Source organism: Vanacampus margaritifer, chromosome 4, assembly GCF_051991255.1.
Source record: "Vanacampus margaritifer isolate UIUO_Vmar chromosome 4, RoL_Vmar_1.0, whole genome shotgun sequence".
Lineage (NCBI taxonomy): Eukaryota > Metazoa > Chordata > Actinopteri > Syngnathiformes > Syngnathidae > Vanacampus > Vanacampus margaritifer.
This window is the reverse complement of record NC_135435.1, coordinates 23,971,884-24,241,654: the sequence shown is the minus strand read 5'-3', so window position 1 is coordinate 24,241,654 and position 269,771 is coordinate 23,971,884. Positions and strand designations below refer to the sequence as shown.

Here is a 269,771-nt window from a genome sequence, read left to right as displayed (position 1 = left end):
AAAGTCCAGAGTGCCACTTCTGACCCCTGCACGGGGCCATCTAGTGGATGAATATTGCACTTACATGAGCCAGAGTGGTGGTGACAAGATGGCTGGCAAATCAATCCGAACAAAACCATCTTCTCAGCAAAGCATCAGATGGTAAAATTGTGTTTTTTTTTGTTAATCTATTTCATATCATGTTGCAAAATTCCTAGGAGTATGTTTTATATATATATTTTGATAAATTAGCAACTCTGAACTAGTTCAAAAAACAAGGGTTAAAATTGAAAAAGCATATATTTTGGTGTTCAGTGAATTTATAGCAGTCATTTAATTTAGAATTCATAATTTTCCAAAGAAGAAAAGGGTTCTTGGGTTCTCCAGGGTTAAGTTGTATACGGGTCCCGTCCCCCCCCGCCTCCCCTTCGATATTGCATGTGTCGCGAACATGGAGCGTGTATCAGTGGCCCACCTCAAACTGTCACTAAAGGGCATGTCCTCAGGTGGAAGACGACTAGTGTGTGATAACACGGCTTTGCTCTAAAATACTTTTCTCACAGCGCCATGAATAAGTGAAACGTTGATGAAAAGCGCCTTTTTTTTTGCTTTTAAGATGCATATTAAAACACGTGCAGAGCGCCTCTCGGCACTAAATGATGGAAGAAACACACTGAACCGTCCTGGCTGTGCAAACAAGTATGTCTAAATGTGTCCTGATCCATTTACGGTCAGCATTCTGATCGTGACCCTCCAAAACAATCAGCAGTGGACACTAGTAAGTTGCATTCGATTGTATTTTCTTAATGTCGGCATTCTAGTTTGTATTTTCTAAAGAAAAAAAACAGCAGACTTTATTGTTTTAGTTTCTGAACACTTTTAAATTTTTTCACTTTTACATTAAAATAATTTAACCCTGGAGAACCCAAGAACCCTTTTCTTCTTTGGAAAATTATGAATTATACATTAAATGACTGCTATAAGTTCACTGAACACCAAAATATATGTTTTTTTTTTCAATTTTAACCCTTTATTCCCTAATTTAGGATTAGGGCGAAATTTGACCCTTTTGGGATTTAGGGGTATCGTTTCGAAAAAATCTGAATAACAAAAACTGTCAGTAAACTATTTAGAATTTAAGAAAATAATCAAACAAATACACAGCTACATTGAACAATATATATTTTTTGTTTTATTTGTTGCATTTTAGAACTGGATTTTGAACGTACAAACACACTTTGGCCAATGGAAACAAGAACACAGGGACAAAATCACTGCTGGGAAAAAAAAATGTATTTGTTTTTTTAGTAGCAGAATTTCTAGGGGCCAAATTTGACCCCGTGGCTTCTCCAGGGTTAATATATGTTCTTAAAAAAGCTAACCGATTAATCCTCCTCGTCAGTAGTTGGCGCTATACTGCGGCAGTTTGACACATCAGCGAATCATCCGTATCAGAAAGAAAGGTACAATTAGCTTTCCGTAATGGAAATACTTTCAGATTTAGCGATTTGATGATGTATCCACTGTGAATATCGAAAAGTATTTGTATCTCAATATCCAGTCCTCCCTCGTTGGTTTCACTTGAGTTCAATCTGCCTGAATAAACCTCACATGATCTTTTTATTTCCTGTAATCGTCACCATTGCCGGGAAGACGAAGAAGAATAAAAGTCTCTTTTGGCCTGGACATTGATACATTTTTCACTCCAGCGCTGAGAGGATTAAATCAATTATGCTGATTTGCTATTTACTCCCCACCACGCCAGCTTGTAATTAGCTTATTGCTTTTGATCTGATGTAATGCAATGAAATGCCTGGAAGCTGTTCTGGGAGAAAATCCCCCCCCCCCCCCAAACCCGCCTCCTCTTGGCCTTGGCGAGAGGGGGTAGGCATTGTCCGAACCGTTGACTCAGTTGAGCGGCCGCAGACAGAGGCGGCCATTGGCCGGAGAGACCACCCGGCGAAAAGGCCTTTAGATACATGTGTAATTAGAACGCTCAGCACACCTGATACCTGCAGCCAGATCATTGCGGGCGGGGTCGTTTGTGGTAGACATGGTGGCCCACCCACATCAATCACTCACTCTGTTTGGACAAGAAACAGAATCGCTTAATTGTTCTGCCTTGCCAATCGTCTGCATCGTAAAGCTAAGCCTAAAAGAACAATGGTGAGGGTCTGGCTTCAAAGTACTCCAAATACGCAGCCCCCCCACCCCCCCAAAAATACTCTAATAATTTACTTGCATATTTAATAAATAAATAAAAATCTCAATTGAAATAAACTGAAATGTACGGCGTATTGGGGCTATGAAAAAAAAAAATCAGAGGGACGGTAATATTCTGAGAAAAATACTCGAGTGCCAAATTTGCTAGAGAAAAAACTCAGAAACGACAAATACTCGTAGCGTAGCTATAGTCTAATATGAGGATTCGTTGGTGGTTAATGGGACACTGTAAATATTTATAAAATGAAAAGGCAGGATGGATACGGATTTATTCTTAATTTAAACTTTACGCGTCATACACGGTAGCTAGGGCGACAACACTTCCTGATCCCTGATCAGCTGACTAACACTAACCAATCAGAAGCTAGGATACATAAGGTAAATGCAAGTGAATGACGGGGAGTAGCAGATTTGACACATCAACTTAGCTACTTGTACAAAAAAATACCTAAATGTGTAAATAATAATTCTGGAAACATAAATATACGCGTAAATATATATTTTAATATATATATATATATATATATATTATATTTATTAACTTAAATGCTTGATCGTCAGGATGCGGACCTTCATAAAGCGACGTGTCCCGACCAAGGTTATTTTAGTTAACTAAAACTAACGAAAAAACTAAAACAAAAATTCAACAAGCAAATTGTTTTTTTATAAAATAAAATAACGAAAATGCTTTTTAAAAACAAAAACTAACTGAAACTACATTTTATCTTTACTAAAACTAACTATAATTATAGTAAAAATGTAATGCATGAGCCTTTGGGGATGATTTATTTTGATATTAACCAGAATGAGGACATTTGAAAGTGTGTCCCACACTTTATAAAGTCGCAAATTTATCATTTTTTTCTCGCAAATTTTTCACTTTATAAAGTCGCAAATTTCTGAGTTTTTTTTCTTGCAAATTTGCCACTTTATAAAGTAGCAAATTTGCAAGATTTTTCCCCACCCTCTAAAAAAATATATATATTTATACGTGGCCCTAATAAACCGCCGTAGAAATGCCGTCAGTCTGTTGTGAATTTTGCCCTTCAGGTCTTTGTGAGAAAACAGAAAGTTGTGCAACAAGTACTGAAACATTGAACAGTTGGATGTGCAAAATCCCAAAATTAGTGAGTTGTGTACTGTATCACGTCGTCGAAACTGTCTTTCACTACCGTGATGATTTTATAATTCCAGTAGCACTTCATTAAAAATGTTAAAAGTTAATTGCATGTTTATGATTATTTAAGGTTATTTTCACCTGGAACAACAACAAACACTACTGTATATAAGTAATGGGCAGTCAAATAGTGAGTACATTTTTGGGGACACCCTGTTTTTGGCTGGGCTTGAAGGCACGGCACGGCACGTGTTGCCTGACAGTTTTAAGGACAGGGAATGCTTTCAAGTGAATTCCGTCAACCTTCTGGCGAACAGACAGACGGGAGCCTGAAACAAGAATGATTTGGGCCCTCGGTCCAATGCGGCAGTTTCAAGTGCTGCCCGTCTTTTCCCTCAAAGGGGGAAACAGATCCAACATGACTTCCATTCAAGATCCAACCCCCTCACCCCCACCGTCATCCTGATGTTACGTCCCAAACGGGTGAATCAGACACTTCTGTTTATGAAGGAGGTCAACGTGCCACATATGGCCGCCGCGTTCGAGTACACAGCTGCGGCGGGCTAAAAAGGCACTGCGGCTGTCTGTATGCGCGGGAATAAAATAAACGCAAGGGACATTTGTAGAGAGGGAAAAAATGTGAAGATACAGAGCGGGGCGGTTGTTTGACTTGGCGCTGAAGCGACGCCGGGATAAGTGCATGTCACGGGGCGTCTGGCTGGGGAACGAGCGCGCTGGTAAGCCGTCGGAAACGAGTGGTGAAACGAAACACGTGCAACGACAGCCACAGGCGCTCCACCAAGCCATCCATGTGGTGTTGAGTTCTTCAGAGGGAGGCACAAGCATGGCTACTTAGAAGTGCAGAAAATGTGAATGCAGTGAACACTAGCAGACTTGAGGTTCGGCATTGGCGTTAAAAAAATAATAATAATAAATCCTCCTGCATTTATTATTATTCAGTTACTGGTTTGTCCCATAACATGTTTAAAAATGATTTTTGTTTTTCAAAGTAAAAGAAAATGTTTTATTTTGATTTAACACAATATTAGGGCAATAAGAATTGTGCTGCAAGAAGTCTGCCTAGCAACAAAACTGCGTGATGTGACCACAAAAAAATAAAAAAAATAAATACGGGCTTTGGTGGATAAAATCTGTGATCATGCATCATTAAAGACAATATAATTTATGATTATCCCTATTACTACATGTGGTAAGGCTCCACTCTTTATCAGTAGGTTCTGCTGTTTTGGTTAGCAACAGTGCTCTAATGCGCTCAGTAGTTAAGTAGTGATCAATGTGTGTGACTACTGGCGTCTATGAACTGAAACAGTTAATTTCCTGACAGGGACTAAATACTTCTTTTTTTTTTGGCCTTTGCAACCTTTAGTTAAAGTAAATTAAGTTGTAACGTTTTATGTTAGTATACATCACAGTGCCGACTCTCCCTGTCCTTTATCTACTTTGTTTCCAAGTTTAACCCATTGCCAGGGAAACCGGTGGTATCATACTGAAAGCTGTTTCTAATATTTAAAGCTACATGGAAAAGGACCACATTTAAAAAAAAAAAAAATTGTATGGGTTCATAAAGCATGTGCAGTGTCACATAACTGTAAGACCCACTTGACTTGTGGCGTCATCATGTAGTGAGTAAGGGAGGTCGGAGGGTCCAACAGCTATCAAGCCAAGTGTTGAGTTCCTGTTTGCAACCACGACTCCATGCTGTAAATCGCGGTTGCTGTACATGGTTCAAAAAACATTTACTTCCCTTCCAATTAGTCATGTTGGCCTGAGAGCTGAAGATGCACTTGTACCGGGGGTCACAGGAACCAGAGTTCACGGCCGAAGGGTCTCGTGTCGACGTGGAAAATTTTCGATTTGCCGTTTAATGACAGCATGTCTTCCAGAATTTTTTTTGGGGGGGGCGCGATCGTCAGGCGCCGAACATCCGTGACAAAATCTTGGCGGGATGTTAGTCCGGTGCATGACCTCCATTACGCTGTGCTCTGTTATTTTATTAAAAAAAAAAAAAAAAATCTGAATTCATCAGCCAGAAAGCATGAAACTAAAGGATGTGACAAGTGACACCACAAAGTGTGAGAAAAAGTTCAATAGGGCACAAGCGGGGTTTATGGGTATACGGGCTTCATTGGTAAAATCATGTTTTTGGAATTACATTTAACAACGCTTGCCTTATATTATAACTTTTTTTTTTGTTGTCAGAAAAGTCGGAACAAAAGAAATATGTGGCATAGCCTTCCTGCAAACATTCAACACAATTGTTGATTATTGTGGAGGGCCCATGTCACATAGGTATGCTGATTAAAGATTAAAGATCACACTTGTTTGCAACAGTAGGTGCTGCTGTTTAGGTTAGCAACATGATACTAATCGGCTAAATTATGATCTTTTAAATTTTAGTGAATCAACAATCAACCCAAGCTGAAATAATTGCAGGTACCACCATTTTATTTCCTGATGTTTTGTTAAATGTTTCATTTTTATTTCATAATTTTAATTTGTATATTGTAGTCATCTTTAGTCATTGCTCTATGTTTATGTTTATCTGCTGTGTTTCCAATTTTTCAGCCTGTTGCTGAGGAAACTGCCTACTCTTTTACTAAGGTATCAAAATCCAATGGGAACTCTGCCGAGTAACAAAAGTGCGTGACATGACTGAGACCATTTCTATATCTACCTTTATCACCAATTTTTTTTTATAGTACAGTTTTCCCCACATATTGGTAATATGTACACTCTAAAAACAGTTGGGTCAAAAACACGGCTGGAATGGCACAAAAAAATCGGCCCTGGCATTTTGACTTATGCCCACCGGCCCAGCCTGACTCTTGACCATACCTGTCTAACACATTGTTCTGCCACTGATATTTTGACTGATGTTGCTTCAGTTTGCTGTCTATATTCAAAATGGACTACTCCCTCTAAATTGTGGGCCAGTCTCTAGGGGTAAAATGGAGGAAAATAATAACTAAAAAAGCACTGTATCGGCCTCCAAAAACACCGGCCCGCCGGGCATCTGCCCTGAATGCCAGATGGCCAGTCCAGCCCTGGTCAAAAGTAACCCAATTATGGGTCAAAAATGGACCGATCCACTTTGGGTCAATTTAACCCAACGTTCTGGGTTTTATACACAATGACCCAATTTTTTGACCCAAGTAAAGGATCTGACCAATATTTATAAGTTGTTTTACATTAAAAGACCCATTTCTTGACTCAGAGTTGGGTCAAATTGACCCAAGTAGAGGATCGGTCCATTTTTGACCCATCGTTGAGTTATTTTTGACCCAACAGTTTTTAGAGTGTAGGCTAGTCACAAATTTTGTTTTTTCAATATTTTTTTTTTGCAAAATGTATTTTCTATTGACAATATCAAGCACAAAACAGTGAATAGGAGAGTTCTTCATCAGATAACAAGTATAGGGCCTCCGCAAAAATGAACTAATTTTACTGCAGTCGGTTCTTTTCGTTTCGTATACAAACCAGCTGTAGCATCTTCCACTGTAATGGCCAGTAGTGCCGCTATACTCTGCTGAGCCATGAAAAACCTCCCTTGTTATTTTTTCTTGCCCATTGTCGGCTCGTTTGCTGGCAAAGCTTTTGAGGGAGGAGAAGGGTAACCGAAAAAGTTTTGGGGTCGCTCATAAAAACATGTGTAATGAGAAAACATGTGGTGTGTAAGTATTGGAAGTCGTCAAGAGCAGAAAATAATAATTAAAGTGCAGGAGGAAAAGGGGGTGGGGGTTTGAGGATAAAAAGCCAAGCTGTCTTTTCGCGGGCTGGGAGACCACTGTCATCATGTCTCAGGAATTAGGCAAACACATGCTGGTCTGCTGCTGTTGAAACCGAGGCGCCTCGCTCCGGCTGCGGTTTTGGGAACATGAAAGGCTCTTGTGGGACGAGCGAGGGAGAACTGGCCCTCGTTCCGGGGCCTCGTTGCCAGGGGAAGCTGGCAGCGCCTTCCCATTGTGGGGACGGGGAACAGGAATCTGCTTCCATATTTCCAAGGGAGGACCGCAGCTCCAAACAGACCGGAGCAACAGGCTGCTGAGCAAACGCTTCTGAATATCGGCCACACCTTACCCCCTCGCTTCTACCTGACACCCCCCCCCCCCCCTCCCAAAACACCAGGAGAGACAGTCCACGGCTTAACTTGGAGCCACTGTTGTGGCTTAAGAGATTGGCAGCTCACTCCATTATTTGGTCAACAAAGCTAAATATGATATCTCTATTTTGGAGGATGCACAGAGGTCAAGAACCCCTGCACAAGCTGCAGACTCCTCTGGCCTCGAGCCCCACTGTCCTTTTTCCAGCCGCACACACACTCACACACACACACACACACACACGACCAAACCAGACCTCCAGAGTGCTCCAGACATTCTTGGTGTGTCTTTAGACAGGCAGGGATTAGGTTTGTCATGTCTGTTCGACAGGGCACATGTCATTATGGTCGACTGTTTACAAGCGACTTCTGCCAGGACATGATGGCAAAGCTCGCTAGTGACGAAAAACTCAGGGGGAAAAATTGCAAGGGAAGTAGCAGCACTTGTTTCAGAGTTGCAATGAAATGTAGAAGTTTACAATTTAGGGGAAATGGCAAGCTTTCTGTTGGCAACACTTACTAAACTTTTTTTTTTGTGTGTTTTAATATCCACTCTTTGGGCTCGGCGGGTTTGATGCCAAGTACAAATCTGGTATTGCCAATACTTTTTAGCAAGAAAGATGGACATACCACCAAATAGTGATTTTTCCTTGTCTTTGTATATCATTTTTATTTTCTCTTTCCGAAACAAAATTTACCAATATGTGGAAATCTCCCACCACAAATTGAATTTTTTTTTTTGTTGATTTAGGTCTGACAGCTGTTCTTAACAATTTTTGGGAGAATCCAAAACTGAAATCAGTTTTTTTCTATCACGTCAAGATTCTGAGCTATAAGATCTGTTTTATTTGTATTTTTTAAAGAAAAAAGTTAATTAAATATGCATAATAAAAACGAATAGTTACAAGCTTCGAAAACAAAACCAAAAAAATTACTATGCTTGTTATTTTGTTTGCCGATAGGACTCCACAAACCATTTTGCCACATAGCTATGGATGAGTCCAATCGTAATCAGCTTTTCTTACTACAGTCTTTCTACAGCTAATCATTGGAATTTTGCTCATCTGCAGGGTAAGCTGTTGGAGAAAAAAAAATCTGCATTTTTATTCTATTTTAAAATCAACAAATTGTCAATGTAATTACTTGGTAGGTTTCCACTAAACATGTTTTCAGTCAAATAAAATTAGTTGACTCCCTAACTTACTTCCCAACAGACAATCAACATTAAAATAAAAATAGGGAAATGTTTTGGCTAAGCACATTACAACTTGTCAACAACAATAACCTTTGTGTAAACTGATAAACTATTAAAATTAATTAACTTTAGACTCAATAGTGTCTAAAGTGAAAGTTGTAAAATATGTCAGGAGCACTATTTGGCATTTCCCCCCCAAAAAAACAATTGAGAAATACAGTGCTGAACAAATTTGTTAGACAAGCACCAAATGTTTTCACGTGTCTGCAAAACAAACATAAAATACACCAAATTATATTTTTTAAATGTTCAATTTTCATTTTATTTTTTCCCAAGAATTTTAACAATATATTGCATTCCAAAAAATCACTTTATTATTTCTTTGGTTGAGATGTAAAACTCAAATTATTTTCTGACGGCAACCTTCCTATTCAAAATGTAAAACCCACTCGGATGCTATTTGACTCACTAACCTGCCCCACAGCGACTCAGTAATCATCTACTTAACTATACTGAAAATAAAAATAAAATAAAATGATACATAATAAAATAACTTACTACTGTAGTACTGCATAAGTAAAAACATCCTAATGCAATCCAAGAGGCATCACCATCATGCCCGGCCTGTTAGGGGCAGCATAGACTGCAGGATAAAAATATGACACGTCCATACGTATACACACACATATTCTATATATGCATGCGTACATGGAAGGTGACCATCTCACCCATCCTGGCATCCAACAACAATTGCATCCGGTACATTTGGCCGGCATGTGTCGCGCAGAAGGCAGAGCAAGCCGCTTTGTGTGTGCAAATCCTCCAGAGAGAAATGTTTGCTTCTGGTTAAAGGCAGCCGTGTCCCACATTTGCATGCACTTAAATGACAACGTAGCCGGCCAAACTGTTGTTTTCGTTTGCCGACAGCGCGTCGACTTTCCAGTGTTTTTTTGTCATTAACGACAGCGCGCGTGTCACACAGAGGCCCGATGGCCTGTTTGTTATTCATTAAAGCTGAGTTTACACTTATACATGCATTGTCACGTCCATGTAAAGACATTTAAGAGATAAGACACATGGAAATCCCCTCAAAAATGCACACGCAGGCATTTTAGTGTACCGGATATTATTAACACTTGTATGTGAGAGGAATGTACTGGTAGTGTTAAATGACTTACAACTAACATATGTGGCAGATGCAAAAGTCACCAAAAAGTCAAGTAAGCAATGTGGTCGCTGCTCTTGACAGTTTTCCATTATAATCCACAAAGTAAAAAAAAAAAACACACAAAAAAAAAAACCTCTCATGATAAAGGGACAGAGATCATGCGCAATTTTTTTTTTTTGGGGGGGGGGGGTGGAAACATGTACTTTGTTTGTAGTTGTAGAAATAATCCAGTTTCCCACAGTTTCACTATATTCTCCAATTAGGGCTCACCTGCTTTTTGAAGCTGAGCTGTTATTGGTTGTTATCTACCTGCTCTGGGCAACTGATATGTCATCTTCAGTCAACAGCAAGTGGCAAAATGGCCGCCCCATGGATAAAACCGAGTGGATTTTGCTCCTTAAAGTAACACTAAGGAATTTTTCAACCTTAACAAAATATTTTCATAATTCTTCTGATGAAACATTGACTTAAAACTAGTTGAATGGTACCTTTGCCATGGCCTGAGGGGTTCTGTATCATTTTTACTGGTACTAAGCAAGTTTGAGGAGGATGGTAGGAACACTGCCACACAAAAAACTACAAATTTGCTGACGGCTTTTTGGCATACATCACTTCCACTCTTTCCCTATTCGTTAGTGGTGAGTATGTTGACGCACGATTACTGCTTTCCTGGCAAAAGCTGCGAAACAACTGAACAGTTTTGCCTGAGGAGACAAAAAGAAAAAAGGGAAGCAACTCGGATAAAAGGACAGTCAAGGATCAACATTGGCCCAATTTTCACTGGTGCTGCGCTTGTCCTAATGGGAAATGTGGTCTTCCTTCAGGCATAACATTACCACTTTTGTCCATATGGCGTCGCCATAATCAACATAAACTGAAAGTTCCTTAGTGTTGCTTTAACTCATATTAAACAAACGCAGTATTAATCAGAATGCCATGTTTAGACTATAATGGAGGCCCGTACAACATGATATTGTAAAGATTTTTTTAGGGTTGACTTCCCATTTAGATTTTTTATTTTTTTTTTTAAATCTGCAGCAAAATCTGTTCTTGTTTTTGACTTGGCCCAGCTCACAATAAAGTTACATGCAATTTTCTAAGTATTTTTTCCCCGGAATCAAAAACAAACAGATGAAAACATAACCTCCTTGGCAGTGAAGCTCTGATGATCACAATTGCGTATCTTCACTGTCACTGCACTACATTTCCACAGTGCAAATTCAGCGAGACACAATAGAGCGAAGGCACGTCTGCCGCTCGTTTTCCCGAGAGTTTTACTCCTTGGCAGCTGCCGTTTCAGAACTCCTACAAAAAGATAAAAACCCCTGCTAAAATGCTCCATTGAAAGCCCAGAAATGAATCTGTCATGCGTTGATTTTGAAGGTCTTGCACGGGGAGATAGTAGCGGCGCCCGCGTGTGTGTGCGGGGGAGCGTCGATGATTGGCATTATCAATCACTCCGGTGTGTGCGTGTGATCTGCGACGCTGTGGATGAAGCAACCTGACAAGGTGCCAAGCCTCCATTGATGTGTGTGTGTGTGCGTCAAACACCCCAGGTGACTCCGTGGTGGCGCGGCGCCGCGTGACATGCGGGAGTGTGTGTCTGCGCGCGCGTGTATTTAATGCCTCTGTTCATGATGAAGCAGCGAATTATGAAGACAGGGTGTGTCATCTCATTCTCTGCAGCTTTCATCACCGCCATGTTGAGAGAAAAGCTCACTGGAGGCCTTCAGCCTCAATTCCAGCCCGGAACGTCGCCGTCGCGCCGAGATCCACCACAATGGCCTACTTCGAGTTCTCCATCAAAACACGCACACACGCGCGCGCGGCTGTCTTGAAGTACTAATGTGTGCTCGTTCGCTGTACAAATCTAATATGATGTACTGCAAATTGAATTATAGCGTTACTGTAATTGTGGTTGGCCAACAAAGATTTGGGGAAAGTTGTGTAACAGTCGGGCATGGTCGTGGAAAATTACAACAGCTTCCCTATTCTTTTTTGAATTAGTCACCTTTCTGTTGAAGACAAATGCAGTGGACATATTTTCAAGCTTTTAACTCATTCACTCCCAGACATTTGCACTGAAGCAACCCCCTTCGCTCCCGGCTTATTTTGCAAGTATTTTGTAGCCATATGCTAAACCTACCAGGAAGTCCACCATTGTCATTTTATTGTGAGAATTGCGCACAATTTTTGGCCTTTTAACTCATTCACTCCCAGACATTTTCACTGAAGCAACCCCCTTCGCTCCCGGCGGTTTCACTGGATTTTAACAGATTTTGCAAGGCCAACAGAATATTGCGTTATATTGCTATAAAAACATACCAAGAGAAAGATTAGAGTCTCTTCTTTCATCAGGAAAAACAAGCATATTTGTATCTGTTTACCTTTTTGCAGCAATTAGCATTAGAATATAGCTAAGTTTCATCATTATTCACAAATCTGTTGAAAACACTGGTAAAAAGAGCTTGTTGCAACATGGCCCTGGCTGATCTCTTATACTCTGCTGCCACCTGCTAGCCATTTATTTTTTATTTTTTTTATAGTAACTACCATTGCTTTAAGCGACCTCTTCAGGTCAGAAGCTTCTATCAAAGCCTCCTGTATCTAGCATAAAAAAAAAACATAAAAAACGTATAAATATGTTTTTTGAAAGTGCAGGACAAAATATATATTAAAAAAAAAACGTATGTATACGTTTTTGGGTTTGAATGAGTTAAGTACACTTTACACCATCAGAATTTATTTTAAAAAACACGTATGTATACGTTTTTGGGTTTGAATGAGTTAAGTACGCTTTACACCATCAGAATTTTTGGGCCAATCAGCGATCAACTAGTTACCACAAAAAAAAAAGATAACCGACTTGATCAGAAGATGCCGCAATATATCATAAAAACTTTTGTAAGTGCCGTACTCTATAGTCGACAGCCACCATTCGCGGCGGATAGCGATTGGCGAGAGCTTATCGAAATGGTTCGGTAAACGGGGTTATTGATGTTAATGATGCATTTTGCTGCTTTTCTATATTTTGTTTGGGTCCCGAATCCATCCTATAACAAAATAAAGCAAAGTCGCTGAGATATTGAATTCCTGTGCTAAAAATGCTCCACCGCTTGTCGACACACACTGCTGGCTTTGTTCTGGCATGTGGCCGTCATACTGTATCTGTGTGCTCAGCCCACCATCCATTACAAGGCAATTACGGCCCTGCCTTTAAAATAATTACGCTTGCCGCGCTTTGATTCCACTCTTGGAATAATAAAACACTTCCAACCGCAATATCGCCGCTATAGCGACAATTAAAGTTAAAAGTTGTTGCACAATAAGAGGCCACATGCTTTGGATTGTGCTCTCCCTTCACACACACACACACACACACACACACAAACTCAGCATGCGATGCGAGTTTATTTATTAGGAATTAAAAAGGAGAAGTCACTTATCTGGTTCAGATGGAGGGCCCCTGACACACACATACACACACATTCACACACAGACACACACACATCTGCGGACCAGCTGAGTCGGGAGCGGTCGTGCTGTCAGGCAATGCATTGCATCGGGATACTTGTTCTTTTTTTTTTTTTTTTTTGTAAAAAAAAGACAAACAAGCAACGAGCTCAGGGATGCGGTCCAGAACATTTTGTGTTGAAATGGATGCCTGACTTAGTCTGGTATGCACATGTTTTTAAAAAGTTTTTTTATTATAAAATGAATTTATCATGTCCTCTGCCTTTTATTAATCGTCCTTAAGCCTTCACCACGACATCGTTTGCAAGATGGCTTCAAACAACGGCATCGTTACTTGATTCTTGTGTGGGGTATCGGTAAACACCCGATTGTTCTTAGTGCTTCACCAGTAATACATTTACCTACTTGTGTTTTTTATTTTTTTTTATGTAAGAGCCATCCCTAGCTATTTGCAGACTCATATATATATATATATATATATATATATATATATATATATATATATATATATATATATATATATATATATATATATATTTATATATATATATATATATATATATATTTATATATATATATATATTTATATATATATATATATATATATATATATATATATATATATATATATATATATATATATATATATTTATATATATATATATATATATATATTTATATATATATATATATTTATATATATATATATATATATATATATATTTATATATATATTTATATATATTTATATATATATATATATATATTTATATATATATATATATATATATTTCTATATATATATATATATTTATATATATATATATGTATATATTTATATATATATATATATATTTATATATATATATATATATATATTTATATATATATATATGTATATATATATATATATATATTTATATATATATATATATATATATTTATATATATATATATATATATATTTATATATATATATATATATATTTATATATATATATATATATTTATATATATATATATATATATATTTATATATATATATATATATTTATATATATATATATATATATATTTATATATATATATATATATATATATATATATATATATATATATATATATATATATATATATTTATATATATATATATATATATATATTTATATATATACATATATATTTATATATATATATATATATTTATATATATATAAAATTCAAACTCAAAAGAAGCAAACTGTCAAATTGATTTGTACCTGGTGCTCATCTCATAAAATAAATATCTAAAAAATATTCAATATGTGTTATGATACATGGGTTGCGAACCAAGGATACAACAATTTTAACTTAAAGGAAAACTGGTTTTGTAAAGTGTGATTAATCCAAAAGTCATATACAAACACACAAGAACCGTTTAGCATGTAGTTCAGTTTAAGCTAAGTTAAGTATTGGTATCTGCTCTTTGTCTTTTCATTTTTGTGTGTTTGGTTATTTTCCCTTTTCCATAAACGGCTCTTTTTTTTCTTCACTTGAACGTACATTTTAGTTGAGTACATGTTAACACAAGTGTAACCACTATATTTACAGAATCCATCAAATATATATTTTTTTCAAATCGGCTCATAGTTTGTCGTCCGTCTGTAGCGCAGGCGTCGCGCGGTACCCGTAGCACATCGGAACAAATCGAATTCCCGGCAAATGGGAGCAAGGGCCCCCATTCGCATCAAAGCGTCCAGTAACCAGAAGCTGCTGTGAGGCTTGCCGGCCAAAGCAAACAGACATGCAAACACATGTGGCGACGCATCCACAAGATTTCCTCCCCCCCCCTTTTGCTAAATGAAAGAAACTCCGCGGTGACAGTTGACTCATGGGTAAAATAGTTTGCCATCTTTAAGCAAAAAAAAACAAACCCAGCTTGGAGTAAAGGATGTGCTTGCATGATTAAAACAAACAAAAATAAAAAACACATGATTTCAACACAGTGGCCTTTGTCGTTTGTACAATTTAGTCATTTATGACAAAACATTTATAGTTGTTAACAGCTCAGCCTTAGTTGTGTGGCCTTCTACTATCATGCCGTTTTGAAAAAAAAAAAAAAAAGAATGAGCTCAGTATTGTTCATTCAATAATTCTACCGATTTGACATGTAATCATCATTGCTCTTTTTTTTCTTTTTCTTTTTTTTAATGTGGGTGAGTATGTGCGTTGGATTTTAACCGCTTGGTCTCGGCTATTTTTGCAAATACTTTGTCCGTTTATCGCTCAAGAGGAACTAGAGGGACATTGACATGTATAAGAATGAAAGTCAAATTCACCAGATGTACCGTATGCCAAACATGCATTTCTACCTTCAGAGTGAGTCAGGAAAATGGACGATGGGGGGGGGGGGGGGGGGGGGGGACGGGGGGGCATTGAACCAACCTGCGTTGATTAGAAGCGAAGTGGGCCAATTATTTGCGTATAAGTATATAATTCTCTTTCTTTTCTTTGGTCCTTCCTCGGGTCTCCTGACGGCCTCACGACTCTGGCTGGAAGTGTTCGGTTTAGGTGAACGGTATGGGATTTTTTAAATAGGTTTTAGGTGAACTAATGAATACACACACACGCACGCACGCACACACACACACACACATACACATACCAAAAAAAAATAAAAATAAAAAATAAATAATTAACTCTTTGACTGCCAAAAACGTTAAATAACGTTTCGTAAAATCCTATGGAGGAGTGCCAAAGACGTTAAAAGACGTTTGTTTCAAAACAGAGGTGAAACTAACCATTTTCTATTGTTGATTACTGAAAAACGGAATAAGGTAGAAACAAACTTTTTTTTTCTGATGAAAGATCTTTCATTTGGTAGTATGTGTGTTTCCATAGTCCAAACACATAATTTTCTATGGACCTTGAAAGATCAGTCAAAATGCTTAAAATCGGCTGGCACCCACGGCATCCCTTTTCTGAAAACGTCTGGCAGTCAAAGAGATAAAGGAGAGCAATGATGATGTCATGTCAAATCGGTAAAATTACCGAATGAACAATACTGAGCTCTCCAGGAAAAAAAAAAAAAAAAAGGAACCGAAGTGGGCCTCAGCGAGAAGACTCACAAAACTTGTTCTGTATATGACATGTTCATTTATATCTTTCAGCCTGCGTTCAACATACTTGTCACCATCGGCACACTCCCTCATGTCAACTCATTTGCAGAGTGGCTGGATAAATAAACACGTTTCAGCCTGGGTTTTTTTTTTTTTTTTTTTTTTTTTGCCGTTGCAGAGTACAGTTTGGATGGATTCTTGGTCGCGCGCCAAAGTCGACTTTGCGTTAACATTCATCAGCGTGAGTGTCCCCTGAACGGAATCATGCGAGCGGTCACACGGTTAGGCCCGCGAACACTGAGTCAGCAGGGAAACATGCACATTAAAAAGCAGAAAATCCCCAATAAAAAGCCCTCTAATGTGAAACAGTCCCCCATCAAAGCAAAACCTTCGCAAATATTTGCTGAACTTGTACATTTTGCTATTAATGCCGCTTGAGACATCGCTCGGTTTGATTGTTTGATTTGCAAAGCTTGCAGTAACCGTTTAGGGAAGGATGGGGGCGCTAAGCTAACACTTGAACAGTCTTTTGCCCAAAAATGTCAAGGAAACAACATAGCAAGGTTCAGTGGCATGATTAAGTCTGAGTCTAGTTTTCTCCAGGAGAAAAAAAAAAAAGAGTCTAAGAAGTATATTTAAGTATGCTTGAAGTATACAGCACTAAAAATTAGGAGAGTATACGTCCAGTTTACTTTTTTTGTACTTTTTGGAAGTATACCCCACCAAGTAAATGTTAAGTGTACTTGTAAGTATACTAAAACATAAACTAAGAGTTTACCTACTGTAGTATGTACTTAGAATATACTATATTGGTGAAGGACTCTGGTTGGTGGCCTGGCGGGTGATGTCTGGTCGGTGCTGGATTTCACTTTCCTTTCTTTTCTTTGGTCCTTCCTCGGGTCTCCTGACGGCCTCACGACTCTGGCTGGAAGTGTTCGGTTTAGGTGAACGGTATGGGATTTTTTAATAGGTTTTAGGTGAACTAATGAATACACACACACTCGCACGCACACACACACATACTCACCCACATGCAAAAAAAAAAAAAAAAGAGAGAGAGCAATGATGATGACATGTCAAATCGGTAAAATTACCGAATGAACAATACTGAGCTCTCCAGGGAAAAAAAAGAATATACTCTCTAAAGAACCAAAATTATCGGTTACATTTATTTATAAAGCCCTAAAGATCATGCGTCTGGATAGCCTAGAGGTTAAAGGTCAATACCTTTTTAGTACCAGTGTTCGCTGGTTCGATACATCGATCCCTGTCAATTCATCACTGGGCTTTTTGCTGTAAACTAAACTGTGGACAACAGTGTACAACAAAGTATACTTTCAAGTATACTTAAGTATACTTGAAGTATGAAGTATACTTGAAAGTATGCTTAAGTATACTTCTTAAACCCCGTTTTTGGCTTTTTGTTGGTTCTGACCAAGCCATTTCAAATTAAAATACTGCCCACGGGTTAATATAATTTATAATATACTTAAGTATACTTTTAAGTGTACTGTACTAAAATGTTCAAATTTTCAAGGAGTTAACTTTTAGTACAAAAATAAGCACACTCGAAAAATAAACTTAGGTATACTTAAGTATACTCTATATTATGTACTTAAAGTATACAACTTTTTGGTAAGGATGGCAATATGTGACCTCGCAAATGTGGCGTGAGCTTCTAGCTAGCTAAAATATTATTTTAGGAAGTTTTAGTGACATCTTATGTTTCTTACCGTTATATTATGTTGCTGGTGGAAGATAAAAAAATAATAATAATCTTACACAATCACTATGGAACACACACTATTGAAAAAGACTTAAGCCATGATAGCTAGTTAGCCCACCTAGCTAGTACAATGCAAGCTAGGTTGTAAAAACGTTTCTCTTTGGTTTTCTTCTAACTAACCTTTAGATAACCAAATACTGTACTGATGTTCTTTTAACGTTTCGGTGTTAGTAGGGAAGGAACTAACGATGCTCATGACTCCAAAAACAGTTAAAGTTGGCCCTTGTAGGTCATGTACAGATGCCGTTAACATTAGTTGAGGCCTTATAAATTTGCAACTAGTGTGTTCACTAGAGCTGGACCTTTTCTGGGTGATTTCTACAAAATGATATCCAGCCACGTTTTTTTGAAATTCAATTTGAACTTTTCCAGTATTGTATCCAGCATACATGTGATTATTCAGAAAAGTGTAAAATGGCTGTCTGAGCCGTTCTCAATAACTCCCGATGGTCTTCAAAGCAACTGCACACGATCCCGTCTGGCTTTATAGCGTTTCCTAGCCTGACGTTTTGTGAGAGATTTAAACAAGAGGTTCTTTTGTGTGTCAAAAACCTCAAGTTTTTCAAGACGAGTGCTCAAGGATCCTGGTATTCAAATCACGGCGAGAGCAAAGCGCTTCCTGATCCCGCCGTCTGGAAGCCATCCCGGGGAAGGAGGTGTACCACATCTGAGAATACGGCCGCACGTTCTTTGTGTTCGCTAACCAAAATGCTCCTTCCTGATCATTGACTGCATCTCCGCCGACACGCATTGAAACATTGTACGCACGCTCTGAATGCTTTTAAAAGGCCCTTCCGCGCACTTTGAGCCTCGGACGTGCGGTTGTGACGGTTTTAAACAATATTGCAGCTTAGCGCGGGAAGCTTTTCACGGCGGTTTTGAGTCACAGCGTGTTATATAAACTAGGCAGCAGGTGCTACTCAGTTGTGGCACTTTGGAAGCTTGAGAAAAGCAAAGTGATGAGGGAGCTTGTGAGGTAAATGGACTTTAGTTCAGACACTTCCTGTTAAACCACTTTTAGGTGGAATACGCAAAGACAAATGCATTATTCCTCCTATTTCAAGCTGTTACAACATGATAAAATATGCAGATTAGCTTAAAAAATTTTTTTTTTTTACTTCTGTTTTTTTGGGGAATTACATACTCCATCATACACAGGAGGTTACAGGAAGGCGGCCATCTTGGATAATTGATTAGGTACGGCCAGGATTCTCACCTCCATGCCTCCTTGGGGCGGCGGCGGCCATCTTGGACAAATGATTAGGTATGCACCGGGATTCTCAAAAGGGGGGCGGCCATCTCGGGCAATTGATTAGGTACACCCGGATTCTTGTCCCGATGGCTCCCGAGGGCGGCGACCATCTTGGACAATTGATTAGGTACACCCTGTGATTCTTCACTCTTTACTCCATTCCCTCCTTGATTCTTGACACCTTACCCATTACCTCTTTCCTTCTTTAACTACTTCTACATTTTCAACAGATTTAAACCATTCCAACTTCAGTATGTTCAGCTCTTTCCAGGCCCGCCCACATAACATGCAATAGATCAAACAAAGGTGGAAAAAAAAGGATTAGTTGACATATGTCAACTAATCCTTTATATATATATATATATATATATATATATATATATATATATATATATATATATATATATATATATAATGTCAACTAATCTTTTTTATATATATATTATATTTTTATATATTTTATAATATATATATATATATATATATATATATATATATATATATATATATATATATATATATATATATATATATGTGTGTGTGTGTCAACTAATCTTTTTTTTCCACCTTTGTTTGATCTATTGCATGTAATGTGGGCGGGCCTGGTGGCAATCAAACAAGCTACACCTGCAAGAAAACTTCGCCACCTAACTACTTTTTTTTTTTGTTCTTCATCTCTGTTTCAAGGCCAACTTTTATGAGCTGAAACCAAGAGGCCACCGGGCGTGAGGTGCACAGGTACCCGTGTAGGTACAAAGCGACCAAACGTGGGCGTGCTTCAAAGGCACCAGACAAAGATTGTAGAGAGGACATACTATGAGACAAGGGGGGGGGGGGGGGGACAAAGAAAACTCTCCTGGATAAAGGCGTAATTGTTTAGCAGGGTCCAGCACATTAGCTCCAAAATACAATACAGGTTTTGATATATACGACGTGGCTGCCTTTGATGTTAATGGAAACCAGCGGGCAACAATCTGCTTCATGGCTCTGACAAATAACAGTTTCCTTAAGGCGCAGCAAAAGAAGAAGCATGGTGAAGGTTAGCATAAAAATGTACATACTTGCCCCATGTGTTCATTCACTTTGGATCAACGTTAAAACATGCCAAGTGTAGTAATGGTGCCATTTGATAACATGAATGTGCATGAAAATAGACAAAATGATAGATAGATAGATAGATAGATAGATAGATAGATAGATATACATCTAGCTAGCTAGCTAGCGATATAGATACTGTAGATAGATAGATAGATAGATAGATAGATAGATAGATAGATAGATATACATCTAGCTAGCTAGCTAGCGATATAGATACTGTAGATAGATAGATAGATAGATAGATAGACATCTAGCTAGCTAGCCATCTAGCTAGCTAGCGATATAGATAGATAGATATATAGATAGATAGATAGATAGATAGACATCTAGCTAGCTAGACATCTAGCTAGCTAGCGATATAGATAGATAGATAGATAGATAGATAGATAGATAGACATCTAGCTAGCTAGCCATCTAGCTAGCTAGCGATATAGATAGCTAGATAGATAGATAGATAGGGACTAAGCCTTGTCGCAAAATGTGAAAGAAAAAAATAGTCGACTATCATCCAGACGGACAATCAAACATGAATAACTTTTCTTAATAACATGCAATGTGATTACTAGTGATGGGCATGACAGTTCTTTTAAGTGAACTGAATCTTTAGAATCAGTTCATCAAAAAGAACCATTCAAAATATTTGTTCATCGAATCGTTCGTCTCTTAAAGTTAGTTAGTTATAATTAGTTTTCAGGGTGGTTCTGTTATTTTTTTTAATTTTTTTTAAAAAGCTTAGTTTTAGTTAGTTTCAGTATTAGTTTTCGTAAAAAAAAAGGAAAAAAAAAAGGTTATTACTAGTGCACAATATTTAATAAAAAACATGGTAAAACAAAAAAAAGTAACGCCATTTCTTACTTAGCGTTGCATTTCGGCTGAGTTAAACGAAAAAGCAGGCGAGCAGGCAAATTTGTCGCCTAGGAGCGACGTCGTCTGAAAGTGCTTTTCTATTGGCTGCTGCTAGATGACATCACTTCTGTGTGACACACTTTCAAACGTCTTTGTTCCGGTTAATATCGAAATGAATATACTTAAAAATCACATTTAAAATCATCCCAAAGGTTCATGTATTAAATTAATTACCAAAGACTAAAACAAAGGACATTTTTGCTATAATTATAGTTAGTTTTATTTTTTTATTTTTTATTTTATTTTAATATGTAGTTTCTGTATATTCATTTTTATTTTATTTTGTTAATGAAGTTGTTCTTTGAATTATAGTTTTAGTTTTTTTTGTTAACTAAAATAGCCTTGGTCTGTGCTGTGGGAATTTAGCCAATTTCGCTTAATTGATCCAAACATTATTTAGCATTTATATGCAAATAAGTATCTTTGTTCATCCATGTATGAATAATTAAATGTTCTTTGACTAGATGACAGAACTAAACGCACACAAGAAAAAAAAAAGGAATATATTACTGAATTTAAGCAAAGTTATCTGCCAGTAGACAAGGAAAGTTAAATTTTTTAAAATCTCATTAACAATTTATTTCCTAATTAAGATTTATAGCCTATAGGGGAAAAATGTGTGAAGCATGTGAAATATTCTTACATAAAAACTGCTAAATGATAAGAAGAAATATTTTAGCAGACGGTCACTAAATCATGCATGGAATCCTCGTCAGTGGGTCATCCGGCAATGATGAAATGCACAATAACACAAAACATACATCCTGTCGTGAGCGCTAAATGCATTGGCCAGACATTCAAAGACGTTTTGTATGCTCGCCACACATGTGAGCGTGATCAGAGCTGACTTTTGCCGTACAGTGAACCCCCGCAGGTGGAACTGGAGCGCAGCCTCATGTGCCGATTCAAACGGACAGGCCTCGTTAAAGGAGGTAATCGGCTCGTAAGGACGTCCTAATCACTCACAGAGCCTCTGATCGGGTAAAAAAACGACACCGCCAAATGTCTCCATGGGCCCGTTGATTGACAGCGAGAACATGTGAATGATAGTTTGACATGTCCGCTCGAGGGAACGTACTTAAGAAGGATGCTTTATGGATGGAGCGAAGCGGTATGCAGTTAACAGGTTTCAGACATGAGAAGAACACAAAGAACATTGCAGTTAAGCTTGCGTGTTTAACCCCGAACAAATTATGACAAAGAGATGAAAATAGCATTTGGGAAAAATTATTCTTTTTTCCTCATGGTTCAAGAACAATAACAGCCCACTAGCGTGTACATATGTGCCACTAATGCACTACCAGATGTTGGTTAGCTTAGCTTAGCCATGCATCATTGAAAGCACTAGACTTGCCCATGGCTTCCAATAAAAAACAGTCGGCAATTTCCATTTCCAAAGCTGATGCTTTTTCTTTTTATTTTTATGGCGTTGTGCCATTTAAATATACAGTAGAGCAGTGATCACAAACTCAGGTCTTCGAGGGGCCCTTCCTGCATGTTTTAAATGTTTCCCTCCTCCAACACACCTGATTCAAATGATCAGCTCCTCAGCGAGCCTGATAACGATCCTGGTCATTTGACTCAGGTGTGTTGGGAGAGGGAAACGTGCAGGATAGGGGTCCTCGAGGACCAGAGTAGTGACCCCTTGCAGTAGAGTAGGCTATGTCCAGCTCATGTGGCACCAAATGCGCGTTAGCTTAGCACAACACGCTAGCCTTACATATTTAAAGTGAACAGACTAACCTAGCTAAATGTCTCAAACTTTTGAGCCATAAAAACAGTAGCTGGTCTCCATATATATAGCCTATATAGCCTATCATGCTAAAAACGCTTGTTAGCTCAGTTTAGCACAACATGCTAGCCTAGGGTTATTTAATTGTATAAGCTTGGCTAGCTTTAGTTAATGGTAATAAAAACAATTTTCAAAGGAAATCTTTTTTTTTTTTTTATGATACTCATAAGTCACCCAATTAAGTGAAAATGCATCTCAAACTGCTGTATATTTCGTGTTGTACACGAAATGGTATACCAGATCACACACATGCAGGGATAAATTCGGAGTAAAAGAAGCATATATGCTTGCTAGGGTGACAATATTTTGAGATCCAAAAAAGAGGACACATGGCCCGGACTCGAGATACTTATATGATACTAAAAGTCTACACAACGATGCCATAGATTATAACTATTTTAACGTATGCCTCATCTGTATGGGTATAAAACAAAAAACAAATCTCTTAAAGTTCTAAGATCTACATTATATGCTTATAAGCACTGCTGCACCATTTGAGATAGAATTTCAGATGGAAAGTAAGGACACGGCCTCGCTCAACAGCAAATCACGGAAGGCTACCTAGCAAGCTAGATAGATTAGCATTCTTCCACCAAACTCTTTTTTTCCCTTTTGCGCCACAGCAAACAGCAGAACTCGAATCCATATCCTCCGGCTCCAAAGCCCAAGTCCTTACAAATGAGCTGTACTTTCGCCAAACATCCCAACATGCCGATTAATAGGCTATGTCCCATGCACTGCTAGCTTTAGCTCAACAAGTTTACCCACGGACACAGTGTTATAATCCACCACACCACACTTTGTATTTAGATTTTTAAGATGATATTGTTAACTAATATGGGTTGGAAGTGTAGATATTGCTAATATAAAAACAAATTCATTATTATTTTTTATCATAGAACATGCTAACAATTATGTCTGCTAGCCCTTACAAGAAAACTACAAGCCTTTAATCTATGTTTTCATTAAGAAAACCTATTAGCGTGTTTCCCCCAAATGTCAAACGGAATCTACACTTTTACAAATGAGGCTAATGCATTTTTTTTAAGCAACCCACCCCAATTATGATCAAAGCAATTCCCTTGGACCAGGCTCAGAAATAAATCTGTCACTTGGGCCTCGTCTACACAAATTGAACACTTTATATACTTATACGCAAATAATTTGACATGGCCCACAGTGCATGCGAGACTTTTCAGCCCAAACCAGTGATCCACGTAGTTTAGTTTTTCAACACCAGAAGCAATGCCACAAATCAGCCTTAGTAAGGAGAAAGAAGTACAGATATCTGTTTTCAAATTTAGAGGGTAAAATAAAAATCATTGAAAATAAAAAAACTCAACAGACATCTAAAAAAAATATATATTTGAGGAAATCTACTCCCACTACTGAATTGCTTTCTAAAAGAGAAGAGGAAATGTTGGTTAAAAATAGAAATCAAAAGAACACTAAAGGCATGCCGGACATCTTTGAAAGCTTTTTGATTGTTTTACTAGACAGGTGAAAGAACCATGTGGATTGCATCAATGCCGAACCCCCTGCTCGCTTTGGTCAGCTCCATCCATAAAAGAAGAGCGATTACAAAGCGACCTAATGAAGACGCTGATCAAAGTAGGTTATGGTAATACGTAGCAGGTGGTTCAGATCCCCCCTTTCTCGCGCTCATGGATTTCACATGTGCTGCCGCAGGAACAATGCACAGGGCACGTTTCAGGGCTATTTAAAACATGTATGGAGTCAGCTGGATGACCCCTCAAAGGGTGCGTTCCAGAGAAGTCATACACTATATGCCAAAAAAGGCCTGATGTGGTGAAAGCAACAGCAATTGGATTGGAGATGCATGCACAATTTTAAATAAAGTTGGCAGGACTTGTGATTTCATACAGGATGTACCACTATGTCAGGTACATATATTGTTGAGATCCAATACTGGCTTTTACAAAGGATTATCAGGACCAGGCTGAAAGAAAAGGAAGTAAAAACAGGTAGAACTTTTTTTTTGTTGCTTTTGTGGAGCGGTTTTGCTAATCAATGACTTAATTTGAGAAACAATTTCTGAATTATAGGAGCACAAAGGTTTTGGTAAACAACTACAATAGAACCATATAACAAATGATTTATTATTATTATTATTATTATTATATTTTTTTAATATAATCAACAATTTTTATTTCTTAAATTTACATTGTGTATAGCATATAACTGTATTTTCTTGTCTGGAAACATTTTCAGTCGGGCAATTTAAAACATTTTACAAAATTTACAGTAATTTTGATAACATTTGTTGCGCAGATTTCAAAAGTCAAAATCAAAACTCAATACTGTTGTGAAAACAGACAACAGACATTACTGATATTATAAATATGTTATTTATATTTTATTTTATGAGAACAAAGTTTGAAAACAATGTTGTAATGTTACAAGGAAAACAAAAACTAAATGAATATCAAAAAACGTATTTCTTCATAGTTTTAAAGTCATTGCAATAAAATAATAGTAATGTAACAAGAATAAAAAGGCGATGTTACAGAATATCAATAATAGCACCACGAGACGAGTTATGTCATTATCAGTGAAAATAAAACATGACAATATTACAAATTATTGTTTTAAATTCATTGGCCTGCGTTTGTAATATTATAAATGATGATGCGATTAGTACTTTAAAATTTAAGACTATTATTTATTATATTTATAGATTACTTGTGTTAAATGTCAACTTTGTAATGACGTTGGCCGGCGTTTATTTTATTTGTTGATTTGTACCTGCGCTCTCACCGGTGTAGAGCAACATCTTGAACGTGCCGAAGCTACTTCCGCCTTGAGAGCCAGTGCATTCTGGGACGTGTAGTTCTCTATGTTACGCCCTAGCCTCTCTTTTGGCAAATCCTGCACAAAAGCCAGCGTGTCTGGGCAAACGTTACCGACTGCACGCAAACAAAAAATAACCAGACACGAGTCACGCGTGTGGCGTTTTAAGAAAACTGAGAATCGACGCAAACGTAAGTCCTGACGCACTACAAGAACCAGCGTAGCCCCGCACGCTAAATCGGGCAGCGTAAACACAACTCCAGGAACATGAAAAGATCGGGTGACAGTGAGGGGGAGAAGAGAAGAAAGGTACTGATAGCGTTTTATCTCCATCGCGTCTGGCACATTTCTCACGGCTGCGTGCTCGATGAATGTCTAACGCTCCGAATGTGACGCTACTGGCTGCTTTGTGGAGGCTAGCGAGCGGCGGGGGCCAGCGCATACCTCACCTTGCCTCCTTGCTTTATTGATTTTTTTTTTTGACTCTACTTTACGACCCCCACACTCCTCAAATACAACAACCACCATGACCAGCCAGCACAAAGAGCTGCGTCCAAACGTCTTTTTAGAATAACAAGCTGATAGCTAGCTAACTGACGCAGGCGTGCAACATCCTTCATCCTCCTCCTCCTCCTCCTCCTCATCCTTCTTTAATGGGGAAATATGACACAAGCCTCAGTCAGCTCAGCTGCAGGGGAACATTTTTATTAAAACCGTCTGTAGGGGACACAAATAACAAGTAAATATCCATGGAAACTGTTAGAATGACTAAACGTAAGTGCAAAGAACGAGCAAGGTGATTGGGGGGTTAAAAAGCAACAGATTGAGTTTCAACAAAAGGTGTACTTGGCACGGGCCCAGTAGTAAGTAGAGGGGGGGCCGGGGTGAGCAATGGCTTATTTGCATGAGACAGGATTGACAGATTTGCCATGCAACAAGTTGTATAACATAGATTTTTGTGAAGTAATGTCTAAAGTAAGATCTTTTTAAGTATTTGTGCTGCATAAATTGGTAAAGATAGCATACAGCAGTCTTTGTAGTTGATGATAGATTAAGTACGTGGCAATTATTGCTTTAGGTAAATCAGTTTATATAATTCTGTGGTAACATTTTTATCATTAATATGGTCATGTTTTATGTGTAAAGACTGCATAAATTTAAATACGATAAGACTATTCACTAGGGTTGTGCCCAAAAAAAAATCTATTCTCATAAGAATTGCGATTCTCATTTAGTACAAAACCGATTTTAAATGTCCCAAAATCGATTTTAATTAAATTAGTTTATACTGTCTTGTCTTTGTCTGAGTGTGCCTTTATTTGGAGCGCTGTTCATGTTGTACCCGGTTTGGCCACTGAGGGGCAGTGTGGTTCCATGCGGTCTAATACACTGTTGAATTGCAGCCACATTAGAGAGTAGAAGGAAAAAGTCACGATCAAGTTATTCCAATAAAAGGTAGTTTTTTTCCAGCGTGGAACCGTTCTTTTGAGTTATAAAAGTGTCGCGAGTAGCGCGCTAATTAGCATTAGCGAGTCAGACTGGAGTAGATCATTACAATTCCTTGCACATCTATAGATTGAAGCAAAAATCATTGTCAAACAAATCATTTTGAATCAAAAAGCGTTCTTAATCGAAAATCGATTCTGAATTGAATCGCAGACCCAAAAATCTGAATCAAATCGAATCGTGAGACGTTCAAAGATTCCCACCCCTACTGTTCACCCTACAAAGATGCCTGACTGAGACACAATGGAGAAGGCACAGGAAAGGTGTTTACACCTTATAGTTATGGATGTAGTGCTGAAAATAAATTTGATGCCGTTTAGGCAGCATCGGTGAGGCCTTCATCACAGTTGCAGCTTCCTGGTATGAATCTCGGGCATACTGTATTTTTACTGGAGTTTTCTACGGTACTTTGGCTTCCTACCACATTCCAAAAACATGCATGCCCTAAATTGACCTAAATTGTCCACGGGTATAAATGTGAGTGTGACTGTTTCTTTGTTTGTTTCCCTGTGATTTTCTGGCGACCAGTCCAGGGATGTACCTTGCCCAAAATCAGGATTAGGCGTGACGTGGTGATGTCACAGATTACAACCCATAAAATGCACAGAAACTTTCACACGGACGAGAAATCTATTTCCGAATTCAAGCGAGACAGACAGAGCAGCCCGCCCGCCAGGCGCCGCCAAACATAATATCATGCATATTGTGTTTTACAACAACACTAAACAATATTTACAATTTAATCTGTACCAACGGAAGAAATAGTGAAGCTTGCAAATTTTTGCATGTATGTGTGACTCTCGTCAGGTCCATTCACTGTCACCCTCCGGCGACCACCCCAAGCCAGCTGTCCGAATGAACTAGCCACCTGGTGGCAGCTAAAAAAAATTTTTTTTTATCACAAGCTTCACTATTTCATTCATTGTTACATATTAAATTATGAATATGATCACGACTAGGCAGTCACAAACAAACTCGCTGGCGTCACGTACCAACCCCACCAGGCACCGCCTCTTGATGTTCAATTGTGGTTACTTACCGTAGAACTGCAAAAGTAGACTGAAGTCAGCAAAAAATCTCTAGAAAAAGTTTGACTTCTGGGCCACCCTTGGACCTGAGTTGCTGTATCTTACCTTGCTTTGCTCACACTTGACCATATGCTTGATGACTGCTGCCCACATGTGCAGTTGATTCAATGACTAATAGTTGACTGTTTCACGTCTCTTAAGTACCAGCTGTGAGAGTGATTTTTTTTTTTTACAGTAATAAATGAATACGGCTGCTATGATAATAGCCCTTTAGGGCCGACTGACTGGTGTGTGTGTGTGTGTGTGTTTTACTGCACTAGCAACTTTGTGGTTTCACAAGATGAGACTTAAAAATAAAGAATGGCCATCAAGTCTATCTTGTCTCTTATCTCCTGACTCGACTGTTCGTCTTTGCCCACATGTGTTTGGATTGTGAAAACTATGTAGGACGCGCTTCCTCCTGTTTTCCCAAAAAAAAAAAAAAACCCAATGGTGGCCAGATGAGCCGTCTGGGTCAGATCCAGAACTGGTTCCAGCTGGCCCTCAGGCAGACCTTGTGGCTTCGCTTCCTGTCTCTTCTGCTCGAGTGCGTTCGCTATCGGCGGTTGTATAACGACACGGGGGCAGGATGATATTTAATAAGTTGGATATTGTGGTTGTCGTGTGTTTTCTCTCACTGTGAACTATGTGCGCTACCGTGGCCTCTGTTGTCATTGTGAGTTAGGGAACAAACACACAATCCTAGAAAATCCCACCAGACCAGACATCCTGTCTACATTTTTATCAGTTAGTTTGAAAACGCTTACAAGTCAAGGCTGCTGTATATTCAATATGTAGGTTGACATGTCCAATTTTTGAGACTCAGTTCTTGAGGAAATCCTTCAAAGGGATATTTCATGGAAAATTAACTTTAATTTCTTGTATAGAAAAAGTTGGGTCTGTGGCGTACTGTTGCCCATCAAGTTTGAAGTTAAACAAGCAAGTTATCTTTTGCCAGCTGCCTATTTCTGGAAATGTGTGCGTAACCCATTCTGAATGTTGCTGGATTGTGATGTAAGAGTGGGTCTAATTTATATAATGGATACTTATATTTTCTTGTCATGGTTAGTGATGACTTTAGAATAGCCAAAAGACTTTCCCTAGCGTTAGCCTTAGGTTAGCATTTTCCCGCGGTGCATGTTTCGCAGTTGTCTCACATCTTTTATTAACGTACGTCGGCATCTCAATATATTATTGAGAAAAATAAGAAATAAGCGGTTTGGAAAATGGATGGATTGGATAATTTAAAAAGCGAAAGGCATAGTTATATAACACACAGAGTAAAATAATTCAGTTTATTTTTGATAATTTATTGTTCATAGTAAGGCAAAAAACATCCCAAATACACCATCTCAAGAAATTAGAATTACCCAAGAAACAATTGAAATAATTTTTAATATAGAATTTTGTTAGGAATTGGCTATGTGTTGTGAAGTGAACTATAGAAAGTAACCTAATGACGCCTTTGCTTTTTTTTTTTTTTTTTTTTTTTTTTTTACATTATCAGTGCCTAGCTTATTTTATTAAACTTGTCATTTAATCATAGAAATTGCCACTACTTACACACTAGCAAATTGTTCATATACTGATTTAAAAGTGAGTGAATATTTAAAGCATTTCAGCATGTTTTATCATTATTGTCAACACAGGGATGAAGAGGTTTGACCTCCGTTCCTTAACCCGATGTTCTAATGTCGTTTTTTTTTTCATGCAAGTTGCCATTTGGGCCCTTGATGACAAGCGTAATGTGCGGCGTCCAAACAGGAAGTGTGTGCATGTGTATGCGTGTGTGAGCAGCAGGCTAAGTAATGATCGCACAGGGTCACCAGATGTTCCGAGGTCTGGTCCTCAGCCCGGCTCTCTGCTTAGATCAGCCTCATTGGTTTGCTCGGGTTTGCGGCAGCCTGTTTAGACTTCTTTTTTTTTTTTTTTTTTTTCACTTCCCGAACGCTCATTAAAATGGTTTGTGCTTCCCTCTGCAGTTCTGTTAAATTAACAACTAGCGAGGTAAAAGCTGATTACGTGGCCGCGCGTCCCGGACACGGTTAATCAATTCTCACCGCGCGCAAAACGCTAGCCGGTGAATTAGTGTAAAGCGAACGATTTACGGCGACTAATGCTGACGTCCTGTCATGTCGGACGTGGTGTTTTAGCAAGAGGTGGGGTGGTGGTGGGAGGTTTGATTTTGGCGCAATCAGCACTTTCTCTTTCTGTCCGCCATTTTTTCTCCTCCATCTTGCTCACTCTATTAATGGGCCTGTAATGGAGAAATAGTGTGGGATGGTGACATAAAACAGGGTAGCGCGTTAGCGCCCAACAGCGCGAGATTTACGCCCCGGCTTTTTGTGGAATGGCAAAAAGGGGAACACTTCGACATGGGGGGGCTTCATCAGACCCCCACCGGTTGAGCTGTGGAAAAGCCAGGCCTCCCGAAAAATACGGCTGTGCCAGATAATGATACCATTACACTAATGGAGCTGGCAAATGAAGGAGAACCTTGATGCCCTACTTTATTACCGGAGGGGGTCGTTTCCTCGCTGCATTCCTAATGGCCCTGAGCACACAGTATTGATCAGGCTATCATGCTGCTAATCCTCCACTGAATTACTTATTGCCGGCAAGGTGTCGATCCGCCACTCTGCCCCGCTCTGGCCTTGCCGCCGGGAGTCCAGCAGGGGACCCACTGGGCCATTTATCCAGTCTTGATTTAGGGCCAAACGGGGATGGTGTCTGGGAGGTCTTCGGCGGGCGATGGGCCGGTCAGTTCAATTACAACCCCCCAAAAAAAATAAAAAAGAAAGGCAAGCAAATGAAGCTAACAGCTTTCATTTAATTAAGGAGTAGGCAATGATGTGGTTCCTCCCCCTCTTTATGGCCCCGTTGGCTGCCGTGGAGCAGTGGAAGCTGTGAGGTTGGGTGTTGTTTTCGGTAATTGTGCTGTAAATAAGAACGAGGGTGGATGCTTTGCACCGGCTCTTCGGTCAGTGTTGATTACAAAGTGCTTTACATCTGTAATGCTACTTCCTGTGGCTGGAACAGAGGTATTTCTAGACTTACACTGTCTAGAAGATCAGTGGTGCATACATTTGGTCGGGTTCAACCTGGCATTTTTACAACCAGGCTTAAGCCAATAACCCTGCCAGCAAGGTGAATTCTCGCGGTAATTGGTCACAAATACTACGAGAAATACATCTTGTACCGCTCCCTTTGATACATTTGCAACCGACCTTTTTTTTTAGCTTGGACCAATCAGGCATTGTTTAGGGCGGGACGAAACCAAGAAGCGCCAAACATAACAGACGAATGGACCCTACAATTAATTCAGTCCTCGCAGAAATACTCACCGTTTTCTTGCTAAATGTTGAACAGGAAGAGGCGCTTCGTGCATTTTTATCAGATAAAGATGTTCGTGCTTTTTTTTTCTTCCTAAGACGAGACCGAAGACGACACTTTCATCAGTTGCCGTTATCGGTCAAAACAAACGTGCACAAGATGCCGCATCGTCCAATCAGCTCGAAGTATTGTACAGAATGTCCCTCCTTTTTACGGAATGGAGCTGCCGAGTGAAGTTCAAGATTGATAATGTAAAGAACTCCCTTGAGTCAATCACAATTATCACTCTAGCTTGTGAGTTGTGAGGTTACTAAGCCAGTCCAGTAAAGAAAAACATAACCATATAGTCACTGCTCGACTGGACCACATAAGTCTGGTATGGTCTGAGGGATTTCCATCCATCCATCCATCAATTTTGTCCGATGATATAAAAAAAAAAAAAAATGCCAGTGTGAATGCTAGCTGTTCACTTACAAGCAAATTGAGACACACCTCTTCAACTAGTCTTGGTGTGCACCAGTGTTAAAATTATAGTGGTTACACTTGACCGAAAGAACCACAATAGCAGAGAAGTGGCAACAGAGTTCGTTTTCTCCATCCAACCATGAATTTTTCTAACTTCACTCTCTAGACCAGAGGTTTTGTAGGTTTCTCACTTCCAACACAAGCTGATTCCAATCAACAGGATCGTTATCAGGCTTATGCAGAGCTTGCTGATGAGCTGATCATATATCAGCTGTGTTGGAGAAGGGCAACACGCAAAACCTGCAGGACTGCGGCCCTCAATGCCCACCTCTGCTCTAGACTGTGCCAACAAGGCAGACGACATTCTAGAATGTTCATCATGCGATAATGGAATTGGCTTCAACCAAACCGCCGCTTGTCCTGACCAGAGTTGTAGGGATCTGGATTCTATCCAGTTTACATTGGGGCAAATGGTACCCTGGACTGGTCGCCGGTGAAGGGTAGAGTTTGTTTTCACCAAACCTGACAAGTATGAACTCAGTCGCAATTAGGTCAGCGTCCATTCTGCTCAGGATGGAGGTGATCTGATGTACAGGGTGTCCATAAAGTCTCTTTACCATTTCAAAAATTTATTAAAAATGCAATTGATTAGATATTTTATTTAGATTTGTTCTATTGTATTCGGCGTTTATTAAAGTTTTTTTTTATCACACTGCATTTGTGTGTTTCAGGGATCCTGTTTGTCAAAGGTCGCCCCCTCCTTCCTTTATCTAACACTGTCCCTGTCTCCATAAATTTCTTGTGCCATGCACGAATTGACGGACGTGATGGTGGATTTCTTCCATACTTAGTTCTGTAGTTTTCGCTGAGTCTGCCTATCCGATTTTGTTTCAATAAACCATGAGACACATTGCGCCTTCTCTTGAGGGGTAGCCATTTTGTAGGGGTTCATTCAACATCACCTCTTTGACAAACAGGATCCCTGAAACACACAAATGCAGTGTGATAAAAAAAACTTTAATAAAGACTGAATACAATAGAACAAATCTGAATAAAATATCTAATCAATTGCATTTTTAATACATTTTTTAAATGGTAAAGAGACTTTATGGACACCCTGTATATCCCTGCTGATTACCAGTGAAAGGCAGCCACACCTAGGACTGGTCACCTGTCAATCATAGAGTTCATTTTAACCACACCACGCCTGGTAAGTGTGAATGAAGCCTTAGACTCTGTTTCAAGTCTGATTACATCAATGTTTTTTGGGGGGAAAATGGAAGATTGTGTGGGATTTATAATGGGAACAAGGCAGCGGATGGTGTAGCCCGAGTCCATCGTCATTACAAATGAAAAGGAGGGTCAGGTCAGAAGCCTGGGGTGTATGACCTGTCATATTCTTGGCTCCTTTACAAGGCCCCTGTGTGCATTAGGAACCATGGCATCCTCACATCAGCGGAGCCCTCCACGCACCTTTGGCCTCGGCTAATCAAAGGGTTTACCTTAAGGGGGGCATTTAGCCCCTGTTGGCTCGAGCCACTCCAGGAGCCATAAAGATGTATTTATATTTTTCCATCTGCAACAACCTGGAGTTATTGATCCAGATATTTAGTCATTTCTTTCAGCGTGAGCCATCAATATTGTGCAAACACCCGTCCACGCGAGGGTTGACCTCAGCCCCCCCTCATTCCCTAGCCCCCCAGCCTCTAATTTCTCCCTCACTCCCATTGGAGTTCAATGATATACTATTCTGAAAAGTAAAATCAATGAATGAATATGAAGTTTTGGTACGTAATATAGTGCAAGCCCGAGCCCTCGGGCCTTTCATTGATCTCCTCAGTGAGCGTTGATTAGTCTGCAGCTCATGTTTTCCTCAACGTGTTTTTACCTTGTCCTGCTCAGTTTGATCCTTTTTGCGACAGAGAAGTTAACAGATCGAGTTGATTAGTCAAGCCTGGCGAATTTAATTCCGCCGCCGCCACTAAAATCGGGACGACATTTTGTCGTTGGGTGTAAGGTCGTCATATCTTTTGTCGGGTCGTGCTAATCAGTCGTAAGTCAGCTTTTAGAGCGAGCGGTAATGGCGGCGGGGATCGTCGTGACATTTAGAAAAGACGTGAGATGATTCCCGGGAATAAAAGGAGCCACTAAGTTGCCGTTTATGAGGCGTGTGATGAGTCGCCAGCGATGACTTCCTGTTATCAACTATAAAGGGTCAGGAATAGCTTCTCGAGCTCAACGTGGCAAGCCATGCTTGTCGTTGCCTCGTTTCCTACCACCTTTTTTTTCTCTTCTCCTTTTAATGCAGCTTATCCATGTTGGATGCGTGACATTTCAAAGGTTTCCTGATGTCTACATTTGGTTTGCATCTGGAGAGATAATAATCAGCTTTTAAAGGCCCATCTGCATTGTCTTGTGAAGACGGTCTGCCACCCTCTCCCATATGTGCTTTTGAGGCTCTGTGATCAAACTCCACTCTTAAATAGAAAATCAGATACCCCGTGCAAGGGTTTTTGTTGTTTGGAGTGGTTTTGCCTTGGTGAGATGTCACAGTAAATCAAAGTGCCGTCTGCCAGCAATGATTCTGCATACCCGGTATGTAATCTCCAGGCAACATTTGATGACAGTACATTCACTTGATCAACTCTTGAGTTAAAAAAAAATAATTTTATTGGGATGGGAGAATTTCTCTGAATATGTTGAACTCCTGTTTTCAGTATTATGCAGAGAATTACAACCCAGAAGCCCCTGCTAGAACGAAAACTCCATTTTGCCTCATTTGCTTCAACACATTTATCAAAATTAACATAATTTTTAAGCAACGGAGTACAACATGTCATATCCAATATAGGAGGGCTTCAAAATGAATGCACCTGAGGTTGTGTGTAGGTAGTTACTCATGGAGAATTCTGGACTTGGGTTTGTAGGTGCCGAACAATGAGCTGTTTTTTGATAAATGTTGATTTCTTGCCTGAATTGGGGCAAACTATGTACTTGGTCGAAACCGTCATCATGTGCATTAATTCTTAGTGTACCTTTACCTCCCGCACGGGTTCCTCCCATAGCAGCAGCAGTCAGTCTGATTATCTAAACAGCCCTTGACAGATTTTGTGTCTGACAGCCCCTGCCGAGCACCTCCTAATGGTGTTGAGACATTAGCCACACATGTCAGAGTGTTGGCAAACAAGGCTGCGACGCGGCTCCGGCAAACTGGCCGACCAGATCAGCCGTCACATTCAATGAGATTTACGTCCAACGTGACCCGCCCGCGCCGGGGTTCATCTGTCATGCGCGTGTCCCATCACCTCAGACACACGGAATAATCAGTCCAATCAATAGATGGCGGTGGCTCATCGGGCCACTGCTGAATAAACATGGGAGTGACCCGCTCACCTCCTACAAAGAAGCAAGAGCCTCCGGGGGGTTCATTAGCTCGCCGAGGCTATGATCCGCCTCAGACGTTACTTTCCATTTCTGTTGATCTGCCAATCTGATGCCGGAGTTTTGACATACATAATTGTGAGCCGTGAGTTTGGACGGATCTTCCAATGCGTCATTGTCTGTCCGTGTTTACCAATGCGTTGGACTAAATCCCATTCCAAACCACATGTGCTAGCAAATAAATCCTCTTACTTTCAAAGTTATTTTCCTTTCTAATGACTCACCTTTCCAATAAAATACACGCTGCTACGGTGATGCCCAACATGTGGTTTCAATGGAAAACCTGAAACCTTGATTGCCAAACTCTGCAGGAGACCATGTTCACAAGGCTGTGTAAATAGGAACTGTTAATTTGTACATCATAACTGCTCGTCCATAAACGTGAGTGATGAAAGTGTGTTAAAATACCTGACGTTAGACTCGTCCCAGACCTAATTCTAGGCATGCTTCTTACTTTAAGGCCAAGAATTCGTTTTGCCAGTGCATTCACATTGTTTGCCAACTGCTGTTTAAAAACTTAAAGGGATTACATAACGGTATTCTTCCTTCCACAGTTAACTATAGGCATATAATGATTATATCGTACCTTTGGTTATGTAATTTTTTTATGAAATATTAAGTGCTTTGCTGGTTATTTTTCTAACGTGGAAGTAAAACGCCCGGTTCAGTAAAACCCCGCCTCTTCCGTGTGGTTTGCCGGCTGCAGCCTGCTGCCGGATCTGTGCGTTTGGACCCGCAAGCCATCCATTTTTCAATAAACATTTGAAACAAGACGTCTCCTTGCTGCAAGAAATCGTGGCGGAGGAGAGGGAAGAAGAGAGAGGAAAGAAGAAAAAAAACACACTAAACCTAAGCGGGTCGCGAATCGGGTACCTGCCGCTTAAAGGGCGATCACGCTAACCACTACACTTTTCGTTCTTTAGGTGCAACACCTACTTGACGAGTGTCAGACAGAACCTTTTCTGGGATTTTAGGACGGCCAATTGTCATTGCACTTTGGCATTGCAAATGTAAAGGATAATTGATTGATTTGAATTCATTTGGACAGAATGTTTACTTAAAAAGGCTACTTTTATCACTATCCCATGGAGGTCTCAGAGAAAGTGGGCGTGCGTTTATTCCGCAGGGGCAGTGCAGGGGTGTGTCCGCACCACAACTAATGACGTCAAACAGTGACAACAACTCGTTTTCTCAGGTTGGGAGGGTCTGGTGCTTGGAGAGCAGAATGACCTAGAATTTCTCATCGAAAGGGCAAATGGAAGAAAACACCACTTCGGTGATGTTTTCGGTGAGGAATTGGCATTTTAACATGACTAAAAGCTCCAAAAAGTTGATTTTCGCATTGCTGCCCCTTTAAAAACAGGCTAACATTAACCTAGCTACTTTGCTACATTAACTCAACATAGCTTAACTTTTTCATTAAGGCTTTGTTTGCCATTAACATTAACAGCAGCGAAATTATTTTTTAGTTGTTATTTTTTTTTTCTTTCCTGGCTCAAAATGAGGCAGAGGTGGTATCATCCTGACTATGATGGGTGACTACCGATACCAGGTATCGGTATCGGTGCCAATACTCGCGGCCGTGACCAATACCATTATCGGCCGCCCTCCTGCAGCCATTTTATGATCAGGGACTAGAAATTAAAAATTGTATGAACACAAAGTTGCCATTCTTTAATGCCGTTTTTTAACTACCATTAAAAATTCATCCACTAGTACATATTAAATTGTAAATATAGTTCAGTGTTGTTGTAAAGCACTATTATGTTTATTGTATATAATGCATTTTTATGATTTTGGCAATGGCTGGAGCGCGCTACCTCTGCCTCACAACCAGGAAATGGGCGTGTGCAACAGTTGCTCCATGATCTGTTTCTTCTTCGGTTCATTTAAGTTTAAAGAGAAAAAGAAAAAAGAAAGCTGTTTCTTCTCGGTTGTTGCTTCAGGTCTTTCCGGTGAACTTCTGTTGATATAGCGCCTCCATAATGGCGCAACACAATCAAAATGCGTTGCTGCTGAGTTCACTCAACACTGTTGGAGCGCTGTGTTGAGCGTGACTCAGGCTGGAGGTGGTGAGCAAACTAGGTGGCCGCCTCTGACTTTTGTACACAGGAAAAACCCTGACATAGGATAGACTGAGTTATATAGTGTTCAAATGTAACTTGAAATATGCCTGCATGCTGATCGTTCCCTATAGGAAACACAAGAGTATTTCCAAATCTCTGTATTTCCCCCAAAGTGGCCTGTGTTACTTTTAAATGTGACTTTCTCTTCAGCATTTGAGTAAAATCCTTTCCTCCTCCATTCATGTGGTTTCGTTGTACGTCTCAGTGATTCCTCATCTCGGCTTCCCTGCCGTGTGCTTTTTCCTCATCAGCCTAAGTTCTCCTTGCATATGCGCAGGGGCCAGTGACAACTTGACTGGCACGCTGTCAAAGAAAGGTGCTGCCTTTCCAGTGGCAGAGCATCGGATTGGCCCTTCTCTTTGAGCTTGTGTGTGAGAGAGAAACGGGGGGGAGGCGGTGGAGGGGAGTTGTCAGGACTTGACCGGCACGCTTTGCATGTTCTTCTTGAGACAGGTGCTCCTGGGCGAGCACTGGTGCATGACAGTTGCCTTTCATCGCTGTCTTCTCTACACTTAACCCTCTGACCAGCAACCCCCCCTTCCTTCTTCTTCATCCTCCTCCCTCCTCCTCCTCCTCTTTGCCTGACCTCCTTTCATGGCACTTCCCTTGGCCCGTCCTGAGTGATGGGCCGCTAAGGTTGGCTGGTGGGCGGCCGGGGGTGCTCTGTGTGTGGTTTGGTGCACCCGCCGCGGCGCCAACACTGTCATCCCGACCCCACATAGACACTAAACACCCACAACTTTTTTTTTTTTGCTCAACCGTCCGTAATTCCGTCCACCGGCGCTGTCAAGCACTTGATCAAACGTGCATAAACGATGAGTTACCCTCCCTCTTTCCTCCCCATCATAATGGAGGCAGATTTTTTTTTCTTCTTCTTGGGCTCTGTTTATTCAGATGAGGCTGACTTGAGAGGGGGGCAAGCGGGTCACATCCACTTGCCTGGTTCAAGCGCTCCTGAATTGAGGCTTGTCTCCAGCGGGACGCAGAGAGAAAAGAAACAAGGCGGGGTGAGGAGCGAGTATGTCAGGCCTATTTGTGTGTGTGTGTGGGTGCGTGTGCGCCATGGCAGGGGGCTGAGGTTGGGAAGTGTAGGGGTTCACTTGTCAACCCCAGTGTCATGCTCCCCTCAGCCCCGTTATGTAGAGGGCATCCTCTGTCATTTGTCGCAGGACTTTTTAAAGTGGATGCATTTTAGCACTTTGGTGGCCTTGACTGCTGAAACTAGTTGCTTATGTTAAGAAAATTGACTTTTTAATTGCTTGTATACAGTGGGTTGGGCCTCTGGAGTGCCTGCTCACTCATCATTTATGAAATTAAACAACAAAGTCATTTTTTTAATAGGCCTGTTTCTGAAAATGTGTCTGTGAGCAAGCAGTTCTGCACTTCTGCATCAGTGTAGCGTGACAGTGGGGCAAATTTACATAGTAACTGGTATGGATGTGCCAAAAAATTGATTCTCATTTAGTACGATTCAGAATCGATTTTAAATGTCCCAAAATCGATTAAATTAAATTAAATTAATTATTTCGTTTGTGTGCCTTTTTTTGGGAGCACTGTTCATGTTGTACGCACTTTGGCCACTTATAGGCAGTGTGTTCAACTTATAGGCAAGTTATAGCAACATGAGAGTAGAAGGAAAAAGTCACGATCAAGTTATGCCAATCAAAGTTGTTTTTTGAAGCATAGGAAGAGCATATGCCGGTGAGTAATGTTAAGATGCTGTATGCATTCCTGAAGCATTTTTAATTAGCGTTAGCGAGTCAATGGCACTTTCCTTTGTGCGTTAGCCTTGAGCTAGCTACGTTCGGGAAACGAAATAAAGTGCGTTTGCATTTAAGTGTGCACTCTGTGTAATTTTCTTCATTTTGTGTGTTTAGTATATTTTAATGTCTCCATTCGTCATTCTGTCTTGCAAACCAGACTGGAGTAGATTATGACAATTCTAAGAATTGAAGCAGAAATCATTGTCAATCAAATCATGTTGAATAAAAAAAAAAATCTATTCTGAATCGAATTGCAGACCCAAAAATCGAAATTGAATCGTGAGACAGTCAAAGATTCCCGCCCCTAGTAACTGGCCAAATGATGGCCAAGCGGTGCATATCATCACAAAACGTTTGATCAGGTGTCTGTCTTGACCTCGGCCGAACCCCGAAGACTGACTCACTGAACCCCTGGGGTTCGATTGAACCCAGGTAAAGAACCACCTTTATATACAAATATAATAATTTGTAGTTAATTATTCAAGGTTTTTCGCCGTTAATGGCCACAACCTTATGATTTGCAGATGATTACTGTGGCGTTATAGCCAAACATTTCACCATTGCAAACTGTACCATGAGCTGAAATGAACTTTCAGTTTTTGAGGGGGTAACCAACCAACACATTTTTTTTAAAAACTAATTTTCCTACAACGGATGGAAAGTTTCACATTTCCCATGTATTTTATCTGACACTAAGTGGGAGCTGCCTTCGTCGGCGTTTAATAGTTGTTATACTTGTTGTCGAGAGTGTCAGCGACGGCACACGCCAGGAGCTTAATCCAACAACAGCGCCGCACCGTTCCCGCCCGTTATCTTGCCGACGAGTGGACTGCTTCGTCGCAGTCTTTGTCACGTATAGGGGGGGCATTGTCGCATATGAGATGGACTCACGTAAACGTGGTGACAGGCTAGTGTCTCGGCTGAGTGACAGCGCGGCGGGATTGGGCTAATCTGAGCGAATGACTGTCCCCGTAACTGGTGCGGAGTAGTCAGCTTCGGTGGAGTTATCAGTGTTTGTAAGTCCTTCTGCTGCGCCGGGATGACAATAGGGATTAGTGCCAAGGTTCTTTAAACTGTTTTTTTTTCTTATTTTATATTTGGGAGGAGGGAAAGCCCCCCCTCTTCTTATCGTGGTCTCTGCAGGATGCTGCTGCTGCGAGTTTTTCCTTGACTGTCAATTAAAGAGGGGATCATTAACTTCAAGGGTATAAATGTTCTAACACTGGTATTACGTTGGGAAGCTAAGTCGTTGACAGATGTTCCAACTTTAATTCTCCGCTTGTTTTTTTTTGTCCTTTAATTAATTTATGTATCGCTTCTCTGGGCTTTTAAATATTCCTCTCCCCCTGCCTGCTCTTTTGTTAGCCTGTAATCTTGCTTGCCGCGCTCGTCACAAAGACGATTGGGCCTTGCCGGTGTTTCACATGTGGTTCAATCGGCTAATGTATTCATTAGCTGCAGAAAACCGAAAGGTAAACAGTAACTGTGTGTGGGGTACCCTAAAGGGAGGATGAAATAAAAGCGTGTTTGCCTCTTCTGGTTCTCCAACAGGAGGACCAGACTACTTAAGAGTGGCACTTGATGAAAACAAAACAGCTTGTATCTTTGTACAAGGTGTTTTGTTGTTGTTGTTGTTGTTTTTTTGTGTGGCGGTAAACAAAAGAAGTGCACTACTTTTGGGAGTTTGACGCACGACTGGGATGGCAGTTGCGTGCTGAGATGATTTATTTTTACTGTGACGCGAAGTGCGAGTGACTGCAAACAGTCGGTAGCGGGCAGCCTCCGCGCCGAAGAAGCAAACAAACCAGGCGAGGCTACGGGGAAGCGGAAGAGACCGCTAATGGGCAAACTCTTCATCCACCGACGTCACCCTCCCCGTTTTCTCCCGTGACAGCTCCTTTCCTTTGTTCTCAAGCCGCGGCGGCCCACTCTCTGCCGGGGGATCCGTGACAAGTTTTAGCGGGATGATCAAATGCGGCGGTGACACCTGATTAGGCTATAGCTCATGTTTACAGTCCCCCTCCCCACTTCTTCCTCGTCCTTATCCCTCCTTCTTAGACAACAAGGGAGACTTCACCTTGACTAATTAAATTTGCACCTGCAATGCCAGCTGTGACAGCCACTGGAGGGCTGCATGTATTTATGTCACTCTATACATACTTCCAGTGACGCTCATGGAGGCTGAGTGCGCACTGGTGTGGGTTTCTCCAATAGTTGTCTTTATTGTGCTTTGTGTTTGCCATGATTTGGGGCAAAAAAAAAAAAAAAAAAGATTAAGGGGGTGATAGTGGTGTTGGAAATGTGGAGCCACTCCAGGGGGCACTGTTGAGGGGCATTGTGGAAGAAAAATGGGAGCGCATGATATGATGACAATATTTCTTATATGCGTTACCCGATTTTTGTTGCTCACGGCCATTTGGGATAGGCTCGAACTCTCTTGCAACCCTAATGAGGGTAATTAACCCTACTTTGAAAAACTGACTTTGGGATTTGTTGTGACAGGGTTAGGGTGCATAATGTTCATGAATGCATAAACAGTTGAGGCGACAATAAATTGGGGACTTTGTGCGTGATCTTCAGGAAGGATTTCCATAAACTGAATGACAAACATCGTCCCAGCTATGAGGTCCTGCTGATAATTTTTTTTAATTAATAGAAGCAACATTGATTTTAACCTGCGTCTACGTGACTAAACTATAACAAATACAAAAACACCCCCAATACAATTAATTGAGTAATTTTCTTTGAAAACTGCTGTTTATCTATTTATTGACATAAGAGGCAATTTCTTCTGGTCCAGCGAATGTTCAGTTGCTGTCCATAAAATTTCATAATGTAACAAACCAATCATATGATCGTTTTATCTCATGAATAAAATATTTTACGACTTTGAGTGCACATTGTTACGTGTATGCCAATACCCATATATTTTTTCAAATGCCAATATTGGTCTGTTTAATCGGTAGACCAGTATTACACTGTACCGCTCAGTCTTCAGTTTATTAAAGCAATGCAATTTGGGATATGTTATTGCCAAACAGTCATCTCTTCTTGCTGACAATAACAAATGCGTAATTGAGTTTTATGGCTTGTGATGCCTTTGAACCCCGCAGTTAAAAAGAATACGTGTCTGCCTCTCGTTCCGTACCTGCCATTTGATCATTCATTAACATGTGCACAGACTCTGTTTACTGATATATGATCTAGCGCTCATGTGTGTGCATCTGTCTAAATCCTTGTTGCGAGTGTATAAAGGCCGGCCGCTGAAGTGAGTGGGACATCAGTCACCATCTAGCTGGAGACAGGGCTGGGTAATTTGTGGCTTCTTTCACCCATCTAGCCCTACCTCTCCCCACACCCTGCCGCCCCCATCCTCAAATTGACCGGGCCCAACTGCTGGTCATGCTGTATTACATGGGTTAGATGAAGTAATTATTTCTAGGCCACTGACTACAAGCAAGATTAATAGTTTTTGAAACGGCCATAATGGAGGGCTGACCCGTCGTAACATAAGCATTATTTCAAGCTCACCTCCACTCTCATCCTTCTCACCTCTGGGCACGACGGAGTGTGATTTATACCTGGACTAATGACCAGGGTGGGGGTCCAGTGGGCCCTACCCCACCCTAGCAGTTTTACAGACACTCCAAGAGGGCATTGATTTCGTGTGTCAGAAAGAACATGCCAATTCATTTGAATAATTTTGTTGATGGAAAACAGGCCAGTAACTGGAGCTCCCTTTGGTTAGAATTTCTGCAAATGGCGTTGTTGTAGAATGGTACAGTAATCACCACAAAGGGCCACTTTCTCATTGTCCACCAAACTGCTGTCTTCTGACCTGTGCGAAAGATACCAAAACCGAATGGGGGTGTTGAAGTCAACTCACAAATTTGCTGGCTTCAAAATTGAATGAGAAGTGGAATGACAACTGTGTGGGGATTGTGCAATGCCCCGGGATCAGGTTGTGAAGTTTATAAGGTCGCTCACCCCACCCCACAAGCTTAATGCTGCCGATTTGGATGTCTACGAAATTATCTACATCCTCGATTTCCAGTGTCTTTCTGGTCACAATCCAATCCTGGTGTTCTTAAGCTTTGCTGACCAGACAGAGACGATCCAAAGTTAACACTAGGTGGCACTTGGACATCATTCTATCACGTGACCCCCACCCCCCCCTCCCCATCCACACATTTTTTTCCCCACCCTCCGCTCCACTCTATCTCATAAGTACACCTCACATGTCAGCGTGTTTTATTTTTATTGGACGGAGAGCAGTGTGTAATGCATTCACCTCCGTTCCTGCCAGCTGTTAAATGCCCCAGAACATGGTCTGGCCAGGCTCCGCCCCGTTAACCCCTCTGATTGGCTGTAATAATTAGCAGAAGTGAACAGTAACTGAGGTGTTCGGCGAGGGACCGCAAGAGACTCGTTGATTTCGTACGTGACTGAAAACCCGGCGTGTCCGCAAGTCTGCCGGACCCGAGCGTTAATTTTAGGCTTTAATATTAACTCTTAACTTAAACGCATGCATGCAGCGCGCCACTAGCAATTACATTTTCAAATGGCTGGGTTTGTAAACCTCCAGCGTGTTAATCTGTCACCATTCAAGCTACTGGGAAAGAGTGAAAAGAGGATTAAGCCATTCAATTCCTGGTAGAATATTTCCCTTTGTTCGGAATGAGTGATGGAAAAATAAATAAAGAAACACAGTGGCTTTTCAAGCAAGACGAGCGGGCCGGCAGTCTGCTCCGACTTCGCCGTTCAGCTAATGCCATTATGGAAAACTTATCGCCTTCCAGATTCCAGGAAGACGGGGCTACGGCCGTGTAAACAGTCACAAATGATCCTAGTTGTTAATTCAATATTAATCTTAGGGCACATCATAATGCCAGTCTATCTGGGTCAAACGGATATATGAGATTCAATCAGACCTGTCCTAGATGTTCAGTCTGGCTGTGTTTTGAGGCACATGTTTTTTTCTTCCTAGTGGCTTAGGTGATTGTCAGCAGCTGCTTTATCTTGGTAATAATTCCACAATAATAATAATAAAAAAAAACAGCACGGGGCTCATAGTAATAAATAATTCAAGAGTTTGTCCTAGTTGTCCATGAGAAACAGGATATCAATGATAGCAGAGCAGCTTGTCACAGTTTGAAAGATAAGCAGCTCAAGTATGTTCTTAGGCAAATTAAAGGAGACCGGATCCATCTTTAATATATATTGTACGATCTTTGGATATATTTGCCTCCAAAATGTCTCCTTTATACATTTTGCATAAGGGTAATTCCTAACTTGAAGTCTTAGCATCTTTTGTCAGACAACTGGGAATAAAATCTGGTATTTAGCATAAGGTTACAATAGAGTGCATGCTAATTGTTACAGTTGTCAACCAATCCAGTGCAGTCTTAGCCCTGCATTTACTCTTGACATCCCACCTCTCTTGGCCGGATTGCACATTATCTTTATCCGAGATGAGGTACTTGACTGCGCAGTGTCACACAGAGATCTAATATGGAGCCAAAAGGACAGAGCGCCTGGAAATCATCGTCATTTGAAGAGGTTGCTTGTCACATGATGGGTTTGATCAGGCAGCGCTCCAGTACACAGAGCCGGGTCTTTGCACTGTAACAGTGGTACTGGATTAGAGACACAAGCCACTTCGGCTGTGATCAGTCACTCAGACCCGGAGACACATGGCGGAACTGAAATCCCCCTTGCATGCTTCATCCGCGTCGTGTTCTGGCTTCCTCGTTAAAACTACTGTATGGAAATAACAACACAGCCGCTGACAGTTGATTGTCGGAGACAGTAAACTGCTGGTCTTTGGTATTAAAAGATATCAGTCGTACAGTTACCAAAGCGCTGCTGTCTATACCGACCTTTTCAGATCCCCCAGCCCCCACCCCACCCCCCAAGTTTGTTCAGTGTGGAATGTTTTGGTACCCTAGCAAAAAATGTTTCGGAAATTTGCTAAGCTGTAGCTCCGAATCAGGCCTGAGATTTTGCCAGCTAGGCTAAGGAGCCAGCTGGGCTCCTAACATGGGAAATTACTTTTACCCACTCTACGCATCCATTCATCCATTGTATCATTAGGGTCAGTTGTGAGCTGAAACCTATGGGCATGTGGGAAGGGTACACCCTAGACTGGTTGTTAGCCAATTGCAAGGTACTTGTAGACAAGGAACCGTTCACATTTACACCTATGGACATTTTACTGTAGTGTTCAATTAACCTAAGAAGTCTTTGGACCCATGCAAGCACAGTAAGAATGCAATCTTCACATGTTGAGGCTGAACCCCAAACCTCAGATGAACTGTAAAACTGTGCTGCCCTCCAACTACCCTGGACAGTTTATTGTGCAAGATCACAAAATCAGCCTCTTGAGCCTCTAAACCCTCCCTCATTATTTTCCTCACCGCCCCATTGAGATGACCAAGCCTGGGCAGTTGAATGGACAGGGAAGGTGAGTTTTAGATCCGGCTTCAGTCCTCTGGCCTTTAGATCTGTCCTTGACACCGCCTGCGGGACATCCTGGAGGGCACCTGTCACCCTCCCTGCAAGGTCTACATCTTGCCGCAGCCAATTCAGCCCACCCCCCCTGGGCCTGGGCTCCACTTTGCACAACCATATTGATTTTTTTTGGGAGGCTGGCTAGAGCGGGAGGGAGGAATCAAGTGAGCTCTCTAAAGGACTGACATCTCCTTGACACCCCAAGGCGCGACAGCCGAGCCAGAACAACTCTGTGGCCCTGATTCCTCGTCCAAAACAGCTAATCACAATCTTTCAATCAACTCTCTTGTTTTTTGTCCTGATCTTCGCCTAACATCCACCCCACTTTTGGACCCTGCCTGAATACCAAGGGACTGTGTCTGTATTAGAAACGGCCATTCCACATGGACAACATCTGACCTCATGAAAGCATGCTGTAATTCGAAGGTGAAAACTAAAAAGCTTTTACTCCAATCGACATAATCCTAATGGAAACATTACGACCTGGCTGAAAAGTAACAGGGCAAAGCTGATAACAGGCATAGAGTTGTTGTTAGGGAACTCCTCGAAGCAGCAAGGTATGAGTTTGAATCTGATTTGACGAAATCTTCATATCTATGATACACATTTTTATCTGTCACAGACATTAGAGCATTTTACCAGGATGAGATTTAACATAATTGCTTTCCGATTTCTGTTGGCTTAAGAAAAACAAGATGGTTTTATTCTTCTGTTTTTAAATATTGCAGTGTCATGGGGACGTTTTTCTTCCAATATCAAGATTTTCATGCACAGAATATACCATGATATTGTTATTGTTGGCAAAAAGCCCAACATAATTCCCACCCAACTGAACAAAGCTATTCTGGTTCTGGTTTCTCACAGAGAACAGTATCACCAACATTGTACATTCATACTGTCTGATTTTTGTCGACTTAAATGTGCAAGAATATTGTTTATTCAAGTTGTCGGTTTTTGTCGTGAGTCACTCTGGTTCCCACCCCAAGTGTGTACTGTCTGTGTCAAGCATCTAGTCATCATGTTTTTGATATAGAGCATGCTCCTTCAATCTCCCCAAGAAAAATGAAAAGGTTATGTAAAGGGATACATCGTCACGTCTCTTAAATCGCCATCCGCTCTCTCCATATCTCCTCTCCGGATTTGACACTAGCTAAAGGTCACATGCAACATATTTCCCCGCTTTGAGGTGTAGATATGTGTGAAATAGATGTTGACACAGTAGACACAGTGAAAAAGCACCTAAATGGAGTAACCGTGGGCCCAATCTTCCCGCCTTTAACTCTTTGACTGCCAAAAACGTTAAATAACGTTTAGTAAAATCCTATGGAGGAGTGCCAAAGACGTTAAAGGACGTTTTTTACAAAACAGAGGTGAAACTAACCATTTTCTATTGTTGATTACTGAAAAACGGAAGAAGGTAGAAACAAACTTTTTTTTTTCTGATGAAAGATGAGAGTCCAATCTTTCATTTGGTAGTATGTGTGTTTCCATAGTCCAAACACATAATTTTCTGTGGACCTTGAAAGATCAGTCAAAATGCTTAAATCGGCTGGCACCCACGGCATCCCTTTTCTGAAAATGCTTGGCAGTCAAAGAGTTAAATACGTTTGAATGATCCTTTGCATGGCTGTCAGGTGTGGCGAGTTCAAAAAAACGTAAATAATAGTAATAATCAGTCATTTTGATTTAGATAATTTCAGTGGTGGACTATAAAAGAGCCTACAGCTGTACCACATACGTCCTTCAGAGCAGAGCATCATTTTTATCTACTGATGACAAAAAAACAAAAACATTTACATCATATTCACATCAGATGTTGATTACAAAAGAATATGTGCATACCGCAACGGATGCAGTTTGCCTGGTTGAACGCTTACCAACTAATCAGATGATGTTTTAGATTGAAATTTCTCAGGTAGTCTGAAAAGTTGCTAAATCGAGCAACAAAAGTGCTAAATTGGAATCATTGAGTCGTGGGCTGTGGCAGTCAGTGTTACCACTTTTTTTTTTTTTTTTTTGTGTGTGTGTGTGTGGGGGGGGGGGGGGGGGGGGCATGAGGTCAGATAAACATTATTCCCAGCCATCCTGACAGAACTGGATGTATTCTGGGAAAATCTGTAAATAGCAAACACAAGGCTAAGGGAGAATGTGAGGATGTTGGATGTTTATGGCACAGTAATGAGTGTTGGCTGTAGCATGGGTGACCTTTTTATACTGAGGTGGGTGTTACACTTACAGCAGTCTGTATGTGTGAGGTTCCATGTGCGGGAATCTAATTAATGACCGGCAGTGATCCTCCTCAGCTCCCGCTGGTCCGGTAATGTCTGCAGATTGGTGTTATAAACAGGGCGTGAAAGGTCTGCCCAGCATCGGCCTGGAATGACTGTCCCTTTTGTTCGGGGAGATGGATGGAAATGTTCTAATATTAATGATCACGGTCCCCCTGCCGATGTGCGGAATGATCAACGCGGTCGCCTTCCGCTAACAAGAATTAACAGTCAACGTCGGCCATTTGTCACCATAGACCTGTGCACCCACTGCTCATAACAGAATATAAAAATGGTTAACCACACTTCTTTCTTGATAAGAGACCATTGTTCAACTTTAAAAGTTACACGGTGGATGTGTGCTCAAGTGTTCAATCCCCAAACATTTATTTTCTGCATCCATTTATCAAAAATAAATGCTTTATAGGGGCGCGACAATGATTCAAGAAAATCAATAAAAATCAATAATCAGAGACAGTGTGGAGATACCACAACATTGATAGAAGACCAGAAGAAGAAAGTCATGAATGAACTGCATTAATATACAGCGGATCCTCCATATAACGGACCTGGAAACAACAGAGTCCAGATTTCATGGACAGACTCAATACGCCCCTTAGTAGTGGTTGTCAAAGTCTGTGATTTCCACAATTGGCTGCTGTTGTTTACTGGCGCGATGGCACAATCAACAGAGTTCTGCCACCTTTGCCACAGATGGACAGTAGACTAGAGCAGGCTCAAACATGTGCCTATGTGGTCGTCTTGTTAGAAGGGGCAAACGGTCCCAGAAAACGCCATGAAAAGCATGGTTATTAGCTTAGCATTGCCGAGCAGACTAATATGTGGAAAACAAAACAACGCAATTACATGCAGCATTTAAACATTCTTTTTCGAACTGTACAGATCCAGCCAAAGCAAAAAAAAAAAAAAAAAGGAAAGTTAAGCATTCTTAGGTCCACTGAAAAGCACCATGTAAACGTAGCTTCTTATTTTAGCAAATGCCATTTGTGTTTTTGAAGCATAACAATGAAGTCAGTTCACATTTGCTGCACCTTTTGTATACCAAAGATTTTTAAACATTTGAAAACTCCCACAGTAACATGCAGTATGGTGATTGAACTACCTTACTGAAAGCCAACTACTTCAGAACTACATTAAATGGACCTTGAGTCTTCCAAATATTGATGATGATGACTTTCAATCTCTTTGGGTTGAAGAATAAAAATAACAAATACAGGGATGTGATTTTTCCGCTAATTCGCGGAATTCCGCTTTTTTTATCCGAAAAAAAAAAAAATCACCAAAAAAATCCGATTTTTTTTTTTTTTTTTTTAGTAGTTCATTGTGTATGCACATGACTGACAGATAACATCTTCTGCTATAACAAAGACATTTGTGGTATGCTCTAATATGAGTTACTTTTCATTTGGTCATGATACAATTATTTGTTCATGAAATTTGAACTCTTCAACATTATTTATGTGTTAACTTAGTAATCACATTAGTTAGATATGATGATATTCTCAGTGATAGTTTTTAAAAGCAAAGGCAGTCCAATGTTTTTGAATGTGACTGATTTTGAGTTGACTAAAACTGCCATTTTATATGGGATAGTTCAATATACATTGAAAATTTATGCTGTTGTTTTGTCTATTTCTTTGTCATGTGAGTGCATTGAAAGTACTTAAAAACACGGAAAACCCATGAGCTCCGGGGGGACCCTAGCTGGGTGCCAGCGGCCCCCAGACCCCCGGCTAAATTTTCAGATAATTTCACTTTGGTCAAATCACATCCCTGCAAATAGAAAAACGAGAACAAAGTGTTTGCACACCCTTCAATTTCTTTTGACACTCACGCAAAGGTGAAAAAGCACTTTCAGAGCGACCTGGTAACATCCATCTGACCAGCCTCTCGTACTGGCAGTCTCATTCATATTCATAAGTTGTTCCTGGTGTGGGTTATACGGACAGTTAGTTACACATTACAGACGGGGTCAACGCCATCGCATTCCAATGAGTCATTTATCACTTTGCCAAGTTACCCATCACACTAAGCGCTAAACTACTTGCCAGGAATTTTATAGCCGAATGCAGCTCTGTTGCAAATAACATTGTTTACAATCTGTGATCTTTAAGTTCTTTAAATGTCTACTCCAGACCTACTACTGGTTTTACACTTCTTGCAAGGTCTTTGTACCACTGTGGTCTGCGTCTGCTTGTTGGTATTTGTGTGATAGCCCCCATGTTTATATGTTAAGCAGGTTCTAAAACATCGTAGGTCATGCCCTAGCTTCTAAACAGCAGACTAAATGGACACCCTTCATCACACATTTGCAGCTCTGCAAATGTTTAATCCCCCTCAAAATTCAACGTGCCACATTGTTAGGTATCCATTGTAGCAGTTGAGAGACTGACTAGGGGTGAGAGATGAACTAATGTCACATTTATTTGTAGTCTCAGGGTTATTGTGCTATTTTTTGGTCTTTGTCACATGGGTAATGTTTTTAAAAGTTACTGTTTGTAAAGTTACAAATCACTAAACTATAGTTGTGCTTATATGTCAAAGATGAACTGTAATCTTTAAAGTTGAACACAGTGTTTTCATGGAATCGGTTGGTTGTTGTCCGATTTGGTTGGATTGAGAATTTTTTTTTTGTTGCTTTAGTAGTTAGCATGTGTATGTGGATTATCTCTGGGTATCCCTGTTTTCATCCAAGATCCCAAAATTATACATATTCGGTAGATTGGACTCCGACTGTAGAGGTTCAACAGAACCTCCAATTTATCTCACCCATACTTGATTTCGAAGTTCGAATATAGAATCAAAGCTTCTGGAGACTTTTGTCACGCACACAGAAATGTGTGCAGATGGTAGCTGACCACTGACCTTCTCTGTTCTGAGTAGCTTCACACCGCCTGCCGACATTCTGCGATCCGGTGCCAAATGGACCCGGGAGGAAGCGGCTTTGATGCGAACGGTCAGCCCCTCTGATTCATTCTTCAGTTTTACAGCTCACTTGTCAAAACTGTTGATTCTCCGTCACTTTTGCACAAGATGAGTGCTTTCTGAAATGGGTGCCACACAAGCACCAATGGTGTGCTGTCCAAACACGGAGTTCCTTTACGCAGCTGTCTCTCACATCGCGTCACCTCTCGAGCTTTCTTTAGATGTGTTGATGGTCCACAATGACATCACCCCTTGGTTTCTGGATTTGTCTTCTGTTTTACTGAGAGGTATTTGGACAGCAAGGTGGAGCTGAAGCAGCGTAGAGCCAAATACTATAAGTCACAAACCCAACCTCATGCTATGATGAAAGGTTTATGCCAGGCAAATACTATTTTTTTCCAGTTGATATTGACATCCAATAGATAGTCGCCTCACAAGAAGTTCTGTAGTTAATGGTTGCTGACCCTTCTCCTGTGTTGGCTTCCCTCGACAGACTAAAATTATTTCATTTTGATTATTAAGAGTGTAAAGTGATGTTGGGGTCGACTTGACTGACTGATGATCTCTCGGGGGTGAGCGTGATCTAGTTTTGTACGTGACCTCTACTAGCCATTTCCGAAAATATGTCAAAGTGAGCTGATCTGAATTTTTGTTGGCTTGTGACTTGAGAGATTCTCCTTCCATGAATTGACAACCAGGCTGGGTGATGTCTGCACTTTGTGTGCCATGTGTAATTCAGCCGTGGTGAGGAAGTTCTGCCTTCACGAGTGAAAATGTCGTTATTATTAATATTTTCACTGTCTTTATGGGGGCCATCCTTTTTTCTTTAGATTTTGGGTTTCCACTTCCACAAGGAACAGCCACTCGCCTCTCTGTAACACCCCATCTCTGCCCAGAGTCGTCATGGTAATGGAAACGATATTCACTGTTGGCTCCACAGTAGGAGCAGCAGCGTGAGCGGTGGCTAATTTGGATGAAACAGGAACCCCCCCCAGCCTCCATTTCGTGAAGGCATTAATTAAGATTCATTGCTGGTCGATTTCAGTAAGGCTACCAAAAAAATTATAGCGTTATGAATTCTTAATCCTTGATGATATTCTGATGAAAATGTTTGTTGAATTACAAATGATGTGTAATTACAAATGATGTGATCTTGGGGGCGTTTCACTCTTGAGGTTCTACTATACTTTAAAGTTATTTGGCAGAGTATAAAGAAAACCCATCTCAATAAAGCAGGAGTAATGAACTAGTGTGTCAGTTTTACTTATGAAGTCATCCCAGGGCCTCGTTGTAACATGTATCTGCAGTTCATGATGTATTAGTTAGATTAAGGGAAGCCAGATGAGATTGACTTGTCCTCCTGCAGAAAGCACACAACATTCAGTGTGTTCAACCGTACCCGCGACTTAGACTCAAAAGGCTTTTTTATCCTTTAAAGAGGCCGAGCTATCTGGCTATTCTCAGCCGCCAATGCCAAAAACCGGACATTAATCTACCCTGAAAGCTTTGAAGAAAGTGTCCACTTATATGTCACAGATGGGGAAAATATATTAAATTAATATATAAACGGTACAAAATGCGATATCTCTTATGGGCTAGGATCAAAGCAAACCAATTGAGTCCTATTCTACCTAATATGTTTTTCTGTGATAAACAGTCCGGCTGAAGAGATAATCCCATCAAGCAAGCGAGAGATTAAAAAAGGAGGGAGAGAAAAAAAACATCTGATATATCACTCAGCGCAGAGACGGTTGGCATGGCTACCGTGAAGCATTATGATTGGATTGGTAATCTCGCTTCTTGGGTCCTTTTTTTGTGGGATTTTTTCCTTCCACAATCAGGTGCTTACACCAAAACGGCACAGACAGACATGCTAGTTCTTTGGTTAAAAAGTCCAGAGTCCATCCAGTGGCAAGTTCTTTCTTTTGCGTGGAATTTCTGAGCAGCTTGATGTATTTGACGCGTGCGTGACAGCCGCGCTTGTGTGCGATCGGGGTTGCGGTACTGCCTCGTCTGCTAGTCCTGACCGCACGTTACTTCTAAGTCGCAGAATGAAAGCACACTTTGGTGCCTCTGTACACATTTCACAGGCTGAAGCTGTATATGCATACAGTATATGTGTGCACACCAAAGCATACACATGCACCACTGGCTTACCGCCTTACCTTAATACCGTCAGCTTCTGTCACGAGGTGGAATTTGACACAGACGAATGTGTGTCAAGTTGTCAGTTGTCTTCCAGCCGGCCTTTGAACGTCCTTCGGCCATGAATAGTGCATGTTGTTTTGTTTTTCAAGAATCAAACTGTCTTCAAGTCTGCTTCATTTTTTTTCTTCCCCCGGCCTGCACACTCATGTGCATCCTTTAAGAAAACTGTCAGCATGCGTTGTGTTGTTCAGCCGTAAAGTAGAAGATTCAGCCCTCAAGGTGAATTCACCAAGCTGTTAAAAAAATCTCATGCCATTTTTACTGGTTGCTTTTTATTGTGATCCATTTGATTCCTTTCAAGGCAATAACCTCATCTTCACAAACGTTTGCAGAAAGTTTTAGTGACATTTTACAGTGAAATCTTCAAACATTATTTGGTTGTAATTGTAATGCTGGTCAGCCTTTGATTTGTTCCCAACAAGATCAATTATATTTGAAATAAATCAGTCTAAAATATTGTAATCACAGCTTCTTTAGAACATGTCTGTGACATTATTCCATTAAAATAACCCAAAGATCAAGAATTCTATAAATTTTTCCTACTGTCTTTAGAATTAGCTTTTGTTGACTGCGCGGTTCTGTCTCATGCTCATGCTACTATCTGGTCCCAGGTCTGTGTATGTAGCCTGGTCAAACTGCTCAGAGTTTGAAGTTGTTCCACTTTAGAGGTTCCGCTGTATTTCACTCTTACATGAGTACTTCAGGTCTTTGCCAATATTAGGTCAGAGGAAATTTGAAATATGAATGCCTATGAAAAATATACATGTTGGGTTTTCCTTAAACTATTTCCAAGGCTCAGAGATTGATGCATGGGTCTTTCATGTATGACCCTCAAAAGATGTTAAAAGCCAGATGAGCAGCTGCAGGTCATGAATGAGCTTTGAACCAAACTATGAACACATCATGTACAAACTTTGTCTACGTGTATATATAAATATATATATATGTACATTTTTCATCCCCGTCCCTGTTGGATTTATGGGTAAAGAGAGGAATGTGAACCATTGCAAGGTACTTTGATTCCCCGAATAGGTTAGTGTTTTTTGCGCCCCACTGGCAGACCTCACTAAATCATAAAAATTTCACGTAGATAAAAATGAATGGTGGCTCGTTTGTGTGTTACAATGATGGCCATTTTGAAATGTTTTTTTTATGTTTAATTCACTAATTTAGGAACCAGTGATTCTGTTTTTGATTCTCTATCTTGACGGGCTCAAAATATAGCCCAAACATGAGACTTCTTACTTTATATTAGAGTACTGCTATGTTGTTAGGTACCTACTTCAAATTGTCTTTTAAATGTATGGCCTTTTTGCTTTACAGAAGAGGAGGTTACTACAGGAGTTGGGAGACCAAAAGATCCCCTTTAGAGGACCTTCTGATCAGGGCTTTCAGCAACTGGTGAGTCGGCAACATTGCTTTTTATACTATAATGTAAGTGTCCCCATCAATGTGGGCCAGACAATCCACCCGCATTTCTAGGTTGAGGTCCTGCAGTATTTGCTTCACTCAGGCTAGTCAAAAGTTGTGGCAGAACAAAGCACTGGTTAATGATAGACGATCACAAGTTGTGACAAATGTTGGTAAGAGCGGAACTTCTATAAGCAGAGTACCGCCTGATGGTACACGTTGACTATGCTGTTTTATAATATACCTCTGATGCTACAATACTCTTTTTGAGGTAGTTTATTCTTCACAATCGCATTCAGGTAAAATGATTTTTTTGGTGGGCTGATCTATACTTCCTAGTCTGGAACGAGGTACTGTAGTTGTGGTACAGGACTAGATAATATGAACATTAAACTTATCTGATATCTTCTATTTGCCAGTGGGACGCCAGTTATTCCGGCCTGAGTCTGAGGAGAGCCTGCTCGTTGCCTGCGGAGCTCCACTGCAGAGTTCAGGCCGCTCTGCTCACACTGCGCAAGAAGGGCTGCCTCTTGAGGGATCTGGTCCGAGTCCGTGATCGGGACGTCTTCACTTCAGTGTCGCGGGCTCTGCTGGGTGAGCCGGGCCATACCTACCGCTACCTGGACACTAGGCTCTTTGCCATCCCCTGGCACAGCGAGGACGCTGAGGTTAAAGGGCAAAACTGTTGCGACCCAGGTCTGAGGGCAGCCTGCAAAGCCTTGTGGGAGCTCAACAGCTTCTTCTGCTTGGACGTGTTTCAGCTGAAAGAAGGAGACAAGCTAGCACAATGTGCAAAGGTGGTTCAGGAGATAGAGACCAAGGCAAGCGATGAGGCCGATGTGGAGTCCAAACACAGCGAGGACTCCAGGAACAGTGAAGGAGGGGACTCGGAGTCCAGGCAGAGCGAGGAGGTGGATACGGAGTCCAAGCACAGCGAGGAGTGGGACGTGGAATCCAAACACAGCGACGAGGAGGGAGAATCCATACAGGCCAAAGCGATCGATGAAGGAAAATGTCCCACCTTGGCACTCAAAACCACCGCTGTCCCGCCAACTGGAGGCCGAGGGGAGCTCCATGTGGCTCATCTCAAGCACAGCCTCTCAGATTACCACATTGAAGACAAGGGGGAGCCAGGGAGTTGTCCTGAGCCGAGCCCGCCGCGGGGATTCACTGGATCAGCTAAGTTCAATGTCACCTTACTCAACTACATGGACCCGGCAGCCATGAGCCAGCTCAAAGAGGAGCCCTATTACGGCATGGGAAAAATGGCTGTGGGGTGGCACCATGATGAGAACCTGATCAGTCACTCGCCAGTGGCTGTTTACAGCTACAGCTGCCACGACGACAAAGGTAAGTGTCACTGTGTTCTAATTAGACGGGACACTTTAATCTACATCCCATCACACCGGCTATGAGATCCATCACAACAATAACCCGTCAACTTATCTCCGTCGCTTTCAAGTGGATCAAATGCTGCTAACCTTACGTGTTGCGGCACCCGGCAGCATCTGTTAGACGCGGGCCTCTGCCGCAGCCACCATCAGATTCATCTGTGTGATAGTGTCAGGGCATTAGCGAATGTCATCAGCGGCTCGCTGCTGACAGCCTTATCGTCAGATCACAGACATCGGTATCCAAGTTCAATGGCGTAGCCTTAACAAACAGGCCTTATCACACACGCTGCATCTCATCTAAATCATTTCCCCGAGAAATGATCAATGCGCAATTATCTGATAGGGAATAATGAACCTTGCTTTGATAAATGTTTCTCAACTGTACTGGATGGATAAAACCGCATCTCCTAACCATGGGATGCGCCTTATCTGAGGAGCTGATAGTATTTGCTGATTGACTTGATTGAGCGCCTCGACGAGAGAAGTTTGCTTTCTAGAGCACACGCATAACAATTTATGGATGAGCAGGATGGTCATGGTGAATGGGTTGTCTTGTTTCCTGACAAAGAAGATATAATATAGTATAACACTTAAAATGGTCATGGTAGATTTATACACCGTTTTAAACCCTGGTGCAGGGGTTCCCGTGTTTACTGTAGCTCCATTCCTATGGTGTTGAAATTTGTACGCTAATCGGAGTGCGCCGAAGTCAGTCTCTATCCTACGCTAATGCAGAAGTAAAGTCCTTTTCTAACTAAAAAAAAACATTCTTGAAGTGTACTGGAAAATTGATACATAAAGTTAAAGAAAATTAAGCTTTATATGTTTGAAGTTGCTTGTTTTCTGTAAAAACTACTGTAAAAACTACTTAAAAAACCCATCACTTAAAAATCTGTGCTAGAGCAGCATCACACATGATGAACCGTGATATGTGTGCCTTCTTGTGCCACATGATGATGTATTCTTTTGCTAGTGTGCAAGCTAATTCATTGCACGCCATTCATAACCTCTTAATAAATCACTCTTAACAACTCACACCACAGGATTATTTGTCAGGATAATCTTTATCAAATACCAGGCCTTTGCTGAATTTGGTCGGAATCAGGCTCAAAGTTGACCAGATTATCTTTACGCAGTAATTGCGTCACAGTGTTTCAGGTTTGAGAGAAGAAAAAAACGCGTGTGGTTTGTGACAGATTTGAGTTCACATGGATTCCCTACCTAAAAGGATCCAAACCAAGAGTTGTAATGAACCAGGTACTGTATGTTATCAATGATATCAATAAAGATCCTATACATATTTGAGTCGGTCATCCAGCCAGTCTTCCCAAAAAAAAAAACTGCAATAATGTCCCTGTAAGAGGTTGTTACTAGACACTTGTACACATCTGGAAGGCAAACGAGTGCAATGGCTGATGATACAGGTGTGCGGGGTTGAGCAAGTCAAGTCGAACTCCAGTGAATCAGGTGCAACGTCAAACGCGGTCCGCAGCTGCTTTTCCTTCACTGGGGGTGTTGTAAGCAGGAACACCTGCTGGAGCGTTCCGCTTCGACCATTTGCCACGGGCCATTTCAATTGAAACCTTCAAAACATTGCGGCCTAACACCTCACCGCACTTTGCAGCTGTGTCTCTTCCAGACTGCAGAGACCAAAGTCTGACCAGAGCTTCATTCCGGCGGTTGACTCCCGAGTGTTCCCAGGACCAAGATGAAGAAATTAAACTCTTTTAAGCATAAGGCTTCTCCATGTTAAGACGGCTGGTCGCCTAAGGGAACCGTACTACAGCCGGAGATCCAAAGGAATCTTCCGTGGCAGTGTTTTAACCCACACAGAGGCGGATATTCCACCATTGCCAAAGCCTTAGGGAATTCTGTCATTACCCCGGCTCTCAGAGCACAATGGCGGGAAATTAAGTTACTATTTATCCGTGCTGAGCAAAAAGGAAAAGGCAGCTGCGGGGCAAAGAGGCCCGAAAAGACTTTAGTATCGATTTGTGCTGAAGGGTGTCGGCCAGCCAGGTTAAATCTTATTTTCTGAGCATGCTGTGGTAAGAACAGGGAGGAGAGGGAGAGAACAGTGCAGGTGCTTACAGTGAACGGAAACAGGAACATCATGGCCTCGCCGCCATCCAATAACACTCTTTGCACAACATCAAGATGAGGCTTTTATCTAACAGTGTCCTATTGCACGCCCTAATGATAGCATAACGATCTTGTGCAGACAGCCGGGATTAACCCACAACACATACTTTCGCTACTTTCTCCAAAGATGTGGATATTGTATTGTGCTAGAATTTCATAGGGATATTAGTTGTATGTTTTTAAGATTGCAGAAGTGGATGCATTTCGGATGGAGCACTTAACCCTGGAGAACCCCAAAACCCTTTTATTCTTTGGAAAATTATGAATTATACATTAAATGACTGCTATAAATTCACTGAACACCAAAATATACAGTATGTTTTTTCAATTTTAACCCTTTATTCCCTAATTTAGGATTAGGGCGAAATTTGACCCTTTTGGGATTTAGGGGTATCATTTCGAAAAGTCAGTAATCTATTTAGAATTTAAGAAAATAATCAATCAAATACACAGCTACATTGAACAATATAATTTTTTTGTTTTATTTGTTGCATTTTAGAACTGGATTTTGAATGTACAAACACACTTTGGCCAATGGAAACAAGAAACAGGGACAAAATCACTGCTGGGAAAAAAAAAGGTCTTTGTTATTTGAGTAGCAAAATTTATAGGGGCCAAATTTGACCCCGTGGGTGCTCCAGGGTTAAAAAGTGTTTGTAGTATATCTATTTGAAAGGAATCAGATTGAACAGTTGGCTTGTTAGATAAATACTTCCAACTATATGTGTATTTTAAAATATTTTTCTTATAGCATAAAATCATTGTTTAATAAAAACATGTACAGGAGGTCCCCAAGATGTGAACACAATGGGTTCTGAGAGGTCGCTTGCTCATTTTTTTTCCGTTTAGTTTTTACATATTCAATTTCATGTCTACAATATAATTGCCGTTTGAGGTCATTTAAAAAATACTGTAGTGTGGTGTCACAAAATACCTACTTTTAACTTCACCCAAAATGGGAAGTCAACCAAAGTCCACCACACAAAACCCCCCCCCCCCCTCAAGTATTATATATATATACAGAGGAAGGAGACGTTATTGTTGGTGATAGGCACAGTTGTCATCGGAGAGAGTCGATATTGGGTCGATATTGTAACACTGTTAAATGAATGAATGAATGAATGAATGAATACATATTTCTTACAGCATTTCTCATGTCATTTCCAGCTCCAAAAAACACATTTACCAAACAACGTGCTTTCACTCAAAATTTATAATTTTCGGCTTTGTTCTTTAAATTGTAACTGGTACTTTAAAAAAAAAAAAAACTTTAACAAACGACTTGAATTTTAACCCTCACATTATTAATTTGTTTTACTGCCTTTCCTGTTAAATGGTCATAGTATTTTTGATTTGCGTCACATTTACAACGGGTACTGTAACACAATAAAACACAGGCTGCGTAATTGTGTGTTTACATTTCAAGTGTGGTACTTTTCACTGCCTGAAATGCGAGCGTACTCGTGTGTCGTAATGTCGGACCGTGTTGTGTTTGACAGGTGAGAGCAGTGAAGGCAGCGGTGAGAAGGCGAGCTGGAGGATCGGGCTGAAGGTGGCCTGGGACATCCACACACCTGGCCTGATGCTGCCCCTCCAGTCTGGAGACTGCTATTATATGAGAGGTACTAAATCTCAACAACACACATGCATACTGTATACGCACCATGCAGCCACATTGGAAACCATTTTTTTTTTGTTTTTCAAACCTTCACTCCTTAATGACCCATACCAGAAGCCATGACCATGTAATTCACTTGCTTTTTGTTCTATTCTCGGCCATTTAAACTTCACTGCCGGTGAAAGTGATCTGATGGGTTGCGAATGTGTGCGGGAGCGATTGCAAACTTAAGTTCCATGAAATTGAGTGCATTAGCAGAGGTTAGGGAAACGCTATTTGCTGAAGCCAAACAGATGGACTGAAAGTTTCAGTGTGTAAATCAAAGTTTAAGGCTCAGGTCATACTGCTGTACTGGGTAGTAAACACATTCACACTGATTATTATGTCGTCAACAAAGCCAAGACTTTATTCTTTACTTTTTTACTTTGTTCTCATGAGAATTTAATAAGATTTTTTTTTTTAAAGCCTTACATTTTCTGTATTAAAATAAAACTTTGGCCTTCCATTTTGCGTGCACTTCTCATGCTTACATGGTTTTGTCTTGGTATTCTAGATTCCCCCAAAAAAACCTCTCTAAATTGTCCATAGCTGTGATTGATTAGTGACCATTCCAATGTGTACGCACCTATTGCCAAAAGTCAGCTGGGATACCTGAATGAGGACAAACTGACATTTTGACTGCTCACAATAAAATACATCAATGCGTCATCTAATTATTTTCCAAGGACCCTGCAATGATACAAGAGGACTGTGTTGTGTGGTATGTCATGCTTTTAAGACAAATAAACTTATTTCAAATAGAGGGCTCCTTTTCCATCAGGAAAATTAGCATGTAACTATAATTAACTAATTTATAGACAAGATGGTTAATACATGCACATTTGAGTTCCATTGCTAACCAAAATAACAGCACCCACCGAACTCAGACTTGTAAATTGATTATCATTGTTATAGCCCTTTTATTTCTTTAATATGTAACTCTTTGGCGTTTGGTGCTTAGTAGATGTATTAGACCACTTGTTACAATGAGACCATCTGGCATCATGCTTTAAATTTAAATTTGTCATTACAAATATTAGACATACTGTTGTATTATTACTTAGTTAATCATAAAAATATGTGTGCAATTACCAGTGGTGTTTATTTATAGCAACACCGGAATAAAGCTTACGTTGTGTGCTAGTCTAATACATTTTAAACTATACTGTAATTGTGGGAATGCTGAAGCACATATGTTATTCAGATTTTTATTCTCCTCACTTTTTTTTTGCCGTGTAAGAACACCCACATAATACTTCCGATTGCTTAAAAAATTCACGCCTCCCGGGGTATGAATATCGTCTGATTCCACATTACTTACAGTATTCGCACAAATTTAATGTTAAATATGAACATTTCCATATTCATTTTCAATGGGAAAGGCATTGAACTTTTTCTAAGTATCACTTTCCACGCATACTTCCATACATATAATTTATCATCATTCTCAGGTGTCTGATATTGCTCACTGGCACAGTTGGTAAAGTGCATTGTCCAGCAACCAGGAGGTCATAATTTTATAATTTATCTCTCAATTTACTTCATAAGCATTCTTAAATGCATTCAAATCTTAGCATTCAACTATTAGCATTCAGCTTTCAGCATTCCCACGCAATTTCTCCAAAAATTGCACTAACTCTAGTGTACCGGTAATGTAATAAAATAAAATAAAATAAATACGGTAATCAAATTTGTTTTTTTTTTACAAACAGGCCATGATAGATATTCTTTTGACAAGCAGGAAATTGAATTGATTTTAAATGAATCTGTGACTCCTTGAAGACGCCACATTTTCTTCACCTGAAAGTGCCGTAGCCTGTCCCTCATATTCGTCTTGACAGGGCTTGAAGCTGACCTCCTTTTAGCAGCAATGAGATTTACAATAGAACCGTCAGTTTCAGGCCGGGGCCCGATAATAGAGTGATGGGCCGTTGCGCAGAACGTTCTAATGGGACCCGACTGTCGCGGATCAGTGAGGGATTTATGCTTCGCTCAGTGAGCACGCCCTTGAGAGGCCCCAACTGCTGCACGCCGATAGTGGCTCGCGCCAGGGGGGCCTCGGCCGTCTGTTGCTTTGTCGGCCCACCTGAATTAAGTACTTGGCACGAGTTTCACACGCAAAGGTTGCCGGTGCTTTTTCATTCCTGACAGGACTTTTTCACTTTTCAGTGTAAGTAATATTGTATGTCACCCTATCAGAAGACAATATGCAATGTTTTTTTTCCTGATGTTAGATTGAAACAAGGCAGGGGATGAGAAGAAGTGATTAGCACATCTGGCTCATGGTTGATGGAAACCCCACTACAGTCAGGCTTGTGGTTTGAATCTTACTTCCAGCCTTCCTGTGTGGAGTTTGCGTGTTTTCCCTGTGCTTGCCTAGGTCGGACTTACTCCCATATTCATTGAAGACTCTTAATTGCCTGTAGGTTTGAATGTGATGAATTTAACCCTGGAGAACCCAAGAACCATTTTCTTCTTTGGAAAATTATGAATTATACATTAAATGACTGCTATAATTTCACTGAACACCAAAATATATGTTTTTTCAATTTTAACCCTTTTTTTTTAACTAGCTCAGAGTTGCTAATTTATCAAAATATATATATAAAACATACTCCTAGGCATTCTGCAACATGATATGAAATAGATTAACAAAAAAAAACACAATTTTACCATCTGATTGTTTGCTGAGAAGATGGTTTTGTTTGGATTGATTTCCAGCTCAACAAACAGCATGTTGCCAGCCATCTTGTCACCACCACTCTGGCTCATGTAAGTGCAATATTCATCCACTAGATGGCCCCATGCAGGGGTCAGAAGTGGCACTCCGGACCTTTGAAGTTACTTTTGTAAAAAAAAAAAAAAAGGTCTTTGTTATTTGAGTAGCAGAATTTATAGGGGCCAAATTTGACCCCGTGGGTTCTCCAGGGTCAAGATACAACGTGCCCTGGTTTTGACTGGCGACCACTTAAGAGTGTAACCCGCCTCTTGACCCTAGTCAGTGGGATCGGCTCCAGAACACTCATGCTATAGAAAATGGATGGATGGATGGATAGACGAATAGATGGTTTTGTTTGGATTGATTTCCAGCTCAACAAAACAGCATGTTGCCAGCCATCTTGTCACCACCACTCTGGCTCATGTATGTGTAATATTCATCCACTAGATGGCCCCATGCAGGGGTCAGAAGTGGCACTCTGGACCTTTGAAGTTACTTTTGTAAAAAAAAAAAAAAAAAGGTCTTTGTTATTTGAGTAGCAGAATTTATAGGGGCCAAATTTGACCCCGTGGGTTCTCCAGGGTTAAGATACAACGTGCCCTGGTTTTGACTGGCGACCACTCAAAAGTGTAACCCGCCTCTTGACCATAGTCAGTGGGATCGGCTCCAGAACACTCGTGCTATAGAAAATGGATGGATGGATGGATAGACATAAACTGATGGACACCGCGATACCTTTCCCACACCATTTGTCTACCGGTTGTCCCTTTTCGACTGCTAATGTCTGAGCCACTAGAGGCAAATTGAATCACCATCATCTCCACCCAAATGGAATTTGGGCAGTTAAAGAAGGAACAATGCAAGTCTTGACACCGGGCCTGTTCGATAATCAGATTCCCGGCTCCCAATGCACAGAGGAGCGGGGTGCGGGTGCAGACATGAGTTGACCCAATATATTTAAAAGCCTGCTTTCTGGAAAAAGGAGGACAAGTGGCAGCAGGCGCAGGGGTTGAAAGAAAGATAAATACTTATTACAGTTATTGAGTTTGCCTCAACTCCCCTCCTGATGCCGCAAACGCATCCGGCGTGCCAAGAAAAGAGCAGATTGATGGAGATAATTTGTTATTGGATATAAACAGTTTTAAAGACGCCGAGTAATTCCGCCCGGGGACCTAATCCGTCACAATCTCATCAGAGAAGGGGAGGGAAAAAATGGCGGCAAAGTTGTTTTCTTTGTCGCCGTCTTTTTCTCGCTTCCTCCGTTCCCACCAAACAATAATATCGTCCTCCCAAAGCGCTTGGCTGTTTGACTTTCAAATCGCAGGCATTAGACGGTGTACTCCCCGCTCCAGGCGGGTGTAAATACGCACATGTGCCGCCATCGACAGCACTGTCGCGGCTAAATTAATTATTGTCTATGAGGCAAATAACGGCAGCACAGAGGAACATCTATACTCACAAGAAACACATGGCGGGATAGGCGGGAAACAGCAGTAAGGCCTCTCCGTAAAGCTCCCGCGATATTGGACAAATGTTTGTCGGTATGGCGCTGCTGTTTTCGACAGATTGAGCGTGATCTGGCGTTGTTTGCTAATTAAGAGACCACACTATAGTGCTGCTTGCTCCGTGTGGACCCAACACAGTCTGTCGCACAATACCCAAATATTTGAGCCACATTGACGCTGGTATATTGTATATTTTGTTCTATGTGTTTTTTGTTTTATTTATTTTTTTACTTTTGGACCACACTCAAACTGACTTTTCCACTTTCCAAAACTATGTATGTAACTATATGCAACATTATCTCTCAACATCAAACCCCAAGTGAGTGTCAGTGATGGTGTTCCAACAGAGCAGAAAGAAAGTGAGTGTTGTTTGTTGTATGTATGCACTGCGATTGACTGGTGACCACTCCAGGGTGTGCTCTGCCACTTGCCAAAATCCTACCTGGAAAAAGTCCAGCAACCCTAATGAGGGTAAGCGGTTTAGGAAATGGATGGAAATATTGTTTTATGTTCTCTCTGTGTTACTACTCCATAGGTGTTAAATTAGCCATTGTTTAAAGGTCTATAATTACCGTATCTTAGCAGTAAGCTAGGGGACTTTATAGTATATGCATTTGTTGAACAATTTGTTGTGTAAATGTTTAATTCTCTCTTTGTTTTTGTGCAAATCTAACATAAACTAATTCCTAAAATATGTTTAACTCATTTGCTCCCAAAAATGTATAAATACGTTCTATTTTAAATATTACCATGGTCCCAAAGACATATTTATACGTTTTTTTATATGTTTATGTTTTTTTTTATATATGCTAGAGCAAACAGAAGGCTTTGATGCAGCCTCTGAAATGAAGAGAGACGCTTGAAGAATGGTAGTTATTACAAAAACGGCCAGCAGGTAGCAGAGTATAAGAGATCAACCAGGGCCATGTTGTAACACGCTCTTTTCTCCACTGTTTTAAACAGATTTGTGAATAATGATGAAACTTAGCTATATTCTAATAATAATTGCTGCAAAACGGAAACAGATAGAAATATGCTTTTTTTTCCTGATGATTCTTTTGGTAGGCTCCATGTGTTTATAGCAATAGAATTGAATATTATGTGGGCCTTGCAAAATCAGTCAAAATCCAGTAAAACCGCTGGGAGCGAAGGGGGTTGCTTCAGTGAAAATGGCTGGAAATGAATGAGTTAAGTATGTTTAACCTGTTTGAGCTATTATCTCAAACTGTTACCACAAGAAAACCGAAGTAACATAGATATAAGCAGTTTAAAATGCCACATGAAACCAAAGAAAAAGCAAATGTAGCTGATCCACAGGGTTCCACTGGATATCTATATTTGACGTTTTGAACCATCATTTTTTTTTTACTGAATTATTTAAAGCCACAACTTTCCTTGCACGTTTTTTTTTTTTTTATGTCTAACTTATTTTATCTGTTTGCCAGATAACCTGAACAGCACCCACCAGCACTGCGTCCTCGCCGGAGACGCCGCTCGCTTCAGTTCCACCCACAGAGTAGCTGAGGTGAGATTAAACCTCTTAAACCTATTTGTACAAACAATGGGCTTTAGCTACCATGATGACGGATGGCATAGTTTGGGCGTTGTGACTTGAGTAGCTACTTGTTCTCAAACAGCCCGCCCCCATAAGGACATATATTTTCACTTTTGAAGTCAGCACTTCTTCACCAGACCACATAATTAGCATGCTGTTAGCTAATGTTAATTTCTTCTTACAGTGCAGCTCCGCTTACACTTTAGCTTTGATGTAATAGCGCTTCACGGTAGTTGGGTAGCTGGATATTGCAGATCTTCAACCATTCTAATAATCAAATTGTGCGTGCTTTTAGGGTGGTATTTAGTTAACTAGCGCGAATCACAATCACAATGGGGCATTTTTTTAATATAAGAAAATAACAAAAAATGGGTTTATGATTGATGGTGTTGCTACCCAGGTTCATCATCTATTATGTGCATCACACTGTTTGTTACTTTTGCCCGCCCACCCCCGGCCCCCTCATCAGTGTTCCACTGGGACTCTGACCTACATCCAGTCACGGTGCCAGGAGGCCCTGTCCAACCTGCACACGGACCCCGAGACCAGCTCCCACAGCCTGAAGACCTTGAGGCCGGCCACCATGCAACACTGCGAGGAGATCCACAACGAGGTGCGTGTGTTTTGTAGTGACCCCAGCATCACTTCACAGCGGTGGAAGGAATGTCGTATTTTTATATGATTGAAAAGCCGCCAATGTCACCAGCGTCGCATTGTTTCACCACATGGAATCAAAGGAGGCTATTTGGTCCAGTGGAAATAAGGCTTTGTTTTTTTTTAAAGTCCAATTGAAAACAGAACACTTCAAAGTTGTCTAAATGAATAGCAAACATAAAATACATGTTTTACTCATAAAAAAAGATTAGAAAATAACTCACTAAAGCTTTCTGAGTGACGTATGTTGTTTGTTTGCACATCATTTTGAGTGTGTGTGTGTGTAAGGGGTGGGGTTTACAATGCCGTAACATAAAACTTAGCCCTGAACTGATTAGCGACACGACATTTACTTTAGTTAGGGTTGATTAATTTACTGTGCACTAAATGCGTAAAAAATTGGGAGCATCACATCACATGTAAATAAACATTGATTTATGTATTTATTCTTTTTTATTGTTTATATATGGGTACAGTGCTGTAAGCAATGCACGACACAATTTATGTTCTAACTACAATGATCACATTAATTCTCTGAAATGTCTACGTTGTGCTCATATGTTGGGTTTTTACCTTGTAGATTATTTCAAGTAATTCTGTGCATTTCTAATGTGTAAATTGTCATTTCTTATATTCTATAAGACGCGCTAGCTAAATTTGGGGAATACTTACACATATAAGCCGCACCTGACTGTAATCTGCAGGTGTTTTAATGTTATCGCACCGGGTTCCCGCTACGTTCTTTTCCATAATGAGGGCGCAAATTGTCTTGCTCTCGGTCTGTCTCTCTTACTGTAATTTGACTCACTTGGTTTGTTTTGCTCTGCCTGATTCTCTAGCGCTTCCTTTATAGTGTGCCCCTTTGTGATCTGATGGATAAGCCGCACCTTTATATTAGCCGCAGGGTTGAATACAAGTGAAAAAAGAAGCGGCTTATAGTCCAGAAATTACTGTAATTGAATTCTACATCTATATGTTGCTTGTTTGATTGGTTTGAAGGTTGACGCTGTGTTGGAGCAAGAATGTGTTGCTGTTCGACTTGTGGGTTATTTTGAGTCTTGCGAACGTTAAGTGACTTGGACTTTAGGTGTCAAGTGTGCCCAAACCTTGCACTACAGACTCCAACATGGCATCAAAGGAAGTGCTTAGCATAAACATGCATTTGATCCTGGTTTAACATGCCCTCACTTCCTTCTCCATTGTGGGACTGTGCCCGGAGGCCCTCTGCTAGCATGTTAAAGCTGCCGAAAAAGAACGTTCTTGCTCTCCTCCCTCCACTTAACTGCTTGTTTGCACTCTGGGAAACAACGCCTCAAAGTCCAGGTTGTTTTCATTTGCACCAGCCTGTGATGGATTGTATGGCAACAGCCTCCCCATATGTTATCTAAAGATGGAGTCTTACCCCGGCGCTCCTCGCTAACCCTTTTTCACTCCCAACAATGAAGGACTCCAGCTCAGGGTTTTGCGGGGTCAACAGAGACTCCTTTGCACTAGCTCGCCGCAGGCGAACAGTTAATATCGCACTTCACCTCTTCGCCCTCCCCTCCACACCCCTGAGCTCCCCAGGCCCGCACATCCTAGCCAACGTTAGCATCCTGGGAACCATACGGGACGGCATGACGGATGAGTCTGACGTAAGGTTGTTTAAAGGTTGCAGACAATATTAATTATTCAGTACAGCCAAACAATACGGCTGCATTTTGTGTGTGTTTTTTTTAATGGGAGCGCGTACGCTAGCTGAGCTAGCAACATCTGCTAGGTTGCTAGGATTAGCGAAAACGTGCTTCCACCAGGAGTACAACGCTGCAATAAATATCTCAAGTGAAGATGTTTCTTCTTAGCAGGCTGTTTTTTCCCCTTAAACATTTTAATAAGGTGTCATAACTTATTTAGTTTGTTTTGCTCGTCATGTGTAAATTTAGCTTAAAATAACATTTTTATTGGTGCAGGTAATACGCCAGTTTGAAGACATCAGTGGCAGTTTTTGAGGCTAGCTATGTGTACTTGTTTTAAGAATTTTTGTTAGGTGAAATTTTCCTGTTCTATTGGCTGTTATTTTCCTAATTTAAGTAAAAGATTCCCATTTTCAATACTTTTGAAGGCAGAATTACTCAGAAACAAACTGCTATTTTTAAAAGAGCAGTTGCATGTTAATGTATGTGTTGAGGTGATGGTGGGTTGGTGTTTGAGAGAGCTGGCTGGGGCCCCCTCTTGGCATTTGCAATGATCGATGTGGCCATTTGTTTGAAGTTGCCCACGAGAGCAGAACACCCACTTAAATGATGTATTGTTAGCGGTGTTATTTATGACGGTGGTCCACGTTTGGCGTGCGGCAGGCTGCATATTGCGCAGGTTGTGTTTGACATGGACGACCGCAGTGTGAACAAGCCTGAGACGTGCAGGCATCCTGACCTGAGCACCGCCCTGTGGGCCCTTTTAACAAAGGAAAGCGCTAACGGCAAAGCTAGCACCTGCTAACGAGGCGGCGGGAGTACATGGTGAGGTAGGATAGTGTCCAATGGGGGATAGAAATTATACATGTGATAAAACATGACCAACATTACAAAAAAAAAATTTTTTTATTTTGAAAACTCCATTTTAGAATTGTATTCATTTCTTTTATTAAACCTTTATGTATCCATGTAAGTAAATTGAGAGCAGATTTTTTTTCTTAACCCTAGGTTGAGTGTATACTTGGGAATTTGGATGTATGTACTTACTGTAACTGAGCTGGACATATTTTTTTTAATCAAGTTCTACAAAAATAGCGGCATTTTACTTCATAGTGTATGTGAAATTGACATATTTTAGTAGTGCATTATTCGAACAGTACACTTTGATACACAGTAAATTCTTTAGAGTAAATTTGACTCAATTTAGAGTAGATTTAACTTTATTTAGAGTAGACTCAGTTGTAGAGTAATCCAAGATTTACACTAGGAAGAGTAAAATAAATAAAAAAAATATTAAAATAATAAAATAAAAATAATAAAGGTCACTCAAGGGTTGAGGAACGAACTCATAACCTTACCAAGCTTGGGAGACACACTACCACCTGAGCTATGCCCCTCCTACTGTTTGCTTATCTCCAAGAGTCCAAATACATCGTTTTTGGTCTCTTGGAGACCTAAGCTGAAGGTCGTGAGTCTGTTCCTTCACCTTTGAGTCACCTCTCGCCCAAAATCAGCTGGGATATGTTCTAGCTGTGACCCTAATGAGCAGAAGGGTGATATAAAATATGTGAAAATTGTGTTTTTAGTCCACAAATGAAACAAGTGGTCATAAACATTCCAAATTGTATCTGTGTGTTTAAAAATAATATAAACAGCCCCTTGTAGTCAATTTTTTTGGTCGTTCTTCACTGATCTTGAAGGCGTGGTCCAACCTAGCATCATCACACAGTCGCCGTATGCATGTTTTACCTTTGAAATGCTAATCCCAGACACAAATGCCTTGTCCCATTTAAAGCTACTGTGGCACCTCCCAGGTGGGTGTGTGACAGAACGCCCTCAGGGACCCCCTTCGCTAATGATGTTGGTAAATATTGAAAGTGTGTGTGTGGGGGGGGTGGGGGGGGGGAGGCAAGCTTCTTCCCCCAACACACATGTTCATGGGGGAAGTGCGCACGTGACCTTCCAAGGTCTCTTTGCTCGGCTTTGAAACGCCTCACCTGAGGGGCATATGACATCTTGTTGTAATCTCTTAAAGTGTGTCTCCTGCTGTGTATGAGTGTCTCCTGTGCCAGATGTAGTCAGTGTGACACAGTTATTATTATTTAATTCATGTGTTCATCCTTTGTTTGCTGTATTGCACAAACAGAAGGGCAAACCAATGGTGTCATAATATTGGCTTGTTTTGAGGCTATTGCAAGGACCAATATGTAAACAAAATGATACACTAGGAAAGCACAATAAAGGGATCTGATAATTTTGTCTGTGATAAATTTTAATTGTTAGTAGTTAGATCTAGATTTTAAATGTAAGCCTTTAACATCTAACCTTTCTTTGCATATCTCGTATAATTTTTTTTAAATTTGTAAACCTAAACATCCCTGGTTTTAAGGTAAGGAACTCTTTTTGTGACGGACTGGCTACTATGGAAGACCAAAACTGTCAAAATAAAAAAATAAGTAAATGACTAAATAAATAAATTAATTAATAAAAGTGGAAAAAAAACAACAAATATAATTAAAAAAATAAATACAAAAAGTAAAAATAAATGTAAATAAAAACAAAATGTATATGTATCTCTAAATAAATAAATAAAAGTCAAAATACATACAAAAATAAAAAATGAGATTCAAAACATAAAAATAAATGTTGAAATAAATACAAAAATAAATAATATAATTAAATATCAATCAATAAATAAAAACCGCTTTGCTCACATTGATTTATTTCATGCTGCAGATGCTCTGTCAGGTCAAAATGTTATTTGAAGGCCTTTCAATAGTCGAGTGGGTCAGTGAACAAGGAAGTCTCGCCGGCTTGCATGGAGAGCTCCAGCAATGGATGACTATCTTGTCCACTGTCACCACAACTTGCGACTACGCCATACTTTTTATTAAAGACATTTGACAACTAGGGCGGAGCTAGTGGGGTACAAAGTCATCGTAACCCACCGTAAAGACTGCATGGATTGTCTTTTCATTCATGGAGGGAGCACTTCAATCCAAATACCATTCATTAGAGAGAGTCAGAGACATCACTTAAAATCCATTATTTTAGAGTTATATTGCTGGGCCTGAGATTGGACAATTTGAGGTCCTTAGCATAGCTATGCTGTTTAAGTACTATGCTACACATGAGCACAAGGTTGTGACGTGTGGCTTTTTTTTTTGTACCTGATCTGTGAGGTCATTCTGGGGGAAAGTAAACACAAGTTGGCAAAATGGGATCGATTCAACTCTCATCAGCTCCCACCTCAAGCTCCCCCCCCATCCCTCTGGAAATTGATCGGGTCCACTAAGGGAATACCGTAAAGGAAAAAAAATGTGCCTCATTAAATGGGAGGTGAAAAAAGGAGAGCTTTGTCTTTTTTGGCCACAGTGGGCAGCCAGGTGGCATAACGTGTGGCTGATGTGTAACTAGTGTGTTCATCACCTACAGAGATGACAGCAACTGCCTCGGGGGAGCCACTAGAGGAAAAAAACAACCCCAACAACTCTTTCTTTTGCACCCGTCCACCCTCGTAGCGCTCAGCTGGGCGCTCCAGTCCAAAATGCCACTACTCCACACAAAGTCCGCTGCGGCTCAAAGCGGTTTGTTTTCTCCAAGCGGAAGGACAGGCAGACAATCAGAAGACAGAAAAGGGAGGAAAGGATGTCCGATATTGGGCCTCAACGGCTTTGTTGTTTGTTTGAGCCGCGGTGATCGAAGGGGAGTGGATACGGGGGAGCATAAAGGATGACATTTCTTTGAAGGCTGGCTTGTATGGAGACACTGAGAGGTTTCGGAGTGATGCCGACACGGCCCGGTCCTTGCATGTCATCCCTGCTGGGATCAGAGCGATGATTCTGTGTTCTGCCTCCACACTAGATAATACATCACATGGTACAGAAAAAAACAACACTGGAACCTGTGGAATCTTTAAAATTGAGCGTCTGATTCTTATTTATTTAAAAAACTATTTTTATTACGGAAAGCAAAAAAAATGCCATAGCTATCTTAAATATTTATTAATTTTATAGGCACTGTCATCAGTAATATTTTGACATCTTCTGGAAGAAGATAAAGAGAAGAAAAAGAAAAAAAAAGGAAAAAGAAGAAGAAGAAAAAAAAAGAATATTTTGACATTTTGCATTGCCAAACAAACAAAAATAAGTTGACAGTTAAGTGAAAAACAAATCAAACCTCATCTTAATGCAGATCTGTTTTAGTCAGTAAGTGTTTTCTGGTCATATACTGTATATCTTTTTTTTTTCTCATTATGCTCATAACTCAAAACACTCGTACCTCATATTATGCTTCCCCATTGAAATCAAATTGAAATACCATGAATCCGTTTAAGCCTCACAAAACATACCAACAAACACTTAAAAGCTTTTAACTACTGCAACATCAATGCTAGCTTTATTATTCTGTCTATGGCGTTTCCTGTTATGTGTTAGCATTAAGCTAGTGGACTTTAAAGCAAATTTATGTGGTCTTAAATACACAATGCATAATTCTCTGTTTTATGTTTAGTTTGAAAGTCAACCTGACAACTTGGCAATAAAAAGTTAGGCAACTTTTTATTTTAAAGAATGGTTTGTTTATGGTATTGTGTTTATGTTAAGTTAGTGGACCTTCATAAATTATGTATTTTGGTTAAATACGCAACCTGTAATTCTCTGTATTTTATGTTTGACTTTCAAACGGAAATGGCAATAAAACAGCTTGAAGAAAGCATTTGCCTTCTTAATAAAGACTTTTTTACTATCTGCTAACTGTTGCTAGTACGCTGCCACCATTCTTTTGCTAACAAATCTTAGAGATTTGTTAGCAAAAGAATGGTGGCAGCTCTCAATTCAATTCGATCTCAATTCGAGTCACTCATAAGTTGAGGTATACCACCTTTTCTCCCTCTTTCTAGTAATACAACTTTTTAAATCACAAAATCACACAAAAAAAATTTTTTTTTCATTCTCTCGTTATTTTGCTTTTTTATTCACATGTAGTCCCAACACTCCTTCTTATTCACTGATTAGGAATTGTGTGATTGCATATGTACTGGTTAACAAAAATGAAAAGAAAATGTCATTTTGACAAACAATAAATACAAATATGGATTTTCCATTTTTTTCCGACATACACCTCATCTGCCCACCTTTCCTTGTTCCTACTCTTTGCAAACTAATGTTAAACAGGGTCTGTTTTACACGTGGGCAAAAGCTCCTTTAAAAGACTGTAAACAAAGTAGTTCTCACAAAGGGAACAATAGTGCCCGGAACCCATTTGAAATGTGTGCAACTCCACTTTTTTGTTGTACGCTTGTCAAAATGAAGTGCCGCTTGCTTTGTTTAGGCTGCCGATGATGCGTTGTAGGACGTTTTGGGGGAGGACGGCGTCGTCTTCGCTTTGGCGGCAATGGGGGGGGTTGGGTTCCGTTGACATCTGCGCTTACGCCCGCAACTTTTTAGGCAGGGATGCAAACAAAGGGCACAGGCAGCATCGACGCAAAGAACAAACACACGGAAACCTGCGCACAGTGAGAAACACCTGGCTATATGCCGCGTCCTTGCAAGGATTTAAATCAGCACTTCAAAAGAGCGGGAACCCCCCCCCCAAAAAAACAACAGTCCCAGTGGAGGAGACGGGAGCGGATCGGTAGACAAGGGAGGGGAAAGCGGGATAGTAGGAAGTGGGTGGAGCTTTCAGGTGTTCTAGTGGGTGAGACTTTGAGCATTGTGTTGCGTTCAGCTTGTTAAATCACTCTGTATTCTGAGCAGTTATAAAACAAATGGGGGCGGGGGGTGGTGGTGGGGGGGCTCTTTAGTTAGATATCGTACCAAAAGTTAAGCACTATTTTACGTTCACTTGGTCGGCATGTTAAGCTGAAAGCGCAGTAGTGTGGTGAGTTATTGTCGCAATATTAACTACGCATTTAAAAATAAATAAGTTCGGTTTTCACAAGAAACTTATGAACAATTTGCCACTTTTCACATTTACTTGACTTGACATTATGCTAGACCACTATTTTAATTATTTTCACAAAATCATTTTCTTATTTGACTGCCAAAAACGTTAAATAACGTTTAGTAAAATCTGTAAAAATGTTTGTTTCAAAACAGAGGTGAAACTAACCATTTTCTATTGTTGATTACTGAAAAACGGAATAAGGTAGAAACAAACTTTTTTTTCTGATGAAAGATGAGAGTCCAATCTTTCATTTGGTAGTATGTGTTTCCATAGTCCAAACACATAATTTTCTGTGGACCTTGAAAGATCAGTCAAAATGCTTAAAATCGGCTGGCACCCACGGCATCCCTTTTCTGAAAACGTCTGGCAGTCAAAGAGTTAAAAAAAAAAAAAGGTTTTCCACAATTTCAAGCGAAATGTTTAAAAAAATGTGTATGGACTATTTTACATTTTACTTGACTTTTTTTTTTTTTTATATAATATAGTAAAGTAGGTAGGTACTAGATAGGCACTAAGCCCCACCGTACAAAATAAATAAATACATTAGTGATTGTGAAATGTGGCAGATCAAGCGGCACTGAAATATTGCGGTATAAAAACTAACCTTTTTTTACTTTGTATAAAAAACATGTCTACACTTTTGGACCAGTTGTGACAAATCCTGTTAAATTCCGAGTCTCCTTTTGCTCGAGTAGCATGTTAAAAAAAATGACATTGTTTTGATAATATGTTTTCATCGTTCTTAACCTAACGTAAGTTAATGTCCAAAACCATGTCTTGCTGTATTTCGACACTTTCCCCAATTAATGATCTGTCATTTTTTTCAGTTTTCCAGAAAACATGAAAAAACAAAACAAATATAGATTATTTTAGGGGTAGAAGTGTTTAACTAAAGATGTCACCGATTTTAGCAGATGCTGACGGGAATTTTTTTTTATTTTTTTGTCAAAATATGATTTTTTTTGACATAATTGTAAGAGGGTGACACTTTTCAAATTGCTGTTTCTCAATTCCTATTTTCCACATGAAACAGCAATGGTTCACTTTAAAGACTGTTGGAACATGAAATCCTGTATTACATTATTTCACACAAAAGCATTTAAGTTGACTTTGGTAATTTACTGTCACAAAGTAAATCATGTGAGAGAACAGAAGAGAACGGCATAGCGGGCTCGCCCTTAAATTGCCATGATGGGATTAAAGTGTCATGATTTAATGGTTCATGGTTACACCAGGGATCAATTGTGTTTAATAACAGAAAACACAAAAAGGGGTGCTTATTACTTCTATATGCCATCAAGTCCATAAAACGTTGTGTTTGTGTGTGTGTGTGTGTGTTGGCAGGTGGAGTTTGAGTGGCTGCGACAGTACTGGTTTCAGGGCCAGCGATACACACGCTTCTGCAGCTGGTGGAGCAAACCCATGGAGGAGCTGGAGAAGGACTGGAAGCTTATGGAGACCATGGTGAGCCTTTCATCTAGTGTTTACCAACAAAACCTACACGGGTACACTTACACACTTTAATGAGAGCATTCACAAGCGCTGTATCAAACAACAACAGAAAGTTAATAATGTACTTAAGCAAGGGATGATCTATTTTTGGAATGTGGCAGTTTTAAAGCACAGCAATGGTTGGTCTTGGGACGAAATGAACTGCACAAACATTTGACATATGCAACTGTCAACACAAGTGTAAAATAACAGTTAATAGTAAGATGGAAAAAGAAACAATGTACCTACAGTGTCTGCATAACGCACAGTTAATTAGCGTTACACGTAAGAGTTTTACCAAATTTTTAATTGTGCCACAAAGTGTAAAAATACGTTTATGGCTGCTATAATCGTTAAGAAAATTTTGGCGGTTTGACCTCATGGTGATTTTAGAGATACATGTTTTCTCAAAATGTTAATTAAGAAAATGGAATTTTTTGTTTTTTGTTTTTTACAAATCTGAATTTCATACAATTCTGAGTTTATGAAAAGTCCAGATTTTTGCATATTTTAAAATGTTTGAAATAATGAATTGTACGTAATTTGGAAATTTAAAATTATACGATATCAGGCATTTTACTTGACAGATCCAACTAAATCATCAACATTGTCAAATACAGTATGTATCTTCAATTGTTAAATGTTTATAAAAAACAAACGTTTTTTTCATGTTGCACAAAAACAAGCAACAACTTTCCAAAACTGCTTTGAATATTGTAGATAAGTCATGCATCAAACTTTTTAATATAAATTATGACTTAAAATATAAAAGTTTTGTGCGATTTTTAGAGGCGTTTAGATGAGGTTTTTTTCTATGGGAATTTTATACTAGGAAATGCAAAAATGTTTAGAATTTTTAAAGTCACAATTGCATGACATCGATTCACGTCTCCCGAAAATGTATCTTTGAATTTGGTATATTCAGATTTGTACGAAATTTACACCATGAGCCTTCTCCTCAATTACTAAAAAGCTTGCAAACAAAATACAGAAAAGGAAAAAAAATAGTAAACATACACAGGTTAAAAAAATAAAGTATATATACAAAAGAAAAAGAAAATTGGAAAAAAAGCATGAGGATAAAGCAGTATACATGTCTACTACTACTCAAAAACTACACAGTGCCAAACGCTAACTGATTATTTTTTAAACGTAAGACGTCATCAACATAAAAAGCCATTTAGCATAAAACATCAACCACCTTATCCAACGTACAGTAAATACCCGTCTGCTTGTGACGCTAACACAAATATCATCACAAACGACGTGGCGCCCAATAAATGCCCATCGTCCGGGGAGCGGGGAGGGATGCGTGCGTTTGCGCGTGTGTTTATTGTGACATGACGGACGGGCGCCTTCTTAAAGACGTGTCATTTGTTTAATCGCAGCCTCGCAGACGCTTTTATTGCGGAGGGGACGCGGCTATTAGTCAGACACCACTGTAAAGGAATCACTTTGTAATGTCACACTCATAATTAAGTCTGTGCCACACACATTTACACACAAAAAACGCACAAAACACAACACTGCTTGGTCTCAAAGTGTTTGTGTGTATGTGTGTGTTTAACCGGCATGATGCTCAAAGCAGCAGGGGGCACTCTTGTATCACTGAAGCGTCCTCGCTCTCTCCTGCCGCTTTCTCTCTCTCTCTTTCTCTTTCTGCCTGTGTTTCCTTGAGTCTCTCGCCCACCGCCAGTGACTGGAGGAGCTCTCAGTCTGTGTCAGTGTGCAGAGCTGAGCAGTAATCACATCTAATGCTCAGGCGGGGATAAAGACTGAGAGCACCTCCACTCTCTCACTCTCTTTCCAGAGCTCTCTCGCCCTCTCACTGTCCAAGCACTGCTTGGCTGCGAGTGGGTGGGTGATTTTTTTTATTTTTTTTGCTAAACTCATCTGGAGCGCCACCTCTGGGGGCCCTAAGATGAAGTGAGTGATTTGGAGGCACATTTAGAGAAGGGCATCAAGTGAAATGTGAGGTCTCTCTCTCTCTCTCTCTCTCTCTCTTGCTCTCGCACCACATGTTGTAAGTGTCACCCGGCTCCTTTCCTAATGTTGTGGAGCAGCCAAGTAAGCCATAGCCTGGGCGAATATGTGTTTACATTTGGTGTTCTTCCATATGATCCTAAGACCGCGGTACGGAAAATTGGAATGAGTATGTTTTTATTAAAAGAAAATAAAAACAAAAAATCATGACATCTCTTTCTGTTTTTAATGAATTATAATATGACTAAGAAATACATACAAGGGTGTGTCCATATTTCAATATCTTTCTTGTACGAGTACATTGATGCAATAACATTAATTTAAAAATACTCAAAAAATTAAATAATAACATAAAGTAAATACAATAAAGTTAAAACCCCCCAAAACAAATTGTATATATTTGTAAACATTAATATCACTTGAAATATTACCACAAGGAGGATCAATTTAAAAAAATAATTCAAATTAAACATGTTAAAATATCATACCTTAATAAGAATAATACATTTTGTATATTTATAAACATTAATATCATTATGCTGTACATAAGAAATCAGCACATTTATGATCACTATTAAAAATAATTACATAAAAAAAATCTAATAGCACATATTAAATTAATACAAGTAATGTGTGTTTATCAACATTAATATAACTTGATACTAAATACAAATAAGCATACGCAGTTTGTGCGCTACAATTACTAAAAGTTCAGTTTAAAAAAGACTACTAATAAAAATGAAAACAAATAATAGGGAAAAATAACAAAAGTTATCAATGTTTGTAAACATAAGTAACAAGGATGTGTTTTTGGTCCACAGTGTTGAGCTGATATAGGAAATTTAAGATCAGTTTTTATGAATCTATAAATGCAGCAAGTATATAATGATACCCGTAAATATCATCTGAATATTTTTCTTAATAAACTAGAAATGGATAAATATCCCTCTTTGTATTGATAGATTTAAACACAATAAATAAAGCAATCTTCATAGACATACTGCTGGTTTGTTTATTCGTTTTACGTCTCCCTCTATTTTGTCCATTCATTGAGCCGATGCAAAAATAATATTGCATTTGCCCGGCGCGCAAACGTAATAATTCAGCCGTCGTGATGAAAGACAACATTTATTGCTCTGGCAAGCAATATTTACATCCTCGTGCATCGACCTCTTCCATACGCTGATGAAAAGCACTTCATGCATGTGACTTATAGATTTTCCTCCTTTTGGGGAGTGTGTGAGTAGGGGGGGGGGGGCTGTGGTGAGATCACAACACATTTCTCTTGAGTTATTTAAATCAAGATCACCCCCCCTCCTTCATCCCCTTCGGCATTACACACACACATGCACTCACATTCTTTTATTACATTTATTTGGAAGGCAACACTTGGCTGTAAAGCTGTTGAAATGACCTACACTCCATATGGTTTTCTATAAATAAAATACTTTTTTTTTTTTTAAACAATAACCGTGTGGCTGACCTTTCAGTGTTTAGTCCTCTGATGGTCATGCTAATTATGAAAACATGCGTTGATCAAACAAATATTTATCACAATGTTATATTAGGAGTATTTGGACGTCAAACAGTTCCCGTGGGGTGTGATACGTTGGAGGGGGCTGAGTCAAACGCTCTGGCGGGGCCCAGGCCGTAAACGGCACACGGGCCAGAGGTTCCAAGCACCGTCGTAAAACACCATTAAAACATATTTTCACATCTTTTTGTCATATTTAGCACACCAGGGTGCGTTTGTATAGCCGCGGTGGTGCGCTCGCGCCCAAGCTGGCCGCGTTTATGGAAAGTGCCTCTACCTGAGGCGGCTTCTAGCTTCTTGAATTGAAAATGCTCCCTTCTCCTGTTTGAACGACATTCGTGATAACCCCCCCCCCCCCCCCCCCCCAACTAAAAATAGACAAGAAAATGCAGACAAAAGCGTGGGCAAAATAAGGACCAGCCTTATACGGCCCGTCTAGCAGTTTCATTATTGATTAAAGACTATATCATACATTGTAAGATTTCAAAAGCTAATTGTGTTATTAAATTATTAAAGGGATACTTGACTCATTGAGCCATATTCAGCAGTAAAAAAGTTCATATTTTGTCCAGAATGAATTAACTTAATTATTTTTCATGTACAATTAATACCTTTAAAAACACACGTTTCCACTCGCTATTGACTGAAGATGACATCACCTGTGCTGAGGAAGTAGGTAACGACCAATCATCTGTTTTCTGGATTTGGTCAGCAAACTGAGCCATGATTGGTCATTGCCTGTTTCTTCCTCAGCACAGGTGATGTCATCTTCAGTTGACAGCAAGTGGCAAAATTTGTGTTTAAAGATATTAATTGTTCATGAGAAATAATGAATTTATTACATTAATTATAGACAAAATATACTCTTCTTACTGCTGAAAATGGCTCAATGAGTCAAGTATCCCTTTAAGTGTTATTAAATACTTGTGTCATTGGGCCAGCAAAACCCAGTCTAAATAGAAATTGGCATCAAAGAAGTTGAAATGCTACATCCCACCTGTTTTCTGAGTTTGGTCAAGTGACGTTCGCAAGCTGAGTTGCGACTAGTTGTTACCTGAGCCCTCAGCCACTGTAATGTCATTTTCTTTATTTTTGAGGGAGAGCGAACTGTGATGTCATTTTCAGTCAACGGCAAGTGGCAAAATGGCTGCCTCCCGAGATGGATAAAAAATGAGTGTATTTTTCTGCTTAATTCAGATTCCATAAACACAATATTAATTATGTTGCGGTGTTTACATTGAGCACGTATAGTCCATGTTTTGAAAATCTAATTGGAAGCCATTCATTTGTTTGGGTTAAATTTGGGATCACAGTTTGTGGAATAGTTCCGGTTTAAACTACAGTAATTTCTGGACTATAAGGCGCACCTGACTATAAGCCGCGCTAGCTAAATTTGGGGAATACTCGAGTTTGCTACACATATAAGCCGCACCGGTTTCCCGCTACTTTCTTTTCAATAATGAGGGCGCAAATGGTCTCGCTCTCGTTCTGTCCCTCCTACTGTATTTGGGCTCACTTGATTTGAGCCTGACGCTTTTGTGCTTTCTTTATAGTGCGCCCCCTTGTGATCTGATGGATAAGCCGCACCTTTGTATTAGCCGCAGGGTCGAATGCAAGTGGGAAAAGTAGTGGCTTGTAGTCTAGAAATTACTGTATTTATATAGGGAATTATGATAAATTTTAGGACAAGTGTGTCAATTACCCATGTTTTCACAATTATAGCGGGTTCAAATGTTAATCTATAACTATCGAACTAAACTATGTTTTATGTACAGTGCACATTAGAGCTTTTGCCATGTTTTACCTCCACTGCAACTGACCTGGCTCCTCTCTCTATTTATTTTTAAACTCAAATGTAGCTCTTGAGCATAAACCTGGGCTAGTGCATGGTAATGTGCATGTGTGTTTGAGAGAGTGATCTGGATGTAAAGGTTTTTTTTTCTTTCATTTTTCTTTTAATCGGAAAGGTTCTCCACTCCCCCGTGATTGGCGTTGACCTGTCTTACTGGTTCCCTCAGGAGTGTGCTATCATGGCCATCACACAATAGTGGCTTTTTCCTTTAACTAGCAACAATGAGTCACAATGCACAATAGGCAGAAAAAGACATTTTAAAAAACGGGTGTGCTGTTTTTTCAGCTCCCCATCCTCCTCTCTATTTTTTTCCTTCCTGTGTTGTGTGTATGTGCGCGCCATTGATGCTAATGTATGCAGTCGGTGTGACTTTAATTGATTTAGCAGTTCTCGCTCTGCACACTACAGCTTTTTTTCCCCCCCCTAATTTGTCTCTTTCCCCGACTTCAGTGGCGGCTCGTCTTGACTTCAAAAAGGCGGAGCCGGCTGCGGTGGCGAAATCTCTTCTTCCGCTCTCCCTTCTCGTTCTCCTCGCCTTGACAGCAGCCTTGTTAGAGCAAAATCTTTTCATATCAAGGAAAAATTAATATACTTTCATAATGATAAACGGGTTCCGCTCCAGTCGGAGTACGTTTGTATACATCAAGATGTAACAAACAGGAAATGGTATCGGGGGCCATGTCGGCTCACCCAGCCTGTCACTCCCCGTTTTCCATAAGATTGGTCACACCTATAAATAAATTTCTTCCCACCATTTTATTACCGTGTTGTGTGTCTGGATGTAAAGGAAACTAATCCACAAGGTCCGCCATTGACAGACAATCCCTAATCACAGAGGTCAAACACCTAAAAAGTCATATTATTTTACTTTTTGGGTAATTTGCAAATTAAAATTGTGTTCGGTGACCAACCTTGTATATTAAAACAAAATTCCCTGTTGAAATGAATTGAAATGCCATTAATGTGTTCCAGCACCAAAATCCATCAAAATATTATTATAGGAAATATCACACTGTGCTGTATAAAACATAAATCTTGAAGAAGGTAACTAAATAAACTGGTTTTCTAAAGTGTAATAATACTGAATGTTTGTGCCTTTAAAGCCCCTCTAATTAACTTTTCAACCTTCAATTCATATCTTCATAATTCTTCTGATGAAACATTGACTTACAGCTAGATTAATGAAACCTTTGTCATGGCCTGAGGGGGTCTGAATCATTTTTACTGGCACTAAACAACATTGAGGTGGATGGTGTGAACTCTGCCACACTCCACACACAAAAAAAAATTACAAACGTGCTGACTGCTTTACGGCATACGTCCCTTCCTCAAATAGTTACTGACGGAAGTCGAAGATTTTTGTCTGCGGTGACAATAATAATGATAAAAAAGCCTACCTGGATGTGGATAAAAGCACAGTACATGATTTCACTCGCTGGCGTGAGATCAAAGACGAGGGTGATTTCCAACCGACGCCGCCTTTGCGGGGACTCGGCTCTTTAGTAGGTAGCTTTCCATGCTCAAATCAAAAATAATTATGCTAATGTTAGCTATCGGAAAAATTGCGTGGTAGCAATAAATAGCCAACAGCGCCTTGGACGTCCGGATTTCACGATGGTCAGCGCTTGTCCTCATGGGAAATGTAGTTCTTTCAAGGGAAATTCAAGGGAAAACAATACCGCTTTTGTCTAGGTGCCGCCATAATCAATAAAAAACAAATGCTCATTTGTGTTGCTTTAAGGGGTGTGGCCTAGTGAGGTTTTCTTTTAACAGCTCTTGAGCAGTATATCTTGTAACCCAAAAAACTTGTAAGTTGGGATAGTCTTGGTACGCTGTAATGCTAATTTAAATAGCATGTATGGTTCGTACTCCTAGAATATTCAAGATTTAAACAATTTGGAAGCCAACTGGCGTTGTCCACTGTTCTAGCACCCAAATCCACCTCAATTGTTTTTGTCACATATTTATAGGGCAAAAAATCACATGCTAATTTAACTAGCATGTATGGTTCATACTCCGTCTTCATTGTGTGAGTAGTAATATAAACCACTTGGAAGTCAACTGCCGTTGTCCACTGTCTTAACTTCATGTGTTAGGGAGGCTGTAGCGAAACAGTAAGTGTGTGTTGTGGAGAGGCAGAGCAGGTGAAGTCGGGTGGAGGTGGGGGGGGTCAATGTAAATGTTATTGCACTGAGCTCATTTGATCAAAGTCCGGGAAAAGGTTAAGCGAATCCAATCTGGTTTTTGTACGGCAGAGTGGAGACACAAGCCCCAGGACGCAGAATGGATTATCATATTGGCGCTGCTCGAGTAGTGCCGGGGGGAGGGCGGGGGCAGCAGGGGGCGCTCGGACGGACAGTTTACCCCTGCCCGTAATGCGTTTAGACAGCAATTGGCCTTAATAACCTTTATTGACTCCAGCGGGTCAGTGCCAAGAATCTAATTATCAAAGTGTATCAATTTCATTGGAGTTTGGAGTTTGCCGGGCTCCAAATAATCATTTTAAGGTCGAGCCGGGGGCAATTAATCCCCTCTCCCATTTATTTGATGGCTTTGTAAAACATTATAAATGTTAAGCTTTCTGGTGTGCGGCCCGACATAAATAATTTCAGCAAGCAATCATTGTTTTTCTGTTATTGGAGAGCTCGGGAAAAAGGCATATGTTAGAAAACGTTGCATATGTTTACCGCCACTCACTTTCCTTTTTCTCTTTGCCCTCTTGTGTCGCCAGACAGATTTTTTTTTCTAATCTATTCAAAAGAAATGTAGTAAAAAATATGATGCAATAATCAAACAAATTATTAGAGCTGTCAAACGATTAATTTTTTTATTCAGATTAATCACATTATAGAATTTTGATTAATCACAATTAATCGCTTAGTAACAAATTGCTCTTTTATCTACATTTTTCCCCCCGCCAAATTTGAAGAGCACCGGTTATGTGTTAATTCTTTTGACTTTTAATGTTATGAGGACGCCTTCAACATCTTTTGATCCACTGCGCACGCTTAGCCTCCTCTTTTTCTAATCAGTTAATTACTTGCATAATTTAAAATGGAAAAAAAATATTTTGACATGAACAAATATTCTAAATGTGATACGCAAACATTCATTAATAGCTTTATTTTAATGCATGAAATTATGTTTATTGCTCAAACACAACCTGTGCTACCTTACTTTAGTGCGATTAATCTGCGTTAATTCATGATTAATGCAATACTTTTTTTGTGATTAATTATCAATTAACATTTAAACTTTGACAGCACTACCAATTATATACTTTTGTGCTATCTATTACATTTTGGGCGGCTTTTTGAATGATTTTCTGTATTCTCTATAGGCATGTTATATTGCACTTTATACTGTGTATCGACTTTTTGCACAGACACAGGATCATGACAACGACTTAAATATTTCCTTGTGTTGCCAGGCAGATGATTTTCCGCTATCCATTCACACGTATGCAGCCCATATGAAATTCCTGAAAACATTTAGTGAGCACATTGCTGGCGTCGGGCGGAATCCTCGTTTTCCCCAAATCATCATTTTTGAGGAGATCCCCAAAAAAACGAAAGGTTTGTTTAACCAGTAACATTGCATCGTCAAAGAGTGCAAAGACATTTTCAACACTTAATATTGGTTAAAAAAATCTAAAAATAACACCCATGTGTGGACTGACCAATAGTATAAAGGTGAGGAAAAATATTAAGCAATATCTTTTCTTTTATGGCTGTTGTGGGTTTTTAGATCATGTATCAATATTTTTTAATGATGGTATTTGTGTCACCAGGTAGATTTTGTTTCTATCCATTTACACACATGGAACAAAGGTTAGTTGCATGTGTATATGGCTCATTATGCCACCATTATCTGTCTGTTTATTTGAACATTTTTATGGTTGTGTACCAGCTTACAGCTTTTTATTCTATTCTTGTGAAAAAATAACATTCAACCTACCTTGTTGTATATGTAGTACATTTCTTTGTGTTTATTTCTATAGTCTTGCAATCAATAATTTTGCAGCCTTGTTTACCCACAGCCTTCCCGCATTGTCCCATTCAGACATCAAGAAATTACCCCAAGATTATTGTTATTATTCATTTAAATAGGAAAATACGCGGGCAGTGACGCATGTTACAGCAGCCGTTTGTGAATACGAATGAAAAACAGCCCGGGAAGGAGAGAAGGGGAGAAAAGTGTCGCGTCGTGAAGGTATTTGCCATTCCCTTTGAAGTTCCCATTCAACAGGGTAAGCTGAATTTTCAGCAGTTGCCTGATAGTGTTCTGCGTAAACGCTTAAACCCCTTTGGAGAATTTTCACGTGGCGGCTCCCGGTGAGTGTCTGTGTTACCTGGAGAAATGGGGGGGACGGTAGTTTTGTACCTTGGACGTGTGTGCTTGTTGCGAATGGCGCGTCACAATGCTGTTTGTCTTATGTACAATTTCAGTGAGCTCAAGTTTAACCCTGCCTCTATTTGATATACTGTCACATGCTATATACAGTACAGTACATTGAGATGAATGAAATGGAGAAATGGAAATCCCCAATACATTAATAATGCTGTGGGAAGAAAACGTGGCTAGTTTTGAAATCAGCAGGATACCGTCATGTATTTGCAGTCAGTATATTGTGCACGGAGGTGGAGTTGTTAGTTAACACGTGAGCATCTGTGTTCGAAGTGTCGTGGTTCTGATCTCTATCTACTTGTGAGGATCTTGCATGTTCTGCATGTGTTTCTGAAGGTTTTCTTTGCTTTCTCCAATATTCAAAAAAACATGTATTGGTTTAACCCTGAAGAACCCACGGGGTCAAATTTGGCCCCTATAAATTCTGCTACTCAAATAATAAAGACCTTTTTTTTTTTTGCAGCAGTGATTTTGTCCCTCTGTTCTTGTTTCCATTGGCCAAAGTGTGTTTGTACGTTCAAAATCCAGTTCTAAAATGCAACAAATAAAACAAAAAAATTATATTGTTCAATGAAGCTGTGTATTTGATTGATTATTTTCTTAAATTCTAAATATTATACTGACATTTTTTGTAATTCTGATTTTTCGAAATGATACCCCTAAATCCCAAAAGGGTCAAATTTCGCCCTAATCCTAAATTAGGGAATAAAGGGTTAAAACTGAAAAAACATATATTTTGGTGTTCAGTGAATTTATAGCAGTCATTTAATGTATAATTCATAATAAAGAAGAAAATGGTTCTTGGGTTCTCCAGGGTTAATTGAAGATGCCAGTCCTTGAAGATGTATGGTAGATAGTAATTTTACTGGGTTGAGAAAACAAAGGCTATAAGAATTAAAATTCCTTTTTTGGTGTTACAGCCCACTTGCATCGTGGCCACGTTAGACAAATGTAGTCAGGACTGTTCGGTTTTGACAGAGTACTATTTTAGGTAGCTTTTGCACATATTTCTGAAAAAAAAAAGATTGTTTTCATTCAGAATGTCTTATGGGTAGGTTTTTACAATTTTGTGGTGTAGTACGGTGCCCAAATAGTTAGCATGTCATCTTCACAGTGAGTTTAGGTGTCCAATTCTCGGCTTTGACCTTCCTGTGTGGAGTTTACATTTTGTCCCCGTACATTCATGGGATTTTATTTATTTTTTTATTCATGTGAAAGTGAGCTTCAATGGTTGCTTATCTACTGGCTTGACTGGCAACCAGTCCAGGGTGCATCCCAACTTTCACCCAAATTCAGGTCAGATAGACTCCAGCTCGAACATTTGTGATGCTAGCAAATGTCATGTTAGTGTTCGTTCAAGTTCGCAAAAGTTGGCCCTAGAGTTTTAATGGTCTTTCTTGTTGTATGTCCAAATTTTTTTTTGCAACAAGACCATTAATACGCCAGGCGAACATTTGCAAACCTTGAACGAACCCTGATTAACTCTGACGGGAGCACACATTCACTACCTTCACTAATGGTTGCAAATATTCATGCCCTCAGTGGGATATGGACTTAAATAAAGACGGTTTTGTCCTTAAAGTGAAGCTGTATAGCATTTCCCACGATTGTTTTGCAGCTGTGGAGGACTGTTGTGGGAATTTGGAGAACATTTGAGCGACATCATCAAGTTTGTGTCAGTCCTGTGGGCTCTGGATTGTGTCATAGCACGGAATCAACAAGGCTGTTCTACATCACTGTCATTCAGAAATTAGCTCATTTGAAAAGAAATATGATTAAGAAGAAAAGCACATTTGCGTCTTTGTACCTGTGTCTGTCTGATTCAATGTGGAGGACAGCTTATCCCCGCCGCGAGTGGGTGGTGGATGTTTATTGACAGCGGTTTGGATCATTTATTTTGTTTGTCTGTGTGACGGTGTATTTTTTTATTTTTTTTTAACTGTATCTCCAGGCTTTAAAAAGCGGCTTGTCACGTCTTCTTAGAAAACAAATGAGCACTTTACAGAGCCTGATCTGCCTTATCCGCTTAGCAGCTCGCTCAATCCCCCACATTTATTTATTTGCTTACTTATTTACCAACGTATTCATTTACTTACCTCTGTATGGATTTGATCTGATTTGCTTGCCCACCACCCGTTCATCCATCGTCCTACCCACAGCCACCCTCTCCTTCTCCTCATCCTTGGCCCTGATCTGCAAGATAAACCTTCAAGAGGAGGAGAGATAACATCCATTAAAGTGGTAAAGAGGAATTATGGGGCAGAGCAGATTAATCACCGCTTCGCTTTAATCGCATTCGACGGCATTGGCTGCAGGGGATCTGCTTATTCCTCCTGTGTCGTACCGACACGTGGGAAAAAAAGGAGGGTTTGTGTTAAAAAGTGCTTCAGTGGCTGAGAAAAGTTTGACATTGAAAGACAGCTAGCCAAAACAAATCATACCCAAAAATGAGACGGTGGTATTTTTTTTTTAATTTGAAATATTATAATTTTTTTATTCATGGGTTAGAATGTGTTCATCTTACGTCACAGATGCTGGTTAGTAATCCTTCAACGTGTGAAAGACCTCAAAAACATGGTAATAAAAACCACCAAGGAACGTCTTAAGAACAAAACAATGGACCATTTTAAAGAGTCCTGATCGAAACCTGATTCAACAGGAGCTGAAATAAACAGCCTGGGGAAGGTACATTGCCAAAATGCCTGTCAATAGTCGAATTGAGTTACAAAAATGTCTTGATTGCAGCAATTTCCTCAGAAGTTGATGCAACAAACTATTAAGGATCATTTCCATGTGTGTATTTCATACGGCTAGTTTTGCAAACACAATAAAAGGATGTTGAAGAGTGTTCTGGAATGTATCATTTTTAAACAGCCTATAAAGCTTCAACTGATTTGGGTTGATGGTTCAATATACAGTAGCTTTGTCATGATTAAGATGCCCTAGAACCCCCCCCCCCCCCCCCCCCCACACACACACACACACACAGAGCAACCACATGACTAAACGTAACAGACAATGGCGCACACCACAAAGGACCTCTTGAAACATAATTGGATTATGGAGTCATGCACTTCATAAAATGGCCTCTGCTTTAATCTGGCAAAAGGGGTTAGTGACACTAGCAGTTTTTACATCGAACGCTGTATGTTCAACATACTGTATACAGTGCATGATCCTAAAATAATTCAGTCCTGGAATACTCGGAGTTGATACAATCTGATTCCATCAAGGGGATTAAATGGGAAATCCGGGAAAATGCACTTTAGACTTGAGTTACGCCGTGTAACTAATTATCGTGAGGAATGGAGGATCTAATTAGATTTGACTTTAGTCTGAAAGGAAGAGAGAATCAATTTCAGGCTACTTTTCATGACATTTGCAATTGCTTATGACATGAGTTTAACGGACCTTTGAACAGTGCCTGCGAACGAGGTTACAATCGACATCGGAAGATGGGAAAACACTGCCGGTATTAAATGAGTCTAATATTACGCCAACCATGCAGCGTGTGTCTGCACTTAATTAGAAAGGGGTATTCAAGAGTTTCTCACTACACCTGATTCATTGTGCCTGTTGGATGTGATCGCCCCCCCCACCCAACGAGGCTGATGAGAGATGCTTAAGGGTGTTTATGAGACTGTTAGCCGGCAGTGGATGCCGCCCCGCAGCTCTCGCCCAAATAAAAGTCATTTATTACATCTAACATGACCCTCTCATTATGCACAAATAGGAATTAATGAGCGCTATATCGGGCGCTCCCGGTGGAGCCAAAGCAGGCCCCGCTTTAAGGACTAGCGTTAATTACACCGTCCTACATCTTGCCCATTTAACACCGCCCCGGCGGATCTCTCTATCTGCAAGGGGGATGCGCATGACGGTGGAAGCGGTTCTCGAGTTGGAGGCATGTTGAAAGTTTGTGTTTAAAACTGAAAGACGACGGATTTCTGGTCTGTGATTGTTCTCGCTTGGATGCGATACAGACATCTTGTAGCCAAATCAAACATCTGAGAAACAAGATCAATCGCAAATGAATAGCATTCCCTCTTTTTTCTTATTGGTTTAGCAATTCCGCAAGTTTAGGACATGTGTATGACTCTGACCTAACCACTGCAAAGTACAAAATGCTTGGCCTTGGTCCCAGTTAGCAAAAAGCTTTTTACTGGCAAGAGGGGGTGAGGTGCTGATCCCAATCTGCTATCGAGCAAGAATCTGGACAAGGCTTTTCATACACTAAAAGAGAGAAAGAACCCTTTAAAGGGAGCAGAAGGGGCTTGAGTGTTGTTGCAAAACATCTCTTCCCAACTCGGCCCGCATTGTCCTGCGTTCGACTCTCAAAAATGTCCCCCGTGATGGATGGCTGTTCCATGCTCGTGCAACCAATGAGGAGTGTGCAAGCGTATGTAGCCTCCTTCCTGACTCTGAAAAGAAGTAGGTGGTTTAGCCATTAGGGCCAACTGGATCCACACCCCCTTTTATTATAAGACTCCGGACAAAAAAGCCTTGCAAGAAATAGGCTGGTGAATTTTTATGTGATTTTTGTGGGCCCCCGGTGGGACGACGACCCGGCAACAGATTTGCCTTTTCTTCTCTTGTGCCCCCCCCCCCAAAAAAAAAAGGGAGTGCCACAAAAGGCTGGGAGTTCTGCTCCATTTGATCCCGTGGAAAGCATATGTCCATTCCAAGCGGCTTGTATTCTGGACGCAAGATGGACGGCCTTTCGGGCCATAGAAAGCCTCTCTGCCCACTTGACTGTGTTACAATGCCTTCAAACAAAATCACTTGTCAGGACTCTTCCCTTTTTGGGAGTGTCTCTAACTCCCCCACCCATCCAGCCCCTTTTCACTTCAAACATGTTACTCTGATGTTGCAGACACATTTTTCTAATGTTTTACACTCCATATAACCTGCTGTGTGTGGTGAAACCTATTTTTCCCCCTATGACATAATTGATGGGCCCACAACATTGCATGGGTGAGTTGAGCACAAAAAGCCTTATGTCACAAGGACAGCTCAACACACTACTGCATAAACACAAGTTAGCGGTGGCATGCGTTTTGATTTAGCATGAGTTTGTTTCCTTTATTAAACATCCAATGAATGAGTAAATACAATTTTAAATTACAAGAATTCCAATAACTTCTCGGCTCGGTCAAAATGACTGAAATGAAAATATGCTCTCTTACTGATAGACATTTTGCAACAATGATTGAGTAAAAGAAAGCAAATAAATAAAGATTAAAAAATGAATAAATATACTAATGGTTCAACTGTGGGAACTGGACCAAAAAAAAAAACTGAACACACCATCAACCAACATCTTCTGAATTTACTTCCTGTTAAGGAGACACAGTTTCATTAGAGTGGAGACTGACGACCGCAGGAATACCAGCCGTTGTCGCAAAAGTGTGACTGTAGCGTATAGGGGTGTTAGAAAAAAGGGATTCGGCAATATATCGCGATATTACAGTGCACAATTCTCGAATCGATTCGATATGCGGCCGAATCTATTTTTAAACATCAATCTTTTATGGGAATATTCAACAAAACGTCTTACTTAGGGTTAGGGTTCACACATTAAGCATGAAAGAATGTTATATTAATGGAACATTAAGCCTTAATATTTTATTTCAGTGCTGTTCAGACATGAAACAGACTGCAACCTGTTTGTTAAATGCAGTGGCTCACTTATAAGCCTGAATTTCCAGATAAATAAATCATTTTTCATACAAATCTTACAGTGTACATGTACAAGTTTACTGATGAGTATTTTCTAAATTTGAGTAAAAAAAATCGCAATAATCAATTTAAAGATTCGCATCGGGATTAATCGGTATCAAATCGAATCGTGACCTATGAATCGTGATACGAATCGAATCGCCAGGTGCTAGGCAATTCACACCCCTAGTAGCGTATAATGCTGCAGCATCCAGTGCTAAGGCATAGCAATAGGGTGAGCTAACGTTAGCATCTATGTCATTTGTAAGTGTTTAATTTCAAATGCAGAAAGCCGGCCACGGCAGCTAAGTGGAGACTTTTACAATACCCATAAGGTATCTGCTGGGTATTTTTGTAACCCAGCTGGCCCGGAACGAGAAGTAGTAGTAATAGTAATAGTTGTACGGTTTTCCCCTGGCCCCAATGAAATATAAAAACCTTCTAAAATCATGTGGCATCAAGCAAATGGTAAGACAATAAACAAATGTGCGCACACACAAACACACAAACTTCTGTAATGTCACAGAACAGTCAATGTGTTTTGCCATTTTTTCTTCCTGGGCTTAATATCATTTTGCCACCAGTGGAGAGTTTGCCCTCAGGAGCAAAGTAACTCAACAGTGGCGTGCCACAAACACACACAGATCACTCGTCCGGACAACCACGCGGCCTGACAGGATCACAGGTTGCCAGTTGTTTATGTTTGTGAGACGAAGCTTTTCCATTCCAAACCCCTCCCCGCCCGCCCCAAGCGAGGTACCTGATGCCTTTCTCCCCCGGCGGTCAAAGCAATATCGGTCTCTTGTATTAGACAGCACAGAGAAATTGAGACAGGGAAGAGGTTGCCAAACTGCCACTTGGCTCGACTCTGTAAAATCAGATATCATTGCAACTGAGCTTGTCAAATATATCAGTCGACAGTTTTCTACAATGTAGTTTAAACCTGAAGCTTTGGTGTTACGGTATTGGACCCAAACCATCCCATCATTGTAAGTAAAAGTCAAAGGGAGAATATGATCTGCTGGATGGTAAATGTTGAAAAGTTAGCAAAGAGTATAGACATACTGTAACTATATGTAAATGGCCCGTTGCTATTTGACGGCATATGCAGATTCTTGTTGGGGTTAAAATCCAGTTCCAAACGATTGGACTGCCTGGGTCCCATTTGGCCTCTGGTTCACCTGAGGGTATGTCCTGGGTTGAGGGGACTTGTGTAGTCCGCTTTTTGTTGGAGGGTGTGGAGGCTTGAGGACAGTTACTGCCATCGGGGGGGTAAACAGACAGAGGGAGGGGTGTGCGATTTTGGGCGACGCAGTAAGAAAGACAAATTAATGTCTGCTCCATGCTGACTGATACCAGGCTTGACCAACAAACAAACAGTGGTCTGGCTAAATGGCCTTAGGATCAGCCTGAGGGTAATCCTGAGGGGTCTCTCTCAACACCACGGTCCTTTAAACACACTGCATTTATTTAGGAAAACACTCATTTATTTATGGTATTAGGACCACACCCAAACTCAGAGAATCTTCCTCAAATTTCAAATGTTCTTTCGGACTTGTAGTAAATTTATGTTGGCGACGTCTATCATCAAGTTTGGGGCAAACATTATCGATCCAAATCTGTGGTATACCAATAATACAGCAGAATACATGTCAGTTTAGGCAGCAAGTGAGAAAAGACAACAAAATCGAATGTATTTGCCAAAAAGGCATGGATTGGCCCATACTAAAAAGAGTGACAAATTCAAAGTTCATTCATTGGTTTTACCGGTTATCAAACATTATTATTAGGCAAACTAGCCACAGAAACCTGAGTTGTGTTGTTGTTGTTTGTCTTATGGATAACAAAGTGTAGTGGTATTTTTGCGGGGGATAAAAAAATGTGAGAATTTTTTGGGCTTGTTTTTTTTAAAGGGTAAAATCCTATTTTGTTTTGACAATTTCCCCAAACATTTCGGCAACATTTGGCAGATTTTTTTGGGGGGGATAAATACTTAAAAAAAAAAAAAAGTTTTTCTAAAAATTCAGAGAAATGGCTGAAAAAAAGTATCCAAAAAGAAACAACTCCTGAGAAAATGTGTTAAGATCTTCAGAGAAAAGATAAAGTTGTTGAAAGATTTTGACAAACTTCTCAAATAATTCAAATATGAACACAGTCAAAAAATTCCCTTCCCACAAAAAATCTGTCAAATTAAGAATTAAACGTTTGTGTTGTTTGAGTTACAAGTACACTGTTTAATAGAAAGAAAAAGCTTTAGCAACTGTAATTCATTTTAATGAGTTTCATTAAGTTTATAACATTTTTCTCTTCATGACAACATATTAAAGAGAAAGTCAAGTCAATTTTTTTTATTTATTTTTTTTACTTATTTTCTAAACACTGCATTCTGATTAATACTGCCGAAGCCTAAGGGCTCAGGTAACGACCAATTATGGCTCACCTCTTTTATTGGTTTGGTCATGTGATTTTTCCAAGCTTAGCCCTTAGTCACTGTGACGTCATTTTCAGTTGACAGCAAGTGTCAAAATGGCCGCCCCCTGACATGGATAAAAACGGGTGGATTTTGCTGCTTAATTCATATTCCACGGACGCAATATTAATCCGAGTACCATGTTTAGACTAGTGGGGCCGCGTAGAACATATTTTTGCAAAACATTTTTTTTTTTTTTGACTTGGCTTGCCTTTAAATCCACTATGAATATGTGCTGCAGGGCCTTACTAGCAATGACTTTCCTAACCTGTCACTCATGCCTGGAGGACGTGTTTTGATCCCAAGTTACAGTCTCCATAGGCTGAGAGTCACCAGCAATGTTTTCATCCGGTCACTGTAATATTTGGTGTCTCCTCTAAGTCAAATGTAATCACTCAAGGAGACACTTTTTTTTTTTTTTTTTTTGACACCTGTCTGGGAAAAGATGTAAGCGCATTACGTCGTCTGCAAATCACACCGCTCTTCTTTGGAAACACACACAAAGACAATCAAACCTTTCTTCAGTGGGAATTAAGACAGACAGGTAGATTGTCACCAAAAAAAAGGTAAAGGAGAAGAAATAGTGCCCCCCCCCCCCCCCCTTGCATTGTGGGTGTTTTTTCTTAAAGATAGCTAAGAAGACTCGCGAGACGGGTGACTGTTAATGGGAAGAAATGAATGCACTTGACTGGAAGATATGACGGGAAAGAGAGTGCTCTTAACAAGGCGTCACAGTCAGTCAGAGTTACAGATCCATCACTTTCACAGGCGGCTCCAAGAAGGCCCCCCCGACGTATCTAAGGATATTCAAAGAGCCAGAAGAGTCTGTGAAGGATGGAAGAAGAAGTGAAGAAGGAGGGGTGGGTGGAAGAGAGGATTTGACTGTGGCTGACAGCGCCGCATTTAATTTGGATTGCCAGATCCTTTTTCATTTGACTCCCTCTCAACCGGCTTAAAAGCGGCGGAGGACTTTTGCAGGCGAAGGTTTGCCAGGATGCCTCCGATTAGCGCTGATGTGCCACGTCACACTTTTAAGCCAGCCTGTAATTCATGTTCAACAGGGGGATACTCGTACATTACACTGTGCTGTGCAAGGCCGTGATTAATTGACTCACGCTTTAATATTGGATGTAATTTGCCCGTCCTCTGATGTGAAACTGACTGAAATGCCAGACTTACTATGTGACGCCATCCTGCGGGTGTCACAGTACTCACTTGGGCCACACGTTGTGGATAGCTGGAACTGCTTCAAAACATTACAATTTAATTTCATGTACAGCGAATCACAAAAACAATCCAATCCGTAACGCTATTTGACTTCTTATTTACCATTTGTTTTCATTGTAAATAATACAAATCTAAGTCTGTATAAATCCTATAAATAAGAAATGATCCAAAATCGTCTCACCGTATTATACAGTACACGGATTCATAAAAATGTATACAAAACATTTCCAACATTTTATAGATGACACCTAGTGTTGTAAAAAAAAATGCGTACTTTCAATCCAACATATTTAATGTCTAATGTCACAAATGTATATAATATAAATATATACCTTGTTTAAAAAAAATAGCTTATGTGTACAAAAGTAGTGAAGCTAGCAGCAGCAACACTTTTTCATCCTATCCATGACGGGAACATGCAGCCCAATGTGCTGAGGCCAGCGTAATAAAGGTTGCCTGAAAATCAGAGGACTGCATTATACAAAATTACAGAGAAAACAAAACAGATTTTTAAGGGTGATTTTAATTTTAATTTTAAATACAATTATTTTTCATTGAAGTATTAGTTTTTATTAAGTGTCCTTAATTTTTAATTTGATTTTATTTTTGTTTTATTTAATTTCATTATGTTATTATCCGAATACAGTATTTGGAATAATTATCAAAATATGTGAATAACATACTCAGATTCTTTAAAAATAAAAATTATTTTATTTTATTTTATTTTTTTTATTTTTTTTTACGTTGAAAATTATGCATAAATTCGCAATAAATGTACAAGGGTCTCCTATTTGCGCTTCTTGCCTTTCAGACGATGCTGTTCTTGGCTAAAGTGGAGGAGGAGGAACAAGTTGGCGAGAGCAGGAGAGACATGGCAGAGACGCTCCTGTCTGCATTGATAGACAGACACCAGCAGAGACAGACATGGAGAGACAGGTAACACACACGGCATATGGACCGTGAATGCAACACAGTTAGTCTTGCAAAAAAAAAGAAAGAAGGAAAAAAGACCTCAAAAAAAAGGGAAAAAAAGTAAGTCATGTAAATTTCACTTTCGCATTTAACCCGCAACAGCACTTTTTGCTGAAATACAGCCCATTTAACTCTATACAAACTTTATTTTCTGTCTTGAAGAATTGTACTTAGATTTTTTTTTTTTTATCCATGAGGCCCAAAATCTTTACCATAACTCCCTCGCTGTAATACATACACGATGATCCTCGCTGCGACCCGTTTGATGTGTTTTATTTGTGCCCCCTGGTTCTGGCACCTATCACAGCTCACGCAGCGACACGCGTGTCCTGGATAAGTCCGTTCACTTCCTCCCCTCTAGATAAGAGTGCAGACAGGACCACACTGGTCATTGCTTCAGATAAAGAATGGCCACACTCGCGGAAAAAACACACACGCACTGATTGTTGTTTTAGCTGTTGCTTCTCATCACTCCGAGTCTTGTATAAACTAACGGCGTTCACATTTGATTTCCCTGCTTATTGTCTCGGTCAGACTTGACCTCTGTGTCAAACACATACACTCACATACCAAACACACACCTCAGATAGACACAGTCCAGAGCCCAAAGAGATTTAAAAAAAAAAAATCCTAGCTTCTGAAAAGTGACACACAACACCCTCGTCTTCCCACGATGGCCGTCTTGTTTTGGACGTGTCACCCCCAGTTGACCCTAAAAGTTGACCCAGTCCAGATGAGTCTTGTAAACAAGCTGTTTCCACACACCTTGCTTCACCACGTCGACGCCCACGACCCTGATGGCACATTCCAGGACGCAAGTGCTGAAAGCTAGAAACCATCCCAACGCCATCCGCTGACCCAACCCTCACCCATCGGCTGAAACATCAGCCCCGTTTCCCCCCCGCCACTAAACACGAAGCTCACCAACTTCTAAATGTAGATTGCAATTGAATAGAATTGGCTTTTTTTTGTCCAGCTTTGGAGAAATTCTAATTGAATGCTGAAGCATTTCCACATATGTTATTGTGATTTTTATTCTCCACTTTTTTTTTTGCCGTTAAACAACTCCCACATAATACTTCCGATTTACACCGTTCAAATTTCATCAAAAATTCACGCCTCCCGGGGTATACAGACGCTCCCCACCACGATCAATCGTAAGGTGAATTTGTTCGTAAGTTGCTTCAGTGCTATATTTTGTATTATAATTTATGTTTAAAGCCTATATAAGTATATTGAAGGTTTATATAAGTATGTTTAAGGCTTGTACAAGTAACCTGCATTGGTTTGTACTGAAAAAATTTTTAATAAAATGGAGAGAATACGTACTTACTTTTGGAAGATGTACTCGATGCTTAAGGAGATGATGGAGGAGGAGGAAGAGGAGGATTTTATATCATGAGAGATTCTTCGTCGTCGCTGGAATCGGCTTCAAAAGTTATTTCCTGCTTCATGGGGACCGGCGTTTTCTTCTTCCTCCTCCTCGCCACGTTGCTCAGCCTCCAATGAGCTCTCACAGCGCCAATCGTCGGTATTAGCGGCGGAAAGAAGCACTACGCGCAATACAAAATCTAACTTACAGCATTTCTTTCCGAACATTTTTCGACATACTGTACGCGCAGAAATGTTCGTATGTACCGTTGTTCGTAACTCGAATGTTCGTAAGTAGGGGAGCGTCTGTATATGATTTATTAATGATGTCTGATTTGACATCACTTACAATATTTGGACAATTTAACGTTTAATATAAACTTTTCCTCATTCATTTTCAACGGGACAGACATTGAAATTTTAAAGTCTTATTTTCCACGCCCACTTCCATACGTACAACTTATAATCATTAGCAACCTGTCTGACCAGGAGGTCACGGGTTTCAATCCCACCTTCAACTATACATTGCAAATATATCCATGGCCGTTACGCTAAGTGATATACATGTATACCAACTGACTATCGGATCAGGAAATGGTTTATAATTTCACTGAAATGATAAAAACGCATGTTAGCTTTCAACATCAGATGACACTTTTGAAAATCACGTTAGCTCAGTGGTTAAGAGCAATTGCTTTCCACCATGGAGTACCTGTTTTCAAACCTCGCTTGGACCACATTTTAGTACTTAAGTAATTATCAATTTATCTTTCAATTTACTTCACAAGGACATGCATTAAAAACGTAGCTATTAGGTAATAGCATTCAGCTTTTCAGCATTCTCACGTAATTTCTGCAGAAATTGCACTTTGTCTTGTACTATATTTAGTATTTGTATCCATATTTACAAACATACACCATGACTCATTGAAAACTATGGCCCAAGCACTACCTGCAGAGACATAATATCCACTTGGATCTTACCAGGTGATGTTGAATTATAAAAAAGCAGAACCTACAGAGGTAATCGCTTATTCACTCAACTGAGGTCTTCCAACTTCATTTGCATAATGTTGGCCAACATCACTTTATCCAGAGGTAGCAAGAACCGTACTCTACGTAGCATTATATTGCAGTTTTGCTATATCCAGTTTTCTTGAATGCATCATTTGATGCTGACATGCAATGTCATCACAGCCCCGGACAGGAAATGCTCCATCCTTGTCAGCGGGGGCAGACATACGTTTACTCTACCCGCAGTGAAAGAGTGATTAGATTAGTTTTCAAGGAGGCCAAGCGCCCCCCACACAATGTGTTTGAACTCCAGCTGCTCCCGATATCGTCTCTCCTCCTTTACACACGTTGAATACCCCCCCCCCCCCCCCCCACACACACACACACACACACCACCGCCACCACCTCCACTTGCCAAAAAGCCAGGGGTCATCCTTTCAAGTGGCTGTCAACAGATAGCATTTACACAAAACTAAACACATGGCTGGGCGCAATGTTAAGTGAGATGTACTGGTACCGATTAGAGATTACCAGGTTGATGGAATGCAAGCTTTACATGCTATTTTTTTCCCCTTTACATATAATTTCATCAAATCAAACATATACAGCACGTATACGCATTTGTGGATTCTCATGATGATTAATGTTGTTGATGATGATGATTATATTCGTAGTAAAGTTCCCAATGAAGTTCCTTACGCAACAAGTAGGCTTTTATCACTATAAATGCTTTGCTTCTGTCCTCGGTTTCCATTCAGCAGAAAATGCTGATTTTTGTTCGTTTAAAAAAAAAAAAAAGCATGATTGATGACTGTAGCTTGGGGCAGATAAACAAAAACAACCAGCACCGATTGATTGTGTTTCTCGCTGACTTTTGTTTCTTAAACAGCACTCTGTGCACTAAAATAAATGTGGGCCTGATCTGATCGCTGCCTCTCTAGGCTTCTTCTTTGTTTTTTTTTAGCAAAGTGCACCAATCAACAATTATATATTATGTGAATTTGTGGGTTAAAAATATTTAGATTTTTTTTTTTAACTCTTTGACTGCCAAAAACGTTAAATAACGTTTAGTAAAATCCTATGGAGGAGTGCCAAAGACGTTTGTTTCAAAACAGAGGTGAAACTAACCATTTTCTATTGTTGATTACTGAAAAACGGAATAAGGTAGAAACAAACTTTTTTTTCTGATGAAAGATGAGAGTCCAATCTTTCATTTGGTAGTATTTGTGTTTCCATAGTCCAAACACATAATTTTATGTGGACCTTGAAAGATCAGTCAAAATGCTTAAATCGACTGGCACCCACGGCATCCCTTTTCTGAAAACGTCTGGCAGTCAAAGAGTTAATAATAGTTAATTTCTAGATTTCATTTGTGTTTAGAATAGCATGGCAGGCTGCATCAGTTGTTGTCAGGGGTTGTATAAGACCCACTCTAGTGACTCAGTCCATTCATTCACTGCAAGCCAACACCATTTTTAAGTAAACTTATGAACATTGTCTGGTAATTGGGTTTTCCCCAAAGTGCCCAGTTAATTCCCGTGATGGATGCTGCCCTGCGTGTCCTGCTTCGGTGAATGCCCCCGTTGAGCTCACTCGGAAATAGATGTATTATCGTGTGTGTTATTTGTGACTAGAAATTGCAGAACAGGTGAATATATTGCACATGATTGTAGAGCAAGACGTAATCTCCAGGGAACAGGGATAGTTGGATCAGAAATGGCATATCCAAATGTCATTTGAAAAATTTGCATTCAAGATGCCAGGTGCTAAAAATCTCCACTTCTTGTCTATGCAGACAAAGATAAATAAGGACTTATTGTCTCAATGATAATGATAGGTCATATATCAGGAATTTGCCTTTTGCCTTTCTCGCTTTGTTGGCCGGCCATTTTGCTATTCCAGAAGCATTATTATCCGGCCAGTCGCAAGTGCTCTGTAAATTGGCAGATTGGAAGACAAGATGCCAAAAAGACGTCAACTGCGGATAAGTAAAGTCAACTTGTTGATTAGTCAACAAATCCGTTCAACAGACATAAAGATGCAGCAAGGTGGTTTAACAGATGAGCTTCCACTCGGAACAGGCCTCACAATGGTCAACCAAACGAGGTGAGAGCAGTTGCTCAGCATTGTAGCAATCCACAAGTTGTCTTAGGAAAGTGTTTTGAAGCTTCTCGCTGTTGCCGGACACAAATAGCCGAACATCTGGTTGTGTTGAGTGGCTAAATCAAATCTACTCTCGTTCGCCTTGTGTCTTAACAAAGTGTTGTGTTCTGTGAGTGTCCACCAATCTTTAATTGCTAGGATGTTGCCTTCATTGTTTTGGCTGGAACCTTCATGGTGAGGTCACCTCAAGCCAACCCTCCCAAAAAAAAAAAAAAAAACAACAGAGGTCGAGCATCACCACAAAAAACAAAGCAAAGTGCTTTGTCAAAGCAGGCGGACAAACACCGACGGGAACAGCTGCGAGTTTTGTACTGACCATGCACACTGCTGTAGGCTTTGTAAGGTCATTATACGATAATGAAAATCATTACAGAATTACATGGGGGTTTAGGACATGAGAGCAGCGGGGAAAAGGGGAGGGGAGGGGCCCACATTGGATTTGATAAATGGACTGTGAAGGTGCCCATCTGGCTCCTCTCTGTAGCTTTTTCTTCCTGCTCTTTTATCCACTCTCGTCCTTTACTAGCCCTATTTCACTGCCCGCCTCTGTTCTCTAGAGGGCCACTCTTTAAAAGAGAGCAGGCCTCCAGTGAAAGATTAACAGAGTGCAAACCCACCTCGCCTCCATGCTGGAGAAAAGAGTGTGTGGGCGAGTTGTGTGGAGGGCTGACAGGCGGAGGTGTTTATGAGCCAAGTGGCGTTTGCGCCTGACTTGGCAAACTTGGTCCTCCCATCCTTCAGCTATGAGAAAAGACAGCAGATGACCTTTGACGCTGGAAACAGTTGGACCCGGATATGTGAATAAAGATGTCGCAGTGGTCATTTTCGGCTCAGCGCTCAGTAATGACGCCTCTAAATCGCGACATCAATACTACATTGTTCTCTTTTCTTTGTCAAACAATGCTCATCTAAACCGAGTCGATCATTTGTGGAGTTATAAATGCGCCAAAAGTTACATTTAATGGAATTCTACAAGGTTGTGTCCACAATTGAACATCTGCCACCCCTTGTGTTGCCACTTAGTTTTGGTGTGTTTCATTTGCATTTTGAAAAACTATGAAGTAGCAAGGTATGGGATCTGACCTTGTAGCAAACCAATGCATATGGCGACTGTTTAAGGCCAGAATTTGCTTTGATTGTAAACGAGCAAGTTGAATGTCAGCAGTCCAAACAAACGTTTTTTTCTAGGCTTATGATTTTGTTGATAAGTTTTACAAAATAGAGCAGCAGAGTGGTATAGTGTCTGGCTCACTGTAAGATTTGGATTTGAATATCTGTTGGAACCGTGGGGGTTTCCTCTGGGCTCTAAGGCTTCCTGCCGCTTGCCATAAACACATTTCTTCTTAGGATAATTAAAAACTCTAAATTGACCTTGGGATTGGCCAAAGCGCACCCACAAGGAACAAGTGCTATAAAAAAAGGGATTTATGGATGCATTTTACTAAATAGGTAACTGGCAATTTTCCAGAAGATAGTGGCGACTGACTGTGTGATTTTTGTAACCTTAAAATTTGGTTAACCAAGACCCTTGTAGTAGTACTGTTTTGGGTGTCTATTAATTTCAGTTGCTGAGAATGAGTGAGGTCTTTAGTGAAAGACAAGGCGGCATCAGCTGATGTGGTCAAAGGAGGCGAAAAGAAGGTCCACATCTCTCCCAGCTGCTCTCATCACTCAGCTGTCCGGCTTGACCCTTGAGCTTCCATCAAGCTTTATGTTTCCTGCTATTGTCATCCCGTTGTCCTCACCTGGACAGGGCGCGATTCTATAAAAGGCCCGGTCTGTCATCAAAAGCAGGGGGTCACCAGGGGCCATCGAGGGGCCGGAGTGTCGACATTAAAGCTGTGCCCAGTCGGGGATGACCCTCGCTAGTGTCGTATCCCCCCTGAGGGGATGCTTAGAGACCCAGAGAGACGGGGTGGAGGGTGGGAAGAGAGACCTTTATTGGCTCACACTTCATTCCTGGAGTGCTGACATGTCTTTTGTGTCGTTCCTTTCAAACTCTGCCACAATTCCTACACAGGGGTAGGACAAAGACTTGGGAGACAATGGAAATGTCCTGTCCCTATTGGGATTTGCAGGACTTGTCAGTGTCGTGTCCACAATTAAGATGCACAGCCTTATTTAATGGGGCTCGTGTTTTCCCTTTAAACAGCTACAGTGTATTTGCTGTAAAGACACCAAGGATTCATTGTATTCAGTGCAACAAAACAAGTTCCTGCTTGACTTCCAAGTTGTTCTCGCTGAAAACTGTGCAAAGTATGTTTGTAGAATGTTCCAATCACAACCATTCCAATGACATTATAGTAAAGTAGAACTACTCATACTTTGAGGGCAGGAACATAATAGAGGGAACATGTGTTTTTATGTTAGTTTTTTTGCCAAGCAATAATGTCACCCTGTGATGGGCAGGTGACCGGTCCAGTGTGTACCCGACTTATCTCCCATTATGAGCCGGGATAGGCTCTAGCTCACCCGTGACCCGACTGAGGACAAGCACTACAGAAGATGGATAGATGATCCAGTGGCATTTTAAAGAAATTGCTGAGATTAATACATGTGTTTTACTCCCTGGAGTGATCACCAGACAACCACAGGGCAAGCATAGAAACAGACAAGCATTAACACTCACAGGCAATTGACAAATGCATAAAAGTACTAGTACACAACCTTACTAGTACACAACCTTCTGTCCATCCGCCCATCTATCCATCACCTCATCAAAGTCAGCTGAGTGAACCATTTCGTGGAAAGGTTATCATCTACCTATCTTCATCTTTTCTGCTACTATTTCTATCATCCTTGTTTACTTTTTTTTTTTTTTGGTAAAGTTAAGGGAAATTAAAATAGGAAACATGTCATCTGTCTCTTTCATCATTCACCAGCCTGTAATTAGCACGAGCCGGGCGGTCGCCCCTAAAACTCTGACATCTAATTTGTCTGTCTTTATCTCAAACATGTCCGTGTGGTCCCGCTCACGAGGGCCACCGTGGACCAGGACTGTGTTTGCGAGGCTCTCTTGACTGTAAATTATGGATTCTTATGCGCCCCCCCCAGTTTAGCAATCATTCAGTTATGCACGACACGCCCTGACCTCGGCGCAGCTGCTGCTTCCGAAGAACAAGTAGTTAGTATTGCTTCCAGGCTGGAAAGTACACCAAAATGTGTGTCACTCTTTCAGGAATGCACTTTGAACTGTTTGACAGATGATGTTTGTTTGTGTACACTCACAAACAAGTCAGTAATTGGTAGGCGTGTAATGCTACATTTATTTGTATTTTTCGATAAGGAGCATACGGTGTGGTGCAGAGAAGTTCTAACCTTATGTTCTAGCCACGCATCTAGTCTGTAAACAAATACAGTGTAGCTCAGCTTCTGTTTTACAGATGTCACGGCTAGTGAAATGCCAATACAGTAGTGTCCAGTGGCATTTAAATAGCATTTCCTTGGCTCTTTAAAGCAAGCAAACACTTTGGCATGCCAGTGGTGTCCCCAAGCCTCCCTGGTTTACCGGCTAAAAGCTAATTACGCAACTAAGTTCATTGGCTACTGCTAACGTCAACGGCTACGGTTCTTCTAACTTACTATTTTTCGCCTAACTACACATGCAACACACCGACTGAACAATAGAGAGCGAGAGAGGACAGAAAAGCCATGCTAACCGCTAAAGCTAACTTAAATATAAAGTACGGAATTAAAAGAAAATTACTTCTTTGTTGTTACTCGAGCTGAATACTGTGTTACAGCGGAGGTTAATCAGCTACATTTAGCAAGAATATTGTTGAACAGGGAAAAGAGTATACAGCTACATAATAAAATCTCAAAACCTGGAAATGACTTGATAAAACTAGCTTAGTACAAAGGCAACTTCCAGGGAATGGAATGCTCTAGCCACACATCTAGTCAAAACAAATACGTTTTTTTTCCCCCTTTCTCCAACAGAACCATAACCTTAAAACCAAGGTATGAAGCAAATTGTGATGTTTTGCGAATCATTGCACTTCTAGTAACCGTCAAGTACATGTGTTCACTTGTTGCGTGGTCAAGGCCATGGAAGGAATGATTATGACCCTCGTGTTTGTTTCCCTGCATCTGCTTGACTGAGTCATGAGGAGAGCTGCAGCAGTTGCCATGTGGGAGTAAAAATGCCACTAAATGTCCCGCAGATATTTAAAGAGCCTTTCTGCACAGACGCTGGCCCATTAAGCTATATATTTTTTTATACGGAAACAGGATTTTGTGTTTGCGGTGACGAGTGGGGCAGATGGAACGGGTTTATGCTTGTTTTACGGGTAGTCGGGAAAATAAGAACATTCTTGGTGGTTAAACCCAACATCCCAGAGAGCTGATAGAATATCATTGGGTTTGGATGTGTGGCAGGCAATGCACAACGAATGAATGAGTTTAGCACTTTTGGGGTAATCGGAGGCCGTGCTCCCATAAAGACGCAGTACGCGTTTGTTACGGCGTCGCTTGCTATTAACTCCTAAAAAGTTCTGTTCCCATGCAGATAAACTGTATTCCTCCATTGCGTTTTTGGTAGATTGCATTTTCTTTCTGAGTCACTTAATGACGAACCCATTTTTTTTGCAACAAAAAATATTAAGACACTAAATGGCATTAAAAAGCATTGAATATGATGTCCAGAGGCGTTAAACATTTAAATACAGTTGATGAATACAATACAATTGCTCCGAATTTGAAAAGAAAAATGTACTGTTCCAACGTCCAACATAAAATACCAATGCCACTTAGTGGCAGAAAATAACCTCAACATAAATCTATAACTCATTGTTTCACACTCTTTTTAACTGTTTAGTATCTCATTTTTAACTTCAAATAACTATTAACTACTATAACATTACTGAAACAATGAACTGAAAAATACAAGCACATTTATATTTGGTAACCATATTTGTCCGCTTTTATGTTAATTAACAAGAGTATGAAAAACATATACATTTAGCACAGATATAACGTGTGATCGCAAGCTAACTATGGAAAACATGCGATTCATTACTATTAAACTTTGTAATTGACTGACAGCCCAATGACACTTCACTAGGATTACTTGCATTTTCAGAAAGCTTTATAGAGGTTTGGCGCAAAAGAGTATAACCATTTTGATTTTGTCTACTCACGTGTATCCTTATGATAATTCAGGCATATACAGGTCATGGCTATCGACGATTGGGGGAGAAACTAAGTAGTACTTTTGTATTTGGTTTTGTTCCATGGTAGTTGCAATTTAGAAGGTAACATTTAGTTCAGGGCGGACCCTGGACCCACAGTCCAGCTCACCCGTGGTATAGAAGATGGATGGATAGTCCTCCCTCTCTTCCTATATTAGAATGTGCAGGCATAGCCAAAGTGTATTCTTATCATTTGTTGTCGCAGAATCAATTTTAGCTTTTTCTGTTTTGCTTTAGAATGAACCAAAGTCATGTCCGGTATGTCCTATAAATACATAGCCACACTTGCAAGACATGTGCGCCGCATGTTCACCGCCTCCCTTTTCCCCCTTCTGCCACCTCACCTGGCGCACACTCCCACATACACTCCCACACACACACACACTCGCACACACTGTGAGGCTGACCCGGTGTAATTTCTCCAGTGCACGGTTGGTGACAGGAGCAGCTGCGGCCGCTACGGCAGACAGATGAAATTTTCATAACTATCTCCTCCAACTTCCATCCTCACCTTCAGGATAATTTATGACCTGCCTGCCAGCTTTGAAGAGACAATATGCTGCCTATGAAATGAAGTGCTCCAGCGCTGTAGGTTATAATTAAAGAGAGGGAAACTGTGTGTGTGTGCATGCGCGTGCTTGTATGTATGCACGTGTGCGAGTGTGTCCCCCATATAAATATGTACTGTATATGTGGACAGTAACATCACTCATATTGTGGGCAATGATTCGGCCTGGTAAGACCCGTCCTGTCAGCGTAGGGAGCATCTCTGCCGTCCCTGTTACCTCAGGGACCTGAGGCTAGGGGGGGCAATGAGTGGGCGGGGGCTCGGACTTGGCGAGAGGTGGGATGAGCTCACGGGGCGGTCCCCAAGCTGTCTGTGTTCATTACCTGTATGAGAATGGGATGCGGCCTGCAGGAGGCCAGACCTTTAAGTGGCCACTGACTGTGATCATCTGCCACTTCGGCGAGCGATCACGTGGGTATGAAAGAGTTGAATACACACAAAAAATATACAAGAATCTAAAAAAAAAAAATGATGTTCATAAAATACATGTGTACAGGTAGTTGATAACTTACGAACACAATGGGTTCCGAGAGGCTGTTAAAGTCGAGACAAATGAAATTTTGCTTCAAAATAAAATTTGATTACATGAAACAAGTAGAAAAAAATCTATCAAATAAAATGTGATTATACAATATATAATGGAGAAGGAAGGAGGTAGAGAGAGAGAGCGTATATATTAGTGTCCCGTGTGCTCTTATTCTTTTTTAGAGAAAAAAAAAATAATAATAATAATAACAGCTGGTGAGCAGCCATCCAAGTCCCCAAATCTGTTTTCCATCCAAATGAAGACTGAACTCAAGAGTTGTGCTGTGGCACTTACTTGACACAACAGCTCCTCAGCCATTCCGAGTGGCAATTAGCGAGAGAATAAAGAAAAGAAAAACACAATAAAACTCCCACCGATCGTCCCCCACCCAACCCCCCCCCCCCCCCACCACCGCCCCCTTCCCCAATGCCAATCTGCCAGTCCTTGCAAAAATTCTATTAGGGGCAAAGTCCAAAGCTGTTAATTACAATTCTAACTAGCTCGCCTCCTGACGAATGGATGGCGATGTCGGATAAAGGGGATATCAGCGATTTCGCTTCCGCGTACAAAGGCTCCCTCTGAAATGGGTCATCAATCCCGCAGTGATAAATGTCTGCTGGAGTAATGACTCTCTTATCGGCGGCGGATTACTGCAGATATTTGTAATTAGTGTTGCCACACAAGTCCCCGACAGATGTTTTTGCAGGCGGCATTATATTGAAACCTCGCTTTGGTGCTAAATGGGAACTTTGTGGAAAGAAGAGGGCCAGTTACAGCCATTGTTGTGCTGGAGCCGGAGGACTCAGAGGCCGTTTTGTCTGTGGGAAAGAGTCTTCGCTACTGAGCTCGATGCTCATGTGACTTTAGCCTCGTTAACTTTAAAAGACTCCACTTTTGAATTAAGGTTTATACTTTGAAATTCTTCCTCAAAATAGTTGACTGATACTTTTATTTACAGTTTTAATGAAGCCACAAGTACTAATGTAAGCTTCAAAATCGTGTTGATGGTGCTGACGTGAGCAGCACGGAAGTCTAGTGGTTAAGATTTTTCAAATCTTGGCATGGGCCTTCCTGTGCAGAGTTGAAGTGTGGACGGGGAGTAGAAAAGCATTTCAACACCGAGCAAGAGAATAGAAGAAACCAATGCTAATCGCTAAGCTAATTTTGTGTCGCCAAACACCAGTAAAAATGTTTTGGTGTCAGCACCCTTTTCAAAGAAGCTTGGCTTAATAATATCAGCTATGTATTTGCATTTGTTTGCTCTAATTTGAACCCTAGAGTGCTGAGTTTTTAAATCTACACAATCTCAACAGATCTCAAAATAACATTTTTTTTGTTTTATAAATCAATTTAGCTTTGCTAAGGTGATACATTTGTTCAACTTATTTCATTACATAGAAGAAAAGGTGGAAATGATTGTTTACATGCAAATGCAAAATTTTAATGAAACGAAGCAACAAATTTGATCCTTTCTACCGCTTTTAACCCATTTGCTCCCCAAAACGTATAAATACGTTCTATTTTAAATGTTTTAACTGTCCCAAAAACGTATTTATACATTTTTTAATGTGTTTTTTTTTTTTATGCTAGAGCATTCAGAAGGCTTGATGCCGTTTCCCAACTGCGGAGCCAGCAGGTGGTAGCAGAGCAAAGGAGATCAACCAGGGCTACGTTGAGAAAAAAAACCCCATCAATTACTCACAATTCTAAATAGATTTGTGAATAATGGTAAAAAAAATTGCTATATTATAATGCTAATTGCTGCAAAACGGAAACCGATAGAAATATCCTTTTTTCCTAATTAAAGAAGATACTTTAATCTTTCTCTTTTGGTTGGTTCCATGTTTTTATAGCAATAGAACACAATATTCTGTGGACCTTGCAAAATCAGTCAAAATTCAGTAAAACAGCCGGGAGTGAAGGGGATTGCTTCTGTGAAAATGGCTGGGAGTGAATGAGTTAATAGGAAGTCAGGAACTATTTCCTTTTTACATTTAAAAAAGTACTGTACTTCCCTTATAATTTTACACTTAAGTTAATATGATTAAGTACCGTTACTGTGATGGTATTCAATTATACCATGATGTGAATTTTAGGCCATACCACTCAGCCAAAATGCATATAATTGTAAAGTTAAAACTTTTTGATTAACAAAATCTAACTTTTTTTTACAGACAGCATTACACATAATTGCATATGTATGACAACAAGCAGTATTTTTTATTTTTTTATTGAACCAGTTAAAAAAAAAAAAATCCCTGTGGATGTCATTCCCTAACCCAAAAATAATTCCTACAAAACTTTTGTGTCGAGATTCCATGTTAGTTTGCCCAACATAAGCCACCCACCTCCCTACAGACGCATGCAAAGACCCCCTGCCTGTGACAGACGTGTAAGCAGATGCAGCCAGAGCCAGTAATGGCAGGTGATTATAAGCAGCACACGTGCCAAACTAATTAAACCCCTGGGTTGACAGCAGCATTTGGTACCCCCGGCATCCTGGCAGAGCAGGCATTAAGATAATTGTAGCAGCAGCAGCAGCAGCACAATTCACCTGCGAGAATGCGGCCAACGCGGTCATTTATATTTTAGCAGGATGTTGCTACAGAGGCAGCTTCGTTGATTCACATGACGTGTGCGGTAAACTGTGTAAACAGCTCGGCCCTGCCCTGATTAGACAATGTCTTTACAGTATATTGCACTGACATTGATCAATATCTACCTGGCACAAGTTTGTACATGAGTGTCATCTCCTGGTAATAATAATACTTTTTTTTTTTTTTCTCCTGGTAATAATAATACTTGATGACAAGTACAGACTGGATCTTATCTCACCGTTTTCCCACCAGCACCAGACACATACCAGGCGGATCTCATGAGAATTTTGTAATAACTTGACCATAAAAATTGTGCTGTAATTACTACAAATCAGACATATTTTGGTCTTTTAGAAAAGGTTTTCTCCTCAAACTCTTTAGGTCAAGCAACCATACTTGGTAACGTGAACACTACATACCTCATTATAAAACTCATTACAGTATAAGGGAGACATGGGACTTCTCCCGGGTAATCAGAACACCCCCCCCTCCCCTCAACTAATTAAATAATGTAAAAATATATTAGAACATACATTAACTATCATGAAATGAAATAAGGGATGGGAGATGGGCGAGTACCGATACCAGGTATAGATATCAGGCCTTATTTCAGGGTATCCGTACTCGTGATGGGTTTGGCCGTTTTACCACCTGGGACGAGAAATTAGAACATGCTTCACCAATTCCGGTCCTCGAGGTCTGGAGTCCTGCAGATTTTAGATGTTTCCGCCCACTAGCACACCTGATTCATATAATCAGCTCATCAGCATGCCTGATAGCGATCCTGCTCTTTAGTATCAGGTGTGTTGGTAGGCGGAAACATCTGAAACCTGCAGGACTCCGGACCTCAAGGACCGCAATTGGTGAACCTTGAATGAGAAGAATAGAAAATTGCCCTTAATTCCATGCAATTATAAGGAAAATGCTATATTGAGCAATATGTCTTTAAAACTATCTGTAATTGTTTTTTTATGGGGAAATTTCATGTATCAACAATAACATTAGCATTATTAACTCATTTGCTCCCAACATTTTATAAATATGTTCTATTTTAAATGTTTTAAGTGTCCCAAAGATGTATTTATACATGTTTTGTTTTTTATGCGAGAGCATAAAGAAGGCTTTGATGCAGCCTCTCAACTGCAGAAAAAGGTTGAACCAATGGTAGTTATTACAAAAACGACCAGCAGGTGGCAGCAGAGTATAAGAGATCAACACAGGCCATGTTGCAAACAAGCTGATTTACCCACAGTTCTAAACAGATCTTAGAACTTAGCTAAATTCTAATGCTAATTGCTGCAAAACACAGACAGATAGAATTTTTTTCCCGATGAAAGAAGAGACTCTAATCTTTCTTTTGGTAGTTTCCATGTTTTTATAGCAATAGAACACAATATTCTATGGGCCTTGCAAAATCAGTCAAAATCCAATAAAACAGCTGGGAGCGAAGGGGATTGCTTCAGTAAAAATAGCTGGGAGTGAATAGTGTTAACAAATTTTTATATTAGTAATATTTATAAACTAATTCTTGTAATGCTTTTTCTTTTTTTCTTTTTTACTCTTACATATTGACACTTCAGGGTTTACACACTTTTGTTGCAGACGGTTTATACAAGCTGTCCACTGACTACTTTATGTATGTAAGTGTCATTTATTGTTGGAAAAAAAATAAAGTGCACTTTTGTTAGAGGTTTATAGTTCCCAATCTCTTTCCAAAATTTACAGAAATAAGTATGAGTGTAATCACAGTAAATTCAAACATGGCGATTAAACTGAACTTCATAACCTCCAGCTGAATCTTAAAGAAGTCATGTGACGGAGGACTTTGTGTCCCGATTAGGGTCGCGGTGAGACAAGGACAAGTGGCGCTCTTCAAGTCCTCTCACTTCCCAGGTCACACTTCTCCAGCTGGTGGGTGGGACGCCTGCGGTCCTCCTCTTAAAGGTCACGTTTGTGCCAGGAGGACACCCACCTGCGCACATTCTGTGCATGGCTACACGTGTACTACTCGCATACACGCACCTGGACTGTTAAGTAAGTTGTGATACATTCCTACAGTTGTGTGGAAACTAGTCAGACTGATTCATGGGATGGCCCGACGCTATGCGGCGGCAGGTGTGGCCAGGCCCAGGTGCGCGGTTGCTTCGCTGCGCTCTTCAAGGTGTGTGCTCTCCAGGTGAGAGGTAAATGTGATACACTGTCAGGTATTGTGACGTTACGTGAGGAATGCAAGAGAACTCGGCGTGCACTGTCAGATTTATGTGCTGCGGTTTGGCAGAATCGTTGAGCGAGGACCCCGGATGACCTTTCACGTGTTTTAATCCCTGGGGGCGCGTTCATCTTTGTCTGTTTTCCCACGGGGCGGCCATGTTTGAGTGGTTACCCGCATATAGGTATGGTACTGGTTTTAGTTTAAAGCAGATTGAAGAAAGGGCTGGGAGTAAATTAGGGATAAACCTGGCCGATTACCTGCGCCGATATTGGGCATTTTGACCAATATCGGTATCAGCCTTTTTTTTTCTTTTTTTTTTAAATCTGATCCTGGGAACCTTCTGAACCATTTGTTTTTGATCTACATTAAAACAAAGAAACGTGAAAGTTCAAGATTTCAGGTATTTTTCAACTTTGGAAAAAAAATATTTACTGTAGAAAACTATCGAGAGGTATGACATTTACTTGCTTAAGTTTCCAATTAACTTTTTAAGACGTACTAATTGGGAGCTCCTTGGGAACATTTTGCTAGAAATTTAAAAGAATGTCAATTGTCTAAGATTAAAAAAAAATGTCTTCTACATTTTCAAAAGTCTGAAAAATTGTTCAATAAACATGCTTTAAGATGTTACAACAGAGTCAAGATTGGCATTTGTATTTTAAAAAATGTTGACGCCCCTCCCCTTTTACTGAAAATGAATATATAATATATATAATATTGGCCTACTTGATTACTATAATCGACATCGGTATCTCCCCTGAAAAAAAACATATCGTCCATTTACTCATCTCTAGGGTAAATGGGCATTCGCTTGAATAGCGCTTTTCCACCTTCAAGGTACTCAAATTGCTTTAACACTTCCTGTACCAAGTTAACCATCTCCTCATTCACTCACTGAGCAGCATCAGGACCACCAAACAAATCGTCAAACAGGTGCATATTCTAATATAATGATAACCTTGTCTCAATTTACTCCTACAGTATATGGATGTACTTACACACGGAGTTCCTCAAGGCTCAGCGCTCAGTCCTCATTCTCTTCGTCCAATCTATTCTCTTTTTCGTTCATCAACCACAATTTACATTTCCACTGCGCTCTGTTTGATGTCTGTTGAACACAAAGATATGATTATAATTAATAATTATTTGAAATTGGATAATCTCCCGTGGCACATCTGATTATCTGTCACGGCACACTCGCGATATGACACGCTGGTTGGGTTTTGGTGATTTATTAAAAAGAGCTATTAAAACTTGAAATACTAGAACTAGCCACTTACCATGCAGAAATAATATAGCTATGAACCAATGTTTTTCAGGCTAAAGTTGACACCATGTTGTTGTTTGGCAGTGATTTGAAACCCTCACTGACGAAGTGCTAAGGAGGTGTCACTGATAATGCCAACACAAATCTTTGTGGCTGCAAAAAGACAACATTTGTATTGTGCATGACCTCTTCCCCCCCCCCCCCCCTGCCCGTATCACCATCATCACTAGATAGAAATATCTCACTTTGTCGACGTGTTAATGAGAACAGGCTCGGCAGCGGCGCTCGCAGATGCCTATCAAAGGGCAGAAAACAAAAAGAGAGTGTAAGTAAATACAGACTGTAATTAGTATGACAAGGCTGAAAGAAGAGATAACGCGCGGCGGACCGCTTCCAGGGTCTTTTTTATTTTTTTATTTGATTTTTTTCTTTCTAGAAACCCACACTTGCACTTGCAGGCTGGGAACAAATCAAAAGGTTTTAATCAGCTTGCTACAGCACATAATGAGGAGCCAGTAAGCCGCAGCTATCCGCCGCCATCGGCCACTTACATTCGTGTCTTCAAAGAGTTTCAGCCTCTTTTTGTGCCGCGCATTCAAACCTAACACGTCTTACGTTATGTTACGGCAAGGGACCTGCAGTACTGTATCATTAAATGTGTGGTTTTAGTGATGCTATAATGAACGCATGTGACTAAAATGCAAACTCAGTGGAGTGCAGACCTTCACCAAGGTTGTAGAAAAAATAAATGCCAAATTTGTGAGTTAGCAAGCTACTTCCTGGTTCGCTATTACACTTGTATGCTAGTGGACGATACCATTGATGTCAACCGTGACAATAAATTATTTGGTGGTGACCTTTTAAGGCACTGTTTATTGATTTTCAATTGAGAAAAAGCATGTCAACTTTTGATCCTAAACCTCCCGAGATTAAACTCCAGAATTACAATTTTTGACCATTCAGGGCCACCATATTTGCATTCATTGTATGAATTTGCATACTAATAGTAGTAGTAGTAAATTTGCACCTGTTTACAGTCATCCTTACCCAATCCATCTGAAGTTTTTTCTGTGTGAAAGTTACAAATTGTGTTTACATTTAAAAGCTAAAAAAAACTATAATTTGGCTTTTTTTTTATGCAAATATGTTGTCAAAATGTATAGCTTTTTTTTTAAATAGCTAAATAAAATGAATTTGTAGTAATACTTGGATTTTTTTGTCAAAATTACAGAAACATTTCGAGTAACAATCAGATTTGTCAAGTTTGCCTACTGAATGATTAAAAAAAAAATAGTATACTTACTCTTTGTCAAAGTATTACACTTATGTCAAACTTAAAAAGTTAAACATTTAAAAATTACAAATGCAATAATTTTATTGTATAATAAATAATATTCTTTGCATGTCCAAACTACAAACTATATAATTATTTAAAACATATCAAATAGTCATTTTATTGTACTTAAAATATGATCTTATATTAAACATGTATTATTTGATTTATTTGCGTCTACACCAGATTAATATATATATATATATTTTTTTTTAAATGATTAAAATAATATTAATAAAAATGTTTACTTAGAAAATAATTAAAACAATTAATAATAACTAAATAAATAATTTTAAAAGAATAGTATTATACTTACGGTATGTCAAAGTATTATATTTATGTCAAACTAAGAAATGTAGACATTTAAAAATGCAATAATTTTATTGTATAATAAATAATATTCTTTGCATGTCCAAACTACAAACTATATAATTATTTAAAACATATCAAATAGTCATTTTATTGTACTTAAAATATGATCTTATATTAAACATGTATTATTTGATTTATTTGCGTCTACACCAGATTAATATATATATATATATATATATATATTTTTTAAATGATTAAAATAATATTAATAAAAATGTTTACTTAGAAAATAATTAAAACAATTAATAATAACTAAATAAATAATTTTAAAAGAATAGTATTATACTTACGGTATGTCAAAGTATTATATTTATGTCAAACTAAGAAATGTAGACATTTAAAAATGCAATAATTTTTATTGTATAATAAATACTAATACTGTCCAAATTACAAACTATATAATTATTCAAAAACATTTAAAATGGTCATTTTGTTGTACTTAAAATATGATCTCATATTAAACATGATGTATTATTTGATATATTTGCATCTAAACCAGATTCATATTTTTTAGTTTTTTTTAAATAATTTAAATAATATTAATAAAAATGTTGATTTAGAAAATAATTAAAATTAAAATTAATAATAACTAAATAAATAATTTTAAAAGAATAGCATTATACTTACGGTATGTCAAAGTATTATATTTATGTCAAACTTCGAAATGTAAACATTTAAAAATGCAATAATTTTATTGTATAATAAATACTATTCTTTGCATGTCCAAATTACAAACTATATAATTATTAAAAACATTTGAAATAGTCATTTTGTTGTACTTAAAATATGATCTCATATTAAACATGATGTATTATTTGATATATTTGCATCTAAACCAGATTCATATTTTTTAGTTTTTTTTAAATAATTTAAATAATATTAATAAAAATGTTGATTTAGAAAATAATTAAAATTAAAATTAATAATAACTAAATAAATAATTTTAAAAGAATAGCATTATACTTACGGTATGTCAAAGTATTATATTTATGTCAAACTTTGAAATGTAAACATTTAAAAATGCAATAATTTTATTGTATAATAAATACTATTCTTTGCATGTCCAAATTACAAACTATATAATTATTAAAAACATTTGAAATAGTCATTTTGTTGTACTTAAAATATGATCTCATATTAAACATGATGTATTATTTGATATATTTGCATCTAAACCAGTTTCATATTTTTTTGTTTTTTCAAATAATTAAAATAAAAATGTTTACTTAGAAAATAATTAAAATTGAAATGAATAATAACTAAATAAATAATTTTAAAAGAATAGTATTATACTTACGGTATGTCAAAGTATTATATTTATGTCAAACTTAGAAGTGTAGACATTTAAAAATGCATTTGAAATAGTCATTTTGTTGTACTTAAAATATGATCTCATATTAAACATTATGTATTATTTGATATATTTGCATCTAAACCAGATTAATGGGGGAAAAAAGGCTTTTAATATAATTCCATTAAATAAGGACATCCCCCAATTATCTAGCATCAGTTAGCATTCAGTTAGCTATACTGGTGATCTTAGTAACGGTTCAGCTGGACAGGAGTCATGGAACAAGGGCGAATGGCGTGTATCGCTGATGGCTGACTTTTTACAAAGACGACATTTTTACTTTTTTATTTCTGTGTATATAACGTAAATGCAAGTGAGGGGATTCCCAGACGTGCGGCAACCTGAATGGGCGAGCGCCATTTACTCAGGCGCTTCATCTGGGAAAACATATGGTGCCATTTGGAGGCCCAGACTGGTGCACGCTGTTCTCCTGTAATTAGACCGGCCCAGCAGAGCAGCTACACAAGTGCCCGGTGATAGCGGCGAGATCTGCAGTGTGTAAGTGCATCACCGTGCAGCACGGGGGCCAAGCGCACACATCCTGTTAACAAAATGTTCAACAACTTTGACACAACAACTTTGGCAGCCCGCACATGTGCGCCGCGGGCAATGCATGGGGAAAACATGCGCGGGACCTTTATTTAGTCTGTTTACTGACATCGAAAGCAGCAATTAGGAACGCAAGTGCTTTCTTGTCACATTTTATGCCCTGCGAGTCATTAAAGAAAATATAATAATGAGTAAAAACAATATGCGGAGAGATATTGCTTATGTAAATGTCAAACCGACACCCGTAGCATGAATGTCACGTTTAATGACCTCAAGGCCACAAATAACATCCCTATATATATATATATGTTATTTTCTCCATATTTCAGGAAATAGTCCCATATTGCATTCCAATGATATTACTTGTTTTTCTTGCCTTTCATTTTCTATACTTCTCATCCTCATTGTTGTGTGCTAAAAGCTATCCCAGCTAACTAAAAACATGCCTGCCAATCGCAGACTGATTTTCATATTTGTGATGTGGAGAAAAAAAAACGCAATTATCCAAAATTGAAATATGAATAAGTATATAGCTTTATTGTGGTGTTCTGTGCAGTAAGACAAGAAAATGCAGTTTGTTTGTTTTGTGTAGACAAAAGGGACACATGTCATATAATCACGTTTTTAACAATACTCCAATACTGGAGGAAAAACTTTTGGGTAACAATTACATTTATTTTTAATTGTTTTCTACATTGTGATAAGCTGTTGGGGAACAGCATGTGCGGAGAGGGTGTGATTTGCGTTGGCAATGTTGCGCGGGTGTCAGCTGGGCCGTTGTCCTGTCTTGGGGCGGGGGGGGGGGGGGGGGAACCGGCTGGCAGCTCGGCGGGACGGCCCAGTTAAAGATACACCGCTGGGAACCGGTGGCTGATCCAAAACACACAACATACAGTACACACACCTCAGGAGGGTTTCCTAAGGGGTGGTTGTGGGTCGGGGGAAGCCTCCAAACTGGAAATAAAGACATGGCCGCCTCATTTATAACATGTGACAGCGCCAATCTGCCCTCATCAGGAAAAGAAAATGCTGGTGTAATGTGCCTGCAGTTCAGTTTGTGGCCACAAAAAAAAGACACACAAGTAAAAATTGTGATCACAATGAATGTATGGGTTTGATGGAACCATATTAGGTCACGAGTCAAAATGGATTTCACATGACATAGTGACATGTGATGGCTGTAGAATTGCGTGATTTCCCAACCCATAGAAATCTGTTTCAGCATATTTACTTTAAGTCTAGATTTATTCAATATTGTTTAAATTAAAAGTATGTTTATTATTACTTTTTAATTACAGACTGATACTCGTACAAGTATTCAACTCTTGAGTAGTCACAAAGTACTTTTTTATCCATCGTCACTCGTCTCCCTAATGATTATTATTATTATTGTTACTATAGTTAGTAGTGGTGGTGGTAGTAGCAGTACTAGTAGTAAAACTATTATTTAAAAAATGTATACCGTATTTAAATCTTGTTTTGATGGTTATTTTTTAAAAATAGATCATCGTTTTCAATTGTTAGTTTGGAATAAAGGGTTAAGGTAGAAAATTGATTTAATTGCATGACTTGTAGTTCTTGTAGGAGAAGGTGCCATATTTACTACCTTAATAGTTTTTAATTTAATAAACATTTTAAAATTATTTTTTAAAATGTTTACATTTAAAGCATGACAACAATTTTCAACTTATAATTATTACTCATTATACTAAAGCAAAATATGTAATTGCAAAATGTTTTATTTATTTAAAAATATTTAAAAGTCATTTCCCAAAAATATTTTTTTATTATTCCCCTTTCTGTTGTTGTTGTTTTTTGTTTTTTTTTATCAATTAGTGTTGTACATTAATGTTCCTTTATTAGACTTTTGTACTTATAGGGCAAAGTTCCATATTTAGTGGCTTCAACTTAAAAAAAAAAAAAAGATGTGACAAGGTATTTAAAACATTTATAACATTTAAATAATTTACAAAAACATTTACGAAGTACAGCAAAATAATAACAATAAATAATACAGTACATTCAGGGGTTGCCTTATAAATGTCTCAGGGTCAAGTGTTCACCAGTTTTGGTTGTACTCTGCCTGTGACCAAAAGTCAGCTGGGATCGGTTCCAACTCACTTGTGACCCGATTGAGGATACACGACACAAAAATTGCATGGATGGAAACATGGCCTTTCCTAACCTAATATGTACTGACAACACGCCTTCAAAGACACACTCACAACGTACATACTGTACTACGTACCATCTGCGTCCATAGGGGACTTTCATGCTCCTTATTCTCTTGTTGTCTGGCTAGCAAGCAAATTTGCATATGCCGCCATGTATATTTCAAAAGCATTTAAGACGCACATCACGGCTGGTGAATTATGCATTGGGCGGCTACGGCGGAGGCGCTCGTTCGAACCGTGTACTTCTTTGCTCGTTACAATCACAGTCCATTAAAGTACACAAAGGCAGGCAGCCTCTAAATGGACTGGCGGTGTTCAAGCATTTTCGGGACCTGACAGGTTCTGATGACTCTCACCTCGTCCTGAGGGGTTTAACTCGGGTGTTGTTTAAGTAGTATCCTTGTAGACCGCAGTCTTCTTCGATGCAAATTTGCACCGGCGTTCGTTAACGATGGCGAGAGATGAGTTGAGTGAATAATTCAAAACGGGCATGTCTCACAAAATGATGCAAACCTATGCACGGCTTGTCAGTGGGAGGAATGGAGTGTTGAAGTAAACACGGCCTAAAAGGCTCTTATGCATTATAGAAAAGGCTTTTGAAACACTTTTCTCATATGCAAATGGACACACTCGCTTAATATGAATCATTCGCAGTCACTCTGTAGATCCAACTTTGTTGTTGGGCTGTTTATATGCGGAGAAGATCATGGAGAGAATTGGGTTGCAGTACATAAAAGTCATAAAGAAGTACACATATTCATAAGCCCAAATTTGAGAATTTCCCCTCCCTTTGCGATCAAACATTGTTAGGACCCGTCCAGACGGAAGCAAACAAATCTCGTACACACAGAAATCATTTCAAGACTTGTGTGTGTCCAAAAGAAGACGCTGAGGACGTTTTAACGGCTGTAATGTATATGCCAAGTCTGGAGTGGCGCTCTAGCGCAGCCACGAGGGCGTTAACGGAAAGCGTAGAAGAAGAATCTAACTTTATTGCAATCTACAGAACAAACATGGCTTTGCATGTATCAAAACAACATGGAAAAAGACGGACACAGGAGAAGTGACAGTGGCGGGTGATTCAAGTACAACACCGCTTGTTGATTGTGGGGAATAAAGGAGCAAAATATTTTGCTGCAAAAGCATAAGCAAGCTAAGGAGGGTAAACAAAACGACTACGACACGGCTAGCCGCCATTGTTGTTTACAGACTGACGAGTCATCGAGCTCCGACCATTACGTCATCACCGGAGGAGTATCCTGCCTATGGTGTCCAGACGGACGCGTACGGGATGCGTTTTGAAATCTTTCCACTCTGGAGCCCGGTTTCAAAAGTGATCGGTTCCAAGCTCCAAAACCGCGGTAAGAAACGAGTTACGTTCCGAGCGATCGTTCGTAAGGTGAATTTGTTCGTAAGTTGCTTCAGTGCTATATTTTGTATTATAATTTATGTTTAAAGAGAATACGTACGGTACTGTACTACGTATGTTAGAGAGAGAGAGCGAGAGACACACACAGTATGTACATGTACGTAATAAGATAAATAAAATGAAGTTTAACTTACTTTTGGAAGATGAACTCGATGCTTAAGGAGAGGAGGAGGAAGAAGAGGAGGATTTTATATCATGAGAGGTTCTTCGTCGTCGCTGGAATGGGCTTCAAAAGTTACTTCCTCCTGCGTAACTTCAATGTAGGAAGAAGTTGAGGGTCGCGGAGAAGAAGATGAGGGTTGATGAGTATCTTCCTTGGAGGATTTACTAGAAACTGGCCGAAAGAAGCGATCTAAGTACGATTGCACAGTTTTCTTCTTTTTTCATCATAAATGATCCGGTAGCACTGTATGGCATCATTCAATTGATTTGCAACCTTTGTGCAACGTTCAATATTTGGGTCTTGCTGCTCGAAGAGTGCGATGGCTTTATCTATGAGCGACAGGCGTTTCTTCTTCTTCCTCCTCCTCGACACAAGGCTGAGCCTCCAATGCTGGGTGAGCTCTCACAGCGCCAAGCGTCGGTATTAGCGGCGGAAAGAAGCACTACAGTACTCGGAAAAAGGTGCGCAATACAAAATCTAACTTACAGCATCTCTTTCCGAACATTTTTTGACATGCGCGCATGCGCGCAGACATGTTCGTATGTACCGTTGTTCGTAACACGAATGTTCGTAAGTAGGGGAGCGTCTGTACATTGAAACTGGCTTTCGTGTGGACGAGGCCTTAGACATATTTAAAAGATTTTCATCATGTGGTTGGGTTTTGTTCGGAATGATTTTTCCTCCTCGATCTGCCCTGAAAATGGTCAGGACAGACAATCGCAAATATTAATCAAACCTCCTGTCTTTGCCTCATCCGCCGCCTCATTCAGCTTTGGCCCAGCACACGTGGAAGCCGCTATTTACTGGCTTCCTTTTCAGCCATCGCTGTGTGGTAAATGATGATAAGCTGAGCCTGTAATAAACAATCTCGTAAACAGCTCTGAAGCTCAGCCTTTAATTGCCTGAGGGGCTTGTAAGAGCTTTATAACACATTTATTACCCCTTTAATGGTCTGCGAGATGTGAGCCATAACATAAGCAACACTCGTTTAATTTCCTGACGTATATTGGCTCCGGGTTATCTTCTGGTTATTTTTTGCCAACTCCATTGATTTTTCTACCTGGTCCTGTATACGGCCCTAATGCATTGTGACACCAAAGAAAGTCTACGCCTCAATTATTTTCGCCACTCAGTATTCCGGGTGTGCCGCGTCTAAGGCAGAAACTATTACTTTGTTAGCCAAAAGCACACATCAACTCAGAGCAGACGAAAGGGGCCAGCATGGGGAATAGAAATATTTGATGTTGAATCTCTCCCTATTTACAGGAGGATGCCTGAATAAAAGTGTTCAGAAGCTGAAAAGCAGCATTATGACCCATAACCCCGAGGTATTTGAAATGGAACAGCGGGACTTACTTTGAAAAAGAATTGGAGATGTGCTCAGGGCTCACTGTTTATACCTTGATGTGATTTGGACTGAAATATTTATTTTATATGTATAAAGGCCTGTTTTTCTAGTCTTATGTGTTTTTTGCCTGTGTCTGATGACCGGCTTTAGGAGCCTGAGAGGCTATTTAGTTTTTAGTGTATCTTTTGGTTTTAGTGTCGACAGTTGGTAGAATTCTAGTTGGACGTTAGGGCACTTTCAGCCTAGCAACGTTAAGTCCGTTTTAATTGAACTGTAGTTAGTTTTCTCCCTTTCTCACTGTTTGCATGGTGAGCTGTGAATGCAGCAATTGAACGGTGCAGACCCAATCGATCCCAGTCAGACACCACTAAGAATTCTAATTATTATTATTAATTAATATGAATAATCAAGCATTCTAAAATTATTCTAACGTTTCACATGCAAACAGTTCCAAATGGGAACATTTTCAAACAGAAACGGAAATGGGAAATTAAATCAAAAGATTCCAAAGAGTTCCAAAAGAGTTCCAAATGAATAGTGTAGAAGAATGGAAACTGCTCCAAATTGTGACTGTTGAACACAAAAGGATTCCGATTAGAAACTGTTGCAAAAAGTCTCTCCTTTGGTCTCTTGAGGTCTCCCTGATATGATGGAACTTAGATGTCTCTGGGGTTGGTGAAGGACTCTGGTTGGTTGCCTGGTGGGTGGTGTCTGGTCGGTGCTGGATTTCACTTTCCTTTCTTTTCTTTGGTCCTTCCTCGGGTCTCCTGACGGCCTCACGACACTGGCTGGAAGTGTTCGGTTTAGGTGAACGGAATGGGACTTTTTTTTAATAGGTCTTAGGTGAACTAATGAATGCACACACACTCGCACGCACAACACATAATCATCCACATACAAAAAAAAAGAAAAAAGGAGAGCAATGATGATGACATGTCAAATCGGTAAAATTACCGAATGAACAATACTGAACTCTCCAGAGAAAAAAGAAACTGTTGCAAAAAGGTTTACAGTTGAAGCATTTCCAGACAGTAAAGAATTGGTTCCTATCAAAAGAGTTTAAATCAGTGTTATTCCGATACCCGGTTTTGCAGTATCGGATGCCACTGTACCGATACCTAGTTTGTTATTTTTTTCCAACATGTTAAAGCTGCCCTGCCATTGGTTCAGAGCATTCAAGGGCCAAAATGATATCTTGTCTCGGCATGCAGTGAACACGTCACACATCACTGAATGTGGTGCACAAGCAAGACACAAGATGCTGCATTCAAAGTCCTATATTAGCATCAAAATAATGGTATATAATATTACTTGTTAGTACATGCCGATACCATTGTTTTAATGCAGTATCGGGGCCTCTCCCGATACCAGTATCAGTATAGGAACAACACTAGTTGAAATAGTTCCACTTCCAAATGATAATGGTTTCCAGGTGTAAATGGTTCTGAACCTGAGGATTGCTAACTGAAGCGGGTTGATACATAGTTGTTCCAAATAAAACCGTTCCAAACGGAAATGGTTCCAAATGAAGGGTTCCTAACTTGTTACAAATAAACAGTGGTTCCAAACGAGATGGCTTCAAATACGAACAGTTCAAATGGAAATGGTTCCAAATGGATAACACTTGTATACAAAATAGTTCACAACAGGGTTACGAATGGAAATAATTCCAACAGGTTTAACCCGAAATGGAGTGATGGGGAACAGTAGAAAGTCGTGCATACGTGCTCACATCTTCTTCAAAGATATTTTGTTTGTGACTTCCTATAGCCTGCTAGACTGTCCAAATAATCCTTTAAGTTATCAACAAAGCACACGGTTTTGCCATGTTGAGTTTATTAGCGCTTTCCCACTCAGTATTCCATACAGCATATCTTCTTCCTGTTTACATTCTTTTGCAACTAATAAAAAAAAAAAAAAAAGAGTGTGAGCTCATGTGGTTTTGCTGTAATGGATTTTGATTTGTTTGGATGATTCACTGTGTGAAAATAAATTGAGGCAAGTTTGCAAACTAATCAAGTGAGTGGTACCAGAAAGTAAACAGAAGTGTGAAAACATCCTCGTAGAAGTTCTTATGACATTGTTAGCGTTTGCCCGTGTTTCCCTGTCATCCCCGTTCACTCTTCAAACTTGAGTTAACTCGGTTTGTCTTGCACAATCCACCTAATCATGAAGGTATATTTGAGAGGCGTAATAGGAAGGAGCAGATTTCAGCACGAGGAGCAGATATTCGATCAAAAAATGTGCTCTCGCTGCAACATTTTCCCCCCATTATGATTTATTAAACTAATGCTAGGGCCCGGGAATCTACTTTTGCTTTCATCGCCGCGCTCTCCAAATAGCAATTTTCAACCGCCTCCTCAATTATTCTTTTGTCTGGGAAAAGAAGCAAGGTATCAATCTTTTATGTTTTGGACCTGATGAGTGCTATCTAGCGTTTTTATTATTATTATTATTTTATTTTTTGGTGCGTATGTGTGAAGCTGTGTCTAGGATGGAAAAAAAAAAACATGAAATTGCAGAGTAAATCAATACCGGGTCGCTAATTTCAGGGATATCCCCTTTCAAAAAGGAAAGCTGAATTAGTTTTGCCGTATGTTTTTGATCTCTTACTGTACTGCGTTTCATTCCAGGCACGGTTGTTATCATAGTTGGTGTTGTTTGTATGTTATTTTAGCTTCTTTCTCAAGTAGCTATTTTGCAATTTGGACAAAAGCGCAATTTTGCTCCCATCTGTTTCCAATGTGCTCAACGTTAGACAGATGGGCTCTGTGTATTGAAGCCATACCAGAGTCCTGGCAGGTTACAGTGGTTTCGGTAATGAACATGCTAAATATGAGACTACGGGCTGATTTCATCACGACAAGGTCTGCAATGCTATTCTTTTTCATAAAGTTAATCTGTCGTGCATTAGTCTCGGTGTTGGCCTCGAATGATTACAGGACTGTATGTATCCGTCCCGAGTCTTGTCCTTCACCTCAGTGTTTTATATACAAAGCTATTAAGATGACGAAAGAAACACTATAGCTACCTTTTAGTAAGCGGTACAGTAGACTGTACTGTACACCTGAAGCGTCTTTCATGTTTAATATGAAAATGCAGCAGCTACACAAACTCTTGCGGTTGAATGGGACGTTTTGGGTGTTTGGCGATATGTCCCCTATATGTGCCATATGCATGGTTCTGCTACACCAATTTACAAGTGATGAAATGCTGACTCCACAAGGGAAAATGTCTGTCATTATGAGGGCTCACTTGCACTAGCTTTTTTAGGAGACTAAACAAGTGGCCAAAATATAGGTTTTTAAAAATATCTGTGGCATGTGTTGACAGCACCTATAAACAAAAAACCAAAGCCACGGTTCACTGCAGTCTGGCATTTTTTTCTTCAAATCACATTGTCATTACACAGCCCACAAAAAAAATAAAAAATAGCAGAGCTCCCCTTTCCAATGGTGCTAAGGGAACTGGTTGGAGCGATCCTCGGCGACTGGTGACTCTAGAGATGAACAATGTCACCTGCCACCGAGCTTGTGTGCGACATTGAAGTTCTGACTACAGACGCTCCCCTACTTACGAACATTCGAGTTACGAACAACGGTACATACGAACATGTCTGCGCGCATGTCAAAAAATGTTCGGAAAGAGATGCTGTAAATTCGATTTTGTATTGCGCACCTTTTTCCGAGTACTGTAGTGCTTCTTTCCGCCGCTAATACCGACGCTTGGCGCTGTGAGAGCTCACCCAGCATTGGAGGCTCAGCAACGTGTCGAGGAGGAGGAAGAAGAAGAAACGCCTGTCGCTCATAGATAAAGCAATCGCACTCTTCGAGCAGCAAGACCCAAATATTGAACGTTGCACAAAGGTTGCAAATCAATTGAATGATACCATGCAGTGCTACCGCATCATTTATGATGAAAAAAGAAGAAAACTGTGCAATCGTCGTTAGATCGCTTCTTTCGGCCAGTTTCTAGTAAATCCTCCAAGGAAGATACTCATCAACCCTCAACTTCTTCCTACATTGAAGTTACGGAGGAGGAAGTAACTTTTGAAGCCCATTCCAGCGACGACGAAGAACCTCTCATGATATAAAATCCTCCTCTTCCTCCTCCTCCTCCTCCATCAAATCCTTAAGCATTGAGTACATCTTCCAAAAGTAAGTTAAACTTCATTTTATTTATCTTATTACGTACATGTACATACTGTGCGTGTCTCTCGCTCTCTCTCTCTAACATACGTAGTACAGTACTGTACGTATTCTCTTTAAACATAAATTATAATACAAAATATAGCACTGAAGCAACTTACGAACAAATTCACCTTACGGACGATCGCTCGGAACGTAACTTAAGTTGTAAGTTGGGGAGCGTCTGTATATGTATATGAGGCCGGCTCACCTCAACACACAGCTTGATCTCTGGTTCCAGTCCTCTTGAGCGTTTGGACTCTCTTCCACTTTGGAGTTGCCCCTGGTGAGAACAGGGGTGGGCATACTTATTGCCCACTGATGAGACAAGAGGGTAGCCTCTCTCTGCCTTCGGGTGGCCTTTTTGGAGTCCTTGGGTACAAGACTGTTGACAATTTTGCATGTACATTTGTCTTTATTCAATTTTTATTTATCAGTCTCAAGCTCTTGCAGTTGGTCCTGTACAAAAATGAACAGTTCGGCCCTGTCGATTATCATATCCGATGCCACAATGTTTAATTGAAGTAAACATATCACTCTGTAGGAGACAGGTCATTGTCATCGGCGGACAATGGGACGTCATTGATCACATTATTATAAGGTTCACAGATTTTGCCAAAGAATCCAAACATTTTTTTATTGTATAACTCAGTTCTTCTATCTACGGTCATGCCGGACGACCCGGCCCAAAACACTTCTGATACAGGAAAATTGAGCCGCTTTGAGCTTTTTTGATAACGACTGGCTTCCTGGAGGATAACCTGTGAACTCGGCTTCCCATACTTTAATCCCTTTGATTAGGCGCCAGGGATAGATAGCTCAGCCCTTCTACTGTCTTAATATCCCTACTGTCAAGAGCTTGAAAGCGCCGCTACTCACTGCTCATTGTGGGCACAGAGTCTGAAGTCCAAACTCCCTCTGCTAATTGCTGGATTTTCAAAGGTCGGTACGGTATCCTCCTTCCTTTCTCTGTCCTTTGCTGTTGTCTTTCATCCTGTTTCAGGTCATGATGGCCTCTGTTCTTTTGTACTGTGTTTATGTTTTGTGATTAACAGTGAGGATGTACATGGTGCACTGCTGCGCCTCTACCTACACTCCCTTTTCGAAAGTTGACAGCAAGGGCATAGACGCCGTAGATTAGATAAACTTGGAGGAGAGTTGTTACTGGTGCGGATAGAGTGGGACCTGTGAAGTTGAACAAGACAGTTTGCAACATTTATTGCTATATTTGTTTAAATGAATATTATAGTTTTTGTTTTTGTTTGTTCATGGGAATGTGGCTTCCAGAAAATAAGGAAGTCTACAAGGCCTTCTTTAGTAACATTTTACACCCGTATATCTCAAGCAAAAATGCTGATTAGCACACGTGCTAATTGACTGCCAGACGTTTTCAGAAAAGGGATGCCGTGGGTGCCAGCCGATTTAAGCATTTTTGACTGATCTTTCAAGGTCCACAGAAAATTATGTGTTTGGACTATGGAAACACACATACTACCAAATGAAAGATTGGACTCTCATCTTTCATCAGAAAAAAAAAAGTTTGTTTCTACCTTATTTTTCAGTGATCAACAGTAGAAAATGGTTAGTTTCACCTCTGTTTTGAAGAAAAAACGTCTTTTAACGTCTTTGGCACTCCTCCATAGGATTTTACTAAACGTTATTTAATGTTTTTGGCAGTCAAAGAGTTAGAAAGTCTTCCTGTTTTAACGTGACTTTGCTTGCGTCACAATAAAAACGGTGACTCCCTTTTAAAACAGGTCGCTAGATGGATCCCTGCAACATTTTCATTTGGAGAACAGAACATCATGTCAACAAGAAGTTTAGAACAATAGAATTGAATTCTATTCTGTTCTTGAAGTTTGACTGTGTTTGTCAAGTACTCAAGATGGCCTCAGTTATTTGTGCCACTGGATAGTTTTCAACTCCCGTCTTGTAAATGATTTATTTCCCTCGCAGTCTATACTTTATATTTTTGTTGAGGGGTTATTGGGCTGTGAATAAGCGCGTGTCACAGCCTTTTCACAATCCCTTATGAGCGAATCCCACCGCCTCCGTCTCCGCCTTGCCCCCAGCAGGCCCAAGCTCTGAGTTTCCCCTGATAGCCATGAAAGGATTTGGGCTGGATGGGCCGACCCGACCGGGCTGATTGCTTTGAATGGCTAAAGCCGTCTTTGAAAGCGCGGGTGGAGCGGTGGCGGGGGTGTGGGGGGGGGGGGGGCGACGTTGATGAGCGCCTTCTCGCCAGAGTCTGTGTAGTCACTGCCTCTGGGAGGGACCCTCGCTAATACCCCGGCATTAGATATACAGCAGCAGGCAAGGATCACCAGTCACCCCCAGCCACTCATGCCCGGTTACACTCTCAACAACAGAGAAATACTTCCCAAGCAAACTTTTTGACTTGCATAAAAGTTGAGGAATTATTCATGAAACTTAAAAGGAGGAGGTGTTTGTTGAGAGTTTGAGGATTACCCTTTTACCCGTTTTGTTCGTTGGTTCACCTTGTCCTTCCGTGCTAATAAAGCACCTTGAACATGGGAGAAGACAAATTACAGCTTCAGATGCAGGTGTCCTGGTGTGTGTTGTTTTTATCTCCAAGCAGGCCCCCAGTGGTCTATCTGTGCCCCACATGGCGGGGTGGGAGTTGTGTATGACATGAGAGTGGGATCCCCTGATGCTTGGATTGCTGTTCTGTAACACGGTGGCCTCCCTTTTACGGCCTTTCCCCCAAAGCATCCAGGTCTGAGCTTTAGAAGCGCATCCACGCCCGGCAACCATGACACCAAACCCGGTTACCTCTTGACACTATTTGCATGGGTCGTGAGAACAGACATATTGACCGAGAGAATCTTCATTGATTATGATTGATGGCTCGGTACGACAAGCAATCTGCATACCACTAGTGAAAACGCGTTCTCCATTTTCAAAGGTGAGCATTCACAGCAATTAGACAAAATGAAAGTATATTGCTTTCCTTTTTTTTTCTTCAGGCTCCAAAAGCAATGCCATCAGGTAAACTAACGGCTAAAAACGACATTGTTTTGATGTTTCCAGTTCAAAAGAGTTCTTGCGCACATTGTGCTTGGATGTGTTAGAGAGCATTCGTGCCTTTTCTGCAGCAGCAGTCACATAGCTACGGGTGAAACAAACTTCTTTTGCGTGAAAGAAAGACTAGGGGGTGAAAAAAATGCCGTAAATTAACGATAACTGGCAAGCAGAGCATTTTTATCATATGACAGCATCAGTCGGGAATGGAGGGCCTAGTGAGCGAGTGTATCCTTTGACACATCTCACGGCGATGGTAAAGCTGAGTAAAACGCAGATGAACACCTGCAGGTAAGGAACAAAATGGAGGGGTGGTTATTAGGAAGGAGTTGATGATTTTTTTCCCCCCTTTTTGAAAGTCCTCGCCTTGTGTTTTTTACAAGTCTAGCCGTCTTTTATTCCAGAGGTTTGTTATTAAAATAGGCTAGCTATTATAGCTAAATGGTTTATGTGCTTCTCTAAACACTGGTGAGGCATTAGCCGGCACTCCGGTTACAAGGCTTGGCTCCTCATGAGAGACCCAATGGCGCAGCGGGGGAAAATACAGATCAGTACCGCCGCGCACCCCACTACCCAATACCCATACCTGCGGTTTACCTCTTGAAACGAAACCACACGTGTCTGTGCTTTCTTTTCGCCTCTCGCGCACCCGCCGGCCGCTGTCGCGACGCCTCTCTCGTATGGCTAAACTTGGTCAGAATTGATCGTGCAGCTGCAGATCTGCAAATAAATACATTAGCGGCAGCACCAAAATATGGCCTGACAGCCAAGTGTGGATGCCGTGCAGTGTTTAAAATTAGCTTTCAAGCCGTGCGGACGGAGAGACTTTTTCCATCTGCGCCGGCCGAGTCCAAGCCAAGCAAATTGATTTTGGCTTTTTAATGTCATAATGACACTTGTGATGTCCACTACAGCTATTTTAACATTTTTGCTAGAATTTGCTTTCTACCAGAATCGCTTGTTCAATGTTATCCCTGTTTAATCTCTGAACTGTGCATCCTAGTGTGTTTGTCTTATTCTGGTTAACATGTCATCACCACAGTTTTAAATTTAGAGGTTAAAACTTAAAAAAAATGTTTTGTAGTGGGGGGTTTTCATGCATGTCAGTTAGCTTTTGCTAGTTTTAATTTCATGATATTGTCTTTAGATATTTTAATATATTTTCCATTGTGCGCTTTTAGTAACACCCATTAGAGTACTGGCCATTACATTACACATCAATATTAACTCTTTGACTGCCAGACGTTTTCAGAAAAGGGATGCCGTGGGTGCCAGCCGATTTAAACATTTTGACTGATCTTTTGACTGATCTTTCAAGGTCCACAGAAAATTATGTGTTTGGACTATGGAAACACACATACTACCAAATGAAAGATTGGACTCTCATCTTTCATCGGAAAAAAAAGTTTGTTTCTACCTTATTCCGTTTTTGAGTAATCAACAATAGAAAATGGTTAGTTTCACCTCTGTTTTGAAAAAAACGTCTTTGGCACTCCTCCATAGGATTTTACTAAACGTTATTTAACGTTTTTGGCAGTCAAAGAGTTAATTCAACGCAACCTTTAAAAGCCAAGACCCTGCCAGTAACACAGTGAAGCCGAGAAGAATAGGAGGAAGCAGAGTCTTGTCACTCAGCAAAGTCTCTTCAGTTTTTCTGCATGGGGGTGGGTGGGCATGACTTATGGAGGAGTCTCCCCCTTGTAAGGACCTGAGGATGATCATGCACCTCCGTGGGGGAGGGCAGCGAGGTTGGTTGAATCTCTTCTGTCCCTGGTGCTTCTTTTGCGCACCTACTGCTGCTCCTCTCATTTCAATTTCTGTTTCTAGTTGTGATGGATTATGAAAAAGCAATGGCGGACTGATGGCTGCTTGCATTCTCTTCACTTTCATTTTCAAAGTGAGCCATTGTTAAACAGTTTATGTATTCTCTTTCTGCCTGTGTGTTTATTGGAGGTAGCGAATTAAGTTTCAAACCATCACCGGAGGTTGTCTTTGAAACTTGAAAGAAAACCCCCTTAGCACAGGCACCACTACCTCCACTCCCTCCCCGACATCACTACACAAGCCTCGCACTCTCGCAGCACAGTTGTCACACAGTCGTGCCGCTATCTGCCGCGTTATTAGTTATTACTTTATCGCCTCCCAGAGCTGTCAGAAGACACCCTCCCGGTATATACAGCAGGCGTGAGCCATCAGTCCTCATTACGCCACACCCTCGCGCAATTTACACCCAGCTGCCGCTCACACCGGCATGACAACATGGTAATGTGTGCACGCTGTTATGCAGATGACAGTGGCTGCACGCACATGATAGGAGAGCACCTTTGAGGGGGTGCATTACTATGTACGGGCTAAAGTCTTAAAGTGATGAAAGAATCCACCTAGGCTTTGTGTGTGTGTTTTTAAAGGGAGGTGTGGTTTGGGATTTCTTTATTTGCAGCACTGATACCTCCATGCCACCAGGAGGCAGTTGAGGCTCTAGAACACTCTGTTTAAAATCTGGCTCGAATTAGACTCGGGTCAGACTGAGTTGTTCTGTTGAGCCACTTGAGTTCTGCTGAAGTCTACCTTAGGTTTTGTTCAAGTGTAGGTCAAGTTCTGATCAGGTGCTGTTAAATCCTTCCTTATACTGCACAAGTCATTCCCGCATCCTGATCATGTCATACGGCTAAATCCCTTTTGTTTCACTGAAATCCAACTTCCAAACTTAAAATTTTCTGTAAAAGTGTGCGATCAAGTCTGGCTCAAATTCTACTCTCTTCTAAACCCAAGTGCTGCTTAAACTCTTTGACTGCCAGACGTTTTCAGAAAAGGGATGCCGTGGGTGCCAGCCGATTTAAGCATTTTTGACTGGTCTTTCAAGGTCCACAGAAAATGTTGTGTTTGGACTGTGGAAACACACATACTACCAAATGAAAGATTGGACTCTCATCTTTCGTCAGAAAAAAAAGTTTGTTTCTACCTTATTCCGTTTTTCAGTAATCAACAATAGAAAATGGTTAGTTTCACCTCTGTTTTGAAACAAACGTCTTTTAACGTCTTTGGCACTCCTCCCGTTTTTGGCAGTCAAAGAGTGAAGTCCTGTTAAAGTACAGCTCAAGTTCTGATCATGTCCTGCCCAAGTCCTTCTAAATTCTTCGCAAAGTCTTACAAAGTCTTGCTTATCCTGTGCATATTGTAACTTCATCCAGCTCGTATAGCTGAAGTCATGCTGAAACCCTGCTCATGTTGTGTCCAATTGTTGTTAATCATACTCAAGTGCTTCCGCTTGGCTTGCGACCAGTTCAGGGTGTACCTCTCACCCAATGACAGCTCCAGCACATCCGCGACCCTATTGAGGATAAGTGGTTCAGAGAATGGACGGATGGGTAATTAAGTCCTACTTGCATACTTCATTCTTAACAGATGCGTATCAGGTGAGGCGCAAATCATACACAGATCCTCACAAATCACGCCCAAGTCCTGCCCCATCCCTGCTCAAACCCCATTCCAGTTCTACCGAAATCTGGCCTAAGTGTTACTCAAGTCCTGTTGAAGTTTTTCCCAAGTCCAGGCCCAGTACAGTCATGTTCAAGTCCTTCCTGTACTCTACTGTATCCTGGTCTTGTATCATGTACTGATTTAGCCCTGGCCTAGTACTGCTCATGTCCCATCTAAATCCTGCACAAGTCAAGTTAAAATCCTGCTCAGGTCCCAATTAAGTCCTGTTCATTTCCTATTCTCTCCTAGTTTTACTCAAGCCCTCAAGTCTGGCTTGAGTACCACCCAGGTAGAGCTGAAGATCCTAAAATGTCCTGCTCAAGTCCAGCCAATTTCCTGCTAAAGTCCTGATAGTCATGTTAACGTTTTGCTTATACTTAGCTACCAAGTCATATGGAAGTCCTGTTTCATGTTCACTCCAAGTCTTTCTCAAGTCAAACTCGAGTCCTACTCCGGTACACCTCTAGACGGATAGATCGATAAAGAGTTAATTGACCACCAAAGGGGAAATTCAAGGTGTCCTGGTCAAAGCTAGCTCTAAGTTTACCCAAAATTCTGCTATTTTTTTTCCAAGTCTGGCCCTTGGCCTGGTCAGCTTATACCAAAGACCTGACCAAATCATGTCCAACTCTACTTCATTTCCTACTCAAGCTCCCCAAGTTCTCCTCCATTACCACACTTAGCACAGGTGTGCGGTAAAACCCCCACAGGCACTCTGGGCAGAATAATGGCATAGCAAGTCAGGCTGGGTGAGTTAGTGTTTTTATCAGAGATAAAGATCGAACACAAACGTCACTAAAGAGAAACAACCTCTGTGTGTGTGTATGTGTGTGTACACGCATGTGTGTGTGCTTTTTTCCCCTTCTTTTTTTAAAGTGTCGTATAAACATAATGAATTATGTCTTCATCCAACCCTTGTAATATTTTGCCTGGGGTGTTTGTCAAGAACAGATGTACGAGTCTCATCATTAGTGTCGGGATATGAAGATGGGGCAAATCAGAAATTCTTTGCACAGGCATGTCATCAAGCTGATCCCTTGGGCGGTGACTTACCTTAATACCGTTTGATTTTTTTTTTTTGGGAGGGGGGGGGGGGGTGGGCACATTAGCACCAACTAATTCCCAAGGCTTTGAGTTAGCAAACAGAACACATTTCTGAGCCTTCCTGTCACGACGGGATCGTTGATGTTAAGTCCTGTCGTCGTTGTGAACACGTTTTGTTTTTGTTAATAACAACCTGGCACACATTTGTTAGTAGGTCATCAATCATTGGGCTGCTATGTTTGTTTGGAATCGGGAAGTTCCTGGAAAGGAGTCATCACGTAGGTTTATTGCAGTAAACAACAACAAAGAATTTACTCAGCGTCAAATGCGTCACCGCTATTGTTTAATTTCTCTCACATGCTATCTATCTATCTATCTATCTATCTATCTATTTATCTATCTATCTAGCTATTGCTTATTTAATCACACTGCAAAATAGATATGCTGTATTATAGAAGAGGTAGTCTTTTAATCTGTGTTTTACGTTCACATTGGCTGCCACCGGTATTGTGCAACATCAGCTTCCTACATCAATCCGGTCGAACTTTCCTCATTAGATGTGGGGGAATTTCCGACTTCCAAGAAACATGAACCACAAACCAAGAAACCTCTCACACAACCACATTAACAATGCAACCATAACTTTTAGAATAACAGATGACTAACAAGAAAGCTAAGTGTATTGTATGCAAATAAGCAAAAGAGATTGGGGAATTAGAGTGCCTTTGCAGGAATTTTTTGGGGTGTTCTGGTTTGTCAACATCACTGCATTTGATTCGGACTGAAACAAAAATGTGCAGAATTTGATGAAAGATCGCATACGGTAAGCGGCTCAGGCGTGTGCCGGATGTCAGTTGTGTGTTTACATTAGTTTGGCAAAGATCCTGGCATGACATGAATATTTTTCTGTTAGTTTTTCTTTTTCGCTCCCTAATGGAGTATATATGATAAGTTAAATAAATTACAAGACCCCGAGCAGTGGGGACCGCAATTTGCGTTCTGGCGTTGACGGAAGGTCTGGTTCCCCTGAGGACTCTTGAAGGGAATGCTGGTTTTGGAAGTTTGAAAGTCAGCGGTCTTTGGGCTTGACAGTGTTTTGTTGTGAAGGGAAATAAGCCTGAGGTTTTTTTCAACTGGAATGAAGGTCAAACAGCGCCAAAGCTTTGATAGTGATCTACAAACACTCTGTACGACTCAGACAGGTGACGATGTATATTTATATGTTTAAGACAAGTCTGAATTCAGAGGACTGTTGCCTTGCTGAAACTATCAACATGTAGAAAATACACAGACTTCTAAGGAATATTAACAAAGAACATATATCCTCGGTTGAGTGCATACCTCAGCCAAGGTCAATACATTAGAAGGACTGGGAATTGCAGAATAATGTCACAATATGGCAGATATTGTGTCTTGCTACAGCAATTATTAAATACATTCTTAGGTGGGGGTTTATCTATGGTACAACACAATATTTTAATCAACTACAGTATCTTATATGTAAATCTACAAAGCACGGCAATAGAAAGTTTACTAAGACTAATCTGTGCTAACACTGCAGCTCTGCTCACCTTTTTGCTTTGATGTTCTAGGGCTTCCATATTGTTTCTTAAAAATGGCGTATCATTGCGCCCAATCTAACTACAGAGAACACAACGTGAGGGGATGTTGATATGCTAAATAGCCACAACGATAAATCAAAATGCATTTCAAGACATATTTTAGGATTTACTGGGTTGTGTCATCTCACAGTTGATAGGTGCGGTAGGAGAAATAACTAAAGGGTTATAGTATTTTTTTTAAAAAAATTTTTTATAAGTTTTTATTTCGTTTAGAATCTAGGTTTTATTTTTGTATTCAGTTAGTTTATTTTTATTAACTTTTGGAAGAATATACATTCAAACCCAAAACCACCTGACTGTGAAGCAGCAGTTAACCACTACTACACTCAGGGATGTGATTTTTCCGCTAATTCGCGGAATTCCGCTTTTTTTATCTCACCCCCAAAAAAAAATTTCCGAATTTTTTTTATTTTTTATTTTATTTTTTATTTTATTTTTTTAGTAGTTCATTGTGTATGCACATGACTCACAGATAACATCTTCTGCTATAACAAAGACATTTGTGGTATGCTCTAATATGAGTTACTTTTCATTTGGTCATGATACAATTATTTGTTCATGAAATTTGAACTCTTCAACATTATTTATGTGTTAACTTAGTAATCACATTAGTTAGATATGATGATATTCTCAGTGATAGTTTTTAAAAGCAAAGGCAGTCCAATGTTTTTGAATGTGACTGATTTTGAGTTGACTAAAACTGCCATTTTATATGGGATAGTTCAATATACATTGAAAATTTATGCTGTTGTTTTGTCTATTTCTTTGTCATGTGAGTGCATTGAAAGTACTTAAAAACACGGAAAACCCATGAGCTCCCCTTGTCCCCCCACCAGGGCACTGCCCTGGACCTAGCTGGGTGCCGGCGGCCCCCAGACCCCCGGCTAAATTTTCAGATAATTTCACTTTGGTCAAATCACATCCCTGTACACTGTGCGGCCTTTAACTACCGATATTTGTACACAACTAAGCAAAAAGTCCAAGTTTTAAATATGTCCCCTCTCAAACAAATGACTTGAATAGACTCCATTCCTGACAATATTCTGAATCATCGTGTAAAAAAAAAAAAAACTATTTAATTCTAAATAGGCAACATAGTAAAACCCAATTTGGGTTGACAGGATATGAAGAGAATATATATGTATATGAGAAGAAAAACAAGATTTGCACTTTCTACAAAGTAGTATGTGTTGAAGTCGAGGCAAATGTGACCTCATTGAGGGAGTTGAAATTAAAATAAAGTATTTCCCTAATGTCTCCAAGAGGTGCTTTTTCTTCTTCTAATCACGTTTAAGGATGATAGATTGGTGAATTAAGAGGCAGTCAGAGCACTCGCCATGTTCATTACCACACTCACTGATGTTTTGTCAATCGCACGACTCGCTTTTGTCTTGTATGCTTTGGGCGATGCGTTTAGTTACACTGCTGGGAATTGTCCGTAACCCTGTTTTACATTGGAAATAGCCAGCAGGGAAAGAAAGCAAGAGGAGGGGGGAGGGGTTGTGGCGGGTTAACAATGAGTAACCACTGATTAATTATGCACATGCTTGATTGTGGCCTGTTATCTGCTGCTATTAATGGCCACGGATAATCACTCTGGATCGTAATTGCAGCCTCTTGACTTGGCGAGTTTAGTGTCCAGCATTCATCTTAGCGCTCGCCAAGGTGGACCACTTCATTTACCTCTGCAGGATTGCAGGAAGTTTTTCTTCGATAGACTTCTCTTATCTAGTGACAATATGTAATAATTGTCTTTGTACAGTTACTACACTATTGTTTTATGATGAATTCATCAATTTTGGTATTGACTTAATTTCAGCTCATTTTATAATTGGTACGGTTTTGTTATGCTGATCATTTGTGCTACATAACCGAATTGAGAGGTCTTTCATAATTAGTGGACTTGCCATGACACCTTCCAGGTTAGCTTCTGAGCATAACATTACGGTTCGCAGATGTTTGGGGGGGGGGGGGGTTACGGTTGGGCGAGTCCCGACCGTTACGGTACTTGATTGGCCGCCCTCTTTTGGCAGTTTTATAATCAGGAACTAGAAATGATAAATTGTAGGAATAGAAAATGCCATTAATTTCATGCAGTTTCAAAGAAAATGCTATTTTCGGTCTTTAACTCTTTGACTGCCAAAAACGTTAAATAACGTTTAGTAAAATCCTATGGAGGAGTGCCAAAGACGTTAAAAGACGTTTGTTTCAAAACAGAGGTGAAACTAACCATTTTCTATTGTTGATTACTCAAAAACGGAATAAGGTAGAAACAAACTTTTTTTTCTGATGAAAGATGAGAGTCCAATCTTTCATTTGGTAGTATTTGTGTTTCCATAGTCCAAACACATAATTTTCTATGGACCTTGAAAGATCAGTCAAAATGCTTAAAATCGGCTGGCACTGGGGACAACCCGTTTCTGAAAACGTCTGGCAGTCAAAGAGTTAAAATGATCTGTCATTTTTTTTTTTGGGGGGGGGGGGGGATTACTTGGTATTAATATCGGTGACTACTCAAGAGTTGAGTACTCATACTGATATTGGTCTGGAAAAAAAAAAGTTATAACGAACATGCCTAGCATTTTATTTAGTGTGACAATAGCATCTACTAATTGGTGGACAAGCTTTCCTGTTAGCATCTGCGCTAACGTGATCTTTAGCAGCGTACAGTCAAGCATATTTTTCAGTACACTCTTCAATAAATGCATGTTACCACTGTTCAATTACTATAGACTTCACACCTGGAGGGGGAGCCCTGGAGCCGCAACAGCTGTTCCTTACCTCTGCTTTAAGCCAAGCGTATGGGCGGTGAGATGCGTTCAACCGTGTCAGCCCCATCCATGCACTGTATGCAAGTTTGAACAGGAAGGGGCGATATTACCACTCACCGCTGGAGGTTATGAAAAATAATTAGAGATCTGTGTGAATGGCAAAAAAAAGAAGCTTTTTGAAAGTTTTCACAGCAAACTTTTAATTCAACTCCTAAATGAGTGTCATTATTCTCACTCACGTGGTGGAGGGAATTTATATACGCACGCTTTGAGGGGAGGGGAAAAAACACATTAAAATCTGAGTTAATGAGAAAATAGCACTCGGCAACTCATTTTTGGGCATCGTTGAAATGAGTAACAAAGCCACCAGAACGCAGCCTTTACTATGAAATGTGTTTCCGCAAATGTAAATGTCTGTTTTATGTCACTCCTGCCTATTAGAGGGGAAAAATATATAAGCAAGATAAATGGAGAGTTTATTTCTCATTTTTATCTTATTTTGGCACATTTCTTTCATTATAAATTCGAGATGCCTTTTTAGAAAGGGAAAATCAAATGAAATGGATCCTGGATTGTCTTTTTTCTTTGCTTTTTTCTTTCCTTTTATACCCTATCCATCACAGTTTGTCTAAAATAAAACATAATTAGAGAGAAAGGGAAACAGTTAAGAGGGAATACCGAGTAATCACAGCCTTAAACACTACTTTTTTTTGTCTGTCTCATGCCGGGCCAGACTATTAGTCCTCTAAACAATGTCCCACTGTTTTATATATTAATAGGCCCCAAGCGCCATGTATTATAATTGTTGTGTTGTGTGAAAATGAGAGAAATCATCGGCCCTCGACACCATAGTTTCACCGATCAACACAAAATTGGGTGGACAAGTCTGTGTGTGAAAAACGAAAAATCGCTATTAATGACTATACTCCACTTCCGCCACACCTCCCTTGCATTAACGTTCCCAATGGAACAGGAGTAGAAAAAAATATGAGGAAAGAGTCAGGTGGGTGAAATCTCAGAGAAAGAAATATGTTCTATTTTAATTCCTTTAAATGTCCCAAAGACGCATTTATACGTTTTTTTCATATTTTTTTTGTTTTTATTCTAGAGCATACAGAAAGCTTTGATACAGCCTCTCAACTGCAGAGAATGGTTGAAGAAATGGTAGTTATTACAAAAATGGCCAGCAGGTGGCAGCAAAGCAAACGAGATCAAAAAGGGCCATGTTGCAAACAAGCTGATTTACCCACAGTTCTAAACAGATTAGTGAATAATGATGGAACGTAGCTATATTCTAATGCTAATTGCTGAAAAACGGAAACAGATAAAGTTATACTTTTTTTCCTGATGAAAGAAGAGACTCTAATCTTTCTTTTAGTAGGTTCCATGTTTTTATAGCAATGGAACACAATATTCTGTGGGCCTTGCAAATTCAGTCGAGTGAAAGGTGTTGCTTCAGTGAAAATGGCTGGGAGTGAATGAGTTTTAAAAAAGTCCAAGGCTTTGGGAGAGGCCGATTTGCTGTAACTGCCCTTGATCCGACTGTTTAGAACGCGCTGTCGGCACGGCTAATAAACACCTTATTTAGTTTTAATGGCGCCGCTGCCTTCGTTGAAGCCTTCAAGAAAGCACCCCTTTCATTTGGGTCATTTATGGCTCTTCCTCAAGCTGGCTCCCAATGGACTGCGGATCCTTTTCTTGCTGGGGCACTCTGGGCGGCCCTGGAGAAAAATTAATAGGGCTATCTGAGAAAAATAAATAAGTGATGCCTTTGTTTGACCCTGCCAAAGCTTATTAGGGCTGATGGGGCAGTAGCAAAAAAAGTGAATATGAAATTTTCACATTTTAATCTAAAAGTCAGGCTTCTCTCATCTTACCTTTTTTTCCCCCTCCTGCTGCCTCCGCGTTCCTCTTATACAGTAATTGTAAACACAGCAATTATGGATTGTGCGAGACTTAATTATAGCGTATGCCGAGCCCCGGGGGTTCGATGAAGGGGGGGGGGGGGGGCTCTGGCGGAATGCGGCGGCTGATAAAAAACGCCAGCTCATCAGCGCGCCGCCGTCAATGACGCCGGTGAGCCTCAGTGAGGGCGGACCGCAGGGAGCCCTTCCCAAGCGCATCGCCCGCCCCCCGGGGCCCCCTCACAGTTGAAGAACCAATTAGTATTAGACGGGAATTAATCCGAATGGGACCCAGCCACTCAAACAAGTTATCCCAAGGTGAGGGGGAATTAAAGCGGGTGGCTTATTGGTTCTTGCTGCTGTTGTCATTTAGGTCGTTTGCCACCTTGGCTTCCACATATCCATGCAGCTTAAGGAAGTTAGGACGCCGACTCCCATCACTCAACTCTGTATGGGGAACTTTAAAACAACAAGTCATGCCAATTCAGCGTCACTGGGACTACTGGTTGGGGTTAGTATTAGGCTTTCAGTGAGATTATACACGTTATGTCTTTACATGGGACACGAATGGTTGAGGTTAGGAAGAGGCTCAGTGAGGTTTTTGTACAGTTGACGTTACAAAACATGTAGTCAACACTAAACCAATTACTGGCCAGTTAGCGCAGTCAGATAGACGTTCGTCTTCTGCTCGTGTTTGAGTCCCAGTTAGTAACTAAATTTATGGATCACTTTACTATTTTACCGCTATTTACATGGCCAATAGGGTCACTAAACTATAATAGGCACATTTCAAAACGACCTACGTGGTCGTTTATTGTTGAAGGACTATCTCTAAAACAACCATTGCTTTTGTCTTAAAATGGAACACATAGGGATGTGATTTTTCCGCTAATTCGCGGAATTCCGTTTTTTTTATCTTTTTTTTTTGTTGTAGTTCATTGTGTATGCACATGACTCCGACAGATAACATCTTCTGCTATAACAAAGACATTTGTGGTATGCTCTAATATGAGTTACTTTTCATTTGGTCATGATACAATTATTTGTTCATGAAATTTGAACTCTTCAACATTATTTATGTGTTAACTTAGTAATCACATTAGTTAGATATGATGATATTCTCAGTGATAGTTTTTAAAAGCAAAGACAGTCCAATGTTTTTGAATGTGACTGATTTTGAGTTGACTAAAACTGCCATTTTATATGGGATAGTTCAATATACATTGAAAATTTATGCTGTTGTTTTGTCTATTTCTTTGTCATGTGAGTGCATTGAAAGTACTTAAAAACACGGAAAACCCATGAGCTCCGGGGGCCCTGGACCTAGCTGGGTGCCAGCGGCCCCCAGACCCCCGGCTAAATTTTCAGATAATTTCACTTTGGTCAAATCACATCCCTGAACACAGGTGCAGCAAGAAAACAGTAGAGGCCCCATAATCGAACCATGTGGAACACCATACGTTCCGTTATACATATGTCTTGACCTCCGCCGAACCCCTCAGACTGAACCCCTGGGCTTCGAACAAACCCAGATTAAGAACCGCTATCTTTGGTGTCTCGTTAGACGAGCTCGGCCCGAGATGAAACTTTTTTTTGCACAATTGATGTGGACAAAACCCCTAAGCCACGTCTGGAAAATACGTCTTTTGTAATGGAAACAACACAAAAACATATTGTGCTATATTGAACTGAACAGTTAATAAAACTGTAATTTTCCAGCATCTATCCATTCCGAGCCAAAGTCGGCTGGAGAGGTTTTAGACATTCAAGGTTCCAGCCCTGATGTCAAATCCAATCAGGGGAAGGAGTCCCATCGTGATCCATGCCCAGTTTGAGTATTGATTTTCAGGGAGTATGGCTCCATTAAGGTCTTGCCCGGGGCTGTGCAAGGGTCAGCGGGGGAAGTTGTGGGCTGCCGTGACCCCAGCTGCAGTTTACTATCGATTCCGCCAGACTGGGAAAGCCGAAAGTCCCCGGCAAGCGTGCACGGGGCACACCCACCACCCCACCCGCACGCGATTAGGCTACATTAGCCCTCTGGTCAGAGCTGTTCCAGAGGTTGCAGTAAGTTAATTAGCACTTTCTTATGATATGATATATGACAGCAAGCATTGATTTACCGTTACTCGATTTCAGCCTCAGAGGCCCGAGCGCCCAGGCAGCGGATACTCGCAACCTGCCTGCTGCTAATCGAGCGCTAACCCGATCTGACTGCTAATATGCTAACTCGCCATCAAAGCGCCGTGCAAGTCACTATTTGAAATCAATGTGGATTATGCAAAGCGCGCAGGAGTACAGGATGTTTATTTGGTAGTTACTCCCCTCCCTTTTCTCACTTTCAGCACACTTTGTTTTTATAGCTTGTGACAGTCGCTGTGGTTTGACAAGGGGAGGTCGTCCTCTTACAATACCCATCCATAGGCTCTACATAAACAAATTGCCTCTTTGCATACACTTCGCGAGTCTCCAGATAGAGGCTTCCACTTTGACATCCGGATGCGTCCTCTTGCTTGTGTTGTTCTTTTTTTTTTCTGTCGACGGCTGCTTTTCGTTGTCAGCGCGGCGTCTCCTCAGGAGAGAACACAAAGAGCCCCGGCGCTAATTTCTTATTTTGGCAATTAACGTGTGAAGGTGTCAAAAGCGGGATTGTCTTTGTCTCCGCCGCTTGCCGCACAGGCGACGTCTCCGCCGCGTCTTTCTCCCTTCCGTAATCCCTTTGTTGTTTGCCTGCCATTTTCTTTTACGCCTCCCGCTCTCTTCTTGTCATCCTTCTTTTGCGGCCCCCACTGTCCTCCCTTTGTTCCAGCGGATCACTCACACTCTTTATTTCTCTCTCTCTCTCTTTCTCTCTCTCTCTCTCTCTCTCTCTCTCTCTAATATTAGTTTTACCCAGCAGTTAAATAGCATTACATTGACTTTTTTTTCCCCACCATGCCTCGCATCGCTTCATCTCGTCGTCTTGTGTGCTCGGAGGCCCGCGCAGGCAAAGCGAACGCTGATGGATGAAGCACCTTGTCTGTCAGTGACTTTGGCGGGAATTAATCACCATGCAGTAAAGCGCTCAGATGAGGATTCAAGAGATGCTTGTTAGAGATAGAGCCATCTGCGTGTCTGATCCATCAGTGCACTGACAGGAGCCTCGGGCGGGACATCAGGTATTGAGGAAGCCTGCTCTGGGGCCCCCTGGTTCCAGCCCCTCTCCCTCCAGGTGCTAGTGGTCACTGGGAGTTTAATTGAATAAGCAAAAATGCAGCTTAGAATGAATCACGGCGGGTTATATGCAATTTATAGCGTTTCATGTAACATTGACTTTAGTTTGTCTTGTACAACAGTGGTCCTCAACCCTGATCCTCAGGGACCGGTATCCAGCCTGTTTTTCCATGTCTCCCACAGCCAACACAGGTGGAGATCGTTATCAGCCTTCTCCAGAGATTGCTGATTGGCTGATGATATACGATACGATACGATATACTTTTATTTTCCCCGTGGGGAACTTTTTCCTGGACTCCGTCCAGCTGCAGTTTACAGTAAGGAAAAAACAACAGAATAGAAGGAGATAAAATCAAAATTAAATAAGAAGTGCAGCAGTAGTTTACAGTGAGAAAAACAGCAGAATAGAGAGAGATAATTAAAATAAATAATACACACACACTCATATATATATATATATTGCACCACTTAGTTAATGTCGGTTATTAACTCTTTGACTGCCAAAAACGTTAAATGACGTTTAGTAAAATCCTATGGAGGAGTGCCAAAGACGTTAAAAGACGTTTTTTTCAAAACAGAGGTGAAACTAACCATTTTCTATTGTTGATTACTGAAAAACGGAATAAGGTAGAAACAAACTTTTTTTTCTGATGAAAGATGAGAGTCCAATCTTTCATTTGGTAGTATGTGTGTTTCCATAGTTCAAACACATAATTTTCTGTGGACCTTGAAAGATCAGTCAAAAATGCTTAAATCGGCTGGCACCCACGGCATCCCTTTTCTGAAAACGTCTGGCAGTCAAAGAGTTAAGTAATTTGATGGATGTCGGCAGGAATGAGTTCTTGTAGCGGTTCAGCCTGGTTCTGGGGGTCCCGAATCTCCTGCCGGAAGGCAGTAGCTGGAACTCATGATGCAGAATGTGAGTCGGGTCAGTAACAATTTTCTGTGCCAGTCTGGTGACGGACCGCTCATAAAGCATCTGTAGGGAAGGATGATTTCCGACCCCCATGATCTTCATGGCAGTCCGCACCAGACCGGCAATCTGTGACCTTGACTGCACAGTCAGGTTGCCGTACCAGGCCGCAATGCCGTATCTGATGATACTTTGCAATGCAGCCCGGTAGAACAACAGCATGATCCTCTGCTCCACTCCATAGACCCTCAGTCTGCGTAGGAAATAGAGACGCTGTTGGAGTTTGGAGTTTCCAGCTGAGTGTGTTGTCAATGTGGACCCCGAGATACCTGTATGAACCCACCTGGCTGATGTGATTGCCTTTAATGACGACTGGCCCGTGGTCACCCACAGTTTTTGGATCAAATATCACCACCTCTGTCTTCCCCACATTGAGCACAAGATGATTCCGGTCACACCACTGGACAAATTTCTCTATTTCTGAGAAATAGTCCAGTGGGCTACCGCCGGCCTGCAGCAAGCTGACGAGATAGCTGCGTCATCAGAGAACTTAATGATCAAGTTCTCAGGGTGTGATGTCACACAATCATTTGTGTACAATGTGAAGAGGACCGGGGAGCTGACGCAGCCCTGTGGGGCGCCTGTGCTCATCAATCTGGGTTCCGAGAGGGAGCTGTTGACCCTGACTTGCTGTGTGCGCTGTGTCAGGAAGGAGTGATACCACCTCGAGATGTACGGGTTCACATTCATCTCCTTCAGTTTACCCAAAAGCAGGTGCGGCTTCATTGTGTTGAACGCACAGGTTGAATCACCTGTGTTGGCTGTGGGAGGCATGGAAAACAGGCTGGATACCGGTCCTCGAGGACCAGGGTTGAGGACCACTGTTGTACAATATACAGTGAGCCCGTTTGCATGCAGTCAATAAAAACCCAAATATTGGCAATATTCAGGTTTTCCATGTAAAGGCACACAAATATGCTCTTATTCTGGTTTTTAAAAACCCACATTGGTTTTCCTTGCCTCTTCTTCTTTATCTTCTTTTGCGATCTGTTTTTGATTTTGTTGATAGGGTTTTTACCCAATGTAATGTAGTTTTTCACAAGCACTCTTTTATTTATGGTTTTAACCACAAGGGCCAGATCAGGAGAGAAAGCCGGGTTTTAAACTTTGTTTTGAGCCAGGCCAAGATGGGTGTGTGGTCATCCCGTAAAAGTAAAAGTTGATGACGGGGCAGAAGTCGATCCCACGGTCCTATGTAAGAAGTTGATAAAGTCCAGACTCTTTATTGATTTTAGTTTTTACAAGAGAGCAGGAGATTTGGAGAGTTTTTGTGAGATGTGGACTGTTAACGGGGAACTGTGCGACGTGAATGAGGAGGCGCTGTTTTAGTGATGTTCTGATGTGAAAGCATTTTATTTATTTTTATCTATTTATTGAATTGCTCTTGCCGAGCTGTGTGTTTTGAATAGAATGTAAATAAGAGCGGCAAATAAATGTATTTTTTCAAAATCAAAATCAAATCTTTTTCGTCTTCTTCATCTTCTTCTCCTTCGCTTTCTTCTTCATCTTCTTCTCCTTCTAATTCATCTTCTTCACTTATGCCTAATTGCAAGGAATCTCGGTCTTTGTAGCACAGAAACGACTTGTATGTACGTCGCGGTCCCGCTCGCTAAACGAGTCTCACTTGAAATACATTGATTTCTCCACGGCGTTTTCATGTTATTTTCGTATTTATTATTATATTATATTGTTATTAGGCTTGGAAACGGGTTATCCTGAATAATTCAGAAACCGGAATTTAGACCGTAACCCGAATATTTACTGCATGTTAACGTAGACAGGATTTTTGTGCTGAATTTGGGTTAGGGATGGGGGAGTATTGTGTTGATAACAACCTTATATTAAGGTACTGATACAACAGTGGCCGATACTGGAACTGGAAATTACATATTAGAAGAATTATTATAATTTTTTTGTATAATGGTTAAGAATTTTTAAAGGGAATAAATTAATTCCCTATCCATTACAGGTATTTCCGTCAGACTGTAACTATGTTGGCCTTTGTTTTTTGTGTTGCATGCAACAGGAAGTTGCTGTCATGCCTAAAACCAAAACCACTTGCGGTTTGTATCAAAACATACAAGTCAGAATCCCTATCACATGACGTCTTTTGTCACGTTAACGTAAAAAAAAAACAAAAAAAACGACATACAACTCACAACCTCCTTATGTGTCGTTACATGCTAAGGAAGTACCGGAACGCCTTTCGCAAATCCAAAGTGTATGTTATGGCTTTGTGACAAATCCCTGACATGACACACTAATCAGATAAGCGCTTCAAGCCCCGAGGCTAGCGCGGCTAACAATCGGACAAAGAACAGACTCTAGCGGGGGGAAAAGAAACATAATAAATATGTGTAAAATGTTACAAATTATAAGTGCTCTGCCATCGAGACAGTTTACGTGATGTGCTCTTTGTTTCTGAAGCCGGTCGCACATTCCTCAGGGTAATTTACAACGCGCCTCTGAGCTGCTTGTTTAATTTAGCTGCTTTTTTTTTGTGTGTGTGGCGTATCCGCATATTTTTCTTGTTGAGCAATGTTTAAGGTAGGGATAGACACGACGGTAATTGCAGGTTTTGACTGCGGGTCGGGCTCAAGTTAGCAGACGTCAGCGCTCCCCTTTAGCCTGGGGAAAGTGAGAATTAAGAAAGATAATATCACAGATAAAGCAACAAGCAAAAGGTGCGTCGCTGCTTCACTGCCGCCAAAGTAGTCACGTGGCTCGAACGAAAAAGTTTCATTTAAGCGGGGAAAAAAGTACAACAGGAAAACTGAATATAAACAAGTACGTAAGTGGGACAGATTTTTATTTTTTTTTCCCGAATGAGGACACATCAGCCTGTAATTGCAGCAGCATAACAAACACAAGCCAAAATTAGTCTCTCACAATAAACTGACAGGGGTATAAAAACAAGGCAACGTACATGATGTGAGATTATAATGAGGCATTGATTGTTTGTTCTCCATTTCCATTTCGGCTCGCTCTCAAATTGAAGGCAGCCACTTGTAAACAATCCTACCTACTGTATTTCTTTGCTCTTCTCATTAGCTTGTTCTTTTTATTCCCCACCACCACCACCACCACTAACACCCCCTCCTCACATGTTATCAGAATTAGATTGTCACTTCCTGCCCGTGGGAGCGCTTCCTGTTTATCCTGACCATATTCTGGTCCTCGCTACCCAACTGATGTTATGGAGGCGTGCTCCTCTGAGGATGTTTGTTTGCAGGCTGCACCTTTTAGAAAGTGCCTTTTTGCGGTAAGACAGGATTGGTCCCTTGCTTGTTGTCTGGCTTCTGGAGTGAGAAAGCCCAATTACCATCGGGTTGTGGTTCCAGGCCAGTGGCATTCTGGTGAGCACCTGGTAGACAAAATGCTAAGAATGGCTCGTGTGAATGCCATGACAGAGCTTTAATAGTTTAACTGCAACGTAAGCATTTTCTAAACACTCTAAAAACAGTAACCCAATTATGGATAAAAAATGGACCGATCCACTTTATGGGTCAGTTTGACCCAACTTTCTGGGTTGTTTTTTACAAAATGACCCAATCTTTTGAGCCAAGTAAAGGATCTGACTAATATTTATGAGTTGTTTTACACTAAAAGATAAGGTTGTGTTTAAAAAATGAAATAATCTCTATCCAATCGATTTCCCTTTTCGAGCGTGATACAAATTCATAAAACCATGAATCGATTATTTTAATCTCTTTTTTTCCCATAAACTTTTTTTTAGTTGCTGTTTTCTTGAAATTTACTGTTTACGTGAATTTAAAACAATTTTCTTATAGTTATGAAAGACCTGACTTATTGCACTTTATGACAAATCAGAATCTTTTTAATTTATATTCAATGTTTGTGGTATTTTTTTTTTATCATGTCCTTGTTATTGTAGAAGGATTGATGTTCCATGATTAATCAATATCAGATTGAACCAAGTGAATCGAATCGGAAAAAAATTTAAACCGTAAATCTAAATCGAATCAATTGAGAAGATTTGAATCAATACCCAGCCCTACTAAAAGACCCATTCTTGACTCAAAGTTGAGTCAAATTGACCCAAGTAGAGGATCGGTCCATTTTTGACCCATAGTTGGGTTATTTTTGACCCAACATTTTTTAGAGTGTATAGCACTTGTCACGGGTTAACACCTCTTAATTGTGAGGCAGACATACTAATTAGGACCAATTATTTATGGAAGGTCACGGCCTAAATGACCCTAACATGGGTAGGTCAAACTAAAATGGCAGACATGGTTTTTGTTTTAAGGGATGGATTCTTGAGACTTTTTTTTTATAGACATGGCCACCAAGTGTCATGGTGTTCAGTGAAACTGGGTTTTAGTGGTCTTTAATTTTGGTAACAAGGGGACAACATTTCTTGGTCAGTTTCTTCTTTGAAAATGTCCAAGATAACCTGAAATTGTCAACTTCAAACCAAAATGGCTGACTTGTCTTTTCAGGCATGGATTTTGATTTTTGGGTGGCTGAATTATTTAAAAAAAAAAAATTCAGAGGTGCTCCACAAAGCCAATTTTGCGGGTCATGGATTGGTTGGTGATCAATCCAAGGTGTGGTGTGCCTGTGGGATAGGCTCCAGCCTCCCAGAGGCCCCGAACAAGATAAACGCTGTCGAAAAATGTGGACCACCATTTAGAGTCCAGGATGGTGCGGACTGAAACCACAAACATTTGTTGCCTCGTGTATACTTTTTGTCTATTTGTATAGAGCCACGTAAATCAACTGTTCTCAATCTGTGGATGTTGGCCATTAAATGTCACTCCTTATAAGTTAAGCACTCATACTGTAAAGTCCTACATGGTTCCATCCCACAGTATGTGTGGCCAATTAGAGCTTGTGCTTATGAGTTAGCTATGTGGATTATGGTCAATTACGCCCCCTCTCTCATGTTGACCATTAAACTGATGTGACATTAGTCAGCGATGGCGGCGGTGGCACAGGAAGTCTGTCGTGCATGTGTCTCCGTGGGCGCCTGCACATGCTGGCTGTAGTCTCGCCCGCTTTTAGGAGGGCTAAACCACATTTTGTTGCTGCCATCCAATTAAATGAGAAGTAATGGCTTTTATTTGAACATTCCTTTTCACCAGCTTACATTTTAGACAAGAGCGCAGGCCTCCGCCAAGGCTTAAAACATTTGTCACTTGTTAAAGAAATGAGCCAACGGGTTGTGCGGTCTGGCAATCTTAAGATACAGTTTGTGAATCTAATAGAACAAAATGTAATAGGATCCATTAGAAATACAAGTTTACCATTGGACTGGATTATAAGCATCTTGAAGATTTTAAATGGGATTTTCCTAAAATGTTAATGTTTCCCATATTTCAGTCATCATCAGATCTGGATGAAGCCTCTTTACACATAATATGATGGACAGATATGTCAAAGCCAGCATGCACTTAATTGACAAGTGTAATTTGGTTAGCTCGGCAATGAAGTTCTGCTTCGAGGAGGGAAAATGCAATTGATGCTTTTACTGTCATCCTGGGGGTGAAAAGTGTACTATAATTGTTGATCCTTGAGATCATTTTTATGTTTCTGTCAAATTTCCTGGCAACTGCACAGTAAATTCTGTAGAGTAAATTTGACTCTATTTAGAGTAGGCTGAGATTTACACTAGGAAGAGAGTAAAATCAAAAATTGGACAAAAAATAAAAGTGACTCCAGGGTTGAGGAACGAAGTGACGACCTTCAGTTTGGGAGACTGCCACACTACCACCTGAGCTATGCCCCTCCTACTGTTTGTTTTTCTCCAAGAGACCAAAAACGATGTTTTGGTCTATATACTCTAAAACTATTCGGTCCCTCTAGATTTAGGAAGATTCTAGCTGACACGAGCGATATACTAACACACAGCAGGTGCTGCATGGCTCAGTGAGTAGATCGACTGTTTCTCAAGCTGAAGGCCGTCGGTTTGTTCATCAACCCTTTAGTGACTTTTATTTGTATTTTTTTCCCCCAATTCTTCATTTTACTCTCTTCTAAGTGTTAAATTTGGTCTCACACTAGTCAAATTTACTGTGTGTTTTAAATTCTGATTTTTTTTCAAAATGTATTTATTTTATTTTTTTCGCGTGTTTCTAGGATTCCCCCATTTCTTGTGGAAAATGTTGAATGCTGATCAGCATTTTTTGTGGAATTCTTTCATTTGTTTTAAATTAGTTTTCTCCTCATCCATTTCAGCGGGTGTCAATTATATGCGGGTTTAATGGCTACTGTGATTATGACCTTTTCAGAGCTTATAATATCTTGTGGAGTGAGTATGATTACGTTAAAGGTACGGGAGCAGCCTCAAATTACATGGTAGGAACTTGTTAATTATCATAAAAATTACTGTTAATTTATTTTTTGGTCAGCAAAGGGGATTAAATAATTATTTCCTCCGCCGTGCTTGCAAGGTTGAGTCAGCAAACCTTTCATTTTGCAAAGGCAACCCTGTGTTCTTTCCACGTCGTTTTGCGCGCCGTTCCGCCTTACGTGCAGCGCGTTAGCGGCGGCGTCTAATGGAGCCTCTGATGAATAATGAGTCCATACACCGGTAATGTTCTGTGCCGAGTAACGGCTGCATCGCTTTCTGTCCTGTTTAACTCAGCTGTCGTAAGATTGATGGCGGCGGCGCGCAAAGACACTTCATTGCTCGGCAATGAAAATCAAGCCGCCCCGGGGGCTGAAAATGAAGACCAATGGCGTCACGGGCCTGACTGAGTGAATGAGTGACGCGCCGTGAAATGAGCAAAACTTAGCTGTTTACCCTCGGCCCAGCGCTAATTGACGTGCGGTGGAGTTTGTTATTTTCCAAAGCCGCGATTAGGCCTCTCGCTGTATTCCGAGATCCTCCGCCAAGACTCTCCTTCAAATTACACTTGACACTGTGGAGAAACATCTAATAGAAGTGTGTAATGGGCTCTGATGACAAACTACACGCTTGGAAGACCATGTAATCTCCCCCGCAATTAATTAAAAGCGTGATGTGTGTGAGTGTACGTGCGTGCGCTTCCCCGCAACACCCTTCCCCGCTCCCCTTAGCCCTCGCAAACAACCAAAGCAGATGCCACCAAATGACGGAAATAACACCGCCTGTCAGCGGTAAAAAATGATGGCCAACAACGTAAGGTACTTAGAGCTGACGGGGGTAAGGCAGATGCAGGCTAACGCGCGCGTCGCCGCTCTTCGCTGTCCTGCTACGGGTCCTCGCGAGCACATCTGTACCGCCGTGACGCCTAATTAGCCACAGACACCCAAGCTATTCCTATGCACTGTCTCGAAAGTCCAAGGAGAAAGTGAGTTTGCCTAATGTTGAAAGTGTGGAACCTTTGGCAGTTTGGGCAACAAATATGTTGCTTATGAAGAGGGTCTTCTGCCCAGATTTAGTCATAACTGTTTTAATGCATTTAGAACTTTTATCTGTGGATGTGTCTTTGTGAGTGATGTCGCAATTTCTGCCAAGTGTCTGTAATTGATGTTTTTAAAGTCTTATCGTCATGACTGGGACCTAATCGAATCTATTTCCACAACAATGGGCCGTTGTCTGTGGTTGAAGTGTCTGTAATCAATGATGTTTTTAAAGTCTTATCTCATTGGTGGGGGCTTTGTGGTACTGCCCCTTCAAGATAGTATAAGAATGTTGTGAGTCCGCTGTACCTTGGCACTTGCGAGAGGCTGCCACCATTGCTGGGAGCTCGCTTGTGCCCGGAATATTCTGTAGAAATAAAACCTTCGAAGGAACTGTTCATCGATCTCCAGCCTGTATTCAGATAACCAACATTCTCACAAAGAAAACGAACGCGCGAAGAAAAAGATTATTTTCTTCAACACTTTAAAGCTTACCTACCATCTAGCCCCTCAATGCAAAACTTTTTGTTGCAAGCACGGACACCAGAGCTAACATTAGCATCAAGAGTCCTAATATGAGCAATACTATTTTGTTTCACAGCAACCAGTTGAAAGATGAGAAGAAATTTGGTTGGTCGTGGCAGTGATTTGTTATTTTGTTGTTCTTGGCATTACAGCAAAAATGTCTTCTTCTTCTTGATTTGTTTTGACAGTTAGCAACTGTTTTAAAGTGGCAGCAATGACTGTTAGTTAATGTCTATGCATTGACCAAAACCTATTTGGATTCATAATGATATTACATTTGCTGAATCATTTTTGTTCCATTAAAATGTGATTAAGTGCAGTTAATTAATTACAAAACATGAGTTTAGCTACATTATCCTCTATCAAGTTTGAGGTACACATGCTAACAAAATGCTCCACTGCCTTTGATGCGTGCCACATTTTAGATTGCCACAACATGGATGTATACGGTAAGATAAACTAGGGATAGAATGATTATCGGCCAGCATTTTGACAAATCTTGGTATTGGCCTAGAAAAAATAAAATAAAATAGACGCCCAATGATAGATCAATTTAAAACTGTTAGTTTGAGGGAATTGTTTATTTATACTTTAACAGTTAACCCATAATTCTGATTCTAATTCTAATTCTGACCCTGGGAACTTCTGTTTTGTGGCTTCTGTTTTTGTCTGAAATTAAAACTAAAATAACTAAGATTTTAACATTTTGGGGATTTTGAAATTTTGAAAAACTTTATTGACTATAGAAAACAATAGGGAGTTTTTGTTGTTGTTTTTTTAAAAACTTGTTTCACTTTTCATTGAACTTTTTAAGACGACCCTGGTAACTCCCTGAACTTGTTACAATTTTAAAATATCTATTGTCTAAGATAAAAAAAATAAAAATAAATCAACATCTTGCATCTGAAAAGTTGTTCAATGAAAAAAGTGCTTAAAACATTTAGAAGTTAAGAGTTGCCGTTTGGATTTTTAAAAATGGTGGCGCTAATATATGCCCCTTTAGTGAAAGCGAATATCGTCTTAAAATATTGGTAATGAGCCTCCTTCACTACTAACCTTCAAAATTAGTGTATTTCTAACAAACAAATTATTATTATTTTTTTTTTAATGCTAACCTTGGTCTCAAATATTAACTACACAAGTACGCATATCCTTTTCTTTTCCTCTTTTTCGTAACCACAGAAGGTTACCAATGATGTGAAAAAGTGGAATGCCAAAAAATTAAACTCATTGTTATCTTGAAATTTGGTACGTGTTTCTTTACTGGCTAATCATTACAATATGGCTCAGACGACAAAATACCAGAAATAGATCTTTAATTTAAAATTAGCCAAATTACCTCTCATTTGTCCCCATAGTTAAATTTGAGAGCGCCTTTACCTTTTTTACCAAATGTAAAAAGTGTTTGTGCAAGTTGATACAACTCAGGTGACTCACTTAAGTAACTGACGGGGGCAGATTGTTTCTATTATTTCAAATAAGGATATTAAAGATTGTGTTGCTTGTTTGAGATTTCACTAGTGGTTAAGTTTCTAATACTGTAGTTTCTTATAGATTCCACTCTTTACTTTTGCCATTAAAGCCGCTTATGTTCCGCTGCACTATCGATCTGAAGACAGCGAGACAATTAGATCCACGATGGACTTTGATAATTACTTTTCACCACTTACACTTGTGCGCCGATGAAAAATTTGCCACGCTTTTTGGGGGCCGACTGTCCGCCATTGATTTGAATAAAGGCATTTATACATTGTCTAATGAGTTTTACACTTGGCTGAGTGGCAAATAATCACTCGCTGCTTTCTGACCCAGAACTTCATCACACCTCCCTTTCCTTCCTCCACTTTTTTTTCCCGCCCTCTCTCTGCGCACACGCGAGAGCTAACGGAAATCAATTGCGCTGTGATTTGAAGACGCTTCTCGCCAGTCCAATTGATTCCTTTGCCTGTTTTGCTTCAATATTTATTTTTCGCTAAGCGTCCGCTAAGTGTGCAGAATGAATATAGAAGGAAAACCACGAGTGTCATCCTACTCAAAATTGCCAATTAAGGCCCTAATGTGGACCATGAGCAGTGTCTCGTATATACCTGCTTGCAGCACACCAAAATGATGGACTGAATATGTTTCCAGGGAATATTGCCCCCCCTCTACCCCCACCCTACAAAGGACCAATCCATCTTGCTTAGAGAGGCAATCTTAGGTGCAGTATATAAACTAATATTTGTGTATAACCTCAGTCAGACAATACAAATGATGGGATGATTTTTCATCTCCTTATGCATACAGGGAAATATGAAAAATGGAGCTTTAGGAATATTTGCGGGGTCTGCGAGGCGGCTGGCTGGGTCGCCGAGAGCCCTGGGCCACGCTCCTCGCCGCCGACTGAAGAGTGATGAGAATATTATACCCATCTGTTTCCCTTCACCCTCCCCGCCATCCTCCCCTTCGCAATCGTCCTTCATTCCCAGCCGCGCTAATTCACAGCGAGAGGGCGGAAGAGAGGCGGCGACAGTGCACAGACGGGGTCGCCTCGCCCGCCCTGATGTCCCAATCCGTGCACGACTGACGATACTTTTATTTATTTATTTTTTTCAATATTATTTTTGCCATCACAAGCTTCAACACACTCACTTCAAACCATCAGCCTGTCACCTTTGAGGCTATTGACTTGACACTGAAGCACCAAGCAATGTGGCCGAAACGGATTTCTGTGGCAAAGTCAGCAACTAGTTTTTATGAGTGACTGTAACAGTTTCTGTTGGTGAAAGCCTCTCAAAATATCCATACTCTCAGCTCAATTCTCTCCCGTTTTGTCTTTGTGTCAGTCCGCTTCTTCCTTGACAATCAAGCCATGTTTTTGTGGTTGAGTGAAAAAATGATGCAGTATATTCTTTGAGTATGTGGAGTTTCAAAACTTTATGCCATCTTTCAATGCACATGCTGGTAGATGTACAGTGCTCAATTGCTTGGTGGTGGTGATGACTTCTCTTGTGTTCGTCTCAGTCACAACATTGTCTTACTATTTAATTGGCATAAGAAAAATATTGCAATATTATGTGATCTAGAATCAGGTCTGTTTTGTGTTATAAGTGGAAAAACTGGGCGATTAGATTTTTAGAAAATGCTACGAGCCATTTAGAACTATGCGCCCCTGGGCTGGATTTTGAAAGTTTTTTCTTCGTTTAAACAAAACCAAAAATTAAAAAAATTTTTTTTAAAAAAAATGAATGTTAGTTTTGAAAGAAAATAATAAATTCTAGATAATTTTTAAAATCAGTTTAAATAAATAAATAATTGACAAGAACAGAGACAAAATCACACAAAGAAAAATGGAAAAAGATTGAATACATACAAATGCAAACATTTAACTGTCTAACTTTAAAATATTTAAAACAATTCAATAAAATGTATATATATATATATCACTAATATGTCTATGATCAATTAAATTAAAGTACAAGTAAAAGTACAGAGAAAAGGGCCATTCAAAGAAACCGAACATATAAGTTCGAGAGAATATGTCACCTCATGACATCATATAAAAAGTCAGTGGGGAAAAAAGTCAAATCTATTTAAAAAAAAAAAAAAAGAATATAGTTAGAAAATGTTTTGATCAACCTAATTTCATAGTATGATTATTTGTGTCCAAATTTTGGACTTTGGACTTTTTTTTTTTTTTGTGTTGCTTTGGACTTTATTTCCTTTCCAAACTTAATAAAATATTTTCATAGTTCTTCTGATGAAACTAATTGAATGGTACCTTTGCTAAGCAACTTTAAGAAGGATGGTAGGAACACTGCCACACAAAAAAACTACAAATGTGCTGACTGCTTTAAGGCATACGTCATTTTCCCCTTTCCCCGTTCATTACAAAGACGGAAGTCAATCTGAACTAAAAAAAAAAATGACGCAATGTGCTTGTCCTCATGGGAAATGTGGTCTTCCTTTAGGCATAACATTACTACCTCTTTTGTCCATATAGCGCCGCAATAATCAACATAAACTGAGAGTTCCTTAGTGTTGCCTTAACTTCTGCTTGTCACACTACTAACTTGTTAATATACAGTACTGTACAATCATGTTGTGTTTTTTTTTTCAAGTGAATGTGAAAAAACAAAACAGCCCCAGTGTCTTTGGAAAATCTGCTGAATCTCACAGAATTCCGCCATCAACAGCAATCCCCGCTCCCCGTTTCCCCTCTGACAAGGAGCTGGTGACATTTAGCCCCTGCAGTCCCCTCTCCATCTCCCTGCAGTTTTTTATTTTTAGTTTATTGCGTCGGAGCCTCCCGTGTTTTCCCTGCAAAACCTTTCTCTTTGCTCTCGATATTTCTGCATTATGTGCCTTTGCCCTCTGCCTCTCAATATGTCTTTTCTTCCCCCCCACCGCCACCTCACATATTTTATTTCATTTTCTCCCCCTCTGTTTTTTTTCTTCTGCATCTCCCGTCCATATTTGCTCCTCCCCTCGCTTGTCTATGATAAATCGGAGGTGTGAGCGGCGGGCGGCGAGCGGTCGCGAGTCATCCGCGGCGCTGCTGATGAGATAAGTGGTGCTCATCTCTCTGGCCCGTATGGAGATTTATTGAGCCGGCATAGGCGACATGCTAGCCATCACTCTCTCTTGGCCAAATAGACTCCACCGCCCGCATGTTTTTATTCTTATTGCGGGGGGGTTGGAGGAGTCCCTGGAGGCCTTCGTCGCCTCAGAGGAAGCCCGCGGATCATCGCCTTCTATTAGATCACCTAAAACAAGCCTCAGCACTGTGACACTGATGGTCCAATTTCTCTCTATCTCAGAGGACCACATAGGCATATGTAATAAGGTTGTGGTGTATAGTGGCGCCTCACATGCATGTGTCATTGCTCTTGCTTGTTTTCAAGGCTCCTGCTGGAGCATTTCTTAATATTGACAGCACTGTGCAAAAGGCCACCACTAGCATTATGGAACTTTTTTCACATCTATCTTTGCTAGTGACGTATTATCCACTACATGGCAGGAGGTACATTTGTATCCACCTGTTGCCATTCATAAACCAAAAATGGCGGCTTGTTGTTTAACTTAACAGGCCCAAATGTGACATTAAGTTAATTTGTGAGGAAAATATAATGTTCTCTAATGTAAAAAATGATGGACCTTGGTGCAATAAAGGTAGGGAAAACTGAGCTAAGCGATGCCCAACGGAGACGAGTTGGCGGGTTAGAGGGGCTTGGGGGTACTGGCTGGCCAATCAGCTGATATTCAGCGATTGCTTTCCGTGTGCTTTCCACCAGGCATATAAAGCACAGGGGGAGATCCTAAATAGTATTTGTTATTTAGTTATCCTTCACAATAATGTTAATTGCACCTTGTTTAATTCATTCAAACCCATCCATCCATCCATCCATCCATTTTCTTGGCCGCTTTTTCCTCACAAGGGTCGCGGGGGTGCTGGAGCCTATCCCAGCTGGCTTCGGGCAGTAGGCGGGGTACACCCTGAACTGGTTGCCAGCCAATCGCAGGGCACACAGAGACGAACAACCACACTCACATTCACACCTAGGGACAATTTGGAGTGTTCAATTAACCTGCCATGCATGTTTTTGGAATGTGGGAGGAAACCGGAGTACCCGGTGAAAACCCACGCAAGCACGGGGAGAACATGCAAACTCCACCCAGGAAGGCCGAAGCCCGGACTCGATCTCACGTCCTCTGCACTGGGAGGCGGACGTGCTAACCAGTCAGCCACCGTGCTGCCCGTCATTCAAACCCAAAACATATAAATACATTTTTAGTACTTTGTCCTGCACTCCCAAAAACGTATTTATGCGTTTTTTAAAATGTTTTTATTATGCTAGAGCATACAGAAGGCTTTGATGCAGCTTCTGACCAGAAGATGTCACATAAAGCAATGGTAGTTATTACCCCAAAAAAACTGCCAGCAGGTGGCAGCAGAGTTTACGAGAACAGCCAGGGCCATGTTGCAACAAGCTCTTTTCTACAGTGTTTTCAACAGGTTTGTGAATAATGATAAAACTTAGCTATATTCTAATGCTAATTGCTGCAAAACGGAAACAGGTAGAAATATACTTTTTTTCCTGATGAAAGAAGAGACTCTAATCTTTCTTCTGGTAGGTTCCACATTTTTATAACAATAGAAGACAATATTCTGTGGGCCTTGCAAAAGCTGTCAAAATCCGGTAAAACAACCAGGAGCGAAGGGGGTTGCTTCAGTGAAAATAGATGGGAGTGAATGAGTTAATACCTCTACTTTTATGCACAATTATGGATGGAAAATGTTGGCCTTATTCAGTTTATTGTGGTCAAACAAAGAACTAAATATTGAATTTATATGCGCTACATATTGGACCGTATGTATGAACCGGGTGCAATACCTTAAAGTATAAAAAGTCAGATTTTAAATACCCGGTAATTGTATAGAAATAGTTCACTCTCCTGAGTGCCTGCCCACCCATCAAGTGGGAAATTACACAACCATTTCAATCTTTTGTTAGGTGACCATTTCTAAAAAAGCGTTTGTGAATTTTGACATTTTTTTTAAATGTGGGAGGAAGCCAGACTACTCAGAGAAAACCCGCACGGGCATCCTATAACCTCCACACTAAGAGGCTGGAGCCCGGATATGACATCCTGACCAGTTGTCCACCATACTGCCCTAGTGCCCTATTATTTTCATTATTATCACTCCTATTAATAATTAGGATTAGTAGTAGGGTAGTACAGTTGTTATCATGTCAAAGACAAAATCTGAGCAGAGTTGGCAGTGTTGTTCTCGCCCTAGTGCAGTCTGTCTTGGTAAAGATCTGCTGATGACAAAAAAAAATTCCAGACGCTCACATTAACTACGGCCTTGCTTGTGTCCGAGAGCTTCAGGCCCTCCATCACACACCCCCCCCCTCCCCCACAAAGTAGGCTGTCATCCGTCCCTGGAGTCACCCCAAAACATCCACTCCATTCACCCGACAAGTTCTTCGCAAATTGCTTTTACCCTCACCCTCGATCCGGCGTCCGTATGCACACAAACTCGGGATCCTGGTGAGGATGGAGGGTATGGGGGGGGTGTGGGGTTTTAGTTCTTGAGCACTCAGGTTGTATTTAATCATAGCTGGCCGGATGAGGGGGCTTTTCTCTTTATGAAAGGTATTAGAGGAGCGCTTGTATTTTCACTCAGCTTTACACTATGTCCCCCCACCCACCCCCACCCCAGTCATTTTTTCCCACCTGACCTCTTTTACCTTGGAATTTGATAAAGTTGTCCCTCCACTCTCCATCTCCTATCTCTGGAGGGTCTCACCTCCGCCCTGCAAGCATTTGTCATTTATTCTGCCCGGCAGGTCCGATCATATCATGTTGTAGAAGAGGGATTTTCAGGGGTGAAGGAGCATCAAATGCTCAAAAGGGGGGAGGGAAGGGGGAGATAGATCATTCTCCACACATTGTCAAAACATACTTGGCTGGCACACTCTTGACACAGAATATGTTGCCGTGCTGACTTCCTCCAGCTCGGGTGGATCTGTACTACTTCTGCTTAAGGGCCTCATTGCCTTTGATCTAGCTAAAGCAAAAGCGGGGACGCATCGGGAGAGTGGGAGGGTTACAAGGCCTTTCAACATGGAGGATACTCTCCATTCCACTTCATGTTTGCACTCCCGGGGACTCCGCCCATTCTTCACTTGCCATGCAACCGGCACTTTGGTCATTAAGTAGATTGACAGTGGTTGTGTGGCCGGCAGAGCACAGGCAGCCCCGCCAACGCCTCTTTTGAAACATACATGAGCATATAGAAGTTTTGTGGCCAGGACAGAAAATGTTAGAAGTGAATGCGATCGATGACTGAAGATGTTGTCCGTATCTAATCTTAGCCCAATTTTTGCTTCTTAGTCTGTACTTTTTCTTATTCTTTATGTCCATTACAAGTACATTACTGTAATATGAATTTTATATAAAGTAACACTACTTTGGGGGGCTGACAGACACATAATGGAGAGGAAAAAGGGAAGACATTTGCAGATGGATTCATAAATGTTTTGTCCACCCGTTTTTTTCTTGAGGATTTTTTGTCTTTGAGCTAGCAGCTAACGCTAGCACTTGACTACCTTGTAAGTCACCAGTTGTCCATGTATTTTGTACCTGGGCCTCCAGCAAAGACTTACTTGACTTAATCCACTACTTCAATTGTATATAAAGTAACACTATTTTGGGGGGCTGACAGACACATAATGGAGAGGAAAAAGGGAAGACATTTGCAGATTGATTCATAAATGTTTTGTCCACCCGTTTTTTTCTCGAGGATTTTTTGTCTTTGAGCTAGCAGCTAACGCTAGCACTCGACTACCTTGTAAGTCACCAGTTGTCCATGTATTTTGTACCTGGGCCTCCAGCAAAGACTTACTTGACTTAATCCACCACTTCAATTGTATATAAAGTAACACTACTTTGGGGGGCTGACAGACACATAATGGAGAGGAAAAAGGGAAGACATTTGCAGATTGATTCATGAATGTTTTGTCCACCCGTTTTTTTCTCGAGGATTTTTTGTCTTTGAGCTAGCAGCTAACGCTAGCACTTGACTACCTTGTAAGTCACCAGTTGTCCATGTATTTTGTACCTGGGCCTCCAGCAAAGACTTACTTGACTTAATCCACTACTTCAATTGTATATAAAGTAACACTACTTTGGGGGGCTGACAGACACATAATGGAGAGGAAAAAGGGAAGACATTTGCAGATTGATTCATAAATGTTTTGTCCACCCGTTTTTTTCTCGAGGATTTTTTGTCTTTGAGCTAGCAGCTAACGCTAGCACTCGACTACCTTGTAAGTCACCAGTTGTCCATGTATTTTGTACCTGGGCCTCCAGCAAAGACTTACTTGGCTTAATCCACCACTTCAATTGTATATAAAGTAACACTACTTTGGGGGGCTGACAGACACATAATGGAGAGGAAAAAGGGAAGACATTTGCAGATTGATTCATGAATGTTTTGTCCACCCGTTTTTTTCTCGAGGATTTTTTGTCTTTGAGCTAGCAGCTAACGCTAGCACTTGACTACCTTGTAAGTCACCAGTTGTCCATGTATTTTGTACCTGGGCCTCCAGCAAAGGCTTACTTGACTTAATCCACCACTTCATATCACATCAAACTCACCAGATGATTCCCATTATTGTGCAGATTACTGGAGACATATTTTGTTTGTCAAAATATTGTAACAAATTTTGCTCTGACCAACCAATCAGAGGACAAAAAAATCCTTACGCCATCGAGGACTGGCTCGCTGGCATTGTGGGGATGAATTTGACAATTTGAATTCTGATTTGTTAAGTAACAGTCCCATTGCTAATGTTACTTTGGCCAGCAGTACTGATTGTGAAGACTCTGATCAGATTAAATGATAGTGTTTAGGCCAACAGATGAGTCCTTACTGGACTCATTTCGTTCAGTAATAAATTAGTCCTTTGAAGCCGGTACTGCTGAAGTATTGCTGGATTTGTGTACATCACACCAAACATATATTGATGAAGGATTTTGAATTATATTTTCTAATATTTGTACATGGCTTGTATTGTGTTTACGCGGAAGCCGTGCATGATTTGCTGAAACCCTCACGTGATGTCCTCTCATAAAGTTGCCGTCTGAAGGATTTGTTTTAGCACTAGCAGCCGGCGTTAGCAACTTCCTTTCAACTTCTTTTGCGGTTGTTCCAATTCTGAGTTTCCACTGCACCTTTGTCCATTCCCATTCCCAGAATGTGTTCCCCACATTTGAACCGCCTTAGTGCACAAACTGCAAGCATTCAAAATTAGCCTGGCCCTCCTTTGTAATACCGCTAAGGGGCAAGAAGCAGTCATTATGAATTATCCCTAATTACAGCCATTTCCTAAACTAATAAAGCTGCTCAGTCTTTACTGCAAAGGTTAGTTTAGCCTGCATGCATAAAAGCCACAGAGCGAGCGTGCATCTGTCTGGCTGTTTATGTGTGTGTGCGTATGGCGCGTGTGTGTGCGCAGGTAGGTGTGCCCACTCATGCGTTCAAGCATACCTGCTGGTGATCTGTGAGTGTGGAGCACAAGAGAGCTGGCTGGCAGCGCCCACAATCCCATTAATTTGGTGTGGGCTCCCTATCAGCAGCCACAGATGCCTATAGACACTTAAATGAGTCTCCTGTGAGCAGTGGGCCGTCTCAGGCAGCCAGCTTGGGCCTAATGGGCTGGAAAGCCAGCGTATGTGACGGCAGGAGATGAGGGCCTTATTTACACAGGCAACATTAGTGGAGGGACGCTGATTCACTGATTAACACGTCAGCTTCCTCACGTCGTAACCGGCACCACCTCCTTCTTCCTCATTCTTCCAGTAGTTCTTCAATTCCCTTTCCTCTGTTATGGACCACTTCAAAATCCATCCATCCGTTTTCTTTACCACTAGGGGGTCCCAGATGGCAAGAGGTGGGATACACCCTGGACTCCCATCACACTGCCAATCTGGAGGCTCAATTTTTCCAGTTCAGTTCAGTTCAGTTTGCCATGGCACGGTTCGGTACCGTTATTTCCTCTAGTAGACACCTCATCTCAATTTGCCACCTCCTTTTTTACCTGACGGAAGAAAATTGCGGAAGCATGGAGGGGAAGTAGTTAGCACACCTGCCTCACAGTCAGAAGATTTGGGGCACCATTGGAATGTTTGAATGTGCTCCCCATGCTTGAGTGGGTTTTCTCCAAGTACTCTAGCTTTCTCCCACAATCAAAAACATGCATGTTAGATGAATCGAACACTCTAAACCAGAGGTGGGCAATCTCGGTCCTCGAGGGCCGGAGTCCTGCAGGTTTTGGAGGTTTCTCAATTCCAACACAAGCTGATTCCAATCAACAGGATGGTTATCAGGCTTATGCAGAGCTTGCTGATGAGCTGATCATATATCAGCTGTGTTGGAGAAGGGCAACATGCAAAACCTGCAGGACTCCGGCCCTCGATGCCCACCTCTGCTCTAAACTGTCCGAATAGGTATCCATGTGAGTGTGAATGGTTGTTTAACCTAAATGTGCCCTCAAATTGACTGTTGACCAATCCCCGCCTCTAACCCTAAGTCAACTAGAATGCACTCCAGTATACCTGCAATGCTGATAAGGTAATGAAGAAAAACATATTATTTCAGTTCATGGACACTATCGTTCATACTTTGACACACAAGAATTAACAGCTGGGCCTATTTCAATTCTGGTGTTAGCCAAAAAAAGCATCACCTAAAAAGTCTCTGAATTCAACCTTAAGAGAAATGGGAGACGCTGATAACAATCCAGATGGTCCTTTTTCCTTCTTGGCCCGGAGGACATGATTTTTAATACAGGGATTCCTCAAGTGAAGTCGTACGCGTCCGTAGCACCTTCTTTTTCGTTAATTTCCCACAGTAATCACACCATTTTAAAGTTATTTAAAGTTGTGCTGTTACTTCCAGCAACGGACGTCTTATCGAGCAGGCCGGCTTGCCATCAGGCGTGTTATATTTCCGTGTTTAAGTTTGAATTAGCTCCGTTCTGCCGTCCGTCAGCATGAAATATTGGTTCCGGCCTTTCCAGGTCGCTCAAATATGTTTTTTAAAATACTGTACAGACGCTCCCCAACTTACGAACGAGTTACGTTCCGAGCGATCGTTCGTAAGGTGAATTTGTTCGTAAGTTGCTTGCTTGCTATATTTTGTATTAAAATTTATGTTTAAAGAGAATACGTACAGTACTGTACTACGTATGTTAGAGAGAGAGAGCGAGAGACACACACAGTATGTACATGTACGTAATAAGATAAATAAAATGAAGTTTAACTTACTTTTGGAAGATGAACTTGATGCTTAAGGATTTGATGGAGGAGGAGGAGGAGGAAGAGGAGGATTTTATATCATGAGAGGTTCTTCGTCGTCGCTGGAATGGGCTTCAAAAGTTACTTCCTCCTCCGTAACTTCAATGTTGGAAGAAGTTGAGGGTCGAGGAGAAGAAGATGAGGGTTGATGAGTATCTTCCTTGGAGGATTTACTAGAAACTGGCCGAAAGAAGCGATCTAACTACGATTGCACAGTTTTCTTCTTTTTTCATCATAAATGATGCGGTAGCACTGTATGGCATCATTCAATTGATTTGCAACCTTTGTGCAACGTTCAATATTTGGGTCTTGCTGCTCGAAGAGTGCGATGGCTTTATCTATGAGCGACAGGCGTTTCTTCTTCTTCCTCCTCCTCGACACAAGGCTGAGCCTCCAATGCTGGGTGAGCTCTCACAGCGCCAAGCGTCGGTATTAGCGGCGGAAAGAAGCACTACAGTACTCGGAAAAAGGTGCGCAATACAAAATCTAACTTACAGCGTCTCTTTCCGAACATTTTTTGACATGCGCGCAGACATGTTCGTATGTACCGTTGTTCGTAACTCGAATGTTCGCAAGTAGGGGAGCGTCTGTACAAAGTATTTTGATGTAAATATCAACTTTAACAGTGAAAATCGACTCAATTCGACTTTAATCGCCAGCGTAGGAATGGAACTCGGACGTAACTCGAGGACTCTCTGTATCAATTTGAAATGTGGTCTCGTCAGACCACAGCCCGCTTCCCTCAGTCAGTACACCTCAGATGAACATTCCAAGGACTGAAAATTTTGACTTCTTGCTGTTATGTGACAATGCAGACTCAGTGGTCCACTCTTCAAAGCCATGCACGTACCCTCAACAATAGACACCCGTTGCCAAGCGCACATCGAATTGCACACGGACATACACAAACTATCTAGGCCAGGCTGCTGTGTATAGGAGAAAGCATTTGTGAGTGATAGCCCCTGTGGAAAGATAATGCTTCTCGTGCAGCGTTGACTGAGGCACTGATGGAGGGAGATGACTTTTTGAATGGATAAGTGGGTAAACGTGGGATCACGAGCCCGGCTTCAAACCGCCGAACCCTCACCGCCTCCTGACTGCACCGCCGCCACCTTGCTGGCGACGGGGATTGTTTATTGAAAAAAAAAAAAAAAAAAAGGCACAGGAAGGCTGATAAGAGATGTGCGGCTAATGCCGTGATTTGTGTCAGTCACGCCACACAATTTGTTACAATCGCGGCACTTATCGCAATATAATATGTTTATTCTGGTCAATTAAGTGTCGCGGCGGGAAGGTGACCGCGTTTCAAGGTGTCACATTTGAGATGGGATGGGGCGAAGGCCCGATCAAAGGAAATGGAACTAATCTAATTGTGCTGTCTCCACAGCTTCATCCGCCGCCTTCTAGAGCTGATTGTATTGTGTGAGCAGAGAGCGAGCATTTCACACAGGTATAGAGGTGCTGCTAATGTCTTTGGGCCAGGCCCTCTTTTCCAGTGCAATTCTAGTGACCTTGACTTTTTTTCGAAATGGGTCAACGAAAACACCCCAAAATCTTGTAGCTAGTTTTCCTAGGGTATATTTTTTCAGCGACTGTTTATCCTACAGTGGAACCGAGTAAGTGGGAAAATTTGAGTGCAACCCCAATTTTCTGAAAACACACCTTAACTCTTTGACTGCCAAAAACGTTAAATAACGTTTAGTAAAATCCTATGGAGGAGTGCCAAAGACGTTTGTTTCAAAACAGAGGTGAAACTAACCATTTTCTATTGTTGATTACTGAAAAACGGAATAAGGTAGAAACAAACTTTTTTTTTCTGATGAAAGATGAGAGTCCAATCTTTCATTTGGTAGTATGTGTGTTTCCATAGTCCAAACACATCATTTTCTATGGACCTTGAAAGATCAGTCAAAATGCTTAAAATCGGCTGGCACTGGGGACAACCCGTTTCTGAAAACATCTGGCAGTCAAAGAGTTAAAAGTCAAACTGAATGTCTTTGTATGTGTCGACTTGAGAGACATCAGCAGCTAAAAAAAAAACTCTAGAAGAAATTGCAGTTTCCCTCCTTAGATTCCCAAAACATGCACGTTGGGTTTGTCCATAGGTGTGAATGTCTGTGTGTGTTTTTTGTCTGGAAGTGGCTGGCGACCTGTTCAGGGTGTACTCCACCTCTGCCAAAGTCAGCTGGGATAGACTCCAGCTCACCCATAATCCTGAACCGTATAAGCAGTGGTGTTGCCTTATCTACAATGTGACTGTACCATGATTGATACCAGAATCTCAGAAACCGATAAACTTGTCAAACTAGTCAGAGAAAATTTTGTCAATGTGTGACCAAATTTCAACCACAATTATGAAAGATTTGGGCATTGGGTCGAAGCATTGCTGTTTAATTTGATGACAAAATAACTCAGGTCCTTGAGGTCAGACCATCTTTTTTTAATTTTTTTTTATTTACGGCTCCCCTTTAGGTTTTCATGCATGCCAGATCCACCACACTAGCATCTACTGAAATCCAAACAGAAATTGCTTTGTGGATCTCACTCTGTTTAATCTATCCTTTCTTTAGTCTTTCCTCTGGTCTCGCTAATTTGTTGGAATTTAGATGTTTCTGGGGTTGGTGAAAGATTTGGGTTTTGTCTGTCTGGTTGGTTGGTGCTGGATTTCACTTTGTTTCATCTTTCTATTCTTTGATCCTTCCTCTGGTCTCCCGACAACTTCAGGTCAGATCATCTTCTATACTCACATTGAATCCCATGTTTTCCGCTCAATGTTAGAATTGTAGGCTTCTGTTCATCGCTTGTTTTGTTACTAAAACCCACCCACCCGAGTTACCCAATATTAACCAGAATGGAGTTGTTGAACCCAATTGAACTGTGCCTTCGTTGGGGGCTTTTGTTAGCCTGCTTTGGCACGGACACTCTAGAATAGCGTGAGAGAGAACATAAAAGCGAGGCAGGCAGCACAGTTGGGGCGTGTAGCGAACCAGTGCTTCCATCGATCCGAGAAGGTTCATTAGGTAAGTGCTGACATCACAGATTGATGTCTCTTTAAAGCAGTGCCTGCCCAGCAGCTGACAAGGAAAATCAGCACTATTGAGTCCCTTAGTGGTATTTCCGTGTGAGTATGCGTCTGTGCGCATATATTTGAGTAATGTCAGTGAGCACATGTGCTCCAATAAAGTGAACATGTGTGTAGCAGCATTTGGCGCTCCTGACGTGTTTGTGCACATTTGTGCTTCCCCTCGCCGCCACACTAAATAGCCTAGTCTTTGTGCAGAGGTGTTCAGCAGCAGTGTTCCTCGTTACGCACTCAGCCATGCGGCTAAGGAGCCTGTCAAGCTGCTGCTGCTGCTGCTTTTCCAACATTGATCCAAACTACCATCTGTCTGTTCGTCATCAGAATCAGTTATAATAATAATAATAATAAGTTATAACCATTTAACCGCAGAATTATTCATACCGGACAGCATTTGTTCGATAGGTATCTTCTGAATGGAATTGATAACTGGCAAAAGGTTGTAAGATTAGTGATATACGGTTTTAATAAAGCCAAGTCATACCAAATGCGTAACTTTGTACATTATACAGGGATGTGATTTTTCCGCTAATTCGCGGAATTCCGTTTTTTTTATCTCCCCCCCCCAAAAAAAAATTCCGATTATTTTATTTTTTTTTTTTTAAGTAGTTCATTGTGTATGCACATGACTCCGACAGATAACATATTCTGCTTTAACAAAGACATTTGTGGTATGCTCTAATATGAGTTACTTTTCATTTGGTCATGATACAATTATTTGTTCATGAAATTTGAACTCTTCAACATTATTTATGTGTTAACTTAGTAATCACATTAGTTAGATATGATGATATTTTCAGTGATAGTTTTTAAAAGCAAAGGCAGTCCAATGTTTTTGAATGTGACTGATTTTGAGTTGACTAAAACTGCCATTTTATATGGGATAGTTCAATATACATTGAAAATTTATGCTGTTGTTTTGTCTATTTCTTTGTCATGTGAGTGCATTGAAAGTACTTAAAAACACGGAAAACCCATGAGCTCCCTGGACCTAGCTGGGTGCCAGCGGCCCCCAGACCCCCGGCTAAATTTTCAGATAATTTCACTTTGGTCAAATCACATCCCTGATTATAGTCACTTTGCATATTTTCAAGGAGTAGCTTCACTGACCGTGTAATATGAGAGAAGGTTATCACAGTTGATGCATCACATTCAGAGAAAAAAGTCTGAATAACAAAAGACGGTTATTGAAAAAAAAAAGAAGGCCTAATTATAATTTTCTTGTAACTGTAGATGATTAAATGGAAATGAATCAAGCATACTGTGTAGGGGTAGGGTTGATGACGGACTTGATGAAAAAAAAATAATAATTTATATTTCATAAGCATATTCAGGAATTACTGGCAATAATGTTGTCTGCATTTCAGACTCATTTGTAATCCACGGAGAACCTCAGCATCAGTCGGCTTACATTGCATTGAATGTGTTTATTCATCAAATGTGCAGCGTAAAAAGACTCTAAGTTTCACAGTGTACTTGTTCGATGGATTGGAGATGTTGCTCGTGTCGGATGCTGAAGGGAACGTTAGGGCATGGTCGGTCTGGAGCTGCTCCACGTGCCTATCGATCAGTGCGAGGGCGATGTTGGTGTTTGTGGAGATGGATTGAACGGGCGAGTCTTTTAAACAGGCTACATTGACACAAAACAAACACTCATTTAAGGCAACAAATATATACATTTATTTTTAGTCATTAACATCATCATTAAGTTGGTTAATGACAGATACAGCAGATGGAGGTGGGTTCAGCAAGACCCAATTTTTTACCTTGGATGCATGCCGTAGTTTCTCTCATCAGTAAAACGAAAGCAGTTTTAAAAGTATTACACTGCTACTTTCGATGAGCAAAATGCAAAAGAAGTGTTTGGACTGTGCGGGAACCGAAGGCGTTCAGATCCTCGCGGGCCACCTCCACCTCCGCAGGGCATATCCCCATTGGCTGCCTCTAGGAGATTAAAGAGAATAATTGCCAGCTGATTGGCTATTGAATTTTTCATGGAAGCTTTGTTGCGCAGGGCCGTTCGTGTTCTCAGCAGGCGTAGCGAGCGGGGACACAAATTTGGCACCTTGAACTAAAATAGATATACCTGCACTTGTAATTGTGTTTAGGTCAGCTAAAAAGTCGCATCCATTTTCAATAGCACTTGTTCTCATTGTGGTCTCACTGATTGGCCGGTCTTTGTTTTGGGGGGTTGGCTTAGTAGCCAAGCATCATATATTTGAGTTTTATTCCGATCTTGAGCACAAAAAAAAAATTGGACAACTTAAAAAAAAATAAAAAAGTGAATTAATGTTCTTAAATGACTATAAAAGTACATAATAGGGAGAGGAGGCTCGATTAGGGACAGCAGCAATTGACAGTCACACTCCTGCTGACGCTAATCTCTCCCTGTAAGTGACCTACCTCTTCTTCTCAGATTTATGTGTGTGTGTGTGTAGTGTGTTTGTATTAAGGTGTGTGTTATGTGACGGTTACGCCGCACGTCTCCTCCGCGGTTCCACTTCAGAGGTCCGGGAGCGGTGAGCTTCTCATGGCTGTCACGTTGAGGTTCGAGAGCAATCATTTCCTTGGACAACAGTCCCGTTCTCATCGCTGCTTCCCGCCTGCTCGGATTAGTTCCTCCCTTGGAGAAAATATTTGCATCCAAAACATTCTCACCTTTTTTTTTTATTCAGTGCTGTAGTTTGGCAGACTAAGTCGAGCGCTATTTCAATCGAATGTTTAAAAAGATCATCAAAACATATATTTTTCTTCTTATATATCTAAAACTCACTTCATTGGAAACTGTAAAATGTGTGTTCACGCGTGTTCAAATTTTAGCATTCTTACTCATTTAGCTCCCTACTTACTTATGACTTTACTACTACATTTATGTTAGTAAATTTAGAGTGGGACCAAATAGACTCAGTTTTAGAGTAGGCTAACATTTACACTTGGATGAGAGTAAAATAGAGAATTGGAAAAATAAATAAATAACAAAAGTCACTCAAGGTTTGAGGAACGAACTCACAACCTTCAGCTTGGGAGATTGCAACACTACGAGCTGAGCTATGCCCCATTTTGCTTATCTCCAAGAGACCAAAAACGATCAAAAACATTGTTTTTGGTCTTTTAAGGTGACACCAGCGATATACTAACACAAAGCAGGAACGGTGTTCCTCAGAGATTAGATCAGCTGTCTCCCAAGATGAAGGTCGTGAGTTTGTTCCTCAACCCTTGAGTGACTTTTATTTGTATTTTTTATCAAATTCTTTATTTTAATCTCTTCCAAGTGTAAATCTTACCCTACTCTAAAACTGAGTCTTTTTGGTCCCACTCTAAATAGAGTCAAATTTACTCTACAGAATTTACTCTGTACCACCAAATTTGAGTTACATCGCCAACATTGGAATGTCATCCTTTCGGATTTTGTACCTCGTCTCTGCCCCCGACGTTCTCCCCTTTCCTTCCTCCTGACACTGTGCAGCATTTTATTACAATTGTCAGCCAGACCAACCGTTCTATTGCCGGGTGATTACGACAAGACGCGTTACCCTCAGATCACCAGAGCAATTAAAACTCTGTAAATAAGGCTACCCATGATGCCTCAGTCCAAACAAAGGAGTCTCGCAGGAAGTTTTTTTTTTTGTTTGAAGGGAAACTGACGAGGAGGAAAAGAGACTTCTTGTTAATTAGCAGACGGTCCCTTAACCCAATGCACGGGGCAGCTATTTTTTTATTTATTTGTTTGCACAATCACATTGACACACATTTCCGACACGAGATGAAGTTGTTTACTTTTGTATAGCGACTCGTATTACGCCACCGCTACTTTTGTGTACACCAAAGACAAATTGGGCCGCTAATTGTGCCAGCTACATCATCTTAGCGGTGGAGAGACAAGAGAGGATCCCAGAGTACGACTGACGCGTTCACCAGAGCGGAACGCAAACATGAGAGAGTGTCAAGACTTTTCACTTGACGACAGAATCGACTTCCAGTTTACACAGCAGTGATTGCGATGTTGGCGTGGGGGCGAAGCCAAGCATCAGTAATAGTTTTAATGTAACTGCTAACTCCTTTTGGCCTTATTGGCCTGCCGTCACTATGCGTCTCACAGAAAGTGACGCGAGCGCTTCTTAACTCTTTGACTGCCAGACGTTTTCAGAAACGGGTTGTCCCCAGTGCCAGCCGATTTTAAGCATTTTGACTGATCTTTCAAGGTCCATAGAAAATTATGTGTTTGGACTATGGAAACACACATACTACCAAATGAAAGATTGGACTCTCATCTTTCATCAGAAAAAAAAGTTTGTTTCTACCTTATTCGGTTTTTGAGTAATCAACAATAGAAAATGGTTAGTTTCACCTCTGTTTTGAAGCAAACGTCTTTTAACGTCTTTGGCACTCCTCCATAGGATTTTACTAATCGTTATTTAACGTTTTTGGCAGTCAAAGAGTTAATGGCTCATCCACTAAAAAAATTTCATAGTTTTTTTTCTTCGTCAAAACAAAAGGGCTCTTTGTAGTTTCACAGCAAGACATGTGGTACATGTCATATACTCGTTGTCAGGATGTGCAGATACCGTTTCCGTTGCCGCCCCCGCCTCGCTTCATAAATTACTCAATATCGCAGTTCGGGCAGGTTGTTGCAAAGGAAGTCGCGTCATAGAGGAAGGGACCATCGGAGGGATTCGGCAAGCGCCACCAAGCCCGCCTCTCTCTGAGGGCCCCACCGGAGGCTATATACCTTACCAAGATCCTGTTTACAGGCAACCAAAGAGGCTGCCAGCCAGCTATTTCCATAATGGCGCCTGCGGACCTCCGTGAGGTAAAGTTAGTTCCTCTCAGCCGGAGATGAGCTGCGATGCTGATTTCACTCTGCGCTTTGTTCTCGTTAACTTCTCATCACTGATTCGCAGCTTATTTTCTATGTGCAGAAGTGGCAGAATGGTGGGCCTCGTCTTGACTTACAATTCCTGGCGTTCTGGGTTTGAATCGTGGCTCTGGTCCTCCTGTCTGGAGTTTGCTTGCTTGTGCTTTGTTCAGCTTCCTTCAACATTCCAATAATGCAATAGGTGCGTTAAAGACAAACTTGTCTATTGGTGTGGATTTGAATTTGAATAGTTGCTTGCCGATATGTCAGAGTTTCGCAACATTTTTTTTTAACTCATTTTTACTGAACCAACCCCCTTCGACTGTTTTACTGGATTTTGACTGATTTTGCAAAGTCCACAGAATATTGTGTTCTATTGCCATAAAGCATGGAACCTACCAAAAGAAAGATTAGAAACTCTTCTTTCAGCAGGAAAAGAAAGTAGTCCTAGTTTGCTAAAAATAGCACGTGATAGCCTACCAACGGGAAATATTTTGCCATTGGGTGGCACAGACATGTTTGTTGTTATTGTTTTGCCAGTGGAACCTCTTAGGTCCATTGATTCTCTACAATTCAGTTGGGATCATCTCCAGCTCACCCAATGTACAAAAATGAATGAATATATCCCCACCCTTATGCATTTCTATTTAGTTCCATGTGATTCTTTATCATAGAGACAATTCCGTAAAATATCCTGTCATTTCAGTTTTGATGGTCGTCTCATCACACAAAGCCTTCTTCATCCACCTCTTCCTCTTGCCTGGTTCTCTGTCATGCGTTTGCACGGATTTCCTTCTGCTTGAGCCGCTTGTGTACTTGCCATGTACTTGCCTGTGTCTGTACATCAGCGAGCATCTGCTCTCTCAACACGGTCCCCATGGCCTCAAATGTCAGCGCAGGCATCTGCCAGACAAGTGCACACGGTGCAGTGGGCTCGTGTTTTGCCGCCTCCTCTTCCTCCTCCTCCTCCTCCTCCTCCACTTTTTCTTGTCAACTGATGTTTGCTGTGATTGAAAGTAAAAGAAAAGAGTGGGGGAGGGGAAATGTTCTTGGGACTTTTTAGTGTCCTCAATCAATCCCGGCAATTTTTAGATGAGTACCGGCAGGTCGGTCGGAGTTGTCCCTTGGGGTTTTCTCCCCCCTGTCCTTGTGTGAAAGACCACCACCATGGCGTGAGTCTTGTCTGGACCATGATGCATGTGCTCTCAGGTGTCAGGGGACGGGGCAGAGTGTACACGATTTGCTTTTATGGCGCTCCATACTTCAGTGTAACATTTGAGACTGTTCTTTGTTTAGGCGCCATCCTATGTGTGCATGCGCACTATTTGTGTAGGTTCATCCATGCAGAACATATGCAAGGTGAGGAGACAGGGTGGAAGGTACCACATGGACCCCCCCAAACCCCCTCAGGAGGTGCCCGAGGGGCAGCGGGCCGAGGCGGGGCCCCTCCAGCTCCCCCTCTAGCACACTCAACTCACCTCTCAGACGCCGCTATTGATTTGTCCGCTACATAAGAAGCACAAGTTACAGGCTCCGCTAAGTACTGGCTTTTTTTTTTTTTTTAAGCTTTACTCGGCAGCCTAGCCTTGAGAAGAAGAAAAAAAATCACTCAGGGACCATTAGGGGGCACTGTTAGGCTCCTGAGGACACACAAACTGGCTCTGGTGTCTTCACCTGAGGCTACGCGAAGGATTGCAGCTCTGCAAGCTTGCAAAGTCAGCCACTTGAGATGTCAATCTGCACTCCACTTTAAAGGAAACATTTTCACAATTCAAAATAGTTCCCGTGTGTCATAATCACATGGCTGTAACATGCACTTTGCAAAAAAAATGATCAATAATTATAGTAGACTATACACGGCCTATTTCACGTCTCACTCATTAGCCTGTTTTTTTTCTCATGTTAGTGAGCTAGTTCTTATCCTTCCTTATATACTGTTGAGCCAATCGTTAGTCTGACTCTTATCAGACGCTAACACTATTAGCTAACGATAATCTGTGCATCCAACACAAGTCAATGCAGCTCTGCTTTCCTTTTGGCTTTGACATGATAAAGTGGTGTTACACACTGTGGAAGCTAAATGTGTTTCTGCATGATAGCGTTTCAGACAGTGCAGTCCTCCAAATGTCACTTGAAAGTAGCTTTGGCTTTTCAGCTAGCCCGTTCTATCAAGTCATGGGTGCAGAAATCCAGTGTGTATAGCGTTATTATGTGAAATTAGCCCCACTGTTGTTATATACTGAATAGTTTGTAGGAAGTTCTTGGCATTGTGTTACTCTGTCAATGAGGGCAGAGACTTCATGACAGACAGGTACTCTTAAAAGGATTAAAAGTACTGTAAACATATATTTAAAATAATTATAATGATTGACTTTTGGTTCAGTCCCTGTTAGCTGGGGACAGGGTTATTAAAGTTTTGGAATTTTCATTTTAGTTTGTTTTAATTTCGTTTTGAGTTTTGTTTTTTTAAATGTAAGTTTTAATTAGTTTTCAGGGTGGTTCTGTTCAGTTTTTATTATTTGTATATATTTAAAAAAAATGCATAGTTTTTATTATTAGTATAGTTTAGTATTAGTTTTTCTTTTCTTTTTTTAATGTGTTTCATTTGTGCGCAATATTTAAGAAGCACCATGAAAAAATGAAAAAAGTAACATATTTATTACCTATAAAATGTAGTTTCAGTTTTAGAGTTTTTAAAAAGCGTTTTTGTTGTTAAGTTTAGTTTTAGTTTTTTTTTTTAAATTAGTTTTAGTTAACTAAAATAACCTTGGCTGGGGTCCCCACAGCAAGTTATACATTATTTATAAAAAATAATTTAAAATAATTATAATAATGATAACTTGTACATGTGCAATGACAGTAAACTTTCGTTCAATCATTCATTCATGCATAAGTAAAATACCTCTCTTAAATCTGCTGGATCAAAAAACAACCCAATTTGGTTCAAAAATTGGACCAACCCACCTTTCTGGATTGTTTTGTACAAAACAACCATTTTTTTGTACAAAACAACCCCCCACCCCCAAAAGAACACCCAAAGTTGGGTCAAATTGACCCAAGTTAGTGGATCAGTCTAACTTTTGACCCAGCAGTTTTAAGGATGTCTTTTAACAGGTTATTTTTGTGAAATTATTTTATCGAAAAAGAGCGTTAAATAAGTAAATTGCTATCCAATCTGTTGCGATCAGCACTTAAGAGCTAACTATAATATAAAAATGACCCAGAAGTAAATTTAGATTCTGGTTCCCACAATCAAATCCCGCATTGCTCTTCTGAAGGCTTCCGGCACTTTCAGAGAGTTCATGCAGTCGAAATGCATCCAATCAGATATCAACACCATTTCAGACCCCGCCCCCAAACTTCCTGACTCTTTGGAAAGAACCATCTGCAGAACTAAATTTAGTTGGTTTCCCACTAAACGTGTGATCCGAAAGGTACTATTTCTGGAGCGCTCCTTTCGTAGCCAAGTGTGTACCTGCCGCATACACAACGCAAGCTGAGACAACTCTCAGACGAATCGCGAACATGCCAAAGCGTCTGCGGCATATCTCTGTACTGGCTCAACAGATGCTCGTCTTCAAAAAGACCTCTGGCGGATCACACACACACACACACACACACACCAGCGGCCGAGTTGTGAGGCATCGCAGGTGCAAGATGAGATGAGTGCGACTACGCTGCTCGTCTTGTTTCGTAACCGAGCTTGCGTTATCCTGAAGAGATAATTGCTACCTGGGTGACATCCATTAGAAGGAAGTTTCAACGAGGATGTGAAGGATGGTTGTTGTAACACGTCTTGTATTTTAATTAAAACAACCGCCCAACAGTTGTCAGCAGCCTTTCATGTGTCCGAAAGCCAAGAACAGGTGTGAAGCTGAAACAATGAAGGGAAAAACCTCAAGTTTGTGTGTGCGCGCGTGCGTGCTTATGTGTGTGTGTGTGTGTGGGGGGTAATTGGAAGAGATTGTGTCTTGACAAGATATTGCGACACACGTCATGATTGAGTGCAAAACAGTGCTGTGGCGCAACCCAAGCGTCACCATGCTTGCTGAATAGTTGCTTTGTTAGGAGAAGTGGGGCTTGGTGAGAAAAGGCAGTTATTAAGGCGGTTATTAACCATAATAACAGCAATGGAAGCATATTCAATTGCTTACATAGCTTCAAAGACAAATCATACTAAACATCAAAAAGTTTTTAAAGATCAAAGAAGTACGCTTTTGTCACTTAGATTCCGGGCATACAGGGCAGAAGCCGGTAATTATTATTTTCCTACATTTACAGAATAAAATTTTTAAAAAATGAAATGACCAAAATAATGATCAAATGTTAAATTATTCTGTCCATGAATTTAATGTTAAAATAATCAAATTAAAAATTAGGTCCAAATTGTACATATTTAGAAAAATTTGGAAAAAAAGGGGGGGGGGGGGGGTTATGTGTTAAAAGTACTTGCATCGGTGACCCCTCAAGTTCAGTGATCACTCGACCCCCCCCCCCCCCATCCCTCCAAAAAACAAGTGTTATAGAACATCCCTAATAAAATTTAAAAAAATAAAATAAAATACAATAAAATACTTTTTCCATTAAATGATTTAATATTGCTAAAAAAAAAAAAAAAAGTTGAATTATTTTTCTTATTCCAGCATACTTAGCAGAACATGCAACGTGCTGAGTGATTATTATTATTATTTTTTTACAAGCAAATTGAAACAGGGATGTCCTGACAATCTATTCACAATGTTATTTGCCTCGTGACAAGTTTAGTGGCATAGCATGCAACTCCACATCTTATCTGACGTTAGCGTGACTTTACGGCACCCTTAACGTGTTGACAGCTGCACTATTAAATATAGAAGATGTACTGCGCTCGAGCACGCCGTCCTCACAGCGCACGACTAGTTAGCTTTAGCGTTAGCGGCTCCGCTTACAGGGCATGCGATGTGAAGGCGGGAGGACAGGAACTGATTGTAGGGGACAAGAAACGCAGAAACCTGGGCCTAGTCCAAGTCCTGCTTATAGACACACACACACACACACACACACACACTGGATGCTCTGGTTTAACCAGAGGCGCAGCCGACCCCCACCCCCCCTCATCAAAGATTCATAAAGGCAAGCTTCTCAATGATTTTCTGTCTCTTCCCGTATTCACAGCTTGTTGTCCTCACCCTTTCCTGTCTCCCGCCAAAGTGGTATTTTTCAGGTAGTTACATTGGCATGTTTAGATCTATTTATTTATTTTTCAAATCAAATCAAACTTTATTTATATAGCACCTTTCATACATTACAATGCAACTCAAGGTGCTGTATTTAGGCCCTCTTGAAACGTGTTTTGGTTCAATTCTCAGCCCAAATGAATGGCCTCCTTTTTTCTTTTTTTTTCTTCTGTTTTGGGGGAGAGCTCAGTATTGATCATTTGACATTTCATCATCATTGTTCTCCCTTTTTTTTTTTTTTTTTTGTATGTGTGTGTGTGTGTGTGTGCGTGCGTGCGTGTAAAAAAAAAAAAGAATTCCCATACCGTTCACCTAAACCAAACACTTCAAAATCCAGCCAGAGTCGTGGGGCCGCCAGGAGACCCGAAGAGGGACCAAAGAAAAGAAAGAAAAGCGAAGCCCAGCACCGACCAGACACCACCCACCGGGCCACTAACCAGAGTCCTTCACCAACCCCAGAGACATCTAAATTCCAACAAATCAGGGAGACCTCAAGGGCCCGAAGGAGAAACTGAGGAAAGGTAGAAAGGACAGACGAAGCATGAAAATGAATCGCCTCCTTTCGGTTTTGCCATACTCTAAAACGCACCAAATTTATCATGCCGGTGAAAATCTACGTCCAAAATTTAGAATTCGGAAAATCATGCCCCCAAATCTGGTTCACTTAACGACATGACATTAAGTACGCATGTCGAATAAATCCACAAAAAGAAGTCAAGAGCCCATTCATCCACTTTTAAAAGCTTTGCCTTCCTTATTCGCACCGCCTGACATCCTCCTTCCGTTGTGCTTTGTCTTCCGCCGTGCTCATCAGCACTGAAAGGACCTCATTCGCGGTTTCAGTCACCGGGCCCAGGGCGCACCATCTGTAGCCCCTCGGAGTCCTTCCTTCCCTGTTTACCTCCCGTGTTGCGTGCCGGCTAACGAGCACATTGCCAGTGGATGTGTGTGTGTGTGTGTGAAAAGCCAAAGCGCCGCGCCTCAGCTTGTTAGTCTTGCTACTTACCAGGCTTAGCCAGATGAGGGCCGCTCAGCCCGGATCTAATTCCTTCCACTCTCTCATTCCGCCTCTCAAATGAGCGTCTGCGACCTTGGCCGTCACCCGGGCTCACGGGCTGGCGTAGGGGGTTAAACTGCGGCCACGGCAGCTGAGTTTGTGAGCTCGTTTTTGGATCAGTCACCATCTGGACTTCTGCGAAGGCTAAGGAAGAGTTATCCGCTTGCTCGCGGCCTCACAGCTGACCCCGAAGCGGCAGGAAAGGCAGAGAATTTGGTCAAGGCACTGACCATGGGTGTTTGTGTCGGTGGTTCCGTCGTCCTGCGTGGCAAGCAAGAAAAGCTCACATTAGCCCACTAGAATAGCTGAGCTTGAAAAGATTGGAATAAATGCAAAACAATCAAATCGAAAGTATAGTTTTAATAGCTTTTTTTTTATCCTTCAATAGAATTATTCTCCTGTAAAAGACAACTGTTGAACAAAAACGATCACAACTGACTCAGCTTTACGCTTCCAGGTTTAGTTGTGTCCACAAGTAGCACACTCCAGAACGGTTGATTTGTGAGGCCCCATGGAGGCCGTAACAGGAAGTAAATAAAAAAACTGAGTTAACCCAGTTATTATTTTAAATGCTTTAAAAAAAAAATCTCCAGAGTTAATGCTTCAATTTTGACAGCCCTTTTATATATATATATATATATATATATATATATATATATATATATATATATATATATATATATATATATATATATATATTTATAATAAAGTATTTGACCACTTCTCAAATTCTAATTTTTTTTCAGTTTCCTCACTTAAATGTTTTAGTACCTTTAAAAAAAATAATAATAATAAATAAAAATGCAAATATCAGGAGAAAAAAAAACACAATAAACATAAAATGTCGTTTTTAAATAGTGATTTTATTTATTAGGTGGAAAAAATAAACGATTTCAAGCTACCTAGCCCTGTATGAGTAATTGCCCCTATTAAATCATAATTTCTTTGGAAAGCTAAGTTAATTAACACTTACCCCACCCACTTTTGATTTCCTCCAAACCTTTTCAAGTGAAAAATCATTTGAATAGATCCGTCTACTGACAAAAGGATGTTGGCCAAAAGACCTCAAAAAGCTGCAAGAAAACGGCCTAAAGACATTTAAGAAAAGATGTGAGATAAGTGAATGACGTGTTTAGCAGTCTGGAAAAGGGTTACAAAGCTTAGAAATTCACTGATATGCTATAAAAACACTAAATAGATGAAAAAAAATCAGCACGCACCACCATTTGCATTCTGGAATTGAGGTAACTGAATTTGGATGTCAAAAAGAGAAAATTCTTTGAACAAATTTGACTAAATGGAGATGTTTTTAATATTGTTGTCGGATCTTTTCTGTAATGACATAATTACATATACACCGTTTTTTAATTATTATTATTATTTTACGTCACACCACCATAATTTGGATGTGGACAAAAGAGTGTTATATGTTTTCGTAAACTGTTTTAAGTTTGCATGTAAGCTTAGTATGTTCCAATACTGATGGCACTGCTTTTTCTTCACACCATCGCCGTGTGTTATAATTCCAAACAAAACTTCACTTAATACTTGTTAGACCGCAAACAGGTGTTTTGAGCAACTTTCAGTGAGCCATTACACAAAGGTTACACAAACACACCCACTCGTCCGGGCAGGCAGGTACACATGTGTTCACCAACGCCCACACACACACACACACACACACACAGATAAACACACCATTATAGCGCATTCTTGAGCCTCAGGGCCCAAGCTTGGCTGCTCCTCCAAACAAATTGTTGGCAGTTGACAGCATTTAAATGGCGAGGCCTTTTAATGACGCTATTCACTTAGCAGGGTAAAACAAAGAGTTGACTCACACATTCGGAGCTCATAGAGTTTATGAAACACATTCGCTCATCAGTAGGCCGCAGTTCAACAGCGCTAAGCAAATGCATCTGCCCCTACTTGACATTTTCTGAGTGGGTTCATCATGTACTGTAAATAACAGGAAAAAAAAAAAATATATATATATATATGGTTGTGTTAGTTGTGGTCTTTGACTGTGTACTCTTTGGACTTCACTTTGTTTGCCCAGTCAAATGTCGTCTCAGGTCTAACCCATCCAATCATCGCTATTGCTAACCTTTACCATCTGACATTTCATTTATGTCAAGATAAAAGGTCATCAAAGCCTTCATTATTGGCCCGGGAACTTAGCAAACTGATTATATCCGGTTTATTTGTTCAAAAATTACTGCAGATACATTTTTATTTGTGTGTTTAAGTGTATTTTTTTTTATTATATTACAGCATATATATTATATTTGAAATTGTTTTTAATGTTTTTCTTTTAAATCCACATCAATGTATTGTTAGTCTATGCAGACAATTACATTTTAATTATGTTGAAGTTGTTTTTTTTTTGCATCTCTTGCAACAGGTCAATTCATGGAAGTTCTGCATCTTTATAATAATCATTTCCAGTTGGCTTTTGATTGTGCATATAATTACTAGATGAAATGTATAAATAATTAAGTTTGCTTGGACTTGTCCAATATTTCGACTTTTAAAATTAGTTGGGTTTCCATCCACCCATTTTTATTCAAATTTTCCAGAAATACAAAAATAAAACTGAATGGAAACACTTTAAATTCAAAAAAGGATCCAAAATTTGCACACACAAAAAATTACGCTTAGAGGGGGAATATTGAAGCATATCGATAAAAGGAAAATGCGAATTTTGGCAATGGAAACAGGTTTTGCGAATAACCGCTGGCAAGGCCGGATACACGTCGCACGTACGTTTGTATTCCCAAAGCAATGTCGGATTAAGTAAACAGTAGACAAAAATGAAATATTTTTGTAATTAATTAAAGAAGCGAATATTAATGCAATTTTAGATTGAAAACGGCAAAGAAACGCTCCGGTTTATCAAGAAGTAGAAAAGAAAACTCATACAATGTCAACGCACTGCGCAGTCCTGGTCTTCTTCTTCTTTTATACTACTGGTGGATCACATCTCTATGGTGTATACCGCCACCTACAGCGGCGGAGTCGCCTCTCAATATTCGCAAAAGAAGAACAGAAATGGGCATTAGTCGCATGTCTGTTTTGCGCATTTTCAGTAAATTCGCTTACAAAATTTGAAACATGGCTGGAAATTGACAATTTTCCCATTCTTCGCTGTCTACATTTTCAAAACACTTTTGTTGCCTTTTAGCGTTCACCTGCCGGCTAATTTCCCCAGTTTCCAACAACCACTTGAGTGTGTCTGTTTGCCTTTGTACGGCAGCTGAACATACATATTTCTTGAACATGAAAGCTTTTCTAGCGCAAAACACTTAAAAAAAAAAGCCTCTAGCTTCCGACAAAAGGCTTCATAACTTAACACCACGTCCCCTGCAGCAACAGGGATGACTTGTTACCTGGCAATTGAAGATACAATAGGCATATAATTAGCTGGGCCAGCTTGACCCTGCCGCCATTGTCATCCGAAGACAGGCGGGGATTGTGCCCACCTTATCACGTGACCGGGGGCCAGCCTCATCCATCATCGCCGTGATCGGCATATTTATAATGCCTACAAGGTTTTGCCGTAAGGAAGTTGGGAGGGAAGAGTTCAAAATGCTCATTTTACAATACCATCACAACAGGTCTGGACAGAAACTGCTTAACTTGGTCCTGGAAAACTGGAAAACATTACTGCTTAGATCTACTCGAACCCACACAAACAAATACACACACGGTTTCTCTCCAAGCCACTTAGAGCTATCCAGTGCCTCGGGGGGGTGATCTGTCTCTTCCCACCTTGGAAGAGTAAATGGCTAGGAGCACCCTATCTGTTTGTCCTTCGCCAAGCTTTTTTTTCTCTTTTTTTTTTTATTGGAACCTGATTACGTTGGAACAATACTTGTCTGCTCGTAAATTTTGCCACTGTGTTGACATTAGAGCCACATTCCATCTGATAGCCTGAGGAAGAGCAGGAGCAGGCCGGGGTGTTTGGTAATTTGTTACGCTGTTAAGCACCTAATGGACGTCCACCTGTTTTTTTGAGAGCGGGAGCTGCAATTCAAGGGCTTTACCTCCTTTGCACTTCTCGACCGCAATAGTGTTTTATGGCCTTCAATTATGGGGGGCTATTTAGACGCTACCTGGCTGGCTGTGTGTGTGTGAGAGAGTTTTTCAGTTGCATGTGGATTAGCACGCTGTAAGACGGGGCAGGGTGCCAAGCCACATCAAACGCTCAAGGTGCGAAGGAAGCCAAGGCTGCTCAGGTACAAGGATCCTTACATATGCGCGCCAGCTAGCTTGAGAGCTTTCCACGCACAGGCCCAATGAAAACGTGGGTCGCGACGTTCCCCCGATGGCGTCCGATGCCAATAACGAGCCTCATTTGTTTCATGTGGTTTAACGAGCGGCCTCGACTTTGGCTTGCAAGATGTCGGGGGGGCTCACAGACTCTCTGAAATGGCCTGCACCAACCTCTGAGGTGCCCACGTGCTTAAGCAGCAGCTCGAGTTGTCACGCCGTCTCTGACTTGCCGGTGCATTTCTGCGTAGTGTGCACAAGCACTGATTAAAGGCAAAGCAGTGTATTAGATGTTAGTTTTATTAGACTGGGCTGTTTAGAGGGAATCAAAAGAGAAATGAACATATGTCATGCATTTGAAGAACACATGCCCTCCCTCGATCCCCTCTTTAGTCAAACAATCGTAAAAGTTGTACAGTCAGCAGCTATCTGTAGACACAATGGCGTGTGATTGATGCTAAGTGAATGTTTAAAATGTGGACTTTCCCACACTGGTGGATGGATGGATGCTGGCTGTAAAGATGGAGGATGAAATAATTGATTGTGAAAGGATGAATGCATAGGTTGGCTCTCCGACTGGCTGTCTAATAAACAAATTGGTTGGTTGGGGAGCTGGCAAAAAAACATGTCTGGCTGGATTGGATTGGGTGAAGCAGACTCGTCACAAAAGTATAAAAAGGTGCTTCAGTACAGTTGAGCCATACTTGGATGGGAGCTGGCGTAGGCGGAGCGCTAAAATTTTGCTTCGCAGGTTAAGCCTTGTTTGAAACATCTCGCTGTGTTGATGCCCTCTACTTGACTTCGCTAACGTTTTACTGCACCGTTGACAGATTTGCACACAGCGAAATGCTACCTGTCTGTCTGTCTGTCTGCCCGCCTCCTACTGCATGACAAACGCACGTATTCACTCGCGTCTCTGCTTTCACAACTGTTACAGAACTACGCTTGGGTAATTTACTCTTTGTCTCCTTAGCATCACGTTGCATACTTACCTTCAGGGTCGGCTTGATTTACGAGAAACATGCCAGTTTTGTTTTTTTTCCGCAACTCGTCTGATTGCATTCTCAGCAATTAGAGCATGAGGGGTTGCCAAGGCTGTAAATGCTCACACCTGCACAGAACTATTTGCCAGTAGTAGCACAAGGGAACAGGTGAATCACCGTATGGTGTTGAAAAAAGTGCTGTATAAGTGCACTCCATTTGTATATTCTCCGTTCTGTAATTGCAAAAGAAAGGTGGACTTCCTCTTGGTCATTGACATTTCACCATGACTCTAACTCTTCTTGTCCAGGTGTTTTTTTTTATTCTACTTTTGTGGGGTATCTTATCTTTGAAGTTAAAGGATCCACTAAGACGAGTTGCGGACAAAGGAGACAAGCAACTTGACTTAATGGATGTTGAAGCTGAACCGGGGTTGACTAAGGAAAGAACCGGAGACAAAAAGTGTCAGACTCGAGCTTTTCCACAAATTCCCAAAAAGCGTGTACCCGATCCCTTGCCCCTACACCTCTTACCGTCTTTACTAGTGCCTGGAGTCTATCCCAGCTGACTTAAGTTAACTCTTTGACTGCCAAAAACGTTAAATAACGTTTAGTAAAATCCTATGGAGGAGTGCCAAAGACGTTAAAATACGTTTTTTCAAAACAGGTGAAACTAACCATTTTCTATTGTTGATTACTGAAAAACAGAATAAGGTAGAAACTAACTTTTTTTTCTGATGAAAGATGAGAGTCCAATTTTTCATTTGGTAGTATGTGTGTTTCCATAGTCCAAACACATAATTTTCTGTGGACCTTGAAAGATCAGTCAAAAATGCTTAAATCGGCTGGCACCCATGGCATCCCTTTTCTGAAAACGTCTGGCAGTCAAAGAGTTAAAAGTAGGGTACAATCTGGACTGGTAGCCAGTTAAGTGTGGGACATATAAAGACAAAGAACCATTCACACATTGGGACAATTTTAGAGTCTTCAATAAACCTAACCCTAATAGAGGAACTGTTAACGTGCAACACAGAGATTTTCCAAAAGAGTTTCAAATCTGAATCTTCTGAATGTGGGGCAGACATGCTCGCCACCTTTCCTCATACTGCTGTTAAACATCTAAGAAGTAGCTGACAGGCCTTAAGTTGTGTATCTCCAGTGAAAGAAATGATACTGTTCTGCGGTTTTCATGTTCCAAAACCAAAACAATTCTCTTGGTACACCTTCCAAAAAAGCACTTTATCAGAACACCTCCACTTTTGTCCATAGAATCTTGACCCCGTCCTGGTCCCACGAGGTTACAAACGACCTCGGGCAGCCGTAACGCACTAAGTGTTGTCTCTCGTCCCTGTGCCACGGATTCTTTTTCACTTGGCCTGACAAAATTGTGCATTTATCAGTGTAATTACGCTGGTCGGAAGCACTGATGTTGTCTATTAGGTGGATTTCCATCCTGTTAAGAGCCCAGGGCCATTTAATGTATCCCCCCCCCCCCACTTGAGTGGACTGCTACACGATTCCGCGGCAGTCAGAGATTAAGTGTGGCGGTGGTGATGGCGGACCACCGTGCCTCGCAAGCCTTTGGGAAAAAAAGACCAAGCAAACTGTAACAAAGCCAAACTGAGATGAATGATTTTATTTACTTGTTTCTCTCTCTTTTTCTGTCTTTCTCTCGTTTGACTGAGTAATACTGTAGAAGCCAGGGAGGAGGAGGGGCCGAGGAAGGGCAAAAATCGATAAGGAGCGCATTACAGTAAAACGTATTGATTAGGAGACCTACGAGCAGCCAGTGGTCGTAGAGATGGTGGAATGATGCAATGCTTAAAGGAATTTATCCTTTGACTTTTGCATTAACCTTTTATTGACTGCTTTGCCTGTCCATAATTAACACTCACTTTAGCTAAAGTGGTTAGTTTGAGCGCAAAGGGGTTGGGGGTGCTCCAACCCTTATTGCGAAGCCTGAGGAGCGCCCACCCTGGCCGCGGTTCAAGTGCAGTTTGGGGCTTGAGGGTGGAGTTAGGGGATGCCTCTGCGGAATAGAGGCGATAGAAACCCATATACCTTTCACATTAGCATACCATTTGAGCAGCAGCCTGGCCTGGCTGGAAGGTTTCTGGGCAAATTGAAATGACTGATTGTATTGCCAATCTCTCTTGACTTGAGTGCCAGATGGGATAGTTAGGTCCATATCTGACTGGGGTTAATCCATTGGAACAGAGTGGACGCCCAAGGAACCACCACTTCTTCTATACTTTTTTTTTGTCTTTGACCTTAACGTTAAGGCACGCTGAGGTGCCACGGGTGAACCTTTTCAGGTGTTTGTGCATATCATCGCCGCCATCTCCCCACATAACTTAAAGGCACCTCACTTGGTGTTGACTTTTTGTTTGGGTTCCATTATAGGAAGCTGGCGAGCAAGAATACACTGACTGTGAATGTGTGTTGGATTACATGAACAATGTTAATCGCTGACCGTCATCCATTCATCCATTTTCTATATGCTTGTCCTCAGAGGTGGCAAATCCAGGTCCAGAAAGTAAAAACCCTGCCACAGTTTGCCTTTAGCCTTTTGTGCTAGCTAGCTAGCTAGCTAGCACAAAAGGCAGGTACCGAGCACATGGGGCTAAAGCCAAACTGTGGCAGGGTTTTTACTTTCTGGACCTGCATTTGCCATCTCTGTTTGTCCTCACTAACATCACAGGTGGACTAAGGCATAATTCGATCTGTATTTGGTCGAGAGGCATGGCACTGTACCCGAGACCAGGGGTAGGGAACCCTGGTCCCAAAGAGCCACTGTCCTGCCTGTCTTCCATGTCTCTCTCCACCAACACAGCTGATTTGATGAACAGGATCGTTATCAGGCTTCTACAGAGCTTGCTAATGAGCTGATAATATGAGTCAGCTGTGTTGGAGGAGGGAGACATGGAAAACAGGCGGGACCGCGTCTCTCGATGATCAGGGTTCGCTATACCTGTCCTCGACCACTGGATAACGTTGTTGGAGGTACTCAACCCAACCAGGTTCCTATGCCTTTGTATTAACACGTATATATTGACAGCCAAGAATGGCAGTCATTAAAGTATGAGTAGTTTTGTTTAATTTGGTTTTGTTATACAGTATTGTATTTATTATACAGTACCTGGACTTACCATGGCCCAATGGTGACTTCATGCTGATGTCAGCAGAACACACCAGCGCCTTGGTCACTTCACATTGCATATGAACGCCAGCCATGTCCTCCTCCTTTCCTCCTCCCCTCCTCCCTCCTCCTCCTTCTTCCTGAAGTGGCGCTTCCTTTAATTCGCGCCCTAAATAAATGATGAGAACATTTAAACACAAGGCTCGTTGCAAAGCCCCAAGGTCGCCTAATCGTATTATTTATGAAGTGATGTGCTACATAATGGTACTTAGCGCGTGTTAACAGATGCTATTATCAGGCCCGGATCCAGGGCGCCCAAGATATATTGGAGCGGCGCAATGTTAATGCCGTTTCCCGCGCTAACCGCACCAAAAAAAGCAGCACTTAGGCCGGGAGCCAGTGGAACATTAAGTGGCTCACGTTAAAATATATAACCGCAAATTGTGTCACCCTAATGTCCCTTCACCTCATCCATAACTGAGCCAGTGTGCATGCATGTGTGTGCGCGTGTGATGACATTCAACAAGCGGCGTCTAAGTACGCATGACGTTTGCAACTATCAAAAATAGGAATGTTTGATACCACTTTTTTTCAGACCAATACCAGTAGAAGTACTCAATACTTGAGTAGTGACTGATACTTCAATTTCTCCCTTATAAAAACAATGACAGATCATTTGAACCCTGGAGAACCCAAGAACCCTTTTCTTCTTTGCCAAATTATGAATTATACATTAAATGACTGCTATAAGTTCACTGAACACCAAAAATATATGTTTTTTCAATTTTAACCCTTGTTTTTTGAACTAGCTCAGAATTGCTAATTTATCAAAATATATATATTAAACATACTCCTAGGTATTCTGCAACATGATATGAAATAGATTAACAAAAAAAACACAATTTTACCATCTGATGGTTTGCTGAGAAGATGGTTTTGTTTGGATTGATTTCCCGCTCAACAAAACAGCATGTTGCCAGCCATCTTGTCACCACCACTCTGGCTCATGTAAGTGCAATATTCATCCACTAGATGGCCCCATGCAGGGGTCAGAAGTGGCACTCTGGACTTTTGAAGTTAAATTTGTAAAAAAAAATTAAAAAATAAAATAAAAAGCTCTTTGTTATTTGAGTAGCAGAATTTATAGGGGCCAAATTTGACCCCGTGGGATCTTCAGGGTTAAATAAATCCCTAAATATCCTAATATAGCATTTGCCCTTAAAACTCCACGAAATTAATAGCAATTTTCTATTCTTCTAATTTCTAGTTCCTGATCATAAAATGACCACATGTTTTTTTAAACCTAAATAAGACCCCTGGGTTTCTCCTTTCGTAACCGGAATTCTTGCTCATATAAACGCTTGTGTAATACCTCGATCGATTAGCGCAATGTTTTTCGCTGTGCCCATACTCGCTATTTTCTTCTTCTTCGCTTTTTTTTTTGATTCGCAAGTAATCTTGGTCTATGTAGTCCCGACTTTTATCCACAGCTCCGTCCTACTTGCTAAAGGAGCCTCCCTTGAATACATTGGTTTCTCCGCTGCATTTTCATGTTATTTTGTGTCTCTACGGCGAAAACGCCACAGTTTGTTCTTATATACACGTACAGTAAATACAAGTATATAAGTCCGTGCTTATGGCGTGTAACCCACCGGAAATACTCAAGCCGTTGTCAACAAACATGACGCTCGCAGCAAAGATGCACACTTCTGGAGCGATGAGGAAACAGACTACTTTAGTTAGCGCGGTGATTGAAATAAATATAATGTCTTTAATTGGACATAAAGCGAAAATGCCGTTATTTACGTATTTACGTAATCCGCGCGTCGAGGTCCGAGCAGGTTGTTCCAATTAAGCACAAATGAGCATCTTTCCGCCACGCATATAAACCGCGATTGTTTCAGAAAACGTATTTCTGACCTTAACCAGAATGTTGACTGCATGTAAACGTAGTCAATGACGGAGTCCGTTTGGCCCCAGAACAGATTGCTTCTTATGGGAAAAAAGTGTCTGGAATTTCCTGCATTCGGAACAGATTGTGTCGAACTGTATCGCAACTAACACGACTGACATCGACATGGCAGCCTGCTCCTCTCCCCCTTTGCACCCTGGGGTTAAAGGTCCATCTCGTCTGCCAAGAGGCGGCGGGGATGAGGAGTCGGGGGGAGCAGATTTACAATGACAACCTGCGAACAGCAGAGTAAATATTTACACTGCTCTGACAAAAGATGTGACCCGGGTCTGCCGGGGCCGTCCGACGCTGTCACATTTACACTTAACCCGCCATTATCCGTCATACTCCGCATTTCCATGACGTTTACGTCACAGCTTCCCGTGTTGTTACATGAGAGACACTTTGCTGACTCAGCACAAGAAAAGTGGTGAAAAGTCATCAAATACTGTGAAATAGAACAGTATGTAATAATAATGTTTTTGTGTGGCCCAATCAATTGCTTACATCTTTTATTTACCTGCGATTTTAACCCTGGAGAACCCAGTGGGTCAAATTTGGCCCCTATAAATTCTGCTACTCAAATAACAAAGACCTTTTTTTTTTTTTATAAATTTAACTTCAAAAGTCCAGAGTGCCACTTTTGACCCCTGCATAGGGCCATCTAGTGGATGAATATTGCACTTACATGAGCCAGAGTGATGGTGACAAGATGGCTGGCAAATCAATCCAAACAAAACCATCTTCTCAGCAAACCATCAGATGGTAAAAAAATATTTTTTTTATCATATCATGTTGCAGAATGCCTAGGAGTATGTTTTATATATATTTTTGATAAATTAGCAACTCTGAGCTAGTTCAAAAAAAAGGGTTAAAATTGAAAAAACATATTTTGGTGTTCAGTGAACTTAAGGCAGTCATTTAATGTATAATTCATAATTTTCCAAAGAAGAAAAGAGTTCTTGGGTTCTCCAGGGTTAAGTTAATTTGTATAAATACAGTACCTGTGCGTTTCCATTTGATCTTGTTGGAAATGTGTCCAAGTTCCCGGACTCTGTCCATTCGCAACACTGTTTTGATGTTGACGGGTGCGTTTGTTTCCTGTGTCCCGTCGGCCCAGGTGCCACTCCAACCTGGCCCAGACGTTGCCCCCCGAGGAGGCCCCGGTGGATCGTCCCTTCTGGGGCGCGGACGATCGCGATATGCCTCTGCCCTTCGATCTGGCTGACATCATCAACAGAGTGGAGTCGCTGCTGTGGAGGTGACGTTTCAAAATGGGTTTCGAATGGAGCGCTCTTTGCTCGACCACTATGAATGTTCATCGGCCGTTTTGCAAATACGCTTTCATGAAATGCATTGTTTCAAGCACATAAATAACTTCGTAAATGGCTATATTATTCTCTAAAGCTCAATATTTATCTCCTACTGCAAGTCATTTTATAGTATTTACAGTAAGGATGACTCGATCAATTGTTTCAATTATTCCATTATTTATTTTTGAATAAAGGTATTCAAAGGTAATACCTTTTAGATGGCTGTAAATCAGCAGTGGTTCAGATCCAGTAAAGAACTATAATATTTTATTCTTCACTTTAGAAATCAAGAAAATCTAAAAATCCAATCTTTTTCAGCCAGTAACAACCCGGATTTCCAATCAGTCCGATCGTATCGGGACAACCCTAATTCACAGCAAAAGCATTCGACATCATGGTCTTTTTTTCTTTTCTTTTTTTTACAACAAACTTCATATTTCCTTCTATTTTCATTTCCCATAGGTTTAATGGCCAGGTGTCCCAATAATTTTGTTTATATAGCATACAGTGCCGAACGCTGTAATTTCTTTCCGGGATAGTGGTCAACCTCAGATTTGTTTGTAGTTCAAAAGTAGTTTATTCCTATACGAAATAACAGATGTTGAACTGATCAATTCTATATTATTTTAATTTTAATTTTAATTTTAATTTTTATTTTTATTTTTATTTTTATTAAGAATTTTATTTTTATTATTATTATTATTATTATTATTATGCACTCTAAACTGAGCTCTTAAAAGGTAAGGTTATATTAGTTTTGGATTTTTCATTATACCGTATTTTTCTGATATAATGCACACAAAGTCCTTAAAATTTTTTTTAAAAAAATCAGCAGTCATTTCTTTGCAAAAATCAACTTATCCGGCTCCATTTTCATCGGAATCCAAAATTCCCAGAAAACTTGACATTTTGACAAGATGCATTTTGTCCCTTAAACAGAATGTGAAGGATCCAACATGGCCTCAAAACGGACGTGAAAGAAAATGGGGGAAAAAAATCTGACACCAGTTTTTCCAAACGACCCCGACGTCAGCCGAGGTGGACGGCGCCGCCGACGACAAATCTGTCGCCATCCCGACCGAGAGGAATTTTTCATGGCTTCATCTCCATCGCCCTGCAGCCCAAACCTCCCAGTCCCCTCAATATAAACGCATCATAGCGCTTTAGTGACATGCTAACAACACGAGCTTAGCATCAAGCTACTAGTGTAACCACACGTACAGTACGTGGTATCCGCATTTCAGTGTTTAACTATTTACCATGTCATTGTATCACCTAATATCACGTAACCCAGCTTTGTTTTTAAAGGGGCCGTTGTCAGTATTCACAGTTAATTCAATGTTAAAAAAAAAATGCTCCCGTGGTTTTCAAGTGAGGCCATTTTGTTCCCGGACTGACCAAAGGAGTCCGGTGAAACTGCCGTATGCTCCATTTTCAAGCAAAACTGAATATTTATTGTAAATGGTAGCGGACTAAAAAAAATCAGTTATCTGAAGGCAACTTTCAAATCAGCTCACGTTCTAGTCAGCGCTTGAGCTGCTACTATCTGCAACCCTTCAGTTATTTGATTGCTCTATATTGGACCCAGAACACCGTGATTAAAGTCAGCACATGTTCTAGTCGGCGCTCGAGCCACTTCAATTTGTCAGCACTCTACCAGTCAGTTTCCATCTCCTTTTTTTGTAAGTTCAAAGCAAGAACATTTAAAATGGCGTCCGACCAAGACGACCGAGGAAGCTGAAGGGACAAGTTAAACGAGTTCTAGTCAGCTGTGACTATCAACCCAAAAGTTTGAGTATTATCGTTCTTTATTCGAGTAGAAGTTTGAGTTTTTTATTCCCAGACCGAACCAAAGTACGACTGAATCTAGTGAGGATGTTTCGATTGCAAGTTCTCGTCAGCACTCTACCACTCACAATTTAAATCTCTGCAATCCTATATTAGTTCAAAGCAAGAACTCTAAAGATTTTGAAGGGCATCTTTCCCATTTCAAGTGAAATCCCTTTAGTAGGTCCTAGTCTGAGCTCTTCATCCCAAACTTCTTAGAATGTCTTTTAATTTATTAAAGCAAGAATCATGTTAGATTTTAATTCCTAGACTGACCAAAGAAAGAAAGCAGAAAAGATTCAATTACGCCGGCGTATATGCGAGCCTCCGGGAATTCCCGCCAGTTGTTTGTTCTCAAGCCGCCGAAACTGATGAAAGGATGTGCCGGAAGTACAACACCGGAAAATACGCTCCTTCGTTACAGCTGTTCGTTGGCGTTTAATTGCCCCAAAAGTGTGTCAAACACCCTGGAAAGCTGCGGGCTAAACGACGATCCGACGCTTCTGACAAGATCCTAAAAAGGGGGCAGACCTCCATGTTTGATTTTTTTTCTATCTTGACGACGATGAAGTAGACGACTCTTTCCAATCACAAAAATTCTGATTGCACTTTTTGTTGTTGTTGAAGTTTTTTAGTTGTTGATGTTTTTTGGTTGCCAAACACTGTTGTTCTCTCGCTGCACTTTTGCTATTTGTTGTCAAGAGTTTTGTTTTTGTAGAGCGGCATTAGCGTTGTACGCATCCCTCTGTGCTCTCCCTTTGCCACAGCTTGTCCGTCTGACGCAATAGGAATGTCGAAAAATAAAATACGGCGTTTTATCCTATTTGTGTGTCTCGTTTTAGCTTGTGTTCTAGGCAAATTTGATTCGAAAATATACGGATTGTTTTGCATGCGAGATGACAAAAGATATGTTCTCGTCGTCTTGTCAACCCACCTACAGAAATTTTAAACTGTTCAAATTTCTCATTTTTACATAGGCAGGATGTTGAATGGTGTCCAAGGTAACTAACTACGCCTAAGAACATTTTTCGCCCCACACGCAATTCATTGTACATTTTTTGTCCTCAACTTACTCTGATGACCTGCCCTGAATGGAATTAACTAGAAGCTGCTGATAGTGATCCGCAAAACAGGCTTCCAAACGATCATCAGTTATGGTGGAACGGTACTCGGACGTATTGCTTTTATCAATGGGCGGAAAATGCCGCTTCACATTGCGTTTCATCGGCAGACGAGGCAAACACAGTTTGAGAAGGACATTTTGAAAAAGAAGTCCTCCTCCCTCTCTTTATTGAAATGGTAAGTTTTTTGCTTCTTACTTGGTCGGCTAATCATTTTTATACCATATCTTACCAGTGAAAACTACTACACTATGGCCTTAACTACTGTCAGAAGGGCCCGGCCGATTATTACATCATTACAGCAACATTATGTTCCCCTTAATTCGTTATAATCGAAGAAAAATCGCGGTTTCCGACGCTGTGAAAGTACCCTGGATGCACCATTTTGCTTGTGTAGCATTAGCAACTAGCAAGGGTGTAGTGTATGTTGTTCTGTTGTCCCCCAAGCGTCCTTTAAAGCTGTTTAATGACATTCGAGTTAAAGTTAACTGTAAAACTAAACACACAACAATAAGAATAACATCCACTGTATACTTAAATACAAAACATGCTTAGTTTTTAAAACGTCGCTAACCTAGCGCCAAAGCTAAAAGCGAAGGGAGGATCCTATTCAAATGCTAACTGGAAGTTAGCATCCACTTTGGGAGTGTTTTTCCTCCAAATAATGAATATTCACACACAAAGTTTGTGGGAACACAGGTGAGATAACACTACGCAAAGGCACAAATTCTTCCCAATGTGTAAAAAAAAAAAAGAGTTATTTTAATAGAATGCAATCGTAACTTTCTTTTGTAGCTTACTCGCTTTAAGTGGGTACACTTACTTTTATGCATTATATATATATATATATATATATATATATATATATATATATATATATATTTTATAATCAGCTGATTAATGGTAATCAGTATTTTTTTCTGCCAAAAATCGGTATCAACATCGGCCTGAAAAAATGCATATTGGTCGGGCCCTAGTCAGAACCTTCTGTAAGAATCACTTAAAGCTCTATCAGAGACACCAGTGTAGTAGAAGTGCTGTCACATGCCATCTCTCTAAGTGCCGTCTGTAAAAAAAAAAAAAAAAAATTAACATGTTCTTAAAACAAAACACATGAACAGGTGTTTTACAACCATCCATCATTCTTTACCCCAAACTGCTCACTCACATGGCCTGTCTTCTAATCACATCTGTGTAACAGGACTCTTTATTTTTGGTCTCGATGCTGTCTGTTCCTCCAAGGTTCAAAGGACGCGGCTGAATTAGCGTCGGGCGCTTCATCATTCTGATTGATGGATTGACTGACGGACCGATGTCACTGGCAGGGATGGGAAGATGGCAAATTCTCTGTGTGTCTCTCACCAAGAACGCCCCCTCCCCCCCCATACCGGGGGTGCAAACTCTTCCCTCCACAAACACACACACGCACCAACCTCTGAGGTCACTCATGTTAACTACTTCCTGTAGTGGCTGAGCGACTGAGTGATGGATGGTCGCAGTGGCCTCTCCCCTCAGGGGCCGACTTGGACAAAAGGGCCCCCACTTGGAGAGACAATTACACGGCGCTGGCGCTGATGGCCACAGGTATGCATTGTTGTGCTCGGGGTCACACGCAGCCGAGCCACCGTCAATTAGGCCCAACAATAGCTGTGCAGAGAGATAAAATAACCAGGTGTGTGCTGGAGAAAGGTATCGCTTTTGGGGTCACACTCCAGTCAAATGTTACACTCGCAGAAACGGGGGTTATTTTGGTAACATGTTAAGATTCATTTGGGTTATCAAACTGTAGGGTTGAGACTACAATGCTGGCTAAATTAGGTTAAAAGCAATGTAGAGTAAACTGACCACATTTGTGTGGTTTAGGTATGAGGCCAGACAATTTTTAATCGGTTCATTCATGAAAAATTAAAATATAATTCATTTTCTAACCCATCTAATGATGACAAAAAAGTCTATTGATCCCACATTGGGGAAATTCATTGATAGAGTAGAACAAAAATGACAACAAATGAGAGCCAGAAAGCAATTTTTCAGGAAAAATAATAATTTAAAATCCACATAAATTCAAATAAATTATGGAAACATTTTTAAATGTCTGTGTTAATATTTAACTACTGTATAATGAATTATACAAATTAAAGAATATTGTAATTGTATTATTATTTTCATTACATTTTATTATTTTCACACCATAGCAAACAAACAACAAATAACATCTACAAAATAACATCTACAGTCATGGTTTGATGAAATAAAACAAACATTAATATTACAAGCAGGAATAAATCTTAAGTTACAAAAAATCAATTGGGAATAATTAAGAGATTTTTGTGTCTTTTTTTTTTTTTAAAGATATGATTTGAATGATTGAGCCAAAAATTGCAATGTGCAAAATAATGTCAGCTCTGATTGGCTGTTATCTAGCAAATGCATGAGATATAAGTACACTATAAGCAAGAAAAATAAAATGGCATTATCTATTAAATTAAGATCAGCAAAATGTTGCATTTTACTTGGACATGATCTGACTTGTTTGAGTGTGTTGAGCAAAGTTCTGGAGAGAGACTATGCATTTTATTTCATGAGACCTTGACAGTGCATTATATGACAAACGATGACATTTCAGTGTGTGGGCCGGTCTAAGTCAAAATGCCAGGGATGACAACCCCCCCCCCCCCACACACACACACACACACACACCAAAAAAAACCTGCTGTGAAAACTAATGTAGTCATTTAGCATGTTTTGAGGTCATCATATAGGGCCGGTGTAAGTCCAAATGCCAGGGATGATTCCCCCCACCCCCCCCCACCCCAAAAAAAAAAACTGCTGTGAAAACTAATGTAGTCATTTACCATGTTTTGAGGTCATCATATAGGGCCGGTCTAAGTCAAAATGCCAGGGATGACCTCCCCCCACCCCCACCCCCACCCCCCCACCCCCCCCAAAAAAATGCTGTAAAAATTAATGTAGTCATTTACCATGTTTTGAGGTCATCATATAGGGCCGGTGTAAGTCAAAATGCCAGGGATGATCCCTAAAAAAAATGCTGTAAAAACGAATGTAGTCATTTAGCATGTTTTGAGGTCATCATATAGGGCCGGTGTAAGTCCAAATGCCAGGGATGATTACCCCCCCCCAAAAAAAACTGCTGTGAAAACTAATGTAGTCATTTACCATGTTTTGAGGTCATCATATAGGGCCGGTCTAAGTCAAAATGCCAGGGATGACCCCCCCAAAAAAGAAAATGCTGTAAAAACTAATGTAGTCATTTACCATGTTTTGAGGTCATTATATAGGGCCAAATGTAAAAATAAATAAATAAAGTGTAATAATATAATTGAATAAGTAATATAAATATAGAAGTAAATAAGTATAATGTCAATATGTAAATGTAAAAAAATAAGTGTATAAGTTTAAAAATATTTCCTAAATATATACGCAAATATTAAAAACAAATCTAAACAATGTTTCAAAACTATAATAAAAATTTATAACATACTTCTGCCTGAAACCCAGTGTAGCCCATGAACCTTTTCTATAAAAAAAAAGAAACCTTTATCCAGGGAATGTTTCCATGAGGCAAAAACGGCACCCTATGTTTAATCCTTCCTATTTGCAAACTATTTCACAGCATATGACGTGTACAGTTGTCCGTGGGAATGTTTGTATGAAGGGACAGATGAACGCAAACGTATCTCATGTGCGTAGAGCAGGTTCCAGAGTGCAAGCCAGTGCCGGAGGGCCCTTGTGGGAGGGCCACAGAAGCAGAGGAGGTAATTGTAGAAGAGTCAAAGATAGCATCGCAGCTTCGGGGCTGCTGTCAGCGCCGCGACGGGCCGCGCTCATTTGTCAGCGCCGCACACAAACACCAATCGGCGCTGACGAAACACCGCCACTTGACTGACCGCATGTTAAGCAGCGTTGCTGTTTGGGCCACTGATGAGGTCCTGAACGAGGCACATTGCAGACAGTTTAGCTAAGTATGAGACTCGGCTCTACTTGGCTATCACTGAAACATGTGATTTATAGCGATTGCGTTATGAGAGTAATGCCCTTGCATTTGGGAAAGGAGAGCCAGTTGACGTTTGTAGAGTAAAACAAAGCAAAAAAATTTAAAAAAAAGTTTTCTGTGTCACAGACCAGCTCAGTGACCTTGTGGTAAAGTTTTCTCCCTGAGACTGGGAAATAAAAATTGCCACCCGGTTTGACACTCCGAGTTAAGGGTTGGAATTGGGGGATCAGATCACCAAATGATTCCTGAGCGTGACACCGCTTCTCTTCGCTACCTCGGGATAGGTCAAATGCAGAGAACAGATTTCACCCCACTTAGATGTGTGTGTTTCTATCCGTGGTATCGAACATCCCTGATGTTCGTGAATACATTTTGCAACAGTGCATGTCTGGAGAGAAAGTTGAGGATCATGGATTGCGATTCTCAGCCGAGTGCGAAGTGGTTGGGATGAAAATCAGCACCCCCAAATCCGAGACCAAGGTCCTGAGTCGGAAAAGGGTGGCATGCCCTCTCCGGGTAGGGGATGAGATCCTGCACCAAGTGGAGTAGTTGAAGTATCTTGGGGTCGAGTGAGGGCAGGATGGAGCGGGAGATCGACAGGCAGATCGGTGCAGCGTCTGCAGTAATGCGGACTCTGTATCGGTCCGTTGCGGTGAAGAGTCGAAAGGCGAAGCTCTCGATTTATCGGCCCATCTACGTTCCAACCCTCACTTTTGGTCACAAGCTGTGGGTCATGACCGAAAGAACAAGATCCCGGATTCAAGCAGCCGAAATGAGTTTCCTCCGCAGGGTGTCCGGGCTCTCCCTTAGAGATAGGGTGAGAAGCGCTCGGCGGTCCGGGAGCGACTCAGAGTCGAGCCGCTACTCCTCTGCATTGAGAGGAACCATTCGAGGTGGCTCATGCATCTGGTTCAGATGCCTCCTGGAGAGGTGTACCGGGCATGTCCCACCGGCGGCCCGGCCTGGGAATGCCTCGTGATCCCGTCGGAGGAGCTGGTTGAAGTGGCTGGGGGAGAGGGAGTCTGGGCTTCCCTGCTAAAGCTGCTTGCCCTAACGATCCAACCCCGGATTAAGCGGTAAATAATGGCTGGATGGATGGATGCATCTCTGGAGGAGGTCTTGTAGGGACCGGGGAGGCCTCGCAGATCAGACGCCTCAGACCCCAAATGTGGGGCGTGTTTCTGGGTCACCGCACTCGCACCCGACATCACGCGTCCTGCAAGACTCCCTTGACCCATTTCCTCTCTTTCAGACTTGAAAGGAACACAAATATGGACTTCCTGAATTTCTCTTTTCCTGCCCTTCGTAATCACCAAGCCCCGCCCACCCTGTGCTTTCCGTGAGTGTCGCGTCTCACTTGCTTAGCGTCGCTGCCCGAGTTAGCAACCCCGCCATTCATATGAGCAGGATTAAGTGGATCATTTTCCGGGGTTAGCGGCCGCTTCACCGCCAAGTGGTTTTGATGTCAGGCCAAGCATAATTGAGTCATCTACATCTCATCTAAAATGGATGAAAGGACTTTTTGATATCCCCGCTGTGTGCATCCCCCCTCATCACTTCCTCTGCAGGAAGGAGCAGAACAAGAACAGAAATCCAGGACAAGAAATATCAATATTCTGTGATTCTTATTGCTCAATTATTACCTATCGTCGGTGATTGGTTGGGAAAATAAAACGGCATCCATTTTGGCTCAAGTCTGGGAAACTTCGGTATTGCATGCTGGGAAATAGCCGGGTGGCGGGGAGGTGATGAATTCATCAGGAAAACGCTCACTTTATCTGCTCCAACCTTGAAGATGAATTGGCGGTTGGTTCTCCTAAACGCCCCCACTCACATACACGTACTCTCTCACAAATATCCCCAACGCTGCTGCCCCCTTGATTGACAGCTCTTCAAATGAGCATCTTGAGTAGCGCCGGGGCTCTTGGCCTCCAAGTAAGTGGGCCGTCAAATTACATCCAAGGGACCGGCTGGCCCTCTCTCCCCCCTGGCAGAGGTCTATTTATTTGTCTGTTTATTTGCTTGCTTTAAATATTTGGCGGCGGTGGGAGAGATGGGGGGGGAAATATTGAATTTTTGTCCTCCGGTCAGAGTCCCCTCATATTTAGTTAATAAAGAGCAGAGGAGGTTGTTTGCCCAGTGAAGAGCAGCAGGATACGGGACTTTATTTAAGGAACTCCTCAGAGAGAGCTGCTGACCTTCTTCTCATGGAGGAGCGAGCTTGTGTACACTGTGCTCGCTCGCTCTCTCTCTCTCTCTCCTCAATCTATCCATTTTTTTCTCTTCCTTTCCCTTCTGCTTATCTGTCACTTCCTCCCAGCATCTTTCTCCAGTGCAGTACAGTACAACCGACCCCCCACCCCGTCCACCCCCCATTGGCCTGTCTTTGTGCACAGCCTCACTCTATTTGACTGCGCTGTCTTCTCAGGGGTCCCGTGGGCTGCGTCCAGGTTAAACTCTTAATTGCCTCGGCGCTGGCTCGATGCAGACCAGACGCTCCCTATGCAAGAAAATGGCAGAAGTGGGAGGCACTGTTTCAAAAAGCTTAGACAGTAAATGTTTTGTTTATATATGTGAGTTACGGGATTATGTATATACATACTATAATCAAGATAGCCACCTGTCGTCCTACATTTAGGTTGGTTAGTTGGTTGGTATACACAAATAAAACCGATTTTTTTTTTCTGGGGAAACAAATCAATCAAATATTCACTAGGGATGTAACGATTTGTACACTAGATGTAGACGTTTTATCACGATTTATCACATTTGTGATCTTCAAAATAAAATCTTCCCAATACAGTAATACATGGATATCAGTGGCTTGGAACACTTTTATTTTGAAGTTGTTCCTGGCAACGCGTGATGTTGTAGCGGCTGTCTTGACTTATGTTCCCGACTGGAAATTGCATAGTTGGACTCCAGTTGAAGTTTTGATTGGCATCAACATCAGTACAACTTTATTCTGAAATCATGTTTAATCGCTAACTAAAGATGTTATTTAAAAAAAAAAAAAATCTTCAGTTAATTCTGCAGGCGTTTCATACTGCAGATGTTGCCAGTGTTAGCAGCTAGTAGCTAGCAGCTAGCCGCTAAGCAAGTGCCCCATATAGGCTGTCAAACTTTTCAAAGACAGTTGAATTGGGGAAATTGGCTCTACACACTTTGATGACGACAGCTTCACACAGTTTCTAACCCTAACCTCTTGGCCCAAAATCTCACTCATGTTTCTCGAGAAGAAAGTACAGTTTGCGGCTAACCACAGTTTCAATTAAGGAAAAAAACGAATTGGTTGTTCATTAAGTGAAATTGATTTTTTTTTTCCTTTTGATTCAGAATTGTTTTTTTAATCAAGTAAAAATGCACAGTATATTTTTTTTCTATTTGATCTAAATACTTGATTACTCAATAGAATTTTCAGTAGGTGATCCGATTACCCAAAATGTTCGATCGCTGCAGCCCTCGTCACTTTATTTTCTTACGATCTAAAGAAATCGATCTGTGCTTGTCAAGTTGGACTTCTGGATGAGATGTATTGATTTATATCAGAAAGTAATCAGTTGATTGTATTGATACAAGGAAAAATGCATTGGATTCATCCATGACGTACTTTATATGGAGGGGTACAGTATATGCGACTCGCCTCTTTGCCTACCATGTTTTCACCAACCGACTTATGTACCTACTAACAGAAGCAAATTACCACCTCGACACCTACCACCCTACGGACCGCTATACATAACTACAAACCTTCCTACCTTATGTACTTATAAGCTACCCATTTACTGTACCAAGCCACCTAACTACTGTACAAGCCTGCCGACCTACGACTACTACTGATAATCATTTTTATTTGTAATACACTAAATTCTCAAAGTGGCAAAAGCGTTACAAAATGATATATCAAAATAAATCAAAAATAGCAACATCAGTCTTAAATATAATAATAATAAATATTCATTATGTTTTGTATGATTCAGGAAAATCAATGTAATTGATTTGATGACACTATCTACAGAAGGTATAGTCTCTCACACATTCCCGTCAGTTCCCCTGCCTCTTCTTGTCCGACACTCCTGCAACACGGATTCTTTGGCTGTGCGATCAATACTCGCAGCTTGACTTCATGCTGTCAGTATAAATATACACGTCAGCTCAGTTGGACGTGTGTGGGCCTCCGTCCGCCGGAAGGCGATGAGACACACCGCCCCCTTCCCACCCACGCAACCGGCACCCAATAAGAGCTACAGGTTGACCGTGCCCTCGGCCCCGGAGCTGCCCTGTCACTTGAAAATCAAGCCGCGGGCGTGCCTGCTCGGCTGATCAATAAGCTGCGTTGCGTGTGCATGGAAATTTTTTGACAGCTGTCATCTGTCATAAGTCACCAGTCAAGTCATGTTTGTGTTGATGCCACAACAAGAACAACAATCTGTGTGATGTTCATCATTTCCATTTTCAATTGGCAATGGAATATCAAAAACTAAACAAAAAACAAATGTGTGATTATTTTATACAATTATTATTATTATTATATTATTTTCATAAATATCACATCAAATCTTCCATGTAGGGTTGATTACAAAAACATGTTTAAATATGATTATGATATGGATTTGATGGCTCATGGGTGATAGATAAATTCGGGGGTGAATGTGTCGAAGCCCTTTTTGGGCGAGTGTTTTTTATTAGCAACTTAATGCCACCGCCTCAGAGCTCATTGATCCCACTTTAAAAGGTGATGGCCAGTCAATACAAACTCCTCGTCGCCATCTGTCTCCATTTACTAATAAATAAAATTGCAGCATTGACTACTTTACCCGGCCGGGGACTTGTAAAAGCGTGCATGCTAATGAGGGCTGTGCTACTCCACCCTTACACTAACAAACAGCACTCCAATCATGCTAATTGCTGCTTGACATCAAATGGCGTGTGCGTAATTTTTCCTCCTATATTTTCATTAAACCCTCTTGCGTAATTTCTTTGTTGTATTTTTCTTGGGCCAAATAAAATGTTACCATGCTTTGAAGTCACTAGATGTGTTTTACATTCTGTATGTTTTTTTTTTTTTAACACAACCTTAAATGCACTAATTCAGCATTTGGTGATAAAAATTGTTTCAGAATTTCTTTGTATCAGCAGTTTAATTGAAATTGCAAACAAAACACAAAAAAAAGTCTCAAATCATCAAATGTTTAATTCTTTGAAAATTCAGCCACCAATCTCAGTTTCAAAGATTTCTATCATTACTAAATCCACACAAAAAAAGTCAAGAACTCATACACAGTACAATACACAGGAAATCTTCCATTATAAGTTCAGGAGTCCTTCAAAGAAAAATTTGGCCGATTTTGTCCAATTGCGATTACAGTTGAACCACATTTACTAGACAGAAGGATGACGCCTAAATAGTACAAACAATTCTTTTGAGGGCTTTGCGATACCACAGAAACCGCATCATTTTGTAGGTTTGTGCTGGTAAAAATATACTGTGTGTGTCGTGTAGAGTTTTTAAAAATTCCGACAATTTTACTTAGCCACATGCAATTTGGTTGCGTATCTAACATGATTAAATACATAAAATGGTCTTGAGTCATTCCTGAAAAGTGAAAAGTGAAAAGTTACAGGAAGACATTTTGGGATCAATTTGGTTACTTCTAGGGCCCCTTCAAAATCAAATTGTCTTCAAGATTTCTTCTTTAAATTTTAGTAAATTTTGATGGGTGTCTCTAAATTGGGAAGAATTTAGATTTTCATCATTGCGTTCAAGAAGAGCACGGTGGCAATGTAGGATGACTTGTCGTAGTCTAAGCAGTGCTCTCAGATTATTATTTTTTTAATCCAACTCCCAAAAGCCTGTTTCACTTAAACAAATTGAAATTTGGTAGACGTGAACTATGAGTTGACCCACAAAAAAAATTGAGAGAACTCATGCCTGAAAATATCTATTTTGGTGTGAAGCCACCATTTTCTGGTCATTTTGGTTACTTTTCCACTGTACTGTCCTTCAAAAACAAGCACCACCTCAAATGTTCATCCAGTGCTATGAAATCTACTCTAGACAGGCAAACAAGGCTCAATTTGAGAGATTTTTTTTTTTTTTTGTCATTGCACTTGGGTGGGGCGTGGCAGCAAAAGTTGACAATTGCCATGAATAATGAAACTCTATTAACTCTACTCCACAAGGTCCGAGTTTGACCAAAGGTCTTTTCTTTGACGAAGGCCACTAAAGAGAACCATATCAACCAAAATTGTGTTGATGTTTTTTTTTTAGTTTTCTTTTTTTTTTTGGGTGGTGGGGGGGGGGGGGTCCTATAATCCCCAATCCCCAACACTGTCATCCTGATCGACTACAGCTCACACATGACAGACTCGTTTGGAAACAACCTGCATGACGTATTTGCTCTAAAAGGAATTTAATATTTTCCATGCATGCTCCTCCCTCCTCCCGTCCCTCTTTGGTTTTACACAATCTGCATCTGGACACATTAATATTTGTATGAATAAAAGAGGGAGTGTGGGAAACAAAATCAATATTTACAATGAAGGGAAATTCCTCATGCGAAGTTCAATACGTCAACATGTGCAGTGAATCACAAGATGGAAATAGACGGGAACCTCTGAAGTGGAACACAAAATGGGATAGAAATATGCCTCTAAAATTGTATCAAACGGTTAATTATGCAATGGATGTGTATCAAATACACATGCTTGTGCAAATTCAATTTGGTGTGACGCTGATATGCTGATTGAAGGCATGTCGCCGATGTGCATGGACTGAACTGTACTGCTGTGTCAACTGTGACCTCCGCCCTTTTGCGACTCAGGTGAAACAGAGGGGTCAGAGGTCAGCTGTCCAGTGTGTCAGGCTTGCTGATCAGGAAGCGTAGCCCCTCGCTTCGGGGAGTACACAAGGAGTGTCATGTCGTAGACACATACTCGCACTTTGACATAAATCTTCCGTGCTGTTGTTACACGCGGCCCAGGCGAAGTCGGCGAGAGGCAGGAAGGGAGGACAGGAGGGGAGCAAGAGGGAAGTTAAAGGGGTGGGTCAGAGGGCAACAGAAAGTGCTACTCCAAGCTGAGCTGATTGTTTGCCTTCACTGCTACTACTGCCTGTTAAATGCAAGCACTCCAAACATCTTATCACAATGTAACACTGATAGGCCACGTTAGCTTTATTATTGTGGTTGTAGTTTACCTGTCAAATGTAGCTAACATAGGGTGACCAGATTTTCAAAATTAAAAACTGAGACACTACAATTTGTGCTGAAAATCAAATATACTATAAATTCAAGGACCTACTTCTAACACATGTAATTGCTAGTCAATCTGGAGACTGGTTGTTGTGTTATTGCTTTAGCTAATAGCCTTACTGAGTCAGCATGTCATCATCATCATTGCTCTCTTTTTCCTTTTTTTTTCTTTTTGTGTGTGCGCGTGCGTGCATGTCAATTTGTGCTCTTTAATTCACCTGAAACCTATTAAAAATTCCATACCCTTCACCTTAACCGGATCCTTCAGAGTCCTGCCAGAGTCGTGAAGTTGTCAGGAGACCAGAGGAAGAATCAAAGGAGGAAAGATGAAACAAAGTGAAATCCACCAACCAGACACTCCGCCCAACCACACAAAACTGGAATCTTTCACCAACCCCAGAAACCTCTAAATTACAACAGATTAGGGAGACTCGGGTTGACTTTTCAACAGCGCTAAACAAGCCAATGCAATCACCATTAGCCAACCTTTTTTTGCTTGGTCCTGGCAGTTATTGGAAGCAGGCCTTGTCGTTTGACGCCAATCCCACATTGTAACATTTTGAAATATGCTGCCAGAGAAGTTCTACTTACATTGGGTCTGACCACTGACCGCAGCTATAGGCTAGTAGGACTAGATTTCCCATTATTCATAGACACGGAACCAAGTAGTAGTTCTAGTTCTGGTGTGACAAAAACATGACTGTTAGCGATTAATGTAGTTAGATTAGTCGTATGAATTGCTATGACAGTTGTGTGGCACATGGCCCAAACAACTAGAAATTTTTTTTTCACTTTCCTTTCTTTTCTTTGGTCCTTCCTCGGGTCTCCTGACGGCATCACGACTCTGGCTGGAAGTGCTCGATTTAGGTGAACGGAATGGGATTTTTTAAATAATTTTTAGGTGAACTAATGAATACACACAAACTCGGACGCACGCACACACGCACATACAAAAAAAAAAAGAAAAAGAAAAAAAAAGGAGAGCAATGATGATGACATGTCAAATCGGTAAAATTACCGAATGAACAATACTGAGCTCTCCAGAAAAAAAAAGAAGAAAAAAAATGGGGTGGCGGGATACTGCACGACCAAACAATGGGACTTACTTGGGACACAAGGCTCAAAATGGCGACTATCCCGAATAATCAGGAACATAGACAATATATAGTAGTAGTAGTAAGGCTTTGATCATTTTAGACTACAGTTGCAGTTCTCATTTTTCTGTACTTGTAGAAGCTGATATGAGAGCTAAATGAATATGGAGTCATGACAAAACTGCTTTCTTTTCACCTCAAGTTTGTTTTGACTGCGAGTGCTTGTTTTGAAGGCAGAGCAAGACCTGCCAGTGTTGAGTGAAAGTGTTTTTCTCCCATCTGTGGCGCGCTTTCACATAGCCCAACGCAAAGGTTCATGTTTGTTTGTCCCAACCCTTGCTCCCGATCCGTGGCTCACTCCCATTGTAGACACATCCAAAGTGTACCCCCGCTGCACTGAGCCAGCCTTTCCTTCCATCCTTTAACCCAAAGTCTTAGGTTAGGGAGCTCACTGTTGTTCTGAGCCACCCCGGCATCCTGGATGTGCTATGCGGGGAAAACAACGGCACGGCAGCCCGGTTTCCTTCCCTTGTCTCATTGTGAAGCATCTCTGTTGGCTGTCCGGATCAAGCTGGCCTGAAGTGCCGTGCCGAGTCCCGTCTGCAAACAAGCGGAGGCCCGTGCATTAAAGGCTCTCTGCAGGGGGTGGGGGGGAGCCTGTGTGAGAAGTTTTACTCCGTGAAGACCTTGGAGAGGCTATAATGTTACATCCGAGTACGTGTTTGGCCAACTTGTTCCCTACAAATGTTACATACTTAAGAATCATGTTAGGTGTTTCCGGTCCCACGCTGTCAGGAATACGGGTGCGTACCGTAAGAGTATAATCGATGCTAATATGCCAAATAGGGCATAGAGTAATAGTTTGCTCTAATAGTAGAACCCAAAAGTGGATTAGATGTTAAAAGGAACCAAAGTGAGTCAGTACTTGAGTAGTCACATCCTAGCTTGGGTGTTGATCGGCTTCGTTTACAGTATGTTCCCGCCGTCCATGGCAAACCCGGCTTGCCTAAAACGTAGAGCAATGTTGGGATTTGGCCTTTTTTTCGCTCTCTGTAGTGAGTTTTCTCAGTTTATTACAGTATCTCATTCACTGCCAGTGACGGCTATAGACCCCACTTTTGTTAACAAGAGTATGAAAACCTAGAATTTTTTTTATTGTACATTTAGAACAGATATAATTTTTTTCATTAATCGGGAGTTAATTAGTGAAGTCATGTGATTAATTACAATAAAAAAAATTCGCCCGATGCTTCCCCCCCAAAAAAAACATTATTAAAAGTTAAGTCAGAAGATTCTTTTTTTTTTATTTGTAATTAATCGCATGACTTCAATAGTTAACTCGCATTTAATCATACATTTTATATCTGTTCTAAATGTACAGTAATTTTTTTTATAGGTTTTCACAAAAGTGGAAAAAAAATAAAACTAACTAGAAGTAGTTCCAATGAATTTTTGACGTCTATAGCCATCAATGGCAGTGAATGAGGTATCTGTGATGGGACATAGGGGTGCAGGGCTTCTGAGACCCAAAGGCTCCGAGGCGCATTGGTTCAGACCCCGGTTTTACCGTGTATATAACCCCAACCCGTTACATTCTGACGGGATCTCTTTCTGTCAAGGCTTTCTACAGGTGAAAGGTGGATCAGATTTGGAGCATGTTTGTGGCCCCAGTGTAATTTATATTAAGCAGCCCTGCCGGGCCCGGTTTCGGAGTTGGTGCCAGTACGAGGGTCACACACTGCTGCTCAGTATATGTTTGAAAAGATCAGTTTTCTGTCAAAAAAAAATTCAGTCATCCATCTCTTGTACCAAAGGTGGCGAGTGTGGGATGCCAGTGAATACAATGCGTCCCATCACACTTTGGAACGCATCCAAGTTGTGTTCCGCCCTGTTACGTAGTGTCATAATGAGTTGTGTGTGCACAGTGTTTTAATACGGCCGACTAGGTTTCTTATCCGCACCATGACTGCAGTGACAATTTAAAGATCTTGCTGAGCGTCAACGACAAACATGGCCTGTCATGTTTGCCCAGAGAGTTTTGAGGATCCAACGCTGTAAAAGCCAAGGCTACTATTTCAAATATGTGGTTCCCTAGAGGCTAGGTCTAATCACATATTGAGGTCTAGGGCCTAGACCTTAATATGTGAAGAGAAGGATTTAAAATTGTTTTCTAAACCTCAGTGGTATTTAAAACTATATTCTAAGGAAAAGGGATGAATCAATGTTTTCTACTAGTTCTAGTCAGCATTTGAGAAGCAGAATTCTGGACCAGAAAATCCTTACTCTCCCTCACTGTTGACAAAAGTGAAACTGACACAAATCGCTTATGATGTGAAAATAATGACCCTTTATTCATTCTGAGAAAGTTTCAAGGTCTCAGATATACTGTAGACTTATATGCCTCCTTTATCTTTGATCAAAAAACAGAAGACAACTACTATATTCCCTCAACATTTTGCACTTTCTGCCCTGTTTTTTTCCCTCTCCCATGCTTGTCTTCCTCCCCTCTGTCCTGGGAGTCATTATTGCTTTGGTAAATATTTTATAGGCTTCAATATCACCTGCCAGCCGCCTCCCCCCCTCTCTCGCCCAACCGTGGATAGACAGATCAAAATAAAAGAAGAGCAAAGTGAAGGTGAGGGAGTTGGCAGCGGAGTCCGCTCCCCTCTGCCGTTTACCATTCCGGGGAAGAATCGTCTCTCTAGCTCTTTGCTCTGCGGTGCTTCCTGAAGATGGGAAGCTCCCCTGGATGATGTCATATCCGTGCTCAACATCATCTTCTCTGATGCCTCTTTTATGTCCTTAACACCCTCCATCATTACGTCAGAAGTTTTCTGACATGCCAGGATTGACTCAAGAGGTGCGTGAATACTAAGCTTATCCTTCGTCTGACCTTCAAGAGGATTGGGAGTCTTCTTCCCTCCTTTCGTATTCTTACATCCTTTTTTCCACAAGCCCACCTGTTTACTTCCAGCACAGCATGAAAGGCTGAAAAGATGAATCCAAAGGGAATGCAGGTCTGACAATGAAATATTAAGCTTGGATATTAAAGTTGCTGTGAAATGCTTGTTTGCCGCAGAGTTTGTGACCTCATAAATAAAATGGCCGACCGTGGCCTCTTATGTGCCTGTATGGAAACTATATGGCTGTGTTGTTCGTGCCCGGGGCTAAAACCCTTCCAGGAAGTTCCAGGCCTTAAATATGGATAAGCAGTGAAAAGCCTCTGGACACACTACCTATGTAGTTTAGAAAAGAAATGAAATATTAAATGTGTATGCCATCTTGGGAAAAGCGATGCTCGTTGACAGATAAAAGCAAGCTGCTGTCACTGTCGCATCTTTTTTTTGCAGAAGCGATAAAAACAAGGCACACCGCAAACCAGTGTTCTTACTCTTACTCTAGCACCAAAAACAGACAACCGCTGCACTAAAGTGGATTTATGAAATTAGCAAGACAACAAGTTGTTTGTTCTTTGTACAACGTCATCTTATACTAATTCACATGGAACTGTACAAAAAGGGAAGTTATTTTGCAATGGTAAGTCCGATTTTGCACCATGTCTGTTATTTGCTTCTATGTCAAAAACGACAAAGTGTCTTGCCCACTGTTGGGCACCACTGGTACTTAGAACAGCCGTTCAGTCATAAATGGAGTATTCCGATGAAGTTACTTTCATCGGATGTACTTCGACAATAATAAACACATGCTCAGCTTCAAATATTTATACGTTACAGAACCAGATGTTGGTTCTGAGTGTCTACGCCATTGGGTTCAAAAGTTGTGGGCAAAAGATGCCCTTCATATCGTGGGATGGGTTCTGTAACATGTCCCAAGCAGAGGGACACTCCTTGGATTGCTGAGGTTAGCATTTGGGTTTCAGTCAGTTTGACATTTTTGATTATTTACATGGCCGATACGGGTCACCTAAATCCAAAACGTAATGATTGGTCATCAATTGGGGCATGTAAAAATGACCTCTGTGTTTGTTTTCAATTGGAGGAGAGTCTCATCAATGAGTACTTAATTTCAAGCAATTAAAAACTCAACTTTAAATTCCATTCAAGGGAAAAGTGGTTTGGATAATGGACGGAACTGTTCCACGAGACGCTTGGTTGTACTGGCTATTGGACTCACGTGGTCCGACCATTTCCTCCTGCCATTCTTCTAAAAAGGAGCTACCTTCCACCCAATTCCTGGCAAATGGTCACTCCCGCTTGCCTATGATCCTAATGCGTGTTCTCACATTGGTCTTCCTTGGAGCAGGAAATGAAGTGAGCCCCGTAACAACTGTTTTGGCTTCTGTTTAACTCTTGAGTCTAATGGGACACTCGCCAACTGCGCCAGCGTGTTTGCATTCCCATAGACCCCCTTGGGATAGCGCCCCCACCCGCCTCCAGCTTCCGGATAAAACTGAGCACTCTCTCTTTTATATATATATAAGGGGGGGGAAATGTCCTACTGAGATGGTAGGGCTATTAGGATAAGAGGGATTGACGTCCAGATTTTCTTTTGTAGATATATAAGTCCATTTGTATTTCATTTGTGCGAATGGAGATAGGGTCTGGCTCCAGCCGGGGCGTTTAGCCCCCGTACTCTAATCTGCAGGTGAAAAGGAGGGTGCAGGGGGCTGGGTGCGCGATAAAGGCGCCCTTGAAGTCAGGTTTGTCTGTGGGTTGCGCTCGGGTCGTGGGCAATTTGTGACTCATTTAGCCTGCGGCTGGATTTACACTGTCTCGGTGCCCATTTCTGATTTCAAGGAATACTTGACTCATTAAGCCATTTTCAGCAGTAAAAAGTTCATATTTTGTCCAGAATTGAATACCCTCATTATTTTTCATGTACGATAAATATCTTTAAAAACAAATGTTGCCACTTACTGTCGACTGAAAATGGCCTCACCTGTATTGAGGAAGTAGGTAACGACCAATCATGGCTCACCTGTTTTCTGGGTCTGGTTGGCAAACTGAGCCATGATTTGTCGTTACCTACTTCCTCAGCACAGATGATGTCATCTTCTGTCGACAGCAAGTGGCAAAATTTGTTTTTAAAGGTATTAGCTGTACATAAATTATGAAATTAATCCTGCACAAAATATTAACTTTTACTGCTGAAAATGACCCAATGAGTCAAGTATCCCTTTAATGTCTTTAATGCACATCAAGAATTTTCAATTCAATCCAAAGTCAGCTCATCCACGACTCAAATGAGCACACAAAGTTCCACATAGAAAATGAATGGCTGGAAACTAATTCTGAATTCAAACACACCAGCATCCGCGAAGGTACTACTTCAAATACATTTCTTTCAAAGAGCGTTATGGGCCTTGTAAACATAAATTATCAGACAAAAAAAGCTTCTATAAGTCCTGTTTCAGGCGCAAGGAAACATGATCTTAAAGCAGCCTGCAGGGCTTCGGAGGTTGCTCCACAAGAAACACTACACGGGTATCACACAAGTTCAAAAAACAACAACAACGAGTGCACAAACAAGAAGAAGGAGAAAAAAAACAGTGTTAGTCATTCTATGTGTTTGGCGCAGGCAGACTGGGGGTCTTGTTAGCTGTCAGACCCAAAACTTTTTCCTCACTTATTGATGGGAGGGGTCTGCTAAATTACAGGCACAGACAAAGAAAGAAAACTTGCAAAAGTTTCCCCAAGGGAGCCTTTCATATTTCAAGACTGGATGTGAAAACTAGAACCAACATGGAGGCAATCCCCGATGCATTTTCTTTATTTAGCTTTCTTTTTATTAGGAGTCATTTCCTTTGGTCTCTTTGGTCTGGTGTGGCTATTATCCACATCTCAAGGCGTTATCAATGCGTAGCTGCCTCCTCCGATCAGGCCGGCGATAAGGGCCGAAATAAATGGAATGTCCAGCCGGTGGACATAGGTCAAGCCGTGTTTCCCGGTGTTTTTTTTTTTTTTTTACGTGTTGCTGCCGTGTTTGTCTGCAGGGGAAATGCAGGGCGGAGGCACGGACAGCCTCAACAGTCTAATGAACTTATTGATTTCAATTTCAGGCCTGCGCTCTCTGCTTGCCTCGCACTCCTGAAGCATCCATCCATCGCTGGAGATAAATTAGTAACTCTTGTTCCAGGGAGTTTTTCTTATTTTTCCCCTCCTCCAGTACAAGACATTGAAGTGGAAAGGCATTGCTAGAATGGACGTTTGCTAGCTAGTTAGCAGGATTATGCAAAAACTATGGTTGGTTTCCTTTTAACTGTATCAGGGTGGTTGTGATATTTGTAACAAATTTCTGTGGAATTTACTTCTTTATTGCTGTTTGAGCTGCGTGTCTCATCCCACAATAACAAATGGTGCCGTCCTATCGTCTGTGTCACCGCCAGCAAATCACAAAGTAGACTGCTAACTAGCAGCAAAATGATTGAAAAACAAACACAAATGTGACACAGCACTTTTTTTTCACGGTAATTCATCCTCTATTTTACCATTGAAGTCACAATTAATCTGTTTCCGTTGATGAAAAACTCACAAATATTGCCGTCCCTTCGTCTTAATGATTAGGTACGGGCTTTCACTCCAAGCGTTTCAACACTTTTCTGATTCACCTTTTGATGACACAGGATCAGATGGGGCTTCGTTTTTTTTTTGCTCAAGGACACTTTGACATGGTCATATGGGTTGGGGATTGAACCCACAACCTCTAGATTATAAAACCACTCTACCTCTGAGCCATGCTTAAATTAGCTGGTATCTCATAGACAACAACAAATACTTTTTTTTTTTTGGGCTGATGTTTTTTTTTTTAGTTTTTCCTTTCCCTCTTGTGGTTTGATTAGGAGATGTCGTTGATATTTGTCAACTGTGCGCATGTGAAGCCCTTTGAGACTCTGATTAAGGGCTATATAAATAAACTTGACTTGATTTTTTTGTACTGATTTACGATGGAACTGTTCTTCCCATTCAAGCCCTAAAATGGTATAATACCGTCATCTTACATCATCCTGAGTAAACTGGCTTGTTCGCTAACCATTGGACTGACAAATAGAAATAAAATACTGTGTGATTTTTTTTTTCTATCATTTACTACATTATTTAATTTTCTATCTTCGCCATTTGAGTGACGATAGAATGTTTCTTCAGACACTTTACTAGACTAAAAAAGTCTCCTCCTGTTTCGTTGTTATTATTATCATCATTATCATTATTCATGTCATCCTCTGTAAAGCAAAACATGGCCCAGTAACATATGTATGGACAAGACGAGTTTTTTGTCTTAAAAGTAGTAGTCATGTAAAAAAAAAAAAAAAATCTTTACAATAATACGCACTCGTCGAAACATGGTATTCTGATTAATATTATGTTTATGGAATAAGAATTAAGCAGCGAAATCCACCCGTTTGTATCCATCTCAGAGGGCGGCCATTTTGCCTCTTGCTTTTGACCGAAAATGACATCCTTGTTCAGGGTTCAAGTAATGACCAACCGAGCCTCAGCTAGCGAATGTCAGGTTAGCAAACTCGGAAAAGACAATCTGTGCAAATCGAGTTTGTTTGTTTTGTTTTTTTGCTGATCATTATATCTGTAGCTGTCATTTTACTGTCAAATTGGCTGCCATTATTAAAACGACAAAGCTAGTGGTGGCCCAAGACATTTATATGGCGGCATGCATGTGTTTTTCCCGCTATTAGCTGACTGTTTAAACTTACATGAAACAATTGTTTTCAAAATGGTGGCAGCTTGCTTGGAAATGCTGTTTCTAAATGTGTTAAGGGCTCCCGTGTGAGATTCGTGCTGCTTTGGTGCGCACCTGTCTCCTTCCCGAGGCCAAGCGAACCAAACGACAAACTGCATGAGTGTCATTAGTCACCGCTTGGGTGGGGGGTCAATGAAGATGCTGAGTGACCTCTTCCCAAGGGGGAGCAGCTGAGGCCTCCGTGTGTATATTTGTGAGCGTCTCGACTTGGTTCGCATGCGCGGTCCAATCCGTATCGAGTATCGCGTGTTTCCCCGCAAATTTTCACGTGAGCGCATGCAGCGCATTCCCAAAAGAAGCCACCGGTTCTTGGACAGGAAGTCTAACGAGCACTGTGGGAGCGCCCGCATGTGATACCCCCGATGATGTCCACCGACTAAACAGTTAAAAGGTTCACTTGCTATATGTAGACGAATCCGATACTCTGGGAATGACAATAACAAGGCTCCGGTCCGTTTTCCCGATGCGTGGACGCGGGGGATTGATGCCGAGTGCCGCAGCTTTTAATAGGGCTGTCAAAGTCATATTGTTTATGTCGTGTTCCAGATTAATCCATTCTTCCTTTATGAGCCTCTGCAGCCACCGTAAATTGCCGGCACGAAGCCGGCCCGCCGTTGAGTTACGCCTCGGGGATCAGTGCCACACACAGGGCGGAAAATAAATCATTTCCCTCGGATTTAACGCCGAGCAATACCTGGGCCCTTTGTAAATAAAGCCATAGATGTTTTTACACCCCCCCCCCCCCCTTGCATCTCCCCCGTTCACCCATTCTCCCTCACTCCTGCCTCCGGGGCGCTTATTGAATCTGGAAAAGCAGAAGGGTTGAGTGTGGGGGGGGGGGGCATGAGAGAATACGAGAGAGCAGAGTTGAAGGGCTACCCGCGGTGAAAAAAGAGGAAAAATGGTCGGAGGGAGGATGAAGAGACACAAAAAGCGGCGATAGAGAGGATGTAGATGTTGGCTGAAGCAAGGAGGGGGCTGCGGGGGGGGGGGGATGTATGTGTGGACTCCTTTGGTTCTGTGGGTATTCCAGCTTCAGATCCGTCAGACTGTCCAAACACAAAGCGCTCGGGCACCGCCGGCGGGTTTCCCCCCCGACATGACCAGCAGGCCGTTTGGACCCGGGTGGAGGGCCCGGCCGCTCTCGTTGCGGTTCCTCTGCGTCCATCAGAGTGAGAACGTCCCCACCTACGAGCGGGCAGCGCATTCGAAGATGTGACGACAGGAAGCAGGCGATGCCAGCCAAAGGGAATGCGGAATGTGCTGTCTTGACTTCATGAGTTATACGTGACGTGCGATATGAAAATGCTTCCAGTGTACGCTGTGTATCATGTGCTTGTCTTTTCTCCCCTTTTTTAACCCCTGCCCGCCGCCTTCCAAGAACTCAGTTGCCTTTTTCTTTCCAGTGAAAAAGTATTCTCCTGAGTGTTAAATGTTAATCAAGGGAAGCAGAAAAGATGACACAAAAGGGCAATGGGGGTTGGATTAATTTCTTCGACATATCTTGGAACTACTGAAAGACCTCAACCTGTTCCGAACGGGTCAATTGTATTAATGGACACGCTATTGGTTGTCAAACATCAGGTGTGAGCAGAGAAGGTGGCCAATGGGGCATCCAGCTTGGATTCAAGTGGCATCAAATTGGAGAAAAACTTGCAAGAACGCCCATCTGCCGCAACCGCACAAGGTTTTAAAATAGCATTTTAACCCTTTAAATACTACTATCAAAGCACTCTGCCAGTTTTTATTGTTTTTTTCTCTCGACGTAGAGCTCCGTCCCTTCACTTTCAGAATACGTTACGAGCGCAAATGGTTCCGGGGGATACGGTGATTTGCCAGCCTTGTGAATTTGGACACAGGGTATGGCACACCGCTTCCCCCTCCTCCATACGTGAAAATCTACTAGCTACCGTAATGTATGTGATATCGATGCAAGACGTCATTGGAATTACATTTTTATTTTTTTTTATTTTTTTTTTCTGGAGAGCTCAGTATTGTTCATTTTCACACATCACTTATTTTATTTTTATTTATTTTTTTGCTGCTTATTTTTAAATGTTTTTTCCTTTTTTTTATTTTAGTTTATACATAATTTATATATATTAATTACATTCAACATTTTTTTTAAAAGTTGTTTAGTTTTGTTTTTAGATTTCTTTCCCTTTTAAAAATAATTTTTGTCCAGTCTTAATTTATTCAATCTGAACTTGTAATTAAATATGTTTAGTGTAGGATGTGTGTGAATTGCCCATGTCTTCACAGGACAGGCTTCCATTGATTCATCCTGGGAATCGGATCCACACCTCCACAATGGCTTTAACAGTTTTGCCGTAATCCTTCTAACTAACAAGAGGTAAGCGGAATGCACTCAGCATCTTAATATGACCGTGTTTTGGCTTTGAAGAGAGCACGTCACATTATTACATCAACAGCTCCAATACTAATTCATCCGCAACACGAGCATTTAACCTTTCCATTATTCATTTCTCCGACAATGCCAGGGGGCAAAGAAATCAGTACTGTATATCTGGCCAGCTCCGCAGAGGCTGATGCATTATTCAAAGGTGTGCCCGGCTAAAAGACTGCTCGCCTTGTTCTCGACTGCTGGAGGCAACAATCCTCTCGCAAGGACAATGTTCCTCACTCTGAAGTCAAAGTTGCATCAGCGTGTTTGCTCATACGCGCTCTTTATCCATACACGCGGCGCAACCGCTGTCCATTCCTTGCGCTGTCTTGTCTGTCTCACCCAAAAACATTTTGACGCATGGAGAGCAAACAGACGTCGACGCCGAACAAAAACTGTGGGGAAATACGGGAAGTTTGCATTGACGTTGACCTTTAACGGCAGAAACTATGAATGTGTCCTCTGAAATGTCCCGTTTGTTTGCTGGATACACAAGTAGTGAGCTAAGGTCCGACCTGGATGTCGTTATAGTCTCAAAGGGTACAACCAAACCAATAACAATGGCGAGTTTTGTTGTTGTCGTTCAAGTTGGTTTCTGCGTAATTTTGAGCTGCTGACATGTTTCTTTGAATTTTGGACAATTTATGACAGTTTGAGATTGACTTTGATCGTTACCAAAAGTAGCGTTTTTGCTTTGACGTCACCTTTCTACTGCTAATATTGCCTAATTTTCTCGAGACTATGCCTCATTTTGTTGGATCTGCAGTATTCTGTTTGCTCCTTTTCAGCCGTTTTGAGTCTTGAGTGTTTTAGATCCTAGTTAGCTTTTTATGCTAGCCTTGGTTGCTCTGAGTCCCGCACTGGCCCACTCTGGTATGGTGTTCCACAGGGTTCAATTCTGGGGCCTCTGCTGTTTTCATTGTATCTGCTGCCCTTGTGTTGATTCTTTAGGAAATATGGTATTTCTTTTGTTGTTGTTGTTTTATTTTTTTTAACTCATGAATTGTTTGTTTACATAGTACAGAAAAAAACTACAAACGTCCTTTTGAACAAATCAATTAATATCCCAAAAAAGAATAGGCTGAAGCATCAGGCTTATTATTGCCTATCCAATGCGGTATCATGAATTACCTCCAATACAAGGGAACAAAATAAATAAACACTACACTCACATTATAATTTATAAATGTTTTACGTTTTATCAATCGTACTATTAGCATTTTTATTTTACATTTGATTTTTTTTCTTAAACCCCAACAGAGAAGTACATATCTTCAACGCATCATCAAGTCCATTCCGCAATTTTATACGCAAAACTGAAACATCTCTTTTTCAATCAATCTGCTTCACAAGGAAAACTGGCACGCTTAAGTCAATGTTTGGTGAACACTACCACCATTTAAACCTGAACGAATCAAACATTGCTAACTTTCATTGCTAAAGTCAGCCGACTTACTTTGAGCACAAAAACGAGGTCGGCTCATTTCGAATCAGCTCCATAAAACGATCTTTGTAAAACTTAAGTTGCTGCAGGTGTGCGGCGGGAGGAGCGATAGCCTCGGGGCTCGCGGCGCTACACCGCCAGGGCCCCGCCGAGATTACCCATCATCCTCTCCAGTCTGGCGGCGGCGGCTTTTTCAAACGCCGTCCCTTCTGAAGTTGCCCTTGGTTCTACATGTGTAGTGGTAATTATGAATGAGGGCGGCTAAGATCTGTACAAAACCATCAAACGTTGTACAGCTTGCTGCTATTGTAATAAAGATCAATAGGCAGGTGGCGTCAATGGCTGTTTTTTTTTTCTCTGAAGGAAAGGTGGCGTACTTTTCTCTTTATTTCCTTCTCTCTATATATACGTCGCTAGTGTGGCACATCCCTTTTAATTGCCGTTTGTGATGTGAACTACTAAAAAAACATCACCCTGGGAGACGGAGACACCGGCAGCGGATTAGATTCACTTCAACTCCGTTTGATAGTCGAGGCCACGGACCCTCGCTAGGAGTGTGTCGATAAAGAACATATACTGTACCGTATGTACTCCACGTGCCAACCTCACAAAGGTCGCTCCCTAATTGCAATACAACCACTTTTCCCCGGCACTTTTTCTTGTTGTTGCAGCAAAAGCAGGCTGAGGTCATCTGACCAGAATGTGGAAGATGTGCAAAAGAAGCTGCAGATCAAACAGAGTTCTGTCTGACAGGAGGAGATAAAGAGACTGTCAGCATCGCCTCAGAACAAAGCCGCTCCGGCCTCGAGCTGCTCCCCCGACGGCGCTGCTGCGCGGAATGAAAAAAAGTGGGTAAACCAAAATGATGCCTGATATAACAGTCGAGTTTCAAAGTGTTGCGTGTATCGATCTTTGGGAGGCCGTTAGCTGAGATACACACAACTCAAGCTCATTTGGATTTTCACCAAATTCTACATCTTCATCAAATCCTGTCCATTAGATTAGATTAGACTCATTTGTCACCATGTTAAGGGATATGACAATATTAAAATTGCCACCATATTGATATTAAAAGTAGCACATCTGTTAAAAAGGTGAGGTTGTATTCCACTTGTGCAGTTCCAGCACCCTCTGGTGGTTAGCTTATTACTGCAGTTTAATTTTAATTAGGCATGTTTTGACCACTGCAGCGATTATCGCTCCCATAAATACAAAATGCCAGCGAGTATTTTTCAACGTCTCCGTAAAAAAAAAAAAAAAAAACTTTTCGCCCCCTTCAGCCGAACACAGCATTATGAGCTACATGACAATAGAATGACTGTCCAAGTCTATTTCTTTGTCACTGCTGCTATTATGTACAAATCACAAAATTGAGTGTGTTTTTTTCCAATACAAGTTTTTGTTTTTTTCCACACAATATCGTGACTTTTTATACAGAAATGTCATAACAATTATCGTATTGTGAAGTTCATATCGTGATATATTTTGATATAAAGATATCGTTACATCCCATTCCCTAGTGGCTAGTGAGTATTTGTCCTGAGAAATTTGCTGTCATAAGTAACACATGGGAAAATGTGCAGTCTGCACTTCACCCTCTAGCAAATTATTCAGCCCAAACCCCTCAAGGGAAGAAAGAGATTACAAGAAGGTTCTGTCTTGTTCCAGTGGAATGATTACTCCTTTAACTGCCAAGATTGGCTGCTCGGGACCGAGTAACCGGACCTGATCAGCAGGAGATGAGCAGCTGATGGAATGCGCTCCTGTTGCTCTTAATGATTATTGTGCTTTAGATCATTCACTGCACATGGGCAAAGATCTTCAAGATCTTCAAGAATTGACTTCCCCAAGAACTGTGCATGTTTTCACAATAATCAACTCACTCCAAGATTGTATTATCCTACTACTGTGTTTGTCCTGAATGTCATTCAAAATCCCCAATATAATAATAGGCTACGTCACTCACATGCATAACACTGCAGTATAGAGCAGGAATGTTCGTCCCCTCTACGTCGCGGGTGTGTCAGCCATCAGTCACCAATTAAGCCGCCATCCACGTTTGGAACATTGACTCTATTTAGTAACTTAAGCCCTTCAAACGAACTGTCAACAATTCTTGTGAACTTTGTTAAGTTTTGAGATCAGTGTTGTAGTGGTGACTTGGTTAAAATCTTTCATAGGTGATAGAATTTCTAAGCAAACTAGACAGATAGGTTTGTGGTTGTTTTGTGGAAAACACTACTTCGCCTTTATATTTTTATGCAGGATCGTGAGTGATCGGCGGTAACAATGAATACACAGAGACTGATATACTGTGCTAGAATAATTGTACCTTTTATTACCCGCAAACAGCAATCAACACCTGTACTGTGCTAGAATAAATGTGCCTTTTATTCCCCGCAAACAGCAATCAACACACTTCAACGCTAAGCAGCATAATATGATCATCATCAGCGCTTACCTTGACACTAGACCGGAGAGCCGATGGTCCGGGTAGAGCGAGCTGCAAAACGGGTGGGCGATCGTACGTATTCCACAGCTGACTCTACCCACACCGTGTGCCGCTCCGTCTTTTATTCGTTAACAAAAAGTTGTGAACGTGAGAAACTGGGCTGGCCAAGCCCTCTCCCAGGCACCCTCGAAAACATGTTTGCGAAGCAGGGAGGACTATAGTATAAACAAGGAAGAGTTCCCAGGTTGATTCCGCCCTTTATTCACAAATTGTTGGGCACCTGGATTCGTACAACAGTTCAGGACAACAACATATCCTTATATAAGAGGTTACATGAGGACATATCATACCATGGTTATTTTGCCTTCAGTGGTTAAAAAAAAAAAAGAGTTTTAAATAGTTTTACCTTGACTAGTTTCGCCGTCGATTGCCGCCTCGACGCCAAAACTAGTCAAGGTAAAACAAAAACCTTTTTTGTCTTTAAAAAGAAAAACTAAAGGACCAGATTGGTTTGTGTTCAAATTCCAGGAATATATCATCTGCTTTCTATTTTACCTTAAAGGTGCCATTTTGTTGACATAATTTGGTCCTAGCTTCTTGCCAGACACCTTCTCTCTTCTTTTCTGGTGAAGAAGTACAGTCTTGAGAGACGGACTTACTTATATGAAATACTTACGTACATATGTAAGTCTCTGTCTTGGTGTTGGATAACCTTACCAGTAAGATGAATTCTTGCGGTATTTGTGAGATCTTGTACCGCTCCCACTGATACGTCCCACAGCCGACCTTTTTTTAGGTTGGATCAATCAGGCGCTGTTTAGGCAGGACTAAACCAATAAGCGCCGGTTCGGGTACCCCCCCCCCCACACACACACACTTCCAAAGACGAGACGGAAGATGAGAAATTCATCCGTTGCCTTGATTGGTCAAAACAAAATGTGCAAAAATGCCGCCTTGTCCAATCAGCTTGAAGTATTGTACAGCAAATCCCGCCTTTCCCGAACGGGTCTTCCTAGTGAATTAGCAGATTGATAATGTGAAGAACTCCCTCGAGTGAATTACAATTATCAATCTGGCTGGCGAGGTTAGGTGTTGGAGGCCTTCTTAAGCAATTTCTACCATCTAGTGGCAAACACTGTTATTGCAACTTAAAAGTGCTCCGCTACAGTAAACATTTTTATTTTCAAAAATTAACCCAGGGACACTCGGAGTGTGGACCCATGGGCCACCATTTGCTAGTCCCAATTGAGGTTCTTCTCTTCAAAGTGTGCTCACCAAAGTGTAAACGCGTTTATGTGCCTAATTATCGACAACTTCAAACTCTTATTTTCTAACGTCCTGATGGGCCGAAGCTACACACTCTAAAAACAGTTGGGTCAAAAGTAACCCAATTATGGATCAAAAATGGACCGATCCATTTTATGGGTCAATTTGACCCAAACTTTCTGGATTGTTTTATACCAAATGACCCTTTTTTTTTTACCCAAGTTAAACCCAAGAAAAATGGAAGCAAAAACAAAAGTTCTGTGTAAATATTTTTGTTCAGTGTAGTTATGTAAATCATTTGTTTTTTGTCCAAATAAAGCTCAGTGTTTTGTATCACTGGGCATTTCAGTCAGTTTTATTTTAGCATAGACGAGCTTCCAGTGAGTCAATCAAGGCAGTTTGGCGTTTAACTGTAAACTTTGAGAGACCTCATAATCCAACGGCATTGTTTTTAATGGCCACTCCATAATACTTTCCAGGATAATCATTTTATCTGATAAATGAGGATTTCAAACACTCTTATCTGCTGTGCGCTTCACTTTTTTTTTTTAATCCTTCCATTCTGTCTGGTTGTTTTTAATTGATTTCGCAGCAAGGGTGGGGGCTTTCTTCCCAAGATAATGTGCGCGCAAGAACGAGGTCACGATCCTTAAATGAGGGAATTTGACTGGTGCTGTGTGTTTGCTTCGGTGTGTTTACGGTCCTCCTTTGGCTTTTTCCCCGGCGAAGATCCGCTGTTTGAAAACACTTCAGTTGATGTCCTACCTCCGGGCTTGAACCAAATCTTGCCGTATTAGGATCAAAAACACTGTCAGCGCCGTTCCCTATGTCTTTACATAATTTGGTCATTGGGAGCGCAGCCAGGCATGGAAAGCAGACCGCTGATTATCCAATAATGTTGCGACCAGAAGATGTGAATATATATTTTATTTAAAAAAAAAAAAAAAAAAAACATCAAATGTGTTCCTGCATCTGTGCTGTGTTGGGCCGAGATAACGGCTCATCCAATGAGACGGCCACTCACCTCTCCAGTGGCGGCTCGGCTCGGAGGCCTGCAGAGGAAAAGCTGCTTATTCCACATGGAGCCTAAGTACAGGTCTCAGGTTTGGAGTGGTTGTGTAGCATAAGCACGAGCCTATTTAGTCTGTCGGGAGCGAGAAACCATGCTGTAAGACAGCAAATTGAATTTTTTACATTTGCCATGGAGGTTGTTTTCACCTACGTCTGCTGGTCGGTTTGTTTGTCTCAGCGAGAAGTTGTAGAAAATGATATTAACTTCATTTTTCATTCATTTTTGAAATGAATAGTTTGAAAAAAATTTTTTTTTTTTAAATGTATATATATATATATATATATTAGGGGTGTAACAAAAAACGTTTTTATTGTTATTATTATTAGTAGTATAGAAATGGAAGGGAATGGCACATTTGCAATACTGACAGGTTCATTAAAATGTATGTAAAATGACAAAACAAGGTAATTGCAGTGTACTCCTTCGAGTCGTATCGTTCCACTTTCAAATCCAACTGTTCTTGAATTGCCTTTTGTGGAGAACCCCTAACACACACACTCATATATATATATATTTATATTTATATATTTTTATTATTATTATTTTTTTTTTTTTTAAGATTTTTGTATTTGTATTTATTATTTTTCATTATAATAAATATTTAATTAAATTAGAAGCAAGCAACTAACACATTTTAAATAAATGTACTGACATTGTGATTTTTGATCGTCTGGCATGCGTGCATACACGACGAGCGTGCTAATGTCCTCTGGAATGATTTCCCGAGTCTGTGGGAATCCCACTTGCCGTGGCGTGACATGAGCTCCCTCCCATCCTTCCCACAGGCACCTGTCTGGAGGTGAGAGGTCACCCTGTCGGGACTAATCCCCGACAGTAACCTGACCAAGCCGAGGGATGGCGGCGGGCGCACATGCGTCGGCAGAGCCAGCCGTCCCTTAATACTCCTGCTAATCGCATTTTAATTGAATTCCGGCGAACATGTAAAAAGCTGGTGGAGTTTTGTTATTCCATTTCCCAAACAGATGTCCACAGTTATCCGTGCAAAGTGATCTGCGGCCCTGACGTCGTTTGTTTGTACAAACCGAGTGGCTCATCTGGATGGGAGAGGAAGGGTAGACCATGACAACATCGCTTTTTTGGCGGGTGAATACTATCATTCCAAAAATTTCACACACCTTCCCATGTTGGCATGTTTACGCTTGCGATAGTCCCGCTATGCTTGACTGAGCTGTGATGGACACATATTAGAGCTCAGCAGGGTTTTCATGCGGTCTTCTCGTCAGCCATGTCCACACTGTCAATGGCCATGCTTGTTTGGACTGTCGGAAGAAAGTGAAAATTCACACTAAAATGGATTCCAACATGAACCTGCTATCTAGTAACGTTTATTCGAACGTTAAAGGCTAGAAAACTGTGGCAGAAGTGGCACAATAGTTTAATTTTGAAACTCACAAACAAATGTACTAACATACAGAAATGTGATGCTACAAATTGTTTGCCCTTTTATCAAATTAATTGAGTCTGTGTTTTTGGCTCACAATGGAATTCCCACCCCAGAATATCATCTATGAACCAGGAAGTAGCCTGCTAACTAGCAAGCGAACAGGTTGACTAAAAGACTTTAAGTTTGATCAAAACAAATAAACAGATAAATAAATCATCAGTTGTTTCTGTTTGATTCCATATGGAAGTTATCCTGAGACATTTGTAGCTAAATCATTGCTATCCACAATTAGCATTTCAAATTAGCCTAGAACATAGTGTCAAATTTAATAAATAAAATAATGTCAATTTTACCATTTATAAGTTTGGGGCTTGTCATTTCCGATATCTGCAATTTGATTATGTAACTATCATAATTCCGGTTCAAGATATTATTTCACTTCAGTTCACAATGATATATATCTATATATAGCTATATTCTATTATCTACTCTACTATTGACACACCCCTTTTCAAATATCTTAAATGAAGTTTTGAATGATCAAATGATTCATCAAAATGAAGTTGTAGATATGTAACGGGAATAATTACCAGTCAGAACCAAACTGTAGATACATTAAACATAAATGGCTAATGTGACATAATTTTGCAGATTTCTGTGGTTCAGTTTGGACAAGGTATAACGATGCCATTTCAACAAAATGGAAAAAATATATATTCCAAGGATAATTTCAATGAAAATGTTCACTATTCAAAGTATAATTAGGTCGAGTCGGAATGATGTTAATATCTGTAATGTTAATTCTGGCTAGTCAAACTTGTTAAGAAAGTGAATACATAAACAATGACATCACCAAATAGCGAGAATATACTTTCTGTATATTATGCAACATAACAGCTAATCTTGTGCGACTATTTTGTCAGCAGTGAGGCGGCTGGGGTGTTGCAGGCACATGCCTCCCTCCCGCATGTCTGATGAACCACCTCAAGCTGAATGTTTGCTGCCGCCGTCCCACTTGCTTGTTTCGTAGCGCTGCTCTGTTATTAGAGCCACTTTGCTCTTTGAGGAAAACAACAATCAAACACAGACGCCTCATTTGATCGTTTAGCCCTCATTTTAAGTGCTTTGGAAATAACTGAACCCGGCGTGTGTGGTGCCCTAATTCCCGCGCCATTATGCAGACCTGTGATTCCACGTAGACGCAAGAAGCAAAACATTTTTTTTATTATTATTATTTTCGCCTAAACAAAGCACACAGTTGCTTTGCGTTCGCAGGCGGGCCTTTTAGATCCGCCTCCCCCTCAACGCCGTCTCTCCCTCGCAGCTGTCGCACGAGCCTGTTGGACATCCTGGATCCCGAACACACAAACCAGAAGAGATTAGTGTGCCATGTCGGCCCACTGCTTCCGCAGATGGCACGGATGCTTTTAGCTCGCTCCCCGTAGACACACACTCATTGATCTTTCATACTAAACTCCTCGCAGCAGGACTCTTGATACTGTTTTATTCATCGTTCTGGCATTTACTCGCCGGGCCAATGAAGTTTGACATGTGTGGGTTTTAGCTGTAGGGGGCACTGTGGTTTCTATGCAGCGCGCTAGCTAGCCTTAAATCCCCCAGCAGTCAGAACTGTCATGTGCAGTTAAAAGCCTCCCCCGACTCGCCTTCTTTCAGGTCCAAATGCCAGCCATAATTCACCAGTGTTGTCTCTCACCTTGACGCACACCCAGTAAATGTGTAAAACATTCCGCTGGGATTTGCTTCCATTTTAATAACTGAACGTTTTCAGTTTGTTTGGGGGAATTTGGGGGGTATCAGTTACTAATTTTTAAGGATCTGGCATGACTAGCCGAGAGATCTCCTCCAAAACCAACACAGGGGACAAGATGGGTTTTTTTCTCCGGGGTGGGGGCTCGGGGGCGGTTACGGTGTTTGGTTTCTGTTTTCCGGGAATCCGCAGCAATCGGTTGGGCGGCGCTGGCGAAATTCAGTTCTGGCAGGCGTCTACAAGATTACCTGTGTCAGGTGATAGCGTGCTATTTAGCCTGCTACAAGAGTAGCATTGACATTTCACAGAGCCCCTCGCGCCAGTAAAAATGTTCTTCGTTTTCCTAACAGGCTCGCCCTCGCTTTTTGGCCTCTAGGGGGAGCTTAGGCCACTTTTTATTGCACTGGCAAGTGTTGAGATGGCCCTTTGTGGAAGAAGTATGGATTTATGACTGTGACCTGAGTTGAGCCGCTCTCTGGGGATCTAGCCTGGGTTGAACAGTGCCCTTCAGAACCACATGCTAAGTATAGCTGAGTTGTAGCTGGGCGTTAGCCCTGGATATGGCGAATTCGAATGGTATAAGGCATTATCCATTTGATGCCGAGTTTTGCAGACCTGGAATTGTATTTTTATTTTTTTAAACTTAAATCAGTTGGTATGTTATTCTTCATCTGAACTACAGGGTTGAGTTTCTGCTGAAATCCTGTCATATACTCACTGCTGGGTCAAAAGCAACCAAATTAGGGTAGAAAATTATGCCGACACCCTAACTTGGGTCAATTTGGTTTGTTATGTACAAAGCAAACGAATTTTCTGTAAAAAAAAAAAATAATAATAATAAAAAAATTTGGGTGAAATTGACCTGAGTTAATGTCGTGGTCCATCTTTTGACCCAGCAGTCTTAAGGGTGTAGGTGTTTTTTTGTTTTTTGTTCTTAAGTCACCGTCAGTGTTGTGTTACTCAATTGCATACATAATAATTATGTTAATGATTTTAATCATTACATGTAGGTGTGTGAAAAGAAAAATGTTGAATTTCAAGGTGTGTCTATGAAAAGTTGTAGATCAATTGTAGTCTGATTGATTTAGGACTGTCTCTTGTGAATCAATTATATTGACAATTTCATTGATTATTCTGGTAATTTTACACACTTTTCTTGCTCAATACTCGATTACTTGAAAATTACCGTGAGCTGCACTTTGTGAAAGTCACGTGTCATTTGCAAAATGAATATGACAGTATGAAGTCTACAAACAGAGTGCGTTCTAACTAGCAATGAGCTAAAAAGATCATCTGAAAAACAGAGGTGCCAAATCCAGATCCAGAAAGTAAAAATCCTGCCACAGTTTAGCTTTAGCCTCAGGTGCTAGTTAGCTTGCACCCTAGCTAGCTCGCATGGTGCTCGTCTGGTTTCCTTGCAGGTGCACCATGCAAGCTAGTTAGGGAGCTAGCGATGTAGCTAGCACCCATGGTGCTCGTTTACCTGCTAGAGAGCTAGCTAGCTAGCCTCTGCTAAAAACATTACCTTTAGTACTGGAGTATGCGTCTCCAAGCTACGCCAGCCTTACAATTACAATCAACTTCATTTTTGTCCTTTTTTAGTCCAAGCTAACTCTTTTTGTGTATCATCCATAGCAACAGTGGTCCTCATTTGACTGAATGTGTGCGTCTGCAACAAGTGTCTGTGTGATAAACACGGACAATGGCCAAAAATAATTCCGTGCAAGAAATGAGTAGAAAGTTCGCGTGTGAGTCCAGTCACCATTTCTTGTAGACTAGTTTTAGCCAATCCCCTTTTGGTCCAACATCTATCAACAATACAATACATTTATATTTTGATATATTTTCTATGATGTCATTTAAAAATAGCTGTCCAATGAACAAGACTAAGAACCACTTATTGGCGTGTGTGGTCTGCGGCTTTGTGAGTGCGTGTGTGTGTGTGTATTTAGTAGTAGACCAGGACCCTTAATCACTGTTTCTCAGTCGTGTCCATACCCCCGTGCTCCAACACTGCGTGACATACAACCCAGCGGAGCGCTCATTAGATTGTATGTTTCACAAGCCGAGCAAGGACTGTAAATCTCTCAAACCTCGAGCATGTTGTTTTAACTGGCTCCAACAAGCTGGTCTCTGTCTACATTACCACACTTTCTAAGTGGATGCCATGTCGTTTTTGGCAACTTGGGGGAATCAAATGTGACCAACACTGGGACCGATTGGCGTTTGAGGCAAAACCACAAGACGATTAAGACTTGATGTGTTCAAAGATACAGTGGAAGATTGACGCCGGACAACATCATCTTTGGTTTGAGTGTGCAGGCAAATACAAATAAAATGTAAAAATTGGTTAACCACTATGACGGGCAATGAACGTTAAATATGTCAAACAAGACTAATAACGGTTAGGTAAAAAATAACCCACCAATGGGGCAAAAATGGACTGATCCTTAAAGTAACCCAATTATGGATAAACAAAATGGACTGATCTACTTTATGGGTCAATTTGACCCAATTTTCTGGGTTGTGTTATACAAAATGACCCAATTTTTGACCCAAAATTGGGTCAAATAGACCCAAGTAGAGGGTCGGACCCATATTTATGAGATCAATGACTCCAATTTGGGGCATGTTAAGTTGTCGCTGTACTTATTGTTTACACCTTATTCATTATATTTATGGCCTAAAAGTGTTCTGACAAATTCAAGTTGGGTCCCGACTGCAGCATCAGAATCCATTATTAACTAAGGGTCCCTTTAATAGCAGTGCTGAGCAAAATTCTGAATTTCAGAATTAAATTCTACTCAAATGTATGAATTTGAATTCAATGCAATTCAAAATGAAAGACACTCATTCTCATCGCATGTTAGTGAGAATGTATTTCACTACTGTGAAAATGTTCAAAATGTTTGGGCAGCCATTTTAAAGGCTTCGATAAAGCAGGGAAACAGGGACCAACAATTTAAAAGTTTTGACAATTTTAATGATCCATTTAATCTTAGTGGGCTTATGCGATAATAATAATGGATAAAAGGACAGTCAAGGATCAGCATTTCACTCGCTGGCGTGGGTTTAAAAAAAACAACGCAATGCGCTTGTCCTTTTGGGAAATGTGATCTTCCTTCAGGCATAACATTTTGTCCATATGGCAGCGCCATAACCAATGCAAACTAAAAGTTTCTTAATTCTGCTTTGAAGCTTCAATGTTAATTAACACTTTCATTTTGCATCATGAAAAATGTTTGCTTTTTTTTTTCAACCAATGACTCACAGAAGCACTGTTAAACATGCACTTATGTATTTCTTATGTATATGCTCCCATCTCGTGTGTGACTACCGACTCTTTTGCTTGCTCATGTTTTCCTTTTCCTCTGAAGATCGCCTGGCTTGCGACCGTGTAATAATGCTGTGACCAGATCAGATGTGTGCTGCTGATTATGAAACTCCCTTTTAGTCACCGACAGACATGGTAATAAATGTGTCCATAAATTGAATTTGGGGCAGGAGCAGGAATATCTAAAGGAGTATTTGGGCTGATTGTCTCCAGCCGACATGGCAGCGCTTCAGTGGGATTCTGGGGAGGAGAAACTGATCCCACCGTAGTGCGGTTGGAAGGTTGAGTGGAGGGTGGAGAAGGGTTTTTTTTGTTGTTTTTTTTTGCGTGTGGGGGGATTGATGACCGGCCAAGTAAAATAAAGAGCGCCTTATTGCTATTGAGAAAATCATTTGATTGAGGTTGCTTGAATAAAAAGATGGAAAGTGGTGCATGTGCGTTTGTGTCACTACATGCTTGCGTGTGCAGGGATTTTAAATACAAAACAAACACAACTTCAAGGATTATAAAAATACCCCAAGTCTTAAAACATGCTTTTGTTGAAATGTTTTTAATGACACAAAGCTTGGGCATCGACTCACAAAATTCAGCAAACCCCATCACATTTCAGCAGATATTTAATTATTTCTGAAGAAATGGCACAATGAAAAGTAGTCAGTGTATATAACAATGTAAATTTATTGTTTCCAGAAAAAAACTCAAAAGACAGCCATTAAGAGCTAAACCAGGCAACAAAAGTGAGTACACCCCTAAGTGAAAATTGAGCATTGAACAAAGTTAGTCATTTCCCTCTCCACTGTCATGTGACTACAAGGTCTCAGGTGTGTTAAATTTGGTATTACAGTGCATTCAATTGTTTGTTCCTTTTTCAAGATGTCCTAAAAAAAAAAAAAAAACTGAAGTCTAACTAGTCTTCACATAAATTAGAGGAAAATCTTGCAATGTGCTATTTATGTTAGCATCTGCTTGGTAAAATGGTGGCTGAAGCTGATTGTTTGCATTTTATTTGCTGTTTCTTTGGCATTACCAAAAATGTTAAGCGAATTCATTAGTTCCAGGTTCAAACTGTCGTCATTAAAAAATAAAACAGCTCAGGCAATGTTTTTTAACGAGATAACCTTCTTGTCTGTCATAAATGTGTTTAAAGAAGTTTACCATCGTTGAGTAAAGTTCAAATAATTAAAAGCGCTGATTTTGGACTCACATTTCGTTTGACTTTTGAGGTACATTTTTTTCTGAACATTTTAGCTGAGCTTCAAAAGCAATCACTTGTGCGGCCTCTGACTTTGTAGGCTCCACTGTATTTGGGTTACCGATCTATTATTATTAAGCCTGGAACCTTTTTGAATGCATTTCTCCATCTTAACAACTAATAGGAACAGCATGATTAAAGTTGATCCTGCGTTGAGTGAGTGACCTTTTAAAAAAAAAAAAAAGTCTACCTCAGTGGAACATTTGTCAAAATATCTCCGTTTAAATTGCTTGTTTTTGCCAGCAACATGCAGGATTTGGAGGTTATTATGTCTGTTCATATGAAAATGATCCAGACGGAGGGAGTTGTGTTTGTCCAGCAGGCAATAAACATCACTGAGTTGGACTTGAAGTGTCTGATCTAAAAAAATCAAACAAAAATGTTTGTGCATTTCCAAAGTGGTCTTGACAAAATGATTGTGGTCGTCGGCGGCTAAACTTTGGGTGCGCAGGGACGCGCTGGTGATTTTGTTTTGGGAAGACTTTGTTTGAGAGCCAGTTTAAATAGTAGCTTATTTTTTCCCCCACATTTTACAGCCAGTTGCAACTGTTTGCGGCATTGGATTATGTTTGCTAAAAGAACATTAGTACGCAATAAGTTCTGTAGAGTAAATTTGACTCTAAACAGAGTAAAATTTACACTCGGAAGAGTACATTTCAATACTCAAAGTATATTTAGTGTGTATGAGAGAATTTGCCTATCCATGAAAAAGCTATCAGAGATTTTTTTTACTCAGAAATTATAAGTGAATTTTGCAGAGAGATCAGATTTTGACTCAATTTGACTAGTTTATTTATTGATTTTGAAAGTTACACAAGCGTTGAGGAACGAATGAGCACTCAACCACCTGAGCTACGACACTCCTAAGGTTTGCTAATATCCAAAACGGGGCCAAAAACATCCGGAGGTACGAAGATTCCAGTTGGCACCAGCCATATACTAACACACAGTCAGAGGCGTAGTTTGCCATTAGGCAAGGCAGGCAATTGCTTGGGGCCCCTTAGCCAGTAGGGGCCCCCAGAGGGCCGACAGATTTGACACAAACCGCACATCCTTCACATTAGCAGTGCAGCAATGACAATTGACCGTCTGAAATTCCCTGAGTCAGGTGTATTTAGGTTTCAGGTTTAGTTTCAGCTGCCCACCATAAGGCTGATTTATTTATTTTTTTTGTAAATAATCGTGAATAGTAGTAAAGTTTTTATTTAAAAATAATAATGTAAGGCGTTTAAAAAAAAAAAAGTTTTATAACAATTACCATTTGTTTATTAGGGCGTTTTTCTAGACGACCATGTATCGTAAGGCACCTTTAGAAAAAAGAGAGAGAAAAAGACCATGTATAATAAAGCTTTTTTTTTTTAAACGACCATGTTTAGTACCGATAAGGTGTTTGTTTGTATGTTTTTAAAACAATGTTTAGTAAGTTAAAACAGCCAATTTTAGTAAAGCTTTTATTTAAAAAAAAAAAAATTAAACGACCATGTATAGTACGTTTTTTTTTTTTTTTTTTTGCGATTAGTACGTTTTCTGACTCCGAAGGATTCTTTCTAATTTAACAAACTAAAACAAAGCAAGTCACTTGAATGAAGCACAATTAATGGTGGATTGTTTATTGAAAAAGCAGATGTGCAACTTTAATAGGACGTACTGTGTATACTACGAAAGGCCGCCCGGGCACCCAATCTCTTCTTGCTCGGGGCCCCTGGAGAATGCAGTCTCTTAAGATGATGGTTGTGAGTTCGTTCCTCAACCCTTGTGTAACTTTTTTTTTTAATCAACTAATAGCATTTAGTCAAAATGTCCCTCGAATTTCTGAATGAACAGTAAAATTTACTCAGAATATTTGACTCTCTTCCCAGTGTAAATTTTACTCATTTTCGAGTAGGACCAAATAGAAACTGTGTAGAGTCAAATTTGCGCTACAGAATTTATCGTGTAGCTGAAAATAGCTCAACCATTTCTCGGCGGCCATAATGAACACATCTCAGGCACACGTACTGACTGACACACACCAATTGGGCAGCAAGACGTTTGACTCCCCCTAATCCAGCAGAACTCCCCTTGCACCTCATCTAGCCCCGTGCTAACACAAACCTCCTCTTATGTGGCTAGCCTCCCCCCACCCGCCATGACCGTCCACATCGCTGACTAGGGAGCGCATAGTCGCAGTCCTCCGGCCGCCTTCTGCCAAGATTTATTAGCCACCTCAACCCAAATGTCATTTTCACCATGTTGGTTTTTGAAAGGGAGGTTTTTTTCTTTTCTTTTGAGGCTGGGTTGAAGGTGTTTTGGACTTGCCCACTCCAACATCAATAGCTCCAAAAACCAGCAAAGACAGCCTTTTGATTTATCGGCCTGTCTTTTTTTTTTTTGCTGCCAGAAAAGAGGGTGTAACATTTGTAAGACTAAGAGTAAAACTGAGAGAAGATAAAGGCCTCGCAGGTGTTGGTATTTCTGAGGTCATCAATAAATTTCGGGGAAAACCTTAGTCACGCAATCAACGCTATGCTTTCATGTAATTGTCATTTACTTGTTAAGCCCTCATTAAGCCATAAATCATAATTTTGATTGAACGACAATTAAGTACGGCTTCCTCTCCGACGTGCCAAACGTATAGACAGAGAGTATAATGCTTCTTTTACTTTGAGCTTATAATTATAATGAATGACGCCTTTAAAATCTGCTTGGCGTGTCACCAGCAGGCAAACTTTTCTCCACTAATCCTGGCGCACCAGATAATGGTTTCCATGATATAAGAGGGGGCGTGCCTTATAAAACCCAGGAAATTGCACGTAATAGAAGGGATGTGCCGTTCTGTGGTCGCAGCCAGGAGAAGCGTAGACTTCAAGGAGACACGCACACACTTAATCACGGCATTTGAAAAAGACACACGAGACGGTTGGAAAACAGACAGCGAGTAAGATTAAAACCAATTAGGCAAATTTAAGATTAAACCCGAATGTTGCGCCAAGACCGGTGAACGTGGTGATTAAATCGTAAAGTTTTTCACGAGAACAAGTGAGTTCCAAAATGGGGTCTGACTCATTTATGACCCGGTTGACGGGGGGAACCTTCCAGACCCCGTTGTGAAAATGCAGCCCAAATGATAGGCCTGGCAAACACATGTTGAAGTGTGACTCTTGGTGATTGCTTTAGGTGTCGCACCAAGATGACAAGTTGTAGCGTACCCTTGTGACTGGCTAGTCTAAAAATACACACCACACAGGCAACATCAACGTTCGGCCTTTGAGCATTGTAGCTTAGCATAAACATGTAACAAGGGTGTCCAAAAATGGTCAAAACAATCTTCCAAACAATATACATATATGAAAGATTTCTGTTAAGAGGTGATCATTTTTAACATTTAACATTAATTGAACCTTGACAAGTAGCAGAAAGCAAAGGAAACCATGTTTTGCTCATTAGCTTTATACACCTTAATGAAAAGAAAATGACTTAGTTGTTAATAGTGTCTTTGTACTGTATCTTTACATATCATTGGCAAATCCAGGTCCAGAAAGTAAAAACTAAAGTTTGGCTATAACACCAGGTGCTAGCTAGCTCCCCGCGCGCTTATTTACTTGGTAGGGAGCTGGATGGCTCCCTAGCAAGTAAACGAGCTAGCTAGCCACTAGAAAAGATCCGCCCCTGCATTATGTTGATCCCCAAAATGCAACAAAAATGAGAAAGTTGACTTTTTTTTCAACATTAATTCGACCTTGAAAAGGAGCAGAAAGCGAAGGGAAAGGTTTTTTTTTTTTTTTTTTTTGCTTATTAGCTTTATACACCTTAATTAAAAGAAAATGATTTAGTTGTCAATAGTTTCTTTGTATCTTTGCATATCATTAGCAATGCAGTTCCAGAAAGTAAAAACCCTGCCACAGTTTGGCTTTAACATCATGTTAATTTAGCTAGCTAGCTCTCCGGGTTTGTTTACTTGCTAGCTCGCTATGTTTACCTACTCGGGTGCTATCTAGCTAGCTAGCTAAAGCCAAATTGTGGCAGGGTTTTTACTTTCTGAACCCAGATTTGCTACCTCCGATCATTAGCATAGTAGCATAACTGTAACTTCCACACTGTAAAAAATGGGAGTGATATTTACTTGAATTTTTTTTTTCTACTCAGAATTTTGAAGTACATTTTACAAGGAGAGTTTTGTAGTAATTTTTTATGAATTTCTGAGTGGAAAAAACTTTTTTCAAGCAAATATCACTCCCCATTTTTTTTAGAGCATAGTTATCTCGCTAATAAGCCAAATCAAGAATCTTGCTGATTTTAGGAGCGATATTCAAGGTCACCAATTGCGTTAACCCTTTCAACCAAGACCCAAAGTCGCGCAAATGTCATGTATTAGCATGCTAACATTTGTTCCCAGTCCACATGGAAGATTTTCCATGTCTTTTTTCTGTTGTTGGATGGCGACAAGTTGTGTGAAGCCATGAGCTGCCTGTCGAACTGATTGAAACACACGTCTACAAATCTAGCAGCAATTACTACATTTGATACCACTCCCATTTTTCAGACCGAAAGAGCTGTGTTTACCATGCCATAGCTTCCCGCAAAACAAATACTGGTTAGAGCTCCATTGGCTGCTGCGACGTTCATATTTATTGTACCACTTAAATGTTACAAAAGTGGAGACACGATGATAGAATCCAGATTTGGCCTTTATTTAATTTGTAGCTCCGCACACAGTCATCTCTTTTTAGATTGCCGCTCATGTCACGGGGTTATATTGTGTTGACTCGCAGTCATCTGGATGTGCTTTTGCCGTCCTCAACTGTGCACGCTCCTTATCTACATCACTGCCTCGCCGCAACCTCACCATCATGTGGTTGGTTGGTCCGACTTTTTCAGGCTGCACTTATCTTTTGTATGCAAATGGTTTACAAAGCTATTTTGGCCGCTTTTCTTATTTTGTAAACTGTCTCTGGAATTTTGCCAAGAATACAACGAGTCCCGCTTGCTTGTCTTACCGTGAATGGCTTGGGTGTGGTCTAGGTTGTTAATTAGCCTGAATTAAAAGTTTAATTTTTATAACCGAGCTTTAATGATTTGACACATGACTTGACATGACCTCATATACCCTCAAACATCTCAGGTTATGCTTTAGACCTTATGTTATATTTAATTGTTTGATACACCAAAAATGTTCATGAGGTATTTTGCCCAAATATTTTTTTTTTAAAGTGTATTGTTGAAATTCTGAGTTCTACAAGGCAGGCATGGATCGTGTGGGGGTGTCAGCACTGGGGGCGGTCTTGACATGGACTATGATGGCTACTGAGAAACACCTGTTGATCGCCGACTGATCCCCTCTTGTCCACCCACCAACCCCACCATGATGGAACGCATCATAGTGGCCACATCATAACTTCCTCCTTATTCCCCATTAACGCTAATGTTTTTTATTCATCCACCATATTGTCTTACTCCCTAGCATTCTGTAAGCGGCTGGGTGGTGCAGGAAAAGGGTGATAATAAAAAGGGGGTGTTAGTGGGTTGGATGACCAGCTGTGTGCCAGCTGCATGCGAGGCAAGCTTTGAGGGGCGTGCAGAAATTAACTCAGGGAATCATTCAGACTGAGACCACTGGAGCCATACTTCTTCTACATTTATTACACATTTATAACACATTTATTACACATTTATTACACTTTTATTACACTTTTATTCCAAGATGCAGACAGTTATTGTTCCTTCCATGTTGCTCTCTTTATGTCACTATGTGTGACACAAGGAAGCTAAGAAGTCATTAGAGGCCGAGTCGAGTCATCCATACGCAGTCTTATCCGGACACTCGGGCGCCGCTCCATGCCGCTCGGATATGAGCAATTAGCAAGCGGGACCTTTGAGCTGGGCCAGCTGATTTGTGGGCCAGCTCGTGCATATGCCTGTAATTCAGTCTGACATTTAATCTCCTCACTTGTCACATTCTTTATTGTGTATTACCATAATATAAACAGGAATGACGAAGTAATAATCAAATAGGAGGCATTGTAATCTTTTCGGGGCCGTCCCGCCCCTGCGCTAATGTCCACTGGTTGAACCTGTGGGAGACAGCTGACAAGTGTGAGGCTGTAGTCCCAGAGGGGGTCGGCGTGGGTTTGGGCGGAGGGCGGGGGGGGGGGGGGGGGGGGGCTTCTTCCCAAGTCAGCCCAGGGGAAATGGATGACAGTTACACTAGCCTCCAGCCAATTAACTGTCATCCTAGCTGTTGGTTTAACTCGCTGACCTTACCTCTCCTCGCTGCTTTGTCTTATCATCTCCGGAAGAAGACGGCCTCATCTGTGTATGTAAAGTAGACCACTGACCTTCAGGAAAGTGAGGCAGCAAAGGTCAAAGTTCCTCTGCTGTATATTTATTTCCATAGCAAATATGCCGAGCGGGCAAGTCTTTTACGGGATTGAGAGGGAGCGACGTGTTATTACGTCCAATTACTGCTCAATCTCCGTCTTCATCTATCTGTAAAATGACATTAGATATGCTTTTTTTCGTGCGCTTTTACAGAGTGGGGGTGGGAGGGCGCACGCTGCCCAAATGACTCCCATGGGGGCTTTAGGTTAATACCGTCTGCCCTTAAGTCATCTGCTAATGGAGCGTGTTCGCAAATCGGGAAATGGGACGTATATTTTCTCAAGGAACGTGAACGAGTTTCGTTCTTTGAGGCGCCCACAGTAGCAAAAAGCACCCCAAGTATTACTCTCGTCGGTATCCGCAGAGATCCGTTGTAACAGGACAGATGAACCCTACTGACACTTTAACCATGGGGTTAAAGTGTCCTCGGACAGATTAATCCCCGGGGGTTAAAGGGTCCTAGGGCAGATTGTACCCCTCTAGGATAGATTAAAAAATAGTCATCATCTGCTTATTTTTTTCTTTTCAAAAATATGCACTCTAAAAACAGTTGAGTCAAAAGTAACCCAGTAACTTGAGACCCAACTTTGAGTCAAGAAATTGGTCTTTTAGTGTAAAACAATTTAGAAATATTGGTCAGATCCTTTACCTGGGTCAAAAAATTGGAAAGTTGTGTCAAGTTGCCCCCTAAAGTGGATCGGTCCATTTTTGAACCATAATTGGGTTCCTTTGACCCAACAGTTTTTACAGTGTACTTTTTTTTCTACACCCCTCTAGACGTTCTCCAGGTGTGTTTTTTTTAATTGTTTGTTTCTATAAATAAACTCTTTTTTTTTGACACAAGTAACAGATCTGACCAATATTTATGAGTTGTTTTACACAAAAAAATAATAAAAAATTCTTGACTCAAAGTTGGGTCAGATAGACCCAAGTAGAGGATCGGTCCAGTTTTGACCCATAGTTGGGTTATTTTTGACCCGACTGTTTTTAGAGTGCAGGACAGATTAACACCCAGACGCTTTAACCTGGCGCTTCAAAAACAGTTGGGTCAAAAGTAACTAAATTTTGGATTTAAAAAAAATGAACCGATCCACTTTATGGGTCTTCATGGGACCCAACTTTCTCGGTTGTTTCTGACCATTGTTTTACATTAAAATCCCCAAACCGAATGTGTACACGTCCTCGTCAATTTATTGTTGTAGAAACGAAATGGTGAACCAAAACACTTGTCGGTCATAATTTAGAAATTTTCCACAACCACAGCATTCACCCCTGCTTCCACTCAGGACAAAACCAAGCACACCCACTCACTCATCAGAAGAAAGCAGGGCGTGTGATCACACAAAGTTCTCGTACTTACTGTCTTCACTGATACAAGGGTCAAGTCATTGTTTGAGAATAAGTCATTACGTTTTTGAATTCATCAAAAGGCAGTTATCAAAGCAATTGGCTCCGTTTGATTTGCCCAGCGCAAATTTAGGCCGAGGTGTGGTCGTATTCTGGTATCGTTGGTATGATCACAGGCAAGCGGGTGCAACACGTTGGATTTTAAAAAGGGGGGCGTGGCCGCAGCCCACGTTTGATTTGCTGCCAATGGAAGCCGCTCGGCTTTATTCGCTGCAATGCGCATTGATCATAATTGACATGGCGCAAGAAGCGAGTGATTTGAGGTGCGCAACGTGTGAGATGATGTCAATTTGATCAAAGGAGAGATGAACCAAATTCCGGAACAGGCGCAACAAGGCTTGATGAAAATCAAAACGCATCGTCTCTAAAAATAGAGTCCCATTTATTTCTGTTTTTTTTTTACTGGCATGTTTATGAGTGTACTCTCCCTACTAACGACATCACTTCTCATTTCAATTAGTTCCAAGCATTGTCAGCCTGATAATTTGCTATTTGCACTACGTGAAGTTTGGGTGCGGCTTTCTTTACACAACTTGATTGTGGTGGCATTCGCTGTCACACCTGAGCACGTGGCAGTTCGTGGAAAACGCTGATGCTTTGATTGTTGGGGAATTTCTCTGACGTCGGTTTGCTCTCATCAATGTTATTCATGAAACGCAGTGGCAGAGTTCATTTGAGGAAAAGTGCAGCGCCTATTTCGCTTGAATGCTCTTTGAAACTTACTACGGAGGATGAGAAAATATGTCAACAAAGATTGCATAGCATGAGAAAATCCATTGTTTGATTTTTGTGATCCCAAAAATTATTTACAATATAATAATAATATATGTAATTTATCAGCGCCTTTCATGACAACCAAGGACACTTTAAAGGGCAGACTAAACTAAGACAATTAAAAGCAAACCCAAATAGGGCAAAAAATTATAATTAAAAAAATGTAATGACTTTGTATTTTGATGATTTCTACAAATTGCAGTAAATTGGCCTTCAGACTGCAAATTTCAGTTCCTTCCAAATAGTCCAGTTGGATTTAGATTATTGGCCACTTTGTTCATAGCCATTTTACAATAGCTGTTGGAGGGTCCATGACCTGTGACAGTAGTCAGGTTTTCATCCAATTGTTTCAAAATTTTCAAGTGAATTTACTGAAAATGTGCAAAACAGATATGCGACTAATGCCCGTTTCCATCTGTTTTTCTTTTGCGAATATTGAGAGGGAACTCCGCCGCTGTAGGTGGCGGTATACACCATAGAGATGTGATCTACCAGTAATTTAAAACAAGAAGAAAAAAAAAACCAGGAAGTGACTGCGGCATGCGATGATGTCGTATGAGTTTGCTTTCTTTGCTGTTCTCCATCTAAAATTGCATTAATATTCTCTTCTTTAATTAATTCCGAAAAGATTTCGTCCCCCCAAATATACTTTACTTTATCCTCCGCCATTGCTTTGTGACTACAAACACGTGTGACACAATATCCGGTCAAAACGTGCAACGTGTATCCCGTCTTGTCAGCGTTTCCATAGCACAAATTTGCATTTTCCTTTTTCCGATATGGTTCAAAATCTGAGGGGGTGGATTTTAAAAACTTTTTTTTTGGGGTGGGGGGGATTTTGGGCCCTTTCTCAATTTTATTTTAGTTTTATTTTCGCATTTCTTGAAAATTCGAATAAAAATACCCCACTGGAGTCAAGGCACCCTGTGCCAGATACAACAAAGCAACCCCAGAACATACTCCATGTTGCAAAGTAGGTACTTTTTTTTTTTGGGTCAGTAATCATAGAGCTCATGTAACTTGCCAAAAAAGTTCCAGTTTAATGTCGTCCATCCAAAGGATATGCTCAGAAGCTTTGCGGCTTGTCAAGATGCATTTGAGCAAATTCCAGTCTATTTTGGTGACCATTGTGTTTTTTTCCCTCCTTTTGACAGAAGGTATCAACAATTTTCTCGTCTTGAATCCGGCATTCTTGAACCAAATGTGCTTCCCACTGTCAAAAACTTGAAAACTTGAGCCGAGTGTCTTCCAACAGGCTCAAACCCCCAAACACTGATATAAAACACTCATTCTGATGAGCCCTGATCTAAACCCTATTGAGCATCTATGTATGAGTTGAAAACCGCAATCTGGAGAAAGCACATTTCAAACCTGAGACAGCTGACAGGGTGTGAGCCAAGATGCCTGTCGACAGGTGCACAAGTCTGACAGTTACATAAAAGTTAATTGCAGCTAATTGCCTCTAAAGGTACATGATGTTCTAAGGAAATCGACATTCGAAACATACGTCTACCATAAAAATAAAAGATGTATCTATCCAAATTTCAAATGGATGTATTTTGATCAAATTTTGCAAAGCTTTACAACACACATCATGTCTAAATCTCCAAATGTTCAATAAATGGCTCTGTTGCTTGAGTGTTATATCACACTGTATGCAAACACACAAAATGCTGTTTCATTGCTACTGAATGTCATTTAAATTCTTCACCCTGAAAAAAAATTAAAAAGTAAAACATTAAGCAAACATTAATCTATAAACTTCAGTTTAACATTAAGCTAAGTTTATTTTTGCACATCTGATTAGAATGTGAGATTGTCTGTCTGAGGGTGAAGTAACTGTTTCTCAACTCCGGAATTGTGATTCCCTGCAATCCCATTTTAATGCAATGTCTTTTTTTCATTAGTTCATTTTGTCTTTACAGTCTCAACTCGTGGCCCATCCAAGAATCTTAAAAACAATAACGACGAACAGAGGGAGAAAGAACGGGAAGCCTGACGGGTCGCTATCAACCGAGTTTTTTTTAGATGAGAAAATAGAAAATGAGGACGAGGGGGCACAGCATGAGCCAGGAAAAAAAAAAACAGCACATACAGCCACATAATGAAAGCCATAATACTAATACCACATGTATTGTTTCTAACCTTCATTATTATCATCATCATCATCATCATCATCATCATTATTATTATTATAACAACAACATAGTGTGACAACTCCCACATAATGCTTCCGATTACCACCGTTGCTTCAAAAATTCACGCCATTTTGTGAATATATCAATATATCAACTTTTCCCCATTTATTTTCAATGGGACTGACATTGAAGTCCCACTTTCCACGCCCACTTCCATACATACAACTTCTCATCATTACCAGCTTTCTGATACTGCTCAGTGGATATCATTCGTTTCCACTTTTCCATCTAAATGAATGCATGCCTAGGTGTGATTTTTTATTTTATTTTTTGCATTTTTCCATTGGTTATCATTAGTTCCAGTTTTCCAACTAAATGGAGGGTACTACATGCCTAGGTGGCAATATTGAGTGATTTTTTTTGTTTTGCATATTTCTATTGGATATCATTACTATCACTACAATTAATGTAATTTTTACATAATTTATCTGTCAATTTACTTCAAAAGCATTCAGCTATTAGCATTCAGCTATTAGCATGCAGCTATTAGCATTCAGCTATTAGCATTTAGCTATTAGCATTCAGCTTCCAGCATTCCCACGCAATTTCTGCAGAAATTGCACTTAGTCTAGTTTATAATACTTTTCTTAATTAAGTTATTTCAATGACCAATGTGATGTTTTTCTTTCTTCAACGGCAACGCGCCAACAATTTTGACCATGCGTGTAAGCAGTGCTTTGTCTTGCTCAAATCCCCGTTAAAGTGGAGATGCTGAGCTGTTATCCAGTATGCCAAGTAGACACATTACTCTCAGGCGTGAGTGTTTGCAGAGACTATTGGTTGGACCCGAGAGGATCAATAGAAGGCTTTACGCCTCGGACACAGGCAGACATCCTCATTACGCAGCAAAGCCCTCTCACCTGCTCGCATCGACCTCCCGCTTGGCATGCGTCGTGATGTCACATCGCGTGTGTAGGCCGCCTGCAAGTGTCCGGGTCATGTAGCAATACAAGAATAGCATGCTATCAGCGGCTAGCCGTGTTTGAATGAATCACTGGTGCTGGTCCACTTGCAACATCTACGTCATGATAAGTTGGCTGTGTACACTGCTTCGAGAAGCTTCTGTTGTTTGGCCGATAAGGAGAGTGCAGCTCCGTCGGTGGGCCGAATAACTTCCTGTACACGCTTTGAGCCCGAGCCAATGATTAGCCAGCGAAGCTGTTTGGATACACATTCCTGCCTCATGCAAGACTTTCCCGATTGTACTTCCTCGAACATGCTTGAATATGTAGGAAAACATCACAATTGAGAAAAATCCAGAACCCCTTAAAAGGAAAATATACTGCTTTACATGGAGCCATGTTTAAATTAATATGAAATAAAGAACTCCACTATAACGCCAGTAATCCACTATAACAGTGCTCCAAAATTGGTAAATATAACAGTTTGTCATTTTTGTTTGAAAATCTTACCAAAAATCTGTTTGAATAGTAAAAAAAAAAATGGCACGGCATTAAAACAAGCAAATAGTTGAAAATAATTGTAATTTATGCCAGATTTGTGTGCACCTCACACAAGGAAGATAGATAGATAGATAGATAGATAGATAGATGGATAGATGGATAGATAGACATCTAGCTAACTAGCCATCTAGCTAGCTAGCGATATAGATAGATAGATAGATAGATAGATAGATAGACATCTAGCTAGCTAACCATCTAGCTAGCTAGCAAGTTAGATAGATAGATAGACAGACAGACATCTAGCTAGCTAGCCAGCTAGCGCCCACCTCTTCTCCTGCCATGCTCTCGTTTACATGACAATTAATAGGAAGTGGAAGAAGACTCTTGAATAAAGTCTATTAATCACTCTGGAGGAGTCGGTTCATCGGCTCACCCTCCGGCGAGGGTCTCCAATCAATCAAAGGGGGCTGCTAATGTATTCATGGGAGATGTAAGACAGCATTTGTTTGACAGTGTTCCTGAGCAGGAAGAATTTATTAAGCCAATCCCAGGAAAGGACCAAGTGCACGCCTACTTCTGAGTCTGTGCCTTCCGCCTACGAATCAAAGGGCACTCATCCTCCAAAGCTATGAAGTCCGTACAAATATTAGCAATGTGCAAAAAATATGTCCTCTCATTAACACGGATGAGCGAAAGCCGAGGGCTCGGCATTTGTCAGGGAGGCTCGGAGTGTCATACAAGGCCTCCGCTGTGTCGGCCCGTGTCGGGACATCACTCCCTCGCCATCCTCTCGGCGGCCGGAGAAAATGTGTCTTATGAGTTGACACCGGCTGGCGAAATTCCGTGCTACACCGCCGACTAATGTACAAAGCTGAGAAAGAGCAGGGCCCGGGGGTTTGGCGGGCCCCTGGCAGTGACGTGCGAGCCGGGCGGGACCCTCGGAGACGGGATTGTCAGGCTGGTAGAAAGCATGCAGCTGTTGAGGTCAGGAAGTTTGCTTATACGGAAAATTGAGGCCGTCTATAGGGATGATTAAAAAAACGAGACCACAATAAAGAATACCTTCATACGAATCATGTTGGAGTATAAAAAAAATCATTGAGTGTATGCCAGTGAAACAGGTGGTTTCAACCCATCCTTGTAATTTCTAAAGAATTAATTGTGTGCTTTTCCTTTGGAATGCTACAAGCAGGTTTTGCTACTAGTGATGGCAAAATGGAAAAAATGTGACGACAGCCATCGATCCACAAATGGAACGCGATGTAGCGGTAGCAACGACAACAATACATGTTTCTTTGTCTTGGCTGCAGTACAATAAGGCGATGTCGACTGTTGTAACAAAGAATATGAACAAAATGTATTCTACACTGGAAATGAATGAATATGTCTCTAAAGTTGCACAAAAACCTATTCATTACTAAAGTTGTGAGACTTTAGTTCAGTGGGCTTTTTGCTTTTTCTTTGGCTTTTTAATATATATTTGTTAGGTTTGTGCAGGAGGTTGCCAGTAATAAGTAAAAATTGTGACAACTATCAAACCAGAAATGGATGTCATCAAATTGTAGAAGTAGCAACAAGTGTGTCGTATAATTCCCAATCATGAGGTGATTTTACCCAAATGGAGGCCAACTGGAAACAGCACAGTAATAACCAATCATCGACTGATGAGTCATAGTTACCTCTGGTGATACTCATTGTCAACCCAGCATATCTTGAAGATCTCAATTCCAGAAAGGAAGACTTAAAATATTTATCATTGTTTTCATTTTTTTTCACTTCATTGTCATTTTCATAAACTAACAGAAAATTCTGCTACAGTTTTACGCAAAAAATAAAAAAAATCATATAAAAATGAAAAAAAAAATGCTGTGGCAAGAAGCCAATAAATTTCAGTCAGGCTTGGGATGAAAGTTTTATCCTAAATGCATTATTTCAAAGTTTGTTATGGATTTTTTGGCACTTAAATTTTCGTTGTACATGTTACAATAACAATAAAGATTCTATTAAGAAAAACATTTGCCATCGTAAATATTGTACAGGTTTCTAATTGTTGGCCTCGAGTGTTTTTCCATGCACATAGCGGACGAAAAATTAACACCCTAACCCACTCAGGATAATATTTCAGAAGCAGCTGACATCAGGTCTTTACTTACTTTGTTCGGAACCATCTAAAAAGGAAAATGCTCAAATCTGACCCGATTGTCGGTACGTGCGTACTCGGCTTATCATTCCGTAACACGCTCAGTCATGAAATCTGTGGAACTCGATGACAGATTTGTAATATATTGAACAGGTTGTTGGTTGGACTTTTATTCCAAGTCACTCTTAATTAACGCACGTCACAACACAGAATATTTGCTCCAGATCATCTCTTAGCGAAAAGTGACGATCGGGAGTTTGTGACGTTGATCAGAAAGGGGGAAAAACATTTTTTGTTTTTGGCGGATGTGGAGTGAGCTACTTCTTCTCGATGGTCATCGTCGAACAACTCTTGACAGCGGCGTCCGATATTTCTCACTTAAGAATTAGGACTAACTTCGACGTGACGACTGGCGAGGGGTAAAGTGGGTCTCAAAGCCGTTTTATGGAGGCGAGCGTGCATAAATCCCCTTTTTGCAGATGCTTTGTCCCGAGGAGCAAGTGAAAAAGAGGCCGCGCTCGGCTTCAAAGCCGCATTTCCATAATTGCCCTGTAACTCGGGCCTGTCTGGAAGAGGGGGGGGGGGGGCTGAGAAAAGCGCAATCTTTCAGCTGGCTGAACGGCAAAAGAGTCCACCTACCCTTCAAACCCCCCCCCCCCCCTCCTCCGCCTTTGCCTCCGGCCTATGGACTCACCACCCCCCCTTCAATTTTTTTTCACCCCCCACTTGTTGCCCGAAAGAATTTCCCCTGCTAACCTGCCTGAACAAAAGGCATGAAATTGGCAAACCTTCCTCTGGAGAACGTCACTCCCTCCCTCAGGGCCTTTTGTCAACAACAACAACTCCCGGGCTGTTCTTTAACTTCCACGCTTTCTCTCACGTTGTCAACTTAAGCGCAGTTCTCAACCGGTTCTTTGGCCCTCGGAGGTGTGCGCTCCTGCGGTCGAGGGGGCCCCTGTCGGACAGTGGCTCATAAAAGGATTAGCTTGCCGCACAAAAGACACTGGTCCGCTTCTAAGCCTGACTGGGGCCACAAAGGAGGTGACGTTTGTGTGTCTCTGGGAGGGGGGGGATGAGGTGAAAACACAAGGCTGACCCTCTTTATTTGGAGCTTCTTCCAAGGGAGGGAGGGAACCCCCCCCCCCCCCCCCCGACCTTTTTTCCCAATGGATGGCCCCGGTGTTTATTTACTCCGAGCTCATTCACAGCAGGGGGCCCTCTGATGGCTCCATCGGACCCCCTTTCATTCGGTCCGAAGCTGGATCAATGAGCACTTTTTGGGAAAGGCAGGTTAGATTTCTTTTTAATGACTCCATCTTTTTTTCTAAACTAAACCAAAACATTGTTATTTGGTACAAACTATAGTGGTACTTTTCAATCACAAACATCAGTGCTGTGATATCATCTCGACGAGGGTGGTCGACAAAGGACCCACAGTCAAGTTTTGGCTTCTAAAAACAAACAAAAGCTCAATTATATAAAAGAAGAACCACCAATTGTCATATTAGGCTTATCTAAAAAATAAAAAAAAATTTAAATCCTATTTTATTTGTTCAGAAATTCAAAATGGCTAATAAAAATATTTGTTGGCGAATCGTACACATTCGTTTTGTAGTCAAGTCTATTTGTATTGACCCATTCCCTCTCAGTAAAATAAAATAAATACTACGTTCCTGTCCACATTCACCCTCATTAACTGAGACAAAAAACAACTTCCGTTTGACGTGACGTCAGCGTGACCGTTACTAAATTCCAATGTAATGAACAAGAACGTAGGTAAAGAAAAGAAAGGAAGGGGAGAGGTGGTCGCAGGGGGGAGAGGGGGGCTTCAATCAGCTGATGCCACTTGTGAATATTCATGATGGCGCTCTTAGATGAGCCTCTCAAGCTGGATAATTGATTAGACAGAGACGCATGCGTGTTTCGAGACAATCTTGAGGACGTTGAAACACATTTGTCAGTTGTCAAAATTCAGTTTTTAAAACATAAAACAACTTGTGAACAATACGCACATTGATGCTAAACCGGAAGAAATAAAATGAACAGTAGGCTGGTTTTCGTTTGTTTTTGTTTTTTTGTGCGATTGCCTATTTATTTAGAAGTTACTACGCATCTTTTAATATAAGAATTTGCATCATGTCGGTCTAAGTGTGACGTGATTGTGCATGGAAGCTTTGTGAATTTCTATGCCCTGTGAACGCAACATTTTACCCCTTGTTTTTCGCGTTTTTAAATATTTAACTTTAGCTTCAACATTTATTTTATATTTATTTCATTCGTTTTAAATTCGCATTATTATTTAAATGAAAAAGCACAAATAATTAATACGCTTTTATTCGCGATATTACAAACGCTTTCATTCATTTTTTTTTTGTCACTTTGAGGTTGTAATGTTAATCTACGAGAGTTTGCTTTTAAATTAAAATTCCTGAATCCAAAGTCTATATTTAGAAAAAAATTATTATTATTTTGTGTCATTCAAGGGTTGTTTTAACTAAGTAAGTCAAGTGAGTTCTTTGAAGCATTTGATTCCCACGTGAAGAGTGGCTGCGTTTCAAATAACAAAACCGCATTATTAGACTAAAAACTCGCTTTTGTCTCATTACATTTGCAACCGCAACTGCAGTCTGTTGAGCTGATTTATATAAATATGAGTGAGTTCGCAGCATACAGCGAATGTGTGTGAGTGTGTGCGGCTGCTGCTGCTGCCACTGCTGCAGGGGCTGTGTGTGTGCAGCAGACTGTAGAGGGAGCTCCAACACCAACTTTAACGCCCTCATGCACGCACACACACTCACACACACACACACACTCACTCATGGGGCGCAAGCACAAATAAATGACGTTATTATTAGTTTTACACCCACGATAAATTACAATTATAGGGGCAGCGTTAATTGAGTGTGTGTGTGAGATGTGTGTGTAGTACAAATGGAGCATGATGAGATCTGGGAGTTGGTTAGTAAGGATAAAAAAAAAAATCTACCTTAGAAAAAAAAAAATGAAGCATGCAGTGTCTTTATAAAAGCATTTATAAATTATTCATTTTTAATGCGAGGATAATCCCATAATATTAACATCAATTGTATTCTGTATTATTCCATAATTAGCTTTAAATCCCTTTACTGCAAAAGTGTATTAAAAAAAAATACTTAAATTGACTTTCAAGACAAGCTGTCCTCTTTAAAGTTGCAGCAATTCATTTATTATTAGCCAAAAATATAGACTTTTCTTGTACAATTTTGGTTCACAAGTATGTACATATTCTTAACTCTATATACAAAAAATAACATCAAGTCCTCACAAATAAAAAAGAAGGGGGGAAAACAAAAACAAAAAATCTCACAGACTACACACAGGGTTCATACATTATTACATTAGCATTTTTTTTTTTTACACAGGACATGCTTACAATGTAGCTATACACAGATGGTATTATTATCTATTTTACATTCCATATTCAGATTGAAAACAAAAAAAAATAGAAGCTGAAGAAGAGGCCTGGCAATAAAAAAAATGTCGCGGAAAAAAGTGACATGTAGCAAATCAAGTTTGTAAAACGAGATGTCAATGAATCGACATTAATTCTTAAAACAAAAAAAACAAAAAAAAAGCTGTGCAGCCAAAAGGCACTAAAGATTCCCTCTTGAGTGGCCACCAAAAATTAAATTGTAATGACTGCCAAATAATAGAACACTTCTATGCATTGGACTGTTGCTGGCTTACATTGTAAATAATAATAATAATCATCATCATAATAATAATAATAGTGGAGCATGGCGCACAAAAAAATAAAATAGGGACGTTAAAATATTATTTTTAAATGCTTTCTGTTCTGCTCACACACACGCGAGCGCACACGCACACACGTTGTGCGTGTGGCCTGCAGCGAAAAGGATCCATCACCAGGCAAAAAGAAAAAAAGGAAAAAAAAGGACAGTAAAAGAGAAAAAGGAACGAGTGGAAGTGGCCTTTGGAGTCTTTTTTTTTTTTCGTGTCCACACACACACTCACAAACTCAGTGTCGTGGACCGGTACCTGTGAGCGCAGAGTCCGCCCCGGCCCCGGTTCCGGTCCCAGTTCCTGCCCCGGCCCCCTTGTCGTCCGTGTGCCGGCCGCCTGCGTACAGCGCCAGGCCGCCCCCGGCCTGGTTGGCCAGTCCCAGGTAGTGGTTGGAGTTGAACAGGGCCAGCTGATGCGCCGAGAAGGCTCGGTTCGTCCACGACTGGATCTTCCCCATTGAGGGACAAGACGCGATGAGTCTGTGCGGGGCCATGAGGCCGTGCTGCTGGTGGGAGGCGGGGGGCGTGGGAGTCACTTGCGGGGACTTGCGCGGGTTGTCCGGCGCCGCGGCCGTCTCCGCCAGGGACCAGATCTTTGGTTTCTGGGCCGGAGCCGGGCTGTTCTCCGAGGGCGGGGAGCTGACCGAGCCCGAGTTGAGTTTGTCCCCCTCGGGTTTGATCTCCAGCGGAGACGAGCCGCGGTGGTGGATCTGGAGGTGGTGGTGGTGAAGGTGGTGGTGGTGCAGGCCCGCTTTGAGAAACCTCTGCTCGGATAAATCCTCATAGCCGTCCGAACCCTCCGAGTCGCTCCTCGCGTCAATTTTCAGTTCCGAATGCAGGTCGTCCTGCTCGTCCAGGTCGTCCTTGCTCTCGATATTCTCCGTGTCGATGTTCTCCAGGTCGATCTCCTCCTCGTCCTCCCGCTTGTCGCCCTCCTCGCCCTCGTGGTCGCTGGGGTAGACGTTGCCCTCCTCGTCGGTTCGGTTCCGAGGCGCCCACGTCATCTTGTTCTCCTTCTTGAGTCTCCGGCGGGCGTTGGCGAACCAGGTGGACACCTGGGTCAGGGTCATCTTGGTGATGATGGCCAGCATGATCTTCTCACCCTTGGTCGGGTACGGGTTCTTGCGGTGCTCGCTGAGCCAGGCCTTCAGGGTGCTGGTGCTCTCACGCGTGGCGTTCTTGGGCCGGGACGGGTCGCCGAACTGATACTGGCCGTACGGGTAGAAGGCCGGGTGGTGGTGGGCGAAGCCGGCGTGCTGGACCCCGGGGCCGTCCTTCAGTTCGTACTGGGCCCCCTACACGCGTTCACAACACAAGTTACACTTTGAGAAACATGTGTGACAACACTTTGAAGTATTTTAATCTTATTTTAGTTGACCTGATAAACTGTAATCACTCTTGATGAACGATTTACTTCATTTACACGCACTTTCAAACATTTGTATGCTTATTTTTTTTTAAAACATTTTTGTTTGACTTTCACACCAATTTATCTCTTTTAGCGCATGTAAACATTACTTTTTTGCACATGCTATTTTTAAAAGTCACTTTTAATGCATTGTTTACTTTCTTTTGACGTATTTATATTGTTTTACTTTTAAACTCTAATGTAGTTACTTGAAATGAATTATTTAGGCTACTTCGATATGTGTTTTGTACTTTTACATGAACAGTCGCTTTCATTGACTTAAAAAAAAAACACATTTAGTATGCTTATTTTATTATTATTATTTTGTATTTAGATAGCCTAGGCTATTTATTTCACCTTAAGATGCGCAATTACTGCCATTTCTGTTGTTTTCGTACTGCAAATCATCTGTTAAGAGTTTCTGTTTTGTGCTATTAATTTTTAAACCACTTAGAACGAGTTCACGGCAAAAAAGTTGTGTGGCAAAAAACTAGCAGAGACACAATTTTTTCCCCCCGCTGAGTTTGCAAGTATCGACTTACCAGCTGGTTGAAAAGTGAGATGTCGTTGGAGTAGGGCAGGAAGGCGCCGTAACCCTGCGCGGCGGCGGCGGCGAACGGCGCCCCGTACATGGACGAGAGCACGTTGGAGAGCGCGCCCGACGGACTCAGCTCTGCGGCGGCTGCGGCGGCCGCAGCGGCGGCGGCGCTCCGGGCGTTGCCGGCCATGCCCTGGCGCTCCGAAGGGTACACGGGCCGGATGTACTGGTAGCCCAGCTGCGGGAACGACATGGCGGCCGGCGGCGGAGATAGGAGCGAGCGACAGGTCGGAATATCCACTTTTTTTTTTTTTTTTTTTGCTGCAGATTGGCTGGTTAGAGTGCGCAAAGCATGAGGGCCGAGGGAAGGTGCGAGAGCGGAGGGGAGGAAGAGTATTTCCAGTGCGAAAATCCGCTCGCTCGCTCTTCTTCTCCTTCTCCTCGTTCTTCTATTGATCTGGATGGACTAAGGTCAGGTCCTTACAGATTGCTTTAGATTATTGGGACTCCCTTGCTCAGATTGACATTTCTAGTCCTTTACAAACCCCGCCCCTTTCTCAAATCTCACCCCCTTCTCGCTCTCTCTCTCTGATTCTCTCTCTCTTCTTTCTTTCTCTATTGCCCTCCCTCCTTCTACTTGGATAAATGCACTGTCCCATTTGAATACACTCTTCAATCTCATTTGTACCACTAGTCCGCCACCGCTTTTTTCTTGTCATTATGTCAAAAATAATGACAGTGTCCTTGTAAACAATAATAAAAAAAAAATCTTTATTAGATTAACAAAAACAATCATGCATGCATTTCAAGATTACAAGTAAGCACGTGTGTGTATGTGCTGCATTAGTCCCCAACATTTATTAAAATAAATGAAATAAAACATAAAATTATTTTTTTAATGAAATGCAGAAAAAAAATCACATATTTGGATGAGCCTCGACGTGTTATGAATGAAGCAATATTAATTTCCCTTGTATAACAAAATCTTTTCATGAATGCATCATGAATACATTTTTTAAAAATCCACAATTGATTTTTTGGACACTTGAACAAGCACCCACGTGTTATTACGAGCCACCAATGACGCTGGTTCTAATTAAACACTTTCATCTATTATGAATAAAATACAAAATGAAGAGATTCTTGCAAATCAGCATGAGTTGACACACAAACTGACAAAAAACTTGTCGTCACACACATGAACTGTAAACAAATAACAAAGACAATAATAAGCACAACAGAAAAATAGTGACCTATTTTCTATATTTGCTAAATACTACTTTTCCCCATTATATTTGATCAAAAATAATGACATAAGTGAGTAAAATGATCCAAAGTTAAAGTTAAAGAAAATGTTACTTAAATGTTCAGACTCAAATAACACGCATAAATGAGAGCAATTAATTAACGTCTTTGGGAACACGTTGCCATGCTGTCCCCCTGTTTAAAATCAAAGGATTCCCCCCTCCACTAACTGGCATTTCCGACACTTTTTGCAGGGGGTGTTGGACTGGGTCTTTAAATCCATTCTTGCATATTTTTTTTTTGTGGGCGAATATACAGCAGATAGACACTTTAGACATGAAAGGGCAGGCTGCCGATGATCATTAACACTGTTAGCGGAAACGTGGATTAAAAGACACACACGCACACGCACGGAATGTGTATTGAGAAGGGGAGGCATTCAAACAAAATCTAATAATAATAATAAGTGTAAGGATAAATGTTCTTGAAAAGAAACACGTATCATAATCCAGCACAAATCAATCCCCGCCACAATTGGAACTTTTGGTGTCAATATAAGACGATTTCCGCAGCAAACAAGGCGCTCAAAAATGAAAATTCCACGAAGCAATATAGAAAAGTGTGTTAGGAGAAGGAGGGAGGGGGGAGGGGGGGGGTCTGAAGGGAAGCATCTGTTTTCTTTTGGACAGATTACTCCAAATCACCCCTTTTTATTTGAATACTGCTCAAAGTCTTAATGCAATATTGTTATTATGATTATTACATTACCTCAGTTTTTTGTGTAATATGTTTTTAATCTTCTTTTGGGGAACAGCATGCAGATCATTGTCTAGAAAAGGGATGATAGCGGCTATAATTTATTTTTCTTTTTTCGCATGTAAATAAATGTACGTGTGTGTGTGTGTAGCGCGTGCGTGCGTGTGAGTGTGCGCGTGTGCTCGTATGTGTCCCATGCAACCCGGATTACGGGGTTATTAATTACAGCGACTTGCTGGTGCCACTCGACCAGAATGGTAATCACATACATAGAAGTCGATGGCACAAAGGTGGGGTGGGGGTGTGTGGGGGGGGGGGGGGTGTTGAGTGAGAGAGAGAGAGAGAGAGAGAGAGAGAGAGAGAGAGAGAGACAGAGAGAGAGAGAGAGAGAGAGAGAGAGAGAGAGAGAGCGAGAGAGAGAGAGAGAGCATGCGCGCGACGGTTCAGAGCAAAGAGTTCAGCGAGGTGTCTGACTACGGTTGTCCGCTAAGCAGCGCTCCTAGGCCGGGTGGACAACGTCTCTCACCCGCTCCTCTGGAACTATACGGAAGCACTAACACTACCCCAACACCAAATTGCGCTCTCTCTCTCTCTCTTTCTCTCTCCCTCTCTCTCTCTCTCTCTCTATCAACCCCCCTCCCCCTCACCTCCACACACACTGATTTACTATCTCCAATCAAACGCAGCACTCACTAACTTAACACTTTCACACCCGTTCGGGAAACTTGCGATGTCATAAAAGCATTAAGTCGACCCAAACAACACGCCCCTCCCCCAAAACACACACACACACACACACGCACACACACACACGAACACGTACGGTTAAGAGAAAAGAAAGAGGACACTCATACTGGAAGCGCAGTGACATCTTACATGGTAATTATGCACATGACACCATTTCTATCGCTGAAGAAAAACGTGCATGGTGGCTTCTGCTGTAATACGCACGCACAGCGCACACGCACACACTTTTTTTTTTTTAAATTCACTTACGAGAAAAATTATTAGGTCACCTGAGAACGGAAGCAAAACAAATATGACACATCACGTACAATAATAGATATGAAAATGAAGTAAAAATGTCAAGAGTTATGTGAGTTTTGAGGTAAGTATAATAGTAATAGTCAGGATGTTGTGAGACAAAATTACCACAAAAAGTTGTAAAATAGTCACAAATTATAACATGCATAAAGTTGTAATTTTACAAGGATAAAAACACAACATGATCCAGTTGGAAAAAGCAATTAAAAATGCTACTTTTATGATTAAAAAAAAAAACCTTGTAATTTGATGTTACACGTGAATAAAACAACAAAAATGAAGTTGAACAGCCACAAGGAAAAGCCCTAAATACACAAGAATAATGGCGTAAAAACAATAATAAAATAAAATAAAATAAAATAAAATAAAATAAAATATAATATAATATAATATAATATAATATAATATAATATAATATATGACAACATTTTATCACAAATTTTCCAAAACCACAGTTTTAATATCATGCAACGATAACTGTAAATTCAAGAAATGCCAGATCATTAAGTCAAAATTTTGCAAAAAAAAAACCAAAAACAAAATAAAGCAGCCCCTCTGAAAGAAGTTATAATGCGAAAATAAAGTTGAACATTCTCAATAAAAAAAGGAGTGCTTTTACAAGAAGGTCAAATTTTTGCTAAAATTAAGTAAAAGTAAAAGTAAAAGTTGTATTGATATTCTTCCCAAAAAGTTATAATTTTACAAGAATAATGTTTGCCCAAAAATATGTAATATATAATATGAGTTTAGAAAATAATCTTGTATATTGTGCAAACCAAATTGCATTTTATTGTCCTAACACAAAGAACTCAAATGTAGACCAATTCATATGCAATGACATATTTTAACCGTAAGTCGAAATATAACAAAATTCTCTCATTGTCTAATCAAAAAAGTCCACATGAAGAATTTCAAACGGGAGTCCCACTAGGCCCAAATAAAGCCCCAATGAATCTCGCTGTGTTCAAAGCACATTGGAGCTTAATCCAATAAATGAATTAGTCATAAATTAATTGTTCTCGCCGACGGAAGCAAGTGTACTTTGAAAACACATTTAAAGTTATTTTGTCTTAACTTTCAGGATAGATTAAGACGGGAGTCGTTTTTTCCCCATTTTAATTAACATTGCTCTCACCAAGCATGCATATTAAACTTCTAACTTTCATTTGCATTTGTGACAGAGCAAAGACTCAAAATGCAAATTTCTACGTCCAGCCAGCATTTCGCTAAAGATTTAAACATGACTTCAAGATGTTTTATTTGAAATGAAAGAGGACAATATACTTGCATAAGCTTTAAGCTTGTCCAGCGCAATCTACAGGCTCCGCCCCCTTGTTTCCTTGGTAACAAAAGCTGGACTTGCCATTGGCTCGGCAGTGAATGGGGTGGAATGAGGGTTGTCTTATTTGCATAGAACAGAAAAATGGTGCACAAAATGTATTCCAATAAGACTTGTTTTGATTGCTTTCTTCTATTTTTTTGCAATATTTGTTTTTAATTGTATTAACTTTTAAATGTAAAACGTTTTTGATTCTGTGTTTTAATAATGTAAAAAAAACACACTTTGTGAGTCATTTTCAAGAGAATTCCTACTTCTTTTTGCGCTAACAATAGCAACAACAAAAACTGCAAACAATTGATGCCTACCCAAAATGTTTATGTTTATAGTTTGAACCTCAAGCATACAACAAACTACGGTCCCCCAAAAAAGAATGGCCCATTTTTCACAAAAATTGCTTTCATTTTTAATGCTATCAATTAGTTTTGGAGAAATCAGTAAATAACTTAATATACTTGTGCCGTCACTTTTGTGCTCCATGTCTTGGAGGAACTGGACACAATTTGTCCCATTCAAAATCATTGTATGTACATTGCTTATAATGTCCAAAAAAGGGCAATCACTCAAAATTTATGCCTACTTCAACCTCTGGCTCACTTATTTTATTCATTTATATTATTGATTTCAGCAGTCTCAGCAAAGTGTAGTTTGCAAAGATCTACTATTTGCAGCTACTACAGCAGTCAAAACGAACGAAAAAAAAAAAAATTGTCCCACGTATTTGTCACCTGGAATATGTAATTTGTGGACGGTCCCTAAGCGAATATCAAACATTCGGCTAACTTTTGTTTGCATTCTGAGCGCAACGTCGGCTCTCCGTCCGTCTAAAAAAAGCTTTAGCGTTGCTAAATGAAATTGAATGAACATACAAGGACATCTGAGAGCTGTTAAAAATTGTGAAAAAGCCCCCATAATCATTCTCCTTTCTCTAAATGTTATATTTTGTAGTATCACATCGCTAAAAAAATCATTTGCAAGCCTCAATGGCACGGCCCGTGGCTCGCTTTAAATCACCGATCCATAAATCATTACCTCCAAGCGACACCCACTTCAAGTAGCACAAGCGAAAATGTTATTGTTTTGTTTGTTTCCTCTCGGCCCGCATTGCCCCGCGTCGCTTTGCCTGTACCCGTGGCACGCTGCATCGATTTGACGGTAAAGTGACTTTGTAAAAGCAGCGAGTCAGTGTGCGGGCGCCGCTATCACTGTATTACACGGCTACGGCCCACGTAACAAGATGAACATTGATTCGGCATTACGGATGATCGATAATGAAATAAGTAACTTCGGAGGGTGGGATGGGGGAAAATTAAAAAGGCATGCTGCCTCCGTGCTGCCAAGCTGAGAGGTGACAGCAGAGGGGGGGAGTGAGGTGTGAATTTCTTTTCATTCCGATGAGTATAATTAGTATGTCTGCTCTCAGTTTGTCAATAACAATGACAACAAAAGGCGAATAAGCTATTGTTATTAGTAACAACTATATTAAATGCACAGGTCATTTCTATGTAGGAATACGTAAACATTCCTAGCAGTCATTCGATTTCTCATGAGGGATGCTGACATGCTAACATGCTAACAGTTGTTATGCTAATCTGTAGCGAGTCACAAAAGGCACTAAGGTTGATTGGGAAGGGATTTAAATCTCGTCCTTTATTCAGGTTCTATTTCTAATGAGGAAGGATCAAATGCTAACATGCTAGCTGAGGGTATGCTAGTAGTCAGTAAGCTAGTAAGGCATTTGTTTGTCATCTAGACATTACGTACTGTATCCAATCTTTAATCCTGCGTAAGGGAACGTTATTACTATTCAGGTGCTGCTGTTTTGGTAAGCAATAGAGTGTTCAAACGAGCTCGGCTGTCAGAAATGTACACAGTAAATGTTGCAGAGTTCAATTTACTCTAAAAAGAGTCTATTTGCTCGCACTCTAAACAGAGTAAAATTAACACTTGGAAGAGAGTAAATTTTACTCAAAGTATTTTTACTGTTTATGAGAGAATTGGCCTATCCCATGACAAAAAACTAGTAAAGTTTTTTTTTTTTTCATTCAGAAATTTTAATAAAATTTTAGAAGGAAACTTTGTGAGCACATTTTATTAGTTTATTTAAACAAAATGTTACACAAGGGTTGAGGAATTAACTGATGACCTTAACTTGGGAGACGGCCACTCTACCACCTGAGCTATGCCACTCCTGCTGTCTGCTCCTATCCAAAAACATTCTCACAAAATAGAGTCTTTTACTCTTTTCCAAGTGTAACTTTTACTCTGTTTAAAGTTGGACTCTTTTTAGAGTAAAATGTACTCTACAAAATGTACTGCGTTTGTAAATGACATCAATTTGCTAATTTTCTCTCAACTGGGCGTCTATTTGAAGAAGTTGTTTATTTGAGACTACTCAGGTGCTGTTATTGTAGATCATACTAGATCTAAATCATGTTTCTTTGTGAGTCCTTTAGCCCATTGCATTCTGGGAACTTGTTTGGCTAGGAGTAAGAAGTCAAGCCTTAGACGAGATTAGATGAGATGGTTATCCATGAAAATCGCAAATTCAGCAACTGATCTGATTCCTTCGTGGAGCTTATTTGTCTATGATGGGATGTCATTTTTATGTCAGAATGAGCCAATGGCAGCCCAAGGTTCGGCTCAGGGTCCAAACATCGCTTGCTTTCCCAGCTACTGTGGCTTAGCGGGCCAGCAGGCAAAGCCTTCTCCGTCTTTCCAGCTGCTGCTGGTAGGAGCCTGGTTCGAAGGAGGCAGCTGCACCAACACGGTGGAGCGCAGCTTCCTTATCTTCTGCCACGGACCTCGCAGGGGGTACGAGATGAAGTCACAAAGGACAATAGCCGTGGAAGTCCTCTACTACTGTTTTCAGCGATGATAGTCAAACATGAAATGTTATCGGCGATATAATGATGTCTGGAGAAGGAAACTTGATGACCGCAGGTTTTAGGACTAACGTTGTCTAGTCTGGTTGGAAGACTTGGTGTTGTATAGCAGGGATTCCTAAACACCAATTGGGGTGTAATAAAAGTGTAATATTTTACTTTTTGAGGTTGAATATTGGGCCGTTTTTTTAGGTATTCCATTAAAATGCAGTTGCGTAATACACCTAAATGAGAGAGTTTGAACATCACCATTATGTGATGTTTGTAAATGTATTGCACATAAAAGTTACATAAAATTTTACCCGTTGTTAAAAGTTTGAAAGCACAAACTGTTGGGAAGTTGAAGGAGAATGTGGCTTGAATGATAATTTTTTCGAGGGGCTTCAAAGGGCGCATGACTAATAAGTTTGTGAAAGACTGTCATACATTACATATGTAAGCATTATCTCAAGCTCCTCGGTCAATAAATTCCATATGAGTCATTTGATTTTGCTTCTTCCTTACTGATGAAGTCATAGCTGGACATGTTTGAAAGTAAAGAACCTGGCACTGAAAATTTCCTGATGCCGTTGTCATGTTGTGGGGCTCACTGGCGGTTTCTAATCAGCTCCATTGAGTGGCCCGGCATACCTCGGGGCTGAGGTCAGAGGCAACCTTTATGAACAAACACTTTTAGCCAAGCGGGGGAAGTTTTGATAAAGACTGACGCGCCGTAACACAAGCATTATGATGACACTTTCGATACACTTTTTCATGACTATTTGGGTGAGGGTTTATTCCGCTTTTTACCAAATTACAGCCAAAAAAGCTCTAGTGAATAGTTAAAATCAACTAACCAGGAGAGTAAGACTTTCCATGAGAAAAAACTAGGGGTGTCAAAATTAGTGCATTCATTTTTTATTTGATTTAAAGTTGCTTTAACGCCGCTAATTTTCTTTACGCGCCATTAATGACCGCCCCTTACTTGGAAAGCCTGTACTGGGGGGATTCCAGTCGCAACGCAGCAGAAACGTCCACGTCAAAATTTTGCAATAATAAATGTAATAATAATGCATATATTTGTGGGGTCAAGTTGTGTTTCACAATTTTAAAAATGTGTAGAATTTCACAAGTTACTTCAGGTTAAAGATTAGATAGCTCCTAATATGAAAAGAAAAATGCACTGAGGTGTCACCAACGTCTTACAAATGCAATCATGCCATCTAGTGGCAGAAAAAATGACCTCAACACAAATCAGTATCACACTCGTTTTTTACAGTATAGTAAATCTTTTTAATTTTAAATCAATTTTATGAATTATTATGAAATTACTGTATCAATGACTTAAAGATCTAGCCACATTTCTATTAGTCTAACATTATATTCCACTTTTATGTTAACTCTTTTACTGCCAAACGTTATCCAGAAAACAATCCCAATACTGCCAGCCGATTTCAAGCATTTGCACTCATCTTTTAAGGCAAACAGAATATTGTGTGCTATGACTATGGTGGATACATATGAAAGATTGGATTCCATTCTTTAATTTAAAAAAGTATGTTTCTACCTTATTACGTTCTTTAATAATCACCATTTGAAAATAGGTAATTTGAGTGACATCAAGCAAAAATAGAAAACAAGGAGAAAACAAGCTTTTTGTGAAACGATACATTTTCTGTACAACAGTGACTTTGACATTAATATTTTTTGTTTAGTGACGCTCTGTGAATTAGATTTAATGTGACAAAAGCTTTGATCATTCATGTAATCTTTGAAAACATTCTATTTCCTAAGATTTGCCATGTTTTCATGTAATTTGATACCCGAGAGCCCATTGAAAATAGAGAATGCTGCCATCTTCTGGCCATACTTAGTGGGTGTTTTTGGATTTTCCCACCCCATTCACAAACCAGCTCCTGCCCATTGCGAAAACAAACAAACATAGTTTAACGTCATTAAACGTTTTTGGCGGCATTTATTGGGATTTTACTATACGTCAATTAACGTTTTTGGTGTGTTGCACATTCTATTGTACATTTAGAAGAGATATAAAATTTGCGATTAATCGAGAGGTAACTATTGAAGTCATGTCAGATAATATGTTTATATCATATACATCCTTGCTCCAAAAATACAATATAAAAAACGGAATTTTTTTACATTATCTACAAGTTAAAAATATGATAAAGAAACAAATTCCAACACTTCAGGGTACGCTCCAACCGCCTGTTTTAGCTAAAGATATTAACAAGCTTTCTCCGACAACAACAAAAAAACTTTTAAAAATATATTAGCTACTTTCATATACTGATAAAATGTCTTTACCCATCTCAAAATGGGAGACAGACTTGTCTATAGCACCGGAATCTGACTTTTGGATTCAAGTTTGTGAAAACGCATTTAAAATGACAAAACACACAAATTTACAACTTATCCAATATAAAATTATTCACAGAACATACATTACTCAATATATGATGAAGAAAATGGGACTCTCAGACTCCGACATTTGTCTCCAATGTTTACAAAACACTACAGACACTTATGTTCATGCTTTATGGTTATGTACTCCGGTTATGTATTTCTGGACTAAAGTCTTAGAAAAACTTTCCGCTATTTTGGACTGTAGGATACCTTTATCTCCAAACTTGTGTTTGCTAGGTGACCTAACAACAACTGACTTACCACATAAACAATTTCAATCTACACTTGTAGCCCTTACTATCGCTAAAAAAACAATTCTTGTTAACTGGAAAAATAAACAAACTCTGAATATCGACCAATGGTCTAACCTCCTCATAAATCACATTTTAATGGAAAAAATATCTGCCTCAAATAAAAACCAAATATCAAAATTTATAGAAACATGGTCTACGTATATAGAATTTTTTAACCTAATTCTGGTTACTTACAGTAATTCTGTCTGTTAGCGAGAGCCACTACATCGTGATAACTTACATTGATGTTTCTGCATTTGGCAATTTATTATTACATTATATTATTAGTATGGGATTTTTTTTAATGGGCTTTAGCTGAACTGATGAATACACACACGCTCGCACGCACGCACGTACACACACACACACGCACATACACATACTCACCCACATACAAAAAAAAGTGTATATATATATATATATATATATATATATGTGTGTGTATATGTATATATATGTATATATATTTAAAAAAAAAAAAGAAAGAAAAATGAGAATTTAAAAAAAAAAAAAAAAAAAAAAAATTAAAAAAAAAGGAGAGCAATGATGATGTCAAATCGAATGAACAATACTGGGCTCTCCTTAAAAAAAAAAAAAAAAACTATTGAAGTCATGTGATTAACTACGGTTAAAAATGAAAAAAGCACGAACATTTGGTTTTGCCTACCAAAAAAAGTTCTACCAATCACAACAGACAAATTAACCATCACCTTCACACCTCAAGCTCCAAATAGTCCGCCTTTGCTGACATCTGATAAATACAGAAGGTAAACCTCGTGCCTACTGTCTAAAACAAGCTGCTATGTTGTCACTATGTTGTTCAATCAGTCAAATACTTTCCAATTTTAGGCTGCAGTGGACACAAGACCTTCCAATGTAGGCGAACAATCCACAACAAACCAGCCTTTTTGTCTCGTTTGGGGCATATATAGAAGCGCAAGCACACACTCGTGCAAACACATGTGCTTACAGACGTGTGTGTGTGTGTGTGTTGTACAACAAGCAGTGGAGCACGACTGGACCCAGCTGTCAGGTCACTGCTGTCACAGCCAATAATGATTACCCTCTCCCTGCTCCTCAATCCCTGCTTCATTACCGCCAAACGCGCAGGAGATCCGCCTCCTTTAGGAGAACAATGCAACCATGAGTGGGGCTCATCATCACCCCACGCCCACTCTTATCAACCCTCGGAGGGGCCCCAGCCAGAACCCATTTCGCCGTGTGGATATCTGCTTATCTTTCGGTATCTGTCTGTTTTTTTGGTGTGTTTTTTTTTTACCCGTTGAGAACCACCCGTCTGACATTTTCTCTCCAAGCTCCGAGATGATTCAAGGGTGCTTCTGGTGATGCTAGATTATACGTGAATCAATATATATCGCTGCTGTCTGATGACAACAGCGGATGTCACATGAGAGCTTTATTTAAGGAGCAAGATGTGTTGTTTACCAAAATCTAATGTTGAATGAAATGACTTGCAAGAATGTCCACGTGGGAACAAGGACACTTGTAATGATGGTTAGCAAGATGAAAATTATATATTTGACAATTTTGATCACATTGATATTTTACCAAGGAACATGGAAAATATTTGACAATCGGTTCTTTTCTGGACATTCCATGCTCGTTTTTAAGTAAATAAACAGTTATGACGGTCAATAGTATTATAAACCATGATTCAATTGGCTGTTTAGCTAAGTTATTTTTATGTTAATACTGTAATGTTAAGACTGGCCATTTTTGTCTTTACCGTCTTAATCCGTTCTCACTTGTTTTCAATACAAAGTGTATAGAAGTGGTTCTTAACTTTGCTGGAGGTACCGAAACCCACCAGTTGCACATTCACCGAAACCTTCTAATTAAAAAAATACAATATTTTTTTCAAATTGAAGAAATAGAAGAAATTCAAACCCAAAAACGTGTAAATACGTTTTACTTTGTCCTTCACTCCCAAAAACGTATTTATATGTTTTTTTTTGCGTTTTTTTTTGTTTGTTTGTTTTTTTACGCTAAAGCATACAGAAGGCTTTGATGCAGCTTCTGACATGGTCGTTTAAAGCAATGGTAGTTATTACCAAAAGTGGCCAGCAGGTGGCAGCAGAGTATATGGCGGCCGTAGCTCAGGATGTAGAGACGGTCGTTCAGTAACTAGAAGGTCGGCCGTTTCGATTCCCGCTCTTCCCAAGTAATTTGTCGTTGTGTCCTTGGGCAATGCACTTCACACACGTTGCCTCCAGTGCTACTCACACTGGTGTATAGAAGGTGCGAATATTTGGTGGTGGTCGGAGGGGCCGTAGGCGCACACTGGCAGCCACGCGTCCTTCAGCCTGCCCCAGGGCAGCTGTGGCTACTTAACTAGCTTACTGCCACCACAGTGTGAATGTGTGAGTGCATGAATAATGTATCCATTCCATTGTAAAGTGTCTAGAAAAGTGCTATATAAATCAGATGCATTATTGTTGTTATTATTATTTTCTAAGAAATCAGCCAGGGCAACATGCTCTTTTTTCCCAATGTTTTCAACAAGTTTGTGAATAATGATGAAACTTTGCTTTATTCTGATGCAGATTGCTGCAAAACGGAAACAGATAGAATTAAACTTATTTTTTCCTGATGAGAGAAGATACACTAATCTTTCTTTTGGTAGGTTCCATGTTTTTATAGTAATAGAACACAATATTCTGTGGGCCTTGCAAAATCAGTCAAAATCCAGCCGGGAGCGAAGGGGGTTGCTTCAGTGAAAATGGATGGGTGTGAACGAGTTAAGGATGTGTTCCTTTAGTTTTGCTAGATAGCAAGCGGTGCTGTACTAAAATTGCTCAACTTAACAATGCAAATCATGCAGTTAGAACGCTGACTTGACTCAACTTAAGCAGTGGGTACAATGAAAAAGTCAGATGCCCCAGAATTGAACCCTGTGGAACACCACTCGTTCTGTTATACATCTGAAGTCATATTGCACATGACCACTTTCTTTTTGCTCGACATACAGTGTAGCTAGTATAAACGAAATCACACAAGACGTACCAAAGTATCAGTCACAAGTCGACTACCGGGTGCACCGAATTCCCTGCTGCACAGATAGGCCAAGCAAAGTTCTGTGATCACCTGCAGCCAATGATGGCCAAGTGAGGAGTATATCATCGTGAATCGTATGATAGAGGTGTGTGTCTTGAGTGACCTACGCCGAACCCCGAACCAGGGTTAAGAATCACTGGTGTAAGAAATGTGTGATCTGAGGAGGACGTTTTATTTATTTATTTAGGTTTATTTCTAGGTCACTCATGGTGTGTTTGTGTGTTAGCGGACAATTTTGGCGGTCAGTCGAGATGTCTGTTACTACATATATATATATATATATATATATATATATAAAAAAAAGAAGAAGTAAAACTCAGTTAAAGTTGTCCATCTTATGCATCTCTGCTCATCTGCAATACAAAGTGAACGGAGGCGTGTCCTGAAATGGAAGTCATGTACATGTTTTCGGGACCAATGGAGAAACTTGTTAAAAAAACAACAACAACATCACATATACCCAAGGGTTGAGTAGTGACTCTCTTTGCTACGCATTAGCGGCGTTATAGGCTGAGCACATCGCTCATCAGCAGCGTTTTCCTGGTATTGGATAGCCATTAGAGCATATATTAAAAAGGCCTCATAGCCTGTCAGCCATGCCGGCCTTCGCCTAATGAAATGAGCCCCCCAGAGCAGCAGTGGATTAGGAACACCAGGCAGGGGAGTATATATTCATGTATATATACACATGATTATGTATTGGAAAAGTGTCTGCATGTTATTCCCTAGGTCCCTTTAAGACTCTCCGGAGCACCAAAGCATTCGGGAAAGCGGAAAGAGGGGGGGGAAAAAAAAATCACTAATGCTCTTAGCATCAAACAATAAATCCTGCAGTTATTTGCTACCGTGTTTAATTAAATATTTGGAGAAAGAAAATGCGGCGTGATTGATTCGCCGGCCGCATTGATCCACCATCGAGCGAGCGCCGTTTTGTCGGCCCAGCCGGGTTAATGCTAAATGGTGAGGTTGAGCCGCTGGCATGAATAGTTAGCAAGCACTCGAGCGGAAACAAACATCAGCTACTTCATATACTGTAGTTATGGAATGTAATGTTTCTAATCCTCTAGGCAGACGCAGCAATGGCCAATATGCTAATAGATATACGGAGCAGAAGAACAACCAAAGATGCTCCTATCAATAATCCTATTAGAGAGAAACGTGTGGATTAAAAGTCTCCTCATTAAGATAAAAGCACATTCATTAACTCTCCCTCTTCTTATCGCCAACTTGTTTGGAGTCACTCACCAGTGTTGTTGCTACTAGAAGAAAATACGCTAAAATAGATTAGCTCCTTATTATCATTTCTACACTGCGATCCAACATATGAGCAGCAATAATTTGTCCTTTATGGTTTTGATTGACACTCTCAGAGAAGTATTCATTACATTTTTTTTTATTATTCTGGCATCCAACTACGAGCTGTTCCTAATGTTTTTGATTCTCGTATGTAAAGAAAAAAAAAAATCAAATGTGGTTACTAACATTAAAAAAAAGCGGACAAAAAAATTACTAACTGGATCACAAATAACAAATAATTTACCCCCAAAAAGGTAAAACTAATAGTGTTACTGAATTTAAATTGGTTGTACATGTGACACTGAATGATCTTTTCTTTGACGATTACATTAAGAATGAATTCTAATATTACATTATGATGCTGATGATTATCAATTATAATTTTTTATGTTTTTTTTTTTTTTGGCCTTGCATGCTCAAAATGAAAAAGTTAATTAAAATAGTAATTTAGTCATATTTTACCTCAGGGATGTGAAACTGGTGCCCTCTTGAATAATAATAATAATTATTATTTTTACAACCCCCCCAAAAATCTACCAAAAATACATGCTAAAATTAATAAAATAAAATATTTAATATACATCCCCCCCCCCCCAATAAATTAGGGGTATATTGGTAAAAGTCATAGAAAAAAAAAATAAAATAAAATAAATTGTTGACAAAAATCGAGAACAAAAAATGCACTTTTATACTGTATGCGAATTTGCAGGTATACCGAACTGTGAATGTAGATTTAAGTTGTAATATCACCATTCACCACTAGATGGCAAACATGGCTTAGTTGCGCTTAAACCGGGTCTTATTCTGCACTTTACTGCAACATGATTATGGCTCATATATTTTTTTTGCGGATTTTGAATGATATGCTGGAAAAACATAGTACCTCAATATTACTACAATTTTGAGTGAGTTGGGGGTTTTTTTTTGGGGGGGGGGGCACAAGTTGAGTTCTTACACTTAATGTTGCTTTGCTTAGCATTTCTGTGCCACTTTTGAATGGTAATTGTTACGCAACAAAGAGAGAGAGAAAAAATAGTATGTCATTATTTTGTTGTTTGCTTCAAACCCTTGAAATGCATTGAGAAATGGATTATACAAAATGAAATTTATTTAAAGCACGTCATTTGTACATATGGACATATTTTGTCCAAATCATGTTTACCTGGTTTGGAAATGTGTGGTCCTAAGTGGCCCCCAATAGCACTGATGAAAAACTGGGGCCCTCTCTACCATTTAAATTGTTTCATCTATTTATTATATAATATGAACATACGAACAGTCATGAATACTGTTGACGGCAGCTGAGCTTGCAAGGATGTTATCCAAACTGCCAAATTGCACAGTCATAGTCCATGTGGGAAAATAAGAGTTTCGATGCGGGTTATTATGTTTTCATTTCTTTGGAAGTGGGTGAAAACGACGTGTCCAGAATGCCCTCCTCCTAAATCCGCCCGCCCACCAACCCGCTACTCGTCCTCCTACGCTTTTGGAGCCTTAGCATGCTTCACTCCGAGGCTTGCGGGGATTCAGATTGCTATCAAGGCTTTATCAGTCTCATCTCGCCGCGGCATTGATCTCCAAGCGAGAATCTAATCCAGACTATGAAGTTCAATAACAACTCCATTACCTGAGCGCTTCTGATTGGCGACTTGTAATGCCAAGATTAGTAGCGGGCAGCCTGACCTGCCAACATTGATTTGCACTGCAAAATCACTTCTTTAAAAAAATATATATAAAAGGATAGGGGAGAGGGCGAGGGGGAAAAAACGTGTTTGCACTGTAATTGAACAATTTTCATTTTCTCTACTCACTTCGGCTCAGCCCTGCTTGCCCTCGTCATTGATTACTTGCCCGTTTGTTATTCGTTAGTTGTCTCGCTTTATCTTTTATTTTTAGGAAAACGCAATAGTGCACGACTGCAATAATATTGCAATAATGAAATTGTAATGTAATGCGATTAAAGGGATATCAAGGAATGAATTTGTAATATTGTGACAAATGTCACAGAGAATAAAGCTGCAAGATAAATCAAGATGGCCGTCATATTTCTTCGTTGTAATGTTCCAAAAATGGACACATCATTATGAGAACCGAGCAAAGTTCCCCATTTACAGTTACAAAAGGTCCGCTATGAGCATAAAAGTTGTAGCATCATGCGACTAAATTGACGTTACAAATAAGCGTAAAAGTAATATAAATATATCAAAGATAATAAAGTTATTAACAGTGTGTTCATATAATTGATTTCTACAAAGATTCAGAGGTGTAGACACATACTCTTGTCATTATTTATAAACGAAATATGATGACATTCACCACACATAGACGCACGTTACACCACCTGTGCCACAACTTAGACCTACTTTCATCTGGTCTAAAATTTTGTCTACTTTCAGCCTCCATATTGTCTCGTGCGTGTAAAAGAAAACGCCCTGGAAGCTCAGCGTGATCTGCCAAATTCCCAAACACGGTATGTGACTTTACTTGCGTAAAATCACAACTCTCTTTATGTAATATAATGACTTTATGCGAAAATGATGACTTTACTCATGTAACATCGCAACTTTATTTACATAACATTGTGGCTTTAATCATTTAACAATCTACTCACATACAGTAATATCACAACTCTATTCAGGTCCTGTAACTTCACCCACACTGTAAAAAAACAAAATAAAAAAACAAACAAAAAAAAACTGGAATTTTCCGGCAGCTGGGGCGCCAGAAAATAAATAGAAAAAAGATTGTATGTAATATAATAGTATATGACAAAAAAATAGTGTGATTAATCGTTCAAAACATGTTGAAAACTAGATATTAGGTTTAAAATTGCAACAGTTTATTGTTAGAGTCATTGTTTCCATCTTACGAGGCTCTCCAACCGCTTTTCGTCATTCACAGCATTAGGAGTCCAGTTTTTTTGTTCAAGGATACTCCGACATGTTCACCAAGGGGATCGAACCCACAACCTCAGGGATCCCAGACGGCCATTTTGCCACTGGTGTTTATAATTTTCGATTTCATGAAATGTATACTTGAAAGTGCTGATGCCTCAGCAGAGGCAGCATCTGTCAGTCCAATTGTTTGATTTGCGTATTAGTCCCCCTCTCAAGCTTTCCCCTAGTATTTTATTATTATATTACGTACAATCTTGTTTGAATTACAATTAAAACTATACTAAAAGTAATTTTCAGTTATTTCACAGTATTTTTCTATTTTTCCCGATTTTTTTTTCTCATTAGATGTCCTTTCAAAATAAATGTTAATACAATGAATGCTACAATCTATAGGACATTATATACATTGTAGTTATTTTCACTTTTAAAAATGTGTCAATTCACAAAGAAATTATGGTCAAATTAATTTTTTTTTTACTGTGAATTTCTCAGTAAATATATATATATATTTTTTTTTAGGGTTTTAAAGTCGAATTTTACATTTTATTTTATTAAATAACAGACAAATATTTGTGAAATTACGATACATTTGTGAACATATTTGAACAATTAATAAATGTATTTCTAATGGAGTTTTTTTTGTAAAAGAACAAAAATATTGTGTGTTTTTACAGTTACAGTAAATTCATGTTATTTTACATTTAACATGTAAAATCAGAGTTTATTTTTGTAAATCAAATGATATTTTAAAATACAAAAAAAAACCCTGTAAATTACAGGTTTTTTTTTTGTTTTTTTTTACAGTGGATGTAACATTTCAACTTAAGACTTCTCCATGGAACCTTCTCGCCATCGCCTACTTCTAGTCTGTTTATGTTCTGTGTTAGCCCCCGGCTGACTATGACCCCTGGATTTTGTTTTAGCGATGCAACCGAGTCTCGCAGGCACGAGCTGGCAGGGCCTTCGGGGATCGATGGCCCGCTTCTCTCTCGCAGGCAGGTGAAATAGGCAGCTCGCGGCCTCGCAGAATGGATTGCTTCACAGCCTGTTAGCCTTAAGTAATAGAAACATTGAGCCCATCCTGGCAGAAGAGACAGCTCATTTATAGCCTTTTTTTCCCCCACTCTCTCTCGCTCCCCCCCCCCCCCCCCCCAGCCTTCTGTCTCTCTCCTTTCTCAGCGCGAGCGCGTGTGTTTTCTACCCACACAGATTACCCAGGTTAAATAAATGAAACAGACTGTTTTGCTCCGCCATCACAGGCGGGGCAGCGAAATGGATGAACCCATTTCCCTTAATGCAGACACGAGCGTTAACAGCACTTCTCCCCCCACGCCGGGGTTACAGGTTAATGACATGCTCATTTCGCTCAGCCATTTGTTTTGTTTTCCTGCAAAGTTCTGATAAGTAGCTAACCAACGAAGCTTGTAATTACAATCTTACAGAAAGCGGCCTGATCTGTATATAAATCTCACCATCCAATTACAAGATGTAATAATTCTGCACTCAGCCTGGTAATGAGGTCTAATACTGGCGCATGTGATAATCCCCTCTGGATGCGGGCTTGATCAGATGTTGGCTTTGTAATTAGACTGGCAGAAAATCATTATTTCATGTTCAAATAGAAAATGAGGTTGGTGGGAAGTTAATTTCTCTACGCTCTGTGAAGCGTAGACAAGAATTTAATGATTTAATTACAGTTGTAAGCTCTTTGGATGAGACTTAAATTGAGCTGAGATTCTCTTCTTCTTCTTCTTCTTCTTCTACCGTGAGCTGGGCACATCAAAGCTTTTGACAAGAGTTCACAATGATGGCGCTGCCCGATGCGTTTGATACGCTCACATTGCTCTTCTTGTTATCCAGTCAATTCTGCTTAAGTGAATTTTTGACGAGTGCAATGATGCTGCCGAGAACCTTTGCGGGCAGGACAACGCCTAATGATAGAAAGTGTCTCCTTTTGAATTTGTTTCAACAGCACCACTAGCAAATTATTCACTTTTATGAATTTGCGTTTGAATGGTTTATCGTTTTATTAAAAGGAGGCACTCCCACACGCGTTACTTTGAATCCTAACGGACCCAATGAATTATTTAATTGCAATGCTACAGATGTATCAAGGAAAAAGTAAATATATAAATAAAATGAAAACCAAAATGGCACGATAAGTAAAAATAATACCAGATTGTATCGGGGGTCTCCTACCGATGACGTCACGCTACAGGATTGGCTGGAAATGATCCGTTTTGTCAATAAAGTTATATATATAAAAAAAACACTGGTATGAAAATATTAAAGATGTAATTTAAGTAACCAAATCTATTTGATTAGTTATTCAATATATCTTGCTTTTATATTCTTAGGTTAATTGACGTTTTTTTTACAATTTCAGTCCGTACATTTATTATTATTTTTTTTAAATTGCATCTTTAATATTTTCTTTCCAAAGTTTGACATCAACTAGATCATTTCCAGCCAATCCTGTAGAGTGACGTGTTCGTTAGGCGACCCCGATATGATCTGGCAGCCCCGATCACATCTGGTACAGACAAGGGCGCTAACTGGCGAACCGCCAGGCTTCCTTAGTGGTCATTGTTATTTTTCGTGTTTCTCGGATGGTAGATAGAATAATATAATAATAATAAATGCGTTAATTTTGGAGGAGAAATGTCCAAAATGAGCTCTTGAACTTAATGTTGGTTTCTTGTTAATCACTTTTGTGCCGTCCTTAAAATGGTAATTGTTATGCACATTGTACTAAAAATCAGTGTGTGCTTATTTTCTTGCTTGCTTCAAACACTTTTCTATTGGGTTAGGATAGTCGATCTTTTATTCATGTGTTGAAAAATGTATGATCGAAAATGAAATATATTAAGAGCATGTATGCACACGTAGTATTTTGTATATATTTAAAATAGCATCAGTGGCTGTTTGGCACAATAATGACAACTTAAACCATTTCTCCCACTACAGCAGGGGTGCTCAAGTTCGGTCCTCGAGAGCCCTTATCCAGCCTGTTTTCCAGGTTTCTCTCCACTAACACACCTGATTCATGATCAGGATCATTATCAGGCTTCTTGCTGATTAGCTGATCATTAGATTCAGCTGTGCTGCAGGAGGGAAACATGGAAAACAGGCTGGATGGGGGCTCTCGAGGACCAAACTTGAGCAGGCCTGCACTACAGTATGCAGTTAGCCAGTATAGCCATCACATTATGAGAATAATAGTTGCAATGTTAGGAAGCTGAAGTCATAATATCACAAGAATAAAGTCAGAATGACACAAAAAAGTAATTTTATACCAATGTGACAAAAAGTCATATTAGCTTAATTGCGTCTTTATTCTTGTGCTGTTATAAACACTCTTTATGATCACAACCAGCAGTGGTCAAGTGTTGCTAACACGTGTTACCACCATTAATTACACCGTGTAACAACATGTGCCTTACATCAACCATGTCAAAGTGTGTTTGATCTTTTCGGCTAACACATATGTCTTCCACAGGTGAGGCTGACAAACGTCCATATTTGCTTTCCCTGTGTGATCACTCCCTCCCACCCACACAGCCTCCATTCTTTTAAGGGCGCCATTAAACAGGAAGCGGGCACGGCGTGCGTTGTCTGCTAAGCGTGGCGCCAACGCGGTGATTCGTTGGGGGTGGGGTTGTCGTGTCACATCCGCTGACAGTCACATCGGAATATCTGGACGTGGAT

At 40.5% G+C, this 269,771-nt stretch overlaps 2 protein-coding genes across 3 annotated transcripts; one reads left to right on the top strand and one right to left on the bottom strand.

The window, feature by feature from the left end:
- The first annotated feature begins 26,182 nt into the window (after window positions 1-26,182).
- fto (FTO alpha-ketoglutarate dependent dioxygenase) lies at window positions 26,183-192,050 on the top strand. 2 transcript variants are annotated; one of them, XM_077564179.1, is made up of 11 exons: window positions 26,183-26,328; window positions 54,975-55,052; window positions 55,481-56,411; window positions 60,097-60,219; window positions 65,924-66,003; window positions 66,503-66,646; window positions 75,651-75,770; window positions 95,800-95,924; window positions 111,229-111,422; window positions 189,208-189,348; window positions 190,340-192,050. In XM_077564179.1, exons 1-11 carry the CDS (start codon window positions 26,287-26,289, stop codon window positions 190,375-190,377), a joined length of 2,016 nt encoding a protein of 671 aa, XP_077420305.1. In that variant the 5' UTR covers window positions 26,183-26,286; the 3' UTR covers window positions 190,378-192,050. The 2 variants fall into 2 exon arrangements, with proteins under 2 accessions (XP_077420305.1, XP_077420306.1); XM_077564180.1 differs by lacking the exon at window positions 111,229-111,422.
- Window positions 192,051-246,284: 54,234 nt separating this feature from the next.
- On the bottom strand, window positions 246,285-249,324 carry irx3a (iroquois homeobox 3a). The gene is made up of 2 exons (XM_077563773.1): window positions 248,835-249,324; window positions 246,285-248,179 (listed from the first exon to the last, which is right to left on the bottom strand). The coding sequence occupies exons 1-2, from the start codon at window positions 249,081-249,083 to the stop codon at window positions 247,121-247,123; spliced, it is 1,308 nt and encodes a 435-aa protein (XP_077419899.1). The 5' UTR covers window positions 249,084-249,324; the 3' UTR covers window positions 246,285-247,120.
- Between the last annotated feature and the right edge of the window lie 20,447 nt (window positions 249,325-269,771).

Excerpts from the sequence above, each read along its gene's own strand:
- fto (XM_077564179.1), top strand. The coding sequence starts at position 26,287 with ATGAAAAGATCGGGTGACAGTGAGGGGGAGAAGAGAAGAAAG. Across the intron at positions 55,053-55,480 it reads ATCAGGGCTTTCAGCAACTG|TGGGACGCCAGTTATTCCGG; the intron begins GTGAGTCGGCAA and ends TCTATTTGCCAG. Across the intron at positions 75,771-95,799 it reads GGAAGCTTATGGAGACCATG|ACGATGCTGTTCTTGGCTAA; the intron begins GTGAGCCTTTCA and ends CTTGCCTTTCAG.
- irx3a (XM_077563773.1), bottom strand. The coding sequence starts at position 249,083 with ATGTCGTTCCCGCAGCTGGGCTACCAGTACATCCGGCCCGTGTACCCT. Across the intron at positions 248,180-248,834 it reads TCTCACTTTTCAACCAGCTG|GGGGCCCAGTACGAACTGAA; the intron begins GTAAGTCGATAC and ends GAACGCGTGTAG.